This window comes from Patagioenas fasciata, chromosome 1 (assembly GCF_037038585.1).
Source record: "Patagioenas fasciata isolate bPatFas1 chromosome 1, bPatFas1.hap1, whole genome shotgun sequence".
NCBI classification, from domain to species: domain Eukaryota; kingdom Metazoa; phylum Chordata; class Aves; order Columbiformes; family Columbidae; genus Patagioenas; species Patagioenas fasciata.
In genome coordinates, this window is record NC_092520.1 from 63,821,077 (window position 1) to 64,071,493 (window position 250,417).

Consider the following 250,417-nt stretch of genomic DNA (forward strand, 5'->3'; position numbering starts at 1 on the left):
TTACACCAAAGTGCACAGGGGACTTGATGAGGGGCTAGCTCCTTATTAGCTGTCACAGGACAAGGAGCCTTCCAGTTGCCCAAGGGAAGAATGACCTTGAGCCTCGGAGAAGATGCACAACCAGGTCTGGGTTGCTGAGACTGGCAGACTTTGCCTGGTCTGCAGGAAGCCTCCCAGCCTGGAATGAGCCAGGCTGGCCCGGCTCTCTTCTTTTCCATCACCTCTGAGGACCTTCAGCAACATGTCAGAGCAGGATGCTACCCATGCACCCATACTGTGGGGCCAAGGTTAAAGAATCCTGCGGTGTTGGAGACACGATCCCCCATTGCTTTTGTGCTTCCATCTGTTTCTGCACTTGCAGGGACCTTCAGACTCCTCAGATGTGTGGTTGTCAGAAAGCAGTTGTTGCTAGAAGGAAATATAGAGTCATAGAATGTCCTGAGTTGGAACGGATCCACAAGGATCATCGAGTCCAACTCCTGTCCCTGCATATGACAACCCCACAGTTCACACCATGTGTCTGAGGGCATTGTCCAGTCTCTTCTTGGACACTGTCAGGCTTGGGGCCGTGACACCTCCCTGGGGAGCCTGTTCCTGTGCTCCATCACCCTTCGGGTGAAGAACCTTTTCCTAATGTCCAACCTGAATCTTCCCTGGCACGTCTTCCTGCCATTGGAATCTGTCATTGGCCCCTAAAGAGAAGAGTTCGGTGTCTGTCCTTCCTCCTCCCCTTCTGAAGAAGCTGTAGACCCACACATTGCCCCAGAGTGAGGGTCTGGTATGAGCAAAAGAGGCAGTCGGAGCACAGAGCCAGGCACGGGCACAAGCTGGCTCACCAGGCTGACTCCTGCTCCACGTCCTGTCTCCATGCAGGTTACTGACTGCCAGTCTTAATCTCCTTTCAGCTTCTAGCCTTGTCCCTGGGAAATAAGAGCATTTAAAATCTGGTAAAGTTAAAGGAAATATAAGTTCATGGTACAACTGAAGAAAAGGTTGTCTACATTTTAGTAAGCATGGAATTACAGCATTTCTTGGTTAATGAAACCTACTGTCAACAAGACATATTATCCCATCCTGGCTTCCAAAGACCAAAGTCAAAAGAATAAACACCAAGTCACTTTCCATTACTTTCAGATACATTTTTTTCAAGATTTACTGAAGCAAGTCAGCTGTTCATATCACATTATTTGTCAATGGTCTCTCTTTTTTTGTCACATCTGAAGAAATGTATTAAAATAGATCCTAAATTCAGATCATACTAAAACATTGGCTTCTAGTTTCAGAGAGGCTGTCTTTGTCATTCTTCAGTATCTGGGGGAGAGATGTCACGCATTAACATCACTGTTTGGGATGCAGGTGGTGGTTAGAATGCCCTCAGGGACAATTTGCTAAGGTCCCTTGAGGGTGAAGTTTAGCCCAGCCTTGGAGTATGGTTTGCAGTCCCCTGCAGTTACATGGGCTGGGGGTTATTTATCCCCATCTCTGTTGGATTTAATAGCAATTTGTGCTTTCCCAGATGACTAGATACTACATACTAGTTCAAAATTGTACTTGCAGCGGTAGCAGCTTTTGCACAAATAGTGTTTTGACTTCTGACTTGTGTTTTAAAGCATCATTGCATAAAGGGAAATGACAATTTATGTTATGAAAGCACCCTCTGCCCTGGTGTCAGTTAAATTCACGCCAGACAAAATCTTTTCAAATGAATCTCCCCACTAGAGAAAACGGCACTAAGTTGCACATGGGAGTGTGATGCCTGATGGTGCACTTCTCCGGTGGAAACTTCAGCAGTGGATAGATGCTGAATGTTAGCAAAGTAGCTGGACCTGAACCACCTGTCTGAAAAAGGAGGAATCTACCCTTTCTGCTCCTTTTCCCCTTGACAAGCCTGAGAGGAGAGATTTACCCTTTGGTTCTCCAAGCATTTTGAAGAACAGGGAGAACTCTTTCTCTGTGGCATGCCACCAGCCTCCACATCCCTACAGCAGGGAGAAGAAAGGGGCTGACAGGAGCTTCTACTTGCTCTGCTTAGTCCTAAATGAAAGCAATTAGACCACTTCAGTGCAAGGAACAGCACTGTGGTGTCCAACCTCATTTCAGGTTTTCAACTGCAGTATCCAAGCTAATTGGTCACCACAGACACCATCAGGTCAATGTGGAAAATTGTCATCTCCAAGTACAACTCAACCCAACTCAAATACCAAAGTTATTCATCTTCCTTCTGTTTTCAAGGTCTTTCTGCTTGAAATATTCTTCACATTTTCCAAGGCCATCCAGCCAAGACTGCTTACATACCAGCATGTAAGCTAATAAATTAACTGAATCGGTGAACTTCAGTTTGCACTTTCTGCCCATCTCTGTGTAATGTAGGGTTGTGTAGTTAAAATGAGTCCTACATAATACAAGAGGGGTGTGATTTTGTCCTTGTGGTCCTGTATTTCTTAATTTAGTAAAACACAGCTATCCTTATGCTGGTTTTGAACACTTGTTTTGGGGCTTATAGTTGGCTTTTATTCAGCTGAAAGACAGCAAACATTTTTTCTATTGCTATATGACCTCAGCTACAGAAATACCAGGGCAGATTTTTTTTGTTGTTATTAAGTTGTTTAGAATACAAAGGAAAACTCTGGTAAGGCAAGACATGAGAACTGAGAATGAGACACTGCACAAAGCTGATGGCCTATTTGCTGCATTAATTTTGAGATCCAGCTGTGCAAATTTGGTTTCAGGATTCATTAAATAGACTCTAAGAAAACACTTTACAAATTAAAGCTCACTAATGTGTCTAGCTGAGCAATATCTTTCAGCTGAAATGTATTCCACAGAACAAAGAAAGTGCAGTAATGCTCTTAATAATAATAATACATAAGCATAAAAGCATATGATACTCATGTGGCACATCTTCAGTGAGAATAGTACAATTATTAGTTTGTAGGTAGTAGACTATGGAGAAATGGGCAAGAACAGCATTTATTAAACAGCGGGAGGAAGAGTGCAGTGGAAATGTTGCTGATCCTGGAAGTCTCCTTCTACTACATTGAGTTATCTTTGTTTACACTCCTTTTTTCCCCCTCCCCATAGAGATCTATTTTGAGGCTGATTTTTGGATGCCAAAGTAATATGGTGTGTTGGGTATAAATGGGAAGGGGCTGGCAGCAGGCAGGCTGCAGAGGCATCCAGCCAGCTCTAGGGGACTCACTCCTGGCCACAGCTGAGCCCATGAGTCAGGCTGGTTGTACCTTGGTGACAATATAATCTTAAAGGGGGGAAAAAACGCTGAACAGGCAGAGGAATAAAATAAAGGAAATGGAAAGCACCAGGGAAAACATCAAGGCCAGAGAAGGAGGAGGTGCTCCAGGCCTGGAGCAGATGTCCGTATTGCAGACTGTGTGGGGAAGAGCACAGACCAGGCTAGTTGGATGTTCCAGAAGGAAGCTGAAGCCCATGGAGAGCCCACATTGAAGCAGAAGAAAGATGTCTGAGGAAAGGAGCAGCAGAGAGAAATCACCATGTACTGGCCATAAACACCCACTTTGTGTCACTTGTTGCCTCACTGAAGGGACTGACTATATCTACAGTGGTAACAAGGGCAGGAGGAGAGGAGTCTGAAGTGAAGGAGTGAACCTGAGCATGGGAAAGGGGGAAGGAAAGGTGTTGGTTTAGTGCTTGCCTTGTTGTTTCCCACTACTCAATATAGTAATTACATATTTATTTTAATTGGCAAGAAACTAGTTTTCCTCAACTCCAGTCTGTTTTACCTACAGCAGTAATTAGGAAGTGATCTCCCTGGCTTCATCTCATCCCATGAGCTTTCTCATTTCTGTTCTTCCTGTTTTCCCCCTGCCTCATACTGCTGAAGAGGTGTGTGAGTGGATGGGTAGGAATTTGGTTGTTAACCATGGTTATGCCAGTCGGTATGGCTATCGCCCTGGAATTGGCCTAAGAATCTCAAAAAATACTTTTTTGTGAGCCAGAGCTAGTGCCTTGACTTCCATACGCAGGGATTATTTCTGGGGATGCTAATTCACAGAACCACAGAATCACAGAATGTTTGGGATTGGAAGGGACCTCGAAAGATCACCTAGTCCAATCCCCCTGTCGGAGCAGGAACACTCAGATGAGGTTACACAGGAATGCATCCAGGCGGGTTTTGAATGTCTCCAGAGAAGGAGACTCCACAACCCCCCTGGGCAGCCTGTTCCAGTGCTCTGGCACCCTCACTGAGAAGAAGTTTCTTCTCACATTTAAGTGGAACCTTTTGTGTTCCAGTTTGAACCCATTACCGCTTGTCCTACCATTGGTTGTCACCGAGAAGAGCCTGGCTCCATTCTCGTGACACTCATCCTTGATATATTTGTAAACATTAATGAGGTCACCCCTCAGTCTCCTCCAAACTAAAGAGACCCAGTTCCCTCAGCCTTTCCTCATAAGGAAGATGCTCCACTCCCTTAATCATCTTTGTTGCCCTGCGCTGGACTCTCTCCAGCAGTTCCCTGTCCTTCTTGAACTGAGGGGCCCAGAACTGGATGCAATATGCCTTGATGATGATAACTAATTCAGCAGGGAAGATCCTGCAGTAAAGTGAGTGCTTGAGGTCAGTGTTGTAGCAAACTCTTAAGAACAGTAATTATTCTTTAAGAAACATGCCAAACCAAGAAAAAGAGTGCTCTAAGGTCTCTCATTTCTTTCGCTTTTAAAAGGTGTTGAACAGAGGTAATACCAAAATAAGAGATGGCATAGAAAGGAACAATAAAGCAGTTAAGAAGAGATATGGAAAGAATAATGAATCAACTTGAAAGCAGAAAGGAGGGAACTTGTTACTGTGGTCTCTGGTTTTACTAAGCAAGAGTAGTGCTGTATTAAAGGAATGGAAGTTTTACCAAAGTAGGTAGGAAAAGAAATATCTTGACTTATTTAAAACTGTCCAAAACCAATTTAAGGGCCAAATGCAGGCTGAGAGTAATCATGGCTTCATGTGGTCCTGTGTGAACACAAGGAAGGAAGAAGAGAAACTTACCCTTTAGGATGTTGTTGGCATAGGAACACGTACCTCTGTGCTATCCATGGAGAAGTTCAGCAGCCATGATGTGTAATCATTAAAGTAATTCAGTGGCAGATGGGTCTTTCACTGGGAGTGGTGGGGAGAAATTGCATTCACTGCTCTGAGGGTGAAGCTCATAGAGTCATAAAATCATAAAATATCTCAAGTTGGAAGAGACCCACAAGGATCATCGAGTCCAACTCCCTGCTCCTCTCAGGACGAACTAAAACTAAAGCATATGACTAAGAGCATTGTCCAGGTGCTCCTTGAACTCTTGAGTCCACTGATGGAAGAAGGTCCTTTAACATGGCGGTAGCAATAGGATGGTTGCACCAGAAAGTTCCCTCAAGGTCTTGCCTCCTACAGCCTCCCAGTCTAGACGATAAGGTCCCCTTTTGAGCCCAAGTCTGAGCTCCAGAGCCCAGACAGCATGTGCAGATATTAAAACAATCAATCAATCAATCAAACAAACAAACAACTTTAAATATAACAGCTAATTTAAATCATTAGCACCTGACACAGGAATGAGGTACATAGGAACACAATGATGACTTCCCTTCTGTTTGACCCTCTGTAACTGCTTGAATAGGCTGTAAGGACGAGAGGGAATGTGGATGAATCTCTACCAAATCAGATCATTATGACAGTCAAAACTGCCATAGCCATGAAATTGGTTCTACAGGCAGTCTACAGAGAGACTACACAGCACATTACTTTGCAATGACTTGGAATTTCCCTTTGTTGCTACTGAAATCAAGAAAATGTTACTGTTCCAGGATTTTCACTCATTCAGAGTCACTAACAAAGTGAAAAAGAAAATTTCCTGTCAATGCAAGGCAGATTACACAAGAATGACAAAACTCCATGAGATTATCAGCAATGCAGGACTCTAACATATGGATTGCATTATTTCCTCCAGGCAGCAGGAACGTGAAGACTGCAGATCACAAAGACACATGAAAACACCATATAGTAATCTCTACAGTATTCTCTGGTTTTGTATTGTTTGGGACAGTGTTGACTTCAGTAGTTACTTCACCAATGGAGAAGATAAAATAGTCAGTTGGTCCCATCCCATGTACATAATTCTTTATTACATGGTTGATATTAGCAATTAAGTGTTCATAGTTACAGTATTCACCACTGAATTCTGGAGTGTGACATTAGCTGTTAACCATAATCTACTGAAATCCTTGCTGTAAGGTTTTTTAGTTTTAATTGGCCTCTTAATTCATACCACTGAGTGTCCTTTTCTGAAACATTTTTATTATTGTGGAGGATGAATATTAACTGATACTGACATTGTCTATACAAGGAAATAATCAAAAGCAGACAAACACGGGCAAAACCCAGGAATACATTAAAAAGGAGGATGTGATTGCCATACAAAATGTGAATCTCAATAATAACCGCAGTGAAATATCTCTGGCTGCCAGCAGATAAATCCTAGGGCAACAGTATGGACTCAGCAGCTTCAGAAGAGCAGCCTCTTCATGAAACATCCTACACTAATTCAGCATCAAAAACAAATGATGAGAAGACCAGAGCTTCTGCAATTCTACCGTACCCCAAAACCGTGAACAGCTTTCACAAACACCTAGTATCCACAGCTGCTGTTCAGAAATGAAAACTGACAAGGACCACAGTGCCTGCCTCATGACAGTGGAGAAGCTGCGATCTCACTTCATCGTTTTAGTACCAGTCATTTTGTACTGTGAGAGCTTAGCAGCCGTAATTTTACCTGGTGTAATTTTGGCTTGGTACTACAAGTGCTGAAATTCAAATTTTCTTTTGTAATCATACTAATGAAAAAAAAAAAAAAAGAAAAAGTTTTTCTATCAGGCTTGGGTGCTTGCTGATATTAGAATTAATTGCATGTTAAGAACATCGTAAGCAGCAGTGAGAAATGAACCAACCCAATCTCCCTTTTCCTCTCCAAAATAAATATGTCTGGCTAAAATAGAGCATATTCTAGGTGGCTGCAGTGATTTCTGTCTGAATATTCGGGTCCAACATAGAACTTGTTGCAAGCATTGGCTACATGAGAACAGTTGGCAGAGAATAAATATTCGCGTCTCCAGAGACACTTCTGCAACAGTTAAAGTAGCACATACAGAGACCATTTAAACATTCCTGTAAATAAATATTGTGTTTTTACAAACAGTCAGAGCTGATATGGCAACACAATTACTGTAATGGTGGTACTGGAGAGTGAGTTGGTCACCAATGTTTGCCAGAGGTCTGTAAATGCACTTTGATTTCCAGAGGCAACTTACTTTGGCAATTCTTTAAACCAGAATCATCTGAATCCTTCAGCTTGCCCTTTGCATACAAAACAACACTTGCCTCTTGGATCAAATTCTCTTTGGGCCGAAACGATGTCTGCAAGTGCTTCCATGAAGCTGCATTGGCAGGTCCATTAAGTGGAACAGAGAGAAAAACTTTGGATTTTTTTTTCACAGGAGTGAATAATTCATTCCCTAAACCATGTCCATACTCATAACTGTAATTGGTGAAGCCAGACAGTTGCTGAAGTGGCTTAATAAAAATGCAGAGGTTTAGCCAGTTGTGTGAGGATAAGAGTGAGGAGAAGGAGGCAACAAGCCTGATTTCTGCTTTAAAGGAGAAACATAGCTCTTATTATAGCTAAAATGAACAAAACTAGAAATCAGAAGAGAAGAGGAAGTAAGACTTTCTGAAGTCCATCAGCAAAGCACTGAACAAGTCCCAGGAGCTCACTGCAGGAGATCTCCAAGGATCAGGGGAAGAGCATAGGGCTGTACTGCTGCCCAAGGGAGGATATGGCAACAATTCAGTTAAAGATAAAATAGCTGAGTGAAGTGAAGAAGAGCAAAACAGAGGGAGGGGAGCAGGAGAAAAGATGAGTCAAACTCTCTTCATTAAATAAGCACAACACCTGCAAGTGACACTGAAAGATGCAGCAGTTTGATATTATAGGTCTCCATCCTCTAAATAGGTCACATTTAGCTTTATCAAATGCATTACTGTAATGGATGTTTTTGTTGCAAAACTTGGAGATTTACATTTTATCTTACCAAAAATAGCTGCTTTCAAGCAAAGATCAGCACAGCTCTACCTAGGTCAGGACAGAGCTCAGCCATCCCATAATGCAGCCGAGGAAGAAGATACCCCTATCAGCAGAGTGAGCAGGCTGATGTAGGGCAGGTCCCTCTCCTGGTAGTAAAACTGCTCACTTAACCTTAGAGGTTGACCTTTGGCTGCTTCAGAAGCCTAAAGACAATTCAGCCTAAGTTTATACTGTGCCAGATCTTCGCCTCATCAGGGACCTGCTCCTCCCTGGCCTAAATGAGCTACTCAGTGCTGAGAGATGACTTTTCTCTGTGAGATGGCAAAATGACAGACAAATTGAAAGGACCGGCAGTGTAATTTGCAGGTTGTATCACCCAGATTCTTCTGGTGAAAAATACAGGGCATGTTATACTGGAGCTGGGAGGAGGCAAAACAGTGTCTTTGCCTCAACTACAGAATCTGCAGTGTCTTGGTCAGTGTATTTGTTTCAAGGGATTGGCAGCTCAGTAAGAAGTTCACCTGCCTCTTTTGATTTCAATTTTAAAGGCTTCCTCTTGAGACTGATAATGTCTAGTTGTCCAGAAAGAAGAGGACATCACAGATAAATCCCCACCTCCCTCGCCCTCTCCCACCCCTGTTCCCAGGACTCACTCTCCACCTGAACTTCCATTCTTCTCTACAGGTCCATCTATCTTACACCACATGGTGCAATTGAAAAGTCCCATCTAGGAAAGGCAGGTTGCCCTGCACGATAACCCACTGGGGAGCACTGCTCCCACCATCAGCAGTGTCTGGATGTCCAGAGGAAAAACCTCTTAGTCTACACCTGTGGGTTTGAAACATCATCCCCACAAGAGTTCACCTCTGTTGTGACTCACAGCAGCATCTCCTAAACAGCCTGGCAGGTGTCACTGCTTCCCAGGGGTTCAGAGTAAGGGCAAAAGGGCAAAAAAGGCCACAGACATAGTTTATTTGAGGACAATTGTTAATTAATGAATTGCACACAACTGTAATTACAATTAAAACTGGTACCAAAGCTTTGTACTGCCTTTATTTGCTAGAGAGATCTGTAAAACAACTGCACTCTGAATGGGAAGCTTCTCCCTGCTTACTCTGCTCAAAAATTAGTGTCTTTCAATCGCAAAAGGCAAAACATGTTTGAAAGATAATTGTGTTTTTCTTTTCCTAATTTGTACCTGTGGAACGTAATATATGGGTATTTCAATTACCTGACAAATAAAAAAAAAGCGCTTTTCCCTCTCCCAGTATCTGGACAACAATATATAAATATTTACAAAAGAAAAATAGGCAAAGAAAGAGAAACAAAGTAGTCTTGATTGCCCAAGCCATTTTCTTGTTAACACATCAGATTTTGAAAATAAACTACACTTCCCTTCAACAGTATTGAGGTTTTAACTTCAGTTCTTAGAGTTTTTCATACACAACAAGGGCACTCCTACTCTGCTTCTACAGATTGTTCCTGTACAGTAACTGTAGAATTTCCCTACTAAATTACTTTTATTTGTAAAATTAACCTTGAAAATAAACAGAGAAAAAATTGAAGTATGTAGATTTGCCAAAAATATATCACAATATTGAAAGTCGGCATAATTACACGCTTTTTATAGTTTCTTAACAAGAACATTAGGTCTGAGTCCAAAACTCTTGGCTTTAAACAAAGTGATTTCAAACAGAACAAGTACATATAGAAAAAGAATTGAATTGAAAAAGAAAAAGAATTTTCTTGTTAAAAAAGGAAAGAGTGCTTCCTTGAACAAAAGAACATGTGATTCCTGGACGCAGACCCAAGTTACAGTGGGGAGAGCTGAGAAAGTTCTGAATTAAATATTGCATTCATTAAGGATGATTTAAGAAGTTGCTTAGGAGAGGTTCAATCAGCCCATTTAGTCTGATAATTCTAGAAACATCAGTGTAAAAAAACCCTACTTTTTTGCTTTCTGCTATACAGTGTCACACAACCACATGACTGAAAACATGTTGCCTGCAGAAATGGGAGACACCGATCACACACAATTTGCTTGTATGATGTCAACACTGATTGCCTTGTCCAACAAGAGGTTCAACAGCCTTCGGATACCGAGGTGCAGTCCTTAGCAGTCGTTTCACATGTGTGAGCTTTGCCTGCTTCTGGTGCCCAAGGACACCCAAAGCCTCAGCTCTCTTGCTTTATAGTGTTCATTGAAGTTCAATCTAAAGCTAAGAAAGTGAGGGCTTTCGTCAGAACTGGTTGTCAGATGTTTTATCTTCAAACACCTGCTATGCACTTCAGAATCTTCAGTGTGAACAGCTCAGTCATTTTAACAGACCCTCCCCTTGCCCTGTGTGCACCCTCCATCTGTTCAAAGGCTCCCAGGCTGCCACTGCCCCGGCTCTCCCAGGGCAGCCCCATCATACCTGGGAGACCATTCAGGACCCAACCTGTGCCAACAGGACACCTCTCTTTGTTTCTGTGTTGCATGTACACTGCGGGCCAGCATTAGCCCACTGCTTGCTTCAAAAATACGTAGCTTGATGTAGGTTATACAGCAGCAAGCAGCACCCAGAACAGCGGAGCATCTGCCAGTTAGGGCAGTTGGTGCTGCTGACCCACCAGCTTTCTGCCAGTTCAGAGCAAAGCCCAACTACAGTCTAATTATTGCCAACAGCTCGTAAAAATATTGGCCCAACTTTTCCCAGGGAAGGAGAAGTTCAACATATCACCCAGAGGACAAATTTCTCACAGATTTGAAGTCCTCATGTTGGAGCACAGGGTCACTACAGCCTCCAACAGTCACCAGTATTTTTTTGTATGGGGACACTGTTCTCTTTTCCATTAGACCTGACCATGAAGCACTGAGATCCTTTTGACAACGCTAAAGTTTGTTCAGCGAGGCTATAGCTTTGCCAAGTGGAAGCTGGAACTCCTAATCAGTGTAAAGGCTACAATATAATTAAAAATAAACAGTTGTTAGATGCCCCAACTAACTAGATGGACATATCTAAGGCATAGTACAAAAATGGCCAACATTAAGACAGAAGTTACACTGCATCTGCACTTCAAATTGGAACTCATAGTTCATATAAAAAACCCAGAAGGATTCCAGACCATGAGGCCAGAGCCAAAAATGTGTCATTTGCAATTCTCCGCTGTCCTCTAAAGGCTGTTTCAGGAATTTCAGTCTCAGAGTTTGAACAGCAAATTGCTTCTGCTCTGTGTCTGTGTACTAGAGCCCAGGCCAGTGAGTCGAAGAAAAGCAGGAGGTTTATGCAGAGCTTCAGCTGGAGCTCTGCAAGACGCTACAAGAGATGGGTCTGAGCAGAAGAAAGGAGAGACCATGCCTGTGATGTCTGTGATGCTGCTCTGGCAGCATTGCTGTCTCTGGCAAGGGATGGTGGCATCAGCAGGATTTCTATTATTCTGCATCTGACATAGTTTGCTCTGCTGGTGAGGCCTGGAAGTCCCTTGTTGGAGCACCTGCTGCAAATAGCAGCCCGTGTCCGAATCAGTTTGCCAGGGTGAACTTAAAAATTTGATCTTATTTAGCACCTACTTACAACTTCATAAGGTGCTCTCGAGGAGTTCTTTATTTATAATAGAGAAAGGTTGAGCCTTAAAATAAGCCTACAATTATATAATTGCCTGTTTAGAAAACCTATAGTTTAAGTCACAAGCTCCTGTAAACTTCGTCTATGCAGTTGTTTCTTCTGAGTCACCGTATTGCCCTTTAACGGTCTTAATTAAGGAAATGGTAACACTTACTCTTTTCTTATACTTCCTGGCTACCATCCAATTATTCCTTTTGTAATTATTTCTTATTCTGTTGTTAATGTCTGGTTTGCTCCTTTGGTTTGCAGGAGCTTTGACTTATTTTAGTCTCCAAAACTTTTTGCCTGTGAAATATTCAAAACTCTGCACATGTTCTAACTCAAGGGTAAGTCTGGATCTCACAGATTCCATTCCTCTGCTGCTCCACCTCTCAGAGCTGCTTCGCTACTTTTCTCCTAAAAGATAGAACCATAGAATTGTTTTGGTTGGAAAAGATCCTTAAGATCATCAAATCCAACCATTAATCAAACACTTCCAAGTCTACCTCTAAACCATGTCCCTAAGAACCTCATCTACGCATCTTTTAAACACCTCCAGGGATGGTGACTCAATCACTTCCCTGGGCAGCCTTTTCCAATGCCTGACAAGCCTTTCCGTGAATAACTTTTTCCTAATATCCAATCTAAACCTCCTCTGGTACAACTCAAGGCCATTTCCTCTCATCCTGTTGCTTGTTACCTGGGAGAAGAGACCAAGCCCCTCCATGCTACAACCTCCTTTCAGGTGGCTGTAGAGAGTGATAAGGTCTCCCCTCAGCCTCCTTTTCTCCAGGCTAAACAGCCCCAGTTCCCTCAGCCACTCGTCATCAGAATTGTGCTCCAGACCCCTCACCAGCTTCGTTCCCTTCTCTGAACTTGCTCCAGCACTTCAGTGTCTTTCTTGCACTGAGGGGCCCAAAAATGAACACAGGATTCGAGGTGCAGCCTCACCAGTGCTGAGTACAGTGGGATGATCACTGCCCTAGTGGAACATCATACCAGTAAAAGTGTCTCTTCATGATGCTCAACCTATTTTATCCCCATTTCTTTGGTGGGTCCTAAAGAATTTTTGAAATGCTTAAAGACTATATCTAATAAACTAATTGCTCCTATGGGCAATGAGGTACTATGGTTCATGGAAATATGACAGACCTGGAGTATATTGCTTGTAAAGCCTCTGCCATGCAGTGCTGGAGTACAAGGGCAATTTGGGTGCAGGGATTTTCAGTGTTTGACTGCTGTTAGGAAGGTATTATTGGAAATTCAATGTTTGCATAATATTGTGGTTATGATTATTTGTTCATTTATGACTTTCTAAAGGATCCACCTTTCCTGCAACTCTTGACTAAGTTAATCTGTCAGGAACTGTATTTACAGCATCCTTTAAACACTCCTTCCTAATCAGTATCAAGGACCCCAGAATTCTCCCAGATCTTTGAAAGGGAGAAATGAGGCTGGTGGGGAGGGAAACCAAGGTGAAAGGGAAGTCATGACATGACTTACTGTCAGAATGTATCTGTCTTCTTTATTTCTCAGCCATCTTTGAAAACAAGAATCCTGAAAGGTTGAAGTAGTAAAGTCACTACATGTTTCCTCTTCAGTTGTTTTGGAAAGCACTGATCTCCAATTGTTCTTGCAGCTACGTTGCAAACGGCTCTTGCAGAAGCACAATGCTTGTTTTGTCTACGGTGCTTATGAAACCCATTTTCTGTAGCACCTAATGTCCCAGTTGGCACTTTGGAGAGAAACAGTGTTGGCTCATCCATTCCACTGTAGTGGAGAAATCTGTATCATGCCTTTTTCCTTAGCAAATAAAATGACATAATAATTGTATTCATAGTGGTCTGCTGGCACTTTCATTAATTACGTGCATATATTATATATACACATACATACGTACACAAAGAGTATAAATGTATACTGTGTTAATCTCTTTTACAGGATAAGAAATAGAGTAATTAAGTTTAGTTGTGGATGATCTAATAATGTGCATCACAGCTGTCAAAAATATATTCACTTTTTGTCTTAAACTTTGGCTGTGTTAATAAAGTCACAATGAGTGGGAATTCTCCTGTTTTCCTCCTTTATCAAATACTATTTTCACTCCACATTTTATGCTCTCTGTATGCTTTCTTTATGCCCTTCAGCATCATTCATTAGAAGCAAGAGGTAAAACTCAGTACAAATACCCTCTTTAAGAAGTGAATGGAGTACCTTGTCAGAAAGCAAAGCAGATGACTGTGTTCTTTGCCTTTCTCTTGGCAATTTTTGGAAAAAAAAAAAATAAAGGGAGATGAAGTGGTCTTGACTAGTTTTGGGAATGTTCCCATTGTAGAAGTGAGAGGGATCCTAGACGCACAACTACCTTGTTCTTGTGGTGTGTATCTCAAATGGAAATAATTGGTTTTCATTCTCCATGGCACTGGAAGATTTCATACTGGGGTAATCACCTTCCAACAGCTTTTTCCTATCATATCTTTTAAAATTCAGATGGATGGTAACAATCACTCTAATTGCATTTTCCATACTCCAATGTTTAGCTAACTTGATTGCTGTTCTGATGACTTCTGGAGGAAAATGTTTAACAGAATTTGCCCCACAAAGAGCTGAAGAAAATTAACTGTGCGGTGATAGAAATTTCACATCCTACACTCCTCAGATATATTTTTTTTACTGTTTTTCTTCCTCTACTCTTTGGTCACCATTCGCTGTCATTCTGGATCCCTGCCCTTTTCTCCTCTGCCTTTCTCTCCTTTTGTGAGGGACCATCCATCACCGTGGTTTCTTTACCTTTTGTAACCTCTGTATTCCCTATGACCTGAGGCACCTCTCCTCATCTCTGTCCTTTCACCTGCAATCGAGTCTCTGTTTCCACTTGTGTGGAGCTCAGGTTTTGGCCCAATGATGTTATGACAGAATGTACAAATGCATTAGCAAAATGTAGTAGTTAAAATGCATTAGCAAAAAGCTGAGTTTGGAATAAAAAGAAGGAAAACAAATACTGACTGAGGTACCTTGCTGCTCTTCAAGTGAAAGAGAGTAAGTATCGAGTTAACTCTTACAAATACTTTCGATGCCTTAAAGACTGCTGTGCTCCAAGCTAATATAAAATAGTTAAAACACTACATCAGGGAGCCTGGCTTAAAACTTTAAGGAGACCGAGTGGTTCATATGTTAAATTTGTAGTATTCCCTGTCAATATAAACCTATTGCACTTTCATTGTATTTTTAAAGGGCGGCTCAGCACGCCCCTCAGAGTGACAAATGACAAGTAGCAAAAATGGCTGCAGAAACGCTGCACTCTGAACTACTGTGGACTAAGACTATCTTACTTGTGATTGTTCTTTGTTATCCTTGGCACTGGAAGTGATTTTCGTTTGTTAACTTGGGTAGAGCAGGTGATGGTTACAAAGCCCTTCTAGAAACCATACAAAATTATTTCCTCTAACTTTAGAAACAGGAAATTCTTCTACCTGTCCCTGCTCTACCTGCAAATGTTTGCACATCTCTTTCAGCTCTCCAAACCCTTTTTTCCTCTCTATAATCAGTAGAACCTCATTAGAGATTAAAGTGATATTTTAAGTTTCAAGTAGCCAAAAGACAATTTTCAATATTAACTAGACAGTTCCAAGAAGTCTCGGAGCACCTTTATCTGTGTGTGAAATATTCTCTGTCTTCTCTCAAGCTGCTCGTTTGGGTGAAAATTGAAATAAGTACAAATATGTACAACCACAGCTGGTTTCTAAGGTCAGCATCAGGAAATGTGCATGAAATGTCAGAGACAACCTCTATCCTTAAGTCTAGAAGTTCTTAAAAAACCTTCAATTTTCTGTCCAGATACCTCCCTTTTTTAAAAATCAATACCTTTCATGTCTTAGCGTGTGTTTATCACATGTGCACATGAAGAGTGTCCTTAATACCGAAAATCATTGTTAGATGTGGCATACTGGAAGTTACAGTTTTCGCACTGAACAGAGATAACTGGCCATTCTTGATAAAATGCTATTTTGAAGGGAATAAAAAAGTTCTTGTCCAAAAAACTGAGATCTTACATATGTGACACAAGGAAGACAGAATCCTTCCACAATTAATTTTAACAAAATAAATCACATAGATTTAGGGGGTTTTATAAAGAAAAGTATCCTCCTATGTAGAGCTGAGAGACCTTAGCATTTGCTTACTGCATCTTCTATAAGAGAAGAAAATCCACAGGGCCTTGAGTGAAAAATAAAAACAGATTATGATTTTATTCCATTCTTATGTCCTATGCCACACCTATAATTCACTGAAAAATCACTGTTATCATGAGCTTCTGCATTTCCTAGTGGATGTCTGAAAAATATTAAATTGCATCGCACTGTACCCTGATGCAGACAAGCTGTTGTAACTTACAGAGGGAGATTAAATTTTCAGAGGCTGTTTTTTAACTTTTATTGTCTTCAGAGTTCATATTGGTTAAGATGTAATTCCTGTATGTGTTACCAGGATAAATATTCCTAGAGGTTTAAAAGAACAAGACATAAACGCTTTCCAGTTCTTTTCCTTTAAGTGTATTTATGATGTCAGTAGCACCACATACAGCCCTTCACTCCACAAGAATTCTGCATATTGTATGACATCCTAAGGTGATTGCTAATTTTATCATCCATTTCTGCACATCTGCTTTTTACTGCAGTTTCTGAGAAATTTCTTTAGTCCTTAGCAACACTGAAAAAAAGGGAGCCGAGCATACAGGGTCAGTTTGTGGCAGCTCCAGCACAGGACGCAGACAGCAGAAGCTGGGCCTGTTTCAGCCCATCGACACAACTGCTTTGGCCCTCAGCTGTGTTTATATTTTCAGACACTGTGGCTCCAACAGAAAAGCATTGAAATCGCCAGCCATAAGCTTGCATTACAAACCTCACAAAATAAAGAAGAGCCTCGAAAGAGTAAGTGTGTTCATAGAATCATTTTGTTTGGAAGAGACCCTTAAGATCATTGTGTCCAATCATAATTTACATCTAGCACTAAACCATGTCCCTAAGAGCCTCGTCTACATATCTTTTAAACCCCTCCAGGGATGGTGACTCAGTCACTTCCCTGGGCAGCCTGTTCCAATGCCTGACAAGCCTTTCTGTGAATAACTTTTTCCTCACGTCCAATCTAAATGTCCCCTGGTGCAACTTGAGGCCATTTCCTTTCATCCTGCTGCTTGTTACTTGGGGGAAGAGACCAGGCCCCTCCATGCTACAACCTCCTTTCAGGTGGTTGCAGAGAGCGATGAGGTCTCCCCTCAGCCTCCTTTTCTCCAGGCTGAACAGCCCCAGTTCCCTCAGCCGCTCCTCATCAGACTTGTGCTCCAGACCCCTCACCAGCTTCATTGCCCTTCTCTGAACTCACTCCAGCACCTCAGTGTCTTTCTTGTAGTGAGGGGCCCAAAACTGACCACAGGATTTGAGGTGTGGCCGCACCAGCACGAAGTACAACGGGACAATCTGTTGTTAGGAATTATAGTCTTTAACATTGTTTGTAGCAGATCAGCAGTTCAGTGTTAAAAAATACAATTGTAAAACTCCTGTTTCTCTTTGGAACTATGTACTTGGCTGTTGACACACACTGAAAGGTAAGTGACTCATACAGTCACAGCAGAAGGAGGTTGCCAACTTTTACACTATGTCTGCACATGTATGTAGAATTTGATATTGGTCTCCAAGCACAAATGACACATAAGAAATTTTTTCTCTCACTTTTGCTAGGAATTGCTGAATCCAGTGGCCTGACAGCTGCTGCTGCACATCCAACCAGTAGCAATGCTCAGACTGCATCCCCCATAGGCACAGGCACACGGAGCACACATACACACACCTGTAGACATACCAATGGCCCTGTCCTGCCCACTCACTGGCTGAGCAGGATCGAGGTCCATTAGCAGGAGATAAAGATACATATTAGGGGAAGGTATTTCCCACTAATATACAATATATAAAAATAAGTTACATATATATAGACGTAAATACAACTTGGTATGCATCAGGAGGTGAGTGAGAGAGAGAGGATGCAGGGTTCTTTCTGGGTCTCAGCAAGAAAGGCCTCACAACAAATCACAGAATCACGGAATTTTAGTGATTGGAAGGGACCTCAAAAGATCACCTAGTCCACTCCCCCTGCCGGAGCAGGAACACCCAGATGAGGTTACACAGGAATGTGTCCAGGCGGGGTTTGAATGTCTCCAGAGAAGGAGACTCCACAACCTCCCTGGGCAGCCTGTTCCAGTGCTCTGACACCCTCACTGAGAAGTTTCTTCTCACATTTAAGTGGAACCTCCTGTGTTTCAGTTTGTACCCATTACTCCTTGTCCTACCATTGGTTGTCACTGAGAACAGCCTGGCTCCATCCTCGTGACACTCACCCTTGATATATTTGTAAACATTAATGAGGTCTCCCCTCAGTCTCCTCTTCTCCAAGCTAAAGAGACCCAGCTCCCTCAGCCTTTCCTCACAAGGGAGATGCTCCACTCCCTTGATCATCTTTGTTGCCCTGCACTGGACTCTCTCCAGCAGTTCCCTGTCCTTCTTGAACTGAGGGGCCCAGAACTGGACACAATATTCCAGGTGTGGTCTCCCCAGGGCAGAGTAGAGAGGCAGGAGAACCTTTCTCAACCTATTAACCACCCCCCTTTCTAATACACCCCAGGATGCCATTGGCCTTGGCTTAACGAAATAGCTGGCTTAGTATGACAGAATAAAACCAGGAATATAAGTAGGATAAAGAGAGGGATACAGGTAGCAAGTAAAACTTATGCCCTTCCAGATGCTGGGCATCCCACATTTGTGCAGGACTGGACGAAGCCTTGGTGGATTTTCCTGCAGTGCGCCATGCAGGTCTCATCCGTGGGAACTTTCCTTCTTCCCCTGCCCTGGCACACAGGTTGTCTCCCATCAGGTTCCCAGCACAGCAGATGCTGTGAGATTCAGGCTGCTCAGGTGCCAGGTATGAGGCCAAGCAGACACATCTGTTCAACATCACTTACTCCTTGAATATTACACCTTCTACAAAGCTTGCAGTACAAATGTGGATCTCTCCAGTAGCTGGGCTTAGTTCAGGCAGTAGCTGACCCCCAGATCATCTCACATCCAGATATACACATCCTTTTGCTGCAGCATCTGGCACCAGAGGGACACCTCCTACCTGCGATCCCACTCCAGTCAGTGTACTCACAGCCCCAAGCCACACACTCAGGAAAACAGATTTTGTAAGGAGACAGGACAGGCTGCACTGATCAGGTGAAGGGGTAAGACTAGAAAAACATACTGACCAGCACCTTATTCACACATGACCAGCACCTTATTCACACATGACCAGCCTTTTGTATCTGCTTATCTCACTACTTTCCCTACACTTTCTCCTTCCCAAATCACCTTTGGGTCACCTGGTTAAATCGCTGCTAAGCAAAAGGTTGAGTTGGTTTTCTCAGCATTCTTGCTTGGATGGCTGCTCCATGCAGTGTAACATTTCTAGGGACAGCATCCTAGAGTGCTTGCTGTGGGCAGTGCCATCAGCATTTCTGTTGCAAGAGCGTTATAAAATGAGTTTCCTCTCTTATATCGATGAAGTTCCTTTCACAAAAGCCATGTTTTGTGATGCAGAGAAGCAGCACTAGGTAATGCCACCAGTACTCCAAAGAGGGAACACCCTGTTGCAGGTGAAGGCAATAAATCAGCAAAAGGAAAATAAATGGCTGAAACTACCATAAAAATCAAAGATGACATCGGTGGCTCCTGTCCACTTCCATGAGATCTTCCAGCACGGGCAAAGCAATCTCTGAGAAAGACAGAATGGATGCCAGTGCATGAGAAATTGAAGACCTCAGGAACAGTTCCCATCCACTTCCATGGGATTTTCCTGCAGAGCTACTCAGGTTGTTCTGTGTCTTGCCTTTTAAGTATTCACAAATGCATCAAGTCTCACTTTTCTGCTCTTGTTTGAGCAGAAAATTCCTCTGAAACTCATCCTCTAGTTCTGACACTAGTTCAGGGCTGCAAGTCGGTGCATCATCCCACGAGAGTTCACCTCTGTCATGACTCACAACAGCCTCACCTGCAGGGCCTGGCAGGTGCCACTGCTTCCCAGGATTCATGTGGAAGAAGGGCAGAAGGCAAAAAAGGCCAGAGACCTGGGTAATCTAAGGACAGCTGCTAATTAATGAATTGCACACAACTCTTAAGTAGAGAGAAGACTAGTAGCAAAATACATTCCTAACTAGAAGCTTCTCCTTTCTTACCCTGTGGAAAAATCATAATCTTTCAATTACAAAAAGCAAACCACTTGTTTGAAAGATAATTGTGTTTTTATTTTTCTAAGCTTGCACTTGTGGAACATAATAAATGACCCAATATAATGACAACTTTGCAAAAGAAGAATCCCCCTCTCCCCAACATCTGGACAGCAATATATAAATATTTACAGTGAAAAAATAGGGAAAAGAAGAAAATGAAGTCAACATTAGCCAAGTCAGTTTGTTTCTACACATCCGATTTTGAACATCAGTTATTTCATTCAATCCACTTTCACAGTACTGAGGCTTTAACTTCATGTTTTTAGATGTTATATGCAACAGATACACTCCTGCTTTGCTTCTAGAGCTTTCTGCTGTACAGTAACTATAGAATTTCCCTACTAATTTTTTTATTTCCATTTGTTAACTCTGAAAACAACAAAAAACCCTAAATATAAGTTTGTCTCCTAATACAAAGTTTCTCACACAAACACATCACAAGACTGAAAATCAGCATAATGAAATGCTGTATAGCTTCTCAACAAGGACATTAGACCTGGGTCCTAATCTGCTGGCTTTAACAAAAGCTCTCTTCAAATACAACAAGTACATATAGAAAAAATAACCTTATTTTCTTGTTAAAAAAGGAAATGGTGCTTTCTATAAACAAAAGATGCAATTTCCTGGACACAGACATAAGTTACAGTGGAGAGAGCTCAGAAAGCTTCAAATAAAATTGGCATTTGTTTAAAAGGATGATTCATGATTGGAAGAGGTTCAATCAGCCCATTTAGTCTGATAATTCTAGAAACATCAGTGTAAAAAACCCTACTTTTTTTGCTTTCTGCTATACAGTGTCACACAACCACATGACTGAAAACATGTTGCCTGCAGAAATGGGAGACACCGATCACACACAATTTGCTTGTATGATGTCAACACTGATTGCCTTGTCCAACAAGAGGTTCAACGACCTTCGGATACCAAGGTGCAGTCCTTAGCAGTCGTTTCACATGTGTGAGCTTCGCCTGCTTCTGGTGCCCAAGGACACCCGAAGCCTTGGCTCTCTTGCTTTATAGTGTTCATTGAAGTCCAATCTAAAGCTAAGAAACCGAAGGCTTTCATCAGAACTGGTTGTCAGCAGGACCAAGAACTGCTGGACGATTCCCTGAAGGAGAAAAGAAACCCAAGAGACAGTTGACACCAACAGAGTGTTTTGCACAGGAATGCCAGGTGTTGCACAGTCCTGGCAAGGAGGCAGAGGGAATCTGGGAAAGGGCAAGCGCAAGCATTTACACCCAGTTGTTAGCAAATGAGTTATGCTGGATTTATTCCTCCTGAAAAAACTCAGAGCTTCATTTTATCTTCAAACACCTGCTATGCACTTCAGAATCTTCCGTGTGAACAGCTCAGTCATTTTAACAGACCCTCCCCTTGCCCTGCTGGCATCCTCCATCTGTCCAAAGGCTCCCACGCTGCCACTGCCCTGGCTCTCCCAAGGTAGCCCCATCACACCTGGGAGACCATTCAGCACCCAACTTGTGCCAACAGGACACCTCACCTTTTTTCCATGTTGCATGTACACTGCAGGCCAGCATTAGCCCACTGCTTGCTTCAAAAATAAAACTTGATGTAGGTTATACAGCAGCAAGCAGCACCCAGCACAACAGAGCATCTGCCAGTTAGGGCAGTCAGTGCTACAGACCCAGTCACTGAACTCTATGTGTTTGGAGTGGTTTTTTATACGGGACTTGCACTGGGCATGTGGCAGGCATGCTTCTGGAGCTCATCTTCCCATTCAGCTCTAGCCAAGGGACTGCATGAGCTCCACAGCATGCAGGAAAGGAGAGGACTTTGGGAGGATAGGAAGAATCACTTGAAGAGCTCATTCCTGTTCTCCACTAAATACTAATGTGGACACGCACATAACTACAGCACCCTTTCCAGAGATGAGCATGGCTGGCCAGAGAAGTCCGGCATGGGAAATCTATAGTAGGGTTCAGCAGGAATACAGTCCAAGCTGTCAAAAGCTACACAGTCAACTTGTAGCAATCCTGCAGAGCCCCAAACCTGCTGTCTCTTTACAGCCTGCACTTCTTAAAGAATTTATTTCCATTTTCCTCTGGGAGGGAGAGCTGCAATATTTGGATCGAGAAGCAAATTCCTCCCAGATCTGAAGTTCTTGCAACAAAGCTCAGGATTGGTAAAGAAGACAGCCTGTGTATGTTCCCCCAAAGAGCTTATCCATTGCCCACCGCAGTGTGCATAAAATCAAGTGTTGGGCCCTTAATAAGGACCCTTTCTGCAGTCTTTAATAGCAGTGACTTGTAAAGATGGTGAGAAGAAACAGAATGCAGACGGAATTTTTTTTTTTTCAGATTACACCAGAAGACAGCTATTACTTCTACTCCTGGAAGAAGGAAGAGGCTTCCATAAAGAGACTACTCATCTTATCTTTGCCAGGGGAACATACATGATCACAAAACCTGCTGTCTACTTAGGAACAGTGAATACAGGCTTCTAAGTAGAGAAGCAAAAAATGAAGACCTAGATCCACAAACTGCACATGAGTACAGAAGTTACATCTACTTCATATCTGAAATTAATTTCTACGTATGAAAGCTCAGCATCCATATTAAAAAAAATATAATCTAAGGGGCACCTGGTAAAAGTGAGTGAGTATTCGCAGCTGTGAGCACATTTTGGGTATTGAATCTTGAAATTCTTTCATCCTCTTGCTCTCTTCTTCATCTTCTGATGCTGTAACACCCCACTTGCCCTACACAGAGACCAAATGAGTTAAAAGGTCACGCATCACATAATGAAAGTTGCTAATTGGGCCACTTTCTGCCCAGATAACCACAATGGTTATACAAACCAACCACTGCCATAGAAAGTCAAACATACAACCTCTAATATTGCAACTATCAGTCCCTGTGGTGGTTGATCAGCACATGAAAGAACTCTGAGGTTAGCAAAGCAGATGAGTCCCACATCAGCACTGCATATCCCACAGACTGACACTAGGGAAGCAGTCATGAAGCATTTTTTGCAAAAGAGTTCAGAACATTAAAACCTTTTCAATTTCCTTCACCTAAAACAGCCCTAAATTTCTCATCTTCCAAATCCCACTGCAGAATCTAATCACCTAGATGATTTGGGCAAGACCAAAACGAAAACTACCATTCAGCAGCTTCATTTGAATTCACTAGCTACTGCTGATGACTTTCATATTTGTCCCAACTACATTTTTCATTTTTCCTATACTTCTACATGTTACCTAAAATCCTCCATATATCAAAAGACAAGTATATCTGCCTCAGTTTTCATATTTTAGTAATATCCTTATTGTACCTCAAGCTCACGTTGTTTTTTCCTCTCTTCAAATTGCAACCTCAGCTGCAACTCCTCCAAAGCAGCTCTGTACATTGCATCTTGGGCATTCTGGAGCTCAATGATCTGATCAAAAACTGCTCGAAGCTGGTTGAGAAGTACCTGTGAGACAGTTAAGCAACAAAACAATGAAACAGTTGCACAGCAAAAGAGTTTTAAAGTTACTACCACAACTCAAAACAGGAGTAAATTCAAACTTTTTCACACAGCTGGAGAGGCTGTTTTGCAAAGCCCAAAGTCAGTTGCTGCATGATCACAGAGCTTCTTAGGATCAAAAGCAACTGACCCACATCATAACAAGTTTCATAATCAGCATCTGTCACTATGTGTGGGAAGTATGTACAGAGCCTACCATAATAAGGTCTTTGGGGAAGAAAAGTGACTACTCCTCTTGATCCTATAACATAGGAACCATCTTAGACTAGAATAAAATCATTTCAGTTGGAAGAGACCCTCAGGATCATTAAGTCCAACCATAACCTAACTCTAGCACTAAATCATGTCCCTAAGAACCTAATCTGTGTGCCTCAAACTCCTCTAGGGATGGTGACTCCACCGCTTCCCTGGGCAGCTTGTTCCAGTGCTTCACAACCCTTTCCATGAAGAAAAGTTCCCTCATATCCAATTTGAACCTCCCCTGGTGTAACTTGAGGCCATTTCCTCTTGTCCTATCACTTGTTACTTGGGAGAAGAGACCAAGCCCCTCCATGCTACAACCTCCTTTCAGGTGGTTGCAGAGAGCGATAAGGTCTCCCCTCAGCCTCCTTTTCTCCAGGCTAAACAGCCCCAGTTCCCTCAGCTGCTCCTCATCAGACTTGTGCTCCAGACCCCTCACCAGCTTCGTCACCCTCCTCTACCCTCTCTCTAGTACCTCGATGTTCTTCTTATGATGAGGGTCCCAAAACTGAACACAGGATTCAAAATGCAGTCTCACCAGCGCTGAGTACAGTGGCACAATCACTTCTCTAGTTCTGTTGGCCTTTTTGGCCACCTGGGCACACTGCTGGCTCAGCATCTTCTCTTAAACATATAATCCAAGATCAGAAAGCTACAATTTAAGGTAAAGGAGAAGACTTACCCTGGAATCACTATCCAGCAAGCACCGAGCTATGATTGTGTCTAGAAAAACTTCATGAGCTGCAATGATGTGATCCAAGTCCTGTGCTTGTTGGACCTTGTTCCAGAGTTCATCCCACGAACATTCAAGCACCTGGAACAATGATTCAGGATTGGGCTCTTTTGATTTGCTAGATGACAAGCTCTTTGAAATTGAAGACACACAACATATACAGGGTATTAAAAAGTACTTCATTTTTAAGTAACTAATTGGGTGGATAGAGTATACCTCAAATGTAATGTAATACTGCATTTGATGAATGAAATGGACCATTTCTGATGCCAGAACGTGACACTGATGCAGCACCCCAGAAAGCTCTGTAAAAAATCCAAAGAGATGGCATGTTAAAGATCGCAAGGACAGGCACAGCCATCAAACCAGCTTGGTAAACTTTTTTCTACCAAATCAAATATTTCATTAAACAATCACTAATCTTGGATGGCAGCAGCAATACTTGCTGGCAACAGATGAGCAACGAAAATTGCACAATTAACTTCAAGAAAATGTGAGCTTAAGACCACACCAACTGTGTGCTAAGAAAGTGCTGGAAACTGAACAACCCTCTCTAAGTCTCAAGAGACCAAAATACAGTAAATGCCCCTTGTGTTCTTTTGGCTGAAAAATCTGAGGCCTTGGATTTGTGCTTGCTTCTGCAGCATCTCGCATCTCTTACCGTTAGCCTTCAAAACACAGAGCATATGTTGCATTACTTAGCTACACTGGGACCAAAAGAGAGGGCGGCTGCGATAGGGGTAGAGAATTTGTGTCTCAGACAGTCCAGGTTCAACTCCCTGATGCACCACAGAGATTCACAGGTAAGTCACTAATGGTCTCAGCTGCTCACCTGTAAGCAAAGGTAACTCTGTTGCAGAAAGGTATTATCAAGATCACCGTCAACTGCAAAAATTCTCTGGAATGAAGATAATCAGCCTTCTAGAATCAGGCAGATACTCAAACAGGGGAAGCAGTTTCTAAAAAGCTGTTAAAGTAATTCGCCACTGCAGACAAGCTGTGAGACTTACTACAAAAGGAATTTTACATTTTCTTATCTTCAGATGTTACAGAACCATCCAATGATCTGAGAGATATTACAAGAAGCTACTCTGTTCTTCATTTCATATGTCTTTGCAGGAAGACTATCCCTAAGACATTATGCTGCATCTGCTTTAAATAGAGTCAATAAAAAAAACCTTCAGGGTTGGCTAAACAACAGAAATTCCTCAACACTGGTGCATTGGATGTATCTGTGTTTCTTCTTCAAACTCCCAATAGGAAAAGAGCAAGCTTGACACTACCCTCTAGAAGTACTCCTTTAAAGCATTAAAATCTCTGGCTGTTAGGACTTTTTGGGAATTATGAATAAAGCTATCCTTGAAAGTCAATGCTACTTCTTCATGGCTGAAAAGCAAAAGACCCTGCAGCTGCTTCCTCTTGTCAGTTACTTTCTTCTATTTGGTGCTCTATGACTGGAAGGCCAAGGTACTGTTTCAGAGGGAGAGAAAAGAAAAGCAAGTTCTACTTCTTCTTCATAAATCAGTGCTGGAGTGGACTCTCCATGTGTTTCAGAAAAAAGTCCTACTCACAGCTTCCAACTCAGACATGCCAGTGAGCAAGAAAAACTCCCGTGCTGCCTTCTGCCTGGAGGGACATGTCTTTATAAACACACTCTTCTTCGTTGGAGGCACAAACTGAGAAATACAACACTCACTCCTTCTGCCAACAATAGCCATAAGAGGTTGGGCAGGATTTTAAACTGCTCCATTACTTAAAACACAGCCAAGCCTAAAGGTGACAAAAAACTGAGCCTTTATTTGCAGAAGATTGTTCCATGGCAAAGCGTAAGAAAGACCTCCCAAAGCCAGGGGGAAGGGGAAAGGAAGGAAGAAAAACCTAACTTCCTTCTGAGAAGAAAATAATGAAACCCTAGGAATGGGTAAGAGCTTCAGCCTGAAGACCCTCAGGTGATGAGATTAAAATCTGCTAACTGCACCACAGTCTCAAAGGAACAGAAAGCAAGAATGCAATAGACCACTGGTTTTGAGTCAAACAAGCACTTATTTAGGCCAGGGAAAAGTCAGTAAGCTAAATCCTGTCTCACAGAAAGGAAATCTAGTCATCCTATACAGTTCCAGAGTTCAGACTTGTGCACTGGAGCAGACTTTACCAGAGCTTTTTTCCCTGTGACCTTCTGAAGCCAAGGAGTACACTCCCACCCACTAAACAGTTTCTAATTGAGAAAAGATAAATATATTCTTGTAAATATTACTATGCCATAAAGAAGTGTAACCCCTCAGTGAAACTGAGAGAAAAGAGTACGTAGGAGTTTTCTTCTTCTCAAACATCAGATTTTCTTATCTTAGCCTCTCCTGTTCTTAGCTAAACAAAAGCACAGGGAATGAATGAAGGTAAAACTAGTAAATTCAGAAGGGTGCATGTATGAGACTTAACTACTTCCAGCACAAGAGGGAGACACAGAGTACAGATTGCAAGGAATCAGAGATGAACAAAAGGGGATGGGAGAGTAACAAATCTCCTTCCAGAGCCATGGTGTTTTTGTTCATTCACTGCTACAAAAACTCACAACCAAGGATTAAGTAAAACACATAGGAAACCTCCACTTCAGTAATGTTGTTTTATCTTCATCACCATCTACCATTAAAGTCAATCAAGAGGAGCAACAAAATATAAAATTTACCTGTCCCAAGAAAATTTCCCCACCGTCTCTTAATACAGTTTAAACTAAGATGCAATCAGCTAACTCCAGTTTACAAGCATGTCATTCCTTTGGGCTTCTCTCACCTGGCATACTTTTCAGAAGCTTTGCATTGCACATGTGCCCTTTCCATATATCAGTAAGAATATACTCCATTCGCTTCGCTCTCCAAAGGAAATTAAATACTCTTAGATAGTGGCTCATACACTCCCGTGTAAATACCTACAACACAAACAAAACATCAGTCTAAATTTAATATACATACCATGTGTTCAGAAGGACTAAGAACCTATTCACAGTCCATCTTATCTGACTCATGCAGTTTATTGATTAATATTGTCAAAACAAAATCCCTGGAAACCCCAGAGCTTTAGGGAAGATCCTCCCTCAAGGGCTGAACTGAGTCATCCAACATTCAAATAGGCCCATGGCACTGTGGGAAGTGTAAGAAGGGGTGAACATGACAAACCCTAAACATTCTGCTCTTTTCAAACTATGAATATTCCTTCTGCTGGTCAGACTCACATTTTGATGTCCTGTTAAAAAAAAGTTCTTTACAAATTCTTTATAGAGGATAAATGCTTTCTGATCAATACTCCAGCTATTTTCTCTGTAGTTCTAATGAACACTACCTATCAAATGTCATTTAGACAGTACAAATAGGTTATCCTCATATACATTCTTCAGTTCCTTGCAAATTATCTTGAATTAGCAGCTACAGAATAGTAATAATAGAAGAAGGGGAGCACTCCATTTATTAAGTACTTGCTAAAATCTCTGCTGGAACAAATGAATTACCGATTTTCAGTAATGATTGTTTTAAACTTAGCTTTTTAGCACTCACAGTTACTTTATAAAAACTGAGATTTTGGCTCAACTGTTTATACAGTGGGTGCATCCTAAATGCCAGGAAAAAAAAAAAAAAAAAGAAAAAAGAAGTTGCTCTGATCTTACACTCAGGAATTAAAAAAAAAAAAGGTTATTTCATTAAAAAAATATTTAGCAATTTAACTCAGTATCTGAGATATGTTCATAGTCAGCAGTATACATTACCGTTGCTATTGGCCCATCAACGTGATAGTCCAAGCTGAAGACATCCCATCCAGTGTCCCCAGGAGATACCTGTATTAAAAAGATATGCCACTTTCAGTGTATAACCAGACCGTGTCAGTGCCAAAGAGCAACTCTTGCTTGCTTTTCATTCTCCACAGCCTATAAAAAACCCAAACATCCACATCCATACAGAATACAGGACTTCTCTGTCAAAAGTAGTACATTAAGTAAAAATGGATGAAGTTTGACACAAGAGTAGGATTAATCTCACCCAAATGTTGATGTTTGTAATGGCAATGTTTTTCCATTGGAGCTAGTAAAGCAAATGAAGGGAAAGAAAAGCTTTATAGGCAGGACTCAGCCTAAGGTATATACTACAGCTACAATATCTCAGATTAACTCCCACCTCTGGGACTGGAGCTTCTCATTAACTCAAGTTTCTTACCCAGAGGTCTCCTTTATGAAACGCACTTTGATTGCTTTGCTCTTTGTAACTACTGGTGACCAAGAGACCATCCCCAGGTTCTTGTAAGAGCAACAGCAGTAGGAGCTGCTGTCCTCAGGTGAGGACTAAGAACATCCGTTACTGTTAGACCCCAAATACTCAACTTTGTATTGTCAATGAAATGGCTGTAAACACACAGCTTGAAATACAAATAGACAATAGGAAGGAAATGGGAAAATAAGAGAAGACTTATTTAATGAGGTTTACATGATTCAAAGTAGACTTCAGTGGAAGCGGGGGGGAGGGGGTGTATTTGCTATATGCAGATATTAAAATCTTGTTTCATATAGATGTCCACATGGATACACACACAAAAAAAAGCTATGTTTCAGGTCAGAGTCACTATGATGCAACAGACCTCCAGAAGTCGAACATCCAGTCGTTTGAGAATCTCGGGATTATCAAACTGGGCATTAGTTGCCCTCACCGCTGTCTCAAGGATTCCAGTCAGATTATGCTGATATAAGGTTGTAGCTGGTCGTGCAAGCTCCGGTCTGGGGATTATGAAACAAACAGTCACAGTATATTACTGAGATATTCTGCAGCAGTAGTTTGGTAGTAACTGCAACACAGTGAAACACTTCTCTGACAGACTTCTAAAGACTCTCATATTACTCCCTCACTCTTAACCACACAAAAAAAATCAATGAGCAAAATATTTCAAACTGTCCGTTCACATGCAGCTATACACCCAAACATCAGCATGAGGAGTAACTTCATCTTCCTTTAGTAACAGTAATTTGAAATTACCAGGGTTGCTAGCATAGCTATTCTGTAACTTTAGTTGCATTCATATCTAAAATGAGGCAGATGACAGCATTAACACAAACCAATAATTTCATTTCATTTTAGTTCTGAGGGATCTACTGATAGACACCTCACAGGCCTAGAACTGCTGGCAAAAGCACACAAACACACCCCCTCTATGGAACTTAAACTTTCCAAAGAGCTGCAACAAGCACCTTGTGCTGCTCCTCTCCCCCATGGTCACTACTAGAAAGCCCCTCACTACTACTTCCTCAAATGTGATACTTACTCCACAAACCAACCTTATTCTGTTTCACACCGATTTTCATTTAAAAAAGCATGGTCATGTACAAATCACCACCAGACAACATTAATTTTTATTTACAAACAAGTTAATGGAATCTCTATTACAAAGCGTGCCTTCTAGACTAAAGGAAAGCTTTGTAAGTTTCATCAGTAGTATCGGCATGTAAAAGCACTGAGCTTGTAAATACACTTTGAGAACTAAAAGTGATATCTGTAAGTGCACTTGAGTTGTTAAACAGAGCATGGTGAGGCATCAGTTAAATTTTTAAAATGCACTGAGGCATTGACAAAATGTTTGGGACCAAATACCTACAAAACAGAGAAGTCTAACAGTCACAGTAATGCTAACTAGTGGCATAAAAAGCAAGAAAACATTTCTGCTTAAACTTGCTGACAGGCATGAGAGAAGTGCTAACATCCTTGAGGTTCTCACAGGGTCAAACATAAAGGTATCTGTATTAGTGCAGCTTCCCAAGACATTGTGAAATGGTACTTGTATATACTTCCCACCATAAAGGAAAAACAAAGTTGAAGCCTCAGGGTCAAAGAAATTAAACCCAAAATAGAATTTAAAAGTTGTTCAATTAAACCTTCAAGTAATAAGATACTTAAAGGGTCTTCTTCCAAAAGCAAAACAATCTCTGTGCTGATCACGCATATTTGCATGCATCAGAAATTCAACATAACTACCCTTCCTACTCTCTTACTTGAGCAAGTCCATTAAATGTCTAATAAAGTCTCCTTGACCAAGTAGTAAGTAGCGCCTCATGGCCTGCATGTGTTCTAGTAAATTGTACTTCTTATTGAGAACATCTAGCAGGTATTTGCTGGTCTCAAAATAAGCTGCATCAATTTTCTCTTGAAATGCATTTTCCAGATCTGTGAACAAATCAGCAGCTAAAAGAAAAAAAAAAAAGTTAAAATTAAATTAGTATTATTCCAAAACTGGGGCAAACAAGCTCTGGAATCAAAACATGCAAATAAAGAAATTGCTATTTCTTCTGATCCACTATATTATACATTAGGTACAGCAAAAGTGAAAGCAAGTCTAAAGCAGCCCATACTTCAACATTATTTTAACCTGTGCCCAGCTTGTACTCTCCAATAATAGTCTGTATTATTTCACAAAAAAATGAATGATTTTCAGCTTGCTGAAATACCACAGTTTACAGAATCAAGTAATTTGAAAAAGGTCTAAAAGCTCAGAGTTAGGAAAAAGTTTTGTCAGGGGGATCTAAATCAGAAGTCACTTCTAGGAGCGGGGGGGGGGGAAGAAATCAAAGAATCAGTCAGAAAAATCAACAGAAAAGAGTTCCCACATACAAGTCAGAATGATACAGGATGGAATATACTTGCAGTATCTAAGGGATAGCCAACAACCTAAATTTTTCTTCTCCACCTTTAATGCATGGCACTTTGGGGTTAGAAAGTAGGACACTGTCCTTTAGTAGGAAGTATATTTCACTTTTTTCTACACCTAAAAGCTTATTAAGAAAGGAAATGCAACAAACGCTGTTAAGAGAGAGCAAGAAATGTGGCCTCTTCAGGCAACATGGACTCAAATTACAAGTACTGGACTGTCAACTGCCGTAAGATTTGGACCTTCCTCTGCATTAAAGGATTTATTCTCACTTTCAACATTTTTTAATCACATAACTATTGCTCTAAAAGCAAAAAATGAAGATTCAGGTACCAAATTAGTGTAAGACAGTGCATGGTCTGCTCCAGGATTAGTTTCAACCTGTACTGCAGACAGGAAAAATAAAAACCAAGTTGCATGTTGTTCTGATGAAAGTCAGCCTCAATAAATAAAATGCTTTTAAACTGAAAAAACAAACAGTGATTCTAATTAAGAGGTTACTCTTTACTGAGGGAAACCTCTCAATGTGTGGTTCAACTACATTCCCTGAAGCTTCCAAACTCTCATTCTTTGAAGCTCTCCATAAGACACCAAAAGTGCAAGCATATGTAGAGATGTCAAAGAGGTGACACTTGTATAATACATTACTGTGCTCAAAATCCCTATGCTAGGAGAACACTACTTAGTCAAGTAACACACAAGAATCTTAGGAGATGTGATAATTACTACAGGCTGTTGTAAGGCATCATCAAATTGCCCATTTCAGTCACCAGACAGCAGACCAGAAGAGACAGCTCACCAAGGTCTCTGCTGACTCTGGTCAAGGCAGAGACCTGGTGTGATCTGACAAAGCAATTCTCACATTGCTCAGGTAAGAAAGCAGGGTTCCCACTGCTGGGAAAAAGGGAAATACATCAGTTTGTGCAAATGCACTTCTCTCACTGGTACAGGGCAACAAGGTAGTGAGAATGTCCAATTAATTCTGACTTTCATCTTGTCTCTCCCCATCAGCAGATCCTGTCCTCTTAACAGCTGTCTTCACAAGATGGGTTTGAGTGCGGCTGCTGCATGGATAGTGGCACCAGTCATCTGATCTGCCACATGGCTTCACTGCTGGCTTTAGTGGAGGAAGGAAGAATTTCTAGAAGGGGCAAAAAGCTAAAAGAGGAATTTCACAGACAGAAGAACACTATAAGTTACAACACCCCATGTCAAACCCATTTTCATCAGGGGCCACATCAGCCTCACGGTTGCCTTCGAAGGGCCAAATGTAATTTTAGGGCTGTATAAATTTAATTACTCAGCCCTTTGAAGGCAACCGTGAGACTGATGTGGCCCCCGGTGAAAATGAGTTTGACACCCCTGCTCTAAGTATCTTTCCATAAGATGCTCTCAGCCTCATGAACAAAGCAGAAGAAGAGAACAAGACAACCAAAAAAGAGTTATAAGCTAGTACCTTCAGCTACTGGACACAGAGATTGAGCCTAGGACTAGCTGAAGGCACAGGCAAAGCCAGCAGGCAGTTGCCCAGTTTGCCCACGGCAAGCCTATCAAGTCACACATGCTGGTCCTGCCTTCACTCAAGTAGGGGTGATCATGTCTAAGGCAGCACCTATGGTTAAGGACACATGGACCAGCCTCAACTTCTTGTTATCCCAAGCAGAAAAAGAAAATAACAACAAACTTTCTCCCCTCTTTAGTGCTTCCCCTTGCCTGGAGGGGAGTGACCTGGCCACTGCCCTTTATCTCTGAGACTGGAAAATTCAAGATTACATGTGTAGCTATAATGTACCATTCTGCATACACACACACGCCAACACAGGCGATGCACCATTCCTGTTTGACATGCAAAACTACTGAGAAAAAAAAGAAATCGCTTACATCAACAACCAAGAGGCCTAAGCCCAAGTTTATAAAGCTGTGAAAAATTATCTCGAGACACTGTGAAAAGACAGAAATGGGTCAAGAAAGGCTCAGGCAAAAAGCACTGACAGACAGGTCCCATGGGTTGCTATTGAATGTAGTGGTCTCATGTCATTCCTGGTTTGGGAGTTCCCAAACTGTGGACAGCTAGAGGTCAAATCTGGGATCACTTTATCTGCTCTTTCTACTGTCCTTCTTCCCCAAGTGCCTGCTACAATCCCCTGTCAGGCAACATGACCAACTTCTACACTGTTCTTCACCTCTGGCTTCCTGTTTTAATGCATGTTCAAACAGCTTTTTACATCATGATTCCTTCAGCATCAAAAGGAAACTGGGGAAACATGAGTTAAGGTTCCAAAGCAAATTAAAGAAATAAAAAACACCACCACCAAAAAATAATAATAAAAAAATCCACACAACCTCAAAACAAAACAAAAACCAAACCCACCAAAATCAGCCAAACCCATCAAACATTTGGATTAAAAATGAAAAAAAGCATCCAGAATTGAGGCTAGCACCCTAGCTTTCCATCATCTTATTACAAGTAAATATCCAAAGGGGAGTCTCAAGATATTGTCATATGGCACAGACAAGGACAACAGGACACATTTCCAACACCAGTGATACAGAATGTTCTTTCTGTATTGAATGGGTAAAATGCCCTAAACACAAATGCAGTTTCATGCAGAATCAAGGCAGGGCAATACTATGAGGTATTTAAGCTGCAGCCCATAAGCTCAGCACGCCTGCAGCACACTGCAGATAGAGTGGATAACACCCGTTTCTAAAACTACACTTCTCTCAGAAACACATATTCTCAGCACTTAAGATAATGTACTTGCTTTGAAGCTCTCATCCCCTACATAATAGAGAACCTATATTTGTGTGGATCATCCATTCACTCAAGGAGAGAGAAACAAGTGAAAATTTAAAAAAAAATACTGGAATAGCATGGCCATAAACACTGTAAAGTGGTGAAAGTGTGTAGCCAAAGAATGGTTTTGCCTTTTTCAGGAGTAGCTCGCAAGATGATGATTCAAATGCATTTACAGCCCTTATTCACTTAACCTTGACCCCCTTCTGCACTTTAAGTGCATCTTTGACTGGGCAAGCACCATACATTGTACAAATATCACATTACTAGACGAAATATTCTTGCAGATGTGAAAGGGATTTTATTATTAGAACACCTTTCACGGAGCTACTCATTCATGTTTAAAGTCCGTGCCGTGAAGAGTTAACATAAAAACTAATCCAAGATTAATCTGGAGAAGAAAAAAAAAAAAAAGAACACAACAAAAAAACTCACAAAACCAAGCTTTGAAGTCACATATAATAAAGACATATCTGAGAACAGGAATAACAGAGAAGACATTGTACAAGATGTCCAAAAGTGCAAGGAAGATGTTCTTAGAAAATTAAGTCAAGAACTAGACAGAAAAACAAATGTTTAGATAATTCTTCTCTTGGCAAAAGCTGTATTTACTAGTAAGACATCATTATACTTCTAAAAACTATGTACAAAATTTCATCAGAGAAATTATCCCAGTGATCTACATCTTAACTAGACTCCTTTTGATATATTAGACAAATTATAAAAAGAAGTTATAGTAGTAAAGTATCACCTTCACCAGAAGAAAGCAAACTGTCTTTTCTCCCAGATGTAGCAGCATCCTCTGCATTACCTTACCCTCCTTCTTAGTATTTACACAAGAAGTCTCCATTTTTTACATATTTCTTATTTGCAATCTTTCATCATAACAATGTTAATTTCATTACAAAGAAAATGCCACCAAAGAACAAGCACAAATGATACATAACTTTTCATTCATTAAGACTGAAATCATATTTGTTTCTTTTTAGAAGAACCTGAAGGAATCCTGATAGTTAAGTTTTGGTTGGCATCCCAATTTTAAGTAATCTTCAAAAATACTTTTATTAACCTTCCACATACTCAGTTTTCTTCAGACATATTATATTGTTAGAGTTCATTTACAGAAAGGCTTCTGTCCTGCCTGTTTTTAATGCTCATTCTCTTACTTATAACTAACACACTATTTATTATCTTTTTAATCACAGAATTAATTCAGTATTATTACGGAATCATCCGATGAAGTGTTTGATGAGAAGTCACAAGTACTAAATTGTTACTGTGGCACTCAAGAATATCCCTGCCCCCACCCCAGCCCTCTCAACAAAATTCAGCTGAAGGCAGATTAGTTTCTGAATGGTTTCATTCAGAAATCCAGTACATCAGCCAACACCCAGCAAACCCATCAAATTAAGAAAATAAAATGACACACATGCATCTTCATAAAGATGCAAATGCAAATATCCATTAAAATACCTGTATTCTAACACAGATGGGACTTCCATACTCCTTTCCAACCCCATGTCAGTTTACAGTCTAAGCCACATATTGCCCAGAGCTCAGTTCAAAGGGAAGATGTTGACAAACACTAATACCCTACCGTCTTTTGAAGACTCTGTCGATTTGGCCACAGCAATCATCTTTGTGGATGGAGTTTGATCATGACAAACTTGATGCAAGAAGTTTATGGATTTTCCTATTAGTAGGACCTGAACAAAAAATTATTTTAAGTGATTTGCGTGTAATAAACCAACCAAACAAAAAAAATCCGCAACACCACATAAAACCAACACCAAACAGAAAGCCACCCACAACTACCAGGACAACAGGATATTTTGTCATCTTTCTGTGGCCTTAGCTTCACAATCCCAACCACAGCAATCCAGAACTTCAATGTCAACACAAAATCTTTTTAAACACAAACGTCTTTCCCCTCTTTGAAATCTCAAACAAAGTTTATCAGTTAGAGAATGAAACACAGAAACAGTCTTCCTCAACAAACAATTCTAAAAATCTTAATTGTTAAATTTTGTCTCTATTTTCTTAATGGAAATCTAAACAGCAGCATAGAGCAAATAAATCATTAGAAGGCTAATTTTCAAATTCATACCTTTTTCGATTGCTCCATGGTTATAAAAGAAGGGATCATTGATTTCCTCAAAGTGTATTTGTCGTGCCACAATCGATCAGTTTTAACTGTAGGATCTGAAGCTACAAAAAACTGTAGATTGAAATAATTATTAAAAATGAAAAGATGAAGGCAAACTCTCTCCTCTAGTGTTTCATTTCTGTATTTAGAAAACTGTAAAAATATTCCAAGTTGTTCTTCTAACTTAAAAAAAATCAGAGCTAATCTGCAGAGTTGTCCTGGCAATTGATATGTAAATTGTACGTTGCCCAATATGAACTCTGAAGAAAAAAGTTAAAGAACGGCTCAAGCCCTTTTGGATTTCCTCCTATTGTAACAGATGCAGAAAACCAAAAAAAAAAAAAAAAAAAAACCCAAAAAACACAACCCCACACTACACACAAGAAATCCTGCAATTGAACTGGTGATCAAATGCTAAGGTCCTCAACTTCATACAAGAGAATACTTTCATTTGTAAGAAACTAAAACTACATTATTAGTTTTGTTAAAATGATTTGTAGATGGATTCTGTCTTCATCCTGTAAAACAAGATAACCATTTCTTGGACAAGAGCTTTTTTCACTGCCTCCAAATACCATTTCCACCAAGAATGACCAATGTACTTGTTCAACAATTGTGTCTATGATACAAGAATTGTAGCTTTAGGTATACCACATCCAACAGATTTTCGGTATTAAGAACACTCTCACACTGCAAATGTAAGTTCTTAAACAAAGATTTTAAAGCTAACGAATTATATAAAAAGCAAAAAAACTCATCTCACATGTCTGAGGAGTAGCTGGGAAAAAAAGGTAAAGACTATTTTACAGCCAGAAAGATTCATCAACATTTCACACAAGTCTCCTAATGCTGACCTTAAAGATCAGCTGTGAGTGATATTTGTACTCATTTTAATTTTGACTCAGATGGACAGTTTCAGAAATCAGACATCATATTTCACACTCAAGTGAAGTTACTCAGATGTGTCTCAGAAGTGCTCAGTTCATTTTAAAAAATGATTCTTTGACTTCTTCAGACAACAAAAAAAAAAAAAGTCATTTTAACAACAGTGTACTGATTGGAGACAGGAAAGAGAGTTAGGAGAGTTTAAAAAGCCATAAAACCATTTCTAAGAAGAAAAAGGGCAGTTACTAGAACTTGCTGTTACAGAAGTCAGAACAAATAACTCTATAGAGTTTCTAGAGGAACTCCAGAATGATAAACCTTTTCTACCCAATTTGACAACCCCCAAGTTATTTACAAAGCCAAGGATAACAGTAAGTAGTCAGAGCAGAATATTCTGAACTTTATTCCAAATATGAGGCTTGCACATTATACACTTCTCTCTTCAGAAGCAAGCATCTATTGTTAGTCCACCATTCTGCCTCTAATAAACAGATTCGGGATATGATTCACTGAAGACAACACATATCGCTGCAACCTCCAGATATCACACTCACTGAATCCATTAAGAGAGTCACATTTCACGTTGTTATTGTGTATGTTACTTACTCATATGTTATACATTTCTACCACAGTCTACTTTTCAAATTCTCCTCTAAGCCTCTCACAGATTATACTCCCACAAAGCCAACAAACAGATGATAAAACATTTATTGCATCACATACATTACCTCATGGTAGGTATCCTCCAGCTCTCCATCATAAATCCAGCGATAAAGGAAATTCAGTACAGGATGGGATACCAGGCCAAGAATGTGCTGAACCAGAGATCTCATGTAGGGATCTCCTGTTTTAGTATAGGCATGAACTGCTGAGGCAAGTTCACCCCCTTTTCTCCCTGTAAGATCATAGTGGAGAAGAACAGAAATGTACCAAGTTAGAAAATATACACCAGACTTAAATTCCGAAGCCATTGATTTTAACTAGTCATATGTCACTAAGAGCTTGCTGAACAGCAATTCTAAAAAAAAAAAAAAAAAAAAAAAAGCAAAACCACGTTTTTTAATGTTGACAGGGAATTCCCAGGTTTTGAGGCATGAATCATTGATCTCACTGAAGCTTTAAGCACAATTCTCTGGCACTGTGTTCTGTCTACTTTATGGTAGCTTGGAGGAATCAAAGGTTGACTTCATGCTGCTTTTCTTCCCCAACACCCCCACCAGAAGAGCATGTAAGGAGCCTTAGTATGTTTTCCTTCTCTCCTGTACCTGATCCTGTCTCAGATATTCTGAGTACATACAAACACATCTTTCCTGCCTCTTGGTTATCATTCCCCACCAAAGCTCCTTTAAGCAATATCTCTTCTTGCAATTGAAGAGTAAGATACTGAAGAATAAAAATAGATCTAGTACTTGTTTTGTTATTATGCTGCACAGCTTTAAAGCTTCTTGCAGCACAGACTGTAGCATTAAAATTTTTCAGGAATGTCTCAAAATTAAAGCCTTTTTTTTTTTCAAATCACTACCAATTCCAATAATCAATGTAAAACAGATGTTGTAAGCCTTTCTTGTTCAAGATACTCTTTCCCAATGGCCACAATCTCCACTACTTTTTGAAGGCAGCAAAGCTGAAGTATCCCTCAAGGAGCATAGCCTACTGGCCAAAGTTCTAGCTAACTCTGACAGCACTCCTCAGCTCTTTTTTGTGGATTGCCAACACAGCCACACATTATTCACAGATTTGTAAAGTTTCACTGTTTCACATTAATCTGCAGAGAAGTGGCAAATCACTGCTATATGCCATCGCATAGAGAGGAATAGAATAGTACTCATACACAGTAAAGAGACTGAGCCAACCATTTAATACTGTATTAGTGGGGGGTTTTCCACAGTGCAAGATGACTAAAAGTAGGTGCTTAAAATTTGACTGATTTCTCAAGTATGTTTTGGTTTAAAAAAAATCCAGAAAGTGTATCAAAAAACCACTATAATTCATCATGGTTTTTCTTAAACTAAAAGAGAAAGAATCTGTGGATTAGCTACTCAAAAATTTCTAAAACATAACAGTAACATTACTGAGATCCACTTTTGGCATGACAACCACTCAAAGTTACATAGCTTCTCCAGAAATGTTAAACGAATGTTAAACAGACCTTGACAGTGATCAACAAGTGCTGCAAGGGTCTTTAACCTTATTTTAGGATCGTATGTCCAGACTAGAAGACGGCGAAGCGTTAAACTGCTCTCAAGTCCCAAATTCACGCCCTGATCATCTTCCAATTGCAACTGTTCAAATTAGAAACAGAAAAACATATCAAAGAACAAAAATGGCAAAACTGAAGCAGAACAGCTGTTCCATAGTTTTTTGTTCTAAAGTTAGCTTTTTACTAAAACACTTGAAATACCCAGTATTACAATGTTCTCACATTAAACCATTGGGACAAAACCCAAAAGCCACATGAGTGATAACAGAGAATCAAGCGCAGGTGAAAGGATGGAGACAAGCAGAAGTGGAATAGGGCAAACAGATAACAAAGGACAAGAAAGTTAAAGAAAGCAAGGTGATAGATAGTCACAAAAAGAGAAAAAGGAAAAGAAGACGACAACAGAGATCCTGAAAGCAAATACTGGCCAAAGAGATGCTCAGAAAAGAGTGAAGACAAACATCTAAAGGAAAGGAACGGTGCAGGAGGTAAAATTTCTATTACTGCACAGTCAGCTTATTTTAGTTCAACATGGGACAAATTCTGTTCAATGTCTTCCTCCAGAAGCCATCAGAACTTCAGTTAGGTACATAGAGATATTAAGGAATTTCTACCACTGATAAAAAATTAAAAGCTATGAAAAGAAAAATCTGCCACAATGTGATTACCATGAATCTTCCAATACCTCATACAAATACAGATAGGTAAGCAGGGCAAGAACACAACCTAAGAATACAGAGGCAAGTTCCACAGTCCAAGCAGATCAACTCTTAGAAAAGATGCTCTGTTTCTTCTTCTATGTCACAACCAATCCACCACTCCATGCTTCCAGGTCTAGTACATTTTTTTTGCCAAATACAAAGTATTAGTTAAGACTAAAGTCATCCACATTAAGCCCAGCCTTAAAGTCAGTTGAATTCTTAAAATCATAGAATGATTTGGGTTGGAACGGTCCTTAAAGATCACCTGGTCCAACCCCCTGCCATGGGCAGGGACATCTTCCACCAGACTAGGTTCCTCAGAGCTCCATCCAACCTGGCCTTGAACACTCCAAGGGACAGGGCATCCACAGCATCTCTGGGCAAACTGCTCCAGTGCCTCACCACCATCACAGTGAAGAAATTCAGAAGCTTCTGGATGCTCCTGCATCCACATTCTGCTTTTCCTTTTTAAACTCATGTGGGAAAAACATGGAAACTGGCAATAAGAAAGATATATGAGCAAGAACTGCCCTTTGTCTTTAGGCAAGAAATTATAAACACACATTTTCATCACGGAAGTTTTAAAGGGGTGACTATTTGAAAACAGTCTTGATGGAAAAAACCTGAAAAGCTTATGGAATGGTACACCCAGGAAGACTCTTTCAAATAAAGAAACACATCTGTGGAAAGCTCTGAAGGCATAATAAAAAGTTACAGAGAGAAAGACAACACAAAACCCTTTGATGGTATTCTTATTATGCCTGAAACGGTAACTGGAACTGCAGCTAACAACTTTGAAGTTGGCAGCCTGTGTGATCTCCTGAATACAAGAATCCAGCATGCATTTAATTCCAAGACATAATTTTGAACATGTTATCAAGGAACTGAGATGTACAGTTTTGTAAAGAAAATGTCTTTCAAAGGAGTAGATTATTTTCCATCACATTTATTTTAAAACTTGTGAGTTACCAAGCTCAACTCTGGGATGATCTGGCACAAGTCTTGAGAATGCTGATTTCTTTCTGAATGATTTCTGCTCCATCAATTATGAACATAAGAAATGTCATCCTCTGTCAGAACGCTGGCTAGACGAACTACCACACTATCTCCAGTAATGACAAAAAGAAGTGTTGTACAAGAAGAGAAAGCAAAGCTGATCCCTCCCTGCAGTCTGTCCCCCTTAGTGCCTTTTGCATTGACATGCTAAGGAAACAAATTTTTCAAGTTGGTTCCTCTTCTCTGCTTTATATTAACCTCCTGCTAATTTCACAGAGTGCCTCTTTTCCTCTTGTCACCATTCACCATATCCCACAACTTTGTGTTTCTCTTTTCCTTCCCTAGTTTGGAAGTCCCAGCCATAGCCCCCCTGCGGCTGTTCCTCTTCAGCCTCAAGAGACTCGGCCCATCTTCCCTCTTTCACACAGCAATTGTCCCATGTTCCTGAGGACTTTATCTGACTTTCTCCCTCCTTAGTCTCTACCTCCCCAATGTCTGAGAGGCTGCCATCAGGACTGCACACCATGCTCCGGTGTCACACTGACACCCACTGCTCTGTTCTCAGTGTCCATCTCCCTGACACCCAACTGCACATCACATCCAACTGTGCAGACAACCACCTGTGAGGACACCAACGTTTTTCCCAAACTGGGCCTGCTGATGCCAAGTTTGGCACCAGGGAAGCACGCATTAGATTAGCTTCCCTTCAGATATTATAAAAAAACCTTGGACTTCCCACACAGGATCTCGCTGACACCTGTTTGCTCACACATTTCATTTAATGTTGTTCCTTGCCATGGACAAAGCATCCAGAGTACCAATGTTAGCAACCTTTTACTGACAGACTGGGACATTTCACTCTGCCTTACCTTCTCCAGACCATCAACATCAACTAAAACCAGTGCCAGCATGTATCTTTGGTGCACACTACTGACCCTTCTCCATCCTGCAATGTGACCTTGTGCTTCCCAGCCTTCAAGTCAAAAGAGAATCTCTCCTCCACTGGTGGGTCTCCTTCCTTCCTTCTTTCCTTCCTTCCTTCCCTCCCCTTTCTTTCACAGCCTCTGAGGAGGAATTTTGCCAGGGGCTTCTTGAAAATCTAAACATAGTATGACTCTGGGCTCCCCTTAATGTGCTGAGGGACATCCCCAGAAACTCCAGTCTGCTAGTGCAGCAAAACTTTACATTACAGGCACTGTATTGACAATCAATGTGCTGAATACACTCACGACCACTGGAGATGAATCTGGCAAGGAACATGAAAAGCAAAAAGAAAAGCAGAAAAAGGAAGACTAGTAAAAATGTGGGTCCAACTACTGAATGGTGCTGAGAGAGTGGTGACAGAAAAATGGAAAAAACTGAGGTACTCAATGCCTTCTATGCCTTATTTTTTGGGTAGGATTTACCATTGGGAAAACCCAGCAACACCTGAGATCAGAGATGAAGTCTGGAACAAGGGAGCCTTACTCTGACTGGAGAAAGATCACGTTATGAAACACTAAACAAAGTGGATATACCTAAGTCTATGAGACCTGATGGGAGGCACCCACAAGTGCTAAGGGAGCTGGTCAATGTCACTGCATGGTCACTCTCGATTGTCTTTGCAACATCATCACAATCACAGGAGGTTCCTGACAACTGGGAGAAAGCAAATGTCACTCCTCTCTTCAAGAAGAGGGATCCATAGAACTACACACCAGTGAGATCCACCTCATTCCCAGGGATGCTTACAGAGCAACTAATTCTGGAAACCATTTCCAAATGTATGGAAGACAAAAGTCTCAGGAAGAAAAGCTCACAGAAAGGAGGAGAAAGGGGACACATTTGTGGTGATGGAGTTTGTCTTCCCAAGCAAGCGTTAAGCACACAAAGGCTCTGCTTGCCAGGAAGCAGCTGGACACCTGCCTGCTGATGGGAAGTGGTGAACGAATTCCTTACTTTGCTTTGCTTGCACACACAACATTTCCTTTCGCTACTAAATTGTGACAAACTTGATTGACTTGTGTTTTTGCCTTTCTTCTATTTTTTCCCCATTCCCCAAGAGACAGGGGTGAGCAAGAGGCTGGGTGGGTGTTTGGCTGCTGGCCAGGGTTGACCCACCACAAAGACAAACGCAGTTTGAAAGTAAGTGATGCCAGAACTTTCCTTTTGTTTTTCCCTTACATGCTTCCCCTCCCACCAAACTCATCTCTTCTTTTGAAAGGTTTAGTGGGGCAAGAAAAGTAGAATCTACATTTCAAAGAAGTCATACATATCTTCATGGGCAAGAAGTCTTAGAAGGCGGAATACATCAGTGCTCCAGCAAACGTGTTTTGGACAGAGCAGGAAATAATTAGAAAAAGAATAACTGGATAGTAGCCAAGAAAAATTAGCAAAAAGTGGGTATGACAGGTATTCCAAAAGTCAGGAATATTAAAGAACTGCAAGTGAGTCAAAAGGAACAGATACTTTGAAAATGTTTATAGAAGCCTATGACTTATCTACAGGTTTTTTTTAAATCAGAATTTTAAATGGCATTTTAATTTAACGTCAGGTTATTCTCAGAATAATTTTTTCTCAGTTACAAAGAATGAACTTCTTGAAAGTCCCATATAAAAAAGCAAGCAGATAAAATTAAAAAAAAACAACTGACTTTTATTTTAGAGCTAGCATCTAGGTGTACATACCTACAAATATTTGTGGACAAACTGCAAAATTATCAGCACTGAGTTCTTCTATACATCAAAGAAAACTAATAGAACACCAAAATATCTTACTCTCTCAATACAACAGAAGAGACAAAGAAAATACACAAACTGTCCCAGACAGAACCAAAAGTTGAAATTGTTGTTTCTAACTGCTGAACCATGCATCACTTTAAATACAGAAAGGTATTCTTTCTCCCTTCAAAGATGTTTTATGCTGCTTTGGATTTGAATGATAAAGATATCATGGAAAATGAAACCCAGAAAAATTATGCAAAAGAGGGGGAGAGGCTTAGGGATAAACATTATATTCCTTACTTAGGTAGTAAATCAATTAACAGTGAATTTCCAAGAGAAAAATATTCCTTGGCACGTACATCCAAAGAGTAAGAAATGTCACTTACAGAGAATTGTGCCCACTGTCAACAGAAAGAGTTGTACATCCTTCCCTTTCTAAAGGGATACCTAGGTATACCTTTTAGGAGATATTTGGGTAAAATAAAGCAAAATAAGAAAGATAAATAAGAACCACTTAATTTACCTGAGAATGCAAAACAGAGAGAAGTCGATAGTATTCCTTAAGTTCTTGATGTAAGGCTGCACAAAAACTCTAAGAAAAAGAGGGGGGAGAAAAAAAAGAAAAAAGAAAACAAATGAGGAAAAGTCTTTCTGGTTTAATCTAGAACTACTTTTTTCCTATCACCACACTGTGAAGGTAGTTAGAAATTCCTTAAAACAAATCAAGCTACAAGTTTCAGCATAAAAGCCAACTGTTACAACTGGCCAACATACAAGCACTTCCCTAAGAAATGCAGAGATTTTCCAAGAATGCACATTGTCAAGCGACTTTGTTTCTTGCTGTCTTAATTCTACCAACAGATTAAACTATGACAAGTGCTAACTTTCTAAGTAGATACATCAACTCAATAAAGACATTAATAATTACCACAGAAATGTGCAAATAATTGCATGATCCAGAAGAATTTTTCTCTAATAATTATGTAAAATACAGTATGTAGTAGAGTTTGAATTTCAGGAAGGCCTCTAATAACAGAACACAGACATCAGGCAACCATCATTATATTTACAGCACAGACTGTATGATGTGAACAAGCAAACAAAATGCTTATAAAAGAATACTCCCGGTAAAAGCTGCTGCATCAAGTACTCTAAATTCTTGGCCTTTTATCAGTTGACAGTCATATACAATTCTTCACTTGACATCAAAAAAAAATGAATAACACTAAGCATATCCCAAGAAATCTATAAAATGTGCAGAAGTTAACAGGTCTGACTTACAAAGAGGAATCTTTGCTTTAAAACAATTCTAAGCACAGCTACTTCTGGTGGTTCAAAAATAAACAAATGAAGGTAGATTTTAAAAACAATTCCTGAAAGAATACTTGTTTAGTAATGGGTAGTTCTGCACAGTTTACAGTCCTGGGGTTTTCTTTTAGTTTTGTAATGTTTTTAACCTAACACACAGACTGAAGATATTTCTGCAACACATTTTCTAAAGCAGAATTAAAAATATGGCTCATTAATTTTGGACTGAGTTGAAAATTTTTTACTTGAAGCACTTTTTTTTATAGTATTTCCCTGCACACACAAATTCTTCAGAACTGATTTCTTAAGCAATTCTCAGATAATTATTTTGGTATCTATTTTAATGGACTTTTTTTAAAAAAAAAAAAAAAAAAAAAAAGGAAATTCCCCAGGACTATCCCCTCCATCCCTTTTCAAATCATCACAGTCTAAGTAATTTGAAAAAAATATGGAAAGCCTCACACACAAAGAACCCAAGAGCTTGAAGTAAAACGTTTATTCACTAGAGCATGTACAAGGGAGAAATTATTCCCACAAGCAGAAGGAGAAAAATACATCTTCATTCCTGCTAAGAGGCCTATCTGCTAAGAGGCTAAGAAGCCTAGGAAAAAAAATATCATTAATCTTGCCATTGTATCCTTTATAAAGAAAGAGTTCCTTTCTTCAACTTAACTTTATAAACGAGAAAGAAATTTGCAATTCATTTTATTCCAGAGGATACTGAAGGGCAAAAAGAAACCCCCTTACGTGTAACCCCGCTTCTCATTTCTTCTCACTTGCTTCTTCAGTACATTTTTGAACCTATTAAAGCAGCATTTGCCAAGACAGAAGGCAGAGTAGGGCCTCCAAAAAAATATTCAAAAGCACTATACACCTACTCAAAAAGTTAAGAACAGTAATCATTGACTTTAGTACCCAAAAGGATTTAGGATCTAACTGGCCATCAACTGTTCAGAGAAGACTTAGAAGTTAAAAATTACATCCAGTGCCAATTCCTGCATTACAAACTACAGATTTTTGTTTCCCAAACTGTTACAGAAAACTGGACATTATTTTAGACTTTTGATTTGGTCTAAAAAGAGACATCAAGAAGGAAAGAGAATGCTTGTTCAAGGGAAAAAAATGAAAATGCCCACTATCTCAACTGGATCTAAATAGGCAAAATGTCAAAACATAAGGCAAGTTACACTTCATTGTTGATTTTTTTTTGCTTTCTCAGAACTTAGATACTAAGCAGCAAAAGTAGAATAATATAATGTTAAAGTGCAGTATATTGTTATATCCCTATTCTTAATAATTGTCAATACCAGACATTTTGCAGGGTAAAAACAGTCACCAGAATCACGAGGTGACAGACATATCATCCTGCATGTGGTTTAAGCAGGGCTTTACAAAAAGTGTTCTTTTAAAAAGCAGAAGATGCTTTCAAATGCACACATCCTTGTGCTAAATTCTTAATGCATAGCGAGCAGCACCTGAAATTGTCAGCTATAAAAGCCATGAAGAGTGATAGTATATACTCTTCTTGACTAGATACTGAGAGTAGGAGTAGAATATATGTTTTTATTTGTACACTCCTAAAAATACATAGAAGTGCTTGACTCGAGCAAAAGTAACAGCATTAGGGCTATGCAGATTCAGGTAACTAACTGCACAGCCTTCTGCACAGAATCTGAAATCTGCATATGGTAGCTAAGATATCACACATTTAAATTAACTGAAGAATTAAAGTTCTCCCCCTGCTGTAAACTCGACAATTAAAGCCAGAGATAGTACAAGTAAGCATAAGCAGGGAGCTACTAGATAAAGAATAAGAAACTTCACCCAGACGTAAGGGGGAGAATCTGAAGAAAATACATATACAGTAGCACTACCATCTAAAACATGAATATCAGCATTGGATCACTAGAAAAATAATTATTTATATGTAACTAAAAGGGTTACTAGGAAAAAGACACAGAAGGAACAGAATAAAACATTAGAAAAGTAGGAAGCACTACAGTGTCTCTACTGACCTCTTAAGAAAAATTAGATTGAAGGGAGAAGCACTTCAATTTCTTGGCAGATTAGGTAGGATGTTATGGCTAGAGGCAAGGATAACATTTGTCGAGTCAGAAGGGATAATATCCAGTTTTACAGAGGGAGCAAGTGAGAGGAAACGGGAATGCCTTAGCAGTAAATGTGGTTTTGGGTATTACAGCAGCTGTGAAGTTACTGTAGACTACAAATCATGATGATGAAACCTATAAAAACAAAAATTGACATTCTTTTGATGTTGTATTCAAAAGAAAGGGCGGAAGATAATGGGGTATTTGCATTTTATGTAAGTTAGTGCAGTATTAACACGTGAACATCAACATTAGCCAACAAGAGTGCCTCCTGCATAGATCATCCTAAGAAATGAATTGGTGATCAATGAGTTCGGAGATGCACCAGCCCATGTAAGCAGTGCTTTTGTTTATAAACATGCATGATCGCTTAAAAAAACAAGACTTTTTAAAAAAAAAAAAAAAAAAAAAGAGATTAAGAAAAGGAATATCTACATGAGACTTTCCAGTCACAAATGATGGGGGCAACTCCCTCTCACGACCAGTAAGAGCAAATGTCTCTCCCTTCCTTTCACACTATGACCCACACCAAAAGCGGCAATCCATAACAGGAATAAATCCAAGCTCCAAAGTCACGCACCATTCTAGTACTGCATTTTACTCAGTAATTTATAAGGGAAACAAGACCAAACTATTGTAGCAAAATCAATTTTTTAGCTGACCTACCTGTCCCACAAGTCCAAATGCGCGATCCAAACTTCTCTGGTCTGTGTATTTTCTTATTTTGTTATGTAGCCATCCCAGCTCTGCAAGTCTACTTGTAGTATCTCTGAGAGATTTGGACAAGCACACCTACAAAGTTAACAGAAACAATGACTTGCAATTTTAGGTCAAATCTACCATGCCAATACTTGTTTCTTCACAACAGCCCCTTTCTCATAAAACAAGCTAGTTCAGGAAACAATCATTTTACATTCTACAATAGAGATAGTACAAAAAAACCCCACAAAACCCCTCAAACAAACAATCCAGGCAACCAGGGAATTAGCATTATGCTTACACATATAAGCATTGAAAAGGCAGCAGTAACAAACTATTAGCAACTTTGTGATCTTCCCTTTTAGAAATCTTAATGTAAGGGTATTTACACACTCTTTCTATGCTACGCAATTATGGTCATAATAAAAGGTCCTCAGAAAAGAAGAAGAAATCTGAAATTTTATGATGTAGAATCACACTTCATCTTCTACTTATAATCAGCAGGACTGAAAATACTAGAGCTCTAGAAGAGGAGTCAATGACTGAAACTCATCAAGAAACCTAGAGAAAATAACTAGTTACTACTACTACATGTGAAAGAAACTAATAGAAGAGAAATTACCCAATGTCAGACTAGGTTATCAGGAACCAAAACTTACAGAATCCAAATTTAAGTGTGATCCATCAGTAACGGCTTTTATAAACTATTTAATCATGTGCCTCTCTGAGCAATTCTAATCTTTCTACTTTCCCTACACCACATATCTCACTTTACCCTGCAAGCCTGCCTTAGTCTCAAACCCTATTTAACTACTACTATTTGCATCTGAATCAGCACTTTTTTTTTCTTTAAATTGCCAACAGATAAAACACTGTTCCTCTTGTTCCCATACTTGAGATTTGCTTCTACGACATTTTGTCACATTACTCAAGAACAGCAAGTTTTCAAAATTTTATCGGGCAAAGAAAAACAATCTGACTGATGCGCTAAGCCAAGAGGCAGAGATTGACTTTTGTCCAGAGTGATTTGGCCTATCCCACCTCTACAGACCATTGTCGCTTGGAAAGAGAGCTGGAACAGTCAAAACCAAAATAAGGAAAAGCATTATCAAGCTAAACAGGTTGTCAAAGAACAAGAAATCAAGTTAATTCATTAAGCCTTTTCGTTAGTGGTACAGGCATTCTCTAACGTAAAAATCAGCTACAGTGTTAGGCACAGCAGCAGGGCCTTGAACCAGGCAGCAGCAACTGGTTTTAAGGCCAGAGTTCAGGCCCTGGCGCTTTTGTTTAGGTACACAGGCACAGCTTTAACTTCTTGAACAACTTCTATAGGGTAAATTCTAGCCCAAAGCACCAAAACTGGACACAGAAACTCTGCCTGCAGCTAAAAATCAAAGCGATGACATAAGAATTATTTAGAATTCTGCAATTACAGAGCGCTTGGCAAGCATTAAGTACCACACGCATCTGGTGGAATCAAATGAGGAACAAGCAAAATTGGCTTAGTGTTATTACATCTGTAGCTCTGAGATCAAATCAGAAGCAGCTAGCTTACACACTGCTGAATGTCACCAACAGGTCTATTATTAATGTTGACATTAGAAAACATTCAGGCAAGAAAAACAGCTTGTAAAGTGTGTTTCTTTCTGGAAAAAACAGACTGTGTACAATGACACAATTTTGCCCAGCTGAGGGAAAGCTACATGCTTTGACTACTATTTTGCCTAACATGCAGTCAACACAGCTACAGGAGGTATGATCTTGGTCCTCCTTGTCCATCAGAAAAAGTTCCAGCAGCAGCTCTAGTCAGCAGTTCAGTGCAAGTGCCAATAAGGACGAAGGATGGAAGACAACTGATTTCACAGAAATAATTGAAGACAAGGTTCTCAGGAAAAAGCATATTCAGATGTTTTGTGGTCAATAATCACACACTCTGTATAAACAGAATTAACTACAACAGTTTTTCACCTCAAAATAGCCTATTTAATATGAAAACTACATAGAGAACTAATGAAACCCATAGTGTCCTTTTTCCAATCACTGATTAAGTTTTCTCCATATTCCTCTAGAAAAATCTATTATGCTACTTTTCCTTTGCTATATATAGTCTAAATTATAGATGGAACATAATTAACTCAGTGCAGATGTTGAGGAATTAAACTTTGCAGCATCTACAGGTGCAGAAGATGGTATACTTAAGAATCTGTTTATTAACAACATATAACTGATTTGACAAGGTTTAAGTTTTTTATTTTTTCCCTCCGCTAAGCAGCCCTAAATGTTACTGTAAAGTAGCAGGAGGAACAACTATATGTTTCACTGTTTGCAATTATTATGGAGAAGAAAAGGAAATCAGTTCAGTTCTCATCAACATTAAGATAAGTCTGCCGTGCTCTCAGCACATGAAATGACCCAAAAATCCAAGTCCCCACCATTTTAGGACTATGTCATATTGCATAATATAAAGTTATTAATACAAGTGAAAATCAGCAGCACTGTCTTTCCATTCGAACAAGAACATGAGAACCAATTAGTGAGATGAAACTGAACTGAGATGTAGTACTGTCTAAATATTGAACAAGGAAACATGTTTAACATCTCACCACCTTAAAGAGACGAGATCTTTTCTCCCTCAGTTTCTCTGATCCCTATTTGACACCTTCCTTCAAATTTGCATCAGTCGGATTTTCTATCAGCAGTAAGAGTTGAAAGCACTCTATTCAGTTCTATCAGCAGTCCGTTCTTGGATGAGCTGCATTATCTCATCTAATCACTTCTAAGTTGTAATCGAGACCATAACATCAAGTGGCTAGCTATTCCACATGTCAGGCTGTTAAACTTAATCCAATAATATTAATGTTGTCAAAAGCCTGCATCTGCATCATGTTCATTCTTATACACTGGGGAGAGGAATCCTCAAATTAAGTCATAACTTAGGAGTCTTTGTACTGGCTTAATACTTGGGGAGCTATTCATGTCTTGTGAAATGCTACAGTTTCTTTCTGGGACCTAACCTACCCAATCAATTTTAGATTAGAACTATTGAAACTACTCTGTTGGATTTAAAAAAGGAAAAAAAAAAAAAAAACCACAACAAATAAAGGTAAAGGCAGCTGGGAGAGGGACTAAAGACTTGTGGTAATATTTCAACTTTTTAAAATAATTTTCACAGCTATTTTTCTCCAATGTACCTCTCTGTTCACATATGAAATACAAGTCACAGACAGTACCTTTCCCTCCACTTTATAGCAATTTTCAGAATTGCACATTTTGATGTTTTTGCCATCTATTCCCTGGAAGACATACAAAACATCTCTTACAAGGTTTGCTTCGGTTATTTCAACAGAGCCTAGAACAAAACAAACAGAAAAAAAAACAAACAACACAACACACAATAGCATTCAGATTTGTTGGGACAATTAGTTTTGATTACAACTTCAAAAAGCTATCTAGAAGCCCAGCCAAAAAAAAAAAAAAAAAAAAAAAAGAAAAGAGAAAGCCTGTGTTTATGACTTATGTTTTAAGTCCTCTTAGCAACCTGACAGGAAAGCAAAGAATTCCCTTTACTTGCCTCTATCGATACCTGGGATTCTCTCGGAGCAGGTCAGCTTGTATGACACAGAGTGTGTTATATTTTAACCAACACTTCAGCCAGTTCTTAAACTTATCTTCTCTGATTCAATCAGTGTGACTTCTGAGGCAAGCATCATAATAACTTTACCTTTCTTCAACTAAACAGCTGAAGTTGTTAAATGAGATTTACAGAATAATCTCTTCTACATTCAGCTAGGAAAACAGAGTTAAGCCAGAAGGAAGAGCTGCTCATTTAAAATTGGCTTTCAATCACATGTGAAAAGATTGATCAAAACCAGACTGCCAGCTGTATAACAGCCATAACACTGGCAAACAGAAAAGTGTAAATACTACTTCTGAAGACAGATATACCTTTGATTTAATAAAGCTTTTGCTGTCGCAGCATACAGTTTGCTTCTGGCTCATATGTTTGAGATTTAGGATATTTATTGATTTAAAGGAACGACTGAAAAGGTGCTATGCAGGCCACTGCAACTACTCCCACCTTTTCTAGGCAAAACAGCACCATCTGCTTTTGTAACTTAATGTCAGATATCAAACCCAAAACAATTTCAGTGATGACTATTCAGAAATTGAGATGCTACAACATGCTTCTCCCAGATTTGACAGCACTCTTACTCTCATCAGTTTGCATTCCCAACAATCCACTTTCCCAGAATAAAAACAACAAAAAATAAATTCTATTCTTATTTTGACAAAAGTAGCCCTCACCTCAAGATGCTGTTTTAAACTCAGACTCCTCTCATAATACTAAGATGTGCATGAGAAGCTAGTCCCTCTTAGGAACTCACAGTGAAATGGTAGAAGATTCAAGTGCACTTCTCTTTAAATGGTAAATAATAGAACAGATATTAACATCAACCATACAATGCTCCTGATTACACTGTCTGTGTAGATGCAGCAATAAGAAAACTCCAATTAACAGCAACCAACTTTAGAAGAAAAAAAACCCACAACTTTTAATTAGAAGAATTTCATATTTGTAGAAATACATCTTCTTGACAATAGCCTTTTCTATACTGAATGCAGTTCTACATTAACAAGTGACTACATTTAAGAAAACTGTCAGTCCTTATACCTACCCCACATGAGAGCCAAGAGTCACAGCTGCTATACTGCTCTTTAAGGCAATTAGTACAACAAAAATAAGAGGCAGTGCTAGATTTTTATGTGTTTTTTTCTATATTTATAAATACATATATACACATATATATGTGTATGTGCACGCTGTTGCACATGAACAGTATTGTTAGTTAGGTTCTAAATGCCAACTGCTGCCCTCAGATACACCAGTCCAACTCTGGTGTGAAAGCTGTTGCCTTGCGCACTGTTACTCATAAAGATGTAGGCACTGCTAGATAGACTATATTTTAGCTTCCAATTATCCACACTTCTTTATATAGGAGTTCTTAAAAAATAAACAAAAACCATAAAACCCCACATCTCTTATCTTTCTTTGCCAAAGTAACAGTACTGTAGGATTAGTACATCTGCCACTAGCTCTCTTATTCAGAAAAGTCTCCCATTTATTACAGTAAAAGTAGAGTGGGTTGAAACTTACACAACTGCCGCAGAGATCATCTGTTAAACAATTCCTCCCGAATTTACATGAGTGTAACTAAGAATAGACCCTCTAGGCATCAGTTTCAAGTTTGCAGCCACTTAATCAAGGAAATAAATTGGTAATATTTATATATTTTTTATTTTATTGACAATACTGTATGTCAATTGCTCTAAATACCACCACTGTAAACAATGTGCTAATTTAAATAAAAATACTTTTAAGAGCTTTATATTCTAGTGCACATTTCCAAGTTTGCAAAGCAGAATTTAACAAATGGATGAGTCTATTTCAACAAGTTCTATTCATGGAGCTCTCTTTCTGACCTTCTAAAAGCAACAGCATCTTCTGATCATCAAAAGAGTGATCATTACTCACAAGCCACAATCACTTGATGCTGACAAACACTGCAATGGAGTCAGTCTTAAGAGGATTAGAACACAATATCAAACCAACCATTGCAAAAAAGGAATTAACAACCAGCAAAAGAGATTGTGGCCCAATATACTAGTCTTGTGTATTTGTTTCTATCGTATACATTCTAGCAAAACACTCCTCAAAAAACTTGACACACAAAAAAGCTACTTCAAAATTATAAAAAAATAATTGAGGATGCAGAGAACAATTCTAAGAAGTTCTCTAACAAATGCATCTTTGCTTACCGCTTGTATCCCCTTCTCGCCTTGACCTCGGCACACCACGGGAGACAGCATTCGAAAAGCCTTTTGAGGTAGCACTTTGTAAAGAAGGCTGGTTTGCACTTAGAGTCCATGCAAGACGGGACCCTAGTTGCTGACGGAGGCAATCTCCAACACCTGGAGCTTGGTAGGATTGTCTAAAAGGACAAAAGGAAGAAACATCTTTAAAAACTCTGATTCTACACTCTGGTTTGTTGTATACAAATTTTGGAAAACACCTCAAGCTTGAGTTTGTTTTTTGTGGACATTTTGTTTGTTTGTTTTAATAAAGGAACCTTAAAAAAGGGTGCAGAATATAGAAATTAGTTATTGCTTCTTATAAGCCTACACTTTCAAAAAAACAAATGGTAGAAAAGAAAGGAGGTACAAATTTGAAAAATATTATTTCATATCAAAGATTGACTTTGTTCACAATGAACTGTGTATATAGGCTGAACTGGATTAAAAGTGGTCAACTATAATAATAATAAACAAGTCCTAATACAGAGCAAATATTCTCCCTCTCACAGATGATGAACACATTAATTTTCCCTCCATAGAACAGACTCTATGCAGTGCATCTCTGTCAGGCTTTGTAGAGCTGCAGGGGTGATACAACATGTAATGCAATGGCAAAAGAAGGGCTCAGATTTTGCGTGGTACTGTCTGTGTTGGCTTATTTAACAAAGTCAATACCCAGATAATCATTTTATGGTTTACAATGGCTAGCTTCTACTCAAAGATCTGAACTATTTGGTATTTTAATGTTTCACTTCCAAATGCAGATTCTTCTTTCTATGAACAGACAATTAAACCACTGCTGAACAGTAGGTGTTTTAGGATTTCTTTCTTTTCTAATAGCTAAATTTTTTTAGTCAACTCTTGTACACATTTTTTTACAGAAAACCCCTGTCCACTCAAGATGCAAGACTGCTCTAACACAACAGCGAGTGTGTTGTGAACATGCTTAAAAGAAAGTGAGACCATGCAAGAAAGGTCACCCATTTGAAAATGGAGGATGTCAATTCTACTGATTTGATGCTGGCTGAGGAATCCTTTAAAAGGAACTTGAGTGAGGACTTTAAATCCAAGATATTTAGGGAACAAAGATAAAGACTGGTTTAAAGGGTTTCAGAAGTCTGAAAAATTTGGACACTAGAATCTAGAAGAGTGGATCCGGTAACATACCAGCTGTTCAGCAGATAACTAAGATTAAGCCTAAGAATGGATACACTTGGCCAGCCATTTATGGCTTCACATGGTCATGTAAAGGCACCTAATATGCAGAACTGTTCAGCTGAGGAACACCTACAGTGGAATTTTGAACAGCATATAAACAGGGAGCGTGAGGGAAAGAAAAAGAAGGAAGGGGAAAAAAAAAGAAAGAAAAAAAAGAAAAAAGGAAAAGGTATTATCTTTAGTCTTCCTCAAACCTATTTGTAAGGTAAAACAGTTTAATTTACCCTGGAAGGAGTGACTGTGGAGTTGGCGTTGGCCCATTCAGGGCATACAGGCTGATGCTGCTGATCCCGCTGCTGCCCATGCTGCCAGAGCTTTGGGCAGACTGAGTGCTGCGGTCCTGGTAATTCAGGGGAAGGCTCTGAGGTCTGGCATAGTAATAAGGGGTTGAGTGAGCATCCCGTGGCAACGCTTGAGCAAAAAGCGTGGCATAACTTGATACCTGAGAAGGAGAGGATTTGAAAAGGGAGGAATAAAATTAATAGATCTGTGAGTTGCTTAAGTCATGTCTTTAGCAAACAGAAGTGTAACATTCAAAGATGCAAGAAAATAACTGAAGACCATGTTTATGCAAAGTTTTGGGGTTTTTTTGTTTGTTTGTTTGTTTGTGGTTTTTTTTTGTTTTGTTTTGGTGTTTTTTGTTTTTTGTTTTTTGTTTTTTTTACAGTTACAACAACCAAAAAAATTCCATTATAGTGAGTAAAAGTACTTTTAGCAATATAGCTTATTTTTGCCTCCAAATTGTCATTAGTAATAGCTGCAAAAAGCACTCTGGGATTAGTAGAACTGGAACAAAAGGAGGAAATTTGTGCTCTCTATTTCAAATTCATTAGCACATGAGCAGACATTACACTACCAAGCAAACAAAAAAACCCATCCACCTAATCAAGTATCAACTTCAGCTACAAATATTGGACAGCTCATAATTTTACATTTATTTAGTATAAAAAAACTACAGAGAAAAAAAAAGCAGACACTTGTTTCAAGCTTGTTCTTCCTTTCAGCCTGACATACAACCACCACAAACACAACCTGAGGTGTTTGTGAAGTCTGGACAGCGGTTCCTAATGTCAGCTCAAATAAGTGACGCACATTTAGTGTTTCTCAGGAGTAACAAAGGTGGTCTCACCTACCTTGTTAGGCTGCTTACGTGGATCTTCACTAAGGCTAAGCAGGAGGTAGAGTATTGACCATTTGTTTTTCAAAATGCCCTTTAAAAAAAGATTAAGACAAACAGAAATTAGTTTAACTCTTTATAATAATGGATGCTTTTAAAATCCTCCAGCCTACTAACAGGTACACATATAAATCCATTTTCCACCCAAATAAAACCACCTTAGAGCCACGTTCTTGAGGAAACTGGAAATGTGCGGTACAGCCTCTGTATTGCTAGTTTTATGAGTTTTCTCCACTGACTGTGTCCAAATCACAAACCCTCACCTGCTCTGAGATCAGCAAGTAAACTCAATTTAAAGTTCATCGCTCCACAGGAAGAGTTTTATACAGAGCTGAACTTTTATCACACTCACCATTTCCACACACTCACCAGTTAAAAGATCTCGGATGCGGATCCTAAACGTGAAGAAGGAAAACTTTTGGTGCAATTTTAAGCAAAGAACTGTCTTTCCTCCACTTTCCCCTTCACTCTCCTTTACAGGGAGGCTTCAAAAGTTTGATGGTTTCAGTTTCTATTACTTTAAATGCCACTGAAGAGAGCTACCAAAATTTTCACAGCTTAAGATACAGACACTTAACATGAAACTTGAGGAACAGGCAATATAATCTCTAGTAAACAAATAGACAGATACATACAGATTGTTAGGATAACACTCTCAGCAGCTTTAAATCTCAGCAGGAAGCTTAGCAGCAGAAGACAAAACAACACTAAAGCCAAAGCTACAAAAAGAACACTTCAAAGGAAGAATTATGGCAGATACTGAAATATTTTAGCTATACATATGTTTGTATGTATGTTACTCCATAGTTCTGTGACACTTGCACCTGAATTTATCAAGGAAATAGAACCTTATAATGGAGATGAAGCAGTGGAGTAAGTCAAAGAAACTCATACAAGTTGCCTCACAACATCAATGAGGCCATGGTCTGGAATACTAAGTAATGCTGAATATAAAAGAAACTTCAGTCATACCAAGACTCCACAGATTCCAGCCCTTACGAGGCAATGTAATTCAGTGCTCTCAGTATTGCAAAACGCACTATCAACATCACTTCGAAATTCTCTTTTTAAAACGCATTTTCATTCGCACCTTTTTCTGTTCTTCCTGTTTCTCTGCAAATTATGCATTTTGTGTGTATATGTTACATTGTATTATATAAGAATTCTGGCCATAGAACATTTTTCTTCAAGACAGAGTCCACTAAATAAACCTACCACGCTCATTACTATTATATAAGACTAGAAGGAGATGTGCTACACTATTACGTAGAGCAGAAGTCTCCTATCTTCTGCTTTGATCTCAACAACAAGCAAAAAATAGAGATATTGCATCTGTTGCAAATAACTAGTCCAGCAACTCTCTAACAACTGGTGAAGAAGGAGCAGCAATATTACCGCTGTTTCTACTGGCCAGGTTAGAATAAGTCTAAGTGCCTCAAGCAGTATGGTTTGCTCAACTGGCAAGCTGCTGGTAGAGGGAATTTTAAATATGGTTGTACTCAGATGATACCATTTCATGTACACAAGATGCTAGCATAGAGAAAAAACCCAGAAGGTTAAAAGAACCTCAAACATCTGAGCAGGCAGAAAAATATGAGGAGATAACCGACATAAGCTTATACTACCTATTCGGAACAACAACCAAACTGATATGAACACAGACAATGTATTTGTTTCAAAGTTTACAGCCATCACACCCTGCAGCTATGTTGCTTGCCAAATGCAAGGCTATGGCAACTATGGTACTATGTAAGCTGCAGAAAATCTGTACTAAAAGAGCAAGATCACACAGTGTAATACATGAAAGAAGAGGCTGAAACCAGTGACTGTCATCAGCAGAGATGTCTGACACTTGCTTCGCTGTACAAACCAAAACAAATAATACACAAACCCCCAGGAAAGCAGGAAGAGTTACACAGTAACTTTAGCTCCAAGCATTAAAAATCTAGAAAGTTAAGAATGGATGAGATGAGGGGCAGAACTGAGTTCTGACTAGTCATACTCTCCATAGGATCACCTTTTTGTAATCTCAAAATCTTAGTATTATCCTGTAAAACTCAGCCATGATCTACACACAAATTCATAAATGAAAATCAGACGAACAGAGGAAAAACATTTCTCCTAAATACAAAGAGCAAAATAAGGACAAATTTTCTGTTATATAGAAAACATCTTATTTTACATTAACTAATTATTGTTGTCAAAAATCAGGTATGTGCAAATGACAACTGGGAATCTTATTTTATTACTAGCCACCATATTCTAACTTGCTGAATACTCATTTTTATGGAGAATCCAGAACAAATCAGCGGCAGTCACTTTTTAACTACCTCAGCTAAATTTCCATCTTTGCATCTTTCCCCCCTTTCACCTGCCCCATCTTCCTGCATCATGGGTTTCTGCACACTACATCGTATGTCAGAATATCAACATGCAGTACTAGCATTGGTGCTAGCAGAACCAAGGTCAGCAAACACTTAATCTTCAACATTAAAGACCTGAAGCACCTAAAAATTCAGAAGCGCGAGGACTGTTTAAAACCTAGATTAAAAAAAAAACAAACAAACAAACAAAAAACCCCACCACACAATATATTTGCAAGGTATAGCTGTAAAATAAATTACAAAAAGATTAACCAGTATTTACTTATAAAAAAAGGAACACTTCTATTTTTACAGAATTCCTTCTTTCATATGAAGCGCTCCTTTCCGTAACTGTACTCAAAATGTATCCTTTATTCTCTTCTGATATACAATTAAATTCAAATTAATTTCTAATTGACAGTTAACAGCTCATACTAAAAAAAAAGTTATAAACTTTTTCACAAAAAAATGTAAAAATGGTTGAGGTTGGAAGGCACCTCTGAAGACCATCTAGTCCAACCCAAAAGCAGGGTCATCTACAGCAGGTTGCCCATGACTGTTCTCCAACCAGGTTTTGACTGTCTCCAAGGATGGAGACTCCATAGCTTTCCTTGGCAACCTGTTCCAGTATTCAACCATCCTCTCAGTAAAAATATTAACGACCCAAGTACTCTTCAACTCTATAGTATCAGAACGATGCACGTATGCGCTTTCAGTGTCTTTGCTCTTCATAGATTTATTACACTACCTGTGAACCAAGTTTTCTGTACAGTTCTGAAAACAAAGCAGCATCTGCTTCCCTTCTTTGTCGCACAACTATTAAAAAAAAAGAAAAAATACAGATTAAAAAATTGAAAGAAGTATAAGAGTAATGTCTGAAATTATATATGTGTAGTAAATTGGAAAATGTAGCTAAGAAAGCATACTGATGCTTAACTGTTTCACTCTATTTACTCATACAGTTTTGCTTACTTTCCTGTTATCTGCATTCCAGCCCTGAAAATTCTTGCATCAGAAGTGATGTAATGTAAGCGCCTGTCACCTCTTTTTCTTAGAGCACTAGAAATACACACCTTCTAAATAAACATCATCTAGTCAGCCAGTCTGTAAGTTTAGGGAATTAAAATATAACTGAAAGCAGACACAGATGACAGAATGCTATAAAGCATATCAGTCTTCTAAAAAGAACTATGAATTACTTAAGTACTATTAAAGTGAAAGGAGTGCAATATGTATTGTTCTTTATGTTCATGGTGGCTAAGATATGAAGTAAATGGCAGCAAGAGAAGTCTAAGCTGAGCATTCAGAAAATCTGAGCTCTGAATACAAACAGCTACTCAGAAATGCTAACTAGGGAATTAACAGACATCATGAAACTTTCAGGGAGTGAGCTTTAAATAGGTAACTATCTGTGAGGCAGGGTTACCCCATTTTCAGAGGAATAAACTGATCAGGTAACTTCTTGAGTGACTTCCATTCCTGTTTCTAAGAAAGAAACAAAGATGCACTTACGTTCCTTCTTGATTTTCTCTGCTACAAGAAATTCATCCCGTTCAACAGTGGGAGCAAAGTTGCTTCCAATAACTCTCACTGCATACTGAAACTGTTGGGCTGCATCAGCTAAAACAAACAAACAAATAAAAAATACTCAGTTAAGCAATGTTAAAGTTCTATTAAAATAAATTAAGAAAAAACTATGGCTCAATGTGGTATAAACGGCTTAGACCAGATGACATTATACTAAAATCCTTAAACATACTTCTAACCAGAAGGCAGTAAAGTCAAACTTACCCATGAGCATATTATCAACGCTATACTTCAAACACACTCACTTGTATATGCTCTACAAAATAACTGCACTTAAATTTGCGAATAAGCCCTTCCTACTCTGTGCTGACAGAAGAGGCACTTAGGCCCACCCAGTTATCAGAGAGCATCAGCACACTTCAACTGGCTCTACCCTTCCCCACCAACCAAAACGCTGTGGGACTTGGCACAAAGTCCCACAACTCAGCTCACACACAGGAATGACACAGCTGTGTCCACCAGGGACTCTCTCACCAGGCACCAAAACTGGATGATCCTACATGGGGATCTTTACTTGGATACTCACAACAGTGGTTTTACCAGTCTGTATATTGGCTTTAGGTTTTCCATTTTGATTTTAAACCAATTTACATGGTTTCACCACGTAGGTTCAAAGCTAGTGCAGACACACTGGCATCACATTCCAGAGCATAATACAGATACTAACAAAGAGGTCACAAGCCAGTGACCTCCCCCCTTGCTCCTTCACCATGCAATAATTCTGGTTTTAATATTGTTGTTCAACAGTATTGTTTTAGTACAAGAATCTCTGCTTTTTCAGAAGATAATAGCATGGTAAGATTGAGATAGGGGCAGCTCAGTATTACTACAGCACAGTCACACTTCTTAACCTGAAAAATCAATTAAATGATAACACTATAGACATGTCAAGCATCTTTACAAAGTGTCAGATAAATTTCTACTCTTCTTATACAAATAAGTGTAATAATAGGAGAGGAAAGGTACATAAGAAAAGCTAGGTGTAAATGCGTGGTGTCAGCTACTTAAATCCTTACAATTCCTGACTTCAGGTTAAAAGAAAAAAATCATCCAAACAATTATGTGTTTATAATAATCAAGTCTTGTTTGTAACATATATATATATAAATAACAGTTTTGCTTCCAGATGCACCAGACTTCCCATGTGTTTTATTTAGTCAGTTAAGCAGTGAACATTCAGAGAAAATTGTAGAGTAACGCAGCAATGGTTGAGCCAAGGAAAAAGAAAGGATGACCGTCTGGACAAATACACGTAAGAGGAATAGAAAAATGGAAGAGGATAAAGATCCCCTAGAAGCAAAAATATTTTAAGTGTTGAATCATCTCTTGAATTAACTAATATTTACAACTGAAAAAATTGCCTGGGAGATTGATTAAATGCATGGAAATCTCCACAAATTTAAGGAAGAAGAAATTAGAAATCAGAACGTGCTCTGTTATTTTTGAATGCCCGTTTTTGACTGCCATGTGTTATAAATGGTCCTAATCTACCAGAATGCCACTGTAGACCAGCAAATATTAACCAGTTCCCCACAAAGCAGCACTTCACACAACCAGGAAACAAGTCTGCTCAGGCAGAATCATTAACTTCTAACTGTATCTGACAACACTGGATTACAAAAGGAGCAAGGGTATCGCTCTACTTTCCAGGAAGATAATGCCAAGATCCAGACTATTGTAAAGTCACAGATCTGCGTGACTTAAATGCCTCTCAAAAAGAATAGTTCTACTGTTAGACTGAGCAATCTCCCATTTGCAATAAGGACTTCAAAATACAACTCTAAAATAATTTAATGGTTCAGCTATTGGTGGCTTAAACTGAACTAGGCAGGAAGAGTAAATGTGAGTGTTTCTGAGTAATTCGTATGTATAATGCATGTCATTACAAAACAACTCAAGATTTCCAAAAGTATTCTGCAAGGCCAACTAAAGTCAAATATTGGCACTAACTTGTCCCAAACAACAGTAAAATTTTTATCTTTGATTAATTCCTCAAGTGTGTACCTAGAGCAGTTAGGGAAGAATTAGGCTTTTCTAGTAATTATTACTTATTTTTGGTGTATTGTTATAGTGACTTAACACGGGCTACAAATTAAAAAACAAATTGTTAAAGAGTTCCAGGTCAAGCATCATGGGTGAACTAGAGTCAGGAGAAGGATCAAGGGTTGATGCCAAACTACTTTATCAGTTATGACACGCATCTAGCTTAAATAAACTCTCTCATTGACTATCCACTAAAAACCAGGAAAGAATGGATTTCTAGTAAACCAGTTCAATAAAAGCTATAGGAAAATATAAAAAAGAAAGAAGCAAATTTGAAAAAAAATAGACATCTTCTTTAGGAAAAAAAAAGAAAAAAAAATTACACGGAGACACACACACCCCTACCACAACAAAGCCACAAGAACTTCATCCTACAGCTCCTTCTCACTTGCTAGATAGATGCATTACTCTGGTTTTCCCAGGAAAATTGTTCTGAAATTAACTTCTATGTCCACCTGCACTATCCTATGCCCCAGGGATTGCCCTTCAACTTTATACTTCTTTATTTTTTATACAAATGTGCTAGAGGTCTCAGGGATATGAAGTTAAACACATTTCATAGAAATGAGGACTGGTAGAACAAACATTCAAGCAACTCTCCCTGGGGGAGAGATTGCAGCAAAAGTTCAGTGGTTAAGTATTCCCTCTGGTCTACCAGCACAGAATTAGCAATATCACTGATTCCCACCCAGACTGTAGCCATCAAGCATGAAGGAACAGAAACCTGGAGAAGGAGGCAAGAGGGATTTCTGAAGAGAGCTACAGGGAATGAAAGTACAAACTGGCAGTATTGCAAATCAGGAATGGAGAGAGAGGGTTTACTGAAGAGAAGACGTGCGACACAAATCCACATGAAGCATTACATTTTATTTATTTACACTGAACAACAATGCACAGTTTTTCCATGAAAGCAATGCTGTATTTACTGTGTTGATTTACTTTTTAGAAATTCTTTGGTTTCTGAACAAAATGTTTCCTATCAGTGTTTTGAAAACACGTAAGCACTATGTATTCTCTCTGTTGTTCCCTGTGGTTTGGGGGGTTTAGATTAAATTCAAGTGAACCAAGACACACATAATGAGAAATCAAAAGGGCTTACTGTTACAAAATCCAGTAAATACGTGTAAAAGTGCTCTAGAGGCTCTCTGGAATTCCATGTCTCCAGAAGAACTGACTCAGAAAGACAGTTATACATTGACAAGGGATCAGGTGGGTTTTTTTGTTGTTGTTGATGACGATGGAACAGGGATTTTCCTCAAAACAACAGAGGAAAATTATGGGCTTTTGTTATTTCTGTGTTTTCCAATCTGTCTCTTCTATTTCAACACCAACCATAGCAAGACTAGTTAAAGCACAGAAATGTAGTAGTCTTTTCCATAGTGCCCTAACAAGGTATATAAGAAAGATTTCTATTTGAAAAACTACAATTCTATCAAAAAATACCAATTATTAAACCTGTTGCACTACTAATGATATGGAAGAAAGTTATCTGCTCTTTACACATACAGATTTGTACAGGCAATTCAACAGTATCGTATCAAGACTATTTTTATATTATATTTTATTCAGCTTTTCATGTTTTATTCATAGCAAGCCCAGCTTCTCTTCTACAAACAAAACTCCCTGCTCTGGGAGTTTCTTCAGTAGATTATTTCTCATAAGTCTGTGAAATAACTTCAGTACCTAAAGTGATTAAGCATAACTTAATATGGATATCTGTCAGGAAAATATAGATTCACATGGTTTGTAACTAATAGACACATTTAATTACTTCCCTCCTCAAAGAGAAGTCATTATGACAGCAGATAGGCTTAAAATACACAGGTATGTATCTATGTATGTGTACATCTTCCTTCATCAAAAAGTGATTATGGTATGAATCTATCATGTAATAGCAAGCTCAACATTTCTGATGCATGAAACCAATGCCACTGTTTGCAGGGTAAGGGGGAAAAACAATACTGGTCATGACTTGTTTTACAGAGGTCTAATCAGAGCCATGAATGCAGATAAAGTCACCCCCCCCCTCAGGCTGTATTCCTTAAGTAATACACACGTACATACAAAATTAATGATACTGGTAACCAGCCATACAGCTGAACAGAGAAACAGCACTTTCCCCCACCATGAAAATTTAAGAACTATTCCAATAGTTCAGAAGAAAATAAAAATAGCCACAAACACAACAATAACAAAATTCCCATTGAGATTACAGAGATTGAATTAATGCCTTTTATGGACTCCATGTAGCAAACTGCTCTCTTGAGACTGAAATACTACTTTCTAGAGCATATACATCTCCAGAAATACTTTAGCATACAAAAATCCTTCTAGGATTCAAAAACAAACAGATGTAGCTTGAATTTGTATAGCAATACTATTTGATTCCATTGGAGGCACTAAGACTTCTTATAATCGACAAGCCTGTACAGCACGCTACAAAAAAGGTTGAGGTATATATTTTTTTAAATAGAGTTCTTCCACATAACTCAGTAGACATTGCAATGAATTTCTCAGAAACAGAGATGTTTGTTAAAAAACAGTAAGTAGGCCTATGCAGCTGACTGATTTTTGGAAACTAAGAAAGCCATACACTAAGTGGATGATCTCAAAAGAGCAGGAAGAGAGAGGGGATAGCTTCACCACAGGGAGCCTCTGCAGTCACATTCCATCATAGCAAAAACTCACTCCAACATAAATCTTTAACAAGTGAGGAAGGTGGAGGCCTTCTAAGGTCATCACAAGCAGAAGTGAAAGAGTCCTTGATAGAGCCTGTTGTCTGCTGGGCTTACGGATGACTTCAGGCATGAGATGGCAAAACGTAGACATGGATGCAGAGTAAGATCGCTCATCCCACGTTAGCTCTAAGTGTGCTATTATCATACACACATATAAACAGAATCCCTCACTTTTTTCTGAAGTCATAGCTTCCTCACAAATGTAATAAAACACAAGTGCTGAGAAGGAACATGGTAGATCAAATCTTTTGAAGTACAAACTCAGGGAACACACAAGCAGGAAGAACCACTAGATGTTCAAATCTCAACTCCTTTCTATTATTTACCTGTTATGTTTCATCCAATTACAGCAGCACCTTGTATTTCACTAGAGCGCTTATTCCAGGAAGGTATCAAAAGCTAATATTTCAGGAAATCCACAGCAGGTTAACTGCACAAATGGATAAGACAACTGTTTGTATTTAGCTTCAGCTTCTTGTTACTAATTTTTACTAGAAATTTCACTAATAAATTTAAAGATCTCTTAAGTATCTAAACTTTTTTCCGCTAAACTCTGTAGAAGTAACTGAACATCAAAAATTACTTACCACAGACTGAACTGATAACACTTGTATAATTTGCCTCAAAAATTAGAATGTGTATATACAAAGCAGCCTAACTATGTCAGCACACAAGGAGGGGAGAAGCTGCACTAACCACACACAAATACCATACTTCAAATTTATCCTGTGCTGAAAGAAAATTAAAGCTAACAAGTCTGAAAAACAGTAAGATGCTAAATAACTTGGCTGGTGGTTTCCTTACCACCTAGGGGATACATGCATCCTCAACACAGAGGATGCTGCTACTAACAACATTTCCTTATTGTCTTTATTTGTTCCTTGGACACAGAAACCGTAGGCGGGGGGAAAGAACCACCACAGACACCTTTCACGACTGAGATTTCTTTCACAGACTTCTTGATTTATCAGTCTGTGCACTTTAAATCAATAGCTGAGCTGACGACAAACTAACACGTCCTACAGTTGATTGTTTCAAAAGAAGTCTTATGTTAGAGGGGTGAGCCTTCACTGCTAGAGCCCCTCATAACACAGGAATAAAAAGCAGCATAAGGATGGGCATCCTATCTGCCACACGCATAAAATTATGGGTGATGGTAAACATGGCAGACAACCCACAAAATTTTTTTAAAGTTGTTACTTCAAAGAAGTCCTCAGACAATCCACAAGTGAACAGACATAAGGGGCAACAGGCTGTATGCAACAGTTTACCATGATTTTGGGCAAACTGCCCCTTTCACTAGTCACACACATACACAAGATTTTAGTTACATGAGTAGAATCCCAGCTTGCAAATACACTTATCATTCCAGTCAGAAGAGATGGAGGTATATAGAAACTATGACTTCAAGAAGAAGGCTAGATCCAAAATTGGTAGAAGTGAGCCATTGTCCTCAATACTCATATCTTGATTGATAAATGCAGAGGTTTCTTCTCATGGTCATTTTAAGTTCCATAAACACCACAGACCTAGACAAGATACTCAATACCAAGAAATAAGCCTAGATTGAGTTTAAATTGCAGTCCCTTTCATATATAAGAGTCATGAAAAAAACAAGATCAGGCAATATATAAATAACGTCCTCACAGAGGCCTCCGCTGCTCCAATAAAGCAAGACAATCTTTTCCTTTTTGGAAGTAGAACTAGGAAAATAATTTGAGATTTCTTGTAGCAAAATTTTGAAGAGCTTTTAAGCAAGAACATATATCAACTGTATTAGAAAAAGTTGCCTAGGATTGTTAAAAGCGAAGCTATAATAGCATTTAGAATTGTAGGCTGATGTGAAATACATTTTAATATACAATTAAACCAGTTGCTAAAAAAAAATGTGGTTACATAAAAACACAAGAGGTATTAAACAGTTCAGAAGCTATCAGTGATTTCAGGGAGATAGGGGAAGAGTAGAAACTTGCCACATACTCACAAAATCTCACACCAAGAACTCCTGTTGCAGAATTATTACAGATTGACAATTTGGGAAATGGGAAAATCATGGCCTTGCAGAAGACTTGAACATTCAACAGAGAGGGAAATTATTCTGAGGGAGAAAATAAAAATGAAAAAAACACCAAACCAAAACACAGCTATCAACAGCTGTTGATCACAGAATTATAGAAACATTTAGGTTGAAAAAGACCCTTAAGATGCTCAAGTTCAAGCAATAAACAGAATGTTTCTGTGAAGCAGTCCCTACTCAACATTTTGGTGAACACAAAGAGGTTCCAACTTCTTCCCAACCCTCCCAAGCTTCTCAGATGAATCATAAAATGTTTTGGGTTGGAAGGGACCTTCAAAGACCACCTAGTTTCAATGCGTCTGCCATCGGCAGTGACATCTTTCACTAGAGCAGGTTGCTCAAAGCCTAATCCAGCCTGACCTTGAACACTTCCACAACTTCTCTGGGCAACCTGTTCCAATGCCTTACCACCCTCATTGTAAAAAAAAAAAAAAAAAATAATATTATGTCAAATCCAAACATACTCTCTTTCAGTATAAAACCATTACCTCTTGTCCTGTTACTTCAGGTCTTTGTAAAAAGCCTCCTTCTGACATTCTTATAAACTCTTTTTAAGTATCAGAAGACTGCTATAAGGTCTCCCTGGAGCCTTCTATTTTCCAGGCTGAAAAACTCCCAGCCTTTCTTCACAGCAGAGGTGCTCCAGCCCTCTGAGCATCTTCATGACACTCCTCTGGACTCATTCCAACAGGGCCACGTCCCTCTTACACTGGGGACCAGATCTAAATGCAATACTTCGGGTGAGGTCTTCCAAGAACAGAGGGAAAAATCACCTCCTTCCATGTGCAGGTCAGGCTTCTTTTTATGGAACCCAGCATACAACTGGCTTTCTGGGCTGCAAGTGCACATTGCTGGCTCATGACCAATTTTTCATCTACCTGTATTCCCAAATCCTTCTCTGCAAAGCTTCTCTCAATCCATTCATGCCTCAGTCTATACTGATACAGGGGATTGTCCCACCTCACGTGCAGGACCTTACACTTGGCCTAGTTGAACTTCATGAGGTTCACATGAACCCATTCTTCAAGCCTGCTGAGATCCCTCTGGTTGCATCCCTTCTCTCACACGTATCAGCTGCACCGCTCAGCTTGGTGCCACAGCAAACCTGCTGAGGGTACACTCAAGCCCACTGTCTATGCCATTAATAAAGATATTGACCAGCATCGGTCCCAATACAGACCCCTGAGGGGATATCACTTGTTAGTGATCCCCATTTCAACATCAACTGTAATTCTTCACATGTAGCCATCCAGCCAGTTCCACATCCATCGAATAGTTCATCCATTCAACCTATACCTTTCCAATTTAGAGACAAGGATGGTCTGTGAGAACATGAGGTGCTGTCTCCAACAGGTGGAAACATCAAGTTTGAGGGAAGGAGATAGCAAGCGTAACTGCACCTTGTCACTTCTTTTCTAGACTTCTAAGATAGCAGCCATTCACTTATAGGCTGTGTTTTTGTCAGTTTGAACCTAATTCTTTACAATAAGTGAATACTCAAAATTACTGTCATAGAAATACATAAAGGTAACCAGGAGTGACTTGTCAGAAGAGACTGACATGGAAGGAGAAAAAAATTGCATAAAAGGCTTTAGAGCCACTACTAATTAAGAAGAAAGACATCTTTCATACAAGAAAAGAGACAGAACAAAAGCCGTGGCATGAATTCGTCTGCTGAACAATACATTTAAACAGAGCAACTTAAAAAGGAGACTTAGCAAATGCACCTCTTCCTTTCCACTCTCCAACCACTTACTAAAAACAAAGTCTTTTGCCTCGATTGCAACAGATAAAAACTTATGCAAACAGACAAGGGACTAATTCCCCTGCTTGGAGGACTCACAGCAGCACCAAGATGCAGAGGCCCTGTAGAGGACCTGGCACATGCCAATGGCTCCACTCGAGCAGACACCGGAGGCTCAAGACTCCCGAACGTGCGCCCAGCCACCTTTTGCCCCGAACACACCGGGAGCGAAGCCCCGCTCCCCACAGGAGGCTGAGCGCCGGTAGGAGCCCGCGCAGCCCTCGGCGGGCAGAGGGCGCGAAGCCGCCACAAGCCGCCTCCGCGCCGCAGGGCACCCGCCCGCTCGCCGCCCCGCCTCACGGCCCCGCCGGCCGGCAGCACAGCCGCCCCGGGGCCCAGGGCGGATCGCCCGGGCTGCCTGGCCACGCCGGGCCGGGGCGGGCGCCAACATGCTCCCCGCTGAGGGGGCCGCCCTTGGCGGGGCCGGCACCTCTCCACACCTCGGCAACGACGCTCACCCCCTCCGTCACCCCCTCGCTCCCCGCGAGGCAGCCCCTCCGGGGCCCGCACGCCCTCCTCTCCCCCTCTTGCCCTCCCCCATGCCCCCGCTGGCGAGCTCCGAAGGCTGTCGGTGAGAGGAACGGCCCGGGATGGTGAGGGAGGGAGGTTGGGAACCGTTACCTTCGCTCTTGCCCAGGATGCGGCAGCAGAGGTTCTGCAGCAAAACGTTGGGGGATTTTTGGTCTGGCGTCGCCATCGCCGCCCGGGAGGCAGGAGGTGGTATGAGGGGGGGGAGAGCCGGGAACACGACGTGATGGCAGAGCAAGGGAGGAGAGGAGACGCCCCCCACCCGCTCAGCAGCGCAAGGACCCGGTAACACCTCCCGCCGGGGCCGCCGCCTTAGGGCGCCATTTTAACAGAACCCGCCGAAAGCCGCAGCGGCGGCAGCCCCGCACCCACAATGCCCCTGCGCGCCGGGCGGCATCGGAGCGCGCCGCCAACAACACGCTCCGCCGCGCCGCCGCTGCCGCCGCCCGGAGGTTCCGGGGCAGACACCGCCCCCCGGCGCTCCGCGCCGCCTTGTGCGGGGGCTGAGCTGCCGTCGGGCCTGGCGCACCCCGGGGAGAGGGCGCGGAGGGTTTCAGGGAGGCCCGGGCCTCCTGAGGGGATGCGGTCGTGAGAAGGCCTAGGCCACTGCTGTGAGGCCTGTGGTGGGCACCTGTCCTAGTCAAAAAGTCCCCCAAATTCCTGAAAATTGAAGTAGAATCATAGAATGTCCTGAGTTGGAAGGGATCCACAAGGATCACCGAGTCTAATTCCTGTCCCTGCACAGGACAACCCCGCAGTTCACACCATGTGTCTGAGGGTGTTGTCCAGTCTTTTGAACACTGTCAGGCTTGGGGCCGTGACACCTCCCTGGGGAGCCTGTTCCAGTGCTCCACCACCCTCTGGGGGAAGAACCTTTTCTAATGTCCAACTTAAACCTCCCCTGGCACATCTTCCTGACATTCCCTTGGGTTCTGTCATTGGTCACTAAAGAGAAGAGATCAGTGTCTGCCCCTCTTCCTCCCCTTGTGAGGAAGCTGTAACTGCCATGAGGTCTCCCCTCAGTCTCCTTCTGGCTGAACAAACCGAGTGACTTTAGCCGCTCCTCACACAGCTCCCTCTCCAAAACCTGCACCAACTTTGTAGCCCTCTTCTGGACACTCTCCAGTGGCTTTACATGCTTTTTACCCTGTGTTGCCCAGAACTGCACACAGTGCTCCAGGTGAGGCCGCACCAGTGCAGAGCAGAGCGGGACAATCACTTCCCTTGCCCAGCTGGCAATGCTGTGCTTGACGCACCCAGGACACCGGTGGCCCTCTTGGCTGCCGGGGCACACTGCTGGCTCACGTTCACCTTGCTGTCGACCAGAACCCCCAGATCCTGCTCCATGGAGCTGTTTTCCAGCATCTTGTTCCTCAGTCTGTATGTGGAAGATTCCCATCCTGCAGCAGCTTTCCACTTTTGGAAAATGCCCTCTCAGCCATCCCTCAAAATTCTGGAGAGATGAGGCTCCCTCATTCCTCGTGGGGAGAAGTGCAGGCTGGGTGCAGCTGTGGGGTGGCTGCAGTTACTGTAGTTCATGCCTTGGGAAGTCAGGGCACACCAATAAATGTGGATCCAGAAAAATGCGTGAAGATCTCAGAGCTCACCCTCCCTGCACTGCTCAGCCTTGCGGCTGGGTGGCCCCTGTCCCCTGCGGAGGTCTCAGCCTCTGACCTTCCCGCTGGACCTGTGGCCACGGTGCCGTGCGGGGGCAGCAGCTCACGGCTGGCCCACGGTGCTCTCGCTGACCTGTTCCTCATCCTCATCCCCCCTAACGCACACCCTGACTTTCCAAGATGTCTACCTTCCATTTCTTTTATTCAGTAGGTGGTGCTTTCAAAGAGGTGGCTTTGAAATGCAGCAGCAGCCAGGTGGCTTGGTGTAAACAACACTTGGTGTGCAACACACTTGTTTCTGGCAGTCCTTGTTGGCACCCAGCTTCATTATCTCTGTGTAGCCCCAGTTTTGTGTGTATGCCTTCTACTGACACATACATTTAGGCATTTCATTATGGGAACATCGTAGTTGTAAAAGATGGATCATCACTGGTATTACTGGTAGAAACTAATGATGAGAGCACACCAAGAACTGAAATTCATTGAGGATGTATGATTTTTTGTTACTTGGTATATTGTAGTAGGACCATCAGTCTTACCACTGCCATTGTAACTCTGAAAGGGAGACTTTCTTTGGAGTCCTTTGAGAAGTAAGGTAGAACCCTAAATTAATAAAGTTATCAGAACTTTATCCCATGGGAATAAAGAGAGAGTGTAAACTGCATCCCTGATAATTCTGAAGAAAAGATTTCAAAGATTGTGTGACTTCTTTTTTTTTTTTTTTTTTTGTACCAAGTAAGAGAAGAATCTGTTCCATTCTCCACCCAAAGCAAATGCAGTTGTTGTTCTACAGAGAGCCGATGACTCACTGCTACTGATGATCACTTCAGGTTTAGATCCCATCATGATGGGTGTTAATCTATCAAGCAGCAAATAGGATTGCTGACATGAGAGAAAAAAACTTTGGCAATAATATCAGGAAGTGGTGTTCCTTTACAGTATCTTTAAATTCCAAGGGAATCCAGTCATTCACAAATATCTTGTTACTGTGGATATTACTAATTCTTTCTGGTCCTGCTGGGTGTTTTACCTGTGGCAATTGTGTCACCATTCTGAAATCAGAACACATTATGGAGCAGCACAATAGGAACATGCCATTAACGTGGGCTCACTTGTGTGTGCCTGCAAGCAGTACAATTAATAATCTAAGCTTTTCAACTTCAGCAAAACCACATCCTACCTTATTCTTCTGAAGTACTGTAATAGCCAACCATTCTGTTATGTTACTGGGAATGTGTCCTTCCATTTCTAACTTCTTTTTTCTAAAGAAATGAGGCTTATGTAGTTATTCTGTGTGTCAATGCCTCCTCATAAATGTCAGATCTCTTGACCAATTTCAACCAAATTTAGTAGAGGGATAGAGTTCTTAAAGATATTAACTTAATAAAATTTTTATGGAATTCTGTGGCTGAGAGTCCTAAGGTCCAAGTTAGTGCTCTCTTGAAAAGAAAGGTAAAGATAACTTACTTCTCCCTATTGTGTTTGCTATTAGCTTTGACTTGGATAGCATGTGATATCTATCTCTGCACCAGCTGCAGAACAAGCTGCTTCTTGCCCAGCCTGGTGGATGGAGGATGCAGGAACTGAAGGCGTAAGGGACAGAAGCGATGTGGGAAGTAGTCAGAAAGAGGCAGGAGGGATGTAAATTGCTGGGGAGTAGAGGAAATTAAGCTTCATTAGTTCTGCTGCTCACAGTACTCCTTGCCTTTTTTCTTAATGAAAAGAATTAATCCTGCAATCCTGTCTTAAAAATGCTAATTCTGATAAGGCAGGTTGCTAGTGTATGCAGGTTATTTGGATTCTACCAACTCCAGTATGGCTATGATCACATAAATCAGCTTAAGGGATCCCCCAGCATTTTTACAGACATGTGGAATCATGTATTATTTCATTTTTGAAAAGCAAGACAGAAAAAATATCAACTATATGTATCAACTGTGTAACTATAAGCTCAGTTCGCCTTGCTGCTTGGCCTCTGAGCATTGGACAATAACTAAAAAAAAAGTAATTGCTATTAAGATTTTTCATAGTGCAGAAAATCCATTACTTAGCGTAGTTAAATGCATGCTTTTAAAAGTATGACAGTGACTTACAAGGAATTTAGGTTATCCACAGAAGCTTAAAGAGACTTGTGTTCAGAGCTGCTACATAAAGAACATATTTCTGATAGTAAATAGCTTTACAGCAGTAGTACAATGAGATCCAGCATGAGATGGAAGCTCAAGCTTGACAAAATAAGGCTAGAAAAAAATATGGTTTTAATTCAATAAGGCTATTCAACCAGTAGAGAGAGATATGTTTAACAGCATGGCACTTTCTCCATATCTTAAACATTTTATATCATCCTTCTGTTACAGGCTTAAGGATCTGACACAAACTGACAGAGCAGCTACTGATTTATGTGTATGTTGTGCACAAGACCAGACTGAAGGGCATCATAGTCACTTTTGGTCTTAAGCTTTCTTAATCTCAACAATAATGTTAAGAAAATATTCTAACTCTTGTAAAACACCTGAGGCTTAATTGCTCTGGTTTTCTTAACTCCTTTATGGTTATGTCTAAAGGGCACAATATCTTAGATAGTGGGACACACCATGGTCAGCAGAGCATTATGCTGACATGTCCAGCAATTCACTGTGCCAGATAGACAGATTTTTTTGTGTGTCACATAACTGATGTCAAGAATTATTGTGTCTGGAGACAGTGGAGGATACTGTCTGTGCCTTAGCATATGGCAGCCCTGGAGGAGCAGCAGCTGGGTCTCTTCTGCCTCTCGCAGCATTTGGCTTCTGTACCTAAGCATATATGTATTATTATAACACGAAGTTGGGTGGGAGTGTTGATCTGCTGGAGGGTAGGAAGGCTTTACAGAGGGATCTGGACAGGCTGGAGTGATGGGCTGAGGCCAATTGTATGAGGTTTAACAAGGGCAAGTGCCGGGTCCTGCACTTGGGTCACAACAATCCCAGGCAGCGCTACAGGCTCAGGGAAACGTGGCTGGAAAGATGCCTGGGGAAAAGGATCTGGGGCTGTTGATTGACAGCAGCTGGATATGAGCCAGCAGTGTGCCCAGGAGGTCAAAAAGGCCAACAGTGTCCTGGCTTGTATCAGGTATAGTGTGGTCAGCAGGACCAGAGGAGTGATTGTCCCCCTGTACTCAGGGTTTGTGGGTCCTTGCCTCAAATCCTGTATTAATTTTTGGGCCCCTCATTCCAGGAAAGACATTGAAGTGCTGGAATGAGTTCAGAGAAGGGCAATGAGGCTGGTGAGGGGTCTGGAGCACAAGTCTGATGAGGAGCGGCTGAGGGAATTGGGGCTGTTTAGCCTGGAGAAAAGGAGGCTGAGGGGAGACCTTATCACTCTCTGCAACCACCTGAAAGGAGGTTGTAGCATGGAGGGGGTTGGTCTCTACTCCCAAGTAACAAGTGATCGGACAAGAGGAAATGGCCTCAAGTTACACCAGGGGAGGTTCAAATTGGAATGAGGGAACTTTTCTTCATGGAAAGGGTTGTGAAGCACTGGAACAAGCTGCCCAGGGAAGTGGTTGAGTTGCCATCCCTGGAGGAGTTTAAGAGGCACACAGATGAGGTTCTTGGGGACATGGTTTAGTGGTAGACTTGACAGTGTTATGTTAACAGTTGGACAGTTGATAGTTTCCACATAGCCAACCTTGTAATGGCTTAGAGCCCTGCTATGCTGAGCCTGTGGTATTAAAAGGTTATTAAAACTGCCCACAGATCTAACTTTTGAAAGGCCATATGTTTTAGGACGAGGTATTGTGACTCAGTTTCAGATAGATATTGTCGCTGTGTATAAGTAGAGCTGTGATGGAGAGTTTGATTCAAACAGTTTAACCCTCCTTAGTGTGTTAGTTCTGCATTGCAGCCTACTGGTTGTAACTTTCACGATATTATTACCCCCTCTCCGTTTTCAAAACTTTTCAGTTAAGCTGTTCTTCTGTTGATTGAGGAGCCAGAGCTGTGTTCCGTAATGCCATATACCTACAGAAAGTTAATTGAATTGACATGCATATGAAAAAAGAAACCTGTGTTTTGAAATACTTAGGAGATGCCAAAAACGACGACGTAAGCTAAACAAGGGCAAAATTAATGATTTTTTTATTTTGGATTTTTTTCAGTATTTGCAGTAAAATAACAGTTTTATATTAATAATACCAGTTCTCCTATAACCTAGAAGTGGTACTAGTGTTTTACTTCTCAGAACAGTTATCTTCTGGTGGTGTCTCTACTATCTGATAAGTTTCCTTTTATCAGTCCAGTACTTGTTAGCCATAAACAGAATTCCTTTTCAACGTGAAGATATACAGACACACACACATTGAAGCCCACTTAATATTAAATATTATTGACTACACAGGTGTGGACAGCATTATATATCTTTCTAATGAACAGTATAGCTACCACCAGGGAACAGGTATTCCAATAAGCTCAGTAAAACCACCTGACATTTTTTATGTTCCTGTGCTGCCCATGGTATCACAGTCATCTTACATATATGGAATGCTAGTAAAGAAATCACATCAAATCATCTTCTACTAAAAAGAGATTTGATAAAAATGTTTGCATGAACCACTCTGTTTCGTCAAAACTCCCCAAAATGCTGTCAAAATATTTGTGAAAGTTGAAGCCACTTTGTGATAACTATTTCATTTTTTAAAGCAGAGCAATAATTTTGGAAGAGTGCCTGGAGAATGAAGCTCTGATAAAACTGAGTTAATATTTCCAAATATATGTTTAATTTTGTATACAACATCAGCTTTTCGGTAGGAGTTTTGACCATATCTGGCTTCAGAATTTTAGAGGAAAGGCTTTTGATCTTTCTCAGCCACGGACAAAGGAATGGGAAGAAATTATCAAAATAAGACAGTGAATATAAAAATGGTTGTAGCAGACCACTCAAAAAGATGTGCTCATGTATTTGTGAGGCAAATATTTCTGTAAATGTAATAATATCACTAGGCAAAAGTAACTAATTAAATATAGTATAAGTCAATAACAAAGCTCTACAAAGCGTTGCAACACTGTGCGAGCAGGAATTTTGAGGTATTTGGAGGCTTTGGATCGATTTTCTTTTCTGTTTGGTGGTGGTGTTTTAGCTAATTTCATGATAGAGCAATAATCTCAGAGATTATAATTTTATTTATTTTATGAACTTTCATTTGTTTATTCCTTTGCCCAGGTGCATATTTCTCATGCCAATAGCAGCTCTCAGATCTGTGTGAGCTGAAAGCTTCAAGGTCAAGGTTTGCGTTTTTCCTTATATCACAGGGCAGAAGAGATAGCAACCAGTTGGCAAAGGAGGAACCAATTCTTCCCATGCTTTTGTTTTAAATGTCAAAAATAATAATAAACTGAGAAGCAAATGTCATCTTTTGATTGTATTTGAACTAGCTGTATTTAGGCAGTTTTCTGACAGTGTATTCTTTAAGGGGTGAGTCTGAAGATTTCACTCTGTAATGCTTTTTAAAGTGTTTATTGATTTTTCTGCTCTTCCCTTAGTGTTTGAAGAGTTTTTATGATACTCTTTTCCTTTCCAATGAACTGGTCAAGAAAATGATGAAACTAGATGTATCTCTAGCTCTGTTGAATGTATAGTGTAAACAATTTTAAAAATAGAGGAAAACATTTTCATTTTCTTTTCTGCAGGTTTATTTTGAGTATAAGCAATTAGTCACTTCGTAAAAATATGTACTGTACTTCCACATAAAAATGACTGTCAAGGTAACAGTATCCTCTGCAGAATAAATACACCTTGAGCTTCATCTTCCTACAAATATTGGAAGAAAAATTGCTATTCGCTTATGTGAGCCATTCATATTTATGCAACTGATCATCCATCTCCTGAAGTCTACTTCATAGCAGCCTGAGCTTTATTCCACTACAGTTAAGATTACTGACTTCATTTACATGAGGAGGAGCCTGTGTATATTATTCTGTATTTCTAAGGAAAACCATAAATAAACTTCAATCCATAGCTTTCTTAAGAGAGTAAGAACAATTCCTGGTGTTCATGCCTGCCACATTCTAGCCCGATTATTAATATTCTATGTATCTAAATTAGTGAATTACAGTATTTTTCTCTTCTTCCTGCATTAAACTATTAAATCATTTTGCTATGCCTAGTTAAAAAGCTACTATATTCTATTAAGAGGTGCAATAAAATTGTCTAACAAAATGACTTTTAAGTCCTGAATTTACAAAGGGATGTAGGAATACGTGTCCCAATGGCTGTTAAAGCATTGGTGGGTGTTAGGCTTGTTGATGTCTTTGTGTATCCAAGGTTACATTACATACGCCCAGATGCACTGATTAGAATATGCTATACAATTTCAAAGTACAGTTTAATTTCAGCACTGCTGAACAGGTAAGAGTAGAGGGGCTATAGACAAAAAAAGCAGCTACAAAGATTTGCCAGTTCTTACGTGTGTGATTTAGCAGGGGAACCACCTTTGGTTCCTAACTGCAGGAACGTTTCCATGTTCTATGGTACGGTAGTTTTTCTGCAGGTAACTTCTTTTGTGTAATTCAGTTCAAAGATTTCTTAAATATAATAGCTGGCAGATTAGAAACTAATCTTGACACTTCCTCCCTCCTGAAGAGACAGTTAAAACCATATTCCAGGAGAGTCAGGCTCCCAGAGACAGACATAAATCCACAAGAGATACAATCAGATGGTAACTGGAGCCTTTGAGAACAAGGCTTGTTAACTCTATTTCTTCAGTTTCCTCTGTGTAATTAGATCAGCTCTTAACTGAAAGCATACGTAGGCATATCCCATGTTTCCATTTATAATAACAGTCAGATAACACTTGCCGCCTCAAGATGTCCAGCCCTGCACAAACATTTTTACTGTTCCCTGAGGCAAAAAAAAAAGGGTTAGAATCCCCATTTTGCACAGAATAAAATATGGAAAAGTGGACATACACAGATGAAGTATTTTTGCCCAAGGTTATAAAGGAAATATCTGCCCAGCCCAGGAATATAACCCAGATCTTCTCTTTTTCTTATACTTTAACCACAGAACCATATTTCCTTCCCACTTAGAATGCTTTCAGTGTTTTTAAATGCTGCAATTATCCTTTGACTGCTTTCTATTTAAAGACGGGGATATGTACTCAGCACATCTCTAGAAGGCACACCAACAGCATATGTTTGTTATGAACAGATTGTTCAGGGTTCCTAACCCTGAAGAAAGAAGTCATTATTGTCTCTCTAATGTCAGAAGCATTTTAAAAGTCAGGAAACCCTCTTCTCCTCAGTTTAAGAAACAATAGTGAATACTATATTCCAAATAATTTAGAGAGAATAGTTTTTCTTGTGAAGATTGGAATTCACTGGATTATGATTACAGTTATCATTATAGCTTTATGAGGGAGAGAATATAATGACAGTGGCATAATCATTGTGTAAAAGTCTTCTAATAATCCTGTTCAGGAACAAGTGAGTCACTAGCAATTTGAAGAAATGGCCTTCAGTGGTTTCTGATTTATTACAGAATTGAATAGCAAGGATTTTTGTCCTACTTTATACAGACACTATGAGAGAACTAAATATGTGATCAAATAATCAAGCCAAGCAGGATCCAGTCCAGGATACTGTGCAGCTTCGTTTAATTTCCCAGTTGTTTCCTCTGCTGGAGAGAAACACAACAGAAACCAGACAGAACTGTTTATCGAACAATTAAGATGAGAAACATTACACTGAGTAATTCCAACACAGTCTGCTTTACTGAATGCAGAAAGAATTTCAACAGCAAACCTTACGTGAGCTGAGGCTTGGAAAAACCAGTGATAGCTGAAAATCAGATTTCTTCCTGAATTGTCTCATACAACGTGAGGCACCTGCATCCAGTAACAGGCACCTTAGGGTTCCAGGTGCGTAGTTATGTTTGCCTGAGAGAAAGGTAGTCATGCTTATTGTGGGAAGACTTCACAGTATCTGAATATGTTGGGACAAAAGCAAGCCTGTAGCTGTGTAATTATGGACTACCCCATGCATGTGAGGTCAGAGTGCTGCCACGCATTCAATCTTGGCTTAGCATTCTCAATTTCCATTTGATGTTACTCCATAAGACCCTATATTATAGGAAGCTATTGTGGTCCTTTAACAAAGACAGTACAATATCACCATTGCATTTCTCTAGCCCACACCTATTACCTGTGTTGCACTGGTATTGACTCTTCAAAAGGTTAGGTAACTACCAGAAAATGTGTTTCCTCATGATGTACCACAGTGTTACAGCATTACTTGTGCTTATCCATTGACACGTGCTGCAGCATGTCCATAGATAGACCTTATTGCCAGCAGACCAGGTGGTACTGGTTACTTAGGCAAGCAGCATTGCTCGCATCTGGGTCCTGCGCTTTGCCAGCTCCTGCATGGAAAGCAGGGCACAAGGAGGAGGCTGCTGGGTGACCAAGGCTTGTTCCAGCGTGAAATTGAGAACTTGGAGGCTTATGCTTTTGAATGGCTACTGTGGGTCTTATATGTCAATGTAGCTGTAATTTCGGATGACAGACTCAACAAGCCTTCATGCAGACATTTACAGAAAGAAGTGTTCGTTGCAGGGTGGATGGACTAGGTGATCTTTAAAGGTCCCTTCCAACCCAAACTACTCTATGATTCTATGATTCTGAGGGGCTGTTTGAAAATATTAATGTAATAAGAGAACTATCTATGTTAATAAGTACTGGCTCAGCTAATATATTGTGTGCATCTGCTAATCATAAATATTGTCTCATTTTAATGACCTACCACATTTTAAGGATAAATTCAGCATTGTTTGGAAATGGGCAAAGTTGTCTGGAGAAATCTGACATTTTTAAAACCAAACCCCTCAGCTGGAAAGGAAGGAAAAAGCAAATAATCAGCAAACTCTGGATTTCTGGTGTCTAAACCCAACTTGGTCATCTAGAATGTAATGTAATTTAAAAACGAGGCCATTTGGCTGCATGATAAGAATGAGTTATGGACTGTTGGGACAGATCTCTCCTGGTGAGCTCTCCAGATGATATTTCTATGCCAGCTAGCTTCAGAAGATAGAGCTGAACAACTGCAACCTGAGAACACAGGAGTACCTGATCAGAGAGAGAAATGGGACAAGTAAAACACAAACACAGAGACATGTCGTTTGGTAAAACAAGCATCAGGATCTAAATCTAATATCCTCCTGCTGTAGGAAACAGAACAGCACTAAAACAGATCAGAGCTCTTGTCTGATAACAGAGACCTTTTCTCTGGCAATTTGTTGGTAAGCTGTGTTACAAACCTGCTGCTGCTTATCAGCACAGAACAGTGAAACTGGTAATGTTTATATTAGTATGGCTATGAGGACCATGGCATGAGGATGTAAAAACAGGTTTATTTGGAATATCCAGCTGAAGTTATCTGGCTGGCAGAAAGGAGGAGAGCTTCAGTTAGCAGGACCATGTGCTTTTCCCCCAAACACCGGAGATGACTAGTTCTACATCTGCAATAACAGAAGGGAATGATGCTTTCATCCATGCAAAGGTCCTTCAGAAGATCTACATCAGGGGTGTCAAACTCATTTTCACATCAGCCTGGCGGTTGCGTTTGAAGGCCCTAACGTAATTTTAGGACTGTATAAATGTAACTACTTCTCCTTATCTACATGCAAAAGATCAGAGGGCCTTGTAAAAAATCAGTGGTTTAAATTCATTCCCATTCAAGGAGCTGACGCCAGGTGGCACTACAGAAGGCAAAGAAAATTCAGCAAGTTAGAAACCGAACGGTGCTCGCTGAGGTAACCTGGGCCTGCACCGCCGAGATCCTCTGCCAGTGCAAGGGACACTGTCCCAGTGGTGCTGCCCTGCGGTGGCCATCATCAGATACCTGATCATTTCTCTCAGGTGGCTGTTGCAGATCAGCAGAGATGAAAAGAGCAGCATATACCATCTAGTTAATAAAGGGCCTGTGTGATTTTTTTTTTCTTGAATGCACTTAGAAGAGGGCTGCTCAGTTTTGCTCTGCTGTTACAGGATGCATTAGCTGTTCACCACATATTCCTGGTTTCTGCCCACTGTGTGAGACTGCTGCTGTTTGTGTGTAATACTGACACGGTTCAGACTTGTCCAGACACCAAACTCACATCCCTATGCACACCCCAGGGCACAGGCTCTTCCCAAAGCTTTTCCACTTCTGCTCAGGCAAACAACCCAGCAGCATCTAAGTCCTGCAGGTTTGCACTTAACCATCTCAGCTGCTAAAAATAAGAAACTAAAACAAAAACAAACCAACAGCAACAAAACACAAACAAACAAACAAACGTGGTGCAGCAGACAGATGCCTTTCCTTCCTTTCTACTCTCGCCCATCTAAGGGAGGAATACACATCATCTCCTCATGACTAACCCATAAGCTGAGTCCCTTTCTTTTCTCTCACCAAGTGAAGCTAGGCAGACAGAGCAGACTGAAGACCAGGAAAAGTTCTGCTTACAGTGAGACTGCCTCAACATTTGGAGAGGAGTACATTGGAAGGAGAAAAGGTCTGCCATCTCTGCAGCTTGCTCAGGGTTTTGCATTACCCTGTCTCACCAGCCAAACCACTGCTTTTAAGACAAGAGACAGATTTTGTGCTGATCATTAAACAATGCAGCAACACCCAAGGACAAGGAATATATGAACATAATACAGCAGGTCACTGTACAAAGTGTGTTATTTTCAGTATCTCTGTAAATGAGTATATAGATCACACTGAAGCACATCTTCAAAGATGCAGTATAGGTACAATCCAGTTTATGTACTGCAGGTGCCCATCCACTGTATTACTCCCTAGCATGGGAGAAACAGGGAGGTGATTGTACCTCTCTTCACATGCCTTCTGCTGTGAATCTTCCACAGCCTTCTGAGCCAAATCTCTGATTTAAAAATATTGCATTGAATGCTTCATAAATGTACAAGATAATAGTGAGTTTTCTAGCACCAAGAGTGCAGGTCTTAGAACTGTTTTGTCTGTGTGACTCTCATTCTTGGGGCACCAGCCTCCAACATTTCTGAGGGTTTGACTTGATAGACTGCTGCTGGACCACACATGTGCACTGCGTGCCCTTGCTGCCTTCTTCTCCCTGAAGGCATTAAATATGGAGCAGTCCCATCTGCCATGCCTTTCTTTTGCCACGTATAATCCAGAATAACAGGACCGTGTAGCAGGGAGGGAGGAGAACAGGTTATGAAAAGAGAACAAGCACAAAAATAAAATTTGAAGGATTAAGATTTGTTCAGAAACCAACAAATTATCAGTGCTGTTTCAGCAGGTATCTGAGATTTCAGCTTGTGATGTCATTGCTGGTCAGGAGAGACAATAACATTCAGAATTCAAATATCAAGAGGATGTTCTGTTTCAGACACTAGCAAAAGGTTTGCACAAGACAGATATAACTATAGAAACTATAAAACTGTACACCTGCTGCATCTCTTTCCTTAGATGCCTGATAAAATGACATGCTGCTTAGACTGGGGTAAGCCCTTGAGTCTATCAGTGCATCATGTCCCAGCCCTTTGGGGACCTGCAGGGGACCTGCAGATAACTAATAATTTTTTTTTTTCTCCTAGATCGACATGAGAGGACATGACACTGTCAGTCATGCCAAAGGAAATACATCAAATCAAAAAGGCACAATGTCACATTAGGGTGAATAAGATGAGCTGTGCAGGACACCTGCTTTCCCTGCTCTGGTGCAGGAGAGCCTGAGGTTGAGATGATGACCTTCAGGACATTCGGCAAGATTCAACTGCTTACCCAACTCTTTTCTGCAGGTGTGAGGGAGGGTCGTAAGATTTATTGCTTACGTTTTGTTGAAGTTGATAAATTTTTTGGTGTGTGTAGCTCACCCACAGGATGAAATGGGGCTATGAAAAGTCAAAAAGTATAATTGCTTTCAGATGATGGGTTCCATCTTGTAATTTCCAGCAATTTTTTTTTTTTTTTTTCACTAAAGATATAAATCAAAAGTGCATTTTATAGCTTTTGAGCTATTATTCAAAAATTTCTTTTTGTCTTATGTGGTTTTGCACATATTTCTTAGAAACATGAATAAAATTGTGGAAAAGTCTTGATAATATATTTGAATAGAATTTGTAGGATCATTCTTAAATTAATATATTTATATTTTCCCTAATGACAGACATGAGTTTGAATAAAAGCAGAGAATTCAGTTGGCTGCTGTTACTTACACTTATCTATAAGTATCCAAAAGGGGTTGAGAATACCAGAAAAAATCGTGTAACTTAATTCAAATAAGGAAATTAATACATAAACCTAATGTGAAAATGCATTATTTAGGATACACTGTATTTTTTGTATCTTGAAAGTGTATCCTTCAGCCAGGAGGTAGAGTTTGTACTTCAGATGATTAATTGCGTATACCAAAGAATGGACATCAAGATATAGAGTATAAGAATATTCATATACTAAAGCCTGTTTGGTAGGGAAAACAAGGCACAAGCACTAAAGAAAGTCTTTGATATTGCAGCAAGATCTTCAGGAGTTTCCAGAGTTCATTGCAGGAAAGAACTAAGAAATAGTTAGCTTCATTGCAGAATCACAGAATGGCTGGGGTTGGAAGGGACCTCTGGAGATCATCTGGTCCAACGCACCTGCTAAAGCAGGTTCACCCAGAGCAGACCACACAGGAATGTGTCCGGGCGGGTTTTGAATGTCTCCAGAGAAGAAGACTCCACAGCCTCTCTGGGCAGCCTGTTCCAGTGCTCTGGCACACTCAGAGTAAAGAAGTTTCTCCTCATATTCAGGTGGAACCTCCTGTGCTTCAGTCTGTGCCCGTTGCCCCTCACCCTGTCATTGGGCACCACTGAAAGGAGTCTGGTCCCATCCTCTTGACACCCAGCCTTGAGATACTTATAAACATTGATGAGATCCCCCTCAGCCTTCTCCAGGCTGAACAGACCCAGCTCTCTCAGTCTCTCCTCATAAGAAAGGTGCTCTAGGCCCCTACTCATCTTCGCAGCCCACCACTGGACTCCCTCTACAATACAGAAAATTAACATTTATTTTGGATAGATATTTTTCCCCTTTCAAACAGATCATACATTTTTGAAGGCACAAGCATATTTAATTGGGACATTTCACATACAATTAAATGCACATGTCAATTAAACAGCCCTTAAAACATCTTACGTCAGTATATCTGAGATCAATTTTAGGTACAGCTGTCAGCTAAGTAAAGGAATCAAAATTATTGACAGGATTTACTTTCTAGTTCATGCAAGTTCATTTTCCATTGACTTTGCTGTCATCTGTGCATTGTTGCGGCTCCTCTTTTCCTGAATAAGTCTGTTCTGTTCCAGCATCTTTAGTTTTGTAAGATACCACTGTAGAGCCTCAGTATTCTTTCCAGTAAACAGATTCCTCCAGCTCAATAACAGTCTTCTCTTGGTTTGTTTGATGAGGCTGAGGTCAGGAAACAAAAGGAGTTTGTTCTCCCGATACTAGATATTGCATTGCTGGAGTTGCTTTCAGCAGTCTATCCTGTTCTCCTGTTTCAAACTTGGATGAAATAAAAACACTCCCACTGTCGTTCTCACTCCCAGTCTCCTCACTTGTATCCTACAGCACTTTTCCATGGCAAATATGTTCTTCCCTAATATCAATTTCTGGAGGTTCAGCAGGAGTTTTAATAATAAATGAAACAGTATCTATCTGGTTTGTACCAGAGGGGAAACAGGGGCTGTGCAGAACTTCAGACCTCGTTTGGTTTTCAGTTGCTTCCTCCCTTTTGTCTAGTGACACACATTTCACAAAGGACCAAAGACACCTCAGCCACCTTCTGCCACTTCAGCCCATGCAATTTTAAAGGTGCTTTTAGGCTCTTTACCTTCCCTTATCAGGGAAATAAAAGCTTTCAGGGAAGAAGTAGAACAGATAGGGGCAGAAACAGTTTAGCTGTCTTACCGTAATCTGCCCACATTCAATGGTATCTACACTCAGAGCTCTGGTGTGGGCACATCCTTCCCAGGCAGCCCAGACCACACCATAGAGGGGCCCTGGTATATCCTCATTATCTAACTTTCTGTGGTATCTGGTTTGCCAAGTACTTGTTAAAAATGATGCATCCAGAAGCAGTTATTTCCATGCTATGAGTCTTTACCAACAAGTTGCCTATTAGGAGAGGCAGAATCAGACTTTCATCATGGTGAGGCACAAAGTGAAATCTGTAATAGTTTTACACAATGTTTTAACTAGATTTCCTGTACCTTTCTTAAAAGACATAGCTTAATGCTAAGTGAAAAAAAAAAAAAAAAAACAATCAAGGGCAACACCACCAAACTCACCACTTGTACCTTGCATTAATTTTGTAAAAAATTGTGAATAAAGAACAACCACAATACTTAGCTTCACTTCATAAATACCATCTTCCTCTCCTATTACAGTTTGACAATGGATTACTGTGCTCTCTGCTGCAAGTAATCATTTATTGTATCCTTCTATTAACTAATTGCAAGCAAAGCCTTCCTTAAAATTCTTGCCAGGAATTCTAACGAGGGAAGCCTCTGTAACAATCATGCCCAGCTTAACTCCTTGCTAACAGAATTGTTCAAGGCTGAGTATACATCATATGCATTGTATGCATTGTGTGCATTGAGAAACAGCTACATGCATCCCAGTAGAGACCACAGGAACATATGTATTTGGTCTATATCTAGACGGCACAGGCAGCATTACAGTGAGTTTCAGCAGCAACACTCAAGCTTCCCACAGGCCAAGCAGTGGTCACATCCCAAACTGCTGATATGGCCAAGGGCTCTGACAGCAAACTTCCTTTACATTCAGCAAGCCTGCTGTATATCTGGACAGTCTGCCATGTATATGTTTCTGCTGCAACATTCTGTTGTTCATGATGAGGTGACCAGGAAAAAACAAATTTAAATGAACTGTCACGATAATCTATTACCATTTTCAGAACTTTTAGTAAAGACGTATTTTCCCATAGGCTTTTCATGACAATATAGATCCTTAATCTTACCTTTTCCTGCAGGCAAACTATATGGCTGAAAAACGTCCTTGGTTTTTGATTGGAGAAACCAGCAGGAACAAGAGGAACATATAGTTCCCTTTTGTAATATACTGTGTCCCTTTGTTAAGTCTTAAAATCTGCAAAGTAGTTGGAGAATATGTCCTTTTAGACCACCAGTAGCTTCCCCATCACAGGATTTCTGCTCTTTCCCCTTCATCTCTACAGTTGAAGTTGTGTTAATCTTTTACATACTTCAGTATATAAAAATGGTGGATAGATTAAAAGTAATTCAGTTTTTCAGAAATCTAAAGGCACAACAGCAGCCTTCTGTCTTTCCCAAACCTTTCTTTTAACATGCATGCTAACATATAGTGTGAATATCTCAGTACTCAACATCACTACAAATGTACTTTTTATGTGAATTTTAAGACTGTATTGCTGAATAAAGTAGGTGAGATGTTATTTTAAGATCTGGAATGCTCATGTTCTGAAAAGCAGTTGTGTGCACATGTAAGAAAAAGCAAAAAAAAGCTGACCTATAACAGTACTATTGCAGATAAAAGCTCAGAAAGGAATTATTTTGTCAGATCTCCCCCGTAAAAGAAGGAATCTGATTTTCTGGATATGTATTGTTTTATTGTGTTAATTACTTATAAATACTTGTTGCCTTTCACTAATAGGAAAAGTAGGCAAGAATAAGGGCAATGAGTTAAAAGACCTTTAATTAGAGGTCACTGATAAACAAGTTTTGATGACTCAGGCACAATATGAGCGAGTTTATGTACTGCTAGGAAGAGGTTCTCATCTGTTTTGCGTAGTTGAGAGCTGTCCTTATAAAGTCCGTGGTCATTTTCCTAGGAATGTGCAGCTGCTGCCATAAAGAGTCTAGGTACATACCACACAAGCCTATTTTAACTTTTTATGGCACTGGGACTCTACCTCATTTTGTTTCACAGTCTATATTTAGTCCTGATGCAAGTCTATGGACTTCAGCATAGTTTTTCTTACTTATGCAAGGGATATATATGGATCATTCTGTTTGACTGAAAATCTGCTGTGACCTAGTCCTCCTGTAAGGAATACCTCTGAAGATATACATGTATCCTGGAGTCTCCACTTCTATTCTGGCCCCTACCGACATTTCTCTTCTGCAGAACTCTGTATCAGTGCTGAGAGTGCACTAATGGGCCTTGATGACCCTGACCAGCCTCACCTGGGACCTCCACCCCACCCACACCGCCCTGCCCATGGGGCAATGGGCTCTCAGGTTGGGCCTTCAATCTTAGCCTGAACTACGTTGTAGTCGTGCCTGTCTCCAGCTGTCACAGTCATGCCTGTGCCTGATCATAGACTCTGTCAATCCAGACCTTGACCCACGAACTTCCCGGTCTGGCCTTGGGCATTCCTTGTCATCATGAACACTGGGCTGTGTCTGACCCCGATTATCCTCCCCAGACCTGACCCTGATCCATGGATTGATTTCCTGACCGATATGCCTAAGTTTGTGAGCGCTGGGACAGGGCCACAGCTGATGAGATCCTACCTTGCCAGCCATGTCATCACCCTTGAATCACTGTCCTTTAGGAAGCAGCTGGCCACAACACCATAGTTACTCCAAGGACAGTGACAGCGCTTGCAAAAAAGATTCCGAATTATATGTGTACTTGTATTTGCTGGGAATCCTTCAGAAAACAAACAACCTGAGAGTGGTCGGAAAGACACCCCCATGCCTCAGCATTATGAAAGCAGCATCAAATAAATATGACAGCGTATTTCTGGGATTCCTGCAAATTGCTTAGCTGATAAACTATAGTCATGCTTTGTGTCTTTACAGAGCTAAGACAAGACAGGAAGAAAATTAAGAGAGTTTTCAGTAAATCAAGGCATTGCTATGGATAAGCCTTAACTGTCATAATGTGGCTATGAAAGAAACATTGTTGTACAAATGTGTTTTCTCACCATCCTGATGAAGACTGACAGTACTAATGAGGTAGGCTGTGAGGACTTGGAAGTCCTATAGCCTGTCCCAATAAATCTGCCTCTGACAGATGACGAACAGACGATCTCTAACTTAAATGATTAATAAAGTACACTGTAAAAATGCTTGTGTATTTACAACATGCCCTGCTTGCATCTCCAAACTGAGTAAAGTCAAATAATAGTTCAAATTGCCAACAGAAGAACCTTTGCTGAAGCCCCATTTTGAAACACAGCTGAAAAGAGTCAGTACCAGCTAGGATTTCTCAGCTCCCAGGGGTGACAACTATCTATTATTGATGGAAAAGATGAGCTGTGGCAGAACCGCTTCTTAATATGGAAACACTGATCCACATTCCATTCATTTAGAATGAGGATTGCTCATATAAAATGAAGATATCCTGCTCCAGCTGCTACAAGTTTGAAATTAATAAGAAAGATTTTGCATTAAATTAATTCTGAATGTCTTCCCATGCCTATGGTCATAGGATTTTGAAAGAACATATACCTGGTTTATATATTTTAGAGGAAGATGTGTTAAGTCCTCTTCTGAAATATGCATTCCCTCCTGCCATGGCCACACATAGCTCCCACACACACTACTGTAGGCCACAGAAATACTTAACTCATTCTGAACAAACACAGAACAAAGCCTATCAGTGAGAATAACTCAATCTTATTATTAAAATTCAGAAGAAAAATGTAATGTGTCTTACACATTTCTATATGATGATCTAGCAGAGTTCTTCCTGTATGATGATCTAGCAGAGATTTTAGTTTTCTGCCCTTAAATGTAAAAATACAAGTAACAATAATTCTGAAATTTTGAATATTTTAATATTGTAATGCATCAGGGTTAAGTTACCACAACATCAGTACAGTTACATTTTCTAAATGACCATATTTAAGGTCAGTGTAAATATGATTAAACTAGTTGTCAACCCAGCACAGATGATTTGTAAGACAAGGTGGAAATTCCCCAAAGGACCATATTGTTCTTTTACACTAGAGGAAAAACTCTGTTACAGGAGCCAGTACCTACAGGAGTTTCCCCAGGTCAAATACTTTATACATTTTCTGAAGGAACAGCAGTACTGCAGATGAGAATGTGAGGTTCTAGCTCTCAGTTTCCACAGGAGTCTGTGGAACCCCGTGGAGATCCTGCAGTTTTGTAAGAGCCTACCTGTTGCTCTTCTACCCAGAAACAGTTCCAAACTACCAACAATCCACTATAGACATTGGCATGACTGCAGGCCTTTAAAAAGTTCTCAGTGTGGAAAATGTATCAAGGAAAAAAAGAATGCACCATATGGTAATTTGCTGGAGCATTCTCCACTGTGTACCAGAAACAAGGTGAAACACAGACTTTTTTCTTCTCTGAAACCGTACTCCCAAATGCAGATCAGTCCAAGGAGTGAATGTGGACTTTGAAGAACTAGATTTACTGACTTAGGCAATTCCTGTCCAGTTAGTCCTTCACAGTATCTTGAGACTCAGTTCTTTATATTGGATCTAATTGCCAATAAGCCAATAGCAAAGTATGCATATTTCAAAGAAGAAAATCCACAGATTCAACATACAGGAATATTTTATATTCCTAATGTTCAACAGTTCAATATCAGCAAACTGAATACATGTCACTGAATTTATTGAAGTCGAATGAAGTTGATTATAATTGTTACTATCCTAACTATTGTGCCTAAAGGTTCTAGCAAGGAAAGGAAACCCCTTTTTGGCCCTCATTCCATAGAAAGTCAACATTTCTTGCAAAGGGCTTCTAAACCTGCAAAGTGCTATCTGAGAGCTCAAATTATGTTATTCATATTCATTCATGTACCAAATAAGGAAAATGTGAAGGAGGGGAAAAAAGAACCAGATCATGTTAATATTAAATAAATATCAGGATTCATCTGTTACATTAGTAGTGGCTGTCACTAGTAGTATGTGTTAAATAAGTCTAAGCAGACCCATGTCATGAACACTTAATTTACTTCCTCTGCTGTATTACATTTATGATTTCCTAATCACCTTCACACAAAAGCATTGCAAGGGCTTTGATGCTGCTTTGACAGGATGTGTATAAAACAGGTATGCTACTGAAACTATAACATTCTTTGTATTCCACTTTTAATCAAGATTTCAATAACCTGTATTTAGAAGATGTGTACACGTGGTGCTTAGGGACATGGTTTAGTGGTGGACTTGGCAGTGCCAGGTTAACGGTTGGACTTGATGATCTTATAGGTCTTTTCTGACCTAAATGATCATATGATTCTTTTATTCTCTGACTTGATTACCACTAGCACCATTCCAGGGTGGCTCAGCCTTACCTCTAGGGGTTACAAAGATTTAGAGAAATATTCTTAGATTGTATTAGTGTTTAAGCTAACCAAGACCTGAAGAGATATTCAGTGCAATGAAAGAAAAGTTGGCCTAGTATATCAGAAAGGAGCACTAACTTGGGCAGAATTGTATCATAAGTAGAACACCCTAAATCAGGGAAATAACTTGAAGCTGTTTGATCTGTAAAACAACTTTTCTGTATGTGACATACAAATACCTAGATCATAAGTCTGTATGATTGTATGCATCTCAGTGATATAGAACATACATCTTTATGATACACAGGAAAACAAGATACATATTAGGAAAAAGATTAAAGTGGCAAATATCAACTAAAACATTGTGTAATAGCCTCACATTTAGCATGAATTAAAATATAAGATAAATAATTATCCTTAAAATACATTTAGGGCAGAGCAAATATTTTAAAGACTGCTTTATATAGTCCTCCCCTTTAAACACTTGAGTAGATATTCATATGAAATTACAAGTGAAAATGAGTACTCAGCTAAAATGCATAGTCAAATTGTGACTTGTCATTGCTTTATTACATAAAATGAATTAGCAGGCTCCATTAGTTTCAGTATTTTGGCATAGCTTTCATAATTCCTAGATTTTTTTAACTGCCACATATGTCTGTAGAATATTATTCACGCTAGGCAGCTGTGTATCAGCTGTTGTGGAAATGACAAAAAATAAATCATTTTATTGTATTAAAATAAAATTATTAAAATTATTTAATGTTCATGCATTTGCCATTGTGTTGGATTTCAAGTCTTTTAATGAGTATGACCAGGTTTTAAAAATTCATCCAATAAAAGAAAAATAATACCAGATTTCTCTCATGGATGAGGAATTCAATCTTTTTGTCTTGTTAAAGGCATTATTCCAAATAACCATGTTTATTTGTCCTTAAAAAAACCACCACTCTCTCAAATGTCAATTTATATTTGATAGTACGGGATTGACCTGACTTTAATGAAGAATTACATTTGATATTACATACAAAACTAGTTGCACATTACATAACAATAGATGCAATTATTTCCTACTCTATTACATATCATAGCTTTTCAAATATAATACTTTTCGAATATTAGGAAAATAAGTTTATCCATCTGAAATGTGGCTGGTTTCAGCCTTTACAATGGCCCAATTCATACATTGCTTTAGCAACAATATAAATGCTCTCTATAAAAAAAGATTCATGATTAATACAGCAGAAAAAATCAAGATGTCTAGGTCTAAGACTGTATGGTAATACCCTGCTGTGCATGTTATAGAACTTCTATCGTGTGAGGCTGATTGGAAATCCAATCTCCAGTGATCTAAACATACATTGACTTCTGAAATAAATAGACAAATCAGTGCTGACAGCATGAAGTTACTTTGGAAATGGATTTAACCTGTATTTACCCTGTAGGTTTGTACCTCCTTGGGATTTAGCTTTTTCCAAGGCAATGCCAGTGCAAATATAATAGACTTTGTCTTCTAATTCTGCCCAGACAGGCAATCCAGGGAATAATGGGTTTTGCATCTCTTTCTTCCATAACTGAAGACAGGGAATTCCATGTTCCTAGTGCTAAGTGAAGAAAATATTTCCTCCTATACAAAAATTAGATGACTGGGAGAGTAGGAAGGCATTTATGTAAAGGTGCAGGACAAAAATCAGATATGATGAGAGGTTTAAAAGCAATACTTTTCCCTTCTCAGTATTGACGTATGATTAAATTTATTTACCAAAGACAAAGCCAAAGATTGTTGAGAATGTCGACCTCAAATGCCCTTAAACTGACAAAGATTAAATTTGTTGCACAGAAGATGCTGAGACAGGTCCTCGTGCACAAAGAGTTATTAGCAGAGACAATTATTTGCAGCTGATGGCACACAACAGCTCTCATGTTGAGTGTTACTTTTTGAAAAGGAGAGAATGGAGGAGGAAAAATAGTTCCCAGTAGCCAGCTGAGGAAAGGAAGGATGACAGATCGTCTGATGAGCATCCTCCCCTGGACAGCTGGTACCGCCCACTATCCCACTTTCCCTGCAGTAATGCTCCAGGTGACCTCAGGACCTGCCCCAGGCTGTCGGTTGCTTCTGTCTGTGATGTTGTCACAGTTCAACCCGAGCTAGCAATCACAACCATGATAGCCACTTGCTCACGCGCCTTTAGCCCCACAAATAAGGACAAGAATTGAAGGGGCAACAATCATGGACTGAGATAAACATAGTTTAATAAAATAACAGAATAATATTAATATACCACTACTACTACTAATATCTATAAAATGGAAATAGAATATAAAATGTTACTCAATGCAATTCCTCACAAACTCCACCCACACCAAGCAGCCAGTCCCAGGCAGCAGCACCTGGTCCTGAACAGCTGATCCTAGAGAGAGAATGGAGAAAAATGGAGAAAGGCCCAGAGGGCCCTGCAAAACTGCAGGATGGCAAAAGGCCAAAATAAAGAGAACTCCTAAACAAAACTCCACCAAAACAGAGCAGAAATCAGAACGGATCTCGTTCTCCCTCACTGTCTTCGTAGATGGAAAATCCGACTCTCCTTAAACATGAAGTATGACGCTAATGACATGGAATACTCTTACTGATAAGTCTGGATGTCAGTCAAGCTCTGCCCCATCCATGCCCCCCTTCCTGGCTGCCTCACACCTTGGAATCAGAGGGCTCAAAAAGGCCTTGGCTCCCAGACAACAACTAAGATATCAGCAGCTCTTACGCTCTCTTGGTTCCAACTCAAAGGCACTGGAAAAGTTACTTGAAGAAAAACATTAACTCTGTCCTGGGGTGTTATCTTCTTGTTCCAAAAACTAAAACCAAACACCATCCATGCTAGCTACAAAAAAGACAAGTTTCTAGCTGCATGAAGAAAATTAACTCGCTTACAGTCAAACCAGCATAGATGATGTCAGCAATGATCAGGGCAAACACTGAGTGCTGTGTCCTGACCTGCTGGTAAGCTTTGTGCAGTCAGTCATGGGTCCCCTTAGGTCAGCCAGTCGCTGCAACCAAGGGGTGGGAGATGGGGACATGAAGGGGTCAGTGCCAGTCATTCTCCAGGAGGACCTGCTACCATCACAGAAATAGGTCTGCCAGGGTGAAGCCATGGGAATGACAGCATGAGAACAGTGTGGGGACACCAAGGTAGAAGGATGGAGGCCCTGGGACAGCTTAGGGGCAGGAGCCCACAGCTGGGAGGGAATGGCAGGTCCAGAAGGGCCAACATGAGACCCCAAACAATAGAAAGGGGAAAAGGCACCTAAGGCACTGTGCGACGCTAGGGAGCACAAGTCATATAAAATAACATGTCACTTCCAAAATCTCTCTCCACATTGCTGTACATTCTAAGGCTATGAGCATGAAAGTTTTTTACATCAGCCTTGCCTGATATAATATATGCAAACTCTTCACAAAATACCCATGGCATCCTCTACTGCTCTGAATTACCAAGTTCCAAACACAGCCATCTTTCCATGCTTCAGATGTCTACAGTAGAAATGTCTGCATATAAATAGGTGTCTACAGCTCAATTAAATCACTGAGCCAGTATGGTCAAATGCATGTAGAGGACAATTCATCTCATCCTAAAGGAAGTACATTTGGTCAACTAAAAAGCCTCTCTGAGCTCTCTGACTGTACTGACGAGATCTCCATTGACTATAGTAGGAGTTCAGACACTTTTGTTCCGGTAGACATTCTTACAGTGCAGACACTTAAAATAGATTTCGTGCCATGGTGTACACTTGCATTTAAATAATTTGGAAAGTCTGGGCTAAAGTCAAGACATAGATGACACACAAACTGCATCATGGATGTCTGTTCTCTGTTTCTTTTGGTATGTGAGGAGAAAAGTACGTTCTCTGCCTCACAGTGCTATTCTAAGACAAAATATGTTCCAGGCAATGATACAAAAAGATAAAATTATTGTGGACCATTAAAGTACCCTTTCATATGTAAAAGGGACAAATATTTTAAGTAGCCAGAGAAATTTCTAGTTTATTTTCTCAGTCTTTGCATGTTAAATAAAAGTTCATATAATACAGATTTGTATGAACACTGCTGGTTACCATTTATTGATTTTTCCATTAGAAGCCTATTCTTAGGCAGCTATCACAGAACCTAATATTGTGGTGCTCTTGCTTGTCACTGCTAGGAGAGACAAAGCTAGCAGCCTAACAAATTTCAAAATACTCTTGAAAGTATTTTTAGTATAATATCCTGTGTTAGTGCTGGTTAAACACATATTTATATCCTTTAGCCCATGCTTTTGTAACAAGATACTGAAGAGAGAGCACTTATTTGTCTGTTGCTTTCTCATCTACCAGCAAGTGGGAGGCACCAAGGTTTAGCATCTAAGGTTTTAAGATTTAATGTTTTAAGGTTTAATCCTGTTAGAAATTGAGTGCTGTTTCACCCCTGAAACTGTTCTACTTGTAAATCCAAAATACAAGAGTACGATTCAAATGGTTTGCTCAAGAGAATGCTTATTAAAAGACTGAAAATCTTGTTAGTTTAGAAGAAACAGTAAGCAAAATATACCTGTTCTGAGCTCCCTAACAACTGACTAAGTGGTTAAAAATTTGGATAATTTGTAACACAGAAACACGTTGCTTTCCTTTGTCTTTATCTTGGTGTTCTATCAATTAAAAAAAAAAATCTTTCAGGCAACTTTGAGGCTTAGTATTCTGATCCCCTAGGACATCTAGTATCAACCAAAAGAAGGAGCCTATGGCCTATGGTATTCAAAGACTTTCATAAGCCAGCCCTTTATACTCTGTGAAAAATTTTGAAGCTGAAGTTCTAAGAGACCTGATCACCATATCAAAGATGTCAGTGAAAGATTCTTTAGAATTTCAATAATGCAATGTTGAATAAGATATATCATTTGGGTGAGGAAAAAGGCGTCTGGACTTTTTTTAATCCTTGTGCTTTTTGCATCTTACAGCATTCTTGCCCATCTCTCTACTCAAGGTCCTCTCTGCCCTTCTATAAGCTCTGGACAAATTTCCCAATTTCCCTCCAATAAAATCAAAGGTTTTGGAGGCCACTTTGATCTTGCCTGCACCTGGCTGAACATAAAACAGCAAATGTTTTGGATCCTGATTTGCATGTCAGCTATTCCTGCATGACATATCAGACAGTATCAAGCTCACTCTGCCTTTGAAGCAACATGATTTTATTTTTTTTCATAGTTTAACTAGATATGAACTGACGGACTAAAGTCTATCTGTCACAGCAGGGCAATGACTAGGATATAAACATATTAGACCTCCTCTTCTTTTTTGTGCTTGGAGTGTCTGGCCTGACTGGCTTTAAGAATTCCTTCCAGCTGTACCGCACCTGAATTAGCACAGAGAGGTGTGCCTGACTTCCATCTGTGACACACTGGAGCTTTGCTGGGAATAGCAGTTCCTACTCCTGATCTTTCAGGCAACCATTTACAGAATTGCTCTTTTCCAAATTATCTGTGGAAGAAGACAGAGCTCAAGAAAATGAGAGTCTGGCTCTCACAAACACCAGGCTAATGACAACTCTGGCCTCTCCTGATTTTCTGGTGGCAGTCCATGATTTTCCCTCTGTCTGTCTGGCGTTCAGGCTGCTGTGTCCCATGCTCAGCCCCAGCGACTTCAGCCTTTCTAACATGTATTTGGCTCCTCCACTTTCCTTTTCTCCAGAAGACAAGACAGCAGTACCCATCTTTCACATTTATAAGTAATGGAGTATGGTGGCAAAGAAAGTATGTAGGAGAAAAGTAAATTTTAAACTAATGAAGATTATGCACAGGTCATAGGCATCTTTCCACATGGGGATCCTTCTGATCTGTACATTTTCTACATCTTTCAGCCCCTCCCCCTGCCCAGACCCTTAAGGATCTGGGCAACGTAATCAGCTTTCTTAGCACATGAACCAATTACCTCCCTATCAATGCAGACCAACAGGGCACTGGAAGAGCATTAACCCACAATGAAGTTAATAATTGCATTAGTAGCTCTTTTGTTTTTCTTTATTAAAACTAGGCATATTTAGTTATGGTAAAGAATACTTGTTGAATTGTTGCTTGTTTCAGCCGAAGTGTAGACACACAAATTTGATGAAATTCTGGACAAGGAATTACTGTGAATTTCTTGAAGTGCCTCTGTCCTGTACGATAACAATTTAAACCTGGTAAACATAAAAAATCATATACAACTGAGAGAGAATGATGTGGAAAGGTCACAAAAGTTTAAATTACAGCCCAAAAAATTAAAGAAAAGGCCTGACTAGTATGCAGAGCAGTGAAGATACACTCGTTTTGCTGGCAGTACCAGCATATTTTTAAGTCGGTTTCACTAAGCTGTAGTTTGGCTGAACAAGCAGAAATTTCTGTACTGAATTCAGCGGTTTAACTTTAGACAAACATGGTGCAATTCAAGCCATAGACAAGAAACATAGTCAAATTTGGTACATCTGGACTCATGGATTCAATATGAGACAAAATAAAATAAGTTACCTTGAAGGAAATGGTCCACTAATAATTATTTCTTGAACCTTCATATTTAGGGTATTCGAGAATACAGAATATGTGAAAGTTACAGCAATACACCCAGTCTGAAATCTGTAGAAACAGTAGGAGCAAAACTGGATGCAAATATTTCCAGAACAATGGAATCACTGACAGACAAACTAAGATGAGCAGAAATAGACATCTTTTCTGAAGTTGCACAGAAAGGAAAAGAATTATGTCTGTTTACACTTACACATTCACTATGTTCTTATGTAGAACAATTCTTTTTAATGTATTTCCTCTGAAAAAAACATTTGCTTTTATGATTGCTTTCTCTACTCTCTGAAATCTTCCCTGATCCAGAGATTTTCAAAAGGAAAGAACCTCAAACAAGATGGCAGGCAAAAAGTCCCCATAATGAAAGTGAGTTCAGAGGTTGAAAAAACATGTCTCTTCCTGATCCTCCTGTGTTCTTCAGGAAGACTGACCACATCCATTCTTCAGAGTAAAGGTTACTTTCAGCTCTTTGTATCTCTAGCTTCAATCACTGGCAAAACCGTGGTAGCATCACCTATGGAAACAAGGTAAAAATTTATAAAAGCAAGGAAATTTTGTTTGTCTCTTAACTGTATGCAATAATTTTCTTATGTGACAGTCAAAGTGATGGTTAGCTGCTTATCATTACACTTGTCTCTTCTAAACATGACTAGCAGATTCATTCTGAAAAAGCATGGTACCATTTTTCAGCGATATTTCTGTACCAGCAACATCATGCAGGATTAATAAAATTCCATTCATGTTGCTAGAATATCACTACAGAAATGATTCTTTCTCTTTTAATTGGCCCTAATATATAGATGCATTTTCTAATATGCGTTTGGCCTCTGCCCGTAAGAGTCATCACAACTTTAGCATCAGATTTTCTAGCATTCAGTATTAACTCTGGTGACATCCTATAAATCATAGGAGCCCAAAGAACAATTTTTCCAGGGATTTTAGTGCCTACTAGATGCCAAGAGACTGTTTTGCCCTCTTAGTCTTTCCTTCCATCAGGGATTTACTTCCAGTAAGTGGTTCTGTAAGTCTGGCCAAGTTTTGTTGAGCTCGTATTCCTGGCTCTATAATGCTTCTCAGGGTTGTGATCTCAAACTAAGTGCATGCTAGAAAGTCACTCCATTCCTTTTTTCTACTGCAAAGACGGATATTTGCTTGTAGTCCTTTTTCACAAAGAGGACCAATATGGTCTTATGAAGCATTTCTGGAGCAGAAACACACCCCTATGTTTGCAGTGAAATGCTTCGCAATTCAAGGCTGTTTTGATTATAAGACGTAAATGTCAAGGACACAAAAACTCAAGCATGATAAATCAGTTGCCTCATAGGTGCCTACATCAGATGTATGAACAATCCACTGAGCTCTGAAGGGAAGCTTTGCCAAGTTTTCTGGCTTTTAATAAAAAAGCCTTGGCAGCCTATCAGCATAGGAAGAATAACATGCAAGCTTATTGAAAAGGAAATGATATTTCCTCAGGAAGCACATTTTTTTACCTTAGTCATGGAGGGAAATTCATTGTCTTCAACTTTTCCTAACAAACTTAGCAGGCTATATACAAAAAGATGTGTTACATTTGGTCAGTAGTGGCTCAAAAACATGGAAATCATATATAGTCCAGGACATTACGCAGAACCATATCACTGTATCACAAAAGGAAGAAAATTGCTGGGCAAAAAGGAAGCACAGATATGTTTTTCTCAGTGAAAATACCACTTAAGCAAAACCAGCAATAAGCAGTATCTATTTCAAGTAATAATGATTGTATATGATTGTGGAATAAGAGCATCTTTAGAAGTACAATAAAAGTTGGGTAGTCTCATATTATCTGCTCTTTGCTATTCTTTGCCCACTAATTAATATAAAATAAAAATCTGGGCTTCTAAACTAAGCTTTCTAATGCAGCTGTATAACATTATTGGCATACGCAGCACACCAATACTACTCTAGGCCTTTGAACATGAATATAGTTTTATTACTAAATGCTATTTTTTGCATTATTCAGTGAAGTTATTTTTACAGTATTTTGTTAATATAATGAACATAAGAATAAACCAACTCAGTACTCATATTTCTAGTGGTTTCCAGTTTCCTGCAGTAAAAATGACCAAGCATCCTTTCACTGTAAAATAAACTGTTCCTCAAAGTCCCATCAGAGTACTTCACTGACTCTTGCTGAAGTCTGATTACCTGCTTACTTTCTGTATAAACACGGCTAAATATGTCCTGCTGATACTGACAGATGTATAGCCATGAGACAAAATTTTGTTTGTTTGCTTTTTAAATTTTTCAGAGTGTAACATAGTATTCCCATGGCCTTCTTTTGCCCACTGAGTATGAGACTGAATAGAAAGTACTATGACTTAACAAATGCTTTTATCATCCAGGGTTTCGGTGCCATTAGGGGCTTCTCTAAAAACTACAGAGCTGTAATGGGGCCATCCAAATTCTCTTTACACTCACCAGCTTGGGTACTGGCACCAGTATAGTCACGGAACTCAGACAACATATGCTGCTTCTTGCCTAAATTAGCTTATATATCACATAACTCTAACACTTAAGGGATGCATAATATAGTGTAGTAGCACAGTTTCAGCTACCATTGTATTCCAATTCTTTTTTAGCAGCAAGTTATTTTTTATTAATAGTGTAATGCATATGTTTATGCATTGCATCATCCTGTATATATGCATATCTATACATATATGCAATGCATCAGTCACTGGGTTATGCATTATTAGAAAGGTGCCATGGTTTTGTATCATCATGTGTGTGTATATAGAGTGACTAGTACAAAAGGGCGTCACTGTAATCAAAATGTTAAACAGAAAAAAGGAGTTTGTATGCATGTGCCTGTGTACACATTTATAAATACTTAGGTCAGGAATTAACTGATAAAATAAAGAGCTATCAAATATCCATCCCTCCTCTGTTCCATCTCTTTCCTTCCCCTCATCTCTCTTCACTCTGGCTAGCAGTTACCCAGGTCTTAGTAAAATTTTTTCATAAGGCTTTGTTTCTGTCTCTACCACCAGCACCCTTTACACCCTTCACCCTCGAAGCAGCTCCTCAGAAATCTAAGAAGCCATTCAGATTGATAACATGTGCTGAACGTTAGGAGCAAATTCATTTCAGTTACACCCATGCCAGCCCACTGACGTCAACAGGGCTCCACAAGAGCAAGCAAAGATGGGAAGGCAGCCTAAGGGCTGAGTATTTCAAGGATGGAATCCCTGACTCATGACCTCAAAGCATGTAAGCCTCCATAAATCACTTTTCCCGCTACTGGATTCTTCACTTAATATCTTCCATTTGATGAGTAGCCTGAGCCACCTCCTCTTTCCAGAGGGGGAGGAAGGGCACATCAAGGAAGAGTGCAACAAGCTGATACTTCCCTTACTCCCTTCTCTAAGCAATTTGGAAAACTACAGCAAAAATTTGAAATAGCTCTTTGCTCATGTATTTCTAAGTGCAGGGGAGACAAAGTGATGGCTCATTGATAGAATAAAATTTCAACAGCAGTATGAAAATGTGAACAAACCCTTCCATATCCAGTTATAAATCAATACCCATTATACCACTCATTCTGCCAGGATGATCAGTTCTAGAAACGCCACACATGTACATAGGCTTCCTGGTGTAAATGTGTCAGGGCAGGCCTGTGCAATTCAGGACAGCACTCATACTTCACGTGGCTTCAAATCACAGCTGTACCTCTGTGTATTGGAAATTTCAGCTACATTCATTTGTCTGCAGTAACACTGAATATCTTTTGTAATGGTGGTGTCATTTGAGGCAGTAAACTACCAGTAAACAATTATTTTAAGAAGCAAAAGAAAGGGGCATCCTCAAGAAGTAAGATCGTTTGTAGTCTCTTCTTTCACTTGAGGATGGTAAAGCACTAGTCACGGAGGACACAAATCATGCTCTTGTCACACTTCTGCCCTTCCTTTCCAGCATCAGCCAGCTTTGCAGAAGCAGTAGAATCAAAATGAGGCAAAGCATCAGTAGCCTTGACTGTCTTGAAATCAGTCAACACTGAATGGCTGCTGCAGGACTGCCCTAGTAGAAACACCTATTTATAGAGCATCAAATACTGTTGGTGGCACTTAATCATACTATTTATCTTACTACCAGATATATCCCTCTTAAATAGTTTCTGGTAGTATTATCCACCTCCACTATTAGTTCACTACTATTAAGTATGAGTTCTCTTGGAATAGTTCCCAGCAAAGGATATTTTATTCTGTCCTACATTTCTGGATGCCAGAAGGTCAAATCCCCCCTTTCAGCGGCCTGTGCCTGGGTCTAGCAGACTTTCACCCACTGACGGGATGGTAACTGATTTCCCTTGCCAGGACAGCCTGTGCCAGCAACCAGCTGTCTCAGGTTAGAATTGATGTAAGCACATTGTCAAGAAAAGCTTTGGTTTGCCTAACCAGAACTTAAGCCAAGTTACATGGGAATACGAGCTTCCTCAGAACAAATCATCTTAGTTTGCACAGACTTAACATCTCAGGAGAAACTGGTGCTTTGTGAATTGCAGCCACTTGATAAAATCTGTCCCTTGCCAGGCTCTTAGCACTCTGTAGATGTTGTTGACCATCTCTCCTTCCTACTCAGCTGTAAGTCAGGTGGGTTTCCTGCTTTCAGAAGTGATAGCTTTGGGAAGAATCATGAAAAGGCATGGATGTTGTCACCATGGTTTATTAGTAATTTTCTAGTTAGCATGAAATACATATGCCCATTACATTAAATGAAATAAGACATGGAAAACAAAACAAAACAAACTTCCAGTACAATAAAAGCACACGTACTTTGTGCAAGCAAACTACTGTCATAGTCATACAAATCTGTCACTGCACTCTCAGCAAACATAATGTATTTCCTCTCATTTATAAAATATGTGAAGAGACCAGAAGATCTCTGTCACTTCCTAGGTTCGTCCACAGAGAATACCAGCCTCTGTACCAGCCTGATTCCCCTTCCTGCTTCCCCTTGACAGGATTTAAATGAGTGGAATATTAAAGGAGAACATGGAATTCAAACTTCTGTCATTATACATAGTATAGAGATATTTTACAAGTAATCAGGACAAACTCTGGAAACAGAAAGCAAGACAATGAAAATGCTAATATAATTTTTATTCTGTTTTTTTATGCAACTGTAAATTTTATTTTTATAACCCCTTTTGTAAGAATGTAAGGGTTTGTGTTAGGTCATTTCTGCCAAGAGGAAACCTCCTTCTGAAAATTATTGCCCACTTAGCTAAAAGAATTTCCACTAATACACAAATGACAAGTTGGAGCACACTTTTAACAGCAACTTTACTGCAGTTACAGGCAAACTCCTGCAGGAAAAAACAAAACAAAACAAAACAAAACAATGGCTGTGGCCATTATACATTTCACAGCAAGTGACATGATGGAATTGAATGTTGTCATGGTTGAAAGCTTCAGGGATCTCATACACTTCATTGAGCCTGTCAACAAAACACTAAGTCTTGTGTTCCCTCACAGCAAGATTCCCAGTCCACACAACGCTCTTCATGCCAAGCCTCTGCAGTGCTCAAGAAGATCAGCCAGACATAGCTGCAGTAAAGGAGAAAACATAGCAGCATCTTAAAAAAACACTTCTCAATCAAACAAGCCATGGCTGTAGCAGCAGGTTTTAATACTTGCTACATGCAGATGAAAAAGCCATGTATAGAGCATTAATATTGAAAACATCATCAAAAATTTTGTTGAAAACATTTACTGGAATACTGGTAGTTTTGCTAATCTGCAAGAAAATACTGATGCCTTTTGGACAAGGGAAATGAAAGAGGTGTGGTCTGTGTGACTGCCATCCGGGATTCACCTACAGGAAAGAAAATAATATAGACTGTATCCGTCCTACCTCCATCCCCACTGCCCATGGGGGGTCATCAGGAGGCCCAGAGGGGTGAAGAAAGGACCTCCTTCAGGACAACCCCCTCCCAGCACCACTTCACCTCTGCTGTGTCCACTCCCAGCACGTGAGAATGCAGCTTCTAAGAATAACCAGGAGGGAGGGGAAGAGCAGAAGGATGCAAAAGTGCGTGGGCCGTTCTCTGTGGGACAAGTCAGTTTGCCCTAGGCTGCAGTGCTTTGTCCCTTTCTTAGGAATTTGTCCTCTAGCAACTTGCAACTTTCAAACTGGAAAAATCTGATGACTGCATTACGGCATCATTTTTATCTGAGCAAAAGGTTCATTTTTGTAATGTTTAAGATCTCTGGAACTTTATGTATTGATTTGTAAGTACTCATGCTTCCTAAATAAACAGTTATAAAATAAATTGAACAGAGTCAGGAGAAAAAGCAGATATTCTTTAGAAACCTGAAGCCTAGAATGCTGATAGTGCTATATTTAGTACCATATTTGGTGGGAAAGAGAAAACCACTAAAAGATTTCTTCCAGCTTTGATTGAATGCTACATCAGAACAAAAGTAATTTTACAGAAGACACTGAAGTAGCCAGAAAGTGATATCCTTTTTATTTACTATCCTTTTGGAGGATCAGATGCTTGCTTTTATTGCTAGAAAATATTGCCGAAAAGTATTTTCTAACCTGAAGTGTGTCATGATGGACACTAGTAGTACTAACTAGTCCATCTGGTTATTATCAGGGAATGTGACAGGAATTTTCATTTGCCTTTTTAAAAAGTAATCTCTTTTTTTCTTAGTATTTGGGGAAACAAAAAAAGGCAGCCCCAAGACATGAAATTTACTTGGAATTTGACAGTTTCACAGTGCAGAACTCTTTAAACAGTTCTATAGGCTGATCAGAACAATGAAAAAGCTGAAAAAAATTGTATGTAAAGGTGGGAACCAGACTGTGAAGTGCTACCAAAAATAAAATGAAATAGCAAAATAATACTCTGTCCCTTTAAGATACCAAAAATAAACCAGAGTGCTCTCCTCATCTAGATCCTCTCCAGTCACAGGAGTCTGACTGTGGGGAGTTCATTGCTGGCACTGAAGTATAAAATAGAGACATAAGGCAAGACTAACATTAATGCAAATCCAAAGCAAAGAGAACACAAATTTCATACAGCAGCAAGGACAGAATATTATTCACAATACCTACAGATTCCAGCACTTTCCTTTCTTCTGTTTATTTGCTGCTCATTTGTATCCTTTTTTTTTTTTTTTCTCTTTGGTTATGCATGGCTGCCACTGATGAATTTTGTCACTATTCCAACAACAAATATCTCTGAAGGTACTTCTCTGTGGTGTTTGAATGGGAAAGCAGGTGAGTGAACAAGGAAGTAAATGGAAGATCACATTAGTAACCATAGCAGCCAACAGCATTTCATCCCAGGAGAAGCTTCCTCTGGTAGAGGCTGGGTTTCCTTTTAATGAGTTTAAAACACAGCTTCACAGGGATGGGGTGAGTCTTCCAAATGATCCATGTGATGGGACCTTCTACTGTTCTGTGTCACTAGTAAGACTCCTCTGAATGCTGTGCCTTTACTGATGAAAAGGATTGCTTTGCAGCAGGAGGGGACTGGAGTTCTTGTGAAGATGTATTAGCTAATGACCAAGATTTCCCTGTGATTCATTAAGTTACACATGCACAGGTAATGCAGATGAACAAAACTTGGTTGTAATTGCAGAGAACTGCCTGAGCTGGTAGAAGATTGCAGCCAAATTATTTTAATTGATGTGCCTTTATTTGATCATCTCAAATACTTAGCAGCCAAACTCTGTTCCTTTAGAGGATTTTGTTAAGAAACTATGTAACAAAGGTCACCTTTGTAGCAAGGATGTGGGAATTACATTTTGTCATAATGACAGTGCATTTACTTTTGAGTATAACCTAAGTTATGCAGCATTGCCAGAGGTTAGGAAAAGAGAGGTCAAAGAGTCAGAAATATGTCTCATTTTCACATGTACTTTCTGGAAAAAACAGATCTAGGGAAAGAATATCAAGTAGGAGTGAAGTGATCTTCCATCTCCAGTGCTTAGTTGTCTGTCCTTTGAGCCACTCCTGAATAAAATCACCACCACAGTGGTTTGATGCTAGCTGTTTTTCTTGCTTTGGCCTCACCTTCGATTTGTTAACTGACCTGGGCAGGTAAGTCCTCAGAGTACCACAATAACCATTAATTACATTCTTCTTCAAATGAAGTACATCTATCACAAACACCAGGCAGCGAAATGTTTTTAACATAAAACAAAGACTCCAGAATTAGTGTTGGTATCTCTTTTCACATACAATATTCAGAAGGATCTGAGATAATACTATTTGCAATAGATCAAAGCACAGACATCTGTTCTGCTGAGGGAATAATTTCCCTTGTTAATACAAATTAACTAGTTTAAATATATGGTGCAGAGGCAAGAAAGAAGTTGTTCTTTTGATGGGCTTTTCAGAAATGTAATAGGGGGAGAGGCAAGATTAAGAAGTGATATATTTATTGGGGAAAAAAACAGGAACACTGTAGGATGAGTGATTTCATTCAAAGCATACACCAGTTTCTCAAGCAGATGAGCTGCATACATTTAATGACTTTTTGATCTCTGTCATTTCCCTCTCCTGGCACTGTTCTCATATGGGCCCAAGTCAACTCTTACCACTTACAGTTTTTTTTCAGAACTATTTAGTCACTTTGACCAAAACAACTAGAGGTAAGTAGTCACTAATGTAACAGGAAGTAGGAATCTAAACAGATGTTAAACAATTGAAGACCTAGAACTTGAGTGCCTCTGATGTCTGCTATTTTATTAATGTATACGGTATCACCATCATGCCTGTGTTTACTGTGAGCTTTACTGGGGCCTGGTTCCTATGTAATATGTTAAAATCCTGCCTTCCCGCCTTCTGAAGCTGAGGTGGACTAAACCACAGTGTATCACTGCCTCAATAAGAGAATTCAGCACGAAGCGAGCTGCTGCCCTTGGACCAGTCTCTTAACATTTTCGGTGCAATTATGAGACAAGGGTAACTCAAGGATTGCAAAGCAGCAGAAAATACAGCTTCACACTAACATACTCACCTTGATGTCAAATGATAATAAAACAACGAGTGGGATGTTTCAAGTACATCTGTACTGATATGGTAAGTAAATCAGAAAGGATGTGAGACTCTGTGGTAAGTAGTAAGATCTAGAGCATTTGGTAATTCAGCTGGGCAGGTGCGAGTAGGCTGAGAGGACAGTAATGGATCAGAAAGAATTGTTCAGTAGGAATAGGAAGGAAAAATGGAGAGGAATAGAACAGAAGGTCTAACCTGTAATCAGAAAAGAAGAAATTTGCAAAAGGCAGCTAGGTCACAGAAGATAGAAACAGCATACAGGTTTTACGAATTTGTTTTTAAAATGAGAAATAAGGAGTGAAATAGATGTGATGGCACATTCAAAGCCAAAGATGATTAGTTTAATAAATTGCCTAAAAGTGAAATATTGGATAATAGACAGAATAGATCCATGACTGATATGATCAAGATTCCTCTTTTGGCTGGACTGTTAAGTCACAATGTGACCTTTAACAAGTCACTTCAGGCTAGATCCAACAAAGGACTCAGGCACCTTAAGCCTGACTTAGGCAGATTTGAGGTACCTAAGTCCAAAAGTATGACCTACACACCCTGCTCAGTTGCTTGCTAACCCGAGAGGAGCTTGTCACTCCAAAAAGGCATAAATATCTGCTCTTTGGTTCTCTCTGCACAAAGAGTGCTCAGTTGGCAAGGGCATGCTCTGTTAACTTTCAAGGGCCTAGCAGTGCTCTTTCCTGGGCTGAACATTTAGGCTTCCTTTTTGTGGAAATATGGAGATAAAGTACAACTAACCAAGGCTGGTATTTCACCTCAATATATGCCTGGGGTCCAGCTGTGCTCCTTCTCTCTCTTTTTTTTGGTAGCACAGTGCCACAGGCGCACCGGGAAGGGCAGAAAGACACTGCTCAGCTTAGCTTGAGCGGTAGCCTGGAAATGGTGAATTCAAAACTGAGCGTATGTGTCCCTGCACCCTGCATTTGCCCGAAAGGATTTGCTGAAAGGATCAGTAAGAGGAGCTGTTGCCCCCTTTTCACCCTAGAGAATCACAAAATCACAGAATGGTTGGGGTTGGAAGGGACCTCTGGAGATCATCTGGTCCAACCCACCTGCTAAAGCAGGTTCACCCAGAGCAGATCACACAGGAATGTGTCCAGGTGGGTCTTGAATGTCTCCAGAGAAGGAGACTCCACAACCTCTCTGGGCAGCCTGTTCCAGTGCTCTGGCACCCTCACAGTAAAGAAGTTTCTCCTCATATTCAGACGACACCTCCTGTGCTTCAGTCTGTGCCCGTTGCCCCTCACCCTGTCATTGGGCACCACTGAAAAGAGTCTGGTCCTGTCCTCTTGACACCCACCCTTCAAATATTTATAAATATTGATAAGAACCCCCTCTTAGCCTTCTCTTCTCCAGCCTGAACAAACATAGCTCTCTCAGTTTTTCTTCATAAGAAAGGTGTCCTAGGCCCCTAATCATCAGGGAAACATCAGGGAAACAAAAGTGCAGTTTGAAGTTAATTTGGCCAATTCTGTTAGGGATAATAAAAAGTCCTTCTTTAAATATGTTAATAACAAAAGGAGGGGCAAGGAAAACCTCCATTCTCTACTGGACTTTGAGGGAAATATAGTTAACAAAGATGAGGAGAAAGCTGAGGTACTTAATACCTACTTTGCCTCAATATTTACCAGTCAAACAGATGGCCCTCAGGATAACTGGCCTCTGGAGATGGTTGACAGGAATAGGAAGCCAAATAGTCCCCTTGTATTCCAAGAGGAAATAGTTGGTGGCTTACTGAGCCATCTGGATCCTCATAAGTCTATGGGACCAGACGGGATCCATCCTAGGGTGATGAGGGAGCTAGCAGAAGAGCTCGCCAAGCCGCTCTCCATCATCTTCCAACAGTCTTGGCTCACTGGGGAGGTCCCAAATGATTGGAAACTGGCAAATGTTACCCCAATCCACAAAAAGGGCTGCAAAGCTGACCCTGGCAACTACAGGCCTGTCAGCCTGACCTCGGTGCCTGGCAGGGTGATGGAGCAGATCATCCTGAATGCAATCACACAGCACCTCCAGGATGGACCAGGGATCAGACCCAGCCAGCATGGGTTTAGGAGGGGCAGGTCCTGTCTGACCAACCTGATTTCCTTTTATGATCAGGTGACCCACCTAGTGGATGAGGGGAAAGCTGTAGATGTGATCTATCTAGACTTCAGCAAAGCCTTTGACACTGTCTCCCATAATATACTCCTTCAAAAGCTGATAGCCCGTGGCTTGGACAAGTGCACTCTCTGCTGGGTTAAGAACTGGCTGGAGGGCCGGGCCCAGAGAGTGCTGGTAAATGGGGCTGCATCTAGCTGGCGGCCAGTCACTAGTGGTGTCCCCCAGGGGTCAGTGTTGGGTCCAGTCCTGTTTAACATCTTTATTGATGATTTAGATGAGGGGATTGAGACCACCATCAGCAAATTTGCTGATGACACCAAGTTGGGGGGCAGTGTTGACCTGCTGGAAGGCAGGAGGGCTCTGCAAAGAGATCTGGATAGACTGGAAAAATGGGCTGATTCCAATGGGATGAAGTTCAACAAGGCCAAGTGCCGGGTCCTGCACTTTGGCCACAACAACCCCCTTCAGCGCTACAGGCTGGGCACAGAGTGGCTGGAGAGCAGCCAGACAGAAAGGGACCTGGGGGTACTGATTGACAGCAAGCTCAACATGAGCCAACAGTGTGCCCAGGTGGCCAAGAAGGCCAATGGTATCCTGGCCTGTATCAAAAATAGTGTGGTCAGCAGGACAAGGGAAGTGATCCTTCCCCTGTACTCTGCATTGGTGAGGCCACACCTGGAGTATTGTGTTCAGTTCTGGGCCCCTCAGTTCAGGAGGGATATTGAGGTGCTGGAGCGGGTCCAGAGAAGAGCAACAAGACTGGTGAAGGGACTTGAGCACATGACCTATGGTGAGAGGCTGAGGGAGCTGGGGTTGTTCAGCCTGGAGAGGAGGAGGCTTAGAGGTGACCTCATTGCTCTCTATAACTACCTGAAGGGAAGTTATAGTCAGGTGGGAACTGGTCTCTTCTCCCAGGCAGTTAGCAATAGGACAAGGGGACATGGGCTTAAACTCTGCCAGGGGAAGTTTAGGCTGGATATTAGGAAGAAGTTCTTTACGGAAAGAGTGATCAGGCATTGGAATGGCCTGCCTAGGGAGGTGGTGGACTCACCGTCCCTGGAGGTTTTTAAACTGAGATTGGACATGGCTCTTAGTGCCATGATCTAGTAAATGGGCTGAAGTTGGACCAAGGGTTGGACTTGATGATCTCTGAGGTCTTTTCCAACCTAGCCAATTCTGTGATTCTGTGATTCTGTGATCTTTGTAGCCTGAATACAGCCAACCTTTGCCTCCACATGAGACCTGCACCCACCAGTGGGCTCCAGGCTCTGGTCTTGGTCACCTAAGCTGCAAGGAACTCAGAAATATCCCTGAGATGATCATGCTTATTGCAGGGGGGTTGGACAAGATGACCTTTGAAGGTCCCTTCCAACCCAAACTATTCTATGATTCTATTCTATGGAGCTGTTGTCAACTGTTACTGCTCATCACGTGAAGTTCCTTCCCTTCAGAATGGTTTTATGTGGTGCATCAGGTAGCCTGGGCACCTCACGTGGGTTCTCTAATGGAAACGATGTATAGATACTGCAGGTCTTAACCTGTAGGAGTAATTACTTGCGTCTATGGAAAAAATTACAATTATGTGGAAAATATATTCTGGTATTTGGGTGAAAAAAACTACTGGAAGTATTACAAGAAAGAAAACTTTGAACATTTTTCTGCATAATTTGAAAATCTGCTTTCATTCAAAATCTAGATAAGAAGCAATGTCATAAAAGACATTGGATTGATTAAATAGCAAAGTTTGGCCAAAAGAGGGGTAGCTTGCAAAAGTATTACGAAATATTAATATTTCATAGATTATTTGAAAATTTAATGACTAAACCAAGAAGTAGCCTAAAATCAACTAAAACAATTTCCCATTTCAGCCTCACAATCTGTGTATTTTGACATTATCACTTTATGTATGTTAATTAGGTTCCTCTATGTTTTTGTACTAAACTATTTCCCTAAAGAATGATGATATACACACATATTATTTTAATATTTAATGTTCATGTAAGTAAACAGGTTAAGTACTTTTGTCTTAACTAATGCAGAATTGCTCTTTTCGAAAAAAAGTCCTGCCATTTCATAGCTCTTTTAATTATTTTTCCCTTTCAGTTTCAGTGATGTCTTGAAAGTGAAATGTATAATAGGTAAAAACCCCCATGTTACTGAAGTGTTATGTCTATAAATGGGAACATGAAAATGGAAGGTGCTGGAAAATGAATATAAATTATTAGCAATAACTCAGATGAAGAAAATCGGGTTTTAGACCAACATCACTTTAGAGTTTGAACAGCAATATTAGCTTGACCACACTGCACTTACTGCACATTAAATTATACATTGTGCAATCTAACCGGTAATAAAAAATGCTGAACATATATAATGCATCTAAATTAGAGGTGACCTGTGAAGAATCGGTCATATGTCCATTCTCTTAGTACTTATGTAATGATCTCAAACAGCGTAATCTCTCTTTTTTTTTTTTTCACATATGTTAGTTGTATTAGAAATTTGAGTACTCTCTGGGTTAGTAGATTTTACGGTGTGCAGAGAACTACTGAATTGTGACAACACACAAATCAAAGGAGCAAAAATTCCTAGTTTTGGCCATGATCTGGGTGATAAAGGACAGCTTATGTGATCTCTGCTAAAGAAGGGAATGGATTTTCCGAAGTGTAAAATGCTTCAGACTTTGTTTGTTTTTGTTAAAATTCACCTTTTTTAGTAAAACATTGAATTTTATGAAACTAGTAAGTTCCAATTAATTTCAGATAAAATATTTAGCTTAAAGTCTTACTTTTATATTAAGGAGGAATATAGACATTATCTGAGACCATGTACAAGATTCTTGCAAAGTTTAATGAGTTCTTTTGTGTGAACAACAAGAAAATACAACATTTGAGGAAAACAAAGGCCTTTACAGGTGTTATTTCAGGTATCTTTTAAAAAAATGGAAGATAGGCACATTTTCGCTGACTTCTGCTTATCCGTTCAGCTACGACAAGTCACTCCTGCTGTTCGCAGGTTTATTAGGGCTGCAACATTTGGGCCTCAGTCACTGAAAATAGATTTGCTTCTGCTGAGCTTTACAAGCCGGTGAAGGCGCTACCTGTTCCGCATCTAGACACAACGCTGCGCCCTCAGCGCCCCAGTGTACCTTCAACACCGCCCCTCCTCAGACGACAGCACGTAAATGAACAAGCGAAGGAGGTTTTGTCTTTAATACAATTTCGACCTGCCGTGTGTTATCGGTTAACAGCTTTTTTAATGTATTTGCCGTCTAACAAGAGGCGCATCGTACGCGGGGCGGCGAAACCCGGCGGGAAAGGGAACGTGCCCTCACTCGGGGCACACACGGGAGGGACCTGCCGCCCGGCTGTGCCCGGGGCCGCCGGCGGACTCGGCGCCGACGGGCCGCCAACACCTCCGGCCCAGGGCGCCCCGGAGCTCCCCGGAAGGGCGCGGCGGCCGCTCCCCGCCTCCTCACCTTCCCCTTTACCTTTCCCTTCGCGTGGGGCGCCCGCACCGCTTCTCCCACCGCGCGTCCCAAGGGGGAGCGGGGAGGAGCGGGGCCGAGGGGGAGCGCACCGCGGGCAGGATGCGTGGGGGAGGAGAAAGGAAGTTTTCTAAAGGCCTTTTCTCCTCTCGACAGGGTTTGTGCCCCCACCGCGCTCACCCCCAGGGCAGCCACCGGCGCGGCAGACCCCCAGCCGGGGAGCCGTTCGCAGCAGTGGGCACCAAAACAAACCGCTCCCGCAACCGCGTACGACGCGTGTGTGTCTGGTGGGGGAGGGGAAGGGGGGCGGTGTCGCGCGCATGCCCGCGCTCCCGCCCCGCGTGACGTGCGGTGCCGGGTCCGCCCGACGAGATCAAAGCGGGAGCGGCGCGAGCCGGGCAGGGGCCGGGCCGGTACTGGGCGGGGGTGGCCCCGGGGGTGGCCCCCTCCCTTCATCCCTCCCGCCGGATAAAGCCCTGGGCGGCCCGCGCGGCGCGGGAGGCGGCCGATCGGCAGCGCTTGGCGCTGGTATTCCTCTCCGGGAAAGTGTTGTGACGGCGGCGGCGACGACACCGGGGAGCATGAGGGGCAGCGGGGCGCCGCGCTGCAGCAGCGGTGGCGGCGGCGGCGAGCACATGGCATAGCCGGGGGGACGCCGGCGAGAGCCCGACCGGGGCAATCAGCGGTTTGGCGGGGCGAGCGCGGCTCCCTGCATGTGGGGAGTGAGGCGAGCCAGGGAGCGCAGCGGCATCGGCGAGCACCCGGCGGCGCGGTCCTGAGTGCCCGGGCAACGGCGGCCGCCCGCCCGCCATGGATTGCAGCCTCCTCCGGACCCTCGTGAGCCGATACGTGAGTACCGCCCGCTGGGCTCGTCCCGGTGCGTCCCCGCCAGCCCCAGAGCCGCCGCCGCGGTTTCCCCTCAAAGGGCAACTCATACACCCGAGGAGTGGGAGAGTCCCCTCTGCCCTGCACCAGCAAGGGAGGCAGCGGGGCTGCAAGCAGCGGGGAGCCGGGCGAGTCTCTGCGGGAGAGCTGCACCGCGCTGAGCTCCGGGCTTGCAGGGAGCGTTCGGTCAGGAGTTCGGCGGTCCCATGACTGGCTCCGCGGCCAGGGGAGCCATGGGGACCGCCGTGCGTGGTTTTCTCTGTAAAGGCAAGATGGAGCGGTTGTTACTGGGTTCCCTGCAGCCCTCTCCCCGTCTGAGTGTCCGTCGGTCGCTAAACCTGCACGGGCTGACCTAAGTTCAGAGCACTGTAATTTACAGTGTGCTGAGATACGTAGTTACCAGGGCAGGTACAACATCTAGGTCGTGATTGGTTTGTTTTTCTTTTCTTGTTTTTATATTGTTTCAGTTAAGTTGCGGTTTGTGGAATTGTCCAGGTTGAGTACACCGACGAATGGTCGGAATAGTGCCAAGTTCTTGTAGATATACGTGGTAAGATTTGAATGCACTGAACTTGGTGCACTTTGGGGAAGGGGAGTTGATCTTGCTTGTTGGTCAGCATGTTTTCCCCCCACCCACACCGTCTGAAAGAGTGAATCAGTAGTGCATTAGGGTAGTTCCAAGTGTAGGTTGAGGTGCATCTGTGAGTGCAAAACTGGTTTCATTGAACTCTTAACAAATGTTTAGGATAATGATTTTAGTAAATCGGTGTAGTGGTCCCAGTAAGTATGGGGTTATACAATACAGGGTTTGGGGACCACTAATACCAGGAAACTGCAGATTTCTCTTTTTGGGTGTAGAAGAAATTTTAAAAAAGATGGGAAGTAATAATTCAGATTTTTGAATACATATAGCTTTTCTTTCCATGCAGAAAGAACTGTAAGTGAGGAAACTTTCATGTTCTGACCAAGCAAATGTAAATAAATAACCTGTGTTTGGTGCATGTCAAGAGCTATTGCCACATAATATAGGCTGATGTATTTCTTTAAGTATTAATTAAGAAAAATAGCAGAAGTGTAAAACGACTCTGGATTTTTTTTTTTTTGTCTGTTTACAATAGGGTATTATGTGGCATGAGGAGAGAATGGAGAGGTGAGTCCTGGAGGCAGCTATGTGTATATGGTTCCTTAGAAAGTGGCCCTGAGGAAAGGAGGAGAATACTCAAAATATAATAAGGTACAAGAGAAGCCGTAGTCTCTGTGGACACGCAAATCTCAGGTGAACAGTACTGAGCTCTGTTTGGAAGCAGGCAGGATCAGTTTGGGTGTAGTGATCTGTCAGTGCTGATCTGACTGTCAGATTCTGTTAAAAATCTTGTTTGTGTGCTCACATCTGGAGCCTGTACAAATAGCACACACTTGTTGTGCACAGAGCATACTGTGGTCTCTAAATCTCTTTGGTGCAAGACTGTTGCTAGCCTCTATTTCAAAGTAGGCTTAAGCATCAAATATGAAAGAAATAGGCTTGAGAGTAACTATGGTAGTTATTGTAAAAGATGAAGATTTACATGAGAAGACAGTATGTTGAAAATAAGGCACTTGAGCTTTTAAGTTGTCGTCACACTCCTCCACTGCTGATGAGAGTAATTCAGCAGTGTAGAAGCTAAATGAAATATTATTATATCCCATGTGAGGAAGTGTTCCTATTTCCTAGATCACGCTACTTTCTTTATTGTATGTATGCCAATAGATTATGTCTAGGTAATTGGCTAGCTGTTCCAGGCTGCCTTGTATATTTTCACTTGTTGCTTCTTGTTCTTTTGCATTCCTTCAGTGTCTTAATTTTTACTCCTTTCTTACAAGGAAATATAATTTTGAAAAAAGCTACTGTAAATTTGTGTCTGTCATTTCAGTAAGGCCATTATGATCTGGCAAGCTAATTAATGCCTGTGCGTGTTGTGTTTTTTCTTTTTATAATTTTTTTATATATCTCCATGGATCAACTGTTTGTGTACAGCTACAGCAGTGAAAATGAAAATTAGTAGTGTGAATGCTGTGCCTGAAACGGACTGCTGTACATGAGTACCAGATGCGCATGTCAGCAGTATCGCTCTGTAGTTTTTCACTCAAGCTCTTTACACACTAGCTATGCCTCTCAAGTGTAGATGCGCTTTTATCTTTCCAAGCTGCTTTTTAATAAGGGAGACAAGGCACTGACACTTCTGCAGGAGAGTCAGAGAACATAGGTACATCATGTGCTTGTAGCAAAGTAAGTACAAGTTTGGGATTAGTTAAAGTCTATACAGAAGCTATTCAATGATTGAGGTCCCAGATGATGAATTCTTGTTCTCCAAGTTGTGTCCTGGATTTGTTCAGCAGCTGGTCCTTCCTGGAGCAGGCTGGTCTCTGGATTATCCCGAGAACGCCGGCTGAGGCAGGCTGGAGGTGTCGTTGAGGTAGCTGGGAGCTCTTACCAGTGGTACAGTGTGATTTTTGGGATAACAGTCACTGTGCTCTGTATTATTACTAATGGAGACTTCTAACAGGATGGTTTCAAAGAGTTCTGCATCATTTCTTTCCCTCTACTGTATGTTGTAGGACATAAAGGCATAAGTTAAATACCAGGGTTCTTGTCCTGACTGTCAAGGTCACCCCCATTCCTCTTTCCATTACTGTTGTTGCAGTCACTGTCCTGGAGCAATGCAAAGCAGCGTATATCTTCAAGGCCCTATGGAAGCTTAACGATGACTGGGGGCTGTCAATTTAAGTTGAAGTCAGTTTCCTGGTTGGCATTTTCAAATACTTCTCTGCTGTTTTACCTGTATTGAGTGTCATCTTTATATCTTCTACGCATCGGAATAGTTCGGTGATGTGGGCTTAATAAGATACATGTTTGGTGTGCTAGTCATACCGTCGTTCATATCTCTTCTCCAAGAAATGGTATAGTGTCTTAGAAGGACAGAGGCAGTGATGTCTTTTTCTTACTAAATTTTGAAATTGACGTTCTGTTGTTCTGCCTCTTTATATCCATCCTGCAGATTTTTTTGTTTGCTTTCACTTCAGCTCTTAATTCCCCTTACCATTAGGGCAGCCATGCACCATTCATAGGACCACTGGTGAAGAGTAACTTCCTGTTATACACAAAAGGTGTTCGTTTCACTGCAGTGCAGCTGACATGAAGTTCAGGGTAGTTTTCTAAATGCTTCCTGATCCTTCAAGCCAAAATATAGTAATGCAACTTTTCTTAATTGTGTCTAATATTATTCTGTCTATTTTACTGCTTCAAACTCTGAGCTATAGTAGAGGCATCTTTAAGTAATGAAATAGAAGCATCTTTTACATACAGCTTTTCCACTATGTGGAACCAGAGATCTGAATTAGCCTTCTACAATAAGACAGATAAATTTTGCCAACTGTATTGTTTAATTTGGTCTCCCAAATAATGGAAATAATGGCTATGTGGGTGTAGTATGAAAATTGCCTTCAAGGGGTATACTGTATGTCGCATATACTATTAAAATGTAACCTGTTTTTCTGGATGTTGCTTTTGCATCAGACAACATGCTCCTCTGTCTCCTCTTTGAATTGTTTGTGTGTTCCCCAGAGGATGTGTGCTACCCTGGGGAGGGCAGCCTTGCAGCCTGAGAATATGGAGTGAGTGTGTACTGTCCTGTGTCACGCAGGGCCTGCCATGTGCTCAGTAATGAGAGGTATCTTAATATTAAGCAGTACACTATGTAGAGCAAAACCAAACATACAATGATAATTAGAACTGTGTCCATACAAGATTAGCTTCTGTTTTATAGTTAGATTATTTGTGGCACTGTGTGGATATCATTAAGTGATGTCTTTTGCCCATGTAACTGCAGTTGTATTAGTTTTCTCTGGCAACATTTCTTGCTGATCTCAGGACTTCTGTAGTTCTTCCTCTGTACAGTCAGGAGATGGCTAATAATCTTAAAGCAAATCTTGATGATGTCTTACCTTTCATAAAATGAACATTTCTTTAATAAAACATATACATGTGTCTTTTGTGTATTGATGATGGCTGTTCATGGCTGAATGTGGATTTGGATATTCCTGAATATTGTGGATTTGAATATATCTGGGCAATCTGGAAAAATGTCACTCTTTAGCGTATGTTTGTTTGGACACTAAATGGTTGCTAAACATCTTTCAGCCTATGGTGACAGTCTGTTCTGTATTTGTAAGACAGCTGGCTCTCATCAGTAAATGCTTCTGCCCAGGTTGACGGCTTTGGATAGCATAATAAATATTACTGTGTCAGAGGTCTGAATTACTGGACAGTTTTGCTTGTATTATGTAGTATATTTAGAGATCCTGCCATTTTATTGCTTCTCGTCTTTCATGTTCTCCTATTACTTCAGGATTACAAAGCTGGATGTTAAGTATTTGTTGCCTGTGTAGATATCTCCGAATGTGTATAGCAGGAGATAAGGGTTGCTTTCAGAAGGAACAGTGATTTATTACAGCTCTGGCCTTTGGGAAGCTTCTGGCCTACCCATTCTGCAGATATTTCTGGAAAATCTTTTTTTGGGAGGTTGGAATAAGTGAGTTTACAGATGGATGCTTTATTTTTCACTTTTATAGAAGTGGGCAACTTCAGTCATAGTTTGAGGAGGTGATTGACTAGCCTAACCAGAAAGTTAGTTAGGGGATTTCAGCGAGTTCTCTACTAAATTTCATGGCAGCCTGTGGTCACAGGTTCAGACAATTCTGTTGTTTCTGTCTGCAGTAATAGTTCTTAAACTGTTTTCTAATTAGATTTCCTAAGTATTTTACTTGTATATGTAGTCTTAGTAGAAATAAATTAATATTGAGCTTTTTTTTTTTTCCCATTTATCTAGCTTTGATAAAGGAAAGGTTGATAACTACTTTGACTTGAAAGCTGGAGAAATTTTAAGTCTCTGTGCTCTGGAGTTACTTGTGTCTGAAAGGACAATCCACTTATCAAGCGTTTCAGATGACCTACTGTTTTTAATCTAAGTTCAGTTCATACATATGAGGGTACTCTTGCATTCTAGTTCTTGCTTTTGCTTGTAGTCCCTTAGCTTTCTCTGCACCCTTGCAGGCTGGTATGAAACTACTGATCTAGATGTTTCATAGTCAGGGTGCCTGTTAATATAAATACTGTTTTATTCCTAGCTGTCACAGTAAATCAAAAGGTTTGTGGTTTGTGTGGTTGTTCATATGGTGGTGGTGTTTGTGTTTGTGGTGAGTTTGTTGTTGTTGTTTTGTTTTTAAATTCCAGGGATATAACTTGACAAAATCTTAAGCTGTTCTAAGTGTTGTGTAAATGTGTTTATGTACTGACTCTTTGCAAACTATCCTTATTGTACAAAAAGTTGTTCTCAATAGGAGCTATGCCTGTTCTCACAGGTCAGCAACTGCTAACTTGCATTTCTGAAGTGTTTGTGTTTATCCCTGGTATGTAATACATTTTTGTGACACACTGACTTTCACAAGAGGTAACAATGTTTCCTTGAAACCTGAGATGTTTCCCGTCTTGCATATCTGCTTCGCTGTGGGTACCAGTTCTTTCTGGTGTGGAAGGTGTGACAGAGCGCGTCTAACAGCATGGATCTCTTATGAATTCCCATTTCCCCAAGCACCGTTGCTTTTTTTTGGGGGCGAAGGGAGGGGGAAGGGTGGAAGAGTCTGAATGGTGTGCTACCTGCGAACTTTTCAGCCTGTCGTTTAAAGAGACAAAGTTTGGAAGCTTTACTTGCCTCAGAAGTTAATTCTGAACATTGAGTGTGGCTGACAGGATTTGGCACTTCTGCAAATGTAAATGGCTCTTGCGTACTAGTAGTGACTCTTGTATTCGTTCTGGTTTTGTAATGTACTCTTAAGATGTTTCAGTATCATCTGAGGCTCAGAAAAAAACCCAGACGCTCTCCTGTCCCCCATCAATTATTTATTGCTGAGGGGCAATCAACATGGAGAATTGCATGGGCTTTGTTTTTCCTCTCCCTCTTGCCCATCAATTAGCTGATTTACACAAGCAAAACAAGATTTCCTTTTCTTTTGAGAATAAACAAATGAAAATAGGACATTGTGTATGTAAAACAGTTCACTTACGGGAAGCCAGAGTACATATTACAAGCTGGTTGCTATTGGCTACAAAATACTGCTCATCTGCACTCATCAGATGCTCTCTGATAGTGGAAACCATTGCTTTTGGAGCATCTAAATTGTAGAAGTATTTCAGTGACTTAAAATAGATCAAGAACTCTTAACCTTGCCATTTTTAGCATCAGAAATACTTCTCTTTTCTGAGATGAGAACTGCATGTTGCTTTTGTCTTTTGATAGCATGTTCTTGATTTTTTTTTTTTTTAATTTAAAATACAGTTCTGCTTTTATGCACTTGCTAAAGCACCACAGAGTATCAATACTGAAAGCAGGAAGCCTTTTCAAAATCATTTTTGGGAAGGAAGGAGGGCAAGGTGCAATGTGCCACACATATAGCTTTAAAGTTCCGTTCACCGTTTCTCATTAATTTCTTGTTCCTGTCATACAGCAGTAACTGAAACAAGAAAAGTGTCAGGGTGGAATGGAGTTTTCTAATAAGTCTGCTTTTTAAACCTGAAAATCTTAAAAAAACAGTAACTGACCTGACAAGAAAGACATTCCACAAATACCATAGCTGGCTACTGTTTGTGCCGTTGAGATGGGCATAATAAACTTGTTTAATCTAACTAGATTTAAATGTGACTAGAAAACAGTTGTGGTTTTTGAGGAGCTGCAACCTGATTGACAGTGAGCTATCTCCTCCATGTCATATGCAGCTGTGGCAGGAGGAGGAAACCAAGAGAAAATTGTGCCACAGAAAAGACTGAGCAGATGTTTTAGCACCTGTTATGCAACTGGATTCAACTTAACTGGGTTGTTTTTTTTTTTTTTTGAGCAAAATAGCCTGCCTCTCCTCATGTAAATCTTTTAGTCAGATTATATTTTTTTCCAAAATAATGCTGCTTATTCTACTGGTTTACCTTTACACGCAGGATAATGTAGTATTTCTATGTGTATAATTGTTAAGGGACATATCCGTTGAAGTTCATCTTGAGCTACGAGGCAGAATGACACTGGAATGCTATTACTGTCTCTGCTATAATTGTCATGGCAACAGCTGCAGGTAGACAAGACAAACCAAGGGTTCTTTTTCTATATCATAACAACCAGTTGTTGTGGTTTTTTTTTTTCTCCCCTCTCAGTAATGATTCTGAGAAGCTTGTGGCACAAACACTCTTAGTCATGAAAAGTGTTTTGTTTTGTTTTGTTTTGTTTTTTCCATTTAACTTTGATGTGAATTTTGTAAATGTTGAATGTTTGTGAGACTACATTAAAACTGTGCTCTTTCGAGGAAGAAAATTGCAGGCCAGCGTGGATTATTCTAGGAGACTGATGGGATGAGCCTGGAGAGTTTATTTGGAAGATCACAGAAGACCACAGGCTGAAAAGGCACCTAAATATCTTTGCAAACCTGGATGTTAATTTATTTGTGCATTCATCTATCCTTAGGACGAGGATGAGAGTACTACCCTGATCTTCCATAGAGAGAAGTTGTAAGGGTAGTTTAATGCTTTCAGATAAGAAAATTACTGTTTCACAGGAAGAAAACTGGATGTGGACATAAGCCTATAATGACTGTGTTTTAGTGTTTGTTTTTTCCTGTTAGTTAACAACGTTCTACATGGCTTCTCCTTCTACCTGCAATTTCCCCCTTTGTTCTTCCATCTGCATACATGCACATGCATTCACATGTGGAAGTGTGCACATGTACTTACTGAAATTGTATGCACATCATTTTGCAATGCCAAGAATTATGCCAAGATTTAGCAGGGATCCAGATGTGTATTGGTATTTAAAATAAAGGGCCGCATACTAGCTCTTTTGTCTGGTTTCTAATGTATACTGTGAAACTGTGTTCCGGGATCCTTGTTCTTACATATGTTGTCGTGGTAGTTACTACAACCATGAACACTTAAGAACTTGGAGATTTCGTAGGGACACTTTTCCATTTATTCTGCTTTTCCCTGTAGACTGATTTCCCTTTTTGAAATAGGAGATTGGTTAATTTGTTTCTTTCATTAAAGTCATCTAGATATGGGGCAGGGTGAGGGGGGAATAATTTTTCTTTTTCCTGGTGACACTGAGTAATCTCTTTGCTTCAGTCAAAAGAGGATTTCATCTAACCTATTTTAAATAGAGGATTAAGGACAATTAGGCTCTTCCTTTACTTTGACACTAAGATAGGATGTTGTGAAATCCTCTGAAATGCACATCTGCTGATGTGCAGCAAAGTTTTGCAAAATTCATGTTAATAACCCGGGTTTGTTGTTTTGTTTTTTTTTTTTTTTTTTTTTTTTGATGCTTCTAATTTACATTGTGAAGAAGACATGTAGGTGAACTGAAATGGATTTCCTGTTACCTGAACTGCATTAGCAACTTGCAGTTCATGCTTAGCATTTTACGTGGCTCTTCACCTCTTTTCAAAGTACTATTAATGAGTTGTTTGCACAAATGATCATACTGAAGTGCAAACATTAGTATCCATTATCTGTGCTTATATGACTATTTTATGCCACTCATAATGAATATAAGTGGTCTCTTTTGAATCACAGAATGTTTGGGGTTGGAAGAGACCTCTGGAGATAATCTACTCCAACCCAACTGCTAAAGCAGGTTCACCTGGAGCAGATCACACAGGAATGTGTCCAGGCAGGTTTTGAGTGTCTCCAGAGGAGATTCCACAGCCTCTCTGGGCAGCCTGTTCCAGTGCTCTTTCACCCTCAGAGTAAAGAAGTTTCTCCTCATATTCAGATAGACCCTCCTGTGCTTCAGTCTGTGCCTACTGCCCCTCATCCTATGTTGGACACCACTGAAAAGACTCTTGTGTCCTCTTGACACCCACCCTTAAAATGTTTATAAACATTAAGATCCCCTCTCAGCCTTCTCCAGGCTGAACAGGTACAGTTCTCTCAGCTTTTCCTTGTAAGAAAGTCTTCTGCTAGACTCTTTCCAGTAGTTCCTTGTCTTTCTTGAACTGGGGAGTCCAGAACTGGATGCAGTACTCCAGATGTGGCCTCACCAGGGCAGATAAGGAGGAGATGATAACCTCCCTTGACCTGCTGGTCACATTCTTCCTAATGCACCCCAGGATACCACTGGCCTTGGCTGCAAGGACACATTGCTGGTTCATGATAAACTTGTTGTCCACCAGGACTCCCAGGTCCTTCTCTGCAGGGCTGCTTTCGAGCAGATCAATCCCCAACCTGTACTGGTACATGGGGTTAATTCCTCCTTAGGTGGAGGACCCTGCACTTGCTTTTGTTGAACTTCATTAGGTTCCTCTCCACTCAACTCTCCAGCCTGTCCAGGTCTCACCGAGTGGCAGCACAGCCACCAATTTTGTATCATCAGCAAGCTTGCTGAGGGTACACTCTGTCACTTCATCCAGGTCACTGATGGACAGATTGAACAAGACTGGACCCAGTACTGACCCCTGGGAAACACTGCTAACTACAGGACTCCAACTAGACTCTGTGCTACTGATCGCAACCCTCCGAGCTCTGCCATCCAGCCAGTTCTCCATTCATCTTACTGTCTACTTATGTAAGCTCAAGAAGTACAGGTTAGATATGATGAAGTTGTGAGAGATGTTGTCAAAAACTGTGCTGAAGTCAAGGTAGACAACATCCACTGCTCTCTCCTCATCTACTGAGGAAGTCATGCAATCATAGAAGACTATCAGATTGCTCAAGCAGTGGATTTGAGGTGGATCTTAATCAGCAGTGGCATTTGATAGCTGACATTAAACTGCTGTACTTCTCAGGAGGCCATTACAAGATAAAAACATGAAAACACTACTGTTATTGCAACATGTATAGAATCATTGAGCAGAATCATAGAATAATTTTGCTTGGAAAAGATCTTTTAAGATCGAGTCTAACTGTTAATCTGACACTGTCAAGTCCACCACTAAACCATGATCCTAAAAACCTCATCTATATGTCTTTTAAACACCTCCAGGGATGGTGACTCCACCACTTCCCTGGGCAGCCTGTTCCAATGCTTGACAACCCTTTCCATGAAGAATTTTCTCCTAATACCCAATTTAAACCTCCCCTGGTGCAACTCAAGGCCATTTTCTCTCATGCTATCACTTCTTACTTGGGAGAAGAGACCAACCCCCTCCATGCTACAGCCTCCTTTCAGGTGGTTGCAGAGAGCGATAAGGTCTCCCCTCAGCCTCCTTTTCTCCAGGCTAAACAGACCCAGTTCCCTCAGCCGTTCCTTATCAGACTTGTGCTCCAGACCCCTCACCAGCTTCATTGCCCTTCTCTGAACTCACTCCAGCACCTCAGTGTCTTTCTTGTCGTGAGGGGTCCAAAACTGAACACAGAATTTGAGGTGAGGCCTCACCAGCACCAAGTACAGGGGGACGATCACTTCTCTAGTCTTGCTGGCCACACCATTTCTGATACAAGCCAGAATGCTGTTGGCATTTTTGGCCATCTGGGCACACTGATGGCTCATGTTCAGCTGGCTGTTGACTTACACCCCCAGATCCTTTTCCTCCAGGCAGCTTTCCAGCCACTCTTCCTCAAGCCTGCAGTGCTGCCTGGGGTTCTTGTGACCCAAGTGCAGGACCTGGCACTTGGCCTTGTTGAACCTCATAGAATTTGCCTCAGCCCAGTGATCTAGGTGTTCCAGATCCCTCTGTATGGCCTTTCTACCCTCCAGTAGATCAACACTCCCACCTACCTTGGTGTCACATGCCAGCTTACTGAGGGTGCACTCAATCTCCTCATCCAGATCATTGATGAAGATGCTAAATAGAACTGACTCCGATACTGAGCCCTGAGGAACGCCACTCATGACTGGCCACCAACTGGATTTAGCTCCATTCAGCACAACTCTGTCTCAATTTAATGTTTAGTATTTTTATTGTTTTGTACCAGATTTTCAACCAATTCCTGACTACTTTAAACTAAAGCAGTTCTACGGGTTCTAAATAAATTCATTCTTTCTTGTTGACTTTGAGGTCTTTGAAGGAATGTATGTCATCCTCTCTACAACAGATATATAGCCACTTAAATATATGGCTGGTCTTTAGTATGATGATGGTGGGGATGGGGGCAGGTGGGTCAAAGCTGAGATAAGAATTTTGTTTAATAACAGTCATTGAGCACAACTACAAAATTATTTCAGTTTCTAAGATTAAAAACAAAACCAAAACTAACCTACAGGTTTATCATAACTTCATCTGTGAATGCTGGAGTACAGTTAATCCCTTAAACAGTATTAACTGACTGTTTACTATTTACAGCTGTCAGGTGACCAGATGGCCTAATTTGGTTGGAGGTGGCTGTTTAGTGGCACTGGGAGGGGAGAAATGAAGGGAAAATGAAAAAAAGCTCTGGCCTCAGCCCTGAACTGCATGATCACTTTAACATAATTCATGAGTATGTTGACTTCATAATGTTGTAATTTTTTGTCTGACATAGGTGGTTAAGCTTCCATACTTAATGGCTGTAATGACATAAAAGCAATAGGAAAGCAGCACATGCTTTTGTGAAGCAGTGCACAGTGAACACAGGCAGGTATAAACACAAGTTTGTAAAGGGTAATGTGGATTGTGGTTTTGCAGCTCCTATCTCTTTCAGTCCAGGAGGTTTCAAATTTGAAAGGCTTGTGTTTTTTTTTCTTAAAGGAAGGTTCTTATACCCCTGACTTTCTTCTTAAGAAGTGAAAAGGGTACCTTGAGCATTTTTACTCTGTTAATGATATCTGCTGTAACTTGTTAAAGAGCTTTTATGTCAACATATGTATAAAATAAGGCCTTTTTTTTAATATATTAAAAAATGAAGCTAGATTTCTGCCAGGCATATAGAATTAAAATATCGGTATTATTTTGTTACTTTCCTGTATATAACAAATTATAACATATTTTAAACTGAAAATAATACTGCATTAATGCATGCATTTGCATTTTTGCATGTTAAAAATTATTACAAAAGCCAAACAAAGTTTGGTTGAGTCATGGTTCTAATAGAGTCATTGAGACAATTGCAAATACTTCGGAACCTTTCAGACTAGTGAGACTGTAGCATTGCTTTTTCTTCTTGTCCTTTCCCTCTACAGGGAGCTTCCCACCTGGTGCTGAGTGGTTTGATCAGCCCAGGAGGGGAGAAGTGTTCTTGTGACACTGCTGCTGGCCGCAGGCAGTTGCATCACATCTTCCTTAAACTGATCAAAGTTGGAATCTGGACTTCTTTTCAGTTTCTTGTAATATGTAGGAAGGACCAAAGCAGAAATGTTAAGCAGACTGATGCAGTGGCATGTAGCTCTTGTAATCTTACAGGAGCTGTCGGAAGGGACTCTGGCACTGAAGACAGGTTTGCTCTTTATTTTCCCTTCTGTTTCAAATGTGCTGTTGGCTTACTGAAGGAGACATCTGTTTTACTTCATTCTCTGAGTGACACACCATTGGGCAATATGTGGGTAGATTCCTAAAAAGGTAACCGTTGCTCTGGGTTTGAAGCTGAAATGGGTGAAAAAGCAGCAAGTTTTCACTGTGAGGGAAAGAGTGCAGCCAAGTGTTGTGGTTCTAGATGGTGGTTCTGGCTGGGATGCAGTGACATCCCAGGGCGATGACTGATGAGTCAGGGCTGATGTGACACGTTGCTGACAGCCATGGAACACTGACTTGTTTTGTAGGTAGTATCTGGCATCAGAAAAGGAGTAATTGGGAGAGGAGTGGAAGTTAACACTTTATATAAATGTTGAGAAGCCGTTTATGAAATGAGGAGAAGCATGTGGAGAACTACATACTGGAGGGAATGTTACTTAAAACCAAACAAACTAACCAGGAAATAATTCCAGCCTTTCTTCCCCAGACTAACCATGTGATGTGCACTCTCTTGGAGCGCTTGCATGTCATGTGGCTCGAACTTCCCAAAGTTCTAAGTGCAATCAAAGCATAATGACTTGAGGGAAAATGGAACAGCTATTTTATGCTTAGCATTTCCTCCCATATGTATATTAGAACATGTTCTATTGCAGTAAGGATGCTAGCAAGAGCAGGAATCCTTTGTTAAGCTTGTGAAAGCCTATAGCACCTTTAACCCTTTCTGAGGCAACTTTGGGAGACTTATAAAGGGAGGTTTCTTTGGTTTAGTGTGAAGACCAGTGTCACATGCTTAAAAAAACCAAGGTTTTCCCTGCATGAAGACAAGGTGTTCGTGATCTGTTTCACTAAGTAAATTTGGAATTAATTAGTTCTGAAAATTATGATTTAAACTTGGTATTTCTGAAACAGGCAGCAAAACATTTGTTAATGTCAGACTAGTCTGAAAATGCTCATGCTTAATTTTTAACTCTTTCCATAAAACGTGACCAGATGATCTGGAGAGATCCCTTCTAACCTGCATTATTCTGATTCTAAAATAAGAACTGTTGACTTTTGCTTAATGTTAATTTAAAGGAGAAAATACTCCTTTGCCATTTTTGCAGCCATCTTGGTTTTAATCTCTGAGCAGATGGTAATAATAAGACATCCTAGTTTAAAGGAGGCTCTGTGGTTAAAGCTGCATAACATCTTAAAGTGATAAACTACAGATTCCATAGGTTGTTATTCTGATCAGTAATTATACTACTTGATGGTTTTGTTCATTCATGCTTTAAGATTGCTATAATAGAGGTTCACAGCAACTTCCCTGTGTACATCTGCTCAGTAAAGTCTACTGTAGGAGGAGCTGAGGCTTTAATATAATATCTGTGGACCTCACCAGGTTAAATTATTTCTCCTGGCTCCTGTTGTTCTAGTTAAAGAGAAGTTATTGCAGTCAGCCTATACTCAGTTATTGTCATCACTCCCTACTGGCTTTAATTGCTCAAAAACTAAAAACAAAAACAAAACAAAACCAACCAACCACCACCACCACCAAAAAAAAAAAAAAAAACCAAACCAAAAAACGAACAAAGTCCCAAAACAACAACAAAAACCAAAACCAACCAACCAAACCAACCAACCCCAACTCAAACTACCGAGTAGTGTGTTAAGCTTAACTGAGTCATGTTCCTTAACTCAGATATGAATGATATCTGAGGAAGCTCTAACCTTTTTGAAAGAGGATGGTAGTGAGTAGCTTGATGGGTAGGGAGCTATGAGTGGGGAACTCTTCTCCTGGAACATAAAAAGGCTGCATGTCTATAACTTAATTTGGGAGCTGCTGTGACCTGAGAGACTGGAAGAGAAAAGCCACTAGTCTATAATTAGTAACAAAAAGTGTGAAAATGCTTGTGCCCTTGAGACTTAAGACAGCCTGTCTCAGCTTTCATGAGAAGATAGCTGTGTCACCCTGGAGCACTGACTGGGTGTATGTGCTTTGAGAAGTTATTCTGTAGCTGCATTTAGGTGTTGAAACTACATGTGTGTTCAGTTTGGGGAGTGTGGGATTGAGAGAAGATAGAAAATAGCATCAACTCTGGATATCTGTATAAACATTTTTTCAATGCCATTACCATAAACAAAATATTGGATCACAATAATGGGCTGTAAGCTGTTCTTAAAGGACTTCTTACGGGGTTAAGAGCTGACGAGTTACGGAAAGGTTCTTGGGCCTAAAGTAAAAGGTGGTGAAGATTATTTGACTGTTTAGAAGGAAAGTATGGAAGTAAATCCCTCTTCATCTCAGTGTACCTGACTTATGTTTTCGTAAAATAGTTTGGGGCATGTCAATGTAATGGATTTATAGCTCTGTTTTAAAATAGCAAAGAGAGAAGGAAGGTGAAGGAGTATTCCATAGAAGAGAGGGAGTCCTTGGCTGAAAGAGAAGCTTGAGCACTTGATGTCAAGTGCTTGCAGTTGTGTTGTAATGTGTCCTTATGTGGTTTCTGAGCTGGTGGCTGAGGGAGAGCAAGCTGTAAATATTTCTCCATTCTCCACTTATGTGGTCAATTGGAGCTTGCTGAAACTTTTATTTAGAACTTGACCACTGAATTGGCAAATTAGGCCAGCTTTCCTGCTTGTATTGGACTTTGCTCCTAAAAAGGCAAAGTGAATCTATAGGCTTAAGTGGTTTAAATTGTGGAATGCATTCTTAAAAGATGCAGGTTCTAGAAGAGGATCTGGAAGCTTTGACAGAGTATCCAGGAGGAAGATCTTTCTTCATCTTGTTGAAGAAGACTTTTGAGGGATTAATGGTACTCCTTCCTTACTGGGATCAGCCTTTTCATCCATTTACATAAAACCACTGAGCTATTGCTGTTTACTAAAAAATGTTTATTTTCATTAACAAGTGTATTCAAACATCTGGTCTCACCTTGTACAGTTAATAGATATGCAGTCTGTTTGCAGTGGCCCTTTGAAACACTGGAGACATTTCTGAAAATGCTCGAATTCTGAGCCTGCGCTCTAGCTAAAATTGTATCAAAAAGTATGCAGCCCGTGTTGTTCCACAGTTATCCTCCTTGACCCTCTATTCTTACGCCAGTGAGGTTTCTTTGTGGTTTTTTCTTGTTTCTTGTCTGTCTTCTCATGCATCCCTTTTGAGAAGTTTTAGGAAACAGCATAGTGAACTCCAAATGAGTTCTCCTAGCCTGCCAGAGAGATTGCCTCCCTCTTTCCCAGCAGTCTGATCTGGGTCATCTGATCCCCAGCTGAGCCAAATCAGCTGTTGCTGTGTGTACTGGAGGGATAAATTGACCCTCACTTTGAAGATCCAACCGCCTTTGCTTGGAAAACTACAGCAAACAAAACATGCTTTTGTTATCTCTCTCAGACTGAGCTGAAGCATATGATTGAAAGGATTATGCCATACTAGGTTACTAAATATACTTTTGCGTGGCTCTCTTATGCTAAAAAGAAAAACACGATAGCCATCTCCAGTAGCAATGGGAGTACCTTCTCTTGGTAGACGTCAGTGCCAAAACATTATTTTAGTACCTTCTCAGGTCATTAGTACAGAAAACAGTGCAGCTCTCTTGGCAGGCTCTGCCAGGAGGAAGGGCAGTTTCCAATTTGATGGGCCTCTGTCTGCTGCATTTGAAAGTGGCAATTCAGACTGGCTGTGAAGGAGGCTTGAAAGCTGGTGCTGAGCACAGTAGCGATTAGCTTACAGTAGTTCAGAGCTACTTCAGTCTTTACAGTGGAGAAATGGCTGTGTGCTCACCCTTTGCTCTCAGAGAAATGGATTGCAGAATGGTCAATGTTGCAGCCTGGTTGCTTGTTGCTACGAAAGGGGTTAGAAAATCAAGGCATCTTTTGAGATAGGTGCCTTGCTGTCCTGAGACTGAAGGCCTTGAAACTTTGGTCTGGCCAGCTAGCTAGAAAGCAAGCTTTGTACCTGGGAGAATCACCTGAAAACATTCCCAGCCAGCATTATTTTGGTCTTGTCCATGTCTGTTGTGGAAGATTTTTGTTTATCTAGATAACTATCTGATGCTCAGGCTGGGAAGTTTTTGTGAGGCCACTGGATGCTACTCTTCACTTCAAGCAAAGCTTCAAATCTGGTAGCTCGTTGTCACAGGCACATGGTTTGCAGGAGATTGTGATACTTAATATTGTCTTCTAACAGTTTCGTAGAGAGAGCCAGTGGCTAAGGGAAGCATGTTCCTTTGGCCTCTTACTGGAGAGTCACTTGGAACAGTCATTACATTACGGTGTGTGCTGAGTCCTGCCAGAAATCAGCAGTTGTGGTGGCTATTGCTGCAGTGCAAGCTGTTGGCAGCCGTGCTTTCAAATCTGAAAGTTGTAATGCGATTGCTAAGTCTTGTAGCTGTGCTGTGTGCCTGTTGCTTTGAGATACAGTTGTATGACTGCTGTCAGGACAACTATGTAAAAGCTTGGTGAAACACACTAAACCAATATATTTAATGTAGTGTTGAAGCTTTCCTTTGCTGACAGGGAATGGGCTACTGAACATAATAGGCCCCTGCATTCTGTGTCATCTTATGGGTTATCTTGTGGATGTTACACTCCTGGTTAGATTTGTTAGGTTTGCTTTTCTGAAGGTAGAAATGTTGCTGGCAGAGGGGGATAGATATACTTCTATTGCATACTGGAAGTTGGTAAACACTTGTGACCCAAGTTTATAACATACGCTGATGGAAAGCTGCATGGGGAAACATGTTAATTGTCTTTTTGCATCACTAAAAATGTTTTTACTTGATGCGTGTTGACCTTAAAGCAAAGGGTTAAGTTGTCTTGTGTGACTGCTTTTTGTCCTGGAAAGAATCAGCAGTGAAAGTTAGGCTGTCAGCTCTATTTGCATTTCCCAGCTATTGTCTGCTTGCCAGCATCTTTTAAATGTTTTAGATGTAGCTTTTGTATTTTTCTAATGCATAACATTTGTATGCAGTGTTTCTTGTGATGATGCCAGAACAGCCATATAGTAAATATTTAATAAGAGTAGTAAAGATTTCTTGTTCTCAACAGGCTGAAGTCCTGATCTAAAGGAAATGAAATTGCCATTTTAAATTATTTATGACATGCTGCATATGATGTGGGTTTTTTTTCGGTTTATGATACATAGATGGCAGGAGCAATGGTCTCAGTTTAGTTAAGATAAAAATGGTGTAGGTGGGTTTTAAGCGTGATAAAAATCTAAGTAATCCCACTTTTATGGCTGAGGGTGATATACATTCATCCGAGGTGGTAGCTGCAGTGCAAGCTGGATGTTGGAAATTCTTTTGTTGCTCCATGTTAGGAGAGCTTGCTTTGTAATCCTTTTTCTGAAAAGCATGAATTGTTTGCTTTAAAGTCTTCTTTCTAAATTTATTTTTTTTACGATGGTAGACATGGCTATCAACTCTCATGGGAACATGAATTTCACTTGCAATTTACTATTATTTGAAGATGACAGTGATTATTGATATAGCTACAACTTCAGTGGAAGGGGAAAACGTGAAGCAGATGTGGTTCATGCTTTGAGTCAACAACTGAACATGTGAAAAATACTCTTTCCTCTTTGTTTGAATGCAAAAGGAAAGTATGCAGACTGGTTAAGAGTAGGGAAGGAGTAAACAGAAACAGTGAGGTATACAAGGTAAAAGAGACTGAAGTTGTTACAGAAGAAAAAAAGAAGTTGGTGTACTCCTCTATGCTGGGACATGAAGCTTGAAGTGCAAGCCCTTGGATGTTTGGTTGAGAAACCACATACTTCACCCCTCTCCCCTTCTTCACTATTACTGTTCCATTTTTGTTGCTTGGAATGAAAAGGGATAAAACTGAGGAGAAAAGTGAAGACTTCTGAAGAAGTTACAAGCTTACTTACTCCTCACAACAAGAGCCAGCCATTTGAGGAGGTATCTGTCTGTCTTCTGAGAATGTGCTTCCTTCTTACCATTTTCATAGTATGTGGGGTTTGTGCGTGTTTTTGTTTTTCCCCGCAGAACCACAGCTGTCTTCAGGGATAATAAATCTTTATTTCAAAACTGAGTCTATGCTAGTGATGGGAAATACATACTGTGATGGCCTTTACCTAGCTCACTGTAGGCTTTTAACTGCAGTCCTGGTCTGGTGAGAAGCCACTGTAGTTTTTAGAGCATTAAAAAAGAGAATGAGCAAGATTGCCTGGCAAACAGGTGAGGATCGTGCCTGAGAGGAATAATCATTTTTTTAAATGAAAAACTCAAACTTACTTTCATGCCCCAACACTACAGTTTATTTTTGATGTTGAGATTCACTTTTATCTACTAGTATTAGTTTTCTTTCTTGCTTATTGTACTCCAAACAACAATAAGTTGCAATTTATAAGTTTGAGTGTATCTGGAGCGAAAGCACATTATTCTCTTTAAAAATACATTAATATGTCCAGCAACTTTTAACATAAATTATCCAAATTCACTTTTTTGTAAATGGGGAAAGCCAGATCCGAAGTACACCCATGGAAGGTTAAGCTCCATAAAAATGTAATTCCTCCTTTATGTTGTGTCTCAGTGGGGCTGCAGTACTGTCTTCCTCTGTTTTCCTTTACAAGAAACCTATTGTAAAGCCATTAGACTGTGTGTGTATATCTGGCTGTCCATTTTCCACTTCTGTAGAATTTAGCTGAGCAGTTGAAAGCACAGACATTATATTACTCTTCAAGTAATACCACCTCTGAAAATGCTGATAGTGACTCTGTTTTATGAGCCTGCTGTATTTCTATTTTGGGTAAGACAGGAAGATAAAATTATTGCTACTGAGTGTGGCTGTGTTTTGGGGTTTTTTTTTGTGCATTTCAGAGTATAATCTTGTCTCAATAAATACATGAGTACTATGAATTTTGTTACAACAACATTAAAAAGGTTTTAATTATTTCTTTTTTAAATTGGTCATTAGGTTTGACTTATATCTACTGTGGTTTGCTTCAAAATGTGTTGAAGTATATTCAAGTGGTGGATGTTATTAGATGTAAGAAATAGGATGAAAGTGAGTTCACCTTTTTCATGATGATAATATTTCAACAGAAGAGGTATGAAAGCAACTTTTGCCAGTGGTATGAAATCTTTCTGCCAACTGTTTCTGATGTCCCCCTGGGGACAGAAATAGAGCCTGCTAGTTAACCTTCCAACAGCTGTTGTGCGTGCTGTATCTTTAGTGAAAGACATGATAGCAGATGTGTGCACGTTAATATTGCTGGGCATGGAAAAAGTTAGAGGACTTTTGTGTTCTGAAACATCCCATGGAATAAACTTGACAATTTAAGCTGTTTCTTTTGGGGGGAATAACTGTATACTGTGTGTTTCTGTATGTGTATACACACATACACATGTAAAACTATTTTTGTGGAAACAAACTGTGTGCTGTAGATACCAAGAATATAGATGTTCAGAGGATGAAATATGAAGTGAGATGTGTCACTGCAAGTCTCCATATTCCTTCTTTGAGTAGCCCTTCCCATCTCACTTATTTGAATACACCAATTCTTGTGTTTCTGAAATGATCTGTCCTTCTGCCAACAAAATGTGTTTAGTGGTGTGTGTGTGTGTGTTTTGTTTTGTGTTTATTTGTTTGTTTGTTTTTTTAATGCTGCCTCACATGTCTACTGCAGAAAAAGCAAATGTTGTGACAAAACAAACAGCCAGTTTCTGACTTGTGCTTGGTTGAATCCACACTTGGGTTTTCCTGCCCCCGTGTCTGAGCTTCTGAGAAACCCGTTTCTTTCCTGGGTTTCATGCTTAAGAGCCTTTTAGAAGCAGATGTTTGCACTTCTCTGCTTTCCTTTACTGTCTGTATTTTGAGACCTCCTCCTAGAAGTTATTTTAGCGTGCTCTGCTATTAGTTTGCTCTTTTGTAGGAAGGCTCATTATTTTCTCCAGGTTGGAGGGAAATCCTGTATCTTATGTAGAAGCCTTCCTGTCCAGGGCTGCCTTCAAAGCCTGTTTACCACTCCCAAAGCTAACCACAGGGTTGATCTGACTTCAGCTCTTAACTGGTGTGTACTCTTTGTAAAGTTCTGAGTTTTAACCTTGAGTATATCTGTGCTCCTTTGAAGTGCTAGAATGGGGTTGCTTATAGGGAATGGAGTGTTAAAATTGTCTCTTAAGATTGAGCCAAACATAAATTCCAGCAGTTTTACTCTGTTTATATGCAGAGTAACTACAGAATATGCTCCTTTTTCTTTTTTTTTGGTAAGGAGACTGGTGTAAGAAAGGAACACTAAAATACTGTTTTTGCTGTGTTTAACTCCTTGAAATAAGGAGAGAGAAAAATAAGAAGGGAAATCTAAAATAAGGGAAAATTACTAGCTTAGAATTACTGTTACATTAACATCTTGTGAATACATTTAACTTTCCATTTAGATGTAGCTTTATTCAGCATGACTGTAGATAAGGGCAGCAGCAAACAATCATTGAAGCTTAAAGAACATTTTAAAAATAAGTGCCAAGGCCTCATATTTGTTCTGAAACTGTTTATTTTCACAGAATACTGTTTGTCTTGTTCATGTGTTGTTATTTGGTTTTCTTTCTTTTTTTTTTTTTTGGGGGGGGGGGAGGTTTTGTTTGTTTGTTTGATGTTTGTTTGTTTTTAATTATTTTTTTTTCTGATTAAAAAGACATCCTAGAGAAGGGGTGATGATGCAGATTCTTCTAAAACGGTTAATGAGTTGCAAACTATGCTTTTAGTAGACAGACACACCAGAAACAGGTTGTCCATTAAGCAAGTACATTTCTTGTAGATGGTCTTAATACTCTTGAGTATTTTTGATTGATAAGTTGCAGGTGCATACAGACTTCTGTGTTGTCCTTGAACTCTCTCCATGCTTTCGGTGGTCTAATGTGGCCGTGGGTCATGCACTTTTTCAATTCTGAAAAATAATTCTCATGGAAAAGTGATAGGCAGGTGAAGAGCTGCAATTTGGTGTGGAGAAGGGGGCAGAAAGTGAAACTTTGGAAATTATATAAGCCACTCGGTTGTTTATCGGAGCATACCATGTTGTGGACTGGGGCTTTAATTTCGTACTTCAATTATTTAAAACCTTTGAAGAATTAAGCACTTGTCAGTGTTAATCAGTTTAAATGTAAACTTAAAAATTAAACTCAAGAGAATGCTTAGAACCCAGTTCCACAGGTTGGTTGTTAGGACACCTATGGAGAGATGCTCTGCCCTGCATGAAGACAATTTCTGATATCTAGGAATCTGGAAGGTATCAGGAGTCAGGAGGTGTGAGAAATTAAGAGACATCTTGTTTTTCTGGTGGTTTCTGCAGAAGTCCCTGAAGGCTTCTATTGCAGCACAGCTTGTTTGAAATATACCTCCCCGATGGATACACTGTAAATTATGTTTTTTTCTCTCGATTAGCAGTATTACTGTGTACCACAGTGCTAACATTAGACTCATCTACTACAGAGATATTGATAAAAGCCTAATCAGTAGAAGCAACTGCTTAGATAGTAATGGCTCTTTCCTACAGTACCATATTTGTAACATTGATGACCTAGAGTAATGTGACTATTGGTCTGATATTGCTGCAATAGAGGTGGAAATAAAGGAAGAAGGTGTTGCCTCCACGAAGAATTAGAAAATATTTTCTAAAATCAGTTTAATCAATTTAATCAATTTCCTTCTCTTTGTATTTTCTGAATCTGGTGTTATTGCATACTACCATGCCATTTAGTAAAAGGTAAATTCACTCAAGTATGGTTAAGTAAATTGTTTGAACTTGGAATGAAGCCTCATTAATTTTCTTGGCAGTTACTGTCTTTTATTAAGTATTACACTTTTCAAAAAGTCGTGGTATTGTGATGGTACATATAGACATTACCCTACTTCTGTGTATTAATAAAGGAAAAAAATCCCTTTTTACTGTAGAGGTATTTCAGGATGTGCCTCTGATATAATCTCTGCTCCTTGTATGTGCATGTTGGAAGCCTTTATGCTGTAATGCATCCTGTATGCTGCTGTTATGCATTGTGGAGAAGTAACTTCATTCTCTCCATTACTAGCACAGCTTTCTGATGTCTTATGGCCTTCCCTTTCTGTGTTCCCCAGCAGTAATACTGTCTGTGGAGCATTCTTTTTACTAATTAGTATTACACACCCTCTGAATCTGCTTCCAGGAAAAAGTGTTGCTCTCATTTCTCCAGTCATCAGGCTTGTCACTGAGAAAGTTGCGTGTGACAAGTGTCAGTGGCAAGTTCATATGTTCATTGACATTTTTGCTTTAGTATCTGAATTGTTCTTGATTTTTTTTCAGGACAAGTCTAAGCCACCAAAAATGAATGAAGGGCACTCAGTTGCATCTGGCATGCAGTTCATAGTTCTCCAGAACAAGTTTGTCCTGGTTTAAGCCCTGAAGCGTAAATGGCAAAAGCAAAGACTGAGTTATCACATCAGGTCATCTGAGCATACTAAAGCCGAAAGATAAACTGCAACTCGTACATTCTCAAGACAACCTAGTGAATAGGATGACTAAAAGAACAAACTGTTAGATATCTAGTTTGCAATTATGAAGTAAGAAGTTTTGTTATAAAACAAGATTATTAAGCTTCTTCAGTTTAGTACTCTTGTGTCACACTTTGTGGACTGAATTGTAAGAAGGTAGCTATTCATGTACCTGGTTCTTAGGAGGATAAGCCATCTCATATAGAACTGCTGTCAGAAGAGTTAAAACTTTTTAGAAACAAAGAAACAGAAAAAACCCTCAAATAACTATCCAGTATGTAACTCATTTAATACATTCAAGAATTCTGGTAATTTTGGCTTTGGGAGATTAGTTAGGTTGGTACTGGGCTTGCAGGGATTAACAAGGACATGCTTGTGAATTGCTGTCGTTGTTTCCAGCTCTGGTTGAACGGGACAAGTTTATTTCACATGCAATGCAGAAGCCACGTTCTAGACAGGATAAGCAGCTTAGCCAGGGTCCCTCAAACCTACATGCAACAGTGAAAACTAGAATTTGCTTAGTGAATGCCCTCAATAGACTGGGCTTTCTAATAAAAAAGGTCTACTAAAATGGAGGTTTTAATCTTTGGGCAACAGCACTTGATCTGTCCATTGACAGAACTGGCAGAAGTGGCCCCCCGGTGTGCGACAGGGTGGGTGATGCAATGGTGGCAGTGAAGGCACTGGCGTTATTTGTCTGCTACCGCTTTCTCCCTACCTGATTTCCACTCAACCATTAGCTGGGCATTAGTACTGAGAAGTTGTACCTTGAAGACAAGTTAAAAAAACCTCATGCACCTGTCTAATGTTAAAAAATCATTCTTACCTGTGTTGAAGCTGACATTTCAGATCAGCTGCAAGTAACTTAATTTTTCCTGGCTTATGTACTGAGTTTAAGTGAGATGTTATTTAAGGAGATAAATTAACATCAGCCAAGTTGGCCTTTATTCTGAGGGTACTTTTGTCTGAAAAGCCTCTTAGAATAGTCCCTTCTAAATGTCTGTTGCAATCTTGGCTTTTTTATCTCACTCTTGCAGAGGGAGGTGCCTATAATGATGACTTTGCCAAAAATCCCATGGTATTGTTTTAAAAATCTGTATAGCAAGAGATAACAAACCATATCTGTCCTTTCAAGAAGCTGCCTTCGAAGTGTAGCTGAGTAACACTGGGCAAGGACTGAAACCCGTGTTACTGTTCAAGATTGTATACTTCAAATAACTTCATTTAGAAGTTATTCAGGTTTGGTCTCCTACTTAATAAATATATTGCTCTAAGCACACTTTTTTCCTAGACATCCTTTTAACATTTGCCTTGTACCCTGCTGCCTTTGTTTTTGTTCATGCCAATGACTAGAATGTTATTAAAACAACAACAACACAAAAGAAGGTTGACTAAAGAGCAAGAAGAGAAGATGTGTTATTATAGCAAGATGTACACCTACAACCTTTAACATTGCCCTGTCTGTCTGCTTAAACTGTATTCAGCTCTCTGCAGTGTGATACCAATTATGCTTGCCAGTGTGGTAATGCCCAGGGTAAAGTATTTCACTTTAACAAGTGTTGAGGATTTGGTCTAAGCAGCTCAACTGTAGTTTTATGCAGAAAAAGAAACTGCAGAATCAGTGAATGCTTATACAGAAGATAACTATATTTTCCCTTCTCCAAAATCAAGCAGTTGATTTAAATAAATAAATTAAAGCCATTTCAAGCAGCTTTGGTTTTTTTTTTTTTTTTTTTTTTTTTTTTTTTTTTTTTTTTTGCTGTGTTTTTATTTGGGGGAGTGGTTGTGTCTTTTGGGTTTATGGCTTTCCTGAAGAGACCTCCCTGCTGGGTGAGCACCTGAGGTTCATGTGGTTTGTCATTTTGATTTTAATATCTACACCAGAGGAGCGAGGAGGCTGTGGTGGCTGGGGGAGCAGTCCCCTGCTCCCTCTGTGCTTCAGTCACTGTGCAGGGCTGGAGAGCTACCTCTGACTTGACATGCCTGCTAGGTAGTGGTATTCTGACTTCACCTGTTTTTCTTGTGACTATTCACGATTTCACAGGCTCGGGTGCAGATTTTATATGTTGGGGCATGCTGAGGTGGTGTGTGTGTCACCATCTATGCTCGCAAAGGTATTTTTTTCCATAGGAAGGGGGAGGAAAGATAGTACTCTGAGGAAAGCAGAAACAGACAGGATTGAGCAATGTCACAAGAACAATGAAGGTCTTATAATTTTGAAGTTGAGGGTTCTATTTGATTGCTTCTAAAACCTTTGATACTCAAATATCTCTTCTAGTCACAATAGAAAGGTGAAATAGAAAAAGAACAAAAAATTAAGATTAAGCAATTTAATTCTGTTTACTGGCATATTTATTAGAGGTAGTTTGCTACTTGTGATAGTTCTTAAAACAACAAAACCAAGAAGCTTCCAAACTCTTCGAAAAATTTGTCACACTTAAAAAGCTGGACAAAGGTTCTAATTTTGTCCTTCTAGAAGCAATGACTACATAATCTGACAAAAATGAGCATACTGTAATTTAATATATCATTATTAGTGTAATAAGAAAGCTATTCCATGCTCTACTTGCTTTCATGCTATTAATAAAAGGCTGCCACATTATATTACTTGGTTTCTGAGCTGTGACTTAAATTTTTCACCCTTCAAGCAGGCCAAATTCAGTGATCTGATGCCTACTACATTATTTCATATACAAAGACAGATGAAGTGACAGAATAGCTGCAGGTTATGAAACTTTGACATTTCAAGAGGATACAACAAAAGGCATCAAGAGACTTTGACAGCTAGTGAGCTACATCAGAAATGCCTCACAGAATTGAAAGTTTGCACTGTCGTTCAATTTGATGTGATAATAAATGGAATGCCAGTATTTTGCTGTATGCTAACATTTTTTGATGGAAGCATACATCTAAATATGTACAAACCATATCCCACGTAGAGAGCAGTTGAGTTGAAACTATTTTGAGACTGGAAGCAAGGATTGTTTTCCATATTCTTGCTTGTCCATAGGCATTCGCTAATACCTGCTGTTAGAGTAACTAGTTATTTGTCTGCCGTTTTGTTCTAACAAAGTCTAGTTTTCTCTAGACTGTTATGCTAAGACAAAGTAGGAATTTTTATATTAATGCTGTGCTGTTAGTTATTTCAAGACCCCCAGAAAGTTCAAACAGACCTTAAATAAGATAGACCAGTGTGCAAACAGGTGTCTCAGCTTGCCAGTGAGAAGGCTTATATAGTGATGACAGAAAAGGGGAATTGAAAGAAAAGTCTTGAACGGGAGCCAAAATCGAGCCAAAAGCATGCCTCAGATAAGAAACAAGCTTTTCAGGCATCCTCACAGTCTAGTATTATAGGATTGGAGAAGGTAAATGTAGAGGGTTTGGATGTAGCAAGCTGGGGTGTCACGGAGGAGTGGGGAAGAGACTGAAGTGGTGGTTAATGAATAATGTTTGGCTGAGAAGGAGCTGCTCTAAGGCAGTATTTGAAAGGCCGTATTGCTAAACGAAGGTGTAATGAGCTGGTAGAAACCTCCCAGAAACTTGCAAAGGGGCTGAATGGTTTTTCAAACTATTGGGAAGTGCAGGAGGGGACAGTGAATGGGCAGGTGAACAAAAAATGCAAGGATTCCTTTTTAGTCTTCGGGACTAGAGGTGTTGTCAACATCTGCTGTAATAAAATGTGAAAAGAATACTAGCTTCATTGTAATAAATCTTTATCATTCCTTGAACTGAAAATAGAAAACTGAAAGCTGTAAAGTTTTTTTGGATAATATTTGACTGAGTGATGTAAGCCTGAAGAGAAAACTTCTGTCCCTTTTTTTCTTGTTGCCTCTTCCCTGAATTCTAATGTGTCAGCAAATTAAGTCCTCTTAAATGCTGTGTATAAAAATAGATAAGCTGATTAAATGCTGAGTCTTGTGTGCTTTTATCAAAATGCTGTGTGCCTTTTAAAAAAGGCATTTAAAAAATACCTGCTTTAAAATGAGCATACTGATGCTGTAAGCTATCTGTATATATATATATATACACTTGTACATGTGCTTATATATAACTGAATATGGTATATATATATAGTATGATTATTAATATATAACATAGAAGTATGGGCGTGGACAAGAGGAACTGTCTTTTAATTCATGTGTTGAGAGCAAATCAGTAAAATGAATAGGAGGACATAATGCAGACCAGATGATATTTACTCATGTTTTAAAATACCTCAGATACGGAAGTATCAGCTTTTTTGGTCGTAAGTATGTTATCCATCTCTAGTGTCAGGCTGTGTGCACTGGAGGAGTCCAGGATTCAAGTGAGATACCACAGGGGCCTCAGAGAGAAATAGAACTGGGAGTTTCAAGGAAGTAAAGTATCATAAAAATTCTATAAATGCATAAATACAATAAAGAGATTATGGCTTTTTTTAGCTAGAAGTTGTGCTTCACAAGGCAGTTAGAATCCCTTGAGGGGGGAACAAGTATATGGCTGGTATAATGCACTTCGATTTATAAAAAGCATTCAACAAGACCTCCTGCCAAAGGCTCTTAAAGGAAGTCAGCTGTTGTGGATTAAGAGGAACCGCCTCCTGTTGTATTAATAACTGACCAGAAGATGAGAAAAGGGTAAGGCTAAATGATCAGTTTCCACAGAGGTCTTTCCAGTGGAATCTTCAAGGATATGTGCCCTCAGCAAACTCATACATGTTCTAGACAAAGAAATGAAGTATGCTGACATTCAGCTAGAGATACAAAATCACACAATCCAAAATTAACTGATTCAAGAAGAATTTTGAAGTACGGAGAAACTGGAAAATAAGTAGCTGCTGGGATTCAACATTGCTAAATGCAAAGTAATGCATACCACAGGAAGAAAATGAAAACAGTTGTTCTACATGTGGCTGCCTTGAGAGAGTCCCAGCTAGCTGTCATCCTTCGGGAGGAATTTTGTTGTTATTGTCGGTAGTTCCTTGAAGGCATAAGCTTTGTGTTCAGTAGCTGTAAAAAAAGTGGAAACAAAGGCAGAAGTGTTTAGGAAAATAGAAGATGGAACAGAAAACATCTTTACTGTTACTCCTTGCTGTACTGAATACTTTATGTGTCTTTGGTCACTGCCTCAGATCATGAGTGACTCTGGTAATGGTGACTGCGATAGTTGCTGTGGCCTGCATTCCATCTGAGGGAAAGCTAAACAGAAGTGAGTGGTGAAAGGAAAGTTTATGGGTAGAATTTAAGCAGTAATTTCTTCTGGAAAAGGGCCCTTAAAGCTTCCGTGCTTTGGTCTAGCAAGTCCAGTCACTTATTGCAAGGGAATTTCCATTACATGGATTACTGTATGAGTACAGAAAGATACTTTTCAGAGTGGATTTATGGAGAGTGTTACAGAGGATCTTATAGAGTCCTGATCTGTTTAGGAATTGATAGTAAATATAAAAATAACACACTGCAAAAATAACTGGGCTTGTCAAGGCTGATACTTATCAGTAGTTGTTGTCTATGAATGGTTGTCTCATGTGTAGAACTTGAAAATTTTGGTTTCCATTATCTACATATAGGAATATAAATGTGGCTAACTTGGGTATGTGACCGTTGAAACCTGAAAAATTGCAATCTTAATAGTAGACATATTAATTACCTACAGCCCTGATTGTCTACAACAGGAGAAGCTGTAGTGAACTCTTTAAAGCCAGAGCAGCTTTAGTCACCTTCATGCCTGAAGTGAAAACTTTGGCTGTAACTTTCACCTTCACGAAGGGGAGGATTTTGTTTCCTGTTCCGAGACTGTAGTGTGTGTTTCTGGGTCACATTTATGGCCGGACACTGTTGCTTTTGTGAAGAGAAACATAGGTGTTACAACTTCAGTTGAGGAATTTTTCTTCAGTGTGTCACCTTGAATGCTCATCAAATGGACAACCTGAATAGTCTCCTCCCTGGAGGCTGCTATGGTGGTTGGTGAGCACCTTCTGTAGATTGCTGTCAGGTGTTATGGGTAGTAGAAGAGAAAGCTCATCATCTAATGTAAGCTGCCAGAAGCTAATTCTAATTTTAAAGATGATGTAAGGAAGTGAGGGTATTAACCCTTCCTTTCATTTCCTCATAAAACTAGTAGAAATCCATGACAATTTCCTGGGTATTTTTTTTTTCCTCACCTCCACAATCTGAATAAAAATATAGGGAATTCTTCTGACATGGACTGGAAAACAGTTCTGTTTGAAGTTCTGGATTTTCTATTTGATGCTGTCTGGCCTTATATTTAAATGTCATGCAACACAATAAATTGCAGATTATGCATTACAGAATGGGGGCAACTAGACATCCCAAGTTTTTTATATTATTCTGAACAAAGAAGGTAAAATAAATTACCTTGTCATGTAAGCAACTGAGCAAAAGTTACAAGATACTGACAAACTTCTCAAAACGTTTTTCCATCCCAAAATGATTTACTTTAAAGAAAAAAAAAAAAATAAACACATCAGTATCTTATGCAAATTCAAACTGATAGAAACTGTTTTTTTTTTTTTCTGTATTGAGCTGTGTAAGTGTGCGCATTAAACTTTTTTCTTTATTCATATATTCAGCCTTGTGAGTAGAATGAGAAGCTCACTGACACTACCAAATTCCATAATTTAACAAAATACTGTGAGTTTTGAACTGGGGTGGGTTAGTTTTCTCAAATTTCAAAACCAGCTCTGAAACTGTAAATCTTTTTCTGTTTACATTTTTATCAACTGATCCCTATTTTGCGCATGCCTTTCTGGTGTAACTTGCTCCATTTCAGACATCATTTAACTGAGCCCTTCCTCTTCCTTAGTCCGACCTGTTCTTCCTTGTCACATGCACGAGTGGTTCTGCTTTGCACCTTCTTTCCCAACCTCAGCTGGCATCTGAAGTGGACAGCAAGTTTTAAAGTACCTTACAATGTAGGTACTAACTGTGGGAAGGAGGATACTTGTGGTTTGTGGTGGTAGTGGTGGTGGTGGTGTTCTTTTCCCAAATAATATGACAAGTGTGTGCACACTATTTTTAGCATAAGAATAGGGCTTTCTACTGATACGCTTTTTATTTTACTGTATCATTTGCTGATTACAAGTAACTGTTTCTGGTAAATAAGACAACTTGAGAACAGTTACCTTATAAATAGATATTTCCACTGCATCTTTCTCACTAACTTCTAATTGATTTAGAATTGAAAGAAAAACATTTTGGAGACTGACAAGCAGAAGGGGAATACATTGTAAAGCCCAAGGCAGGAGTTAGTAAGTAATACAAATAAAAGTCATCCACTAGCTGCTGTGGATAAATAGCAGTGAGTAAAACGTGATAAACCCACACCATAAGCCGCTGCAGAGAGACACCTGGAGACAATGGCCATTAGACCCTATCTCTCCTCTTTGTTTTCGCCTTTATATCTTTTTTGAGGGAGCTGTTTAGAGTTGTTTTTCGCTTGAAATCAATTTAGTGTTTCTCACTTTTTGCAGGATATAAAGTTACATTTATAGTAAATGTTCTGTTTAAAATAGAACACCTCAGATCTTTCAAAATCTAGTTCGTTGTTTTTAGGGCCTGAACAGAGGGGACAGAGAAGAATGGGGTTATGTTTTGAATTTACATAACGTTAATGGGCCGAAAATGTGGAAGATGTCTATTTTCAAAGCTTTCTTCTATTGATTATTTAAAGGAGATGCACTTAAATAGTTAACCTAATGGAAGAGATTTCGGAATGCAGTCTTCAGTGAAATGTATCCAGATAAAATGAAGGTCACTTTTTAGTGAAAACAAACGATACACAACCACAGCTCTAAATTAAGTTAGACATAATCAGCGATAGTCTGGTTAAAACATAATGCTGTATTTAGACAAACATACTACAAACTCAGAAAGCGAAGTTGATACAAATTGAGGATTTTTATTTACTGTGTTAGAAATTGTATCCTAAGGGGACGACTTCCGAAAGATGGTGGGTTTTCTCCCTCAAATTGAAATCTGTGAAAATAAACTGAAGTTGTTATTGAGAGTTCTGTTGTACATGAATGTGTTACAACTCAGGATAATCCGCAGTTCTATTAAATACTAGCTTTGTGTGGAGTAAATTACATAGCAATAAAACATAATTATTCAACCTGGAATTTTTGATTTTGCATTTTAAAATTATGAGTATAATTTCCTAATCTATCTTGGAACTGTGTGTCTACATAATATTGTAAATTTATTTTTTCACCTTTTTGTTTTGAACTTAGACAATAGTCAATTTTTGTATATGGAGAAGACCACCCTCCCCTCTTAACAACTGATGCACTGGACTTTTTACCTTAATAGCGAAAAGTCACCTAAATATTAAGAAGCCAGATACAGCTAGATACAGCTATCTCTAAAGTTAACAATTTTGGCAACTGTTCTGAAGATTTTTCTTTATTTCCATCTGTTTTAAGAAAACTCAGCTTTTACAAAAGCCTATTGAATGTTTCCTCTGTTAGTAATCACAACTGGACTTTCAGAGTGGTTGGAAGAACACTAATGGCACAGCACTTCTCCTGAGCCTTTGATTGTGTAGGATTTCTTCGAGACTTCTGTTAGTGGGGAATTAAGCTCCAGTTTAAAACGTAGGCTAATTCATGCCAAGTCCATATTTTTTTGAAGAAAAATGAGGGTTTGCAATCTTTGTACCTGTTGTATTTCCTGCAGAAGTGATTAACAAATGTTTCTGAGTGTAAGATCAAATATTCATTGCTATTTTGCTGTTACAACTTTTAAAAATTCTTCCTATATGAAGATATTGTTAGCTTGTGCAAGAATTTGTGTGGAAATCGGCTATGACAGGATTAAGATTGCAGAGAGCTGGAACAGGTTTGCCTTTAGGGACTATGACTGTTGGAAATCATTTATTTAAAGGTAAAAATGTTTGGCTTCATTTGCAGTTTGTGTGTGCACCAGTCTTGTCTCTACGCAAAATGCTTCATGAAATCAACTCCTGATAATTCCTCGTTTGTTTGAAATGTCAAAATGTGTCAGTTGAAATAATTAGAAATCCTTTTTGTTTTGTTTGCTAAGTCGATACTGTACTGAAACATGACCGCTAATTTCCTTCTGTTCATTTTGTCTCTTTTCTTTTTTCTTTTTTTCTTCTTTTTTGTGTGATTTACCATTTACACAGTGAATTAATCCCTTTTCCTACTGAAGTATTGTTAAAGAAGCTAATGCTGTGCAATGTGGGTCACTGGCTAAAATGATGTATGCAACTTAATTACTGTCTGAACAGAAGGAATTAATGTATGAAGAAGGAAAAATTGATATACCTTCTGAAAAGTAGGTTTTTCGGTAGTTTTTGCTTTTGTCATGTTTGGGGTTTTTTTCCTTACCTTAAGGCACTGGATCCATTGGACAGCTGAAATTTAAACTCAAAATATCTTCTTATAAGGACAGGCTTCAAACTGTTCTTTTTTTTTTTTTTTTTCAACTCAGAATCAGTCTTGGTGATTCTGCCAGTTTATGTAGCTGTATTATTACTGGAGAAAGCAGGTTTGCATGACTTTCTGCTCATGCCGGTGCAGTGGAAATGATCCGGAGAATTGTGTGGTTCACAGAAGGATTAGTGTTTCACAGTTAGAAAATATCTTCTCAAAGGTGAAGTCTTTGTTACTCTCACATTCAATGTGCGGAAGGAAGGTGGGTTTGTATTATTTTGAGATAATGTCTAGGGCTCCTTTTAAAAATTGAGATATGAAAACATCGGTGCAAGTGGATTGCAGTATTTTTAGTGGTGCTTATAAAAGGAAAATATATTCCGTTGTAGCAGAAATGTTGATGTCTGTTTACTGCCACAAAACAAAAGTCCTTAGAAAATGACAGATGATCTTATAAATGCTTATGCAGTAAGAAGTAAATACCTTATCTGCATATTGTTTGAGTGTCAGTGCCACTTCGCAATTTGGTAGTAGAGCACATCTTTCTTAAATGGGTTTCTGTCAAGAATAGAATAGCTTCTCTATTAGTGTTGTGTGTCAATTCCTTTTGTAATATGTCATATTTTCCAAGAACTTATATTTCAGTGACATCTAAATGTGCCAGGTTTAAATCAGAAGAAACACCATTTCTCAGGGGACTACTACCTATTTTCCATTTTCCCTTTCATGACCCCTCCTTTCCTTTGGCAATATTTTTTCTTCATTCCAACCTCTTTTGCTTCTGGTATTCATTAATATGGTGCTGTCTCACAGATGTTACTGGCACCTGAAAGGGCTCAGGAATGGCATGTCAAAGGAGAATACTGGGCCTACTGATTTTCATACGCTTAGAGCACACTTGGCTTATTGAGATGATTCCCTTCCTTGACATGAATTCTTTTGGCTCATTCAACGCATGATGTATTTTTGTTCCTATGCCCATGCTAACCTGTTTTTGTTGTTCAGAATATATTTTGTTGAAGCTTGATTTGAATGTCACATCTGTTTCTTCTTGTTTCAGAAGAGGGAAGTTCTTTTCTCTGATGGCTATCTCTGCTGAGTAGTCGAGTCTGAAGAGTGCTTAGCAGCACTAATAAAATTAGGCACTGTTTTGTAAACATTGTCTCTGTTGAGTACTAAATAAGCTTTTGTGGAAATTTTTAAATATTATTTTTAAATTCATTGTTGTGGTCTCACAGTAAACCTTCTGTGTGTTCTTACTGTCTTCCCAGCTCCCTTTGTCATACCTGCTGGTATTATGCCTGGATTTTGGGTGCTTTACATGGATGTGTTTGTGTGTGCGGTTAAGATACAGTTCCAAGCCTTGTTTACACTTCAGGGCAAGTTCTGACTCAGCCACTTTGCAGAGAGGATATGCAGTTAACCTCATTAGGTAATCTTTTGATGGAAACCCACATTTCTTAATCTTTTCGCCCTTTTGTCCACTTATTTCCTATGACCCAAGAGCTGTCTGCCTTTCAGTTTTGAGCACAGTTCAGTTTCTGCAGTACACTGCTCACTATACGCAGGGAGTCAGCTGTAGTACTGTTAGTACCATACTGGGTAACTGCTAAAAGTTGGGAGGGTGCTGGAACTTCAGCTTTTGTTGCCCGCGGGTACTAGATAACCAGGGTTTGGTGGCCTGGGAATCAAATACTGTTAGAAGCCAGCTAGTGATTTGAAGCACACTGGTTATCTCTCTCATTACAGGTAGGCCATTATTATAGTGGAGGCTTGTGGGAGATTGAATGTGTTCATCTTGATATGACAACCCCCTAAACGTTATCTATATATTTTTTTTTTCCAGGCTGAAGTTAGTAGCTTTCCATTAGCCACAGCTTAGCAAGTTTAGACATGGATGCCACTTTTTTGGTCTGTTTTCCTTCACCAGAATAACCTGTTAACACTTAAAAAATTCAGTGACTACAGCACGCACAAGATGTCTTCTCCAAGAGGCACCATCACCTTCTGAGGCAGGAGAGGCTTCTGTAGAATTGCCTTTTGGCCTCTCATTCCTTATCTGTACCCACTCCGTGACATGATGCTGACTTGATCATACAGGAGCAAGAACAGAAGTTGCTTCATGAATGCTTTAATGAAGAATCAGGAGGGAAGGACAGATTGCCTTACAGACAGTAATGACTGTTTTCAGGGTGCTTATAGTTGGTCACCTTTCTAGCCCCGAAAACGTTCTGTAGAAATCCTATTGCAAAACTAAGGTAATTACAACGTAAGTGTAATTACAGGAAGATGTTTATGAGACTTCTGACATCGTACGTCATCCCCATATGATACTATGGGGATACTCCCAGTCTCAGGCACTGTTTTCTTGGGCGAGAATCCACTGGCACCTTATAGATAGTTTTTTACTTAAGCAAAGGAAGGCTGTGTCGCATTTGTTTTTAACCCTGGGCTTTGTTCAGTTGAATACTGCCACTCATCCAGGAACTTAAAAATAATTTCTTTAAAAGGTTAAATTTAACTGTGGTGACTCTCACCACAATGGAGTATCCTCACTGGTAGCCAGTGGTGTTTTAATACCTGTTGTTATTGTTCTGAAGCTTGGAAACTTGAAAACTCTGGGATTATGCTATTCTCTTAATGTATTTTGCTGTTTTTCTTGATATCTAAAGCTGTTCCAAAGCAATCAGAAAAGGCTGTACAACTTCTTAGTGTTGAGATGGTTTGGAGAATGTAAATAAATGTACTGCTCTTCAGCTTTGAGGCTACAGCCTGCTAGGCTTATATGATTGAAATAAGCAAAGTCTGAGTTTATTCCATTTGAGGAGTGCATTAGTTTTCAGTTCTGACTTACTGCCAGTTCTGTTGACTGCACAATAGGCATGTCCAATAAATATAGATGTATAGGTGTAGTCATCTGTGTAGTCAGGTTTGTCAGCAAAACATGTTCTGGGATGTCAGAACATTCTAATTATAGACTAGATGAGCAATTTGGGCTGTTCGGTTTAGTAGAACTTTTTTAGTAAAATAGATGTCAGGTGGCTTAGACTCTCGTTTCCTAAAATAAAGCATCATATTATTTCTAGTGAAAATATTTTGTAATGAAAAATATTTTAAGATATTAAAATTGTTCCAGTGGAAAAAATATGCAGATTGATGGTGGCTTAAAAAAATTCTCAGTGAGAAGGCATGTGTCTGTGAGTGAATGATTAGCAGTACCTTTTTTTCCCCCCCTCTTTAGATGCCTTTTTGCTTTTATTCTTTCAGATGATAAAGTTTCATATTTTAGCAGCCAGCATTTGTTTGTGAATCTTCCAGGCACTTTTGTCAGTTTATCAAGTTCAAGCTTAAGAATTGTTAGAACTTTTTTTCCTCTGCTTTAAAGAGTTTTTTGATTCCTTCCCTCTCCTCCTCAAAGAACAAACCAACCAACCAACCAAAAACACCAAAAAACCCCTACAACCAACCTATGAAAGTTCATTTTGTTTAGAAGCCTTTTTTTAATTTCCAATCAAACTTTACAGACAGTTCAGAATCATAGAGTAGTTTGGGTTGGAAGGGACCTTCAAAGGTCATCTAGTCCAAGCCCCTGCAATGAGCAGGGACATCTGCAACTAGATCAGATTGCTCAGAGCCCTGTCCAGCCTGGCCTGGAATGTCTCCAGGTATGGGGCATCTACCACCTCTCCACCTGCTCCAGTGTCTCATCACTGGAGCATCATCATGAGGATATTTATACACATTTGTTCATAAACCAAACTTTTAGTGTTACTTAGTATTGATTACTTCTTACTCCAGTGTATTTTAGAAGACAACCGCGCCTTTTTTCACACTTGAATTTCCTAGGTTTCCTGGATATTTTCCTAGACCAAGGTGGATTAGTTTCTTCTCATCAAAAAGGCTGTCGGATGATTATTGATACAATAACAGCCCTGCTGTGTGCCTAGTTTAGTTTGAGTTGATATTTTTTGAATAAGGAGGACCAGAATCATAAATGTTTTTAGATCTTATTCATGCCTTGTATAGTGACATCAGTACAGTACTTTCTCTACAAGCAGCTTCTCATCCTCTGGCTCTCTCCCAGCTAATGAACTGCCAGTTTATAGCAACAACTCCTACTGTTGGTCCTTAGAAGTGCTTCAGCTTGTACTCTGTATGATTAAATTTTATTGTTTTTTTTTAAATTATAGTTTTCAAGGTGTTCCAGTACAATATCCCAGTCGTCTTTTGATGCCCAGCTTTGTGTTGTCATCGAAATTTACCACTGCTCTAAAACAGTTCCATGGTTGTTTTGTGAAGAGTGGTGTGGATGATCTTAATTTTGCCCAGGCCCTAGCTCTGTTTCATCCACTGCTATTGATGTAGGTTTAGTTTTGCCAGCCAGCGTGCATGATTGCCATGCTGAGTGTCAGCCGGACACATTACAGCTTCCAGGCTTTAATTTTTAAGCAGTTCTCCATAGGAAAGCAGATTAGTTGTTCTACTGTGAATTTCATTTGTTTTGGTGTAGTAAAATGCAGGACTATGGGCTGTATTTATCTTCTTGCTCTGCTTCAGAAAAAGAAATAAGACTTGAGTCTCTATTTGTGGAGTAGGAATAAATAAAAAACAGTTCATAGAGCACTGTTAATCATTTTTGGGGGGATTGATGTTATACAAAAATAACACGTCATGCTGCAGCGCAGTTTGTGGCCCTGCTGCTGGTCTGATCTTGGACCTCGCTCATGGTTCTCTTACTCTTTATTAAATGGTATCCAAAAGACTGTTTTCTTGTGTTGAGTCACTCTGATCTCTAGTGGGAAGATTCTCAACGTAAAACTGTTATTATGGTCAGATTTTTTTGGTATTTTGTTAGAGTTGCCTATCAACAAAGAACAGCCTGAACCCAGTTCATTGCAAGAGCTCAGTGTGAGACTGACTTTTCAATGGAAGCCTTTTGTCAGTGTGGATGCAGAAAAATACTTTCATGAGAGAAGGGCAACAGAAAGAAACTTAATAACTGAAATGAGTAGAGGAGGATTTTATTAAAATGCTGGTTGGTGCTGTTTAGGGAAAAAGATCTAATGTGTGGCAGCCTTGAGAGAACAAAAATGCGGAGATGAAACTACAAAAGAAACTGGTTTTCTGTTTAGGTTGTGTTGTGTGCTTTATTCCCCTCTCTATTTATCTAGGTTGTGGCAATTTAAGATATATTAAAGATTGAGCAAGTGACACATTGCATAAGAGGATGCTGCTTATTATATTATGTATGGGTGACTTAACAGCTTATGCTATGGCTTACTTTTTCTTCATGGAGGAGGAACCATTTTTATTAATAAAAGCTTTTTCTTCTAAAATAATCCCGAATAATTCCCACCACAGCTGCTTAGATCACATTGCTTTGAGTGCAATTAGGAACAAAGCTGTGCATGAAACTTAAAACCCTGATTTTATTTTATTTTTTTTTAAACTTGACACTGTGTAGCACTATATTTATTATGATGATCTGATTCAAAAGTTTCTCTTTCTGATACCTGGAGTAAAACTTGCAGTATTTGTGATTTGTTCTTGCAGGTAAATAGACTGCTTTTTCTCCCTTTGCAAATGTTTGTTCTAGATTTATGCATTAATATTAGTAGTCTTATTATCTGTAATAGTTGGTTCATTGTTAACTTCTAATCTCTTATTACGCGGTTACTAACAGAGCACAGAAACCGAAGTTTGAAATTCCAAGTGCTTTGCTTTCCCAAGAAGAAAAGAAGCCAGTATAGTCCTCTAACAAAGCATTTTTGTTTTGTTTGTGGTAATATAGAATGAGGGGTTAGAAAAATTATTTTAGAGTCCTAATTGAAGCGATAGTTAGGAAATAGAGAGGACATGGACTTGTGCCTTTTAAACTATAATGCAACCTACTGAAGTGTCATGTGGACAACAGGAAGTCTTAGGAGTGAAGGGTGGATTTGCATGGGATGATGGCAAAGCTGCCTGTAGGAAGAATGTTGCTTTTCCTATAGTATCATCATATATATGAAAATCCAGTACTATCCTGTAAAAATTCTTGGTTATGACTTGTATCTTCTCCTTTGCTGCTTCAGACTTAGTTGTAGTTTAACTGTTGAGGGAGGGATGAATCTATTCACATACATAACCAGAGTTAAACCAGTTAAATCTGAGATGCAAGTGGTTGCCAAGGCACTATTAATCCTGAAATTACTTGATTTCTGTCTCTTTCTCTTATAGAGTTAGATATGATATGGCATGAAAATCATATCAGTTACATCGCTTGTTTTGTGCCTTTGGTGATGTGCAGCGAAAAGCTGTCTATGCTGATTTGATTTGTGGGAATGGCATTACATAGATAAGTTGTTCTCATGGCCTCTGGTCCAGTGAGGAATGAAAATTAGTATTGTGTCATTGACTGGCTTTACAGTAATGCTCAGTGAAGGACGATATTTGATTTATTTTTGTCCAGTGGTATGTAGATCCCTTGTAGAAGTGATATGGATGCGTATGAGGACCTTCAGAAGACTGAAGTTCTTTATCTGTGCTGGAGGCTACTTGTGTTTTTAGCTTTTTTTGTTGTTTTTATTCTGGGTTTATGGTAACATGCAAGTACAAGGACCTTATGGAAGCATGAACTAACACATCCTTCCATTTGTTTACAGTAAGTCTTTATTCTTGCTGTGTCATGTAGCAAAAGCTACCCATATTTTATGAACTTCAGATATGTTTTTTATCATGCTTAATGTGCTTCAAAACCTTCAAAAACTTAAGTTGAAATGAGAGTCATTAAGCAAACCAGATTTGCATGACAGTGTAGTGCTTAGTTTTGTCAAAGTCTGACAACCTGCTGAATTTCTAAGGTTAGCTGTGTTTTTGTACAAATCTGTGGCCGAACAACCTTTCCCCCAGCTATGATCTCCTTTCCTGTTTTCTGCTTGGACTTCTCTTCTGCTTATGCCTGAAGGTTGGATGTTGAAGGTCCTCTGACCTTGGAAATTGATCCACTTGAGTTGTCTAGAGCCTGAGTGAGGGAACCTTTAGATCCTGCTCTGAGGTTTGCTTGCTCAACATGTGTAGGTTTTTTCTGTTTTGTTTTGACTTTTCATTTCTCTTTAGTTGGCTGATTTTCTATTGAATGTAGCTGCAGAAATGTACCTAATAGGCTGTTGTGGTTTAATGCCGGCTGGCGAGTAGGACCATGTAGCTCCTTGCTCATTCCCTCCCCACCAAGTAGGATGGGGGAGAGGATCAGCAAGGGGAAAAAAACCCCGCAAACAAACCTGTGGGTTGAGGTAAGAACAGTTTAATACCACAGCAAAGGAAGAGAAAATAGGAATAATAATAGAATATACCAAACAGTGGTGCACAATGCAATTGCTCACCGTCTGTGATGCTGATAACCCATTGGTTCCTGAGCGGCAGTATTTGCCCTCCAGCCAACTGCAGGTTCTATACTGAGCATGATGTGATATGGTGAGGAACACCGGAACACCCCTTTGGCCAGCCTGGGTCAGCTGTCCTGGCTTTTCTCCCTCCCAGCTTCTTGTGCACCTGGCAGAGCCTGGGAAGCTGAAGACTCCTTGACTGCCCAGCAACAAACAAAACATCAGTGTGTTATCAACATTCTTCTCATACTAAATCCAAAATACAGCTGCTAGAAAGAAAATTAACTCTGTCTCAGCCGAAACGAGGACACGGGCTGAGCTGAACAAGTTCATTTGTTTTAAGTGCCAGGCTGATAGGGTTATTACAGGCACTCTTTAACAGAAGCTGGATATGCAGTGTTGCTTCTTGGCTATGTCTAGTAGTGGGAGAAACACAGGAAAGTATATTTGGCCAATTTTAAGTGATGATTAAATCGGTGAGCTTTTTCCTAAGGCAAAATGGTACCATTGGATTAGATGATCTTTCGAGGTCCCTTCCAGTCCCTAACATTCTGTGATTCTGTGTGATATGTTTGCCCCCAGACACAGTAATTACTAAAGCTCAGAAACAGTATTGGTATTTCAATGATCTGTACAAAACACCTACAAAAACTTACCTTGAGTGTTGGTGTAATTCTACGCAAACCAAAGTAGCTTTTAGTGCCTTTTTTTTTTTTAATTTTTTCTGTTGCATTTCTCTGAAGGGAAGAAGCAGCAACACAGAGCTTGTGTGTGGAAGTGCCTTTATGTTATTGCAGCTGGCCTAGAAGACACAGCTCTGAACTGTAATCTTGGTGTGTTGGTATTAGATGTCTAGGGCTGTTTAAAGAGAAAGCTTGAACATTTCTAGAGGGCTTGAGCAGGGAAAATAAAGTGTCTGGAGAGGGTGTGAGTTTCAAAATGTCCCAAAGCAGACATCTGCTAATCAACTTTTAAATTTTGAGGCTTGAACAAGTAATAATAATATCTTTAAACCAACCTCATGTAACTTAAGTTTTATCTTGCATCACTGGAAGTAATTGTTGTAATTAGAGGTAACTTGCAAAACCTGTGGTCTGTTCTCTTATTTCAGCACAGGAGAATGGGAAAAAATAATGAAAGTAATAGATTTGACATGTATCAATTCCTATTACTTGCTGTGACTTGAAGGAAAAGTGTTTAATATTTTATTTATTAATTCTAAGGAATCACCAAGGTGATTTCTTTTCTTAGCCTAGCCTTGTTCTGTATTTTTGAACAAAGGTGATGGGACTAATCCAATACATTTCATCATTTGTCTGAATTTAATGTGAGCTCCCTGGAGGACAACTTCTCAAATCAATAGTTTTTAGTGCTACTTATTTTTGAAGGAAATGGCACCAACCAATAACGACAAACTAGCAATAAAAGAGGAATAGCCTTTTTGGAGAGATTTCAAAAGAATAAGAGTGTTCTTAGATCTTTTTGTGTGTGATCATTTCAGAGACACCGGAACTACTTAACTAATGTTGAAGAGACCAGAACAGAAAGCTGGTTAAATACTGGCTCTTTTTGAAATGGGAGAGATGTAAGATTTTTTCAAGATGATCAAAGATGCTATTTGCAGATAGATGTATAGTACTTTAAAGTAAAGTACAATAGCAGAAGACCTTCCAAATTCAATTTAGGGAGTGTATTTGTGACAATTTGAGTACCAATACAAAAATCAAAGATAGTCTAAGAACAACGTAAATGAGTTTTTAAATGCCATGAATACAGGTTAAATGTGTTGTTTTAAAAAACCCAGACTAAATTGTCCAGTTTTCAGTTGATTTAATTGTGATTTGGCTTAAAAGAGAGGACTTACCAGGACTGGTAGTTACTGATTTCTTTTTGTTTTGTTTCACCAACCCCATGTCCCCCCGATTTACCATGTGAAATAAAGTCATGAAATCAGTGCAGCATGTAGTATTGGCATTGCCTTTTTCAGATGCTGAGAGGGACCACATTGTTTCCTGCTATCCATTACACTATTCATAGTTTAACTGATTCAGTGGTGTAAACGGATCCGCAGTATTTGAAAAGCTTAGAACTGAAAATGCTAATAGAAGTTTGAGATTAACAGGGTAGCAATATGGGGCTAGATTGTGCTTTGGCTACTCTGTGTAACTCTATACTAACTCAGTTGTAACAGAATATGTGATTTGGAGCAAAATTTGGTACCATACGTGCAAGTCTGATCAGGGACTAGAAATATTTATTTCAGCAAATTTAAAGCCACCTTGGAAAAGATTAGTCATTCATTTTCATTAGGTGCTTTGTGATTTGAAAACATTGTGTGACTTTTGCTCAGCATTACAATTATTAACAAAAAAGTAATTGTAGATTTTCTGCTAAGATGTGTCTGATTTATTTTTTTTTTCCAAATAATACACACATTTGTGTACAAGTTGGGAGGGAAAAGTTTGTTCTCTACAGTGAGAGAACATATCTGTCTTCAGAAGCCCAGAACAGCAAAGAAAAACTTTTACAGTGTCTTGCAACAGCAAGAGGTGGTTGCACCTATTGTTCCACAAAATTGAATCCACAGTGCAAGTCAATATTTTTTTCAAAAGTTGTCTCCTTGAGTTTTGTACTTCACTAGATGGGACCTTGGTGGTGATGGTCATGGCTGCCATGTGACCATTAGCCACAGAAAGCCACTAAGGTGGCTGATGTACTGTCTCAGGTGAGAATTTTAGTGCCCGCAGTTTTGAACTGAAGATGCGGTTTTTCTGTGTCCATTTTTTCCCTGAAAGAGACTTTTAAAAATGAGTGTGCCATTACAGTGGCATTTGTCACGGCTGTGAGGCACTTTTGACTGTTTCGTGGATGGCGGCACTACTTATGTGTGATTGGTACTTATAAATGAGGGTGAGATATCACCTGTAGTGGGGTAGAGGCTGGGGTTTCAGCAGACTTTGTATTATAAAATCACAGCTTTTTGACAATGTACAGCAATGGTCACTGTTGTGGCCCCAGAGACTGAGAACTAGAGAGAGACACTGAGGTCCTGGAGAGAGTTCAGAGAAGGGCAACAAAGCTGGTGAGGGGTCTGAAGCACAAGTCTGATGAGGAGTGGCTGAGGGAACTGGGGCTGTTTAGCCTGGAGAAAAGGAGGCTGAGGGGAGACCTTATCGCTCTCTGCAACCGCCTGAAAGGAGGTTGTAGCATGGAGGGGCTTGGTCTCTTCTCCCAAGTAACAAGTGACAAGATGAGAGGAAATGGCTTCAAGTTGCACCAGGGGAGCTTTAGATTGGATATTAGGAAAAAAATTCTTTATTAAGAGGGTTGTGAAACATTGGAACAGGCTGCCCAGAAAAGTGGTGGAGTCACCATCCCTGGAGGGGTTTTAGAAGATGTGTAGATGAGGTTCTTAGGGACATGGTTTAGTGCCAGAATGAGGTTATTGTTGGACTTGATAATATTGAGAGTCTTTTCCAACCAAAATGATTCTATGATTCTGAGAGTTTTACCTATGTCTTGTGTTCATTCGTATAGTCTGGCTGTAGTGATGTTCCATTTTGTGTTTTAGGCCAGATGTTCAGCAGTGCCTGCTCTCTGTCAGACAGGATGGCAGCTGCACAGGTACAGCAGAGGTGGAACTTGCCGGTTTTACCAGACCTGCAAAAATACATTGGTGTTCTTTTTTAACATCAGGAAACTGAGTATCATATAAACCAAATTCTTTCATGCGGTGTACGCTTTAAAAATGCTTCTGTCAGTGAAACCTGAGTTCTTAGAAAAAGGAGTGCAGATGGTCCTTTGCAAGATTTGAGGTGGAATTCACCACTCTCATTTACTCTGGTTTCTCTGTCTTACAGCAGGGGCTTTGCAGCTATCTAAGAGCAAACTACATCAGCTTTTTCTACATGCGCCTTTGGTTTTGGGGTGCTGGTTCTCTTGGGCGCTGCGGTGTCCCTCAGGACCTCCCATGTGCGGGGCCTGGCAGCCATGTGGCCTTCCCGGCCTCCTGTCCCACAGCACAGGTCTTTGGCTGCCTCTCCTCCCCTTCCCCTGCTGCCTCTCATGCCACTTTAGGGGTTCTGCATTAAATTTCCAGCTGAGTGTTGGCTTTCTTCTTGTGCTTAAAACCAGGGCCTAACAGACAGGGCCTTCTGGAAGGCTTTGAGTGGCCCTGCTGCCTGGCCTAGTGGTGACCATCGGGTGTCTGGCCCAGGATGGCTGTGGTGAGTAGTTGCCATCTTTCCATATGCCTAGATTTTGTTGTTGTAAGTACAAGAGATAGCATTGAGGAGTTTAATATCTGTACATATAGCAAAACTTCGGTCAGCTCTGGAATTCCTGGAGAAGGCTGAGAGGGTATCTTATAAATGTTTATAAGTATCTCAAGGGTGGGTGTCAAGAGGATGGGACCAGACTCTCCAGTGGTGCCCAGCGATAGGGTGAGGGGCAACAAGCACAGACTGAAGCACAGGAAGTTCCATCTAAACATGAGGAGAAACTTCTTTACTCTGAGGGTGCCAGAGCACTGGAACAGGCTGCCCAGAGAGGCTGTGGAGTCTCCTTCTCTGGAGACATTCAAAACCTGCCTGGACACATTCCTGTGTGATCTGCTCTGGGTGAACCTGCTTTAGCAGATGGGTTGGACCAGATGATCTCCAGAGGTCCCTTCCAACCCCAGCCATTCTGTGATTCTTCCCAGGGGCATGCATTATTTTTTTCCTGCCTCCTATTAAGTAGGTCTAACCTCTTCAATATATAACCCTCTGCTTGCTGCCTCTGCGTGTCTTTCACCAGTCAGTCTTCGGTTTAATTTCCTTAGCAAATACCATTGTGAATAAATTAGGAAAAAGTATGCAGTGTAGCTATTTCTGTTTCTTTGAACTGGAGAGCTTGCAAAGCTGACTGGTGTGGGTGGCCCGTCTATGTCCTTTCCTCTTTGAGGTATACCTGAGGTACACCAAGATGAAACTATGTATTTGTCCTGAGAGTATTCCTATTTAGTATTTGGGAAATCAAATGCTGTATTAATCTTTCCAGTGTTCACAGTGGAGATGTCAATAGGAAGTTGATGTTAAGGTGAAAGATTAAAAGAGAAAAACATGCTCAGTTTCATCTTGAAACCAAAATACTTATTAACAGATGGAATTTTTGTGGTATTTAGGTTTTGTTTTGTTTGGGTGTTGGGTTTTTTGGTTTTGGTTTGGTTTTGTTTTGTTTTGTTTTGTTTTTTTACTCATAAGGTTTCCAGCTAGCAATATGTTTGAGGAAAATCCTTTCCCATCTGTTCAATTTCATATTTGTGCAGATGTATAAACAAAGCACAAAAGGATTTGTAAATAATATTTCATTTACCACAAGTAAGTATGTAATGTTAAAATGGAAACATTAGGACTAAGCAGATTTCTATACCATTAAGAGTGAAACTGGTATGCTATTTCTTTCTGTTCTGGTATCTACATTGTAAGAAATCTGTTTAACTGTTGGAGAGAGTGCAATAAAAAGCTGAAGATAGCATCTGAACATTAGAAGGATTACCTTACACTGATTAAACTGAGAGAAACATAGAAACCAATATTTTGTGGCATGGAACCACCGGCTGCTAAGGCAGTGTACATTCCATGCAATGGATAACCTAAAGCAAGTAGCATTACAGTTATGACACTGGTAAAATTCATGTGCCGTCTTTAAATCCAGATCTGACTAACTTTTTAGTTATATTCTACATTAATATATTATGATATGAGGCTTAAATACCTTGAGAGTTGAAATCAATCTTCATAATATTTGGGTTTTTCTAAATAGTCTGTTTATACGCTTACAATTAATCTATTCAAAATGTTTTCAACATTGGAATAGTTTCAGGCTTCAATAGAAAATATTATTTGTCCTTGAAAGTACTTCAGCCTGCTAAGCAAATAAACTTTTGTTTGTCATGCCAGCTATTCAGGTTTATATTTTTCTTTTATTTCTGTACTCTTCATTTTTTTCTCTATGAAGGAGTAACTAATTCGTCTTGAAAAACATAAAGTGCGCTTTTTGTCACAGAGTCAGCAATATTGCTATTGCTTTCATGATTAACTTGAAAGTAAAACTAGTGGTGGGAGAGTCTTGCAGGAATCGTTAATTTTAATAGACACCTCACATATTTGGACTTTCTGGCCCATTTATTCAGTTTGCTGAAAATCAATTAGCAATGAATTTGGGTTTTTATCAGTTTATGTTTCCCAAACCAATTTGTTAATCAGCTTTATTCAACCTCCTACTTCCTGCACCAATTTTCCCCTACTTCAAAGAGTAATTTAGAGTATAATCGATGCCTGGTATTAAATCTGCGAGTATTGAAGTGTGGAGACCCTTAAAATGGTCAGCAGCATATAAATTAAAATGACAAGGGAGGCGGGGGGAATTACATGCCTGAGCATTAATTGGAAGGTGTGAGTATCTGCTAGATGATACAAATTTTTCAGCATGAGTTGCTTCATGATACCTTGTCCCTTCCATCTCCATTGCCGAGCCCACTTCCCTTTGTGGGCACACATGAAGAGAAAACTCTTTCTTCTAAAGTTCATCCTGTTTCAGCTCCCTGAGCAAATGCAGTACAGTTCTTTCTGAGGGTGATACTGTGGGTTATTTTTTTCCTGCCATACACCCAAAGAGATAACGGAGAATGTGGTTATAACGTCTGTGTACTTTCAATAGATTGGAAGCGAGCAGCTTCATCAGTTGGACATGTGTAAGACTGTGGTAGAGAAATGGTATTTTTATTATCTGCTGGTGTTTAGTGAAACCTCAGCTATTTCATAAGTAATCAAAATTTATTTATTTTCTAAAACAGCTAATTTCGATACTAAATGTATGGATTTGCAGCAAAATGACTTATAGTTACTACTATAGAAATCTAAGCAGCTTTCAAAGGAAAATACTACAGTTTTTACAGAGCCACTAGGTCAATGTAACTTTTATATTTGAAACATAGCAAACCTTTCTTTTCAAAGTATCTCCAAGTCTTTCAAATGTGACATTGTGGAGTAAGTGAAAGCATACAGTTTATTATTTTGTATTCATTCCCTATTAACAGACCCAATGTTAGCATTGCTTCTTACAAGGATCAGCCTTTGCTTTTATCTAGTGCTAAGGCTTCATTTTATGGTCTTTTTATAGAGTTTATGGAAAGGAAGGTACAGGTTCTAATACAGATGATTTGGCGTGTGTGATTTACTCAGGTCTTACAGGTTTTGCTTTGTTTTCACTAATATATACAAGTGAAATCATGGATGTTCAGTGAGTCAAGAGAGGATGTCGTGTATATGTATGATGTGTGTGTGCCTGCAAAAATAAAAAAAAAAATCTGTCCCAGACTTGTCTCCAGAAAGTGTTTTATGGCATATTAAGACCATTTAGAGATATACACCTCTGATACAACTCTTTCATAGAACTTGCACACACTTTTCATTTGGAAGGATTTATGCTAAGTGCAAACATATTTTGGCATAGATTCTGTATTTTTCTGTTACTCTTTTTGTAAATGTAAAAACTTACCCTGCAGATGAACCCCTGATCTGCTTAAAAGGCTTCTGTCAAGTGCCCTCACAAAAGTATCTGGAGGTCTTGTCTCCACAAGTTTGCTACTGAAGTCAGTTTTCTTCCTTCAGTAATGTTACTTCCTCACTGGGGGAAGAAAAAAAAAATCAATGTTCTTGACTATTTGAATATTGTCTGTAATGCATCTCAAGCTTTATAAACTTTCATTTTGTTCAAAAAATGGCACATTTAACTCATGATAGAACTTGCCACATAATATCTTTATTTCTTTTGTCAGAACTTGTCGAACTGGTGTGAACATGACTTAACCTGCCATTAGAAGGAAAGTCCAGCTCTGTTTCCACCTCACAGTGCCCCATTGACTAGAGGCAGTGGCTCAGCCAAAGTAGAATGTTCCAGCTGCCACCAGACAGACTTTTACATAAGCACATAATCAACTTACATTAAGAAACAAAGTAGGTAATCATCTCTTACAGTCAGAATACTTGATCCATTTGAATTCAACTTATAATGTCTAATTGACTCCTTAGGAGCCATGTGTACTAAAAAAACAAATTAACAAGATAGCTGGTAGACTCCTGATCTTTCTCTGCACTGGACTTAGAGCAGATACCCACTTTCAGGGGCATGGTGGTTGGATGTGGGAACTGATACTGTTGCTGTAGCAAGGCCTCAGATGTAGTTGTATTCTCAAAAGTAAAATAATGGTGAAAATATTTTCTGTTTTCCTTGGTTTTAGTCATAGCTGCTTATTTATAAAACAAAATGGTGACTTTCCTTTTTTGTTTGTACTGTGCCTGCTAAGAGAATTCAAGTCAGGATCTGTACCTGGTCATTCCCATTTACATTTATTAAATGTAGTTCTGTTTTATTTCCAAGGAATTGTCTGATAGAATGCTTCCTGAAAGCCAAGAAATTGTAATTGTTTCTAGAAGGCAAACATGAATTACTTTCCCCTCCTGAAATTACCTTTCTTACTTATGGATTAAATCTTCTTATATTTAGGGGGGAAAAATGGAATTATTAGGAAGTAGACAAAAATAACTCCAGTAAGACATTGTACTACTGACCAGGGCACTGCTGAGGATTAGTTTATCTCATTTGTAGTAATACTCCTTGGACTATCACCTGAAGTTTTATTTTTGGCACTGTAATTTTGGTATCTTGTCACATCTTGTCTGCCTGCAGGACAGCTGATCCTGCCCCTACGATACATGTCCTGAAGTGTGCAGCATGTAGTCAAGACCGTTTGGAAACATGCTGGTTTTATGAAACTAATATTATGGCCCTCTGTAGGAGGCAAACATGCCTCGTTCATTTTGAATGTATATTTGTGATATGGCTGAAGAATCCTGTTATTTTACTGCATTTTAGAGGGAACAAAAAAAAAATTAGTCTAGAACAATGATTTCTAACTTAATTTGGGTTTTGACTTTGGCTTTCAATGTTCTTAAAGGCTTAAGGTAAAAAATTACCCAATAGAATAAATGTCTGGAATGCTCAAGCTTGTGTTTACAAACACATTTGTTACTGAAATTGGCCTGGTAGTCAGTAAACTCGTGTAGGCTGTTTGAAGACAGAACATAAAACTACCTCTCCTAAAATCACCTGAGTTGTAGGCACTTGTCTGGAAGTTTATGCAACCAATTGAATTTATCTGTGGAAGTTGTTTGGTCCAAACCTCTGCTCACAATATGGACAGTTTTACAGTTCACTTGAACTTCGAAGGCAGATCATATTGCTTAGTAAATCTGTAATGACTTGAGAAGATGTATGAATAAGGAAGTGTGAATCAAAGTACAGAATTGTTGTGGTCATGTATTTTCTAAATAAGCAATATTTGGAATATATGGTATGGCATAAGAAGAGTACTGAATATTCACTTTAGACTTCATTTATTTCCTGGACAGGGGGATGTAGAAAAAATAGCATGACAGTTTCATTCAAAATTCGTCGTTGCTTTTCCTAACCCAATTATGCAACAGCTGAGGATTTGCAGTTTTGTTTTTTTCTTCTGTGGACTGGTTCCAGGAATTCCTAGTCAAACTAGAGGAGGCAGATGGGGGGCACACTGTTTTCTGGGAGCAGATGAGTTGTATTGAGCATAAAAGCTAAATCCTTAAAAAGAAAATCTGTCTATTAGACTGTTTTCAAAAAGATAACACTAAGAAACACTAATAAAAGAAACAGTGTATTAAAAATATTTTCTCTGCTGTTGCAATAACTCGAATTTCTTGAGTGCGTGTTGCAAAATGACAAATATTAAATATTTTCCCCTTTTTATGATACCTAGCTGTTTGAGTTTGTACGTTTCTTACCCTGTCATGTAAAGCAGATTAAAACAGATAATCATAATGATTCTAGTTTTAAGGGTTTTTTTGGAAGTACTTATTCGGTTGAAGTAACACCTCTCAGGTATCCTCCTTCTGTTTAAAGATGAATTATTTTTTTTCTAAAATAATCTGTCACTGAGACTTTCCATAAGCCTGATACTCTGGATGTGGTCCTTGAAAGGCCCGTAGGGTCTGTGACATCCTCAAGTACATATGTGCTTTTTCAGGTTTGCTAAATGAAAAGTGTTTCCTGCCAGCCTGTGCTTTGTACTGGGAGTTTACTTATGGTAGGAGTTCCCAAAATGTGGGCTCCAGGAGACCGTCAGCCTTCTGTAAGCTATCCTTGGCTAATGTTGGTTTCCTTTGTGATATTCTACGGAGAAGAAAATGTGTTTAGATTTCTTATTTTTTGTTTGCTTATTGTTGACAAAGGGAAGGGATGACAGATCAAGCTTGGAAGTCTGCAAGCGTTTCTTCAGGACCTAGCTCACGAACTCATTAAAGATGTGAGTTAATGCTCTAGGGTACAACTGTCTAGGGAAAAATGGGGAAATTTTTAGATTGCTAGAGTCCTGAAAGAGTTTTATGGCAAAAAGAGACTATCCCATTGTGAGCTGTAATTAAGGGGGTGATGCGTAATAACTACTCGCTTCCATCCCTCCCCACATCAAAGAAATCACAGCAGGAAATCAAAGCCTAGAAGTAGGTGCCTTCTCTTGTGGTTTTATGTATGCTTTTGCTACTGAATAGAAACCTGCAACATCAAAACGTTCAAACTTTTCTGTATCACTGAATGGCAGACATGTGGAGGTTGAGATTACACTTATCTTCTCATCCCAGACAAAGCTACATAACCTCCTCTGCCTTTATTATCAAAATCATTGCAGCTCAGAATATATTAATCTCAATGTACAGTGCAGTTCTAGACCTGGTAGAAAAGTCTTTCTTTAAAAATATCTCCACTTTCCTGCATGAAGGACACAGAACAGTCTTGATACATTAAAGGTGAACGTGGACATTTCTTCTTCCACATGTAAAGAAGAGGAGGTACATGGAACATTGAAAGCTTTCAGTAGTATGTTCCTCATGTTCTATAATTACATTGATACCAGTCTCATAGGATTACTCAGTACCTTGCCTGCTGAGCTATAGATAAATGCCGAAGTGTGTGTTTTACATTTTAAAGTGGAAGGTAGCTACAGTTTTTACTAAAATAAAGTCATTTGTACCTGTGATCAAGAGATGGTCATTGAAACTGCACTGAGTATGCTGGAACTTAAAATGTGTTGGACATACTGGTCCCTTGCTATTATTAATGCTTTTATTAATAGTATTCTACAAATATGGAATGTTTAGTCAGGGTGGCAAGTCATTGGGGATCAACTTCTAGTACCTTACATGTCACTGAATGTACGTTGCAAAGAACTTTAAGTCCTCACTTTTGTCATATCAGGAGAAGTTCCCTCTGTGACTTATTAATGATATTTTGGTTTGGGCTTCACTGAACTTTTTAAGATGGTAAAAACCAAAAGTTCATCCTTGATTTCCTGTCTCCTGTCTTGTTCAGTGATTAGTTAGGTGTTTGAGTTTCTCTGAATTTAATTACCAAAGAATTTAGCTACAGAACTTTCTTTTTTTATTTTTTTTTTTCACAGTTTTGACTACTAAGTATCAGCTATTTTGATTACTGAAGTTTCATGTTTAATTACTTGTATGATATATGTTCTGGACTTTTTAGGGTTTTTTTTGAAGGGCAACTGACACTACCTTCTAACTAGTCAACTTAATTTCATTTATTTATCTTGTATTGTGACAAATTCTTTGAAATGTTGCCTACATTTTTCTGAGACTATGACAAACGAAATAGCTGTAATGTAAAATAATAATTTTGTGGGAGTATCTAACTTCTAAAATGCAACTAATAGTAGCAAATACTGTTAGACTTTACTTTTTATAAATACTTGACTGGTTACTGTAGAAGAGTTTGTTCTTGAAGTAGATCTTTTGATGTTTGTAAAAGTAATAAGTTGTGAAATATTTGCTGTACTTCGTGTTGTTGAGCTGCAAATCCTTAAATCTGTTCTTTGAGAGTAAAAGTAAATATTAAAAAGCTCAGTACATCAAAGGAATTGTCAAGTAATACGTAATCTTAGTGGAATTCAAATTCCTCAGGTGCAGTGCAAACAAAAGAGATTCTAAAAATCCTGTGGTGTCAAAAGCTTTTTATGCATCATGAGTAGGTTTACTCATGCTCCTGACATGAACACCCAAAGGTGATGAATGTCCTTTGTGCCACTTTATGAGTTTAGAACTCTCTATTTTCAACAGCATAGATTTTATCTGAAGTCAGATTTATGATCCTGATGCCTGCTACTTTTGGAAAATTAAAAAAATCCTCACTATTATGCATAGGGATTGAATGGGATATTTCATCAGCAACACCTGCATGATAGTAGGTAAAACTGTAAAATACAATTTGTGGCCTTGTACTTGAATCAGCACATGACCTTTTCCCTAAAATACTTTGCCATATGGCATTGTTTTGCAGTGTTGAAAGAAGTAATAGATTAATATTTTATATTCCTTTAGTTTGCTACTGTTATACTGGAATACTATTGTATAATTATGTATAAGTTTGAAGTTTGAAAGTAAGTTTGCCAAGCAACTCAAAATAAATATTCCATAAACCTTTAATCTTCTCTGTAGTGAGGGTCCTTTCTCCTATCAAAGTGTGTGTGTTGGTGTTCACCAAACTGAATTTGCATAACATGGGATTTGGTGTTAGTGTGCAGTAAAAAATAAGGAGATGAAGGAAAGTGCTAAGTAGCTTCTAATGATATACAATTCATCAGATATTCTGGACAGCCAAGTTTATTTCTGAATTATAAATACAAGGTTTGTTCAAGATGAAGTATAGGTATACTGGGATTATGATGTGACTTTTAAAATAGCTCAGAAAACCAATTAGATATGAAAGTGAGGTATATAATTTGTAGGTTACTCTACACGTAATATGCCAAAATATGATTACCCATAGTAGAAAGTTGGCTATTAACATTGTTGATTTGACTAATGCCAGGGCTTCCAGGCTGTTGATAAACTTACCAGTAATGCAGGGAAAGCTTGTCACTCGTACCTTACCTGTTTACTTCTGTGGGTAGTTACGTAGGCAAATACAGCCCAGCCTTAGGGGGAGTAAGTTGGGGACTAAAGTGAGCGAGCAGGATCTTCATTTCAAGATTTGTCAAAACATGACACCTGCTAATTTTGCCGAGGATTTAGGTTTCTCTTTATAGGTGTGGAAGACTAGCACGTAGTAACTACATTGGTCTTTCTGCAGCACTCATGTGGTTTGATAGTTTGTTTTTCATCCCTCATTTTTCTTGAGGTATTTGCTTGTGATGAAGGTGCAGCCCAAGCTCAAGCATGTGTGGTAGCATAGCTACAGACATACACTGGGAAGCTTATTTTTTTAATTAGTCCTTGCGTAGCGAAGAAAACAAAAAGGTGTTATATAGTAAATCACTCTTCATCAATAAACTGTAGTTCAGAATCAGCTAAGTATAAATAGATAAATATGTAAAGCTATATAGAGATATTTATGAATGAGTTTGCAATTAATATTTCTGTGAATTTCCGGTACGAATATGTAACATAAGGACTAAAGCCCTGGGTTATTACAGGTGGAACCATTCATGGAACAGTGTGTAGATGTTATTTGGCCACTGCCTCAGTGGCCCACAAGGCCAGCATTTTACAAATTGTTAACTTGTTAGAATACATGATACCTACCACAAGGTAGCCCCATCTTTTATCTCCAGAATCAGGTTTGCTAGCTCTGTATCCACTTAGGAATGAAAATAATGTTAAATTCTGAAAAGGACAGTGAGTAGTTACTGCTTGCGATGGGTTTGTGTTATAGATTTAAACAAGATGACAAGGGTTTACAAGGCAGAAGGAACATTTTTTTCTTTGGGGAAAGCTACATGATGTTTCTCTAGTGAAAGTAGGAATAGAGTGCTGCTCAGCTGTGTGTCAGTGGAATGCAGTAAAATCGTTAACTTTATTTTTTGTCCATAGCTCACCTGAACAATTTAGAAACTGGCAAACGTAAAGATGAGATGTTTCGAGAGCCGTTGTACTAAGTGTAAAGAAGTGTATGAAAGCTCATATCTTTTCATTGTCTTTGCTTCTCTTTACTTTTTTCATTTAGATATAGCACAATTTTGGCCTGAATGTCTGGCAAGACTGCTGCCTTGTTGCAGGTAGGGTAGGTACCGTGGGAAAATAGAGATTTTTTTTTGTTCAGTGTTTGCTTAAAGGAGATCGATACTTCTGGGAGTGAACAGAAGATAGGCTCATTATTTGCCAAAATTCTTGTAGAAGATGGTGTCACTCTCTGGCCAGTTCTGATCATGTCCATGTGAAGGTTAATGGTAATTTACTGCTTTAAATTTAAAGCATATTTTTAGAATATGTTGCCTTTGGAAACTCTTCTAAGAACACTAAGGACTGATTTTTAGTTGCATCTGATCTTGTCAGTCTTGCCAATACATATTGTTCCCATATACATTGACTTTCAAATGACTGACAGCAGGTTTTTTTTCTTGTTTTTTCTCAGCCATTTAGTATCTCCATATATCTCCTGTTTCTTTAGAATCTGTTACCTGTAATAGTAATATTTTTAAAGGTTTTCAGTTAGTTTTCTGATCTGAAAATTTTGATCTGTCCTTAGAATGTTTCTTGATGAATTACTACAAATAAAATTATTTTCTGGCAAGTAAGAGAGTACAAAACCCCACGTTCTGAAGTGTCTGTACAGGTCTCTCTTTAAAAGTATCTCTCTTTAAAAGTATCTTTACAGATACTCTGAGTTTGACTGGCACTGTATGCAAATCTTAATGGCATTTAGTTGCCTTGCAAGAAGTAAAATAAACAGCAGGTAATAAGTGAGTAGCAAAAAAACTTAAAGCCAGAAAAGCACATTAAAATGATGTATAACATAACTACATTTATTTAAGAATGTATTCCAATAGCAAATGGCAAATTTCAACAGTGCAAAAACTGCAGTTGCTTTTGCACCAACGTAATAAAATTGCTTGGTTTGCAGCTTTTGTTAGCACCTAGAGAAGCTGTGAATCTTCTCCACAAACCTTAATTTCAGCTGTTGATCTGGAGCTACTTGGATATAAGCTTGATTTATAATTAATTTAAATGCCAAGGCTGCCAGATATCGTCTTATGTGACGCTTTCCCTTCTGACTTCTCCTATTGCTTCTATTTGCAGTGTAGTTTGTTTCTCATTTGCCTTTCTAATTGTAAATGAGACACTCTCGAAAGGATTTCCATGTAGCAGCAGTTCTTGATGGGGGCTGGGGAGGCATTCGAGGAGGCTCCCCTGTCTCCCTGTCCCACCGGCAGAAGGAGTAAAGTGTGTCAGAACCAGGATGGTGGGAGGAAGGGAAAGAAATGAAGTGAAAGCATTTTTCCAGCTGTCCAGTAATTCACATATTTCACAGATCTACCTTCTAACCTACACTCCAGTGATTCTTTGAAACTGGTTGATGATTATGTGTGTGAAAGAAATAGCAGACTTCTATCAGTATCACTTTAATTGGTACTTATAATCCAAATAAACAGGGAAATGAAACAGAATCACTGAATGGTTGGGGCTGGAAGTGACCTCTGGAGATCATCTAGTCCAACCCACCTGCTGAAGCAGGTTCACCCAGGGCAGATCACATGGGAATGTGTCCAGGTGGGTTTTGAATGTCTCCAGAGAAGGAGACTCCACAACCTCTCTGGGCAGCCTGTTGCAGTGCTCTGGCACCCTCAAAGAAACAGTATTCTTTCTCTTCAAGAAAAAAACACGAGCATCACAAATGGGTCAATATGTCAGCAATATTTGGAGTTTAAATTGAACATTTATGAAAGAACTCAATCTTGCTTGAATAACTTGGGTTAGTTTTTATGTATTTGAAACAAAGAACTACTGTAACACATTTTAAGAGGAACACAAATCACTGTCCTTGTCATCATGAAGTCAAATGATTGAACCACTGAAGTACAGAGTATGTGGAATTCAGTTAAAGGTGATGCTCTAAACTGGAAATGCGAAAGGAGAATTGGACTGCCTACAAAGTGCTATATTAGAATGTCCCTGTGCAAACTCATGTGACATGATTGGAATATAGCTGTATTAGGATAGCCTCAGAAACCTTTTATTTTATGTACAGTGCTCAAGGAGGCATGAGCTGGAAGGCTGAGATATAAATTTATATTGAGGATACATACAGAAAGATTAAGTATTTTCCAGAAACTGCAATATTTGCTATTGTATCATAACATTTGTTCTATCCTCTGTGAATTACAGAACTTTTCATGTTTACATCATCGTATTTCTGCATTTTCTCTTTCTAACTTAAAGCAATTTCACCAAACTTTATGCAGCCTATTGCTATGATGCCGTTTGCTCTTCTGCCCACATGCACGAGACCCTTGCAGGAGATGGAAAGAAGGATCAGAGAAAACCAGAATTTACCAAATGATATAGGTGTGGTCAGGAAATTTGCTTGTGGACCTAACACCATTTTCTGTAGTTAAGATATACCCGGCTTTATTTCTAATCGCATCCCTTACCTGAGATTCATAAATAAAATAACCTGTTTGAAGACAGTGTTTATTATCTTCCCTTTCTTCTCCCTCACCCTATACTTATGTCCAACATTGTATGATTTGTAGGCAATTGTGTTGGAGGGTTTTATTTTCAAATCTTATTTCTCATGAAAATCACCGTGCAAAGATTTAAAATGCATTTGCTGAAACAAAATGCAGTAGTAAATGTTCTGTAGCAACAGTATAAAGCAACAAATCCCATGACAGTGACATCCCCCATAGGAAATGTGTTAAGGAGCTTCTGGGAGAGAGTTGTTGTGGTTTTTTTTTCTGTTTGCCCCTGAAGTGCTGCATTTTGGTATTTGATTAAATTAGTGGTTTAATGGCATATGCCTGTATGGCTTATACATGCAGGATGTAATTTACTTTCTGTTTAGGGTACCTAATGTTGAGGTAATTCTTTTTCAGATTATAAAACCTGATAGGGAACTTATCTGATAATTATATGTTTTAATTATTTTATCTGTGCCATTTTATATTCATATGAAGTGTATGAAACCAACCATAACAGCTTTTAAAGTTACATTTACTCTTCAGTCTGAGCTTGGTTTGTTTATATGGAAGGTTGATATAATTCTGTGAACAAAACATGAATGTTCTATATCAGTCTTAGGGGGTTTGCCTAACATTTAAAAATTTTATGAAGATCCTTGAAGTGGATGAGACTTTCACTGTTTATATCCATAGTATCTCAAAAAATCATAAATTCTTTTTTTTGCAAAGTGAGTTATTTCGATTCTTAGTGTTTTTTACTGGCTAGCAATTACAGGGAATGTAGATTTTATATATATATATATATATATATATATATATATATATTTTAAATTTCTTTAGAGGGATTCTGCTTTTTATTATTTATAGATCAGATCTACCTTTAAAAGGACAGTGAATTTGGAAAGGTTAGGTTAAAACTTGCACCTGTGCCATTTTTTCCTAGGGAGATGGCGGCACATTATCTGCAGAATGGTGCAGAGTCAAGTGTAAAAGAACAGGTACTGAGTACATTTAACAAATGAAGAGAAATACAAGATTATATGATCTCATGATTTGGTAAATAGTGTATGATAAAGAAGACAGTTTGCTTAGGATATTCGAAAGGAAAATTAGTTCCTTTTTTTCACTTCAGTGAATTACAGCTTCCTGATATTGAAGATTTTTCTCTCCACTGAATGAAAAATTAGAAACTGAGGGCATTTTTAAGTGCAGAGCTGTTGTAACGTATCCAATTAGATATGAGCAAAATATTCTACATGTGAAAGTTTTTTCTCACTGTGCACCATTAGTTCTTCGTGCAGATTTTGGGTGATAATAGCTTCTGAGTGTCTGTTATCCCGAACCTCCAAGGTGACTGAGCAGCTGTGTGATCAGTGTGCGATCTTAGCAACAGTGCTAACTGCTTTAATGAGATCAAATAGTAGTGTTTTATTGAAACACCAGGCTGTTGTCAAAGCCTGTCTCTATGAGTGTAAAATATTTCTGTGTGAAAGAACATGAATTACAGCCTGGGTGAATAAGGCTATAGCTGTTGCTGAGAATTCATTGCTATCTATCTGTTATTAGAGTGTGCTGTCCATTTATGACTTTTCCTGAAAAAACACTTAGCAAAAAAGTAGGAGACAATATTGTTCAACAAAATGTACTTACAGCTTGGCCAGGGCAGATTTTAGCTGCGTTTTCATCTGTACTTAATGCATATTAACATATTTTAGTAATCTTTGTGTTTACATTATTTGGAGAGAGAATGTAATTTTTAACTGAAGATTGTTGCTACTACCTATGCCCAAATTATTAGTTCAGGTGATAAGTCAGGAAATGTTATTCAGTGTTTCCTTTGATTTCCAAACTGTAAGTCAAATCTCTGCTAAAAATACTTGGAAAGGCTTGGAATCTTTCAAGGTCAGTTACTTTTCCATGACCTACTGCTCGCATCTTTCTGTCATTATTTTGCTGTCACCTGCTGAATACTAATCCCCTTACATTTTCAGATAACATATTTTTATTTAAATCAAGTATAGTTAAAAATTAGCAGAGTAGTATAAAGGTGAATCTCAGGCTAGTTTCATTTTGATTTTTTTTTCTTTTTAATCAGAAAAGTAAGCTGCATGAATATTCAAACTTATATGTGCATTAAGGTATAATCCTGTTAACTGACTATATAGCGTTACGTAAAAATGACCTAGTCTTTTGCTGGTCTTTGCTTTCTGTACTGCTGACCCTGCATGAAAGAGTGAAAGCTAACTAATGCTTCTTCATTGATGTGCCAATGAAACTAGGTCTCAGTACATTGAGCTTTAAACTATAAATAGAAGCAGATAATGCTAAGGTTTATTTATGGTTTCTTGGACATATCCTTAATGGGCTTAAGTAATAGAACTTAAAAAAAAAAAAAGGTGAATATAGTTCACTGTTCTGGCAGCAGCATCAGATTGGGTTTTTTTCAGTTACCCTGATGTTATTCTGTAAATGATCTCTTGTGCAATAGCTGAACATGAAAAGAGTTTTTGGGTCAATGTGTTTGACTTTGTAGGTTAACATTCCCAGACATTCAGTTGGTGTGTTTTGATTTCTCTAAGTGGCATGCATCCTGACTTACAGTGCTGTTTTCCAAAAAGCGTCATCGCAGGGGGGTTGAACTAGATGGCCTTTGAAAGTCCCTTCCAACCCAAACCCCTCTATGATTTTTCTACTTCATGCAAGTGAGTTTCTTTGTGTTCGGACTGAATAAGGCATGCTACTTTTTGTGTTGCACCTTTACCTCACTGAAAACCGTAGGCTTACTCTTCCCTGCTAAATTTTTACACTTGGACTGTGAATGTTTGGGGGTTTTGAAGTTGTTGAATTGGGTTAGTAAAGTGCATTTATTTTCTATTCTTTATTAACATATTGAAAAATAAAAAAAATTTCTGTGCTAGCCGATAGTTAAATTAGATATGGTTTTGTACCTTTGTGGTGAATTTATCAGTTCATGAAAAAACTTGATCCAATTAAGATAGCAGAAGAGATTGTCTTGATTTTTATATCCCATGCATAGAGTAAATTTTAAAGAGCCTTTCTTTAGGGAAGCAAATTCAAGGTTGTGACATTGAGTTGGTTTACTTAGTGGTAGCATAATACTCCAGGGCCATCAGACCTTTAAAAAGTGGTAGTAATACAGGAGAATGCTGTTTAGAGCTCAGTCTTCTGTACATCCTAGCTTGACAGGTAATTTCACAGACTGAGTCATGACAAAGACCAGTTTATACTGTGACATTTACTAAAAAAAAAAAGCTTTTTTTAACCAATAATATAATTGTCAAGTTGTCTTAGCTTGGTTCGTAATAAAAATAAGAAATAAATTGTCAGACTGGGCCTGTGTAGAGGGAAGGAAAAGCTGAGGGATTTCTTCTTGATGTTCAAAGTTTCCTGTGTTGAATTCCCATTAGCCCTTTATGCAGTTGTCTCTGAACTAAGACACTTGACTGTTTCAAGACTAATCTTCATGTTGCTTCTATATCTGGAATGTCCTTCCCAACGAAAAAATAATATACATTGTATAGTTTAATTTACTACTCAGAAATATATCACACATTCTTGCAGTTCCAGTACTATTTGATGCAAGTGTCTTTAAATTATTTGTGTGCATTGGACATTCATTCAGATGCACTGACAAGGTAAAATACATTTTGTTCCAGTAAAATGATAAAAGATGCCACATTTTGTTCTTGGCATAGAAGGAAGGTGGAACATGGAAACACTTCCATTGCTTTGCTTCGTTCCAAAATATTCTGGCTTGCTGATAGAATCCGACCTGCCGGTCAGAAGTGGACTGAATGGTAGTTTGCTTTTTGAGTTGTGACAACTCTAGTCAGTGATACAGGAGGAGCTGGCTGTCTGGAAAATCAGTCTAATTTTTAAACTAACCCACATCCTAATTGTATCTGACATATGAGAAATGTATGTATACTCTGCTGAGTCAGGAATAGTTACAAAGTTTAGCATAAGCTATGACTAGGCCTTTGGTGTGTCTTTTGAATGGCTATTACTTTTACTTCCTTTACAAATAGGTTGTCTTTGTATAATATTTAAGTGACTCTTTCAAATTATTGAGTATTGAATAACATAATAAAATGGCTAAGAAAAACTTTGGGTTTACTTTTATTTTTAGTTCTTTGCCTATTTTTGTAATTTAGGCCTTCAGTAGCTTATGAACATAATGTCTTCATTATTCTGTAATGTGCAAGAGTTAGTGATGATTTAGAGTCCTTTGTAACTAGTTCTAGTATAAATGTCTGGGACTGCATAAATTGCTTTTCTTTAAGCCTCTTATTTCAGTTCACATTTTACTTCATGACTATTCAACTATTCTATGGTTAATAGTGAGAGTTCAATAGGCTTTTTTCTACATTTTTGATGTTCGCCCCTGCCCCCAAGAAAGTCATGCACATCATATAGATAATTGTTCTATAAGCTTAACTGTTTCAGGTTTTCAGAGTATTGCGTGATTTTAAATGTATATTTCAACAGTATTTTATGTTGGAAGTTTGTTTTTTACTTATGTGTTACACTTAAGGCAGTGTAATATTCATATAGAAATGAACCGACGGTGGAAATGTTAGGGTGAATATTTTTAAGTTTGAGAACTAAATTTTATTTTAGACTTATTAGCCATGTCTGTATTTGTGAAGTAAATGGCCTGAGAATTACTGACAACAAGACTAGCTAGAAAATAAGTTACTGTGTCTGTATGATTAAGCTCTCTTTTATTGTCACAAATTGCACAGGAACATTCAGTTGCTTTGAGGAGTGGTGTTTTGGCTGTATTAACTACCAAACTGGTATTTGTTTGATGTTAGTTTGCTAAGTAGCAGCCTGACAGTTCACCCTTAGAGACAAACAATCAAGCACCAGCACCCAAGAGTGCCTGCAGGACGTATTTAATACACTAAATAGATGTAGCTGTTGAAGATGCAGAAGAGAAGCTTCACTCTTATATACTTAATGGAAGTATGTTTAAATGCATCATTACAACACAAAGCAGAGGTTTTGAGTCTAAATTGATTACTTATTTGAATATTGAAATTACTCGAGACTTGACCTAACGATGATGTTATAGGAGCTGATGCCTGGGCTTCTCTACGCAGGACTAAGTATTAGGAATGCATCTGTATTTGAGAAATATGGTAGAAGGGGATTAGTAAGGTTGTTGACTAATGGATGAACATTTTGTAATCCAAGTCCCTAAAAAAAAAAAAATCTAAATTAAAAAGTTGTTCATTTTGTTTGTATATAAAATTTTTCTACAGTGATTTATACTTTTTTTTTTTTTTTTCCCCAGTGAATTGAAGGAAGTGCTAATTTTTGACTAGCCGTAGGTGTGGTGGGGTTTCACTATGTGAATATATGAAGATTTTACTTTGGCTCACTACTTTTTTCTGCTTCCAGACACAGCATTCGTTAAAGAGCAAGGGACCTGAGTTAGCAAGTTGAGGTCTTTTCCTGGCAGTCGAAGAGTCCCTAAACTTGTTCATGTCTGGGGAAATCATTATTACTAGTATTTCAGGGAACAGAGTTTCACATTACTGCAAATAAAATACCAAGTTATGGCTGTCTAGTCTTCAAAAAGAGGTCTACTTGTCATATATAAACACATTTTAATTACCACTGATAAAATCAGTGGTAAAATGAGTAGTAACCACATAAACACTTATGAAATGTCTAATTTGACTGAGAAAATCTTAAGCCATTCTTCTTTTTTCAAAACTAAAAAGTCAGAATAGTCATTTTTGTGGATTCCCTTTTATTGCCTTAAGGGAAAGAGCAGTGCAATTAAGGCAGTTTTGACAATTTACTTATTTTATGTGTTTTAGTAGTCTTAAGATGATACAGAGAAGTGTGAGGGGTAACACACTGATGGCTATGTATGTGTTGATGATCAGACACATGATTAGTTAATTCAGTGTGTGACTCATCTCACCGCAGAAGTACTGAGTGAACTGACATGATGACTGTTTTTCCCCCATAGTGTGCTGGAGAAGAAAATTGGGTGGACAGTCGGACTATTTATGTTGGGCATCGTGAACCACCGCCAGGCGCTGAAGCATACATTCCACAGAGATTTCCAGATAATCGAATAGTCTCATCAAAGGTAGTAGTATTTTCTTTCATTAACTTACATAAATCAGCACAAGTTATTCTTCATGTGTTCATTTATTTCATTCAAAATTTTCTTCCTATTTTTCCTATGTATTTCTCACTTACTGTGACTGGCAAGGGTGAAACGACGGTATTTCGAGTTTCTTCCATGAAAACTAATTGCCAAATTGCGTCTAACATGAACAGGAATAGAATTACCTCACCACCGTTTACTATAATACATAGAAAAGCCTTAGAGTGATCTGATGCTTTTCCACAAAGTAACAAGAAAGCAGTTTTCATTTGGTGCAACCGCGGAGTAAAGAAAAATCTTTCCAAGGACCGACCGCATCCTTTGTGATCTAAAGCAATAGCTCAGAGATACAGTATGATAAATATAGGTGCTCAAAAAATGCAGCTATCTCCACAATAACAGTGTCATTGCCTTCAAAAGGCCATATTGACAAAACCCCACAGAAATAATGTTCTCAATTGTACACGTATATGTGAATAATTCTTAAGCTCTTGGTATTGTGATACATTTGTGCCCTTTAAAAACCTTCTAGTTGTCTCTCACTTTAACTAGGATATGTTTTCCGCAAGCTTCAGCAGCTTTCTGTGAGCAGCTGGGTTGTTGGTACTCTCCACCTGTTTAGACTGACTGGTTTGCTTTAGCCAAAGGTTCGTATTGCAATGGCATGGAAAGCTGAACATTTGCAGCTTATTGTATGGCTAGCATGTCAGGAGCTTCACGTTTTTAATATGCTTAGATTTTAATCTTCATGAGCATGCACCTTCAACCAATTCAGAAGAATAGCTTCTTTACTGGGAAAAGCTCTTTTTGAACAGTGGCTCAGATCCACAGACTCATTTTAAGAACCTTAGTAGTGTTGTTATCTCAAGGAGCTGAGTGCTTACTTTCGTGGATCTGAACACTTGCCATCCATTAATATAATGACAAAGCTGTAATAAAACCCACACTATTCTCAAACTATGCTTAATTTCTTATGTGAAATTTTGTATTTTACTACCTTCCTTCACTATTATTTTTACTACCTTCTTTCTGTACTTCATTCCAAAACAGTATAATAACTAACAGCACAGCATCTAGGCATCTTTAATTAGATCGAATGTCCAAAATGTAATGTAGTAAATAATGCAGATGAAATTCAGTCAAAAGAGTAGTGGGAAATCATGTGGTCTACACAGTAACTTGTATTGCTTTTGGATTATTTTATGCAAATCTTTGTAGTCCTGTGACACTCATAATTTTCCATCTTGTACATCTCATCTGGGACATATGTAAATAAAGCCATAGAAGTTACTTCTGATATGTTTTGGGAAAAAAAACCCCACATCTTGCTCAACTCAGCAAGGTCTTTGACATCTTTTTGTGATGATGAAAGTAGTGGAAGTTTCAAGTTACCATACTTTGCAAAGTGAGATTTTAAAGTATGACTTAAACCTGACTGAGCTGAGAATCCCTGCTAGCAATTAGTAAATATGTATGATTTTAACTAGTTCAGGAAAAAAACTTTTCTATCCGAGTAAAAGCTACAGTATTGATATTCAGTTAAACGTTTCCAATGTTAAATTCTTCAGTTACGAACTGTATCTGCAAACAGTTTTACATAAACAAAAGATTATTAGTTGAAATCATTTTTATACATACAATGTTTCTCATATTTTCTTTTTATTGATGAAACTTCTTACATGTAAAATAAAGTCTAAGTAGTCTGTGAAAGTAAATACAGTCATGGTATTTCAGAAAGGAACAGAGTTCACATAAATGCTTTATAAAATGCTTCGTAATACTGAGCAATTCTTTAGACTGCTGAAAGCTCAGTTTTCATGGCAGTTGTCTTCATAAGAAAACTTGCCACACTGTCTTGCCTTTACTGTGCCTTTCAAGTAAACTCTATTAAATACTCACCTCCATCCCAGACAGCCTGGCTATAGCACCATCGTGACTTACATTCGTTCTGGTTCTGTAAGCTAGCTGGCTTTTAACCTTTCACTCTGTTCTTGTCACTTGCTCCCTTATGAACACTCTAGAGGGGCACCTACCATAGCATAGGAAACACAGATGTAAGCTTCCTGAAAAAATGGTCAAATGTACAAAATTAAGATGGGAAATCCATAATTGTTAGAGTTAAATAAACATGCTTGCACGCAAGTACACTGTACAATGTTACCTCAGCCATGAAGGATACTTCCTTTGTCTTTCATCAGCAAGACAGACAGTAACTTTCAGCTGTGCTTTATATAGGTCTTTAATGCTTATATAAGAAAGTGTGTATGTGATTGCTCTTCAAGGATGAGGAGCTCTGAACTTCCAAGTACAAAGTTTACCAATTTATGACAGACTGATTTTCTAAAAAGGGTAGTTTAAAACCATGAGGAAACTTCATCAATTAGACTGTCTGTATGCTGCTATGCTAACAAACGTCCTGTCATAAAGCCCTGAAAAAAGGCAGCAGCTTGAAATGACTAAGAAAGTCTAAGGTTCATATTATTTCCTTCCAAAGGTAAACTTTACTGTGCTTCACCAGCAGTTTTCCAGTGTCAGCAAGATAATAATTTGATTCAGGTACAGAGAGATATTTCTCCTGTATTGCAGTGTCACTGTGGAATGTGGTTAATGCTCTGTCTGCTTAATGACATGTTCCTGGTCGTGAAAAATGATATCTAGTCAGACTTTGGCCAGACACAAATATTCTTTGGATTTGAAGTGTTAATTCAATCATGTTTTTAACACGGCGTTACAAAAAGGCTGTTTTTAAACAATAATAAAAGGCAAAAAATTATGTCTTCTGGATTGTGAATGCAGTTTGCTTATGTTCTAGAGGTAGTGACCTTTGTAAGGTGGATCCTTAGGTTGATCTAACTTTTAGCTACTTAAGCTGCCTAGGGTGTTGGCCTTTAAAGTAGCTGTTATGTGCCCTTGATTGAATTTATCATATGACAGTGATGCAGCATGGCAAAATATCAGGCGGTAGAAAATCTTGGTGTTTCAAATGAGAAGAAAGAAAAAGTAATTGAGTTGGCAGGTTGCTTGCTTTTTTTCTTTAAAACTTATTCACATTTTGAAATTATTTACTGATTAGTAGAACCGCTATGTCAAAAGGAAAGTAAGTTAAACAGCAGTAGCAGTTAACAGAATTTGGTGGGAAACAATTTTTTTTCCTTCTTGTGAAACAGGGTAACAAAAGAATTTAATTTTTTGAAGACTGATAAATTACAAAATAACTTTTAAATATGAAACTTCTTTAAGGTCCAAGCTTCATATTTTTGTGCTGCGAGTATCCAAATCAGTATGAGAAACAGTACCTGTACATGTGTACTTGTACTTGGATGTGCCCAACCAGCTAAGAATTTCCATCTGGCACAAGATGTTGTTACCAGCAGTAGATGCCTGGGAGAGAATGCAAGAACAAGTCGGCACAGAGCGATACTTCCCCCAAATACTCTCTTAGTATTTGCTGATCTGTGACTTAGTCATTTGTGAGTCAAAAGTGGTGATTTTGTATTTAGTAAGTCTTTAATGTATGTCTCCTCTGTGAATTTCTTTAATACTTTTTGCACCCATGTAAATTTTCAGAATACATAGTTAAGGCACATTTAACCTGTAGAAATGTTTGTCAAAAGAAATTATGAACCTTCATTTTGAGACTGCTACTTTTTAATTTCAGTTTGTTTTCCAGGTCCTTGAATCTGAGAACAATTGTTATTCCCTGTTTTTCTTCTTGATTCTGTTAGTGATCTTCTACCATATTCCTTTCCAGGTTTCCAGGCTGAATAACCTCAGTCTGTTCAATTATTGCTTGTGTAGAATCTGGTTCATAGCTTTGCTCAGACTGGTCTGTACCTTTTCCCAAACCAGCTGCAGAATTTTTAAGATGGAGAAATGCATGGAGCAGTCATTGTTATAGGCTAACTATGGACTTCTAAAGTGGCTTAATGATGGGTTTAGTTCTTTATTCATTTGCTAATAATTTCTAACATGCAAAATCCTTTTCCTGGCATTGACCTGATATCATTATAGAACTACTGTGCTTCAAAGATCTCATTCATTTGTAGACAAAGCAGGGATTTGCATCTCCTGTTCTAGCTGAATCAATGAACTGAAGACTAATTGGATGTGTACATTTGTCTTGAACAGACGGGAAAGTTGTATAGAAAATAAAATCTTTTTTGAGGGAACAATATGGAGTTCTCTAAGAACATGTTTGATTACAGCTGCTTACTACTTTTGACAGACAACCTAAAGAATGAAGCACAAGAAAGAAATAAAAATTTCAGAGATGCCAGGATAAGAATGGCCTGCTGAATGCTAGATCAAAGACTTCCTGGTGTGTCAGAGACAGCTGACAAACTTAAAAACCCCAGGAACATTCTGCAGGAGGACTGATCGTATTTTCCATACCACCTATAGAGAAAGCAGAGTTAGAGAGACTTCCAAAGTCTTTTATTCTTTTTGGTCTGTGAGTAATCAATACACAGTGTTTTGCCTTGATGATTCTGTCTAGCTGCAAACTTTTACTGTCATAGTTTCATAGAGAGAAATTTTTAAAGCTACATAAACCACTAAGATAACTGTAAGCAGTGGGACGTAATCTCCCAGGTAATACTGAAAAGTAGTGGGATATGACTCTTAAGTGAAATGCAAGATTGAATCTACAGTGAATGCAGAACCGTTACTTGAAGAATTTACTGTAAAGAGATTTCATTCAAATTAATTTATTATATGCAATTATGAAAAGCACAGCTCCATTTCCTGTTATTCCTATAAAGAAGCAATAAGGTGAACTTAGATGGGAAAACAGTAATATTATTAACTCCTGCTTTGAAATACTGTACAACTATATTCATGGACCAGAAATGCTCCCAATTTCGTTTCACATATTATAACTGTCTTCTGTTGTCTGCCTGTTTCCTTTGGATTTCTAATCAAATATTGATCCAAACATTGATTTGTATGTGAATGGCCTGAAACTATAATGCTGCATGTTGAAAATCTTACAAATTGCAAGGGAAACCTTAGCTACCTTCAGTGCTAATCTGATTAATTGTGAGTCATCTCAATCACGGTGACTAATAGTTAAATAAAGTTAAGTAATTCTGACACGTTTCAGTGGATGTTGTTGAAATGTTCTTTTCTTCCAGCAGAAATTCATGCCCTTGCACTAGACCTCTTGCCTGCAGCACTCACTCCCAGTGTTGTTATAAAATGACAAACACTGGGGTGGCTCTGATTTCTCATTTTGTTTCTGCATTTAGAAGAAATGTTAATACTGAAGCCTAAGGAAATATTAAAATACCTCCACCAAGATGAGCCACTTGGGACCTGGAGGATGCCTAGGCTGTCCCACACCACTCCAGTGTGATGCTTCGTAAGTGGAAGGATTTGTCTTTCCTCCCTAGGGCTGTGACACAGCTGTTTCAAGATGAAGAGTTCAAACACAGCCCTAAGCAATGACATTTGAAAGTCAAAAAAGCATCCGAAGCCCACAGTGGGAACCAGCATGGTCATGTGTTTGTGAAACTGATAAATATTTATGTGTAGCATGCCATGTGAGGGCAGAGAGGATGGGTAGACACAAATACACATGGGACAGGTACAAATGCAGGGAATCCTGTTTCTGCCTTTTAGTGTGGACGCAGTGATCTGCTCTAAAAGCAGCTGTAACATGGAGCTCTCAGCTTGTGCCAGGTGATTGCCTGACTTACAGCCATACTGGCTGAAGCAGAAGATCAGATCTGATTCTCCAAATGTTAAATAGTAATTTTTGCCTAACCAGGCCAAAGGGGCAAGAGCTATAAGCAATGAACAGTAAATGGACTTGATCAGCAGTCAAACTCAGATGCTTCTGAATTGGTTGGACTCTGTCTGGTGCCAGCTCAGGGACAGCAATACCTGTGATGGGAGGGAATGAACGAGCGTGCAATTCTCCTTGCAGGCATGATAATACAATTTCCTTCTGTGGATGGCTGCCAGTGTCTGGAGAGAGCAGGGATTGCTGTTGGCTCTTGATGCTGCTGCTCTGGGTGATATTTCAAGGGCAAAGGCTCCCTGCAACCTCTCTTGTGTTCCCAGGAGAAGCCATCTACCCTGCCCCTGACTCGGCCCAGGATTATTAGTGATCTTTTATTCTCTGCTGGTACTGCCCCCAACAGAGCGTCTAAGTCAAGTTTTTCATGTCTGCATTCAGTGGGAGAGAACTATAAGAAAGGAAAGCAAGCAGGTCTAAACACCAGGGTGGAGAGGTATAATTCTTCTCACTTTACTGATGAGAAAGTGAAGCTTGCTCACTCTTGCACACACTCTATCACACTCTTTCTTCTATTTTCCTAATGCTTTCTGTGAATTCTGTCTTTAGTCAGTCATCTCTACTGTAAGTGTTGTTGGTTGGTTTTGTTAGTTTTGAGTGTTTGGTGTGGTTTTTGTCTGGGTTTTTTGTTGTATGTTTGGGGTTTTTTGTTTGGTTTGTTTTTTGTATGTGTGTGGTTTTGTTTGTTTGTTTTAATGATAATTAGATAATCCTTCAGATGCTGGTGGATCACTTTGTCAGAGGAGTTCCTGGAGATATAGCCGCTATTGAATGAGACTGAAAGTTGCTGAAAAAGGACTACTAAAGATACACTTCTGTTTGTAGTAGAAATCCTGTCTTGCCAGCAGCTATTTTTAAGGAACCCTATGACAAAATGTGTGCTTGTTTGTTCAAGTGTGTAGGTACCATTTGAGCTAACTTCCCCAAATCAGTTTCATTTTTGCACTCTGAGTGCTCAGGTGGCTTTTAGTCAGGTGCAAAAGCCCTACAGGCAACAGAGCTTATAGTGATCCCTGTGATGTGAACGCCCCTGCATCACGTGGTGTAGAGAAAAAGGAGTCTTTCTCTTGATGGAGTGATAAACACTATGCAGGTGGGACACATATTAATACTTTGATTAAAATATAGTTCACTGTGCATTTCTACATTCATTCCAAATTCTCCTAAATGTTGCAAAGCGTGTTTCAAAATTTCATGGATATTTCTATTCCAATTTTAATGAGTCATATATAAGCACAGAAGTCTGAAATTTTTTGCTTGAAGAAGTTAAACAGTTGACACTGATTTAAATATATCAACGAACATAGATCAGTTCTGCTACAAACTTCCTACATGGTTAGAAACAAGTCACTTGAGATAGACAAGCCAGACTCTCAACTCAGTTCTTAGGATTTCAGCTAATTATTTACTTTTTTTCACACCCTTTACTATAGTTTTCTCTGCCAGTTCTCTAATGAAGTTAGACAAATTGTATTTCAAAAAAGTAACATTTTTATAAATCTAATTCTAAAGAAATTATCAAACTTTTGATCAGACATTTTTCAGCTATTGTTTTGGAGGATAACTATATGTATATAATAAATATAGTACTTTGTTTTACTAGCATAATAATATACCAGGTATTACTATATATAAAATGTTATGTACACACACATACAGTCCAGTTGTTAAGCTGGCAGCTTGAGGAATGTATTGTCTCTTGGTAATTGATAGGTACTACAAAAATCTGTATATTAAAAACACTGAAGTCACTGTGGACATGTTCAAGTTTTGTGTATGTGTTTTAATCTGTTAAAAGAAAGACAGCTTGAAAGAAGTGACTGCAAGTTTATTGTTCAGCTTTTATTTGTTCTTCCCTGAATTTGGTGTTGTCAAGATGGATTCTGTTTTGCAGAAGCAAGAGAAACAGCATAGCAAGGTGTCTATAAACCAGGGCTGAAGCAATGTAGTAGGTATTTTTGTCAGAATAGTTTTAAGCATTTACAAGAAACAGTGGAAAAGGTTGAGGGAAAGGAGTGAAATCAGAGCAGGTTAGAAGCAAGGTAACTATTTAAAATAAATAAGCTGTAAGAAACTGAAGAGTTGACAGAAATCAGTAATGCAATAGGGAATACTTTTTCTCTTACAGCTCCAGCTTTTGATATCAAGTGTTTACTTAAACTTTCCTTTTACTTGAGAAAGTGTTTGCCTCTTAAACTGGAAAGAGAAGCCTGGAATGTGAGCCAGAATTCTGAAGTGCACATATCAAATGAAAAGGTCAAAATACAGCGTTTAAAAAAATTAAACCATTGTTAAGGAGACCCTATTTTATATTTTTGAATTCATGGGACTGGCTCTAGGAGAGAGGATGCAGGAATTGGTGAGGTGGAGCAGGGGCGTGAGTGGGAATACTGGGGAGACGCTCACAAGTAATCGAAGCACATGATTGCAGAAATACACCAGCACTGCAGCTGGTGTTATGATTATAAATGGGAAGCAAGTCTTTGTGAAATATACTGTTTTGACTTTAGACAGACTGATTTTACAGTTTCTTGCATGGTGCATCGGATGCATCTGTTGCCACAGTGTGTTCATCTCGTGGATGCATTTGTAACTCTACAACTTGCTGGGTGATGTGTATGCAGAAGGCATCTATGTGCGCTGGCCTCTGAGTCTTCTGCAGCAACTGATAAAGATGAGTTAAGCCTTCCTCAGCTTAAAATCTTCCAGTGTGTAACCATTTGGATAGCCTTATTTCCTTCAAGTGAGTTGTAGTGAAAAAATATAGTTAAATATACATTAACACATTTTCAGAGTTTACAAAGAGCATGACTAGAGCTTATCCAAAGAAGAGAGATGGTATTAACTGTCTGTCTGGGCACAGTAATCTTTGCATTTAATATCTCCATTTTCGATATCTTCAAGGATTTTTATTTTGTTCCTGCCTAGGTAGAGTAGAGAAACTGCTTTGAATGCCGTCATGAGATAAATCTTGTTCTGAGTGACAGCCACTCTGTTTTTCTCCTGTGGGTGCTTATGGTGGTTAAACATTAATCATGCATTTGTAGATACTGCTCTGAGTTACTGATGACTGGGGCAGGGGGAGGTCTGTCTAGACATCTTAGTGGTCTGTCTTGCCTAAACTTCTTCAAAAATTGTTACTTCTCCTTCAAAGAAGAATAGGCAGAACTTGTGTCTGAAACCCACTGTAATAAAGTGCTAACATTCATTCAGATGGGTTGGAAACAAAGGTTTTGGAAGTTCTCTGTGTTAAAGAAGCATCCATTTTAAGTAATACCTCTCAGATCATACAAGTGATCTTCTCCTAGGCTTTTCACATATATTCAGGTAAGAGTTGCTGACCGAAGGTGGAGATGCAGGAGAGACCACTCATTGCTTGAGAGACTCAGGCTGGAATATGGGGATGATCAGACACTGAGGGTGAAGGTGAACATTCAGTCTTTTTATAGATTGTTTAACTCATGTACTTGACTTCCCCAGTCAGGTGTTATAAATATCTAGTCTGACAACAATGTGCTGTCACTACACATTTAGTCAAATAACCCTCTAGGAGACTTAAATAGGAAGTTATTACTTAAGAGATTACATTTTTATTTTATAAATGGTCATTTGGGGAGCTTGTATAATCATCAAATTTAAACAGTCAAAAACCCCTTTAACATGGGAAAAACACTTGTTCTGTCAGAAGACCTAAACAGAAAAATTAAACAAAAATTTTTCACTGAAACTTCTATTCACTTTTGCTTCTCAGCAGGCAGGCGTTCATAAATAAATAAACGCATGACATTAGAAAACAGAGATAATTTGCCTGATAATCAAAGTTAATGATGAAAATGAAAAAAAAAAAGTCATAGAATAGGATCTATATTGTCACAAATCACAACAGTAGAAGTGAATGATTGGGACTATTGTGTAAGGAAAAAGAATCAAGTCTAACTGGTTCTGTTTAGAAATTCTAAGGTAAGTAGCTGGGCAGAGATCAGTACAGGCAGCATTGCAGGCTGATGGAAAGTACTCTGATTGCAAGAGGAGAGCCCTTGACTTTCCAGCTGTTACATGTGTGCCTACCTGAGCCCTGGCTTGCTCACAGGTCATGTAATATTGAAGTAACTATTAAGCAAGGTAAGTGTTAGCCTAGGGCATATTTAGAATAGATACTGATTTTTGGCATGTGGTAGAGAAAGAACATTTTGTTCCTATGTCCTACACGTACCCAGACTTTAACCCCAAACAAGTAAAAAGATGACTCTGCATAGTAGAGTTTTCATCTATAATCATGACTCTTCCCTCTGGCAACCAATGACAGAACCCAAGGGAATGGCAGGAAGATGTGCCAGGGAAGGTTTAGGTTGGACATTAGGAAAAGGTTCTTCCCCCAGAGGGTGGTGGAGCACTGGAACAGGCTCCCCAGGGAGGTGTCACGGCCCCAAGCGTGACAGCGTTCAAGAAGAGACTGGACAACACCCTCAGACACATGGTGTGAACTGCGGGGTTGTCCTGTGCAGAGACAGGAGTTGGACTCGATGATCCTTGTGGGTCCCTTCTAACTCAGGACATTCTATGGTTCTATGAACCAAGGCATGCTTCTTGGGGGTCCTTCTGCAGGAGGAACATAGGTATTTTCCTTTAGAGCTCTGGCTGTCTTTGCTTTCAGGGCCAAATTTGAAAGATGTGTAACTCATGACATAATTTGCATATCAGCAAGTACCAGTGCAATTTGCCAAGAGGAGACAAGGCACATTTGTAGCGGAGCAAATAATTAGGAGAAGCTTCTTAGCCTGTCTGCTTTGAAATCAAAGTTATATTGGAGTTGTCATTTTATTATGTGTCAAATGATAATTTGGATAAGATGATACAATGCTACTTTTCTCAAGCCATTTTTCACACCTTTTCACACAGTTTTAGCTGTAATTTTTACATGTGTTCCAATAAACAATCCTTGCAAATTGTTTTGGACCTACAGAATGAACTGTATAAAAAGAGTAGATTTGAAACTGCTGAAGGGCAGAATAAGGGAGTGGATGATACAAGGAGGACCTTTCTCTCTCACTTTTATATGATTTTTTTTCCTTTGAAGTTTTTACATTTTTTGTTTGCACTTTTATATACTGGGTTTATGCCATTTTATTAAATTTTAAATAATTTATAAGATCTGTAGAGAAATATGCAGCCACATACTCTTATTCAGTGCTGTAGTTTGTATTGAGGAGTATGCTTGTGTCCAACCCAAGGAAGAGAAGTGAGGCAGACAACTTTTATTTGGTCAGCTTGCTGTGATTGAGTAGTTAATTCTCAGAGTGCTGCCTGCCTCCTTATGTCATGTGTACAAAATGGAAGTGAATTAAAAGAGGTGTTAGAATTGACTAGGATGTCTTAAAAATCCTTTGATTTAATTGAACTGTTCTATAATTAAATCTCTGAATGAGTATTGTTGCTAGTCAAAAATTACTTCAGTCCTAGTACCAAGACTATTACAGATCAAAAAATCCTGAGGCAATTGATATGATTTGAAGAATACAATTGCCAATTTAAGATTCCATTTCAGTAAGTTCTGAAACAACAGAAATACTACCACTTTTTGTTTAATGTTGAATTTTGAGTTATGAATTTGTTTGATTTTAGAACATAGAGTGTGAATAATACTTCTCTCACAAACACTGATAATCTGTGCATTTGTTTTTAGTACACATTTTGGAACTTTGTACCGAAAAATTTGTTTGAGCAATTCAGAAGAATAGCTAACTTCTATTTTCTCATAATTTTCCTTGTTCAGGTAAGCTACTCTCATTGTTTAATAAATTTATGGACTCTTCCTGAAAAAAACAAGGAGTTAAAATAGCTTTAAAAAATCCACTGGTTTTGAAGACTGGGGAAGTAAATGGATAGCTTGGATAGCCTTTTATATTCATGACATGATAGAAGGAATTTTGTTTCAATTCCAGGTTGTAAATATAAATGTAACCATCACTTGTTTGATGGCAAGACATCTCTTGATAAAAATGAGAACAATGAGTGTAATTTTTTAATTTTGTAATAAACAAATATCCAGATTAGTAAAACCACTGTTACAAATTATGTGGAAAATAAACTTTTATTAGTTTTGCTAAATATTATATTTTTAGAACAGAATGATGCCTTGCAGAAATTTTCCAACTGTGCTGTCGTCAAAGCCCATAGAGAAACCAAAGTATAGATGCTTATACAATGCTTGCTTAGGGTGGTACATAAATATTAGTTTTTGTAATTATTACTTCAGATAACTAGTTTGCTCCTTTGTAGGTGTCTTCATTCTGAACCTTTCGCTATCACTTAAATGTGTTAAACAATAAAAATCTTACTAAGTGAAAAACGATATTACTTAGTACACCAGATTGTGCAGAAAGAAGAGCTATGCAGATTCCCAGAGCAGTTTTGTTATTATCTGACCTCCCTCTGTGAAGTTGACCTCTTTGTATATAATTGAAAATTCACAGCTCAGTATTTCAGGATTTACTCCTTGCATGTGTAACAACAACAGAATTGTATAACATGTGAAAACAGTGCTGTGCTGATTGCTAACACTGCTCAGTAATGTTGCTTCTAAAGCTGCAGCTTTCCAGCACTTGAACTCTTGCTAGCAAATATTTTTACTAGGCATTAACATCTGAATGTTCATGTGATCTAAATACAGCATCGGATCCTATTATAGCATGTAGTTATTTTTCAAAGTTTGCATTAAAGTACCATTCTTTTTAATTAAAAAATTCCTTTGTGCTTTGTAACATATTGCTGAAAAGATTGCTTGAAACATCTTGAAAAATTGACCACTTACACTCACAAAAATATAACCAGAAAATCTTTGTACCTTTTGTTGCAGTTAATTATTGATACACCTACTAGTCCTGTTACAAGTGGACTTCCACTTTTATTTGTCATCACTGTAACAGCTATCAAACAGGTGAGTAGTTTAGTGAGCAAAACTATAACTAAAAAGAACATTATTATTTGTTTTACATTTCAGTTTACCCTGCCTTTTTGTTTTAGGCTGCCTTAGGGTAGTGCCTAAAGAATGATTGCAATGAACTTTGACGGAGTAATTTTGTTTCTGTAGTTTAAGTAGAATTGGTTGCTACATATGTCGCAAATTCAACACCATCTTCTAAATTATTTTGTAATTCTGATGTCCTTATTTTCCAAGGAATCACATTCTTGTGTTTACTCAGCAAACTTTGACTCTTTTTTGTTTCTAAATAACTGTCCACATCCTATTATGTATTTTGATGATGACTGAAATTAATTTAATAAGAATTACTAAAGCTTATAAGGTAAATCTGCTCTTACCTTTGAGATATCCTTACCATTTACAGTATGAACATATAAAAAAAATCCTTTGGTTCAAGTTGATTGTACTCTGTAGTTCATCATGATAGCTGAGGTGCTTTCTGCAGATGAGTATTGAACAGACATTATAGTATTCTCTCAATTTTAGTGTGAAAATCCGTGAAATTTAAATAATTTTTTGAAATCAGTTCTTGATGCATCTTTGAGTGTAAAAATAACTGATGAAATTTCTTCTGTCGAAATAGAATTGCATAGTACAGCTGTGGAATTGTACAGGTTTACCATTTCACTTTCAAATTAGTACTACCAATAGGAAAATATAAAGGTAATTTTCATGTGCTACTCTAATGCTGCAGTGCTATGGTTGAGATGACCAATGAATCTTATTGAACTTAGTGGAATCTCAGATGAGTGTAGGATGTTTTAGTTTATATGGGGCTATTGCAATCATTTCTACACGTTATTGGAGCTTCTGATATTACAAATTTGGTCTGGATCAGGAATGAATCAGGAATGAGCTCATCATTGCCCTTTTGTTGATTTAGCCAGAGAGGAATTTGTTGATTTTGTGAGTTTCAGGCCTGCTGCAGGAGGACACAGGATACCTGATCTGACATATACCTTGCTAGTGCAAAGTTAATTCATCAAAAATTTTACTAAATTTGAACTAGCAAGTAAGTTTATAAGCAGTACTTTGTATTCGGTGCCCTGCAGTACTCTTCTTCTGCATTTACTGTACCATCTCACCATAGCCACAGAGTAGTTTCTAAAAATCTGAGCTGCTGAAGTAATAGTTGCAAATAATGGTCTTACAAAGGTTCTGTTGTGTGTTTGGCTTTTTGCCTTCAGTCCAATTTAGTGCTAATTGCTCCTGCAGGACAGCTGTCAGCATAAGAAATCAGTGGCACAGTGAGTTCCCTCTCATGGTTCAGTCTTCACTGTATCTCTGGTCCAGACACCAGCCATTTCTTTCCTTTATTTCACTGAACGGGGTGTGAATCTGAAAGGAAAACTTGTGCAAACAGCTTGATGTTCAGCATCTGTTGCTGGGCCACTCAAAGGAGTTTGCAATTTTCATGGACATAAGAAAGATCTCACTTGTCATGCTTCAGGAAAAAAAAAATGGCATTTGGGGAAAAAACAATCAATGAGGTTGAACATGAAGAAAGTTACTAGGTTAGAGTGCTACTCATTTTAGCTCAAAAGTTGTAAGGGGTAGTGTCTGTGTTTCTTACGTACCTATGATGGACTATGATGATTAAAACAATGACTATAAAAACTAAAAACTATAAAAATGAGGGTGTGGTGGCCAGCAGCCACATGCTCACTCCCCTCTCCTGTGGGATGGGGAGAAAACAGAGGGAAGGTGAAAAGACTCGTGTCATGTTAGCAACACTTTGACAGGGAAGGGTGGACCCAAGGGTGGGTGTACGGAGAATGGGACCAGACTCCTTTCAGTGGTGCCCAATGATAGGATGAGGGGCAATGGGCACAGACTGAAGCACAGGAGGTTCCATCTGAATATGAGGAGAAACTTCTTTACTTTGAGGGTGCCAGAGCACTGGAACAGGCTGTCCAGAGAGGTTGTGGAGTCTCCTCCTCTGGAGACATTCAAAACCTGCCTGGACACATTCCTGTGTGATCTGCTCTAGGTGAACCTGCTTTAGCAGGTGGGTTGGACTAGGTGATCTCCAGACGTCCCTTCCAACCCCAACCATTCTGTGATTCTGTGGAAGCAACAGCTACGCACACAAGCTAAGCAAAATAAGGAATTCGTTCACTACATCCCATTTGCAGGTAGATGACCAGCCACTTCCTTGGGAAGGAAGCACTTGTAATGCTTGCTTAGAAGGACAAATGTCATCACCACAAACCAGCCCCTTCTGCCTGCCTTCCCTGAGCTTTTCTGGCGGAGCACAATGTCACATGGTGTGGAATATCCCCTCGGTTGCTTAGGGTCTGCTATCTAGGCAGTGTCACCTCCCAGCCTCCACTTCCAGCCTACTGACCTTTTTTTGTTGTGGATGTAGGTTGGAGAGTAAACCTTGATGCTGTACAAGCACTGTTCAGCAATAGCCAAAACACTGTGATGTAACCAACACTGTTTTAGCCCCAAGAACAAAGCACAGCAGCAAACAGGCTGCTGTGAAGAAAGTTAACTCCATCTAGGATGGGCCCAGTATAAAGGGTAAATTTGATTGTCCCTTAATAGGATAACTGATTAGCTTCACAGTCATTATGCTTAATGCAGACTTTTCCTTTGTGAGCTTTCAAAGAAACTGTGAAGAGTAGTTTCCATTTCTTTGCAGTGCTAACTATACAATTGGGTATATTCTATAGTAGAATTCAGTTCTTGCTGGTCAGCAGAAGTTGTGATACATGCAATAGCTATTATAGTATTTTAGGTGTGGCTTTCTCACTCTTAGTATTTTAAATGTTACACTTTAGAGTCCTACTGTGGTTTGGTAGTGGCCTATCAAAGCCTGCGTTATTACATGCTGCGGCTCATACTGCAGTTCTGTCTATCCCCTTGAGTCTTTCTCCCAGCAACTGGTATAGACTTTGGGACCCACTTGATGAGCTGTGCCAGCCCCTGGAAGTATATTACACTCAAGTTTTAAAGACTCCGTGAGTTCTCGCTTTATCTCTGAGAGCATCCACGGTAGTGATACTTTGTTCTACATGGAGTGCTCAAGAGAATTAGATGTAAAAATGCTATGGAATACAAGCAATATTTTCCATCTCTTACCACTGGTGTCTTTGTTAGTTCCAATCTTTATCCCATGGCAGGACCTTTGAATGGAAAGTTGCAGATTTGCTGTCTTTTACTTTGTCTGTTTGTGTAAAACACAAATTCAGAGGATAACTGAGCAATCAAAATAAGTTACTCTGCAAAGTCTCTTGAAACAAAATTCTTCAGGACTATATATATTGTATATAGAGTTGAAATTTTGACATAATTGTATGACAATCAGGAAATATGACTACCTTCAGTCATGTCGTCGCTTTATCATCCCTCAGTGTGGAGTCCCAATCTTCTAAAAGGTATTTTCTACACTTCTACCTTCTCAGAAACTGTTTCTATAAATACTTGGCATTTACTCAAGAGTCAGTAGAGCATGAGCAAGAGATGATCACTTAAACACCAGAAATTGCTCTATACATTGTAAACATCCCTATTTATCAAAATGTCTTAATTAAAATATATATTTTTTTTTACTAATTGTAACCTTGAATGGTCTTTTTTATTTATGTCCAACATGACTGTATTACTGATGTGTATTACAATTTCATATTTTCTTTTTTTTTCCTTATCTTGATCAAGGATGATTTTTAAAATTTTTGTTGCAAACTAGAGCTGTTCTGTGTCTTTATAGCCAATTGTGCATCACTGCAGCATTCAATTTCACTGTTTTCTAGGGTTATGAAGATTGGCTTCGACATAAAGCTGACAGTGCAATGAACCAATGCCCTGTACATTTCATTCAACATGGTAAACTGGTTAGAAAGCAAAGCCGAAAATTAAGAGTAAGTAACTATAACTTAGCAGAGCTTTACTTCACACCCCTTGTAAAACAAATTATACAGAAATGTAGTATGATGATGTTGTACCATTTATTACATTTAATGGAGATTAGACCTGCAATATACTAATTTTTAGTTGAATGCCTCTGAATAAAATTTTTTTAGAAGCTAGATATATTTCTGCCTTATCTTTACTTTGTTCACTCCTCTTATAGCTGTTCCTTTCATTTTCCATTTTTTAACTTGGAATCACACTCATTATTTGTCTTCTGTCTTTTCTCCATTTTTGATCCTCTATGGTTATGGACATTAATAATTTATTTAAACCTGATTAAGTTTCTTTTAATTTTCATACCTGGTTGTTACAGGTATGCTCAGCAACTTGCAGTCTCCTATGCCGTATGTACAATCTGTGATTTTTCCTTGCTGTTGGTTAAAAAAAAAGCCTTTTTCATACCCACAAGAAGTTAAATCTCATTTATCATCATCACCATAGTTTTTCAGTATGTGTTAGTAAATCCTACCTCAATTGTCACAAATTTATTTTTAGATGTTATTAATGCTGTTTGTTATCAAACTATTTTGCCTAACTAGAATTAACTGACTCCTGCCAACTGCCAAGGATATTGGAAATTACCTTTATAAGTATATCAAGAGAACAACAATTAAGCTGAATTTTACAGTAATTAATCATGAAATTAAAATATATTGAACAGATGTTGAACAACATAAAAATTGCAAAAGTTACATATTGTGATGAGATTTTTATTGGAACTTTTGTATTCTTATGACGTAGTATATTTTTGCCATTTGTTCATTTTTTTGATGTACCTTTGTAAAAGGTGACCTCCAAAAATGTATCAAAGGCTGTTTCTCTCAAATGAGTGATTTACAGTAATATTTTGAATTTATATTTGGTTGACTGGGACAGTCTTTAACACACTGTAAAATATTACCTGTATTTATATGAATAAAAATTAATTTGCTCACCTTTAAACATGGATAAAAAGAGGATGGACGTCTAGTAACAAATTCTGCTGAAAATGAATCTGTTCTAATTGGCAGACTTTGAATTCTTAGCTTTTTTAGCTATTTCTAATTATAATATTCAGAGCTAGATGCTTAAGAGCCAAGGAGAGCAGCTCACAGCTCCAGCTGGTTTTGAAACAATGTTTAGTTTTACTTCCTCTTAAAACAAGGATAGTATCTTTCATCTCTCAAATAATGTTGCAAAACTTAATAAGATATGTTCAAAATGGTTATCCTGAGAGTAAAGGTAATAAACAGTAGGTCTCAGTCCTTCCTTAAAGTATAATTCAGTTTTTCAGACTCCTGTGGTAAAATCGTTGTGTAAATAAAAACTGATGAATTTTCAAGATATTTGCGTGGACCCAGGTTTCAGTTTTGAAATTGGAAATTTAGGCTGCTACATAAATGATAAACACATTTTATTTTGTTTTGTTTTGTTTTTTCCTTAGGTTGGAGATATTGTAATGGTAAAAGAAGATGAAACATTCCCATGTGACTTAATATTTCTATCAAGTAGTAGAGGAGATGGAACATGTTTTGTTACAACAGCTAGTTTGGATGGTGAATCCAGTCATAAAGTAATAAAATGTTCTACATTTTCTTTTTAAGGCGAAGTATGCATTTAATATTTTACACAGATCATAATGTGACTTCATGCTTATATGTGTGAGCAGATACACTAACTTCTGTAACTTAGAATTCTACCAGTTGACTTCATATCTCTTAAAAATGTTATTATTTTATGAAAAGTTTAAAATAATATTTATTTGTGATTTTTGTCCATGTCCAGTATAGGCATGCAGATTACAGAGATACTGCACAAACTTTTTTACTTAAATGCTTTTATCGTGACCTGACTTGTGACCACACTGCATGGTACTTGCATATAATGTAAGATACCCAGTTACAAGCATCTCGTTTGAACTGTGAGCTCTTATGTAAAAGACAGTAAATCCTATTTCATGCTGAACTGAAGTATATTTGCAGGTTAATGTCTTGTGTATCTGTCCTTACTTTTTGATTTTATTTACACCTTTCTAATCATTCCAGACTTACTATGCTGTTCAAGACACAAGGGCATTTCACAATGAACAAGAAATCGATGCACTACATGCCACCATTGAATGTGAACAACCTCAGCCTGACCTTTATAAGTAAGAAAATAATTCTTACCTGTGTTATATAAGGTACCCTAACAATACATTGTAAGAGTATCATAATGAAAAGATACTGGCTGCATCTGGCTGGTTAGGATGGGCCCGAGAGTGAGCTTGAAGTCAGGTTAGTCTTCCTTCTGAGCTGCTTTCCTGCAATTAGCTCACTGGTCTGCTCTAGGGCACCACTCTCTGAAGGAGGGTGCACCAGACAATCTATTGGGTTGCATAACAAAACTTTTAGAACTTTTATTTCTATTTAATTTTTTAATCTTAACAAAAAAAAAAAAAAAAAATTTGGTGTATTTCTTGACACTGACACCCTCTCTCAGTCTGTACGTCAGTGTCTTCCATGTCACATACAGTTTGAGAGGAGTACTCTGGAGAAGAGAGGATGAAGAGAGGTTGCCAGTGGCACTCTCACTTGTTCCTTTGCTTTCAGCATATTGCAAAGTATTGCAGTTTGTGCCTGGTTAGGTGGATTTATGGATTATGTTAACTAGTTCTAACCAAAGTAACCCTCACAAAATGGTGAAGTGGCTTAAAAAGATTCTTGCAAAGAAACTGCAGATTGGAGTTACTGATAATGGAAGCACAGGTGAACAACAAGAAAATGGCAAATGCTTCTGCTCCCAATATGAGCTTTTCATCAACCACATGGAGGTAAAAACAATGCCAATTTAATCAGATCTGACAGGAAGTCAGCCAAAAAAAAAAAAAAAAAAAATTACCAAGACTATTTGAAATACAGATTTATGTATTTTATCATTAGCGATCAACGTTACCTTACCTTACCTTAGTGCTTTGAGATATCAGTTCATGATAGTATGAAGCCAAATTATTAGCAAGACATTTGAAAACTAAGCATCTAGAACAGGAAGAAAAACCTCTACAATTTTTTAGCCATGTTGAAAGTCATGCAATACTCAGTATTTTACAAAAGTACTGTACAAAATTTCACTAAACTTAATTATAAGCCTTTTAAAGCCTCCTTTTGAGGTTTCTTTTTTAATAGTGAAAGACAAAAAAAATGTAGTATTGGGAAACACTTCTTCCTGCTACAGTAAAAATAGCTGAAATAATACACAGAAAACGATATGGTGACAAACTGAAATGCACTCTTTTGTGGGTAAATACTGTCAGAAGATGCATAGAAAACATTGCTTATTTCTGAGGTGTGGAGCTATTTCTTTTTCCTGATCTCAGTGATCAAGGAACTGGTCTAGAAATCTGCAAGAGAACAGATTCTTTAGCAAACCAATTCCATGAATGACTTGGTATTTTTTTAAATACATGGCTCATGAAGTGGACATTTGTAAGTTGAAGCTCAAGCCATTATAGATGGTGAAATTTGCTGGGACAGCTGTTGACACATGAATAATGAGAATGCTTATTGGTAGACAGCTTCTATTTCTGCTAATTTTTAATTGACACTTTGCCTCTCAACAAACCCCAGTGGTGAATCTTTCTTTCCAAAGGCACAAAGTCGTTTTATATTGTGACGCATCGTAACAAACTGTCCAGTGGCTTTAGGTCTGGTCCTGCTGTGGTGTAAATTCTCTCAGCAGACGGGCTGCCACTCCTCTGAGCCTGAGAGGCTCTTTTCCAGGGTAACAGACCCTCCAGCTCCCCACAGTTCCTTTTGCCATCCAGAATGCTGATCTCCAGCTTAATCCCTTTTGGTTTGAGGTTACTCACTGGGACAGCGGTGTTGCAAATACTGAGTCTGTCTGGAATGGGGTTAATTTTCTTAATAGCAGCCCATGTGGTGTAGTGTTTTTGATTTGTGACTAAACAGTGGTGATACCACATGCATGTTTTAGTTACTGCTGAGCAGTTCTTGCACAGTGTCAAGGCTTTTTCTCTGTCTCTTGCTCTGCCCTCCAGCAAGCGGGCTGGGGCTGGGCAAGAGGCTGTGAGCTGTCACAGCCAGGACAGCTGACTTCAGCTGACCAGAGGGTTATTGTGTGCCATATAATGCTGTGCTCAGCAGTAAAACTTCTGGGAGGTTGGAGACTGACTGGGCATCAGTCTGCTTATGGGAGGTGGTGGGTGGTTGCCTTTGCATTGCTTGGGTTTTTTTCCTTATTGAACTGTCTTCACCTCACTTTTAATCTTCTGATGCTCTCCTGTGTCTTGCTGGGGGGGCAGTGAACAAGAGGCTAGTGGGTGCTTAGTTGCTCTCCAGGGTCAACCCACCAAATATAGATAAAATGTACTTAGAGATATTCAGAGGGAAAAATTGCTTATTAACTTTATGCTTTTGGTTTGGTTTGGTTTTAATACAGTTGTAGGTTTGGAGTTTTGTAAAGGATAGTAATCACACTGTTGCCCCAGGTATCTTATTCCCTAAGATTTCTTGTCTAATTAGAAGATTTATTCATAATTATTATAATATTTTTTATGTTTTTACATTCAAACTTACATTGACTTACTGTCTGGTTTTTTTGTATCTCTGTGTTTTAAATATATACATATATATCTCTGTATTGTTTACTTTCTGGATAATCAGAGCATGTTTAATTAGAAGCTGTTTGTTCACTGTAATAAATGTTTTCTATGAAGTGCTGTTAAGCTACTCATTTATTTCCTTTGCAGATTTGTTGGTCGAATAAATGTTTACCATGATAGAAATGAGCCTACTGCAAGGTAGGGCAAATCCAGGGTTTCTATTCATTCAAACATTTTTAGGGTTAACTAAGTATCAATAATGAGAATTACTTTTGTTTCACCAACATTGTGTTCCTTTGTCCTATTGACAAATTTTCTCTTAGAAGTTTACAGACTAATTTCATTTATCATAAATATTTCATGTTTTAATCAGTGAGATTTCTCTCTGTGTCTTAATTCAACTTCAGTTTTTGTTTGATATGTACTTAGTTTGTAAATTATGTTGGTAGGATTTTCATAATACTGCCCCATTAGCATGAGGTCTCAGTAGTGCACCAAACAGTATGAATAGTATCACTTGTGTATTTCTCTCGTTTTTTTTCTTGGAGGAGATTGTGCATGCCAAACATAATTTTAAGTTTTACTAAGGGTGTTTGTACATTTGTCTAAAATGTCCACAGTGTTGTGTGCATTCAGGAAGGCAACATCCAGGGAAATGCATTTTGTATGTGCGGTAAGAGACAGCAATCTCTTACCCTGGGTCTGGCACCTAGAAAGGTTGGTCTCTTGTGCAAATTCACCCTGACGTGAGTGGGGCGTGTTCTGCTCAAGGAGCAGTCTGCAGCCCAAGACATTTCTTGTCCAGCAAATAGAGAAAAAGAATGAAGCAGTACAAAAGAGGTATGAGTCTTTCTGTCTTTTCGGCCTAGAATCTTCTGTCTACTCAGCAATGAAGAGACTTGCTTTACCTGATTTTGTTCATGACCTTTGCCACAGAGGCAAAGCTATAAGGAGGGGAAAGGCTTCTTGCTTGGGTGATATCCTAGACTCCAGCGTGTGGGAAGTTACTCTGTTCTGGCTAAGTGCCTTCCTAACCTCAGTGTGATTTTTTTGATCTCAGTAAGCAAAGAGGAGGGGAAATCTGGCTGCTCAGTCTGTCAGTCTCATAGCTTTCAGGAAACACCTGTATAACTGCACTGCAAAAAAGTGCAAAAATCTGTCGCCATCCAGAGTGACCATCTCTCAATTGTTCTGGGCTGTACGTCCCTGGGGTCCCTCTAGACAAAGAGGCCATGTGAGCTGTTCTAGCAACAGCTGCCTACTTCCAGGGAATAGGCATCCTTTCCTGATGATCCTGCTCTCCTTTCCAGATTGAGGAATTATGGTATGGAGGGATCTGGACCAGCTGGATCATTGGGCTGAGGCCAGTTGTATGAGGTTCAACAAGGCCAAGTGCCGCATCCAGCACTTGAGTCATCACAACCCCAGGCACCGCTACAGGCTCAGGGAAGAGTGGCTGGAAAGCTGCTTGGTGGAAAAGGATCTGGGGATGTTGATCGACAGCCAGCTGAACCTGAGCCAGCAGTGTACCCAGGTGGCCAAGAAGGCCAACAGCATCCTGGCTTGTATCAGGAACAGTGTGGCCAGCAGGACTAGAGAAGTGATTGTGCTACTGTACTCGACACTGGTGAGGCCATACCTCTAATCCTGTGTTCAGTTTTGGGCCTCTCACTACAAGAAAGACACTGAGATGCTGGAGCGAGTTCAGAGAAGGGCAACGAAGCTGGTGCGGGGTCTGGAGCACAAGTCTGATGAGGAGCGGCTAGGGGAACTGGAGCTATTTAGCCTGGAGAAAAGGAGGGTGAGGGGAGACCTTATCGCTCTCTGCAACCACCTGAAAGGAGGTCGTAGCATGGAGGGGGTTGATCTCTTCTCCCAAGTAACAAGTGATAGGACAAGAGAAAATGGCCTCAAGTTGCAGCAGTGGAGATTCAGATTGGATATTAGGAAAATTTTCTTCACAGAAGGGGTTGTGAAGCATTGGAACAGGCTGCCCAGGGAAGTGGTGGAGTCACCATCCCTGGAGGTATTTAAAAGATGTATAGATGAGGTTCTTAGGGACATGGTTTAGTGCCAGAGTGAGATTATGGTTGGACTTGATGATATTGAGGGTCTTTTCCAACGAAAATGATTCTGTGATCGTGTAGTAGTAAATTGCTACAGTCTGCTATGAAAAGTCTTTTTTTGTCTTTCAGTTTAAAGATTCTTTTGACTAATAAAGTTGGTTGGAAGTTGGCTTTGGTGGGAGAGGAAAGGAAAATAAGCAGACCTTTTAAATCTCAACAGCAATATATTTATTTATGTATAACACTGTGAATGGACTCGATAATCTTGAGGATGTCTTCCAACTGGAATGTTTCTATAATACTAATGAGAAGATTTGTGGCACTAATACTTGTATTCCTTGAATAGCACTATTAGAGCAATTGGTATTTTTTACTACACGGGGTGTAGTGTCTTATAACCCAAATCATTGATCTAACAGCACTCCACTGGTTTAAATTGAACTAGTTTCAGGTTTTACATCAGAGTTACAGCCCTGGTGTTTTTGTTTATTCAAAGTTTCTTGATTTTGGAGGGTTTTATGCCACAAGAACGCTTTAAATAACATTCAGAAATACTGATCTTGTTTCATCGCTGTATAAATAGTCTGAAAGTTCTGTGTGCTGTCTGGCTATAAAGTAGTCCTTGTTTTTGCACTCATATAGTGACTTCTATTACATATCATGCTCCAGAATTGTATTTTAAACTGCAGGGGTATCCTCAATAAATTATTTTTATGGTTTGCAATGTATACAGTAAGTTGTATACTTTTTATACTTAAAATAAAATGGAAGAATGTATTGTCCTTAGTCAGTACTTCTAACATGCAGGACAGTGCAGTTTATATAAACCTAAAAGATATTTGACTCTATTTTTAAAAATAAGCACCTTGCAGTTAGGATGATGAGTCTTCATTTACATACATGCATATGTGGATTTTAGATGCATTGGTTTAAGACTTGAATTGTGAAATTATGAGCTTAATTTTAGGCTTCTGGATATATTTTTTTACATTTTCACTTAAAAGCTTTAAATATTGCCTAGTAATTTTGTTACTCAAAATAAAAATAATTGAGTAAGACTCATTTCCTGTTTTACATGTTTTCCACTAAGGTCTGCTGTTTCTCTCTAAATGTTTATATTTTGTAATCTATATCTTTTGCAGGCCATTAGGATCTGAAAATCTGCTTCTTAGAGGAGCCACTTTAAAGAATACAGAAAAAATCTTTGGTAAATATTTCTATTGATTATTTAAATGGATCCTGAAGTAATAAGCAAATATCAAACAAGGTTACAACCCTAGAGTTACTAGTGAGCATATGATTTCTATTGAATCATTTGATTTGCAACTTTTTAATAGGGTTTACTGTTGCTTTATTTGCCATAAAGTAACTATTAATAATGTACAATGACTATAGAGGTTTTTAGGAGGGGGATTTTATAGTTTAGTCTTCAAGGCTTAGTGATGATGACTCAACTTCTTCATGTAAATGTATGATTTTTGACCAAGCATGGTGAATTAATGTTGTCATTCCAAAGCAGTTAATGAACCTGTTGAAAAATTTTACATCTGTTCTGCTCATTTGTCAAAACAGATACTCCAACCAGATGTAAGTGTCGCTGATATTAAAAAAAAAAAAAAAAAAATCCACTTAAACAGTTCCAAATCAAAATCAGACTTTCTACCAGGCAGTGTGTTTTGTGTGTGAGAGTTGTCTTTGTTTCGTGGAAAATTTTGAATATTTTAGCAGAAATAAGCACAAAGTGAGTTTAGTTTTTTTTTGAGATCCTTCAAGAAAACTTAGTGGAAGTAGTAGTTCAGTTGTAACAAGCCATTCTTTGCTGGTGACAAAAAGGATAAGGATCCAAGTCATCCTGTATCATATACAACTTCTGTACTCCCAAGAAGGATCATCAGCTACTTAGACCAAAAAGCCAAAATGTTGCAACTTTTTTTTTCAAAAAGAAAGTAATAAGTATATATTAATTTTGACTTGCTCTCATTGCTTTTAATTGTAATCTAAAATGGGTAAACTAATAGAAGTTGTTTGTAGTATTTCTGTGAACTGTAGAGGATGGTTTAAATATTTCTGTTAACTTGTGTATTGTGCAGAGATATTCCTAATATGAATGGTCGTTTCCGGTCTGCCTCACAGTGTTTGCAGTGTTCGTCATTACTGCAACACAATCTGTATCCTAAATTATTTTATTTTAGCTATGTACAGGTATTCTGGATTACTAAGTATTTTAAATCCATCTTCATGTTTAAAGCTTCGTTTAGTCATTGTGTCTAATCTTCCCAAGTTAAGTCTTTCAATCTTGTATTATCAACAGCAACATCAGTAATATTGAAAGGTCACTCTTTTTATTAGTTATTAAATTTTCTTGAAGCATGCTAAATTGATGGCTGTCGTCTAGTCTTCTTGGACGTGTCCTGTAGTTTAGCCCTATCTGGATTTTCTTTTACAATGTATGTCTTAGATTCTATAATTAATGCCGAAACAAGAACTGGAAAATGCAAGGGGATTTATTCAAAACCAGTCTTTGATTTGGCTTTGATGCATAGCAAGATGTTAGCAATTGGGAACTCTGACTCTGGAATGAGATGTAAATGCTGCTTAAGATGTCCCTCTAAGAACCAAGGTATTAAAGCCTTTTGAGTATCATCCAAATCTTGTTATTTTTCTTCAGAATACAGAGAATTAAAGAAATGTCAGAGTTTAATATCTAGTGAATTGTGCTTTTATTAAGTTATTGTACTGTGCAATCTTTGGTAAAACAAGTTGTCTAATTTCAGGTGTTGCTATTTACACTGGCATGGAAACTAAGATGGCATTAAATTACCAAGCAAAATCACAGAAGCGATCTGCTGTAGAAAAGTAAAATTTCTGATATTTCTTTTGGGGGTGGAAAACTGCATGTTTGATGAATAAAAGGGGATTTTTATTTTTCCTAAAACTGTATGTTTCAGTGATTTATATTTTTAAAAAGGTACAGAAACTTAAAATATGCTTTTTTGTGTGTATCATTTTTACTCATGAGTCATATAATACCATATAAATGAGGTGCTCAATACTGAATTTATATTAAATGTTAATTATTGAAGAAAAAAAAAAGCCACCTTAAGGTAATGCTTACCTTTTCAAGATATGGTGTGTTTCCCTTGTCCAGAAGACTTTTCACTGGTTAGACTACACCTCCTAATAGTTTTCCCTGGTTAGGTGTTTCAATATCTTAAAATTCCTTTTCATTGCAATTAAGTCTTGAATTCAGTAAAAATAACTCTTGATTCACTTCACTTTGGATCAACTGCAGTAGCGTAAAGCCAGTCTGTGGCAGGTTTTCTGTGGTTTAGCTGCAATTAAAAGCTCTGTACAGGCATATGTGGTGGGAAAAGAAGGCACTGCTGTCTTCAAGGGATGAGCTGATGTTGTTTGCTTACTCTTTTTAAAATCGAGACAACTCTTTTCTAGTCCTGCTGGGCTATGTGAAATCATCAGCTCTGAGTAAGGTGTCCAGCGTTGTGAAAAAAAGACGTCATTGATTAAGGCAAGATGTACTGACCAGCTGACAGCTCTTCTCTTACACAGTCACTGAGCAATGATGATGTGTCTCTTTTCTGTTGTTATTGAGGTTTAACTCATGCTGTTTAGTTCTTGCCCCTCTTTAGTGTAAGTATAAATTTAAATGTGAAGTGTCCTTGCTCTTTTAGATCTGTCTAGAAAGAGTTAAACCATTACAGCTACAAAATGTTCTCGATAGATTTATAGTTCTTTGTTTCTTTAGAAGTGCTTATGTGTGTGTTTTTATATTGGTTCAGGGAAATGGCATCTTCAGGTACAAGCTCAGTTATTTTGTGATTCCATCTCTGCTATTGTTTCCACTAGTATAATAGGTTTGGTAATGTGCCACACACACATTAGAAACAGTCATAGCAGTTAACATTTTAAATAGAAAATGGTCCTCAAGAATATTTTTGTTCATTGAGAAAATACTGTAGAGAAGATGTTTAACATCAGTAGCATTGTTAGACTTGTAGCAAATGTTAGGCTGAAGCACAAGCGTAGCATTTTTTAATAAACTGTAGTTTATGTGCTGATGGAATTTTTATTTTGCCTTATTTTTGTAGATCAATGAATGCATTCCTTATTGTATACCTCTGTATTCTCATCAGTAAAGCACTAATAAATACTGTCCTGAAGTATGTCTGGCAGAGTGATCCATTTCGTGATGAGCCGTGGTATAATCAGAAAACAGAACCAGAAAGGAAAAGAAATCTGGTATGGAAATAGATTAAAATTAAAAAGAGTTTTCACTAAACCCTTAGTTTATAAGAATCCTACTGAAAATAATATACAGCCAGTCATAAATTGTTGCTTTTTTGGCTAAATATGGTGACAGTGTATTTGTGGAAATCTTATGTATTACATTTTTGCACCCAAGTAGTATATATGAATTTAACTGATGAGAAAATGTCTGTTTTAGTATAAAAAGCCTCATGAAAGTTTTTTGGCATGTCCTGTCACTGATGTGAATTACCGAGGAACTGACCTCTTGCAGAGAAATATAGGACTGAAAGGAATCCCACAACTATTGGTAATAACATAACAGCTGTGTGTTTGAAAGAATCTGCTGTAGGAATCTCTGTAAAAATACCTCTCAAAAATTTAGCTTCATATAACCCTATAACTCTGTCATTGGCACTAGAGACAAGCAACAGAGTTGCCAATGTCAAATGTCCTTACAGAAGCAAGGACATAGTCCAGAGCTGATACCAAGATGATCTGAAGTAACAAACTGAACCCAGCACTAGAGAAAGTATATTATTATTTCACCAAATTCTCCCAATCAGACTAGGGGAAATGCGTGATGTGTGCATGCTAGACAGGCAGGATTTCTCATTATCACCAGTAACTCTATCTCAACCTGCCCAGTATGTTGATTCTACCTCCAGCAAGTCTCCACCACTGAAAAAAATCAAACCAGGTTATGTGCACACATTCTCCTTGTATTGAGAGAAGGAAGGGAAACCCTTTATTTATTAGTGAAATGCTACCTGAAAGTTCTGTAATTTGGTAATCCTTGAATGAGTTACTACAGCGGGGATGTCAAACTCATTTTCACCGGGGTGCCACATCAGCCTGGCAGTTGCCTTCAAAGAACCAAATGTAATTTTAGGACTGTATAAATGTAGGAGTAGTTACTTTTTTTTTTTTTGATGGTACATGAGAAATTAATATTTTTATTTTGTTTCTTTGGCAGTTTCTTCAGGCTTTAACAGACTTCCTTGCATTCATGGTTCTTTTCAACTACATTATTCCTGTATCCATGTATGTCACTGTGGAAATGCAGAAATTTCTTGGTTCCTATTTCCTTACATGGGATGAGGAAATGTTTGATGAGGACACAGGTGAAGGACCATTGGTGAATACTTCTGACCTCAATGAAGAGTTGGGACAGGTAAATTTCACTGAATTATAACTTTCTTCAACTGTTCTTACCATAGTTTTTTATTTTAAAATTGTCACTTTTTTTTTTTCAGCTTTGTATGCATTTTCTTTAGTGTTGATTAGTTTTAAAAATAAAATTTGAGATCATCTGATTTTCAAAAACAAAAATTCTGATTTCTCAGCCAGTCAGTGGAAGTCAGTTAGTATTACTGTATTAGTAAATGATAAACACTGTAAGAAGGTAGTGATTTCTCTCCATTGACCATAAGGGAGATTGTAATAAGCATCTAACTTCCTTAGAGTAAAAATCAGATGGAAAAAAAAAATCCCTTTTTGTCTGACTAGAGCGACACCAAATCTCCAGACGCAAGTTTCATCCCATAAAATGACAGACAGTCACTCTCATTTGCTAAAATAAATTCTATCTTGTAGTATTCTGTTTTAAGAAAATAATCGCCTTGACACAGATACATATGCATATTTTGGGAAAATATTTAGGAACTCTATTAATTTAAAATGTTTTCATAGGTTTTCAAATAATTAAGATGGTGCATTTCCTTAGTTTTGTACAACCAAAGTAGTAATTAAGCTTTTAGGGACATCTGTCTCTTTGGATAAAAGGTGGTACCATGTGTTTTACTATTGTGGAAGACAGTCAGTGCTGTCTCCTGTGAGATCCTCATAGAGACTCTGCTGAATTATGGGCTGGATGAGCAGACAGACAGTGAGGAAGACTGAAAATTGGCTGAAGAGCCAGGCCCAACAGGTGGTGGTCAGCAGTGCCAAGTCTAATGGGAGGCCAGTAACTAGTGGTGTACACCAGGGGTCAATACTGGGTCCAATCCTGATCATTAATGGTCTGGATAATGGGGCACAGTGTACCCTGGGGTCCACCCAGCTGGAAAGCAGTTTGGCAGAAAAGGACCCAGGGGTTTTCCTGGACACCAAGTTGAACATGAGCCAGAAATGTGCCCTTGCAGCAAAAGAGGTGAATGGTGTCCTCACCTGCATTAGACAGAGTATTGTCAGAAGGTGAAGGGTGGTGATCCTTCCCCTCTGTTCTGCACTGATGAGGCACACCTGAAGTACTGTGTCCAGTTCTGGGCTCCTCAGTACAACAGTGACATGAACGTACTGGAGAGAGAGTCAACTGAAAGGACCACAAAGATGGTGAAGGGAAGGGACTGGAGCATCTCATGTGAGGACAGACTGAGAGAGCTGGGACTGTCCAGCCTGGAGAAGGGAAGGTTCAAATGGGATCTTATCAATGTATATTAACACTTGAAGGGAGGGTGCAAAGACGATGGAGCCAGGCTCTTCCCAGTGGTGCCCAGTGACAAGAGCAGAGGCAGTGGGCACCACCTTAAACAGGAGAGTCCATCGGAACATCAGGAAACGCTACTTTACTGTCAGAGTGACTGAGTTGCCCAGGCAGACTGTGGAGTCTCTGTCCTTAGAGATAACCAACACCTGTCTGAACACAGTCTTTGGCAACCAGCTCTTGGTGGCCCTGCTTGAGCAGGGTGAGTAGACCAGATGGCCTCTGGAGGTGCTCTCTAGCCTCAAACATTCCGTGATTCTGTTATAAAAAACCCTTTAGTACTGCTGAATTTCAAGTGCCTTCCCTAAAATCATCAGTGCTTGGCTTTATTAGTACCAATCCAATGAACTAAATTTTGCTTCTACATTTTTGAAAGATGTTACACATTGTATTTCTAATGAAGGCTTTGATTGTGAATCCTTGTTTGTGGTTGTAGTAAATAGTGTCATAGTGACATACTTTATTTCTTTTTTCATGTAATGGGTGTTGATTGCAGAGCAGCACACTGGATGGATGAAAGACCTTTGCTTGATAGCATTTTATATCTTGTATAAATGTATTATGAAACTGAATGTAGGATTTGAGATGAAAGAAATCTATATAAATCCTGTCCACTTCAAAAAAACTTGAATATGGGTGTTGTGTTCACAGATAACAAACCACTGGAAAACTTGGAAACTTGCCTTATCAGATTAGTGAATATTAGAAGAGTCCGTCTAGGGGGAAAGTTCACATACTTAGTAACTTCTCTTGTGACTGAGAGCAAAAATTTGTTGTGTTGTTTTTTTTTTTTTTTAATGCACTTGATAAATGTTGAAGTTTGTTAAACAATCTGACAAGTACTAAGCAGTTGCCTTACTTCAAGTGTTTAATTCCTAACCTTACATAATGCTCTCAGTTTATCAAATACCTACATGCAATCTGTATACAGTACATATATCTGATACCCAAAATTGAGCTTGTGTCGATCTAGCTCTTCTGGTTTATAGTTCATGTTTTCGTTTTATTTTTGACGTTGTTATCCTTAAATGCCAGGGCTCATGGTAAAAGGTAAAATCAATGAAAAATTCAATATCAAGGCAAAAGGAATGTTTCCAGGGCAATAATAGTGCCCATGTGTATAACTGTATGTGACCATTAGTTCAGAGTCCTCATTTAACATTATTGTAGTGGGGAATTCTGATACTACCCTAAGGACCATTCTGACAGCAACTGATCCAAATCCAGGCACGTACATTAAATAATGATCCCTGGGAAATGGAATTTGTGTGCATTTTGTTTCCATAAATATCTGTCTTGCAGCAAGAAAGACATTAAAAACCAAAAAGGAGCTTGAGGGAAGAGTGAAAGTAGATTAAACACATTATTTGTATTTGTTATGAGGCAAAAGATAGCTTTGCTGATAGTCTTGTAATAAAATCTTTCAGGGCCCACATTTCCATGGAAAACAACTCCCAAGAGAAATTACTGGTTTCCTTTTCTGAAAGAGCCTTCATAAAAACCTTTAAAAGAAGGTGTAACCCAGTAATAATCTCGGTTTTGTTAAGAGACCTTGGAAAAAATGCGTTCATATTACTGCAGTTTTTAATTTGTGCTCATTTGCAGATTGAGTATGTCTTCACAGATAAAACAGGAACGTTAACTGAGAACAACATGGAATTCGTAGAATGTTGCATCGAAGGGCACGTTTACGTACCACATGTGATCTGCAATGGCCAAGTTCTCCACGATTGTACAGGCATTGATATGATTGATTCTTCTCCAGGAGGAAGTGGAAAGGTATGATGACTCTTTCTGGGTTTTTGGTTTATATAATGAAACGTGAAAATTGAATGGTGCTGATGAAGGGAATGTTAGAAATGTAACATCCTTGAATTTCACAAATCAAAGTAAGTAACTGCAGGAAATGCATCACAACATGAACATTTCCCTTTCCTACTTTAGACTAAGATTTAAAAGCTTAATATGAAGTTTCCCAACTTAATGCAGCTGTAGAATTGAATTAAGTAAAACCTAAAAATATAGAACTTTATCTGGCTAATATCTGAAGAAACATAATAGCTGGTTTCCATTTAAAAATAGCTACAATAGGGAAAGCAAGGCAGGAACCTCCTGAACTCCTGAAGGGGGAAAATGAGTGCTCAGTGCACACACTTACTTAGTCGTCACTGAGTAAAGATGTGGCCAGAGAATGGTTTATGATCAAATTAAATTACCTTTAAATGTGACTTAATCTAACCACATCTGATATGTGCTACACACAGTATGTATGTGCTGTGGCTTTTTTGCTGGATAATGCAAAGTTAGTTGGAAGTTAAGGAGACTTCACATGTCAACTGATGAACAGGATATAAATGGGCAGGATAATCACAGCCAAAGGACAATATGTTTTAAAAAATTTATCAGTACAGTTTCAAATCATACTTTGGCCATATTCTTCATTATGGCAAAACAAGGCATCTTAAATATGTTGGTGTAATTCAACAGCCTTATGGCTTTCTCAGCCTTGGCCCTCAGAATGTGGTCCAAAGGTACACTGTGTATTTTATCTTGGAATTATAATGACACAAAGTTCGTATTGAACTGTACAGAAGAATAAGATTTGGACACAAAGATGCAGGTAGAACACAGCCAGGTATCCATGAAATAGAAATCTATTTCTGGTGTCAGAAGCTGCCATTACCAAACCATATGAAACTTTATAGAAGTTGTTGACTCCAGCTGTCCAGTTGTCCACGCTCCTTTTACTTTGTGTAGCTCTGAGAGGTGTTCAAGCTGCGTAAGAAATTGAAGTCTCTAAATCCTGTTAACACTTGTGCTTCAGGTGCTGCATCCCTCTGTCTGGACTCAGGACTCCGAAAATTGTATCTTGACTAGTATTTAATACAGGCTGTTAAAATCAAAGCAAAAGTAAAGAAAAAAAATCCTTTAGCCACATGTACGCGCTCAGAGGGGGCAAAAGATGCACACTGGCTTTTTTGGGCATCAGCAGCTTGACTGGCATGGTGATGCTGGTAGCAGCTGTGTGGTTACTGCCAGGAGAGACTTGGCTCCTCCTAAAAGGCAGGTCACCTGTGACACTGTCTTTATCTGATAATAAACAGTAGTAGTTGGTGACATGCATAACCTTCCAAAAGAAGAATTTTCAAATGAGTGCTTTGAAATGATCACACATGGTAACAACCACTCCTTTTCTTTTTTAGGAGAGAGAGGACCTGTTTTTCCGAGCTCTTTGTCTTTGCCACACCGTTCAGGTAAAAGATGATGACAGTGTAGATGGATTAAGGAAAAACCAGCTCTCAAGACCTTGTATATATATATCGTCATCACCTGATGAAGTTGCTTTAGTTGAGGGAATACAGAGGTATGTGTGTAATTAGTTAGTGTACTTTTTTAATCTAGGGTTCTAGGGTTCAAAATTGTTTTCAGCACAAAAATTGTAACAACAAACACCGAATCATCTAGAGGTGCTGATTTTCTTAATATGCAGTCGTGACTGTTCATATTCATTAAATAAAACCAGTTTGTTGTTATGTTTTGGTTTTTTGTTTGTTTTCCAGAACACAAACTCAGTATTAAATCCTTATGACATACTTAAACTGAATAATTGTATTTTTGTTGTATTCATTCTCTTGATGTGTGTTTCATTTTATAGACTTGGTTACACCTATCTAAGGCTGAAGGACAATTTTATGGAGATCTTAAATCGGGAAAATAACATAGAGAAGTGAGTAGTTGAAAATATAACAGACTGATGCGGAGTTTTTACTGATGTGTTTAATGAATCATCCTTTCGCTATGCATTAATTTTTAAATCAGATAATTCAAAATTGTACATTTTAGTAGAAAAATGAATTATCTACTAATATTTTAACAGATCCCATACTTCTGTATTTTCATTTAGTCTGTTAGCTTGGCAGTATATGCAATATAAAATATTAATATAACAACAAAGATGTGGTGGCCTAATCTAATAGTTCTTAATAGTTTTAGGAACTATGTATGCTTTTCCTTTGTTATATGGTAAATTATATTTTCCTAATAGAATGTGGTATATGACCCATTTTTTTTTTTCACAAAAAATACTTATAATTTACAGGAAAGTAGTGTCTGTAGGATACATTTTTATAGCTGGTTCAAATAAAATTTCAAACAGATACTGTAGTTTTTTTTGTTATTTATCTTTGACAGGTAGAATAAATTTTGTAGGCCATAGTATGAGTAAAATTTTCAACATTTAAGTAGTACAGCTGTTCAATGGGATGTACATACTTTTGAAAATGTTACCTTGCACTTCCGTGGATGTCTGCTGGTTAAGGCTATTGTCGATCTGGGTCTTCCTGCATGCACACTCTGCTGACTGCACAGAGAATCTTGGACACAAATACAGAAACCCTACTGTTATTTTCCCCCCTTTTAGGGGAACATGGAGGATTTTTCCCAAAGGTTACTTCAGGCGTTTTGGCTCACCTCATAATAACTGGAGTCAGTTTCATTATGAAAGCACCATAATTAGGAATCTTCTCCAAATGCATCTCAGTTTGTAGCTTAGGCCTTATCCAGCTTCTTGTTAGAATCTGTTGTAACTTTTAATGAAATAAACACTGTGACCTTGCACAGGTTTGAATCTCAGGCTGTTGCAAGGACTTAGAACTGAATGGTCTAATTAAATAAGCAGATCTGTTTTATAAGCAAAATAGTAACAGTGAGGAATTCTGAAGAGATTTGGATTAATGATTGGGATGCTTATATTTGTGCTGGAAAAAATGGCAGCTCTCTTAAATGAAATAGATAAGAGAGTAAATTGTTAAAGTACATAAACTGATGAATTATACAGAATCAGTACAAGAGGAGCTTGTATTCATTTTTCCTTCTAGAAAGGAAAGGAACACGGGATAAAATAATATCATAAAAACAATGGCAAACATAAAATCAGTAAAAAGAAATGTTTTTTTCCTTGTATAACTTGTTGGTCAATACTTGAGCAAGATTCATGAAAATTAGAAAGGTATTACATAAAGACTTCTTTGTAAACACTTAGACATTTCAAGTTGTAAGGCTATGCCCAGATATTATAGGTAGGAATTTACTTACTTTATGAGCAACTTAGTGCTCTACTGCAAGGTTTCTAGTCTTCTGCTTAAATAAATTATATTGACTATACATCCAAAGATACTCATGAACATCATGCAGACAAATTCTGTTTCAAGTAATTAGGAGCCGAGGGCGTCCCCCATTTATTATTTGTAACTTGCTGTTTCATTCTGTACTATTTGCATATTCCATAATACCCAACATAATTTTCCATCTTAGAAGTCATGTTTTAGTTGACATACTTGAAGTTGTAATAACCAGCTTAGGGATCTGGAAAAGCCGAGTTGTTTAAAAAATATTGTGTTTCTGTTTCAGGTTTGAATTATTAGAAGTTTTGAGTTTTGATTCTGTGAGACGGCGAATGAGTGTGATTGTTAAATCTTCAGGAGGTAAGGCTGTCACATTCTGTTTCTTCTTAGACATTTTAGTTTCACTTGAATTTATTTCAGGTTTGTCAAAGAGTTAAGCGTTAATCACAGTCTGTGTGCATTGCTTTATAAAAAAGAGGACCAAGTACCAGCATGGGTGCAAATGTTATAAAAAAGTTGGAAGAAATCTTTTTGAAGACTTAGTAATTTGAATGTTTTTTTGAAGAAAGATATCTTTGGCCATTTTGAATTCCATATGCTGTCTCTTTTAGGTGATATATTTCTGTTTTGTAAGGGAGCAGATTCTTCCATATTTCCTAGAGTCAAAGAAGGCAAAATTGACCAAATACGCTCCAGAGTTGAACGCAATGCAGTGGTAAGATTCCATTTTATTGATCTGTTTGTGTGATATCAGTGTCAAAAAAAAAAAAAAGTGTTCTTACCTCCTGCTTCATTTGGTCTTCCCAGGCACCGAAGTGCAGAAAGGCTGTATGGGCAACAGTCTGTTATTCCCTTACATGAATCTGTCTTCCATCTCATATTCCAAATGATAGTTGTGGTGAGAGATGAGTGTGTTAGATATGCACAACTCTGTCTTACACCAGATGTCATCTATTAGCTTTTTTGTATGGCACTGTGGTGATTGAATTAACTTCTGGATGAAAGAAAAGTGACAAACTTCACTGAAAATCATCTGCCAGCTTTCAGTCCCCAACCATAGCAATTGTGATTTGCTGTCTTTGCTTTACAAGCTCTTAAAAGAGGAAATGCATTAGAGCACAGTGTAGCAACAAATGCGGTTCTTATGGGGAAACAGTGTAGCGATCATCCTTATATTTATATTTTTGCTTGCTAAAATGAGCTTTGAACTTCCTGGTCACCTTCAAAAGAAAAATCAGAATTTGGTTTTACCTTAAAAATAGTATTTAGAGTTGTAAAATACTGAACTTTGCTGTATCCAAAAATATGAAAAACCCATTGCACTGGCAGTATGACTGCCAGTCTTATAAATAGGATAAAGTTTGCTGGCATCCTGTACTCAAACTGAATACAAAGTATTATTACAGATATGTGAAAAATACCTAGAGTGTTACCTGCTTTTGTTTTGAAGGGAAACTTCAAAACTCTTTGCTAAAGTGCTTTGCTAAGCTTTACTGTATGAAACAACTGTCTGATTACTACAAGTGAAGGAGGCTAATGAAACTGAAATAAGTGTTTACATATCATGTCCATCCAATGTCTGTCAAGAGAGAAAACCAGCCCAACAGCTCTTTCCTCATCCTGGGTAACTGGGAATAGAGCTGACTCCTACATGCAGAAGCTTCTGAAAGAAGGTAGAGGCAGCCACCTGGCACTTGCCCTTACCAACCGCAAGAGTCAGGGAACTCTCTTTTGTGCTTCTCCTTGTTGTATTGGTAATAAGTAACCATACAAAGACCTACTGGATTACAGTTTATGAAGATAAAGTGCCAGTTAAATGATGTTGAGAGAGGCAATATAGTTGAGTGGCAAAACTTTCTTTCTGTACAAGTAGCTTTTTCCCTCCTTACACAGTCTATATGCCCCCTTTCTTATTCATCACACAGTCTCAATGTCTGATCCCGTCTGAAACACCCACAGCTAAGTTCTAGTTTTCACTGAAATGGCACACTTGGTATTCACTTTCAACAGTTGCTGTGATGTTTTGTCCTTGTCCCTGTCTCTGCTGCAAAACAGCCTCAAAATCAGACTCTGCCAAGCTACTATTTATATTATTGTTATTTATTCTGACTCATCCTGCCTAATTATACACATAGGGAAGGAAACCTTTACCTTGACTCTTCTTCCCCTGGTAATCTCATACATCCAGTTGGGTGGCTGAGCTGTTTCTCTTCTGGAGGACTGAGGTTTGTCCCTCAGGTTGTACTTGCTCCCAGGGCAGCAAGGAATCAAGCTGACAAATGTTCTAGTCTAGACTACACTGTACTAGTCTATACTATACTCACTTCACTATAAGAGTAGTGAGACTCTTCATGTTGATAGTAAAATCATTCAACGTTTTGAATATTCCAGCATACACACCAGCAAGAACTCTAAGAAGGGTTTTCTAAGAAGCATTTTGTTTCTTTTGATTGCATGATTTAGGAGGGACTGCGAACGTTGTGCGTTGCGTATAAAAAGCTCACAGCAGAAGAATATAGCAGCGCACAGAAGCTGCTTCAGAATGCAAAGTTGGCCCTCCAGGACCGGGAAAAGAAATTGGCAGAAGTGTATGAGAAGATAGAAAGAGATTTTATCTTGCTTGGTGCTACAGCTGTTGAAGATCGGTTAGTACATTTCTTATTTCCTTATGTTTAGTGATATTATCAAAATAGTTGAAGACTCTCTGGATTAGAGGTTTATTTGAACAACACTTTATTTGAATCGCCTCCATACCCTTAGCTTACCAAAGTTACACGTGGTAACATTATAATTTAGTAAGCTAGTAATAATAGTTAAGTGTACAAAAATCACTATATTCAAGCCATTGGCATGGAGTTCATGTAACACCTTATTGAACAAATTGTACGGAAAAGTTTTAGAAGAAAGAACCACAAAATGAACATTAAGAAAATCAAAGAAGAATCTTTCAGTCTTTAAAAAAAAATTCAAAAACTGTCTGTTATAATTAGGAAGTCACTTTAATAACTCAGCAGTACTTCAGTGTTTGATGTCATTAGCTAAAGCACTGAAAATGTTTTAATCAAAGTACTTGTCTGAGGAGTTAAGCGTGTTGTCTTTTAGGCTATATAAGTGAAAGGGGAAACTTTGAGCACTTTGAAAGCATCAAAACTAGTTATTTATCATGCACTATTCCCCTAGACATTTTCAGATAGTCCCCTAAACATTTTCCTTTGGGAAAATTCTTAGATCTGATTTTTTTATTGAAATTTTTTATTTGGTTATGGAAAACTTTCAATACAGACCTCTGAATTTCTCATTTCCAGCAATCTGTCAATGTGTGTTGTCAATTGTTTTCCACAGGCTACAAGAAAAAGCTGCTGATACTATTGAATCACTCCAGAAAGCTGGAATTAAAGTTTGGGTTCTGACAGGAGACAAAATGGAGACAGCGGCTGCTACTTGCTATGCTTGCAAACTCTTCCGGAGAAATACACAATTACTTGAGCTAACCACAAAGAAAATTGAGGAACAGAGTTTACACGATGTGCTTTTTGACCTAAGCAAAACTGTCCTAAGACACAGTGGCAGCTTAACCAGGGATACTTTCTCAGGGTAAGGAAAAATTTGAATTTTCAAGCCAGGAATGGGATTCTATGCATTTTGTAAACAATTAAATGATTGATCCTTAAGAGCAGCAGCACCCTGTGTTTCAGTTTCTGTTGTTAAAGTGTGAATTATTGTGTGGTAATTAAGTATGAGGTTGTTCCACATAAGATTATATTTTCACAGTCCTTGTTCTTTCTCATTTCTGGTACTGCTTTAACTGTTAAAAGAAAAATCACAACGGCCATTGTAATTACATATTTTTCCACTGTAAAAGATATTTATTCTTGGAAAAAAGCTATTGTAAAGTAAAATACTGTTTCTAACTTTTTAAAAGGAAGCAGGTATGATGTATTCCTGTAATCAGAGTTAGTATGTGATGTGACTTTCTTGATAAGACCAAGGCCACAGTATATGGCCCTCTTCCTAGGAAAGATTATGCTATGTTTACAGACATGAGACAGGCAACAGTGTAGTAACAAATCTTCTAGTGTGCATAAAAATTCTTCAAGTATCCTAGGTTATAAACAAATCACTGACTTCTGGGTATTTTTCATATCTGTAGAAGGATAGATGTCACGGATACAGAAGTGAAACAGAACATGGTATAGATAGAAAATGGCGTTAAAAAGCAAAAAAAATTCCAGGTATAATGTAAATTATGCCTCATACAAGTAGTAAATTAGGCTACTTATTTGAAGCTTCGTAGCTACTTGCTATTTTTTTAGGTAAAGACCTAAGAATCAGATTCTAAAACATTTTTATCATCTGCAGATGTTAAGAAGTTACTGGTCTTCCAGACATAAAGGCGCATATTTGATTTGTTTTTCTTTTTAATATGGAACTAGCTAGCAAGTACATTTTATATGCGCTTGTATTAAGTTTGTATTAGAGGAACAACAACCTAACAAGCATTTGTGATATTATTTTAGCAGAGAGTTTCTATAACTCTTAGCGTTACAGCTTGAAGCTCTTGGCCAGAGCATTATTAGCTCTCCTTAGACTTTCAACCTCATTGGTCTAATCGAGAACATTTATGTATTCAGATAAATAAAACATATTTCTCTATGTCATCTGAACCACAATTACCTTAAGTCTCACAGGTCTCACAAGGTGTGTTTAAACATGTCTGTTTAACTTTTTGTGCAATGCAAATTTTCTAGATATTAAGACTCATCAGAAGTTTTCTGTCTTTGGCTCCAGATTTGAAGAATGTGCTAAGATAGTAATAGGAGGATTCTGCCTGGATGTTCCAATTCAGGCTGAAACTCTTTCACTATAATACATCAAACATGAAGTACATTGCCTGAACTTCATCATCATACATTTTTGGTTTATATCATTGTATATTAATGGTTTTGCTGTATTTGTGGCAATGGTAACAAAGCGCTGAAAATATCTGAGTTGTTATTAAATATAGTTTACAGTACTCTATTTGTCAAAAATAGCTTGTGTTCTAGTAGTGAAGATGGGAATGCTTAAAACATATTAATATTAGTATTAGTATTAATAAAGATGATGTTTTCCTCACAAACATTGGTCCTGGTGAAACCGTATTTGTTGAAAATCCATACACAGTAGTATGACCTCGGAGCGCTGAAGCTAGAGCACAAATAAACCTTAATGAATGTTTTTATAACACTCACTGCTGAGCTGAAGCCTGAGGCTGCTATGTGATGCAGGCACATTGCAAAGGTGCTCTGAAATAAGTCAGTTGGATGCTGCAGAAAACCACTCCTGTGGCGTGAGCCATCTTCCCCCATTGTTCAGGAAATGTTCTTGTGGCAAACTGTGCTTCATGCATTTACACTCCTAGCAATGTCCAAAGTATTACAAGTGTACCCATAATAGATTACTGTATTAATCATATATTGTAATATTATAGATAACATCTGTAATAATTATATTATTATAACTACAGGTATACCTGTACTGGACTTTACCACCACGCTAAACTAAATGTATACATGCTGTAAATGCAGGCAGTGGCTTGACCTCTCCAGGCCAACAAATCTCTTCTAGGCATTTCTTTCAAAGCATGGTTTACTTCCTTAAATGTAGACCCTTGAAAAACAAGGTTATTTTCTTCATGAAAGTAGATTTCAGAGCACCAAAGGCCTTTCCCTTTAACTTTTTTCTCTATATTATGGAATATGCCACAAAATTAGCTTCGTTCCTGCAGCTCGGTTTACCTCACCATGGTTCTTGCAGCCCTTTCAAACCAAACTGAAAAGTCATTAATTATACAATCATACTCACTGGTGAAGTCATTGAGGTATAAGGTTTCTGTCTTTGAACTGGTGAAGCACTGAATGTTTTCAGCATAATCTAGAATTTTAAAATGTCATAAATATCAGTCCTATACAATGAATTTCCTTTAAAAGTGTATTAATTTTGCAGCATCCCATGCTCATTATTTTTTCATTAATTAATTTTCACAAAAGAACTATTGCCACATTAAAAATGTGTCTGAGAATTTCACAGTGACTCTTAGTTTATATTTTATCCCTGAACAGACTTTCAACAGATATGCAAGATTATGGTTTAATTATTGATGGAGCAGCATTATCATTAATAATGAAACCAAGACAAGATGGGAGCTCTGCTAACTACAGAGAGCTCTTTCTTGAAATTTGCAGGAACTGCAGTGCAGTGTTATGCTGTCGAATGGCACCTCTGCAAAAAGCACAGGTTTGTATTTCATTTCGTTACTGCTTGTTGGTTGTGCACATATGTAAATATTGAAAACTAATATGCTGTATGACTAATTATGATAATTTAAAATGTTACCATTCACCTTTGTATCTTCTAAAATGGAAAAAGCCAAAAAAAAAGGTGGGGAAAACGTCTACTGGCAAGCAATTTAGATAATGGTATGCTAAAATGGCACCCAGCTGTGCACCTGAATTTGATTTAGGTACATATTGTGCAAATTTTATGGTTGTTACCTGCTGATAAATGAACATATTTAATGAACTGAACTAATTGCTTCCTTTTTAACCCAACAAGCTTTGAATAGTCTACTATCTGTTGATACTACAAGAACCTGCATTCTTTATTACTGTAGAGTGATATTTGTTCTCTATTTTTAACATAAGTGGGAAGCTAAAAAAGAAGAATCCAGACACATAAATGTGTGAATTATCATTTTTAAGTACTTCTTGGCTGTTATATAGTAGTTTGTATCAAGTAAAAACATATCCTTCCATCGCTTCCATTATTGAAACATCTCAATATAGTTTGCAGAACTTTTAAAGGAAACAAACATTGGAATATATGCTTCTTTTTTCCTTTCAGACTGTCATGTCTTTTTCTCAGTGTTTAGGTACAGCATATGTAGCTCTTATTCATTTTAACAGGTGTGTTTAGTCAGCAATTTTAGCTGTCAGGAACTTTGTAGAAGTTTTTAGTTGCAGTTGACTGGGTACTAGATTTACAAAGAGGGTCATTTATAATGGAGAGATTTGAAGTCAAATTTTTAGACAGTTTCTGTGTCAACAGTGTTTAGAGTACTATTGTCTTTTCTTAAATAGTAAAAAAAAAATTACATATACAGAGTACCATTATCTTAAATAGTAAGAAAAAAATTCAGCACAGTTAAGCAGAATCTTTCAGTCTTTTGTTTCAGGATTTCTTTGAAATTGTATGCTCTGGAACCCTCTTATTAATGGGCTTACATGACATTAAACAATCTCAACATCATCTCCCTTTCTTCTGCTCTTCTTTCGTCCTGTCCATCTCTTTCAAAATAGTTTGGAAGTATTTGAAGAATGTTATTTTATATTTGGAACAAATATTTTTAACATGAAGTAACTACTTTGATCTTTATGCGAAGTAGCGCATCAGGTAATATTGGGTTTGTGTCCCTTCACAGTAGGTATTAATTTTGAATTAACTTTACACTCATGCAAAATAAGGAAACCGTTACAGAGAAGAGTTTTTAACGCTGTTGTTTTCCAGATTGTAAAATTGATTAAGTTATCAAAGGAGCATCCTATCACATTAGCAATTGGTGATGGAGCAAATGATGTCAGTATGATTCTAGAAGCACATGTCGGTATAGGTAAGTGTGCTTTTTAGAATACTAATTCAAGTGAAATGACAAAAAACTTCTTAAAAACAGGCCGTCTCAAATAATCAGTTATACATTTTATAGACAACTTTTAGAGAATTTATCACAGGAATTTTATGAGATACAACGGTGATCTCTTATTAAATGTCATAACTTGATTATATAATTTTTCAAATAATTGTGTCTTTGAAATATTCTTCAGTTATTAAACAGCTTCATCACTTTTTTTTAAAGGAATCATTGGCAAAGAAGGTCGTCAAGCAGCAAGAAACAGTGACTATGCAATACCTAAATTTAAACATTTGAAAAAAATGTTGCTTGTTCATGGGCATTTTTATTATGTTAGGATATCTGAACTTGTGCAATACTTCTTTTATAAGGTAGGAGAATGCTTATTCTAATTACATAAATCTCAAAAACTGACATGGTAATATCTGACTATGTGCAGTTTGTGCAGCCAATGATGCAAAAAAAGCAATAATTCCATAAAGAGATTTTGTTGAGTGCCAGATGCAAAGCTGAAATGGGATTATTGTTTTTATCCAGACAATGAAGTGAAAAAGCAGTTATATAAATATATAGATATAGATATATCTATGGTATGTTTAAAAGCAAAATTTCCCTTTTTTTTTTTTTTTTCTCTCTTACAAATTCCAGCACAAGCTGTTCTACTTATTTTCAGCACCTTCTGGGTTGTCTCTGCAGCAGCCTTTTAAATCAAGTTGGAAATAGCATTGGAGAACTTAGCATAACTTCATTTACATTAGTTTCTAAATTCATCATGATAGTGTAGTTAGAGAAAGTTTATAATGTTCATCCCCCTATTTAGACAGTTCTATCATGTGTAAATGTTGGGATCCAATCAAAGTTCTTTCAGTAAGCAGTGAAAGATTACAGAATGGAACCTTCAGAAAATAATCCAAGGTCTCAGTGTTTGACTGTATGTGTAGTTAAAAGAGGATGAAGTTTGGGGTCACAGCTCGAAGCATCCTAAAATTACTTTACTGTGAGCCATGCTAACCAGGGTACCCATGCTTGCTTAGCACTATTTGTGTCCTTTGGATTGTGCTTTATCTGCTTTGCCTTAACTGAACTGTGCTCCTGGATCGCAGAATTCATTCACCTTGAATTTTGAAACTGTAGCCTTGTAAGTTTGTTTTCAAAAATACTAGAAGTATTTTTCTTAACAGTAGTGCAGTAAGATTAAGAATGTTGATTAATAATGTATGCAGCTCTTTCTACTGTTTCTACTACTAGTGTTATAAGACTATAATATACATAGCTCTACTGTTGTACAGCATATAAATTAGCACTTATATTTCACTTGACGACTGTATCACTTTGTCTTTCAGAATGTCTGCTTCATTTTTCCTCAGTTTTTATATCAGTTCTTCTGTGGGTTTTCACAACAGGTTAGTTGTTCTTTTTCCCTCACTGTCACATTTTCTCTTTGGCTTTTTGTTTGTTTGTTTTTTTTAATGAATCCTTTAACACTGTTACTATTCAGCTGAGAAAATGCCAAGGTTAGTTTACACATTGTGAGAAGAAGAACACCACTTGTGGTTCGTATGGTTTACAGCGCAAATTGCGGTTAAGTTACAGAAATTCAATTTTATGAATTATCATAAAAGCGATGTTATTTTCGAAGTCAAAGAATACAGGAACCCCAAATTTGGAAATGGCAATGCAAAGTCAAGTGGCTGTTTGGACAAAAGTGTATTGAACGTGAACAGAGGCAAACCTGAAAGATAAGTGATTGAACTATTTGTTCATTCTTAGAAGTCAGAATGAAAATGGAAGAGTAAATTAGTCTTCACTGGGGTGTGCAGGCATGAATTGCAAACTTCAGACAAATAGCAGCATTCAATTAGTTGAAAAGGAAAAACACTGAAAGATAGAGGAGAAGTGAACTGCTGCTCTCTAGAAAAGTGCCATCATTCAAGAGAGGATCCAGTAGTCTCCTTTCTAAATTGTAGTTAATTTGCTTTTCTCCTTTGCTCTTGTCTAATTTGTGCAGAAAAATCTACCTCTTCTTTCTTCTGAATGAGGGAGCAAAAAAACAAAGAATGAATGACTGGACAAAAAGAGTATTAAGTTTGCAGGATTGGACAAGAGGAGGGTTTAACTGGAAGGAAATAGTACTGTTGCTTTGAATTTGTGGCATGTCTCAAAAGAAAGCTCCAGGAGGAACAAAAATGACAACTCTACTTTTTTTTTGTCTGTTTTGGTTATATTTTCAAATGATGATTTAAAACTTTTTAGGTTTTTTTCAAACATTGTTGGGATTTAGATATGAAAGCATGTGTTGATGAAAATGTAGTTGTAGAACTTCCCGTTCTTTTAACTGCTAACTATAATTCTGAATCAAAAAGCAGGGTTTGACAGTGATTTTGATGGCATAAATGATCGCCAGATAGGTTTTGAGAAGCAGACAACTTTTGATGGGGCGATGTGGTATGTTTGAGTGCTAGTTACAGTGATCATAGAATCATTTTCATTGGAAGAGACCCTCAAGATCATCAAGCCCAACCATAACCTAACTCTAGCACTAAACCATTTCCCTAAGAACCTCATTTAAATGCCTTTTAAACCCCTCCAGGGATAGTGACTCAACCACTTCCCTGGGCAGCCTGTTCCAATGCCTGACAACCCTTTCCATGAAGAATTTTTTTCCTAACATCCAATCTAAACCTCCCCTGGTGCAACTTGAGGCCATTTCTTCTCATCCCATCACTTGCTACTTGGGAGAAGAGACCAGCCCCCTCCATGCTACAACCTCCTTTCAGGTGGTTGCAGAGAGCGATAAGGTCTCCCCTCAGCCTCCTTTTCTCCAGGCTAAACAGCTCCAGTTCCCTCAGCCGCTCCTCATCAGACTTGTGCTCCAGACCCCTCGTCAGTTTTGGTACCCTTCTCTGAACTCGCTCCAGCATCTCAGTGTCTTTCTTGTAGTGAGGGGTCCAAAAGTGAACACAGGATTCGAGGTGCAGCCTCACCTATACTGAGTACAGGGGGACAGTCACTTCTCTAGTCCTGCTGGCCACACTATTCCTGATACAAGCCAGGATGCTGTTGGCCTTTTTCACCACCTGGGTACACTGCTTGCTCATGTTTGGCCGGCTATTGATCAACAGCCCCAGATCCTTTCCACCAGGCAGATGATACATACGTGGAAAAGTAGTTCAGAAGGAAGAAGAATCAAAGACGTGTTGTGGTTTTTCTTTGTACAGCGCATGGCAGTCACCCACAGCTGGAGAACCTCTGGAGTACTCCCACTCCCTCCCTGCATGTGTCCATGTTATGTAGGCATGAAGTGGATAAAAGGGGGGAATGGATGTGCTAGAGAGGAATTTCTGCCTCTACAGGAGTCTACTGTTGTTCAGTTTGGGTAGTTTGGAGTTGGTCTTGCAATTGAAATGTTAGGAGGACCAGACTATTAAACCGATCTTTTAGTTGAGCTTTTTGTCCTCCAGATGGATGGGGTACCAGTGCAGAGTTGTGTATAATATCAGTTAGCAGCTGTTCGAGGATATTTGCCTCTGTTTTGAAGGAATGTATTTTTTTCTGAACAAGTTGACACATTCAGTTCAGATTAAATGCCATGCAGTAGATAATGTTTTAAAGTGAAAACTAACTGATTTAATGATTTTTATCTACAGACTTTATACGATACTGCGTATCTAACACTCTACAATATCAGCTTCACTTCCCTTCCTATCCTCTTGTATGGTCTAATGGAACAACATGTCAGTGCAGACACACTCAAGAGAGAGCCTTCCCTGTACAGGTAAAATTAATATGTTATGCCTCGAAGTTTTTCTGTTCACTGGTGGAATTTACCTCTGTGTTATATCCGAAGTCCTCAGGATTTCTGTACTAGGTTGCAGTAGACCAACGGAAGGGTTGAAAACCATCTACACTGTAAACTACAACAGATAGCATGTGTTTTTACATGAATGTTTACATACATGTAAACATACTGTATGTTTGCATACTGCACACGATTCATTTGCTACGTTAGTGAGCGAGAGCAAAATAGAAATTACTGTCCTACAATCAAAATATGATTTATTTCAGTGCTTTCTATTTCCTTCAGCCATGGGGAACAGAAGTATTTTAAAAAGATAAAGCATACTGTTTCTTTCACATACATGTTTTATTCTGAAAGAAAAGAGGACTGAGTGATAAAGTGTTGTATCATAGGATGTGTTCTGTGTGGTATCCAGCACCATCCTCTGCATACTGTTGACTCACTTCTGTGCATTGAAAGTGTGACTGATTTAGATTGTTAGCCACTTGAATACAGTTCTTGCCAACGAACTGCGTGAGGCCATCTACATTAGGAACAATGCCCAGTTTCAATTCTTGTAGCTGCAAAACGAGTACATTTTAGAGAGTGATAACAGTAGATAATCAAAGATAAAACATTTTTTGAGAGGTCAGATTAGGTGCCCAAAGGTTAGTCAATGCAGTAATATGTTTTTAACTGTGAAACTGAAGATAAATAGAAGATATTACTCTTGAAACCCAGTCTCCCCCCTTTTTATTTTCTCGTCTATATTTTGAGTGTTTTCCATTTAGAAATGGTTATTTAGAAGACCTTTTAGTTTTTTGATAGCTAGCAGAGTTTGTTTGGTCAAAAACATTTGGTTGTTGCTGTTTAACAGGTTCTATTGCTAAGATGTTTTAGGAAATACTACAGTTGGTTTGGGCCAGAAGAGGCTACTGTTAGCCACATATAGTTTTACACTGTATATTGTTAATCTGGGGAGAAATTACCTCATATGCTCATCAGACAGTTTTTAAGTGCATTTAGTAAAAATATTGTTTGGAACTAAATGATTCTGTAGTTCAGGGTTTTCGTATAACTGTGTTCTGATTTGCTCTGATGTGTTTTATGATGTCTACCAAGTTGATACATAATCATTCTGTGGGCAAGAACTGAAGTTATCGTATTTAAAATTATTATGTCGTGAGAAAATACATGCTAGTGAACAGTTCTATTGCTGACTAGTCCCTGTATTTTCGTAGGAGAACATTCAAGAAATCCAATTTGACCTGAAGCTTCAACTCAACTGCAAAATCCTTTTTCACATGTTCCACATTAATATTTTGTTCTGTACCCTGTACAATAGTATCCCATGAGAAATAAAGCAAAGTCTCCAGAGACCTCTAGTGTTTCCATTTAACATCTGCAGTTGATCATCACATGCACAGAAGATACCAGAAAATAGATATATTTTGTAAAAAGATTGAAGAGTAAATAAGTGGATAATTTGCCATACACTTGAAATAAACAGAATTACAGGCAGCAGTTAAATGGGTTTAGTAAAAATGTAATTTAAAAAAAAAAGAGGAGACACTCAAGGAGGATTTGGATGTGAAGTGGTAGACAGTTGTCATGTGGAAATGTGATGGGTTTGCATGCAGTCTCTTAATTCTTTTTCTTTCAAAAAAAAGTATGAGTGACATTGTTTGTCTCAGCTTTTTGAGCATGCTGATAATGAGTGCATATATCTTGTTTTACACAGAGATGTTGCCAAGAATGCTTTGCTGCGCTGGCGTGCATTTATTTATTGGACATTCCTAGGAGTGTTTGATGCTGTGGTATTTTTCTTTGGTGCCTATTTCTTGTTTGACAATACAGTTGTGACCAGCAATGGACAGGTTAGTGTTGGATTTAATCAGTCGATCAAAGGTAATTTTTTTTTAACATTGAGTGTGCTGTGAACGTAGTTTTAATTGTTTTCTTTGAGATTTGCAACACAGATGGTAACTGGTTTTTGAGTTATGGTGAGATAGATGGGTTATCTGTTTAGCAAAGTCTGAACTATGCAATAGGAATTCTGTGTATCAGTAAACAGAACCATAACACTAGATACAAGTTAGAAGTATATCTCATGAATTCCAAGTATTCCTTCAGAATTTACATAGTAACTTTCCTGGTTTGTGCTTAACATGCATCTGTTGAATATCTGATTAACATATCAAGAGAGTCTTGCTAGAGGAGTTATGAATGATCATAAAAGAGCCTAAATGCAACAAGCTTTTTAATATTGCAATTATTTTTTACATATGGCAGCTTAAAATAATCTCTACTTGCTTTGCAGTCACATGAATGCAAATTTTAAGAAGTTTTGCATTTTATTTATTTTACCCATTGATATTTTGGTCTATTTTATTTGTGTGCTTTTTTTTTTTCTTTTTGCTACTTGCTTCTCTTCCTATCCTCAGCTAATGACAACCAGCACTCACATGGTAAGACTATTGTGGATTTGTCATGATATCCATTTCATTCTTCACTGTTCTTTAATTAAACTGTTAAAGAGCAGTTAGGTATTTCCTATAATTATTTCAAAATATCACTTAAACCTGTAGATAGAAATGTTTTTTAGTGCTACTTTGTAAGTACCTAAAATATAAAGAACTTACATGGAATATAAACATGTTAAGGTATAAGTGGTGTGGTAAAGAGCCATGAACTTTAAAAAACACAGGCTTTTTGCTTCCTTGAGTTTTGTTATTTTGTTCTATGCTTTTGTGTGACTTTTTGTTGCTGATTCTCCCCACCGTAGGAAATTTATTACAGTTTATGCTATACAGTGCTTGAATGGCTTTAGAAAAGACCCTCTAAGTGAGAGAAAATAAACTGGGCACAATTTTGTTGATTGTATGTTTGCTGCATTTGCTAGAAGTGCGATATTCAAATATAATTAAATACCATCTTTGTGACATCTGTCAGGGAAATGAACTTTTAGTGTGTTAGAGAACGCTTGTTAGAAAGAGCTTTTGTAAGGACAATGAATTTCCATTAGACATAACTGTATACTGCAGTACTTCTTTTTCTGGTACCATTACATTCTCTGTTAGATGTTTAAAACTCTGCACTGGATTGTATTTATAGTCCTGTAAATTAAACTTCTCATACCTGTGCACATTTTGTAAATGGTTTGTGCTGCAAGTATTCCAACTGGATTCCTTTTTGAAATTTTAGTTTACTTCTGCTGCACATATTAAATCCAGTTCTTCTTGATAAAGCTCTAAAGCCGACTAGTCCCTAATTTCCAAATTTTGAATGTGTATGTCTACACCTAGGTACCCATGTTCATATTTGATGATAAAATGTGTTGCTTGATGAGACAATTCTGACACTCGAGTGTCAGAGTGGGTTAGAAAATTCATCACCATTCAGCATGCATGCTTGTGCATATGTATAAAACTTACACATTTTGAGTCGCCATTTTAGATTTAAAGGCTTGACAATGTTAGTGTTCAGGAACAGTCGGAGGTACGTGTGTGAGTTCATACATGCATGAACGCTAGTTGGTGTTGATGGTTATTTCCAAGTATTTAAATTATGCTCATGTCTGGAAAAAATTAATGAAATATTTGAAGATTTGAAAGATTTACCTCAACAATATGTTATTGTGGAAGAGGAAGAAGGTAGAAAACAGGAAAGGGGATAAAAGGGCTGAAGGTAACACTAATACTATAAATGAAATAAGGTGATTCAAGTTAGGTTTGACATTGTTAAAATTGTTGCTGAAGAGAAAATTTTAAATTCTTCTTTCCCTCCAGAAATGAACTGTTCGCCATTGTTGCAGAACTAGTAAAAAGGGAAGAAAGTAAATGTCTTTCACTTAGACTGATGCCTGTGTCAGACTAAAATTTACATACCCTTAAACTTGCTTCCAAACATAATCTCCCCAGGATGTTTCTCAGTGTTTAGAAATGTGTTTGAAACTGTTTGCGTATCATGTTACTAGAAAAATGGAAAAGTGCACTTTTAATTGCTGATATTTACATCATAAATGCCTGCCTCAATCATTTCCTGGTAAACAAAACTAAGGTGCCAAAGATTTCTCTTTTTGTTATTAATTTGTGATATTGCTTTGTGGATGGTGTTCCACTTTTGATATGACATGGTTGGTGTTGTAAAAACATGTGGCCGGAGACCAACTACATAAGGAAGGGAAGAAGAAAAGAAGGCACTGTAGGAGTAGTTGCACATTGTCAACATCAAATTAGTTTACCCATATAATAAAATGTGTTTTCTGTGGATTGTTTTTATTTTAATATTTTAAGCGGAGTGGATTAAACATAGTTGTTAAGCTGAGTTCAGAGATAGGTAGGAGGAACTAAGTTAAAAGGAATAACAGAATAGGAGATACAAAACGGCAGGAAGGGAGGTGAGTAGAATGATGAACTGAAACTTGGAAGATAAAACACACAGAGTTGCAGAAGTAAGAAGGGAAGTCTTGGATAGACTGGGAGCAGAGCATAAAAAAAAATTTGTAAATAAACTAGATGTTAACATGCCTGACAGTATTCAAGAAGCAACAACATCCTCAGACACATGGTGTGAATTTTGGGGTTGACCTGTGCAGGGCAGGAGTTGAACTCAATGATCCTTGTGGGTCCCTTCCAACTCAGGACATTCTATGAAATTGAGCAGCCTTATGGAGTCTGGTGTCTGTGTGCTATGATGTCATTTTCTAAGCGAAAACGATGACTAGGGGAAGGGTTTGGTTGCAGCCCAATGCTTTTCTATGTATCTTGACAGAGACAGAGGAATGTTGTTTCAGTTTTTTTGACTGAATCTAAAAGCCTTTATTGGAAATACAAACACAGCTGTTCAATATTCAGAAACTTAGACTGACACTAGGCTTTCTGAGACATGCCAGATATTAGTATTGTAAAATTTAACTGCAAGAGGAAAGTCAGTAAATGGCATAATTTGAAGTTCCTGAATTCCTGTCCAGTTTTAACTGCACTGATTTTTTAATTTATTTATTTTTTTTTTTTTTAGGGCATGGAAAATATTGTGGCAATGGCATGACCCTATAAAAGTATTATATTAGATATCAAAGTAAAAGGTCAAAATGTTGGAGGCTTTCTGCACTTCATCTTGTGTTCTGTACACTTGGTCACGTACTGAGTAATTTTTAAATAATGAAATACTCAGAATAATGAATCTTTCAGCCAGTCATTTGTTGATTTTTTTAAAAATTATTTGCCTTTCCCAGTTGATCAGATTATCTCAGCCTAGTTTCCCACAGACTTCTGTCTTGTGGCTGGCTGTGGTCTCCAGTCAGAGCTGTTCCCATGGCAGCACATTTGTGCAATCGCTTGCCCGTGTGGATCCCCTGTCATCTAATACTGGCTGACCTCATACAGAATGATGTCAATGGGAAGGGACCCTGGAGGTGATACAGTTCACCTCCTTGCTTGATGCAGTTGCTTAAAGCTTTGTGTAGTCTTTTTCAAGTTTTGAATATCTCTGAGAATGGAGATTCCACAACCCTCCTGGGTAACTTGTTCCAATGTTTTTCTGCCTTCATGGTGAAAAAATTTCTCATAATACTAAAGCTGAGTTTTTCTTGTTGCTGAAGAGAGGTCTGTTCTAGCTCTTTGTCTTTGTATTGTTCTTCAGATATTTGTGAGCAGCTACAAGGTTGTTCCTAAACCTCCCCTGTACCAGACTAAATAAAGTCCTTCAGCCTCTCCTCACAGAGTGGCTGTAGACTGCTCACCACTTTGGTTGCTTGCCACTGAATCCTTTCCAATTTTTTTCACATCCCTCCTGAACTGAAGGATCCAAAACTGGGCATGGTGTTCCAGGTTCAACCTCACTATACCTGAGTAGATGGGAGTAATAACCTTTCCTCAGTGGCCATGTTTCTGCCAATACAGCTCAGTTTGCAGTTTCCCTTGTGTACAGAGAGAGCACTCCATAGGCTTGTACTCAGCCTGGAGTCTGCTATGTAACCCCATTGCAATGTCCTTTTCAGCAGGGGAATTGCTCAGGCAGTCAGTTCCAATGTATGGCATTACTCCTCCACAGGTGTAAAACTTTACACTTTTCTTATGTAATTTCATAAGATATCTGTTAGCCCATTTCTCAAATCAGTGTAGGCCTCTCTGGACTGAAACTCTGCCATTCATTATGTCACCTGTTCTCTGTATTACCTGGCAATTTGCTCCGGATGCTTTCTTTCTGTGTAACCATCCAGGCCACTGACAGAAAGATTTAACAATATCAGTCCCTAGTGTGGTTTACTGGTTACCAGCAGCCAAACAAACATCAAGGACAGTGATCACTAAACTTTGAGTTCAATGGTTCAGCCAGTTGTCAACTCAATAATAGTCCAATGACCTACCCCCTGCTTCCTTATCATCCAAATGAGAATGCTGTCCAAGTCAACTGTCAGATGCCTTGCTAAATTCAAATTAGATAGCATCTGCTGCTCATCCTCCTTAACAACTCCTGATCCTGTTGCTCCCATACTGTTGGCTGCTCTTTCCTTCTCAGGCTTTCCTGTCAAATGCAAGAAGCAGGTTTTGCTTGTGAAGACTAATATCCAGAGTATTGAATACTTCAGTATTTCCTTTAACACCTTCCACTACATTGTCTTGCCACTCCATCAGTGGCTTGCATTTTACCTTTGAAACAAGGATACCTGTAAATATCCTTTTTATCACCCTCAACACTCCTCACTAATCGCAGTTCAAGCTGGGCTTTGTCTGTCTGACTTTATTCCTCTGTACCCCCAAAATGCTTTTATGCATGTTTCCTGCCTGCCCATATTGTCGTCTCCCGTATGCTCCCGTTTTGCCTTTTTGTTCATTAAGAAATGTCCTGCTTGGTCAGCTGGGTCTTCTGCTGAAATTTCATGTCCTCCTACAGAAGAGACTTCATGAGGTCTCAGCAGTTTCCTATTTCAAAATCATTCAGCTCTCTTGGGCACCTTTCTCTTTCATGGGTGTAATGCCTTGAATAAAAGTCTCTTCTCCTAAAATAGGGTGTCCTAACTCTGTTGCTTGCTTTCCCAACATTTCTCTGGATCTTAAACTTGGTCATCTCACAGCTGCTGAAGTCCAAGCAATCCTCTGTGACCATATTCACTACCAGTTCTTCCTTCCATCAGCATGAATGATCATTTCTGCCCACTTGAAAAGCTGAAGTGTTTTTGTTTCATTATGTAGATGAGGAGAAGATCAACCACAATTCAAAAGTTGTTTTTTCTTAAATGTATGTAGAACATTTACATACTTACATGACTTTGGTTATCAATCACTTTCTTTCTTGTACTTTTACTCATCTGTATACCATTCTGTTGAACCTCCGAGTACTTTTTGGCCACCAAGGGCAGTAGAGAAGGGAGATCAGAGGAAAGACGATGTCTGAGAAGACTGATGAAACTACTGCAGTTCGTTTATAAATCTCAGTGATTCATTAACAGCACTTCACTTGATTTTTGTGAAGAAACATACCTGTTGACTTTAGGTTGAGTGCACTGACTGTGGTTTTTTTCATGTCTCTATGAAATCTGAGGTGTGGACACACAAGGGCAAGAAACGAGCACACTTTGTGAGTGGATAGACCATGCAAGATTTCAGTGTGTTTGCTTAAGTGTCGGTTCCCGATATAAAGCAATAAGTAGCTCTAAGAGGTTTATTCTGGACAATTCACAAAGTATTGGACAATATTACTTTTAACTGCTTTGGACCATTTCTTGTAGATGTTTGGAAACTGGACCTTTGGAACAGTGGTGTTTACTGTGCTTGTATTCACAGTTACATTGAAGGTAAGTTATACTGTATTTTATCCATTGAAACTTTCTTAGAGCTTGTTTTTTAATTGCTTATTTTCTGATTTTCTAATTATATTGGTTTCTTTCTATGACCATGCATTGTCCAATTAGTTTAAATTAGTTTAAATACAGATTTTAAATTAGTTTACATACAAATCTTGCTATATGTGCCTTCTTAACTGTGCTAAAAATTGAAACATGTTTTTAGCTAATTCTGTGTAGATCCTTCCCTTTTTTCAAAGGGTGTAATTTTATTTCATCTTCTGACTAACCTGTTGCTTCTAGATAGTAATAACACCATATAATCTCATTTGTGTTGTGGGTTTTTGTTTCATTTTTTCGGTTTTGGTTTGTTTTTATTTTATTTTTTTTTTCAGCTTGCACTAGATACACACTATTGGACGTGGATAAATCACTTCATGATCTGGGGATCACTGGTATTCTACATTGTCTTTTCTCTGCTCTGGGGAGGAATTATTTGGTATGAACCCTAATATAAATTGCATTGTAAATGTTGTTTCAGAAACGTAACATTTTGGTCCCAAGCAAAGTTAAATTTCGTATATTGCAGAACTCCCAATAACAATCGCATTTTAAATACATCAGTAATGGTAGTTAGAGAATGCTCAGCTCTTCTCTCACTGAATGTCTGCTAAAGTATTCTTGCAGAAGAATATGAGGAGAAGTATATCAGCCTTCAGGCTGCCACTGGGACCAACTCAGTAGTGGCAGCCAAAAGCAGCCCAAGGGCTGGTTCAGAGGGACCTGAGGCTGTCTGAGGCAAGATGTCCCAGGGCTGGCCATGTCGATGCAGCATGGGGCTGGACACCCAGCCACTTCATGGGCTTGTCTTGGAGGGAACCACCTGTAGCCGCCTCAACTAGAGCCAGGGAGTGGAACTCACACTGCAGTTGTATGGATGACCAGGAGTGTCCTGTGTTTGAGCTCATTGTTTGCCCCCTGATTTGGCAAAGTAGGTTTACTGCAGATGTCTGAGCACCTTACTTGTTCTACTGTTGGTATGAAGCTTTTTAAGAATTAGTATTGTATCTCCTGCACATAACTGACTAAAAATGTTGTGGGATTTTTCCTATTAAAATATAGTGAAAATTAGAAAAATTCTGGACATACCAGACTCCATCTACAGAGCAGCCAGGAAATTGTGATTCCCTCCTTTCCTCAGCAATTGATTATTTGTATAAAACCGAACAAGATTTTTTGTTGTTGTTGGAACGGAGATTGAACTGAAAGAGGTTCAAGTTCTTGCTGTGCCTGAGTACCATCAGGAACTTGAATTTGCATTTATCATCTGTAGAGCATGCCCAGTTACAAGGTTATCTTTTCTAACCTTTTCTGCTGGAACTGTTCTACTTTGTATACCTAAGAACACATTTTGTGGGACCAGAGAGAAAGCAGAGGCTGTCACATGGCAATTAAAGTGCCGTTTAATTTGGATTAAGGATTTATATTTCAAAGTGTCCTTTGGAGATGAGTAATGACCTGTCAACTCCTTGGATATTCAGTCTCCTCACTTTCTTCCATAAGATCAGATCTCAGTTTCTTCAGCATCAGAATGAAAACAGATTGCAGAAGTGACATTTTTCCCACTAATGTTTTCCAGCCAATCTTGCTTTGTATTACAGCTGTGACTATTTACATGCAGCAGTGTACTTTAACTTAGTTACCTTTTTAGAACGCAAAGACTTCTATTGTATTTAAGAAACTAGCAGGACACTGCCCTACTGATAGGATGGCTTTACACTGCAGTGTTACCACAAACCGTCCGTTGATATTGGCTCTCGGTAAACATGGCCTCTGGTTCCCATTACTGTAAAGTGATAGCCTTTTAATGACCAGACAACTGCCGTGGAGACACGGGGAAACATGAAAGTGAAAGCATTGAAAGTAGGGGCAGATAAAATGTGGTGAATAGGTTAGAGAGCTGTCAGAGATGCTTGGGGAGTGAGCTTGAGGGGTCGGTAGAAAGATGTGGTCAATGAGCATGTGATGGGAAAGAGGAGGAAAGTAATAGGGGAGACACTGAGAAGAAAGGTTGAAAATACCTGAGGCAAGATAAGGAGCAGGTGGAAGAGCATAAATTGGATAAGAATGTAAATTAATCTTTGCAAAGGAGAAGCAGCTTGGGCAGGAGGACAGCATGGTATTTCCTGCAGCCCGGAAGACAAGTCAGTAGATGTTTAGATCTCCTTTTGAGAAAACTGGTATGGATGAAATCCCAGAAACTGGGAAGTTGAACATGAAATATTTCATCCGTGTAATAACTTTTATATTTAACATTGTCAGTCTTTTGTGTATTGGAGTGTAATATCTCTCTATTTTTTTTCCTACTAGGCCTTTTCTCAATTATCAGAGGATGTATTATGTGTTCATGCAAATGCTGTCTAGTGGTCCTGCGTGGCTGGGTATAATTCTGCTTATAACTGTCAGCCTTCTTCCAGATGTTCTTAAGAAGGTCTTATGCAGACAGTTGTGGCCTACAGCAACAGAAAGAATCCAGGTAAAAGTGGTTTTCATTGTGAAATTAGTTTTTTGCATCACAAGCTTCTAATAATTACACCTCTTTAAGCTTAGAGACAGGATTAGAACAGAGGTTCCCCACCTGTGATGTATAGCACTGGTTGTGTTATATACCAGCCACTTCTGAGCAGTGCGGTGAAAGACGCCATCTATTATTTACATGGTGGCATTTACCTGAACCCTGGGGCAACTCCTGTGCCCTCCCTGCCAGCAGCCACAGGGAAATCAGCTGATGAGGATAATGGGAGACAGATATAGGACTCAAAATGTTTCCTGATTTGAGAAGATAAGAAGGGTAAAAGGGGACTGGGATCTCCTTGAGCGTGGGTAGGAGACACTTCTTTGGCCTAGACAGCAGTTGTTCCTGCCGGTGTGGAGTATTCAGAGGCACTGCCCACACCCCTGAAGTAATTATCTTTCATACCAAGTCAGTTTAGCATTTACCATGCAAGCTGAACGTAGTTATCTAAAATAGAATACTAGCTAAAATAAGCTAAACTCAAAATAAAACCAGTAGGAAGGGAGCATGTGATTCTATTGAAATCCCCTTTAAAGTAGGGATTTGCACAAGCAGTTGCAATCATATAGTAAGGGACTCTACAACTGCATGTGTGTTTGTTATTGAATAAATCTAGAATTTATACACTTAAATGTGATTAATATATAGTGTGTTGGTAAAGAATAGGTAGTAAATTCATGCCAACATTCATATGCATGATCTGCGCAATAGAAATGCGTCCTTAGCAAATTACTTTGTACTGATGCTGTGCCTGTTAGAGAAACACATGTATTGAAACTTACTCATACTCTAATGATAATTTTTCCTCTTTTACATGTTAACTTACATTTTACCTGTTTTGAGACATTATCTCTACATAAATGTACCTTGCTCTGCCAATGGGAAGAGTGTTTTAAAACCTATTGTCACCTCTCTTCTGATAAGCCCAAAAGGAGAAACTAAGTACTTGCTTTGATGAGGCTGAAAGGGAAGTCAGGTTCTGTGGGACACATGGGAGTATTCTGGGGCCAAGAAACCAAGACAAATAGAAATTTTTACCTGTACTTTTGACCCCAGCAAACTTTTACATGTTACATGCATTAGAAAGTGAAGGACAGTAGAGGTGTTTAACCTGAAATTTAATGTTATTGCCCTTTTCAGCCCATCAGCCACTACTGTTAGGTTAAAATATTGAGCTACCAGTAGCTGTGTGTGTAGGGATTAGTTAGCATTTTGATGTTTATTTGAGAAGATACTTTGCATGAAGAGGAAAAGAATAAAGGAAGTTTACTTCCCAGGAAAGTAAAATTTCCCCTTTGGCAAAGGTAAAAAATTATTCTGCCATATCTGCAAAGTAAAAGCCTTTGCTGTTGTTCTGTACTCCTTGAATGTACAGTTGTGAAAATGCCCCACTTCAGGAGGACAGGAAAGAATAAAGAACAGCCGAAAAACATTCCCAGGCAGATCAGCATTTAGGGTCTTTATATTTTGATATCTTTAATAGATATCTCTTTGCCATATATGCTACTTGTGGAAGCAGTTGTTTTCAGTATATTAGTTCTGCTTGCTTAAATTAAAGTCTAAAGAGAGAGAATGTGGATGGGCTAATGCAAAGAAACAAGCTCACAAACAACAGCCCTAAACAAAGGTGTTGCCACATTACTTATAGAGATTGTATGTTAGTGCTGGAAAATGAGTCAATGGTAAAGCAGACTTTGGGCTGAACACTGGCAATATTAGTTTTCTTAACTTTTAGTAGCAAATCTTTGCCTTTTAACCAGATATATCCTTTATGTTTCTTCTTCCCTCTCTTTGTTTCTTCCTGTCTTCCAATCCGCTTTGTCCAAATAACTGCTACCTTGCTTTAAACATAAATGATGTGCACGGTCACTTCCTACCATCTTCTGGGGAAATCAGACTAAACATCAGTGCCTTTCTGTTGAGCAGTCCACCATCTTTATGCTTTCTCAGACTTCGAGCAGTCTAAGTTTCTAATGGAACAAAAGGTGACTCTTTTTCTGCCTCTCTGCATGCTTGGCCATTTCATTCAAAGGACAGCAAAAAGTTTGTCATCAGAAGTTATTTACTGTACTCATTATCTCCATTTCCGATTCACATCAGCCATAGTTTGAAGAATATTTTTCACTATAGCTTTTATCTTTTTCTATTGTTTATCTCAAGGATTCTGTGAATTGTTGTCACAGTCCATCACTATCATTTCTGTCACTGTTGTTACTGAATTTTATACAATGTTTCTGTCTTAAGGATCCTGGATCCTTAGATCCACATTTTAATCATTGGTCTGCCTGTAGGTGAATGCATGTCAAGTTTGCATTTTACCTGAGTAAATGGAATAGCTGCCACACAAAGAAGTGATAATTCTGATTATGCTGACGTTACTAGCGTAATACAGAAAATGTGCTACTGGAAGCCACTTAAGCCATGTTTGGAATTTATGAACATATCCACTCTGTCGTGATACAAGAAAATGCAACTTTTAAATTAATAAGTTATTTCCAGTGTGCGTTTTGAAACTGAGCTTTCCTTATATTCCATTTTATGACATTCTCTGCTCTTTCCAGAGAGAAATCAGCTCAAGATCCAGAAGTATATGACATTTAGTTTAGTGTAAAAGTAGAAGAAATGCTAGTAAATATTAGCCTCCCTACAGTCTACTTTAAGAAAACTCCTTTTGACTGAATACTCTTAGACCATTGGTTTCCATTGCAGATTGTGTATCTTTATTTCTTAACTAGTTAAGATAAAAAAATACATCTCCTCTTTCTTTCCCCCTTCAAAAATGTGTAGTCAATAAAAATGACTGTAATTACATAAGTCACAGGGAATATACACAATTTTTTTTCACTATTGAAAATCCTGTCTAAAATTGACTTCTAAGTGCCTTAGGAGTTGCCTTGAACTGAGCTTTTAACCAATTATTTTTAAACTTACTGTATTGCCATAAGTTATGTCACATTCTTTGCAATAAAGAGCTTCTGTAACAGCTGACAGGATTAACATAGGACTAGCAGCCACCTCCCAGGTTACTGTATTAGTTCTCCTCAGGCTATAAGATCGCATAAAGTCTTTGAAGCAATTCTTACGCTTCTGAGTTTTTCCAGCTACTTGAGAGTCACTCCAGTGTGTGGTGAGTGATTGTTTACCATCATCATCATTCAAGAAGTTTATAAACATTCCAGATCTAATGCTGGTGGTTTTGAGATCTTTTAAATGATGTATGTATATATATATATATGCACACATATATATATACACACACATATATATATGTATGTGTGTATACACATATATATGTACACAATTATATGTATATGTGCACACACTTATGAACTGTTGTCTTTCTTGGGCTAAAACATCAATTCTGCAAAAGCTTTGGAGGAATCTGTTGTCTTTTGGTAATTTTAGTAAAAATCTGTTCAAGTCTGTCATGTGTAATCCCAGTGACTCTTTGGCTCAATGAAACAAGCTGCATTTTGTGCTTTAACGGGAAAGCTGTGAGGTTTCTTTCAGCCTTTACCTTTAAAAACATATATTTCCAATCTGCATTATTCTATTTCCTTTTTCTTTGTTCGTTCATTAATAGCAGAAGCTTGGCAGCTCTGTTATGGAAAATAGAAAGTCACTTTACCTTATTTTCATTTTTTTTAAATTGTCACTTTGATTGACAATGTTTCAGCAATGCCAAATATTTTCTAGCTAAAATACCATGTGTTTTGATGCTGAACTGTAAATAACTTCTGTGTTTTCATCCCTTTTTAAGAAATATTTTTCTTTTTCTCTTTGCTTCTGACTGATGGTTTTTTACTTCCCTTTCACATCAGTCACAAGATTGGCCCATCAGCCTCGTGATGAGATTTCTACCCTTTGCTGTGCTTGAGGAAAGCCAAAGTGGTACTTCTGTCTGGGGAAGCCTCTCTGGGGATTCATCATTCTCCTGTTCCTCAATGGGCTTAGCTGCTGCTGGACTGGCCTGGGCTTTTAGGAAACTGATCACCAGCAAACTGCTGCCTTTGTCACATGTCGGGCTCGTCTTCTATGTAAAACAAAGAAAGGGATCTTGCTGTTGCAATATTTCAATCTCACCGGAGAAGTTACCTTGGGAACTGCCCATCTCTCCCCGCGGTGTAATGACTGGGCTGTAAGTTAGCCTTGGTTAGCGCTGGCCCTGTCACCTCCATGTGTAGCACTCCCCTTGGCATATGTATCCCTTGTTCTGGGGAGCATGGAGTCGAGACGGCAGCTCCTTAACTTGGAGTTGATTTGGCCTCATCGTATCATGGGGACCTCTGCCATTCATGCCAGAGGGGCAGGACACACAGCCCACAGTACTTAGTCATGGTACAGTAAAGTGCTTCTGAGACTAATTAAGTATTTTTAACAGAATTTGAAATGGAATTAAAAACATCCTGAGAGTGGCTTAAAGGATTAACGTCAGGTTCAAGAAATAGAAACCTTGTTTTACACTGGATAACTTTTCCTTTTTAAATCTATCAGAAAACCTGTCACACTTACAGGACTTGCTACAATAGTTATATTTGTACCAAATGGTACAATTCATTCATGTTTCCCTCTTGTATGCAGCGAGAGTCTCACTGTTTTTCCTCATCCTTGCAGAAGTGTATGAGAAATAAAACAGCCCTAAATGCACTGGCGAACAGCGATGGGCCACTTCTTGAAGGAAATCTTTCAGCTTCCGAGCCATAATTAGATCAAAGCTAGGTAACAGTACTGTATGTGGTGCCAGTTTGGATTAATTTGTATTGGTGAACTGTGCTATTTGCAAATCAACTGTTTCCTCCAGAGTTTTTGATGTACTTTATCAATATTGATAGAAAATCATTATGTTTTACTTGGAGAACCTAGTTTTTGCAAGAGGTATTCCATGTCACAGGTAAGATCTTTTTGTCTCAGACACTTATTTGTGAAAGGCAAAACAATGAATTAATATACCCATATTAAAGTCCTATAAATACATTGTGTTACGTGTAGGTGTTGTAAGACCTCTATAAGAACCGCAGTCATTATTGTGGAGTGTAGTCACGTTACACCATGGTATAGAATACATAAAGTCAGAAGTAATTCTCACACATAAGCAGTTTATCCATCATCTCTGATGCTCTTGAAGACATATATAGACCAAATGCAGATGGTAAAACAGGAAGATAAGCATACAAAAGGAAGTGAGTTACTTGTGAATAGGACCTTGGGCCAGGAGACTGGGGGTGTGTGTCTGACAGTATGTACCACAGCAACATGTTCTGTATGGACCAGCGCATCGCTGCTTTGGTGCCTCAGGTCAAGAGAGGAGCACAGTCGTCTTGCCAAATACCTGTGGCAGCAGCACAGGTGTTGAGCTCCTATACTCTCCAAACATTAGGGCGGCAGAATGAAGTTCTCTGCTTTACTTCATGCCCTTGCCACGCCACTGATCACACATAAGTAAGGAGATACAGTTTTTACTGGTATATTCCCACCTGGGTGCCCTATCTGCTCCACTCCTTTCATGCTCTCCTGACCCCAAAAGCAGCATGTGAGGAATTAAATGAAAGTGCAAAGTACTAAAATGTGAAGAGGACAAATGCAATGTAATGTGCTGGTGTGGGCTGTAGGGCTCAAAAGTAGTTAAGGGGTTGATTTGCTTTTAATAACTGCTATCTTGAGTAGCTTCAGGCATGGCAGATTGAAGGTGCTTGCCTTGGAGCTCTGTGTAGAAGAAAAGATTATTTTATATTTAGAAATATATATGGTAACTAAAATACTTTCTAGCTGGAAGAACAGAAAAAATAGTTACCACACAGTGTAAGACTACTTCCTCTGAGTCTGCTCATCTGTCACCTGATTATCTACATTTTTCTGTATTAATGTTGGTATTTGGTCTATATGTGTGTTTAAAAGAATCCAGGCCTCACTGTTAGTGAGCAATTTGGTACAGCCTGCTGACTCTTCCAAGACTAACTGTTGTAAGAGAGCTTTCTGATTGCTCTTGGTTATGCAAGAGTAGTGTTTCAAGCTTATGATTGACATTAAAACTGGAATATAAAATCTCAGTGAAACTCCTATGAGCTATATAATTAATATTTATTTTGTGATTTTTGTCCTCCTTAATACTGTGTGGATATTAACAGGGAGGGAAGAAGGGGATGACGAAGAATGGAGGATTAACTGGCTTATATAGTATTAATGGGGAGAGTGATTTCTAACATTGATTTGAGTTATGCTTAAATATATTTATATCTTAACCATCACATAAACTCCATACCTTATACCTGGCCAATTCTGCCAGGGTGTGGCGTGATCATGTTGTACAGATAAATTTTAATGGACAGTTAGACCAAGACAGTATTGAGATGTGTAGTATAAGTTGCCTGTGTAGATACTACATGTAACCTAAGCGCTTAAAGTCCAAAATCAGATATTGCTTAGAAGTACGAAGTAAGTGCATTATACCTCTGGAACTTTGCTCTGTACTTCCATAGCCAGGGAATTCTTTACACTCAGTTTGTGCTAACAGAGGAAAGTACTTGAATCTGTTCTGTCTTTAAATTCCCTGTAAGAAAAGTTCAGAGATAAAAGGATGTACCAGGAGAGATTGCAAAATGAAATATAAACCTGATTTTAAATGATTCAACTTGAAAGCAGTCCACTGTGTCCTCAACTATTTTCTAAAGAGCCCATTATCAGATTTAGAGATTGTATGTAAAACCATGCCTGGTTCTGTAGGTCTTAATATAAAACTAATCATGTTGAAAAGTGGTTGATTGCTCAGTGACATGAGAGGTTATACCTTTACATGAAACAAATAGCCAGAGTGGTGATCTAGTGAAAGGTATTATTATACCAAGGGCACAATTGCTCTATGAAAGAAAACAACTGTAGACTTCTAGTGCCAAAATAATGTATTTACTGTGTATTTGTGGTATTTTTTTCTTTTTTTTTTTCCGTTGAACAGAATGCATCAAGGCACTGTCAGGAGCACATCTCAGAATTCACACCTCTTGCCTGTCTGAAAAGCCCAGGATACAGGAGCAGTGACTGCAGCCATTCCCCAGCAAGAAGGTCTAATTCTCATTCTAAAAAAATGATGTTTACGCACTGGAGAGGCATTGATTATTCAGTACTTCCATCTGTCTTTGGCTATTCAAATAAGCAGGGCCGTTCCAGGGCAGGCTACCGCTACAGTGGGTCAGGTTTGGAAACGTCTGTTTGACAGAACACCAAGTCAAGCCTTTAAAAACTGTATTTTTGTTGATTTCTTTTTTCAGGAAACAAACATGTCACAGAAATATATTAAACTGTACGTGGCTTTTGCTGTCTGAGGTAATGTTCAGACAAACAGGATCAAGAGCTAGAAGTATGAACCCTTCCAGGCCGATAGGCCTCTTTTTATGTTTTGAACTACTGGAGCAATGAACAATCTGCACAGTCTGGTACTGTGAGACCGGTAGCACTAAAAATTCTCTTCATCCTGTGTCAAGACTTTTGTGCATTTACTGCTTCTGTCATCTTTAGTAATTTTCTTTGTTACTTGAACTGTATAGTTTCAGTCAGTGACCTACATTTTGAGATCAACAGTTTTAATTTTCAGCCAGAAGCAATGACCTCAGTTATCTCCAATGAAAGTCTCCTAAAGCATATTTAACAAGTGCTGTTTCTGATTTTCCTCTGTCCTTTTTCTTTCTTTGCTCTTTCTGTAGAACAAACTGGTGTTTCCTCTGTGCAAATCTGCTTTCAAGAAACACTCTCTAATGTTCACTTCCTTGTAAGTGGCCAAATCAGGGCTATGTCTGGTTTTCAGTTAGTTTTCCCCCCTAGCAAGATAGGCAAAGCTACCCCTGTGTAGAGAGTGTACATGCTACATGAAGTCAAGTTGGCTGTTAAATAGGTGAATATCATCAATGTTGATATCTACTCAAAAACTGAATGTAAGCATTTTGCCTAAAAGGTTTTTGTGAATTTCTCAAAGATGCAGGTTACCCAGTGTTCCTACTTCCTCACCCTGTGACTGTAAAATACACATAGCAGAAAGTTATTATATATTAAGCTTTTTTTTGACACATTTTTTTTCCTTAAAAGAACAAAAGCTGGTTTTCCAAATAAGCGTTTTTCACTATCTGAATTCATCCTCTTAATTTTGATATTTTTGTGCATGTGTCTCTGGTTAAATACTGGCTAATCGGCTTGGTAGGTGTATTAGAAAGCACGCAGCTAGTAACTTCTGCAAGCAAACCACGAGGTGGCACACGGCTGTTTACTAATAGTTGAACCGTAGTGGTGATAGGGGAACTAGTTTGCAAGGATTCTGTTTGAATTACTTTAAGAATGACAGCCAACTTGCACTTCTGTTTTCTCTGCTACGTTTATGTTACCTTGCACTAATTCAACTATTAGCTGTGTCCTTGTTTCTTTAGTCCAGTGTTTTATTTTGGGGTGCAAAAATATCTGAAGGAGCAATCTGATTTCAGTGCATTTTCAGCCTGGTGGTTAGAACTGGTTAATAACTGTAGTCACTAAATACCTCTGGGAGTACATTAGCTAAAAATTTCTTTCAATGTGAAAACAATATATATGGAGTCAGAGCTGCAGCCTTTATTTGAAGACCTGACCAAGACATTGTTAGTTGTCTTTCAAATGGACTAGGGTGGCAGAGAAAAGTTATTTCCCTTTTTGTATTAAAAAAAAACACAAAAACCAGAAAAACAGAGGCAAAATAGTTCACTAACTAATTGACTTTTTAATAAAAGAACTTCCTAGGCAATGTTCCTCACAATATTCTGGGTGATTTTCACATTAAACAAGCAGTGAAATATTAAAATGCCCTGGGACAAGCGGAGATTGTAAAGTAAAATTTTCAGTATACCAAAGATAAGAGAATTTTAGAAAGTCTAAAGCTGAGCACCACAGATGAAGGTATTCTTACCATTTAACATGTAGCACTTTTAAGTTTCAAAGAATGTCCTTATAGCAGTCACATTTTGAAATACATACATACGGGTGTGGGTGTGTGTACATATACTTGCCATTGCAGACTTGAATGTTGGTCAGTTAGAACCGTCCCCTACATAAAACACTGGTGTATATATTTTTAAAAAGTTAATATGGGTATAAATTTTATAGCAGTAGCGGTGACAAATTTCTTGTGTGTAGTTAAAAAATTATTTGTAATGTATTTTTTAGAAATCTTAAAATTGCCTTTGCACTGAAATATTTTTCATACCGTAGCTATTTATAAATCTGTTTTAGGCATACATTTGTTAACACACCATTTCTATTTTTTTTAAATATATGTTTTGAAGGCTTTTTTTATACCTATGAGTTTTGGCCACTTAAATTTAGCTTAGAGTGGAGTTGTGGCTGAATGTTAAAATTCTAATGAATGTCAAATTAGAAATATAGGTCTATTCCTCTGTCAGTCTCACCCAAACTACTAATGTTTTGTTGGTATTTGTGACAGCGGTGATTAGAATGCTATACTTTCAGTGCTATATTTTTACTGCTAGGTTTTTACTCTATAAAGCCTCCTGCGTTTTTACTTTCCCGAGTTCCATCTTTTGGCCTTAAATAAGGAGATTTTTGCTTGATGTTTTTGAAAATGCTGCATTCCTGTTCTGCCTACTAACAAAGCAGTTCATTGCAAACTTCATGTAGCCTTGCACTTAGAAATTACCTTCAACGTTATTCAAGCTGAAACACCTTATAAGTGCTTGAGAAATTTTAGTTCAACATCTCATTTTCTGGAGGAGAAAGAATGCTTGAATTTAAGTGGAAGTTTCTGCTTTGATTTAGCAATACTTTTACCTTAAAAGTTGGTACTGTTTGTTTGTTCAAATTGACTGTTTAATGAAAAAAAACCCATAACATCAACTCAGTTTCACTCGATGTGCTTTTGCTTCAGTCCCTTTTACTATTGCCACGCAGACCTAGTCCACTGCAGCAGGTGTTAACTTGGAGTTCTGCTGCAAATGGATCAGACAATACAAAGATGAAGAAGTAGAAGTTAGACCACAATGAATTAGAATATTTTATTATGGAGGGGACACCGAAAGGAGACAGATTTTTATGTACTAAAGAAAAAAAAAAAAACAAACAGGACAGGGAAAAGTGTAAAAATCTCTAACTTCCTAACTTGCCTTGTTTAAATTGTTGCAGCTTTAACAGCATAGTGTCTCCATAACTGCTTCTATAAATGTCTTGAAACTGGTAAGCGCTAACCAAATGTATGTGAAGACTTTGAAAGTATTTTGAGCTTTCTGGCCACTGAAGTTCATATATTCCTGCAGTGGCTTGTGGCAAAAGATCTTTTTTGTTTTACCATGTACAATAATTGTTTGTTCAGCCACTTAATGTAAAAGCTTACAGTTTACTTTCTTGCTTGCATTAGCCTGTTTGTCTTGACCCAACTGGCTTGCAAATATAAAAGGAAAAACTGCTGAATTGAGCAACTGCACTACTTTTCTTTTGGAAGCCAGTGGGATCGTTGTGCTCATGCTACTGTCTCTGTTTAAAAGCTTTAATGGAAATTTGTGAAAGTATTATGAAAGTGAAAAAGTATGTGATTCTACTTTGCAAGAATAATCTAAAAATCTGTCCATATAGCTTTAATTTTTTACCTTATGAAAATTCACAGAATTTAAATCTGCTTTGTCTCTGACATAAGTTCTGTGTGATGTACACATTGCTTTTTGAATGTCATTTCACGATCTAATGTAAAGTAGAATCTGCGAAAGGTTCTGTGTGGGGGCTGGGGGGTAGTTATCTGTGCATTAAACATTAAAGACGTCTGTAGTCATCAGCACCAAATACTGATGCTTTCTTTTAATTGTACAATTATAGGTGCATTTATTTGAAAATAAATCAGCCTTCCAATCTAATGTTTAGATTTTCCTATACCACTTCATTTATTTGATTTGAAGAGTCAGTGTGTGAATACATTACTGTAAAGTTTCTTTTCAGTACTACTTTTAACTCTAATTTCTGTAGATAACCAAATGTAACTTGTTTATATTCAGTCACATTTTGGATCCTAATGTAGAATATAGAAGCAGGAGACATGAATCTGCTTGCAATAAATATAAACATTCAAGACCGTTTCAAGTTTGTTCACAAATAATTAAAATAATTCTAGTATGGATAAGAGATGGTTTCATATTAGTCAGTAATAAAATGTCAGTAGAGAACAGAAAATGGAATGAGTGTTTGGTTCTGTTACGAAGCATGCTTTTAGTCACATTAATTTTCAGAGCATATGTAGCCAGCTAAAAAAGCAAGCTAACAAATGGGAAATTTGGAGAAGGCTAAAACATGAACAGGGGGTGGGGTTTGGTGCAAAGCCAACAGGAATTGGTACCTGGCCAGGAGAGCTTTGTTCCCCCCGCAAAGGTTGGGTAAGTGCTGAAGTTCTTTGCAAACTAAACCTGTAAGCCGCGCATGAGAAGATCTGTATTTCCTTATGGTTCTGCTGCACGGGGTACCCAGAGCTATTTCTCCTTTCTTTTGTAATGTTGGTAATTTAAAGAAACGGAGTTAAAAGTGAAAATAATTTGCTTTGCCATCCAAATTGGTAGCAGTGTTTACAGATTCTTACAAAAGAGACTGAGTGCACAGAAATACCATCATTTTCTTTCATTTGGCATTACAATATTATGGGACTTTCTATCTCTGAAAACCCATCACAGGCGATACGGTGCATCGAGGCAGTCGGGCTGAAGTGTCCTGGAAAGCCCCCGCAAAGCAGGTCAGAGCGGCAGCTCGGGTGCCGTCCTCTTCCACGCTGAGGCTACGTAGAATCCATAGGCACTTTGTTTGTATATTCATTTTGCACTTACTCTTATAAAGATTTCAGAGTAACAGATTTTTGTATTTATATGACAATACAAGCATATTGCACCTATGTCCTTTCTTTGTACGTCAAGAAATTTTGTGTTTCGACTGAATGAGCTTCTGGAGAAGACCGTTTGAGGGGAAGAGGTAAATACGGAAGATGATTTTCCCTTTTTTCAGGCCATGAATTAAAAACGTGTACATTGCTATTAGATAGGAATATTAAATTGAAAATGTGTTGGAAAAAACATGAAGATGCATCTGAATTTCAGGAGGAACACAGTAGTACGAGGAACAAAATACATCGTAAGTACACAACTTTTTATTTTGCATGTAAAAATATGTTTACTTATTTAAGGATAAAAGGATAGAAAGTGGTGTCTGAACAGTATTCTTAATAGAATACCTTGTTTTCCTTTAGCTTCTTTAGCTTCCTTTATGCTCTTTTAGTAAGTTACATTGTAGATTTAATTGGAAACTGTTTCCTATAGTCTACAATGAGACTACATTTTTTTTTCTGCAATATATGCCATACTGCTGTATAAAATCCTGAAGTTAATCAGAATCACAGAATGTCATCCCTCAGTCTCCTCCAAGCTAAAGAGACCCAGCTCCCTCAGCCTTTCCTCATAAGGGAGATGTTCCCTGTCCTTCTTGAACTGAGGGGCCCGGAACTGGACACAATATTCCAGGTGTGGTCTCACCAGGGCAGAACAGAGGGGCAGGAGAACCTTTCTCAACCTGCTAACCACCCCCCTTCTAATACACCCCAGGATGCCATTGGCCTTTCTGGCTGCAAGGGCACAGTGCTGGCTCATGGTCATCCTGCTGTCCACCAGGACCCCCAGGTCCCTTTCCCCTACGCTGCTAACAGGTCATTCCCCAACTTATACTGGAACTTGGGGTTGCTCCTGTCCAGATGCAAGACTCTACACTTGCCCTTGTTCTATTTCATTAATTTTTTCCCCACCCATCTCTCCAGCCTGTCCAGGTCTCTCTGGATGGCAGCACAGCCTTCTGGCGTGTCAGCCACTCCTTCCAGCTTGGTGTCATCAGCAAACTTGCTGGTATTACACTCTACTGCCTCATCCAAGTCATTGATGAATATATTGAATAGTACTGGTCCCAGTACTGATCCTTGAGGCACTCCACTAGATACAGGCCTCCAACTGGACTCTGCCCCATTAACCACATGTTGGAGACAGACTCAAGTTTCTTGGTTTTGTTTTCTGGGTATTCAGATTTCCTCAGGTGATGCTTTTCAGGAATTTTAAAATGGTATTTGACCGTTCTAATAAAGCTTTGCTGTTGTGTGCTTCCATTACACATACTTACAGGTCTTTTAATTCTAATTTCATTCAAATGCTAAACAAAAATCACAGCTATTAAAAGGCTTTATTTGCACGGTGAAATGATAGGACAGGGCTAAAACCAAATACAGCCATTAACTCATTTTGTTACACAGAACAGTTTATCTGATGCCTAATGTTGCCTAGCTAGGTTTAGATGTGTGTATCAGAAAATGACAGTGTGTGATAAGTTCTTTTTAACTGGTGAGTCTACAGTAAATTAATAACAGAGACTGTTAATAATTTATTTTCCATTTAAAGGAGACAAATAGGAGGAGTATTCAATTTTAAATTACTAAAAGCTTTGTTGTTGTTTTCCATTATTCATTTTGATTAAGAAATCTCATGGTCCATTAAGCTTTTAAAAATACATACGGTGCAGTGTCCTGCCAGCTTCAGAGGCTCCCTGTTCAGTTTGTATCAGGAAGAACTGTTAATATCCAGTCTCCTTATTTAACGTGGGAAAAGCTGGTGTGCCACTAATTGTGGCACACTAATTGTTGTTCAAAACCACACATCAACACTTACCTTGAGATTTTAAACATACTTTGTAAAGATACTTCACACCGAAATGTTAACCAAATTCAAAAGCTTGATCTTGCAATCTAATAAACAGTTTTAGAAAAGAAGGAGAACAAATCCTGGTCCAAGGTTCAAGACCATCAAGTGGTATTCTGGCTTTTATTTCAGAAAATACTGCCAACAAAGTCACTAGCCTAGAAAAGTATTCTTCTAGGAAGTGCTGAGCAGCTTGCTTCAAATATGATTTTAAACTGTACAGCTAGAGAAAGTTGTCAATATTAATTAGGTTGAAGTCTAACTGTTTATTCCCAGCTGTGAGGACATACCACGTTCTCTTTTATTCTGTTAAAATTATAGCCCAGAAAGAAAGACCTCATCTCCTAAGGGATTTCAGGCACAAGACCACTAAGCTTAATGCTGATGCCGTGATGCAGCTCAGTAACAGATAGGATTCACCTGGCTTTTAAGTGACTGTTCCTAGAAAGCCCAAATTATGTATTACGGTTTCCCAAGAGCTGTGCATCATTGTACTGAAAAGAACTGTCTGGGATGGAACCATCCATGGTGAGTAGCCCAAAACTGCACACCGTACTTGAGTGCTGCAGTGTGGGCAGTCTGATGTGCTGACTGGGGGATAACCAAAGAGTTTGGGGGAATTTGGAGAACAGCAACTGCTTTGACTGCCAGTAGGAAGAACTTGGGAAAAGAAAGAAAAACGTGAACATACACAGTTAAGAGCTGGTTAGCTGGGCACACACATCTGGGTAAGTAAAAAAAATGTGCTCGTGCAAAAAAAACACCAAACAGTATGTAAGTTAGAATTGTCTATTCTGATAGTTTGATAAGGGTTTCAGACTTCAACGCCTGCTCAGCTCTTTTTTTCCCTATAAGTAACAAATGGGATACATATGTTTGCATCTCCCCTTTCTTGCCTTTATCTAGTACCTGCTGTGCTGGTACCCTTTCCCCAGCAGTGTGTTTTAGCTCTCCATGCTCCATTCTGAGCAAAGCAAAGTCCCATGGGAGATGACAAGGCAGATCTCTCTTCTCTGTGCTGTCTCAGAGCAGCATTCAGCAGACAAACCAGCAGATGAGAAGCAACACGGTCACCACCACAATGGTTACTGCCTTGGTCACTGCTATCCAAGAAATATTTGAACGTGCACACAAACACCACAATCTGTTCCCCCTCACCACATCCCCCAGTGAATTTTGCGTGGGACATAATCTCTCTTACCTCCCTCCTGGATCCAGCTCTGTTGCTTTTCACAGGTTTTTTTCCAAAAAATTAAGACTCAAGTTTATCTGTCCTTTACTCGAATAAAATGGTGCATGTTTTGGAAATTAACCCTCCCTCTGAGTGCATTAATGTTAGTTGCTCAAAAAGGATATATGGTCTCACAGGACTCCTTCAATATTTTTTTAAATTATAAAAGTTGTGATTTGAAGGTATTGGAAAAAATGAATTTTTAACCCACTGAGTTTATTGCAAACTACCTCTACCTTATAATTTTGGCTCAAGTGACACATTACCTGACAACTCACACTTTTCAGGGTCTTCAGGGAAAAGAGTGATGCTATCTGTAAGACAAGAGAAAAGGTCCATTTTCATTCATACCTAAAGACTTGAAGGTAACACAGAAAGGGAATAGCTATTTAAATTCTGATACCACACCCCCCTAAGAAAATTCTTATCCAAATATACATTTTCTTCATACTAATCTGGTTCTGCATCAATCACAATTATATTCTTCAACTAACTGTGGACAATATGGCACTATCCTGAGGCTATGAATCGTTACATCGTAGACTATCTGAATAATAGTCATGCATTGAATTTTGGCGTTTTGTATTTCCAGATGCAGCTCACAAGAACCATCTGCCAACTCTTTTTCCAAATTTGTATGAACACTGAAATACAGAAAGTTGAGAGATTATCTAAATTTGACTGGCAACTAATCTGCTCATTTGAGAAGTCTCACTTCTCAAATTGTTTTAAGAGCTGTTGCTATTTTAGAAATAATTGGTTTCTAGAAGGCACTCATGTTTTTCATGAAGTTACTATCCAACCACCCTATTAACTTTTTAACTGCTTCAATTTATGAAGATTCCCCTGACTTCTCAGGGATGCACACTTAACAGTTCTGATTTATCGTGATTAATTTTTTATCCAGGTATTGAGCCAAGACAGTGTGTTTGGAATCCTACTGATTTAAGGAGCAGAGTATTTGTAATGAGAAAAGCCCAGACAGCTGCTGCCAGGCAGTGCACTATAGAACCCATGATACTCTTATCTGTCTTATCGTCATCTGTGTGTGGACACTATGGATGCTATATTAAAATATGCTGGTTTGGGAATTGGGAAAGTATTCTAGTAGCATAAAAATAAATTTCACAGATACACAGTAGAGTTCAGTCATCATCTCACATGGATAGACCTGCCAATCTGATGACTGTCCCATTTTGAACATCTGCCTGCAACTTGTCTTCTACATTACTGTTTCACAGACATTACATCTTACTGCCATGTTACACTGCTCTTCTAATAGGGTTTATGCGTTGCAAAGCCATTTATTCTCTACCACCACACTGGATGTAGTCAAAACCTAACAGCTCTTCCTTAGTAATATTTTTAAAGAAAATTCATGTTTTTGTCCGGTCCCAAACTCCTTAACTATTGGTTTTCACCATTGTGACGATGCACTATTTGGCTGGTTTATGGTGCACAGCCCAAAACTCTGATCTGCAGTTTCTGTTTCTCACAGAACAGACAGCAACACGTTACACCTTTGAAGAATGAAGGCAGAATTTGGGGCTTTTGCACAAGCCATTAGCAGGATGGACTTGCAGCTTTGTCCTCCCACATGATTTATATTGCTTGTGGCTGCGTCTGTCCCCAATACACAGATTAGGACTAATCTTATTTATCTGACAAGGTCTGGACCTTGCAGCCTGAAGCTGTGGGGTTTTGTAGGACCTAAGCATCTTTCGAGTCCCACGGTCTCTAGCCAGGGAATCTTCTTCCTTCCGTTTAGATGTATTCCACGCTCAGGGTTACAGGAGGATCTCCCAGTCCTCCCAGAACCTTTAACGACTGTGGGACTGCTAATGACAGGACTGGCCTGACTCTTCATACCTCAAATGGAAGGAAGGGAGGACAGGAAAGAGAATCATATGCTGCACACATCACACATGCTTTACAAGCACTAGAAGTTGCAAGAGTCTGATTCTGTGCCAACCACTGAGGAAAAAACCACGACAGAATTTCCACGGCCACTTCCAGCATGAATTTGCTAGAAATCTCACATTTGCTAAATCAATGTACAGGGAGATGCTAATCCTGTAGATTCCCCCAGGCCTGTGGGAAATCGTCTTCTGTCTTGTGCCAGGCCTTTGAGATCGTGTTGCTGAGGGAGGGCCATACCCAGCTCTCCCATCTGGAAGCTCTGCTGGTGCAGGGTAGCTATGGCAAGCATCAGGTGCACAAACACCGCCTGCTTTGTGCTGCTAATGCTTCCCAATGTTCAATTAGAATGAAAACAACAACAACAACAACCCCACAAAACAAACAAACAAAAACACCAACCAATCAAACAAACAAACACAGAAAAACCCTTTTTGGATTTCAAAGGAGTTCAGAGTTTTTAACTTGACTTCTTAGAGCAATATAAACTAAGAGTCTTCCTCCATGTTAGCTATGGTTTCCCTGTTCCTGCTGCTACAGGGTACCTACTACCTACTACCCTCCAACAGGAAGGTCCCACCACAAGATTCCCCTCTCTCAGCTGATTCCCCGGAGGCAGGTTTTCTGCCTGCTTTATTCATTCCTCTTACATCTTAAAGACTGGAGTGTATCTTCACTTTTGCTCCAGTGACTAGCTCAGGGGATCACGGCAATAAATGATGGAAGATTTAGAATGAATGACTTCATCTCCAGAACCCCATGTGTCCTCACACAGATTGTGACAATGCTTCAGAAGTCTCCCAGTCCACCATCTGGTTTTTAAAGCTTCCAAGCCCGTACACTGCTTTTTCACCAAAGTGAGTTCAGGAAGGGCATTAAAGAGCAGCTGGTGTGCACATTTCTTTTTCCTTGTAGCCAATCAGCTTTCTTCCTAGTCAATGCACACATTTGAGAGTCTTGGCCATTTGATTCCTCCCCAAGGCAGTTCCTTTCCACACAGTCCCATTTGTTATGACAATTGGCCAGTGTGTCATCAAGAACTCTGGTGGGCACGAAAGGATCACCCAGCCATAACAAGCTGAATCTTCAGCAGTGCCTTTTTGATAACATCTAAGCTGCTACAGCCTAAAAGGACTACTATGGGCTACGCAGGTATTTCTAGCACATTCAGCTTGAATTTTCAGCCATAGAATAACCCTGAAGTCAAGAGTCTTTCTATTATTTATGTAGAGACTGCTGGTACTTTTAGTGAGTTCTTAGGATTTGCATTAAGGTAACTTTTTCATACCAGAGGAGAAGGAATTTCTGGAGATACTTTACACCATCAGAAAGCAGAGTATCATTGCATGGTGTCCCCTGAGCCTGAGAGTCATGTTTGATAATGTTCACAGTGTAATAAGAAGGCAGGCCATGTTTTCTGGCAACATATTTTGCTCACATCTTGTAAAAACATGGAATTGTGCAGCCTACCAATGGGATTCTCTCAAGCCTGGCATCTTCCTTTTCCACTTTATCACATTTCCATTATATTTACCACTAATAAATCATTAATCCCAGCACTTTATTATATATAACTGCTCTGATTTTTTTTTTCAGACTGCCTTTGTTTTAATCATTTTTTTTACATCATTCACTAATTATTGCCGCAATCGTAAAAAAGAGAATTATTGTCAGTATCTTTTTTTTTTTTCAGTTTCCTCTTCCCTGTGGACAATCATTACTATTTTATTCTCATCATGTTTCAGAAATCTTCCCAACATACCCTGGAGAACTTCTCCAAATAACAGCTCTGAGGCTTAATTTTCTGCATATTTTTTTTTTTCACAGTAGATTACTTTGATTTTACAGACAGTTTCTGATTCTGTACAAGACATGGCTCAGACCAGTTGCTCAATAAAGAAAGGTCTCAGATATTTGATAAACACAATTCATGTAATCTCTCTCTGAAAACCAACCTGTTGTAATTTTGTAGCCCCTCCAGACTTAACAACTGGCAGAAACAGGTGCAGCTCATATTAAGAGAACTTCTTCCTATGGCACCATAGTTCTGCTCTTGCTTGAAATCCATGCATGTAG

The 250,417-nt window shown here is 38.8% G+C and overlaps 2 protein-coding genes across 7 annotated transcripts; one reads left to right on the forward strand and one right to left on the reverse strand.

Annotated features, from left to right (window-relative positions):
- Positions 1–19,981: 19,981 nt before the first annotated feature.
- TUBGCP3 (tubulin gamma complex component 3) lies at positions 19,982–69,477 on the reverse strand. Its single transcript, XM_065829633.2, has 22 exons — positions 69,149–69,477; positions 59,791–59,898; positions 59,027–59,094; positions 55,872–55,949; positions 54,963–55,180; positions 53,485–53,657; positions 50,898–51,016; positions 47,635–47,760; positions 44,076–44,144; positions 39,103–39,235; positions 37,682–37,848; positions 36,030–36,140; positions 35,520–35,628; positions 30,473–30,662; positions 29,071–29,206; positions 28,208–28,276; positions 27,241–27,376; positions 24,670–24,758; positions 24,403–24,534; positions 23,286–23,426; positions 22,594–22,710; positions 19,982–21,099 (listed from the first exon to the last, which is right to left on the reverse strand). Exons 1-22 carry the CDS (start codon positions 69,222–69,224, stop codon positions 20,941–20,943), a joined length of 2,724 nt encoding a protein of 907 aa, XP_065685705.2. The 5' UTR covers positions 69,225–69,477; the 3' UTR covers positions 19,982–20,940.
- Positions 69,478–111,573: 42,096 nt separating this feature from the next.
- Positions 111,574–242,600, forward strand: ATP11A (ATPase phospholipid transporting 11A). 6 transcript variants are annotated; one of them, XM_071807556.1, is made up of 31 exons: positions 111,574–112,064; positions 174,308–174,430; positions 185,932–186,021; positions 187,105–187,185; positions 190,989–191,096; positions 192,572–192,700; positions 193,173–193,276; positions 195,875–195,925; positions 198,936–199,000; positions 200,568–200,649; positions 201,900–202,050; positions 203,033–203,230; positions 206,147–206,320; positions 207,745–207,905; positions 208,197–208,268; positions 209,951–210,024; positions 210,276–210,379; positions 212,128–212,309; positions 213,007–213,258; positions 215,766–215,940; positions 217,210–217,312; positions 217,556–217,701; positions 218,674–218,733; positions 220,978–221,105; positions 222,850–222,985; positions 223,553–223,576; positions 228,841–228,906; positions 229,290–229,393; positions 231,265–231,430; positions 236,084–236,188; positions 238,419–238,552. In XM_071807556.1, the coding sequence occupies exons 1-30, from the start codon at positions 112,026–112,028 to the stop codon at positions 236,171–236,173; spliced, it is 3,438 nt and encodes a 1,145-aa protein (XP_071663657.1). In that variant the 5' UTR covers positions 111,574–112,025; the 3' UTR covers positions 236,174–236,188; positions 238,419–238,552. The 6 variants fall into 6 exon arrangements, with proteins under 6 accessions (XP_071663657.1, XP_071663661.1, XP_071663649.1 ...); XM_071807560.1 differs by lacking the exon at positions 236,084–236,188 and adding an exon at positions 233,366–233,454 and having other exon boundaries at positions 111,575–112,064; positions 238,419–238,518; XM_071807548.1 differs by lacking the exon at positions 236,084–236,188 and having other exon boundaries at positions 111,575–112,064; positions 238,419–242,600.
- The last annotated feature ends 7,817 nt before the right edge of the window (positions 242,601–250,417 follow it).

Bases quoted from the DNA above. Each gene is read 5' to 3' on its own strand.
- TUBGCP3 (XM_065829633.2), bottom strand. From the start codon at position 69,224: ATGGCGACGCCAGACCAAAAATCCCCCAACGTTTTGCTGCAGAACCTC. The intron at 28,277-29,070 runs GTCTGTTGCATC...TTTTTAATACAG, and splicing joins TGGATGTTCGACTTCTGGAG to GTATCTCCTGGGGACACTGG. The intron at 27,377-28,207 runs GTAATGTATACT...TTTGTGTTGTAG, and splicing joins TTGATGGGCCAATAGCAACG to GTATTTACACGGGAGTGTAT.
- ATP11A (XM_071807548.1), top strand. From the start codon at position 112,026: ATGGATTGCAGCCTCCTCCGGACCCTCGTGAGCCGATAC. The intron at 228,907-229,289 runs GTAAGTTATACT...TTTTTTTTTCAG, and splicing joins TATTCACAGTTACATTGAAG to CTTGCACTAGATACACACTA. The intron at 229,394-231,264 runs GTATGAACCCTA...TTTTCCTACTAG, and splicing joins CTCTGGGGAGGAATTATTTG to GCCTTTTCTCAATTATCAGA.